The 223,194-nt window shown below is 39.7% G+C and overlaps 1 protein-coding gene and 2 pseudogenes across 15 annotated transcripts; 2 read left to right on the top strand and 1 right to left on the bottom strand.

The window, feature by feature from the left end:
* Window positions 1-35,939: 35,939 nt before the first annotated feature.
* Window positions 35,940-177,851, bottom strand: HUWE1 (HECT, UBA and WWE domain containing E3 ubiquitin protein ligase 1). Of its 15 annotated transcripts, none has more exons than XM_087829384.1 (84): window positions 177,766-177,851; window positions 171,822-171,958; window positions 145,452-145,520; window positions 141,042-141,140; window positions 140,178-140,384; window positions 138,633-138,785; window positions 120,077-120,139; window positions 117,992-118,069; window positions 117,084-117,131; window positions 116,934-117,002; window positions 116,289-116,388; window positions 114,698-114,819; window positions 114,244-114,394; window positions 113,981-114,108; window positions 113,224-113,364; window positions 112,911-113,016; window positions 110,676-110,795; window positions 110,084-110,185; window positions 109,566-109,646; window positions 104,480-104,586; window positions 104,045-104,222; window positions 103,069-103,160; window positions 102,115-102,326; window positions 97,292-97,349; window positions 96,148-96,324; window positions 95,619-95,864; window positions 94,400-94,533; window positions 93,599-93,693; window positions 90,877-91,068; window positions 88,623-88,839; window positions 88,161-88,283; window positions 87,299-87,536; window positions 86,686-86,916; window positions 84,469-84,591; window positions 83,855-83,950; window positions 83,013-83,282; window positions 81,676-81,828; window positions 80,499-80,626; window positions 80,241-80,322; window positions 78,946-79,122; window positions 78,308-78,467; window positions 77,671-78,029; window positions 75,180-75,375; window positions 73,328-73,495; window positions 71,946-72,091; window positions 71,472-71,538; window positions 69,559-69,773; window positions 66,211-66,422; window positions 65,631-65,813; window positions 62,816-62,988; window positions 62,315-62,463; window positions 61,489-61,564; window positions 60,559-60,657; window positions 59,856-59,989; window positions 59,499-59,667; window positions 57,977-58,205; window positions 57,156-57,334; window positions 56,779-56,868; window positions 56,460-56,614; window positions 55,239-55,284; window positions 53,467-53,754; window positions 52,269-52,560; window positions 51,976-52,106; window positions 51,222-51,436; window positions 50,856-51,144; window positions 50,615-50,717; window positions 49,255-49,798; window positions 47,963-48,566; window positions 47,119-47,234; window positions 46,848-47,004; window positions 45,642-45,774; window positions 45,172-45,374; window positions 44,457-44,584; window positions 43,151-43,247; window positions 41,969-42,118; window positions 41,280-41,525; window positions 40,904-41,021; window positions 40,172-40,312; window positions 38,970-39,257; window positions 38,758-38,863; window positions 38,085-38,202; window positions 37,595-37,776; window positions 37,118-37,308; window positions 35,940-36,564 (listed from the first exon to the last, which is right to left on the bottom strand). In XM_087829384.1, the coding sequence occupies exons 3-84, from the start codon at window positions 145,494-145,496 to the stop codon at window positions 36,462-36,464; spliced, it is 13,290 nt and encodes a 4,429-aa protein (XP_087685510.1). In that variant the 5' UTR covers window positions 145,497-145,520; window positions 171,822-171,958; window positions 177,766-177,851; the 3' UTR covers window positions 35,940-36,461. The 15 variants fall into 15 exon arrangements, with proteins under 15 accessions (XP_087685510.1, XP_087685509.1, XP_087685517.1 ...); XM_087829383.1 differs by lacking the exon at window positions 177,766-177,851 and adding an exon at window positions 175,360-175,494; XM_087829391.1 differs by lacking the exon at window positions 177,766-177,851 and adding an exon at window positions 175,360-175,494 and having other exon boundaries at window positions 44,502-44,584.
* Window positions 177,852-198,342: 20,491 nt separating this feature from the next.
* Window positions 198,343-198,569, top strand: LOC107538827 (transcriptional regulator ZNF706 pseudogene; annotated as a pseudogene).
* A 9,188-nt stretch (window positions 198,570-207,757) lies between these two features.
* LOC107538832 (nucleoside diphosphate kinase B pseudogene) lies at window positions 207,758-208,196 on the top strand (annotated as a pseudogene).
* Window positions 208,197-223,194: the final 14,998 nt, after the last annotated feature.

Genomic DNA, 223,194 nt, shown 5'->3' with positions numbered 1-223,194 from the left:
GAATGCTACTGGTGGTTTTATACCTATTCATGTACAGATATGGAAGAGTTGGAAGTCCTGTTCGCCATGTATTCTCTGAATTTAAGATGAGCGTGAGAATGTGCCCCTAACTGCTCCATGGGGCTCAAAAGGGAAAACTCAGTTTTGATGGGACATGGTCTTTACAGGAGTTTGAAGGGTCATGTTCTTTTTTCTTTTTAAAAAAATTCTTATTGAACGTATTGGGGTGACATTGGCTATTAAAATTATATAGGTTTCACCCTGGCCAGTGTGCTAAGTGGTTAGAGTGTCGGCCTGTGCACCGGAGGGTCGCGGGTTTGACTCCCGGTCAAAGGCATGCACCTGGGTTGCAGGTTCGATCCCCGGCCCCATTCAGGGGTGGGGGCGCGTGAGGGAGGCAACCAATCCCTGTGTCTCTCTCATATCCATGTTTCTCTCTCTCTCTCCTTCCCTCCCTCCCTTCCACTCTAAAAATCAATGGAAAAAATATCTTCGGGTGAGGATTAACAAAAAATATATATAGGTTTCAAGTGTACAATTCTATAACACATCATCCGTATATTGTACTGTGAGTTCACCACCCCAAGTCAAGTCTCTTTCCATCACTATTTATCCCCCCTATACCCTCTTCTACTTGCCCCCACCCCCCTTTCCCCCTGGTAATCACCAGACTGTTGTCTCTGTCCATGAGGTTTTTTTCCTTAATCCTTTCATATTTTTCACCCATCCCCCCAACCCCCCTCCCCTCTGACAATCATCGGTCTGTTCTCTGTATCTAGGAATCTGTTTCTGTTTTTCTTTAAAATTTTGTTCATTAGATTCCACATATAAGTGAAATCATATGGTATTTCTCTTTCTCTGACTGACTTATTTCACTGAGCATAATGCTCTCCAGGTCCATCCATGCTGTCGAAAGAGTAAGAGTTTCTTCTTTTTTATTTTAATATATTTTTATTGGTTTCAGAGAGAAAGGGAGAGGGAGAGAGAGAAACATCAATGATGAGAGTCATTGACCTGCTGCCTCCTGCACGCCCCCTGCTGGAGATCGAGCCCGCAACCCGGGCATGCGCCCTGACCAGGAATCGAACCTCGAACTCCTGGATCCTAGATCGATGCTCAACCAATGAGCCACGCCAGCCAGGCAAGGTTTCCTTTTTTATGGCCACTCATCTACTGCTTGGACACTTGGGCTGCTTCCAAATCTTAGCTACTGTAAATAACGCTGCAATGAACATGGGGGTGCATATCTTCTTTTGAATTAGTGTTCCAAGTTTCTTTGGATATATTCCCAGAAGTGGGATTGCTGGGTTGTAAGGCGGTCCATTTTTAATGTTTTTAACCTTTTTAAAATTGATTTTAGAGAGAGAGAAGAAGGGAGAGAAGAACATTGATTTATTGTTCCACTTAGTTATGCCTTCATTGGTTGCTTCTTGTATGTGCCCTGACCGGGGATCAAACCTGCAACCTTGGTGTATCGCGACAATGCTCAAACCAATTGGGCTACCCAGTCAGGGCCCCATTTTTAATGTTTTGAGGAAACTCCATACTGTTTTCTACAGAGACTGCACCAATCTGCATTCCCACCAACAGTGCACGAGGGTTCCTAAAGGGTCATGTTCTAAAGAAGGGACAGAGTGATAAGATTGAGGCAGTTCTTCAGGACTTACTTCCTGAACCTAAGCTTTTTCCACCTGGCTCCCTCATCTTGGACTTTGGACTAAACCATTCTAGTCATAACCAAAATCTTGAGATCAGGCTCAGCAATCTGAATTTTAAACACAGCAGGGATTTTATATATGGAAGTGGTTTGGATTCTAGAAAGCAGTTGTCAGGATTTACAGGTCCCCGTGTATAGGACTTTTAATGTTCAAAGAAATACATCATGAAATGCTAACAATTTTTCTTCTAGGCTGAAATGTATCTAGTAGAGAAATTTGGGAACTCCTAAAGGCCAGAAACTGGAATCAGGTTTTCTAGGGTTTGTATCTCCTGCAAAACACTATTATGACCAATGCTTGTGTGCAGACAGGCCCCTCAGTGATCTCAGGATAAATTATAATTTGCTACAGTTTTCATAGTCCTTTTAAAGATTAAAAATTTTTTGACCCAAAATAAAAATTGCAGTGGAACCTTGGCCAAAGAAATAGTTAAGATGGTACTAAAACCTACTAAAACTCAGCTGCTATGTTTGGTTTGGTGGAGAGTTCTTTCCTTAGTGCTCTATGGGAATCATACTGGGAAGCATGGTTTCTGTAGGTCAAATCTATCATGACAACCTTTAGTGGATATTCTGGACCATCAAATATAAGGAAGCATGAGGGGAGGCTTAATTGATTTAAATAATGGGAGTTAAGAGGTATCAGGAAGGCTTTATTCCGTTGTACAAACTAATAACTGGATCGTTTGAACTTGCATCTTCCATGGTGGTGCCAAGGGAGAAAGGTGAAGTGATGGGTTTCCCTTGGTGTTTTCCTGAGGACTTATAACATGGAAGCTAAGGCCATGGATCTAAAACAGGTGGTCTGGGGTTGATAAAGAATTATGAGGCTTAATTTAACATTTCAGCCCTACTAGACACTGAAGGTACAAAAATGTACACAGTGTCTGAGGTTCGGACAGAGTTTGAAATTTAGATCCAAACCTAACAGCTGTGTGACTTAGGCTTAGTCCAATTTTCTTATCTTTAAAACTTAGGTGAAGGCACCTACTTGAAGATCATGTGGATTAAGTAAAATGGAAAGGATTTATTAAACAACAACAAAAGAAAGTTGCTATGAGAGTACAGCTTTAACATTCTTACCATAACAACAACAAAATGGTAATTATGTCAGGTGAAGGATGTGTTAACTAACCTTATTGTGGTAAACATTTCTCACTATCCACGTGTATCAGATCAGCACATTCTACCCCTTAAATTTACACAGTGTTATGTATCAATTGTATCTCAATAAAGCTGAAAAGAATGTCTCAAGGAAAACCTACTTGCCTGTTTCCCCCTGGAGAGCTGGTTTTTTCTTCCACTTCCCTCTCCTTCTCTTCCCCTTCTTTTTTTTCATTGAAGTGAAATTCACATAAAATTAACTATTATAAAGTAAGCAATTCAGTGTCAGTGAGTATATATATGTGTGTGTGTGTGTGTGTGTATATAAATATTTTAAAGATTAAACATATGACCACACTTGAACAGAAATCTTCATTCTTAAAAAGTATGTTTTTATTGATTTCAGAGAGTGGAAGAGAGAGGGGGAGAGAGAGATAGAAACATCAATGATGAGAGTCATTGATCGGCTGCCTCCTGCACACCCCGACTGGGGATCGAGCCCGCAACCAGGGCATGTGCCCTGACCGGGAATCAAACCTCCACTTCCTGGATCCTAGGTCGATGTTCAACCGCTGAGCCACGCCGTCCAGGCGGCAATGAGTATATTTACAGTGTTGTGCAACCACCACCTCTGTCTAGTTTTAAAAATGTTTCATCACCCCAAAGGAAACCCTGTACTCATTAAAAAGTTGCCTGCATTCCCCACCCCCCAGCCCTTGGCAACTACCAGTCTGTGTTCTGTCTCTATGGATTTACCTATTCCAGAATAATACAATGCAGGACCTCTTTAGTTTGACTTCTTTCACATAGCATAATGTTTTCAAGGTCCATGCATTAGGTACTTCATACTTTTTTATGACTGAATAATATTTCATTGCATGTATATGCCACGTTTTGTTTATCCATTCATCTGTTGATGGACATACAGTTTGTTTCCACCTTTTGGCTGTTTAAAATAGTGATGCATGTACAGGTATTTGTTGAGTACCAGTTTTCAGTTCTTTGGGGGAATCTACCTAGGAATGGAATTGCTGGATCAGTTGATAGAAACAGCAAGATACCAAATAATTCCTCAGATTTCTTTGCGATATTTTATTTTTTATTGAATTTATTGGGGTGACTCTGGTTAACAAAATTATACAGGTTTCAGGTGCACAATTCTACAACACATCATCTGTACACTGTTCTGTGTGTTCCCCACTCTAAGTCAAGTCTCCTTCGATCACCATTTATTCCCCCTATACCCTCCTCCACCTCCCCCCCCCCCCCCAGCAATCACCACACTGTTGTTCATGTCCATGAGTTTTTTCTCTTTCTTTTTCTTTTTTTGATATTTTGAAGATTTTCTGCCGGAGCCTGCCGGCAGTCGAGCAGTAACCTGATTGAGGGGGTGAGGATTGGAAAAGAAAGACAAGAGACAGGATGGGATCGGGAGGGCTTCAGTACGTGACTGAGCCCCGAGTTTATTTTTCAGCTTGTAATTATAGCACACTTAATGCGGAAGCACATAAACTTAGTGACCCTTGTCCCAATTCCTTCTTTTCACCCTGTTCCTTGTTCTCGTACATACATCATTGGTAGCTGGGACATGCTGCACTTCTGACCCAGCCACGGTTCCTGGACCAAGGTACTTTCTCATACAAGCATTGTTAATATTGGCCTCATGCTGAGCTACTCCTCATACAAGCATTGTTAATATTACGCTAAGCTAAGCCCTTCAGGAGGGGGACCGGGGGGAGCAGGGCGAGTGCTCGCACCGCTGCCCACCACTTGGGTCAATGCCTCAGAGATTTCTCTCTCGATGACACTAGGGCAAGCGGGCCTCCCGGGTCTTTTTCCCAGGGCAGCACCTCGCCCGGCGGGTCCTCTCCGGGGGGAGTCCCGCCGGCTCCCCACAATTTTCCATAAAAGCCATGTATTGATTTGGGGGAGGGGGAAGAATTCCATTGTCAAATCCAAGGTCATGAAGATTTACTGGAGCCTCTTCTTGGTGTGGCTCTTGGTATCTTGGAAAAGCTCCACTTTGAGATGAACATTGCTACCTCTCATCTTCACTTTCTGGCCCCATCTCCTTCCCAGCCCCAAGCCCCAATAGAAAGAAGTTCACCCCGTTCCCAAGAATCCTTCCCTGTGTGCCCAGTTGCCAAGTGACCAAGTCAACCCATGTCTATGAATTTTCCCCCCAAGATTTTGCATTGCCATCATCCATGTTGCTGCTTCTGTCTGCAGAAGAGCAGCAGTGAATTGACCTAGACTTGGTTGAAGGTGTTTGGTACCTACCACCCAGTACTAGAGTGAAATTCAAATGATCTCCAAATCCTCAAGAATTCAGCACATTGATTTTTCAGCAAATTAGCTTTCATCAGTTGGGTTCTAGGTGAGTTGATGGTTTGGTGAATTAGCCATTTAATCTATTGGTTGTTTTTGTTTTTTTTTTTTTAAATAAAGTGCTATCTTTTGATAATAAAGAAGAAATAAGAATATAGATGCGTATCTGCTTATTTTTGCAAAAAGAAACATACGAAGGATAAACCATAGATAAATGCAATTGTTCACCCCAGGGCGAAGGTGGACATCTGGGAACTCTGAAAGCAGCTAGAATTCACAGGACAGGGTAGAGTACTATGGAGGAAGGAGCTGCACAGAAAGAGAAAGCTCTGGAGATCTACAAAGTGTTCCCTTCAAGTCTTCAACCAGTACTGATTAGCACACATGTATGAGAAAATTGCCTGAGGCCAGGGAAGGCCACTGAAAAGGGTCAGAAAGAACAATCCCCAGAGGCAGGAAGAGTTCATTCCCCAACAACAGCCTAAGTGGGAAAACCTGTTAACACAGGAGGCATTGAATAAGGATCTCAAGTTAGCTCTAGACTATCAGTCAAATTAGCCCTGGACTAAATGTTATTCAGGCCTTCCCTAAAAAAACAAAACTTAAAAGCAAGCCTCAAAAGTATCAAATTGATTAACTGTGTCCCAGAACAAAGCCCCCTACCCCAATTTTTAAAAAAATATTTTTATTGATTTCAGAACAAGGAAGGTAGAGATAGAAACATCAATGAGAGAGAAACATCCTTCAGCTGCCTCTTGCATGCTCCCTACTGGGGATCAAGCCCTTGTGGGTATGTGCCCTGAACTGGAATCAAACCATTGACCTCCTGGTGCATGAGACGACGCTCAACCAACTGAGCCACACTGGCCATGCACCCCAACTTTTTTTTTTAATCCTCATTCGAGGATATTTTTTCCATTGCTTTTCAGAGAGAGTGGAAAGGAGAAAGAGAGAGAGAGAAACATCAATGTGAGAGAGACACATCAATTGGTTGCCTCTCACATGGGGATCAAGTCTGCAACCAAGGTACATGCCCTTGGCCAGAATCGAACCTGGGACCCTTCAGTCCACAGGCTGATGCTCTAACTACTGAGAAAACTGGCTAGGGCCCCAATTTTTTAAGTACAAAAAAATTTCAGCACTCAACAAGGTGAAATTTATAGTGCCTGGCATGCAATAAAATATTATCAGGTATGAAAAGAAGCAGGAGACTATGACCCACATGGAGAAAAATAATCCATAGAAAATGATCCAGCCCGGCCGGGTGTGGCTCAGCGGTTGAGTGTCGACATAGGACCCAGGAGATCGAGGTTCGATTCCCGGTCAGGGCACATGCCTGGGTTGCGGGCTCGATCCCCAGTCGGAGGCATGCAGGAGGCAGCCAGTCAGTGACTCTCTCATCATTGATGTTTCTCTCTCTCTCTCTCTCTCCCTCTCCCTTCCTCTCTCCGAAATCAATAAAAATATATTTTAGAAAAAGAAGGTGGAGGAAAGCATGAACATGGCTGACATATGGCACCCATGGAAGACCCTACTCTGCATACCCTCCACCCTCGGCTCCTTGCTCCTGAACTCAGAGCTGAGATCTAGTCCTTGTTCAAGAAACTATGGTCGTGACTCACTGAATGGTAGAACTGGCTGGATGGAAATCACTTTCTGGAACTTGCCAGAAATCCACTATCTAGGGTGCCAAAGAAAGCTGTTCATGGGAAGGTGAGTCATCAGAGGCACTCTGCTACAAAACTGTATGTGAGGGAAGGTGTCAGGGGAAGTTGCTGGCCACTGGGTGCTGCTGGCTGCCTTGCACAGCAAGAACTGGGAAAATGGAGAAGCTGTGAGTGCTTTAGAAGCCAGAAGCATACTAAACTGTCTGGTGGGAGATTCCAGGGAGAAGCTGCTGGCCACTGGGTGCTGGTGGTCACCATGCCCTGCAGGAGCCAGGCATTGCAGAACCTGTGATGCTTCAGGACTCTGGTGCTGGAGAAAGCTGCGTATGCTGCAGCAACAAGCTGAGTGGGCCACCAGAAGCCAGAAGCAAAACCATTTTCCTCCTTGCAATGTCTTTCCAGTGCCCTCTACTGGCAAAGCTTCAGTACCAGTTGTCAAAGGAAAAATATTTCAACAGACCAGAGTCATTTTCACAGAACAGGCATAAAGAATGAATTTGAAGTCAAGAGACAAAAATCAATAAGTGGCACAGTCCACCCCTTTGATTACTCAGTTTCCATATGCACCCTTCCACACACATTTGAATTCTTGTACAACAAAACAACTTTACAAGATATAGCTAACAAGGTACAGCTATCCTCACAAGAAAGGAAGTTTCACTCTTTCCCCCAAATGAGGAGACACACAATCTCAAGTCATTATATCCATTGCTGTTTATATTAATTATTCCTCAAATTTAGTCACAGTCCCACTAGTATTCTAGTATCTAAAAATGAAATTATTAATTTCCAACAACTGTTAGTATATAAAATTAAAATGGAAAGGAGACAGAAAAAGAAAATGGCTAGCATATACAAATAAACACATAAATATAACAAGCAAGAAGAAAATAAGCAAAGCTACAGTAGTACTCATTTCTATAATTGATCACAAAGCTGTAATTGCCATCTTTGGCTTCCTTCTTCCACTATCCATTCTGTATTTTCCCAGCCTTCTTCCAGAACTTCAGATGCTCTCTTTTACCTGATGGAGTCACCCAAACTTGAATTGCTCGAGAGTCTGAGTCCTCAATCATCCTGCCTGGGTTTGGTTGCTACAGTTCTCCATTAACTTTTCCTATTGGACATGGAAGTGTGGCAGGCAGTTACACAAACCTGAGCAGAACAAGGACGCTAGGCCAGGTACAGAAGGTCATCAGCATGGAAAGCCCCATGTGCCTAGCAACAGAAAATTGTAGGGTGGGACCTCGTCCCCAGGGTGGCCTTTCCTCCCCCAGCATATCCCTGGTCTTGCAGTTTGAACCCCCTGACCTTTCCTCCCTAGAGATAACATCTAGGCCTCAGTTGCATTTCAGCTCCAGGCCCAGAAAAGCAACAAAACCAGTTACAGCTGACCTCAGGACCAGCTGCATTGGGTAATGACCCTCACTTTGGCCCCGACCCAATCAATCAGTGGAGACCACAACCTTGAAAGGACACACCAGGAAAGCTGCTGAATATTATAATGAGATCTTCCCCTGGGACCTCTAAAATCTCCATCCTTAAAACCCTTAGGCTGGAGAACCCAGTGCGCTCTTCCTCTCCTGAGCACGCCCTCACCTTTCCCACTCCCTTCCTCCATCCCCTACCCCCAGGAACATTACCCTTAGCTTCCTCACTTCCAAGCTCCAAGGGCCCTTCCTTTGCCCCTATAACTTGTTTCCTAAGCCCATTTCTTCTACAAATTACTTCTTCTACCTCTGTGATTAACCAAGTAAATGTTCTCATAGTTTGGGTCTTGGCTCTGAATTCTTTCCTAGCCAGGACCTAAGTACTGAGGTTCCTGAACCCAGGTCCTGTGTGACCCCACCGGCCTAACACCTGGTGTTCCTGGCTGTCTACAAGAGAAGTACTAAGAGGTGCCTCGGATACTCCTCTGGGTTGCATAACTCTCCTTGCCTCCACTATGTAGCAGCAACTGATTTCCCCTTAGTAATGAAGATCAATCACTCTAGCCAGCAAATTAACTCTACTTCCTCTCCTTTTTTTTTTTTTTTTTTTTGCCTGTAGTTTTTCTGGCATAGGAGACTAAAATGTCCAAAATTTTTCACTTTCCAATTCAATGGAACCATTGTTGTGCTCCCTGGTGGAGGCCTCACCCACTGGCAAAGAGGACTTATTAGAATTTAGGGCACAGTGTCCCTAGCTTCATTAGGGCCTTCCCACACAAATACCTCCCAGTTGTCAGAATCCTATTCTTTCCCCATAAATGCTCTGACTTTAACAGTAAACACTGCCAGGCTAGGAGCTTAATTTACCTTGTAATTCAGCCAGGTGCGTGATGAGATTCTGGGTTTGATTTTCAATAATCTCAGCCCTCCAACTACAGGAGATAGGTTCTCTTTCAGGGCACACCTAGAAGCTTTCAGGTCATTTATGTGGTGCTTGAGCTGGGAATTCCAATCCCTGAGCTCATCTTTTCTTGCACCACTTTGTCCAGAGACATTAGACAGCCAATCTCATTATATTCTTTAGTTTTCCAAAAATATATGAGTGTCATACACACAGTTGCCCAGCTCCTTGCTTCTTATAAGTGGTTGATTATGTATCCAACAGAGATATTTTGAGCATCTCCACAGTCCATGTCATGGACTATTAGTGCTCTCTTTACTATTAGGAATAGAGTCATTAGTGTCTAAATATAATCAGATTAGAGAGCCAATTCCAGAAACTTCAGAACCAGTTCAGAAAACTCATTCTTAACATTATGTTCCTCTAACCCCACTCCCAGTACCAAAATCTGTATTAGGGTTCTCCAGAGAAACATAACCAAAAGGATATATTTATATATAAAGAGATTTGTTACAAGGAATTGGTTCATGCAGTTATGTAGGGTTAGAGGTCCCAAGATCTGCAGTCAGCAAGCTGGAGACCCAGGAGAGCTGATGGTGTAGTTCCAGCCCAAGTCTGAGTCCAAGTCTGAAGGCAGGAGAAGACTCAAGTCTCATCTCAAAAACAATCCAGCAGAGAATTAATTCTCTGTTGCTTGATCTTTTTGTTCTATTCAGGCCTTCAAGGGATTGGATAAGCCCCTCACCTTGGGAGGCATCTACTTTCCTCAGTCTACCAATGCAAATGTTACTCTCATCCAGAATAGTGTTGAACCAAATATTTGTGTTCCACATGGCTGAGTCAAATTGACACATAAAATTAACCATCACAGGGACTTAGGTTTCTAAACAAGCAGAGCTCAAAGTTGCCAAGATGGGAAGCGAACATTCCCTGAGTGGATTATTAGGTGTAATAGTGAGAAGAGCCACTCCTACTTCTATCCCTTGATTTCAGGATCCATTTATATTTGCTATGGGGGAGAGAGAACCATATATTGGTCTCTGATTCAAAGTATATACTACATTCTATAAAACAAAACCCCATTCTTTCAGGGTGTTGTTTCATAACTAGCATCATAACTGAGTCTCCAAAGCCATTCTACCTTTTAATTAGGCCAGCTGCACCCAGATGATGTGGGGTGTGGTAAGACCAGTTAATTCCTTAGGCATGGACCCATCACTACACCTTCTTTGCTGTGAATTCGGTTTCTGGATCAGATGCAATGCTGTGTAGAAGAGCCCACAGATCGTGGTGCTGGCACAAGCATTATGGGCAGGGATGGGAAAACCATATCCAGAAAATGTGTCTGTTCCTATGAAGATGAATCTCTGTTCCCCTCCATGATGAAAGAGGTCCGATATAATCAACCTGTTACCAGTGGCTGGCTGGCCAGTCCCAAAGAGAATAGTGCCATATCGAGGACTCAATATTGGTCTCTTCTAATGGCAGATTAGGTACTCTGAATTAGCATGAGCCATGGCATCCTCAGTAAGGGGAAGTTCAAGTTGTTGAGCCCAGGCATAGTTTCTATCCTTGCCACTTTATTCATGGGCTGCTATGGACTGAACTGAGTTCCTCAAAACAAATATGTTGCCCGGCCAGCGTGGCTCAGCAGTTGAGCATCGACCTATGATCCAGGAGATCGAGGTTTGATTCTGGGTCAGGGCACTTGCCCAGGTTGTGGGCTCAATCCCCAGTGGGGGATGTGCAGGAGGCAACCAATCAATGACTCTCTCATCATTGATGTTTCTCTCTCTCTCTTCCTCTCCCTTCCTCTCTCCGAAATAAAGATTTAAAAAAAAAAAAAAAAAGATGTATTAAAACAAAAAAACCCACAACCCAACAAAACAAAATAACAACAAAAACACCAGGAAAAGGAATCTCACTATGAACAGAATCTGCCTGCACCCCGATCATGGAACTTTCCAGCCTCTAGAACTCTGAGAAATACATTCAGGGTGTATATCGCTATCACTACCACTATCACTCAGGGTGACCTCTGAGTAGAGCTGAAATTCACATCTGTCCATTTTTGGATGACAGACTGAGCCGACAGATACATGCACCCATTGTTTCTTTCTTTTTTTTTAAATTTTATTTATTTATTTTAAAAATATATCTTTATTGATTTCAGAGAAAGGAAAGGAGAGGGAGAAAGTTAGAAACATCAATGATGAGAGAGTCATTGATCGGCTGCCTAGCCCGCAACCCGGGCATGTGCCCTGACTGGGAACCGAACCCTGATTGCCTGGATCCTAGGTCGACGCTCAACCGCTGAGCCACGCCCGGCCAGGCCCATTGTTTCTTTTACCAAACAGTGAGGTGTCTGGTAAAGAAGGCTGACTAATATGCACAGGGCACATCATTTTGTCTACATGATTATTAAGAGTTTCCTCTGCACTGTATACCTTTTGGTGGGCATTCACATGGGACACAAATATCTTCACTGTCTGTCCACTCAGAGGTCCATCCACCTCTGTCTTCCCCAGACTTCTTTGTCACTAATATCCCAGTTCAGTAACTGTTGTAGGAGGTGGGAAGGGCATCAGGTGTTTGTCTGGTGGGGTCAAATGGGACCTGGGTTCAGCAACCTCAGTACTTGAGTTCTGGCTAGGAAAGAAATCAGAGCCAAGACCCAAACTATAAGAGAACCTTTATTTAAAAAATTTATAAAATTACATAGGTGGAAGGAGTAATTCGTAGAAGAAATGGCTTAGGAAACAAGCTATAGAGGCAAAGCAAGGGCCCCTTAAGCTTGGGAGTGAAGAAGGTAATAGTAAAGCGCCTGGTCAGGGGGAGAAGAGAAAAGGAAAGGCCTAGGCAGCCATAGGTCCTCTGCCTAAAGGTTTTAAGGGTGGAGATTTTAGGGAGGTCCCAGCAGCTTTCCTCTTGTGTCCTTTCAAGGTGCGGTTTCCACTGATTGATTGGTCGGGGCCAGGGCAGGGGTCATTACCCAATGCAGCTGGTCCTGAAGTCAGCTGTGGCTGGTTTTGTTGTTTTTCTGGGCCTGGAGCTGAAATACAACTGAGGCCTAGATGTTATCTCTAGGGAGGAAAAGTCAGGGGGTCCAAACTGCAGGACCAGGGATATGCTAGGGGAGGAAAGGTCAGGGGGTCCAAACCGCATGACCGGTTATGCTAGGGGAGGAAATGTCACCCTAGGGCAAGAGTCACCCTACAATTGTCTGGTGTTAGGCACCTGGGCTTTGTGCCCTGGTGACCTGGATCTGGCTCATCATCCTTACTCTGCTCATGTCTGTCTAACTGCCAACCACATTACTTCCAAGTCCCTGACCATATATCAATGTAGATACATACTTCTGTCCATCTCTCACTCTAGACACAGTGAACAGCGAAATATGCTTTCCATGTTTTGCTCACTGGAGGGGATTTTCCTTCACCACTATCACTCAGGGTGACCCCTGAGTAAAGCTGTAATGCACATCTGTGCACTTTTGGATGGTACCAGCATATCATGCAGATCCAGATATAAGACAAACTTGACTTTTTTCTTCCTCGGTCAACTGGTCATAAGGAACATCCCATGACACCATAGACATGAATTGAACAAGAGGAGGCAGTACAACAGTTGGTGTCAAAAGAGTTTGAGCTACCTGCTCATGCAACTTACTGTACCTTCTGGACCTAACCAACTTTGTTTCTTCTATACCATTTTTATTTGATAACAGATTGCCGTGATGAATGCCTAATTTCATGGCTATGTGAGTCAGACAAGATACCCATTCATGATGGGGATTTCAGGCTGTATAGTTATTACACTGTAGGCAGTTAGATATGAGCAGAGCAAGGACAATGAGCCAGGTACAGAAGGTCATCATGGTGGAAAGCTCCATATGCCTAGCAATGGACTATTGTAGGATGGGACCTCACCCCCAGGGTCACCTTTCGTCCCCTAGCCTATCACTCATCCTGCGGTTTGTACCCCTTGACCTTTCCTCCCTAGAGATAACATCTAGGCCTCAGTTGCATTTCAGCTCCAGGCCCAGAAAAGCAACAAAACCAGTTACAGCTGACCTCAGGACCAGCTGCATTGGGTAATGACCCTCACTTTGGCCCCAACCCAATCAATCAATGGAGACCACAACCTTGAAAGGACACACCAGGAAAGCTGCTGAATATTATAATGAGATCTTCCCCTGGGACCTCCTCTAAAATCTCCATCCTTAAAACCCTTAGGATGGAGGACCCAGTGCTCTCCCTCCTGGGAGCACTACCATGCCTTTCCCTTCCCCTTCCTCCGTAACCCCCAGGCATGTTACCTTAGCTCCCTCACTCCCAAGTTCTGAGGGCCCTTCCTTTGCCCCTATAACTTGTTTCCTAAGCCCATTTCTTCTACAAGTTATTTATTCCACCTGTATAATTTACCAAATAAATGGTATCTTACAGTTTGGGTCTTTGCTCTGAATTCTTTCATAGCCAGAACCCAAGTACTGAGGTTGCTGAACCCAGGTCGGGTCTGACCCCCGAGTCAAACACCTGGTGCTGTTCCCGTTGCCTACAATTATTATATATCTCATGGCTAGGTGTTCTGTCTCTGCTGAGACCTAGTATTAAGCCAGAAGCTATTCCTCAAAAGAAGAATAGTATTGGCGGTTGGCAGAGGCAGGAGGTATGGGTGGACGGAATGGGTGAAGGTGATCAAAGGTACAAACTTCCAGCTATAAAATAAATAAGTCATGGGGATGTAATGTGCAGCATGGTGACTATAGTTAACAATACTGTATTGTATATATGAAAGTTGCTAAGAGAGTAGATCTTAAAAGTTTTCATCACAAGAAAAAAATTGGGTAACTATGTATACTTATTGTGGTGACCATTTTGAAACAAATACAAAGACTGAATCATTATGTTGTACACCTGTGTTTTGTTCTGACCTCAGCCTATCAGTGAAACCAGACACAGTGGGTCCAGGCTGCCTGTCAACACTTGAGCCAATTAAGCAGAGACAGGGTTCAATCATATATGAGCGTTTATTCCAATAATGCCTGCAGTATGAGAGAACAGTTAGGTCATCCTGAAAAATCTGCTCTACTGCCCCCCGCCCCCAGCCAGCTGCTTATATTGAGTAGAAGGACAAAGATTACACGGGAAAGTAGGAATTACAGGCATGGGGAACTAGGCAAGGTGGTCTGGGGTTTGCAAAGGGCTGGTGACTCGGACTCCATTGTTTTGGGAACGAGGCTATTAATTTTCCCAGTATGATAGACTGCATTCCAAATTTAACTCCCATGTCCCAGGGCATACAACTCTCAGCCAGGTTAGAATGTGCTTTCTCAAATCAGAACAGAACAATCACAGTTAACAGATCATGATTAATATTTCTTTCCCTAATGTTAGTAACCAACGTTGTGACTAGGCTGGCCCTTGTGGTTCTTATTATGACTGCTAGATGCTCTTCAACAATAACCATCAGGAAACTTTGAAAAGGTCCAGGTTTATTACTTACGAGACCTGGAAATGACACAGCACGTAGCACACAGCACACCTGGGTCAACGCAGTGATGTCACGGGGAGAGAGAGGAAGAGAGGGAGGAAAGTGAAGAAAAAGAGAGAGAGGAAGAAAGAGGGAGAGAGAGAGGGACGGAGGGAAGGAAGCGGAAAAGAGAGAGAGAATGGTTCTAGGGTTCTCCTTTTATTGGGGTTGAGCATTGGGGCCTAGGGTTTCATGGGCTCACTCTTTATTGGTGAATTTAAAACATAAAAGCAGGGAATTTAAAACGCAGTAAGAGCCCTAGCCAGTTGCTCAGTGGTTAGAGCATTGACCCGAGGACTGAAGGGTCCCGGGGTTTGATTCCAGCTAAGGGCATGTACCTCGGTTGCATGCTTGATCCCTGCATGCGGGAGGCAACCAATCAATCTCTCTTCCTCTCTCTCTCTCTCTTCCCCTTCCACTCTCTCTGAAAAAGCAATGGGAAAAAATATCCTCAGGTGACGATTAAAAAAATAAAAATAAATAAATAAATAAAATGCAGTAAGAGAAAACAAGCAAGGAGCCCAAATGTTCAGTTATTGAAATCAACCAGGATCTGAAAAACAGAGGAGCCTAGGGGGAGGGGGGAGGGGGGAGGCGCCTGGCTCCTTAGTCCTTTGGCTGGCACTGTGTTTATTGGAGACAGCTGCCTTTGAAATGGATGCATCTTTGAAAGGGATTTCTCAGTGATCAAAGTTTAAGTCAGGCGCTTGCATTACAAAAGAGAAATAAACTAACTGACAGGGTGTACACTACAACCTACAACTAATATTGTATGTCAGTTAAACCTCAAAAAATTTTTTTTATAAGGGGAATAGTGCCCGGCCGGGTGTGGCTCAGCGGTTGAGTATCCACCTAGGATCCAGGAGATGGCGGTTTGATTCCCAGTCAGGGCACATGCCTGGGTTTTGGGCTCCTTCCCCAGCAGGGGACCTACAGGAGGCAGCCAATCAATGACTCTCTCATCATTGATGTTTCTATCTCCCTCTCCCTTCCTCTCTCTGAAATCAATAAAGATATATTTAAAAAAAACAAAAGGAGAATAGTTATCTGAAAAAGAGGATGCAGACTTGGTCTAAAATCCTGAGGCTGACACTGTGATTCCCTCATTGGTGCTTGCTAGAATCTTCGTACGGCATTCTTATTTGTCACAGACACTTCATATATCATTGGATCTGCTGGATCATTAGGTCCAAGTTCAAGAGCAGTTTGCACTGTAGTCTGAACTGCAAAGCTTCAAATCTTGTGGGCAACTCTTTAGATGGGTTCAAAGTAGCACACTCAAATGTTCCTTCCAAAATCCAAAGAAGTCTGCCAAGGTGTCTTAGTCCGTTGGGGCTGCTATAACAAGATACCATGTACTGGGCAGCTTTTAAACAACAAACATTTATTTCTTACATTTCTGAAGGCTGGAAGTCCAAGATCACACCGCTGGCAGGTTTAGTGTCTGGTGAGGGCCCACTTCCTACTCTGTGTCCCCATGTGGAAGGGGTTAGGGAGCTCTGTAGGGTCTCTTTCATAAAAGAACTAATCTCATTCATGAGGGATCATGACCGAAGCACATTCCAAAGCACATTGGGTGGGGCACATTCAGTCTATAGCATTCTGCCCCTGGCCCCACCCAATTCATGTCCTTCTCAAATGCAAAATATATTCATTCCATCCCAACAGCTCCAAGTCAACTATCAAGTTTAAAGTCCAAAATCTCATCTAAATCAGGTATAGGTGGAACTCAAGGTACAATTAATCCTGAGGCAAATTATTCTTCAGCTATGAACCTGTGAAACCCAGCAAGTTATGTGCGTTCAAAGTGCAATGCTGGGAAGACATAGGGTAGACATTCCTATCCCAAAAGGAAGAAATAGAAGAGAAGGAAGGAATGTCAGGTCCTGAGCAAGTCTCAAACCCAAGGGGCAAATTCCATTAAGACTTAAGGCTTGAGAATAATCTTCTTTGCTGGGTGCTCTGCCCTGCCTTGTGGACACACTGGAACAAGGCACACTGGGGTGATGTGCCTGCCCTGCAGCTTTACTGGACAAAGGTTGAGCCCCAAGGCTTTGGGCAGCCGGCCCTCAGGTGTCTCTCTGATTGATGTCCTGAGCCTGCCGGGAGGCCTTTTCTTTGAAATCTAGGTGGAAGCACTACCTCCTTTGCTCTGCAGGGCCCTCTGGAGCTGCACCTGGGGCAGCTGAGGAGCAAGATACTGGAATGTGGGAGTGAAACCCACCATGTGAGGCATTCCAGAAGTCCCTCCTTTGAAACCACTCTGTCCCAGGGCCCTTGCACTGTGGTCCTGTGATCAGAGAGGCAGCCCTGATGATCTCTGAATTACCTTCAGGGCTCTTCTTCCCTTAAGTCATACCTGGCCTACAAAGGAGAGTGACCACAAGCTTTCCAAGGGTGCACATGCTCCTCACTAAAGGATTCATCGATGTTTTGGTGAAAGGAGTGTCTTTTGAGCCTTTTTGTGGAACATAGTTGGGAATTGTGTGCAGATCATACATGATAAATTCTGTCCACGTTACTATCACCCTAAGCCTTTGGATTCCCTCCTCCATATCATGCCAGGGCACATCTGGCACCTCAACCTCATTAACTGTAGGCCGCAACTGAGTCACAGTTTCAGCCAGCCAACCAGGTAAGCCCTTAGAGCCACCTCCAGCTGCATGTGCTGCCATAGTACATGTAGAATCTCTAGTAAGATAACCCATATCAATGAATTCTGCCCAATCTAGTGTTATAGTCTGGTCTCCTTATATAACACCCTTAAAATCTACTTCTGCACATGTTCCCTGGGTTTCTGTCAATATATACCAGCAAAGTCTTACAATTCTTTTTTAAAAAGTATTTCCATTGACTGAAGAGAGAGAGAGAGAGAGAGAGAGAAAGAGAGAGAGAGGAACATTGATGTGAGAGCAGAACACCGATTGGCTGCTTTCTGCACGCCCTCCACCAAGGATTGAGCCTGCAACCCTGCATGTGCCCTGACTGAGAATCAAACAAGCAACCCCTCCGTGCACAGGATGACGCCCAGCCAACTGAGCCACACTGGCCAGGGCTTACAATTCTTTTGGTGTATAAGCTATTTCCTCCTTGGTCATAGTGTGCACTTGCTCCCCAGGAACATGCTGAACTTTGACTTCAGTTATGGGTCTGTCAGCAATAAGCGGTGGTTGTGGTAGGTCTTGAGGAGAAGGGGCATCCTCTTTCAAGTCACCTGAACCATGTGAATTTATCACAGGGTTTTCAAGGAGAAAAAGGCTGTCTCAGACACTAACCGGCTAGCTACTTACTAAGGGAGGCTCAGAGTGACTTGGTAGTTCAAGATTGTCAGTTTCATCTGGGACCAAACAGTTGTCCCCATTCCAAGTTTTGGGATCCCATTCAGTACAAGTCAGTACTCTAACTTTCACATGAGAAACTTGTGAAGACTGTGACTTCATCATTGCAATTCAACAACCTACACAATTAAATGTTGTGTTTGATTTTCAGCAATATTAGCCCTGCAGCTATAAGAAAGAAGAGCCTCTTTCAGGCATCATGAAAGCTCTGTAGTTCTTCGACTGTGGCTTGAGTTGCTCAAATGCATTAAAAAAAATCTATCCTGCATTCCAGTCCTTATAGCCATGATTAGTGCCATAACAGTCAAGTGCAGCAGCCATTTAAGGCTTCCAAGCCACGTGCACTTCATCACAATCAACTATAGGTTGATTAGTTGTGATGCCATTTATTGGCATGGATTACTAGCTATTCGTTTCCCATTGGCAAGCACTGTGCTCAAGTTCAGAGGTATGAATGAACCAACCCCAAAGTCCCATCTCTGCAGGTCTTTTTCCTGGGACCACTCCTGGTAACCATTCTGTCAGTCTGTGTCCTGTCTGAAGAGAGGAATGACAGTAATTTGAACAGGGAAAGTTAATATAAGGAATTACCTATAACAGGGGATTAAAATGATAAGGAGTTGGCTAATAAGATGTAAAGTGAACTCTAAAGAGTATAGGAGCCCTGGTCAGTTTTTGCTTAGTGGTTAGAGGGTTGGCCTGAGGACTGAAGAGTTCCAGATTTGATTCTAGCCAAGGACATGTATCTCTGTTGCAAGCTAGATCCCAGCCTGGGCATGAGGGAGGCAACTAATCAATGTTCTCTCTCACATCGATGTTTCTCTCTCTCTCTCTCTCTCTCTGAAAAGCAATGGAAAAATATATTTGAGTGAGGTTTTTTAAAAAAAAGAGTATAGGAATCACAGAATTAAGATGTAGTCACTATCCTTAGGCTAAGATAGAATGGCCCTGGAGCTGAGATCCAGATTTTGTTGAAGAGGTATGACTGTAGCTCACTGGATAACAGAGAAGTGTTTTTTTTTTCTTTCTTTTTTAAAAAAAATATATATCTGTATTGATTTCAGAGAGAGGAAAGGAGAGGGAGAGAGAGAAACATCAGTGATGAGAGAGTCATTGATCTTGATCAGCTGCCTCCTGCACGCCCTCTGCTAGGAATCGAGCCCGCAACCCGGGCATGTGCCCTGACCGGGAATCGAACCCCGATTGCCTGGATCCTAGGTCGACACTCAACCGTTGAGCCACGCCCGGCTGGGCCAGAGAAGTATTGTGGTGCTGTACTGATGTATCTTGTTGGAAATCAATCCTCTGGAACTTGCCAGAACTCTGTCTGCTGGGGGAAGAGAGAAAGCTGTTCACAGAATGTGGCTGGCTTCTGTGTCCTGCATGAGCCAGGCCCTGGGGAAGCTGCAAGTGCTGCAGTATCCAGAGGCCCTCTCCTTGCTACAAAGCTGCCTGATGGTGAGTGCTGGGGCAAGGGGAAATCTGCTGGTCACTGGGTGCTACTGGCTGCCATGCACTGCACAAACTCAGCCCTGCAAGAGTCTTGATGCCAGAAAAAGTCATGCAGAAGGAGACTGCCAAGCAAACACATAAGAATCAGGAAGGAAACCTCTTTTCCTCTTGCAATAACTCTTTAGCACACTCTACTGAGAAAAATTCAATGCCAACTGGCAAAGGAAAAATACTTAAAATATGTTCCATTATCACAGAACAGGCAGAAAGGATGAATTTGAAGTTGAGAAGTAATAAATTGAAAACCAGCACATTAAAGTTCAAAAAAATAAATCGTAAGGAAAATTAGAAAGTATTTTAAATGGAATTAAAATGAAAATATAATGCATAAAAATTTATGGAATGCAGCAAAAGCAGTGTTTAAAAAAAGAAATTTATAGCCCTAGCCAGTTTGATTCAGGGGTGAGTGTTGGCCTGTGGACTGAAGGGTCCCAGGTTCGATTCTGGCCAAGGGCACATACCTCGGTTGCAGGCTCAATCCCCGGCCCTGGTCTTGTGCGGGAGGCAGCTAATCGATGCATCACTATCACATCGATATGTCCCCCCCCCTTACACTCTCTCTGAAAAGCAATGAAAAAATATTCTCAGGTGAGGACTAAAAAGAAATTTATAGCATTAAATGCCTATATTAGCCTCTCACTCACTCTCTTTCTGTTTCCATCTTGCTTCCCCATTCCCTGCACAAAATGCTGGGTGAAGCCACAGAAACCATCCATGTTACAGTATGGCTACGATAAATAAATCAACAAGTCCTGGCCAGAATGTGGAGAGAAGGGAACCCTAGTACACTGCTAATGGAAATGCAGACTGGTGCAGCCACTACGGAAAACAGAATGGAGTTTCCTCAAAAAGTTAAAAATGGAGCTGCCTATGACCCAGCAATTTCACTTCTAGGAATATATCCTAAGAATCCCGAAACACCAATCAGAAAGAACTTATGCACCCATATGTTCATAGCAGAGCAATTTACAATAGCTAAGATCTGGAAGCAGCCCAAGTGCCCATCAGTAGATGAGTGGATAAAAAAGCTGTGGGACATTTACACCATGGGACACTATGCAGCTGTAAAAAAGAAGGTTCTTGTACCCTTTGGATTATAGGTCTGCATGGATGAAAATGGAGAGTATTATGTTAAGTGAAATAAGCCAGGCAGAGAAAGACAAATATCACATGATCTCATTCATATGTGGAATCTAATGAACAAAATAAACTGACGAACAAAATAGAAACAGAGGCATGGATACACGGAACAGACTGACAGATCTCAGAGTGGAGGAGGTTTGGGGGGGCTTGAAGAAAGAAGGTGAAGGGATTAAGCAACCCCCCGCCACACACACAAACACATAGACACAGGCAACAGTGTGGTGATAGCCAGAGTGGAAGTGGGGCAATGGGCGCAGGATGCAGTGTGCAGATGCTGTTTTGTTGAATTGTACAGTTGAAATCTGTTCGGTTTTGTGAACCAATGTCACCCCAATAAGTTAAATTAAAAAATTAACTCAGAATGGATTATACGTCCAAATGTGAAATGCAAAACTATAAAACTCCTAAAAGATACCAAAGGAGAAAATCTAGGTGATCTTGTGTTTGGCAATGCCTTTTTAGGTGTAACACCATGGGCACGATCCATAAAAGAAAGAAATGATAAGCTGGACTTCATTAAAATTAAAAATTTCTACCCTGTGAAAGGCACCAGCCACAAACTGGGAGAAAATATTTGAAAAAGACATATCTGACAAAGGACTGATATCCAAAATGTACAAAGAATATTTAAAGCTTAATAGTCGAAGATTAAAAAAATAAATAAAATGGGCCAAAAATCTTAGACATGTCACCAAAGAAGATAAACAGATGGCAAATAAGCATATGAAAAGATATTCCACATCTTACATCACTAGGGAAATGCAAATGAAAACAATGAGATACCCTTCACAGCTATTAGAATGGCCAAAATCTAGAACACTGACACTGCTGGCTAAGATGTGTGGCAAAGGAACTCTCAATCATTTCTGATGGGAATGCAAAATGGTACAACCACTTTGGAAGACTGTTTGGGAGTTTCTTACAAAATTACACATACTCTAAACACACCATCCAGCAACTGTACTCTTTGGTATTTACCCAAAGAAATTTGAAAACTATGTCCACACAAAAATCTGCTCATGGATGTTTGTAGCAGCTTTATTCATAACTGTGCAAACTTGAAAGCAACCAAGATGTCCTTTAGTGGTGAATGGATAAACTGTAGTATATCCAGACAATCGAATATTAATCAGTGCTAAATAGAAATGAGCCATCAAGCCATGAAAATACATGGAGGAACTTTAAGTGCATATTACTAAGTAAAAGAAGCTGATCTGAAAAGGCTACATACTGTATTCCAACTCTATGACATTCTCAAAAAGGCAAAACTATGGAGACAGCCCAGCTGGTGTTGCTCAGTGGTTGAGCTAAGACCATGCACCAGGCGGTCATGGGTTCAATTCCCAGTCAGGGCATATGCCTGAGTTTCAGGCTCAATCCCCAGCGGGGAGCATGCAGAAGGCAGCGGATCCATGTTTCTATCTCTCTCTCCCTCTCTCTCCAAAATCAATAAAAACATTTAAAAAACTGTGGAGACAGTAAAAATATTAGTGGTTCCAGGGATTTGGGGGAGGGAGGGAGGGATGTATAGGCAGAACACAGAGGATTTTTAAGGCAGTGAAACTACTCTGTAATACTGTAGTGGATACATGCCAGTACACATTTGTCCAGACCCATAGAATCTACAACTCAAAGAGTGAACTCTCATGTAAAATATGGACTTTGGTTGATTATGTCTCAGTGTAGGTTCATCAGTTGTAACAAATGTACCACTCTGGTGCAGGGCATTGAAAATGGAGGAGGCTGTACATGTGGAGGCAAGATGCATAAGGAAAATCTCTGTACATTCAGCTCAATTTGATTATGAACCTAAAACTTCTTTAAAAAATAGAATCGACTATGATCCAGGAGATCGAGGTTTGATTCCCGGTCAGGGCACATGTCCTAGTTGCAGGCTCAATCCCCAGCAGGAGGCATGAAGGAGGCAGCTGATCAATGACTCTCTCTCATCATTGATGTTTCTCTCTCTCTCTCTCTCTCTCTCTCTCAGAAATCAATAAAAAATATATTTTCAAAAAGTCTTTTTAAAACAAAGATATTCCAAGAAAACTACAGATCAACTATCCCTCATAAACATAGATATATGAATTTTTAATAAAATTTGAGCAAATCAAATCCAACACAATATATAAAAAGGACAATACATTATGACCAAGTGAGGCCAATACATTATGACCATGTCTCCCAGGAATACATGGTTGGTTTAAAGTTTGAAAAGCAATCATTGTAATTCACCATATTATCAAACTAATAAAGAAAACCCATATGATCATCTAAATTGATGCCAGTAAAGCAATTGACACAATCCAATATCCATTTCTGATTAAAGAAAAAGAAACAAAAAATAACCTCTTAAAACTCCACCAAAAAAACCTACTAGATTTAATAAATGAATTCGGCACAGTGGCAGGATACAAAATTAACACCCAGAAATCAATGGCATTTTTATATATCAATAATGTACTAAACTTTTAGTTTTTAGAGAAACTAAAAAATATCCCATTTAGGATTGCAACAAAAAAATTAAGATATTTAGGAATAAATTTAACCAAGGAGGTAAAAGACCTGTACTCAGAAAACTAAAGGACTTTGCGAAAAGGGAAAGAGGAAGATATAAACAAGTGGAAGAATATACCATGTTCATGGATTGGAAGAATCAACATCATTAAAATGTCCATACTATCCGAAGCGATCTATAAATTCAATGCAGTCCCTATTAAAATACCAACAGCATATTTCACAGATCTAGAACACTTCAAAAATTTATAAGGAACCAAAAAAGACACCGAATAGCCATGGCAATCTTGAGAAAGAAGAACAAAGCTGGAGGGATCACAATACCAAATATCAAGTTATACTACAAAGCCACTGTAATCAAAACAGCCTGGTACTGGCACAAGAACGGGCATATAGATCAGTAGAAAGAACAGAGAACCCAGAAATTGAACCAAGCAATCACACTCAATTAATATTTGACAAAGGAGGCAAGAGCATTCAATGGAGTAAAGACAGTCTCTTCAATAAATGGTGTTGGGAAAATTGGACAAGTACATGCAAAAAAATGAAACTAGGTCACCAACTTACACCATACACAAAAATAAACTCACCATGGATATAAAACTTAAATGTAAGCCAGGAAACCATAAAAATCCTAAAGCACAACGTAGGCAGCAAAATCTCAGACATCTCTCTTAGCAATATCCTTGCCAATACATCTCCTAGGGCAAGAGACTCAAAGGAGAAAATAAACAAATGGGACTACATCAAAATAAAAAGCGTCTGCACAGCAAAAGAAACCATCAACAAAACAAAAAGGGATCCCACTGTATGGGAGAACACATTTGCCAATGACACATCTAATAAAGGGTTAATATCCAAAATATATAAGGAACTCATACAACTTAACAAAAGGAAGACAAACAATACAATTAAAAATGGACAAAGGACCTAAATAGGCATTTCTCTAAAGAGGACATTCAGATGGCCAAGAGACATGAAAAAATGCTTATTGTCGCTCGCTAATCATCAGAGAGATGCAAATTAAAACCACAATGAGGTACCACCTCACACCTGCCAGAATGTCTACCATCAACAAATCATCAAATGGCAAGTGCTGGCAAGGATGTGGAGAAAAGGGCACCCTACCTAGTACACTGCTGGTGGGAATGCAGACTGGTGCAGCCACGATGGAAAACAGTGTGGAATTTCCTCAAAAAATTAAAAATGGAACTGCCATTTGACCCAGTGATCCCACTTCAAGAAACATACCCTAAGAAACCTGAAACACCAATCAGAAAGAACTTATGCAGCCCTATGTTCATAGCAGCACTATTTATTTGCAGTAGCTAAGATCTGGAAACAGCCCAAGTGCCCATCAGTAGATGAATGGATAAAAAAGCTGTGGGACATTTACACCGTGGAATACTATACAGCTGTAAAAAAGAAGAATCTCTTACCCTTTGGGACAGCATGGATGGACCTGTAGAGTATTATGCTAAGTGAAATAAGCCAGTCAGAGAAAGACAAGTACCACATGATCTCACTCATATGTGGAATATAATAAACAAAATAAACTGATGAATGAAATAGATCCAGAAACACAGAAGCATAGAACAGACTGAGGGACCTCAGAGGAAAGGCGCGGGTTGGGGAGTGAGTGGGGAGAGATTAATCAAAGAATCTATATGCTTATATGCATAACCTATGGACACAGACATTGGTATGGGGATAGCCTGGGGGTGGGGTGGATTGGGGTGGAGGGGATCAATGGGGGAGAAAAGGGGACATCTATAATACTTTCAACAATAAAGATAAATTTAAAAAATCATCTCTTAGAAAATTAAACATTTCGGTGCTTCCTCAGTCTGATAAAGGGTATCTACATAAAAGTACAGCTTATTTCATTCTTAAAGACAACGTCTTGCCCTAGCCGGTTCTGCTCAGTGGTTAGAGTGTCTGCCTGTGGCCTGAAGGGTCCTGGGCTCAGTTCCAGCCAAGGGCATGTACCTCAGTTGCAGGCTTGATCTCCGGTCCCGGTTGGAGCATGTGAGGTTGGCGACCAATCGATGTGTCTCTCTCACATCGATGTTTCTCTCTCTCTTCCTCCATTCCACTCTGAAAAGCAATGGGGGGAAAAAAGACTGTCTTTTCACCCTAAGATCAAGAAAAGGGCAAGGATGTCAACTCCCACCATTTCTGTTTAACACTGCACTGGATGGGGGGTCTAGCCAGGGCAACAGGGCAAGAAAAGAAATAAAAGGCAAAGTGACTGGAACAGAAGAAGTAAAAAGGTTTTGACTTGCACAAAATATGATTGTCTATGTAGAAAATCCTATGGAATCTACAAAAATCTACTATATTGAATGAGGTTAGCTAGGATACATGTAGGATACATGTTTAATAGAAAAAATCAATTGTATTTCTTTTTTAAAAATGTTTCTTTCAATTGCAGTTTACATTCAGCATTATTCTGTATTAGTTTCAGATGCTTAGTGGTTAAACAATCATATACTTTACAGAGTGGCTCCCCCGATACTTCAAGTACCCACCTAACACCATATATAGTTATTAGAATATTACTGACTATATTCTCTATGCTGTACTTTACATCTCCATGACTATTCTGTAACTACCAATTTGTATTTCTTAATCCCTTCATCTTTTTCACTCAGCTCCCTAATCCCCTCCCCTCTGTCAACTGTCAGTCTGTTCTCTGTATCTATGAGTCTGTTTCTATTTTGTTTATTTTGTCCTTTAGAAACCACATATAAGTGAAATCATATGGTATTTGTATTTCTCTGACTTATTTCACTGAGCATAATAAATACCCTCTAGGTCCATCCATGCTGTCGCAAATGATAAGATTTCTTTATTTTTTTATGGCTGAGTAGTATTCCATTGTGTACATGGACCACAGGTTTTCTATCCACTCATCTATTGATGGGCACTTGGGTTGCTTCCATATCTTGGCTATTGTAAATAGCGCTGCAATGAACATGGGGGTACGTATATTCTTTTGAATTAGTGTTTCAGGTTTCTTTGGATATATTCCCAGAAGTGAAATGCTGGGTCATGAGGCAATTCCATTTTGATTTTTTTTAATCCTCACCCAAGGGTATTTTTTCCATTGCCTTTCAGAAAGAGTGGAAGAGAAAGAGAGAGAGACATTGACGTGAGAGAGACACATCGATTGGTTGCCTCCTGCATGCACCCCGACCAGGGCCAGGGGGATCAAGCCTGCAACTGAGGTACGTGCCCTTAACTGAAATCGAACCCGAGACCCTTTAGCCTGAGGACTGATGCTCTAACCACTGAGCACAATGGGCTAGGGCCCATTTTTAACTTTTTGAGGAACCTCCACACTACTTTCCACAGTGGCTGCACCAATCTGCATTCCCACCAACAGTGTACGAGGGTTCCTTTTTCTCCACATCCTTGCCAACACTTGTGGTTTGCTGATTTATTAATGACAGCCATTCTGACAGGTGTGAGGTGATCTCATTGTTTTAATTTGCATTTCTCTGATGATTAGTGATGTTGAGCAAGTTTTCCTATGTCTATTGGTCATCTGTATGTCTTCTTTGGAGAAATGTCTATTCAGGTCTTCTGCCCACTTTTTAACTGGGTTGTTTGTTTTGCTTGTGTTGAGTTGTATAAGTTCTTCATAAATTTTGGATATTAACGCCTTATTAGATGTCTCATTGGCGAATATCTTCTTCCATTCAGTAGTTGTCTTTTCATTTTATTGATGGTTTCTCTTGCTGTGCAAAAACTTTTTAGTTTTGGCCCTAGCCAGTTTGGCTCAGGGGTTAGAACATCGGCCCGAGGACTGAAGGGTCCCATGTTTGATTCCGGCCAAGGGCACATACCTCCGATGCAGGCTCGCTCCCTGGCCCAGGATGGGGCAAGTGCAGGAGACAACCAATTGATGTGTCTCTCTCACATCGATGTTTCTCTCTCTCTCTCTTTCCCTTCCACTCTCTCTGAAACGCAATGGAAAAAATATCTTTGGATGAAGATTTTTAAAAAACCTACTTTTTAGTTTTATATAGTCCCATTTGTTTATTTTTTAGTTTCCCTTCCTGAGAAGATATGTCAAAAAAATATATATTACTATGAGAAATGTTTGAGATCTTATTGCCAATATTTTCTTGTAGGAGTTTTATGATTTCAGGTCTTACATTTATTAATTTATTTTTAAAAATATGTTTTTATTGATTTTAGAGAAAGAAGAAGGGAGAGGGAAAGAGAGAAACATCGATGAGAGAGAAGCATCGATCGGCTGCCTCCTGCAGGCCCACTTCCCCACCCCCTGGGATCGAGCCTGCAACCCAGGCATGTGCTCTGACTGAAAATTAAACTGGTGACCTCTTGGTTCATGAGTTGGCACTCAACCACTGAGCAACACTGGCCGGGCCAGGTATTACGTTTAAGTCTTTAATCCATTTATGTTTGTTCTTGTATATGGTGTAAGAAGGTGGTCTAGTTTCATTTTTTGCATGTATCTGTCCAATTTTCCCAACATCATTTATCAAATAGACTGTCTTTACCTCACTGTATGTTCTTGCTTTTTTTGTCTAATGTTAATTGACCATATAGGCATGGGTTTATTTCTGGGCTCTCTATTCTTTTCCATTGATCTGTGTGTTTGTTTTTACGCCAGTACCATGCTGTTTTGATTACTATAGCCTTGGCTCTGGTCAGGGCATGTGTGGGAGACAATCGATGTGTCTCTCTCACATCAATGTTTCTCTCTCTCTCCTTTCTACTCTCTCTGAAAAGCAATGGAAAAAATATCCTCTTATCCTTGGGTAAGGATTAAAAAAAAAGCAGAACGTCAGAACTGTTCTCTATCTCTTTCTCCTTTCCTCCCGCCCCACCCCACTTCCCTCAGCCTCCTCTCTCTGTGATGTCTCTGTGTGGCCCCAGGTGTGCTATGTCATTTCCAGGTCTTGTAAGTAATAAACCTGGATCTTTTAAAAGTTTTCTGATTGTTATTGCTGAAGGGCATCTTGCAATCATAATAAGAACCATACGGTCTGGTCTGGCCACAACATTGGTTATTGATAGGCTGACACCAGAACAAAACAGACCTCCAAGTCCTTTACACTAAAAAGCACTAAGTATTGTTGAGAGAAATTGAAGATCTGCATAAATGGAGAGATATACCATGTTCATGGATTAGAATACTTAATATTGTTGCTGTCAGTTCTCCTCAAATTAATCTATAGATGCAATAAAATCCCAATTAAAATGCCAGGAGGCTTTTGGGGTAGGGGTAAAATTGGCATTCAAAGGACCTAGAATAGCCAAAACAATGTTGTAATTAAAGAACAAAATTGAAGGGCCTAACACTACCTGATTTCAAGGCTTATTATAAAACTACAGTAATCTGAACAGCATGGTATTGGCATCAAGACAGATGAATGGAATGGAATAGACAGTCAAAAAATGGAGGAAGAGTGAGGGATTACTGACAGCAAGAGGCAGAAAGCCCATAATGAGGATGGACTATAATAGGTGTGTAAGTAGTCACCCATTGATTTAAAATCATCTCCAACCCTTTCCTGCAATGCTTTTGTGCCCATGCCATTTTGCCCATCATCAGGTATATATATCTGTAGTGTTAAAGGTGGTCAGTGTGGTCAGATCCTAAAGGTGGCAGTTGATTGAAGGCAGAGGCTGTGTTTTTTTGGGTTTTTTTCTTCCATAACAGCTTATGCAGTGTCTACTGCAGTGCCTGGTGTCTAGTAGGTGCCAAATTGTTTCTTGAACTGATGAAATCCAGGAGAGCCACACTCAGGTGCATGATCTCTGAAGTGCAGATAGAATCACAGGTGCATACTCAGATATGGCCATGTGTTAATATGAGCTGATGTTTACCCAGTGTGTCCTGCAAGCCAGGCACTATGCTGAGCACCAGATAAGCATGGCTTCATTTTATGCTCCAGCAGGTAGAAATGATTAGGATTTGTGTGTTGCAGATGAGGAAACTGAGAAAGAGTCCAAGGTTACCTGTCCAGTAAGTGGCAGAGGCAGGAATTGCACCCAGACCAGTCTGGCTGACTCCAGAACCTATGGGCCTCACTACTACCCAAAACTCACACAGGAGCCTAGAAACATGCAGGGACATACAGAGACACTTTTTGGCGGCAATAAAGCCAGTTCCAAACACAATTCCATGAGGGCATGTGCTCACACAGTCACACACACACACACACACACACACACACACACACACACACACACACACACACACCTTGTCCTAGAAACACAGACTCTCAGTGATGGCCAATCTTTCCCATCAGGTATTGACTGCTGACATTCACACAATCACCATAACTCAAGGCACCAGATCTGGGCCACGCATGGTCACACAGTAACACAAACACCCACTCACTCTTGAAACCACAGACACAGTAACTGCCCCCACAAGCCCATTCGGTTACACATAATCAGTACACAGTCACACCCAGTCATACAATCACGTGCAGTTAGATGTATTCACCACCTCCCCGACACAGTAATAATGCCCCCTCCCCCAAATTACATAAACACAGAGTCACACATGCTGATTTCCAGGAGGAGGCGGGGCCGGGAGATGCGGTCCCAGGACCCGGCCTCAGGCGGTACTGCTCTGGGCGGCGGCACTGCGTCCCTGCTGGGGTTGCCAGGCAGAGCTCGCCTGGGCGCCACGTCGCGATCTGCCATTGGCTGGAGGCCCTGCGCCCTGGGGAAGCCCCGCGTCCCTGCACTCGCAGCTGCAGAGGAGCCAGTCCGTTCACAGAGGGGGACAGTTCTCCTAGGACGCGGGACTTTCACCGTTAAAACCAGGGAGGCCTCGGGCAAACTCGGACGAGTTGAGCGAGGCTGCACTGCGGCCGGGCGTGGGGGGCTGCGCGGGATGCCTCTGATTCCAACGGATTGTGTCTAGGAGGGGAGGGGGGCAAGGGGTGCTCTCTGAAACTAGGCTATTTATTTTTAATTGCAGAAGTACATGCCAACGGTGAAAAACAGGAAACGAAATCCTCCTCCTCCTCCTCCTCCTCCAGACAAAAACCTCAAGCGTGAAGGGTGAGACTCTGGTTCACCTCAGGCCTCCAGACCCCTATCCCTTTCACAGTGCCTTGTATGGCTCGGGCATATATAAGCCTATGAAGGACTCTTTCTGAAGTCCTGGCAGGCAACTGGTGTCCCACCTGGAAGAAGGGAGCAGCAACCTCCTCAGGCTTTCGGGCCTTCATGCGGGCCCCTCCCACGCACTCTCTGTGAGAAGCTGAGATTTCAGGTCGCATCTCTGCGCAGTAACCCTTTGGTAGTTCCCACCTTGCTCAGAGTAAAAAAAAAAGGCCAGGAATCTGACCTCTGTCTACTTTTCTGACCTCAACTCCTATGATACTTCTCATCACTCACCTCCCTGGAGCTCCACTGGTCTTCCTTTTTTTAAAAAATATTTTTATTGATTTCAGAGAGAGGAAGGGAGAGGGAGAGAGAGAGATAGAAACATCAATGATGAGCGAGTCATTGATCATCTGCCTCCTGCAGGCCCCCTGCTGGGGATCGAGCCGGAAACCCCCGCATGTGCCCTGGCCTACGATCTTCTGGATCCTAGGTGGACTCTCAACTGCTGAGCCGCCTCGGCCGGGCCTGGTCTTCCTTCTTGATGTCATGTGGATGGGAGCCTTTACACTGGCTGTTCCCTCTGCCTGGAACACTCTTCCGTGAGATTCCCCCAGTGGCTTATACCCTCACTTCTTCCAAGCATGTCTTCCAAGCTCAACTGTCAACCCCTGAGAGAGGCATTCCTCCACCACCCCAGCTAAAAAAGGCTTCCCCCTCAACTCTCTATCCTTTTACTGTGCTTTATTTTTCTTCAGAGAAAATATCATTTACTCTCTGATATATTTGTTTATTGTTTGCCTTCCCCATTAGAACGTCAGCTTCATGATGGTAGGAATTTATGCCTGGCACACAGTAGGTGCTCAATAAATGCTTGTTGAATGAATGAGTGAACAGAGCAAGAGGGTATAAGCAATAAAAAGGAGTAGTGGTGCCTTAGCCAGTGTGCTCAGTTGGTTGGAGTGTCGTCCTATACACCAAAAGGTGGTGGGTTTGATTCCCAGTCAGGGCACACACCCAGGTTTTGGGTTTGATCCTCCGTCAGGGCGAGTGCGGGAGGCAACCAATCCATGTTTCTCTCTCACATTGATGTTTCTCACTCTGTTTCTTCCTCTCTCTAAAAAAGAAAAAAAAAAAAATCAATAGAAGAGGAAGGTCCTCTAAAAAAAGAGGAGTGGTGGGGACCACGGGACTTAGAGATGTCCACCTCAAACCATTCACATTGGCACACACAATGTTGTGTCTGAAAGCCAAAAAGTTTGGGCTGCCAGCCCGGCTGGCGTGGCTCAGCAGTTGAGCATCGACCTATGAACCAGGAGATCACGGTTCGATTCCCGGTCAGGGCTCATGTCGGGGTTGAGGGCTCATTTCCCAATAGGGGGCATGCAGGAGGCAGACGATCAATGACTCTCTCATTGATGTTTCTGTTTCTCTCCCTCCTCCCTTCCTCTCTCTGAAATGAGTGAAATTATTATTTTTTTTAAAGTTTGGACCAACAGATTTTCTGAATTTGTGAATATTAGAAAGCATGAACAGAAGTAGAGGATACATACCATTTGGCATCTTACTATGTATGTTTGAAGGTTCTGTGGTGTCTGCCCCTGCAGACAAAGGCCGGGAACATGAACCTGCTCTGAGCACGGCATGGGGAACTGCCAGTAGATCTGGGCATGTGTTAGGTGATTTGGGGACAGGTTAAGGAAGTGAGGTTTTGCTCTAGATTGAATACTATCTAGAAGTGGGGGTAATTTTATGATTGAATATGCTAATACTCATCTTCTGTATAGAGAGGACAGGTTAGAGAGATGCTAAAGCTGCAATTGGTAAAAAAAAGTAGCAGTCCCTCAAGTATGATTAATAAATCAGGATAGGGGATGTTTGGTTAATTTTTGTGGTTTGGACAATGTTTGTTTTGTCTGTGTTCAGACATTATTATGGAGTCATTTTAATTGTCTTAATCTGTCCATCACGGAGTGACCTTGTCTGATTTTTAAGTTCTGTGAAATATTTATGTTCGACAGGCCACCAAGGTCTAACTGTGAATGTCAGGCCAGCTCCTGGAAGTCAGGAGTACTTTTCTCTTTGTCAGTAGCTACTACAAAATTACACAAGAAAGGTGGTGTCAATTTCTCATCAGTGTATAAGAGTACCTGTTTCTTCACATTCTCTCCCACCTGTGTTAACACACACACCTATATATTTCAATTTGGTAAATGGTTTTCATTGAGATTTCATGGAATGGATCTTTATTTATTATATAGGTAATAATTATCCCGAAGGTAAGAATTTTATATGCTTATTGCTCATTTATATTTCTTGTTTTGTGAATTGCCTTTTTTTCCCCTTGTATGTTTTTCTATTGGGGAGTTTGTCTCTTAGTGATTTATATATATATATGTTGTTCAAAGTGTTACGTATGTCCCCCTTTTCCCCCCTCCACCTCACCGCCCCTAGGCCTACTGCACTATTGTCTGTGTCCATGGGTTATACATGTATGCATGTAAGTTCTTTGGTTGATCTCTTCCCGTCCCCCCTCCCCCATTCCCTTTCAGATTCGTCAGTCTGTTCCATGCTTCCATGCCTCTAGACCTATTTTATTCATCAGTTTTATTTTATTTATTTATTTATTTTAAATATATCTTTATTGATTTCAGAGAGAGGAAAGGAAAGGGAGAGATAGAAACATCAATGATGAGAGAGTCATTTATTGGCTGCCTCCTGCACGCCTCCGACTGGGGATCGAGCCCGCAACCCCGGGCATGTGCCCTGACCAGGAATCGAACCCCGATCGCCTGGATCCTAGGTTGATGCTCAACCGCTGAGCCACACCCGGCCGGGCTTCATCAGTTTATTTTGTTCTTTAGATCTCACATATAAGTGAGATCATGTGATGTTTGTCTTTCTCTGCCTGGTTTATTTCACTTATCATAATACTCTCCAGGTCCATCCATAGTGTCCCAAAGGGTAAGAGATCCTTCTTTTTTACAGCTGTGTAGTATTCCATGGTGTAAATGTCCCACAGCTTTCTTATCCTTTCAGTCCGTGGGCCGGAGCTCTAATCACTGAGCCAAGCCCGCTAGGGCTTAAGGTTATTCTTAAGTATTTTCTTAGTGTGGTAATGGGAATCCGTATTTTTTTAACTGGTTAGTGCTTGTATTTGAGGTGTTTAATCTTGCTACTCCTGCCTATTAAGTCTCTTTGTGTACGCATTGCCTCCTTGCACTTTCCTAACATCTGCCTTCTTCCCTTCAGTGACTTTTTGGAAAGCAGACTTCTCAGTGTTTTCAGCACATGGTAAGTGCTCAAATTCTTTCTGATGGGTAATAATTGTTTCCCCAGCCAAGACAGATAAGCATCATAAGCATAGAGCCATACATCAGTTTACCTGGTTTGTTTGCATTTATGGCCCAGCATAATAATTATTTTTTTAACTTGTTTTTTAATTTTTTTAATTGATTTCAGAGAGAGGGAGGGAGAGGGAGAGAGAGAAACATCAATGGTGAGAGTCATTGATCGGCTGCCTCCTGCATGCCGCCTACTGGGGATTGAGCCCAAAACCCCGGCATGTGCCCTGACCGGGAATATACTTCGGATCATGGGTTCATGCTCAACCACTGAGCCATGCCAGCCCCAGCATAATTATTAATAGCACCATTACTTTGGGTGATAAATTATATGGGCACCCTAATTATAAGAGAAGGGGACTAATTTAATGAGATAACCTGTGGTAATCAATGCAGACAGATCAGTGGAGGAAATTATTAGGGGACAGAGACATGTTTGATCTTATCACACAAGCTGTTGCTGGCCTTCATGTAAAATTAGGCCTGCCTGTTATTGACTCCCTGCTACCTACCTCATATGCATTGTGAAACTTAACGAATTGTTTATCAAACTTATTATGAACTATTTCAGAGGTATAAAAGTTATAAAGTATTATAGCATGTAGTATTACAGGGAACAGCCATATACCCAGCACCACCCAGCTTAATAAAACTTAACCAATGTAGACGAAGCACTCTTCCCAGCTGAATCCCCATATGGCCCCCCTAGCTCATCCTGAACGTAGTGCACTAGTTATACCCATGCATGCGTTTTCATACTTTGTGCATATGGATGTGGTTTTCATGCTCATATGTAAATATGTAGTAGTTTGTAACTTTTAAAGGTACATAAGTATGTAGTATTGTTTGTAACTTTTAAACATGCCTCATACTTCTTGCTTACCACTATTGTGCATATTGATACATGGAATGGATATTTTAATGTATAGATTCCAATGTATGAATTTATTACAATTTATTCATACTCATTGGACAATAAATGTTTACATGAGTATTTTGTTCATTATAACCAAGCCTCTTGCTGGACTGTTTTAAGTTCTAGTAACTTATCTTTGTTTAGCAGTCAACAGTTATACTTATTTCCTGCTTTAGTTAATGCTTAAGAGCAGAACAGTGCTAATGGGCTAGCCACCTGTGCTTCCAGTGTGATGTTGGCTGTGGTCTGAGACTACCTCATCAAGGAAGTGTCTAAGTTACCAGGAATAGTTATTGAGCATTAGCAAATGTCTGACAGGATTTTCCTCATTTCACATTCAAGTGATTACTACCACATCATATGCACATCCCAAAGGCAAATCTACTTGACTGTTAGGGTTTTGTAGTATGCCATTGAATTAGATTCACTTTTATTTCCTTCAGGGTTATTCCACCTGTGCGCCCGGCTTCTACATCCAACTCCCAACCCTTGCACCCGTTTGAAATTTAAATGTGAAAACTTTATTCTTTGATTTTTCAAAGAATCAGTTTTCTCCTCCTCTTGACTGGAAGCTCAGTATCAGGGACAGGGTTGCGTCACCTGTCTTCTCAGTCATCAGCAGGGCTAGACAGACAAGGTTGAATTTTGAAAAAAAGGAGAAAATGTCCAGCAGCCATTTGCATCAGGACCAAAGGATTAGGTTAAAGACACACCACTGCTTTCCTAAATCCATACTTTGGGACATGGTCAAGGGGAAAATCTTTTAAGTAGAGCCTTAGAGAATGAGAAAGACCACACAAAGAAACCACCACTTGGGGTTATTTTTCTAACTAAACTTTTATTTTTTTTTCTTTGGAGGCTGGAACCAAAGTCCTTTAGATTAGCTTTAAGGGTTGGATGGAGTAACAACCACAGGAGACTACTGGGTAATCTGTGAACAGACTGGCAGACAGACAGGCAGACAACAAAACAAAAAGGATGGTAAGACTTTTTCTGGAGAGCTTGTCATATTTGAAATTTGTTAGAAATAAACTATTATTGTAAAGACTCACCAAATAAAATGGTGGGTTGGGTTGAGTGAGTTCTAAGAACATTTCTTACAACCTACTGGTTCCTCTCGAGCAAGATGCTTTGTCCTTGGCTGCAATCTCTTAACACCATCACCACTCCCAAGTGCAGATCCCATTCTAAACAGACTCCCCCCAATTCCTGGTGGCTGCTTCTCTCTCCTGACTACAGGAAAACCAACTTTGAGAGGATGCACTAGTGGTGGTGGCAGAGATGGTTTTCTGGAGAGTCCATTTGGATCTCTTCTCCAGATGTCTAGCACGTGCTCGAGGGTTGTTTTTTCTTTTAAAGTTTGAAAAAAACTCCATTGTGAAAAATGAGTTATGAAGAGTGCTCTTTATTTGAAACCTCCACAACACAGACGCCAATCTTGTCTCGCATTGAATCATTAGCTGTGCACATCAACACATTCCAAGCACAAATTAAGAAATGCAAACAGAACAAAAAAATATATATATATATAATTTTTTCCCCTATCCAAAGGTTTCAAGTCTCAATGCAGCAAATCCTTCTGAACACAGACTCTGAGGAGCACACTGTTCAAACAGTTGGGACAAACAGGTCCCTGCAAAGGCTACTGCCTTTTTAACACATGGGCTGGGGATCATGGACGGCATGGAATGGGAGGAGGTGAGAAAAAGGGAGAGGGGGAGAAAGAATGAGCAGGAGAACAGGAACAGGTATGCGCTGGAGAAGGTTGGGGCAGCTGGGACACACACGGTGAGTTGGTTGGATTTCATTTATTGGTATCAACATTTTCTTTCTGGTTCATTTTGTTTCCATTCCCTCCCTTCCCAGGTCCAACAATGGTAGAAAAACCCCACAATGGTGGTGGGGAGCTAATTAGGCCAGCCCAAAGCCTTCAGAGCACTCCTGGATGGCCAATAGTAGCATGTGGCGGAGCTTCTCAAAGCTCTCATAGGCAGGCAGGTCCAGCTGATTAAAACTAGGAAAAGAAGAAAGATCAGTTCATAATGACAGATGATAACTAAGTCCCTATGTTCCCTTGACAGCCACCTGACCTCTCCCTGAGGGAACCTACTCCTCACTTCTTGTGAACTCCCAATCTTGACCTAGCCTGGTCTGCCCTCCTCTAATCTGGCCCCATTACTGGCCATCGGGCACCTAAAACATAAACCTGACCCTGTCACTTCTTAAACACCATGGCCTCATCTATGGGCTAAAGTGCAAGCTTCAAAGGAGGCCATCGATCATCTGACCCCCCTGCTGAAGTCTTCAGCTTTGTGCTCCTTGCAACTCTAATTCCTTGCTCCAGCCACACTGAGCACTGGAACACACTGTGGTCTCATGTGGTGGTGGTCATCTACAATGTTTCCCCCACAGCTCCATTGAGTCTGGGCCAGCTTCTCATCTCAGACATCAGCCTCTCCAAAAAACCACCAAGTAGCCAGAGCCAGATTTAAGTTCCTGAACTTGGATAGGGACCTAAAACTGGCATATATACAAGCTCAATCTGAATGCTGAACTCTTCCTCTTACCATGTGTGAGCTGAAGGCAGGCGATCTGTGGACCTGTCATCTCGATGGATCTGAAACTTCTGAATGCCATTCATGCCTTCAAGGGCAGCAAAGCCTTGCAGGGGTACCTTAGAAGTACCCGTGACAAACTGGAGGAACTTGGCACGGTCGGCTTGGTCAAAAGAACGCAATGCTCTCCAGAACCACTGGATCTGCAGGAAGGGACACAAGAAGCCAGCTTTAGATAGCTCCCAGAAAAAGGGGTGGGGGTGGGACCTGGAATCTAGGCAAGTCTCTTCTGTGAGATGGGCTTCAGTTCATTCATAGGATGAGCAAGAGCATAACTTGAAAACACAATCCAGAAGAATGAAGAGTTACATATAGGTAAGTGGTCATCCATAATGCCTTTCCCTTAAGAGTGCTGGTTTACTTGGTGTCATACAAACTAGTACTGCTTAGGGATGAAGGGGAGCGGGGGGAATGCCAGCAGCAGCTCACCTGAATAGAGTTGGACTGGTACTTGTGGTATTCAGTGTTGGATTTCAAATCATCAATGTCAATTGTAGGCAGTCCTGATATGAGCAGCTCTAACTCCTGCTCAGTGAAGATGGAAATGAGGCGCTTTGGAATGATCTCATAGAAGCCTTCTAAGAAAGCCGCCAGCTGTTTGCGGATGGCTCCTGGAGAGAGAATCAACAAGCCATGTGGCACTGGAACCCACACAACCTATCAGAAGGTCAGAGATCCCCCCAATCTGCCTCCTGTTGCTACTAGGATGCTTATTGGTCTGCCTGCCTCACCTGCCACTGTTTCTGGGTCCCCATGAGGGTAGATGAAAGGAAATAGTTTTGGTTAAGCTTTTGGATTCCTTTTTTGTGCAAGGCATTTGTGGCTGGCATAGGGGAAAAGAGGAAATGAAGTTTGAAATGAAATGAAACCTGGCCACTTCCCATACTGAGCAACAAGGGGTATAAGGGGCGTCCCCTACCTGTCATTCTCATCTGGCACACTAGGTGAACATACTCCTTCTTATTCTCCTCTGTCACCAAGATGTTGGCCCCATTGGGTTTGAGGTCACGAACTTCACAGACTCCAAACTCTTGGACCTAGAACACCCAAAACACCAACCATATGTATCAGGCTCGGTCTAGGATGGGACTTACATATACCTGGGAACACACCCTAAATTCTTTGCCATATCCTGGGCAGAGAGATAATGCAAAGTCATAAAAAACAGTGACTTTTCTCATAATTCCCTAAAAGGGAAAGGCCAAGGGTAAAAGGAGAAAAAAAAGGCACGGCTAATACATGTAACACAACAAAACACTATAGAAAACAATTTGGTGGAAGAGTAACCTTAAAAAATCTGTTTTCATTTGTATAATTTTTCTACAATGAATACTACACTGCAGCAGTGTTTTCTATAAAGGGGGAAACCAGGAAACAGCCTTGATTAGTTTACAAATTCTGGTTTTTCTGTTTGTGATGTCTTATACCAACACCCACTGCTCTCTGCCAGATGCGAGATGGGGCATGGGACTTTAAGAAGTCAAGATACTTCCTTAAAATCATGAGGTCACCCAATACCAATTCAAGGGTGATCCCGGAATGGGTTTCCTAGACTAGCTGGGGTGTGCTGCAGTCAGGATTTCCTGACCTACCTCAGTGCTGAAGGTGAGGTCATAGCCTAGAGTGGAGACATCATTTTCCAGCAGATAAACCAGGCCCTGATAGAAGTGGTAATCTTCACTTTCCATATCCGTATATCTAGAAAAACACAGTTAGACAGGGTCATGGGTTGGGTGCAGGAGAGGCAGCATGGAGTGGGACACAAGAAAAGGACCTGATTCCCAGGACTGTGCCACATCCTCACCTGACAGACTTGCCCAAGATGTGTTTGTAGAAGGACCGAGTAAAGTAGCACTCCAGGAGGCGGTTGTCATATACAGCTTTGGCCACAATGCGTCCAACAAACTTGAAATAACTGAGGTGGTTGGGGTTGCAGTGGGAAGATGGATTGATGGTGTAGGTGACCCGGTCACCAGGTGAGGTACGGAACAAGGCATACATAGGGTTAAACATCTCCCGAGAGATGATCATGTACCATTCCCGCAGAAGCCCTCCAGCATCCTGCCCTTCTTCTCCTTCAAACACTATGTACCTGCATAAGAACAGAAACAGACATGTGCAGAAAGCCCAGGACAAAGCCACTCGCTCACACAGTATGGCCGAGGGAGGGAGTGACTGACATGGTGGCTGGGGAGTGCAAGGTTACAGGACAGACGTGAATGCAGAGTACCAGGAGAGCCCAGAGGAGGGCTCTGGGATGAAAAAGGACATCACTGATAGATATGCTGAAGTACCAGTAAAGGCTGACCAATACTCTAAAAAACACCAATAGGAATGGTATAGAGGCCTAAATGAGGCCTCATTTAAGCAGGGAAAGGTCAAGTGGAATCGGAGTCCTGAACCTAGAGTCTGAGGTGAATAAGGATTTGGTAGTGGAGGAGCAGGGCCTAGTCTGCCTTAGAAGCCTTTCTGACTTCTTGTTTGATTACAGGGATAGTAAGCCCATGCCACGAGGGAGGGGAGGAATCAAGTTCCTCAGTTTAGGAGCATCTACTAATAGGTCTATTGTCTCATCGCTCCCATGACATCTGGTATTACAAACTGCCAATCTTGTCTAGGTGGCTTCAGAATCATCAATGAGCAGTATCTCCCCCAACCCAAGGCACCGTTTGCTCAGTAGGCTGCCCATTCCTAGTGTAACAATGGAAAAAAGCTCTCTACAAAGCCATCAGGTCTCTCTTTGTAAACGCCAAAGACTCTTGACTGAGAATTGTTGGGTAGCTCAGCCCAAGGGCCTGCAGAAGACCAGTCTTATGAGACCAGGCCAAGAAGATGGGAGGCAGCTCAGTGCGATGACATCAGGTAGATTCCAATCAGGAATTCCTAGTGGGGAGGGCAGCACATCCCTAAGTTCCTCTGCACATCTGGGGCCTGAGTAAACCTTCACTGTGGCAGAGAAAGGGCCCCACCCTCCCATCTTGTTTGTTCTCTGCTCTGGACTCTTACAATCGATTCTTCATTTCTTCAGGGGATTTCCGATGCAGCTCACGATAAGAGTCTTCAAACACATGGTCACGGCGGACATGCACAGCCATGTCTTCTTTTCGGAGCCCTTCGTCCAAACGCTCCAGCTCTTGGCGGAAATACCTTGGGAGGGAGGAAAGGAAGGAAAACAGGATTGGGGGTAGCAGAGCAAACTTCTGATTTCCTGATTAGAATGAAGACTCACAATGATGCTTTCCCCATCTTCCAACCACTCTGATCCCTGTCCCTACCTATACCCCTGGGGAAATGCCCAGTAGCTGGGAGAGATAGGCCATTTACTACCAACTCTCATTTTTTTCCATCTCCACCAAGTAAGGGCCCACAGAGATTGTGGCATGGAATTTTTGCAACAAGCAGGTAAGCATGTGTAGGTGCACAGAAAGGAAGAGCAGGGAAGATGAGTATGTTCTGGAAGCCCCGAGCCCCGCTGTGTGTACTACAGTTACAGTTCCCATTTCTCTGATAAAGAATGGAGACTGGGGTGGAGAAGGCCAGCAAGTATTTAGGCACAATGACAGTCAGTGGCAGAGATTTGTCTCGGAATTCCCTCCCTCCTGGCACCATTCCAAGGGGTGCCACCAAGGGAAACTTCTTTTTCCTGAAACACTGCCCCTGGAGGAACTTTGGCTCCTTTCTGGGAGGGGAGAAACTACTTGGAGAGTTCTCATTCCCACTAACATCCAGGGCACATACTTGCGCTTGACATCGAAGTCAAGGACACGAATGTAGTCTACCAGGACAGCAAAGGGCCCATCAGCGAGGTGGGTGGTGGACTGCCGTAGGATCTGATTTAACACAGTGCGATGAGTCTCTGAGGGGAGAAAGGACAGCAGGAATTAGCACATCATGGGTCCCATAGACTGGATGACAGCTATGTAGCCAGTAAGTCTTTCTTCCTTGTTTTAGGGAAAAAGGTACTGTGACAAACAAGTGCTACCACAGTCCACACCTCACTAGCCTCACTTTTCAACCAACATCCACCCACCCACCCACCCAAGGATAAAATGTATGAAATGACCTTGTAAAAAAGGAAGCCCTCTACATTTGGGGGCCTAAGAGTTCCCTGTACCTGCGAAGCGAAGGAACTTCTGCGTGTCGGGGGGCAGGCTTGAGGAGATATGCATAGACGAGGGCTCCCGGGAGAAGAATGGGTCAAGGGAAGAAGGAGTGGCTGGGGTTAAGGGGGCCGGGGAGAGTGGTGGAGGCTCGTCCTTGATGTGTGCCAGCTGGCTCTCACGGGTGTCTCGGACAGGAGGCTTGCTCTCCCGCTCTGTGGCATGGACCAGAAAGAAGGCCTCGACGGCAGGCTGGAGCACTGGGGGTAGCAATGAAAGAGGCGACATTTTACAAACTTCAACACAGAAATCTCTTCTCCTTGATAATCAAGTTACAAAATACAATACAGAAGAATAAATAAGGAAAACTTGCAGGAGAAATATAATGGTAGCATAGACAAATGAGGCCAAAGAGCACGTCAGAGCTTCCTTGAAGCCAAAGAAAAATGGGATAGGTAACCAGTTGTATAGAGTCTCCTGGTCTAAAAAGTAAAAGATACCAGCCATAAAAAGAGAGGAGGAAAATATTTTTGCCCCTGACACTGAAGTCAGAGAAAAAAACCCCTAAAACCCTCTCCTTTGAAACCTCGTTACAGAGACACTGAGAAAGAGGGGAGACCTAGAAGGAAGAAAATTAAGCGGGCTGAATGGGCCCCAGAGCAGGTTAGTGGGTTGGGACCTGGGCCCTTAGGCCATAACTCACCTAGCACCGCATGCTGATCATGAGATTCCTCCAGTTCCTTTAGACACTCTCCCAGCATGTCCCACAGCTCATCCAAGCTCAGCTGCTCACTGAGCAGGGGTAACTCAGGTGGCCTCTCTTCCTTCTCCCCCTGTGAGTTTACTTCCGAGCCTACAGGGCACAGAGAGGAGAGAGTCAGAAAGCCTTTGAGATTTTACATTCATTTAGATTTCCCCCAGACCAAATACACAGGCCATTAGACCAAGTAGACTGGCCCACTGGCTACAGAGTAATACTGAGTGACATCTGAAAACAACCTCTAGTCCTACACTGAATGGCACTTGAATTTAAATTAAATAAGATGAATACAATAAAAAATTGGTTCCTCAGTTGCACTAGCCACATTTCAAGTGCAGGCTATTGAAATAGTGGCTACTGCAGGAAAGTTCTACCAGATAGTACTGGTCTACTTACTGCCCCATTAACCCTTGGAGTAGGTGTGGATTAAATTATTTAATATAGTTCCAGAAATGGATGTCCTATGACATTATCCCAAAGGAATGTGTTCAAGTATTCTATATGCAATTAATTTTTGAGAAATGCTGTTAATAACAGCATCCATTGTGTGCCAGGTCTGCTCTAAACACTATATACATGCATTAACTCATTCAATCCTAACTATGAACACATCCCTATTTTAAAGGAGAAAACAGAAACAAAGAGAAGTTTGCCTCAGGTGCCAGAGCTAGTAAACAGGGGAGGCAAGGGTCAAATACATGCTGTCTCCATGCATATCATATCATAGTTTCTTTTTTTTAAAAAATATGTCTTTATTGATTTGAGAGAGAGAGAGAGAGAGAGAGAGAGATGGATGGAAACATCAGTGATGAGAGTCACTGATTGGCTGCCTCCTGCATGCCCTCTACTGGGAATTGGGCCCACAACTGGGGCATGTGCCCTGACTGGGAATCATAGATCAACGCTCAGCCGCTGAGCCACACTGGCTGGACCCATAGTTTCTTTACTACAGGAATTGTAATGTGTGCTATGAATCTGAGACGACGGTGAGGTGGTGACAGTTAGTGATCCTGGTTGGTAAACGCCAACTGATCTTATGTTATGTCAAGAGCAGGGCCTCCAGCAGGTATTCCATGAAGACAGACTCTTCCTTTTGCTGGGCTGGAAATGAGCAGCAGTACTGACCAGTGGACTGAGTATCCTGGGTACTGGGAGATGGCTGGTCCACATCCATGGGTGATTCCTCCCTCCGGACAGATCCTTCTGACTGGCTTGACTCCGACTGGATAGAAGGGAAACAAAGTCACTTAAAGGGTGCAACTCTGCATTCCTCAGGGACAGGCTAGGGGCTGGTCCTGCCACTTCTCACACATCATAGGCTTAGAAATAAGTTTCCCATATCTGGTCAGGAAACTGTAGCTCTCCAGGACAAAAGAATGGCCTTCCCACTTCCTTTGCTGTCCTCTACCCTGAGCTAGCAAGCTCCTTCCCTGGACGCCTGCCTGCATGGCCTCCACTCTATTCCAGACCTATGTCCGGTCATACACTAGCCTCTTGGATATAGACTTCAAGATTTCTTCTGGGGACAGTTTACATGTGTACACTAATATAAAGCTCCGATGGGCAGAAGGGAGGTTTGCTCTTTGTTCACAAAAGGTAAATAATAGGGGAATCAGTGCAACCTTTGATGGGTGGGATTATTTAAAAAGACATGTCTTAATACTCCAGAATAGCTATTTCCCTTTCTATCCTGCTGAGTCAAGGCCCTCAAGTTCTAGGCTGTTCCCAGCATGCTCAATGAAATTGTACGGTATAGAAAGAAAAACCAGGCCTCAGGATACCTTTTATCCTGGATCTTGGGAAGGTGACCTGCATGTTGCAAGGACAGGAAAACAATGAGTGCCACAGCATACATACATGATGCCAGGCCTTTCCTGTATCCACTCTGTGCTGGGATCCCAACAATGAGCTGGCTACCTAGGAACCTGAAGGTTTCCTTCTAAAAGTACCTGAGTGCCTAAGCGCCAAGGGAGTATGGAAAACAGAGGCAAAGGCCAGGGTGGAGGGAACAGCCATAGCCAGAACAGGCTGCGTAGGATGTGTACCAAGCTTGGGGAACTTTCAAGGGTAGGATTCCTGAGATGTCTCTGATGTACCTGAATTGTTCCATGAGACTGAAAAATCTTCATCCCACATCCCCTCAGAACCCAGACACTTAGCATTATGCAGTTTGCAAAAGCGCCACTGTTGACAGGATAGCTGGGAATGGGGTATGATGGCCAAGCTTTAAAATCAAACCAAACCAAACCAATAAACCAACGAACAAACAGTAAAGAAAACACCAACAAAAAGTAACCCTGTTGTCCAGAGCATTCATATAGCAAACTTAATGCAAAAGCATACAAGGTAAGGGCAGTGAAACCCCACTGATGGTGTGGTGGGGGGGGGGGAGGGGGAGAAATGAATGAGGGGCCACAGGCATCATGCTAACCGTTGCTGCTTGTTGCTGTCTCCGCGCCCTTTGACCCTCACGTACCATTTGTATAATGGCATCAGCCTCAGCCTCCAGCTGCCGAACAGCTGCCTGGATGCTGCTAGCTGAGCCTAAACCGGAGGAACCTGGGAGAAAGAAAGAAGGCAAGATATAAAATGTAAAAAGAGGGAATGCCCAATACTCTCCCATCTCCTGGGCTGCCACAGGGCATCTTACTGAGGTCTTTGAACTTTAGCTCAGGCAGCTTCAGAGTGCTTATCATTAGGCACTAAGAGCTCCTGTTACAGACAAGGGCAGGGGACAAGGTACTAGGCGGATGGTGGCAGGTGAGAGGGTTCTATGGGACAGGAGGAAGAAGGTAGGATTTGGCAAGCCATGGCTGAGGCAACATGGCTGTAATGTTTTAGTTAGGAGTGATCAAGGAAGCAGAAAGGAGGCACACTCAGTGAGTTAAATCTTGTTCAGCAAAAGATCCACCCTCAATTTCCTTGCCAGATTTCCACTCCCCCTTAATTCCTACTTGCACTAATGAATTTCCTATGCAGGCAGCTTGAGTGATACAGAATGCAGCCATCAACATTTAAGAAAGAATCATCACTTCCTTTTGGAAAGGTGAAACAGGAAGGAGATATGACATTAAGTCTTGCCCTCCAGGGACTCTGGGTTCTCCACCACCAACCCTGCCCCTCAACTGGACACTCCAATTCCATACCTAGCCTGCCTGTCTGCTTGGCTTTCTTGTTAGCTCGGCGTGTGTCGTCCCGGAGCTGGATGATGACCTGCAGTACTCTCAAGAAGAACTTCTGGGTAGATGTCTTGGATGTCAACATGGACATAGAAGGCAGCTGGAGCTCCCGGCCACCCAGAGGTCGCTTCTGAGATGCCACAATTACCACATTCTCAGCCATGTCAAACCTGGATAGTGTAGAGGTGGCTTGCGTATACTGACAGCATCAAAGCATAAACACTTAGAGCAAGCAGGGCTTTCTGATGTCAACCAGAGGAGTAAGAAATCTCACAAGGAAATCTCACAAGTAGGAAAAAATAGGGTCAAATGTGTATAGGACAGATAAGAAAATCTGCCCAGAGAGGAGGAAAAACCCCACCAGGAAACCAGCAAGAGCCACCTTTCAGAATGTCCCAGATTCCAGTCCCACAGCCAAATGGGCAGCTACCACCCACCTGCTCTGCATTTTGCCTTTCAGCTTTGTGGTCTGTGGCTGCTCCTCAGGAAGGCCATCAGGAGAGAGTGTCTCACACTGGGCTCGTCGCTGCTGTTCTAGGTTGTATTCCCGGAGCTCAGCCAGAAGGGTACCTGGGTAGGCAGGATGAGCCAGCAAGTGTTCAGAGACTGTCCCAGTAAAGCAGCTAAAAGCCAAACCTTTCCAAGAAACCTGATCAGGGCATCCTTTTTGATCAGCTACAAAAAACCTAGAGTGAGCAGGAATTTTTCTTTGATTCATCCAGAGCACGCATAGCAAGATGCACAATCACCCAGGGACCACCAATTTACCTGGCCTCAAACATCTGATGAATCTGCATGCAACACAGCTCAGTGCAGAGAGCAAAATTTTCTGTTTTGGAGCCTGTATACCACTTGAACTTCTGAGGTTTTTGTGGTGACCTCAGGCAAATTGCTTACCCATCTTAATGGGACTAATACTGCCTAACCTCACAAGGCTGCTTTGAGAATCAGGAAGCAACTGTGTAGTAGAGTGCCTAGCATGTTGCCGGGCCCATGGGTGTTGAATAAATGGTAGCAGTCAAGGAAGGCCAGAGGGCTCTTCCAGAAGCAGCTTACAATTCTCATGCCCTGGGTCATTCAGTCTAATCAACTCTCATCACCTAATCTCCTGAGGAGGAGATAACTAAGCGGAGCAAAGGGACACTATGCTGAAAGAAAAATCTGGCTCTACTCCTTGATTCAATCATTTTATCACTCTGGATTTTAGTTTTCTTCCTGGTAAAACTCGAAGACGACTAAAACTAGGTAATTTACAAGTGTTCTTCGAATTTCTGTATCCTTGAAACCGCACAAAGGCAGAGGGTATTATTTTAACTCTCTATTCCTGAGCCTGAACTCAGTGCAGGTGCATCTGAGGTGACAAAGCTGTCTCAGCAGGCTTGCCACAGGGTTCTTAACAGGTGTCCGGAATGGAGAAACAAGCATGCCAGTCCTACGCATGCTCATTTGTCTTCACTAAGCATGGACTACCTGCCATGTGCCAGGCACTGGGGATGTAGAGAGAAGCCCAGCCTTGCTCTTTTAGATGACAACTCAGTACTATCAGTGCTATGATAGAAGAGAGAGCATGTGGGCTGTGCTATAGAAGCATAGGCATTCAATTTAGCTTGGAGGTTCAGGGAAGGCTTTACTCCAATCATTACCTATCTGTTTACAAAGGGTATAACCCAGATGGCGGGCTCCATTCAGCAGCAACTTGAGAACAGTGTCCCGAGTCCCAGGGTCCCCCCGAGAGAGCTGCAGTAACACATTAGCTGCATCCTCTAGGCCTTCTTCAGAACAAGAGTGAGATGTTAACACCTGGGAAAAGGAAGAGAGGAGGAGTGAGCCCCAACTTGAGAACTAAAACCTTATCCACCTCTGTCTACCCTTTCTCCCCACAATCTTGGGAGAACAAGAAGAGTTTGGACTCACCTCCACAGAGAGTTGTAGCTGGTTTTCAGTGAGGCCCGAAGATACCATCTTAAATTCTGCACTGCTGCTGCCCCCATCACCCCCCTTCGCTGGAGATTTGCTGGGCTTAGTAGTAGCTTTGAGGAAACAAACAGAACACTGTAAGCCTCTGAGACTCACCATGCCAAAGACTTAAGTGGCAGAATCAAGGAATCACTGACTATCCAGGGATTCAAAATGGGAAAGTAGTGAAAATGAAGTCCCACCCACCAAAGCCAAATGACTTAGGATGCCAAGGACTCCTATGACTGTACCTTTTAAAGTGACAAAGAATCCCAGATGCTTCAACTGTTGCCCTACTATCCAAGTCCCTTCTGAAAGTTCCCTCTTCAAAACCTACTTCTTCACATAATTCTTACTAGTCTGCTATATGGTTCATTCCCTTTATTTCCTGAAACAGCCTGGCTACTCTATTCTACCCTGATTCACATTGTATCCTGCCTTCTCTTGAACTCTTTCCTCTGAGAACTGGCTTCCTCAACCAGGCTGGAAAGGCTGGGAGTTCTTTGAAGACAGGAACCTTCTATTTCTCCTCCTTTTGTTGCTTAGCCTAGGAGAAGCCACATTCATTGAATGCCTGCTGGTCTTCACAGGACTGTGTGTGTGTATGGGGGGGGGGGGGGGGTGGAAAAGAGGAGGGGAGAGAGAGAACTGGGACCGATGAGGGTGAGAATGAATAGAATGAACACATCTTGGTCTCACAAACACAAACCAAGCCGATCACTATCACTTAGGGAGGAATGACTGGATGGGGAGTGAGGTGGGTGTACACACCCCACAGCTCCCAGCCTACATCCACAATTACCTGAAACAGTAGTGGTAGCAGTCGTGGGGGTAGTCACTGTGGTTGAAGCAGCTACAGTAATGGTAGAAATAGCCGTGGCAGTAACCAGGCCTGGAGCAGAAGTGACAGGGGTGGTTGCAGCAGGGGGAGTGGGCGTGTTGGAGGCAGCAGTGGCAGTGGTGGTAGATGTGGTTGAGGTGGTTACAGTGGTAGAGGAAGTACCGCTGCCAGAATTAGCCTGTGTTTCCGACACTTTGTTTTCTGGGAGAGCAATTGAGATGAGAGAAAGGAGTCTGAGGAGTTTTTCTGTTAAGAGGGAGCTTCGACGGATGACTGGGTGTGACAACATGTTCATGAGTTGCCCCAGCGGAGAGGCCTCCAGGCTGTACGGGGAGGTTTCCCCCTCACTACCAGTGCTCACTGGCACTGACTTCACGGAGTTCTTGCCTTTGCGGCTGACATTCATGTTGTCCAGTTTCACCAGTAAGTCCCAGAAGTCTGTGCAAATGCCACTGCTGGAGGACTGTGAAGAGCATGGGCTGCAGGCCTGCTTACTGCCCCTTTCCCGATCGCTCTCACAGTTTGTTTCTTTGGTCCGCTGCTGTGTGAAGTGGCTGGGAAACACCTGTAGGGAATAGAAGAACAAGCTTGTCTGGGGGGATCTACATAGAAAATACGCCTTCCTGACAAGGGATGACAACTGGTTCCTAGGCTCTCCACTCCTTTGGACAGCTTTGATAACACAGGAGAGATGTAGTAACACAGTTTTATCCAACTGATGGCAAAGCAGCCTAGAAACAAGGGCTTTGTAGGGAGACGATTAGCAAACGTTCTGAGCATCAACCTCTGTACTTATAAAATGGGGAGGATACTTAACGCCGCTTTGTGAAATTAAAGAGTAAAGGACATCATATATTTTACACAGTTCCTGGCACAAGGCAGGCTCTAACAAATGGCAGCAATGCTTATTAAAAAGAGGACTAAGTCGTAAGTCCAATCAGCTCCATCACTTACTGGTCACACGACAGAGCCACTAAAAATTTCTGTATCCCACCTTCTTTATCTGTAAAATGGAAATAATCCAGACCACTGAAGGTTGTTTTGATGATTGAATGAGATAATGCATAAAAATTGTAGAGAGGAAATAAAAAACCCACGAAGTTATTTACTGGACAATTTCCCAGAAACAATACAGGCTTCAGCAATAATAGCTAAGAAAGACCTGCTAGCTCCCTCAGAGTTCAGATTTCACCTAGGCTGTAGGTGCCATCCTTCTTCCAACCCCAGGAATAGAGTTCCTTCAAGCTCCTCACCTTGGCCAATTGAATGAGTGTGTCCAGAACGTGTCTACAGACAACAGGAGCAGCCTGGGGGTGGATGTGGACAGTAGAGCCACTGCTTGCATGCTTCTCAGTATGTTTGCGCCCACCTGAACGCTGGATCTGGAATATATTAGTCCTGCAGCCTAGGGCTGCATCCATGGATACTGAGAGCCAGGAAAGCTGGTTGGAGCTCTTAGACTCCATCTTGTGTAGTAGGTCCAGGGGCCGGTTCTCATGACTGCTTAACCCACAGCTCTTGCTTGACTTTTTGCCCTTTTCCTCACTTGAGAGCTTGGGTGTTTCAATGCATAGCTCACTCTCACTGCTGCGCTGCAAGATGGAAAGCAGGCTGCGTATGACCCAGTGGCGGGTCTGGGCATGGTAGCAGAGATTTCTCAGTACTCGGTGTAGACGGCTAGTATTTAGCTTTGGTTCATCCACAAAAAGTAGGACCAGGAGACAAGACAGGGCTTCGTGGTCCAGAAGGAGCCGTCCTCGGAGGCGGAGGAGAGTGTCCACATTACTGCCAGAAGGCCTGGAACAGAGCATCATTTCTGGGTTAACACTTCAGCTAGAGCTCTAGGATCACGAGAGGAATGAGCTGGATACCTCCAAGGAGGCTCAAGACTGAAGGGTGTCCAGTCCAAGGGCTCTTAATTAGTAAATAACAAGAGCTGCCCTTGAGTGCCTACTATGTACCAGGTACTCTACAATTTCTAATAGTGTCCTCAAGGGGTTGCTTGTAAAGACTAGAGAATCACCCGTTTTTGAGATAAACAAGAGGCTCAAACAGGTTAGTGACTTGCCCTACATCACACAGCGACTGAGAAGAGAGCAGAGATTTCCAGCCCTGGTCTGTATTATCAATTGGTAAAATCAGATTGTACCTAAAGTCTTAGGAGACAATGCTTATTTCTGCCTTCTCTAGACTACCAGAGGGTTGCCTGCTGTATATAGGTTGCCTGCCTTATGCAGGAACTAATCATTCCCTTCCCATTTGACTCCACTCTACTTCAGCCTGGTTAATAATCAACTCCTCTCTACTTCCACAGCCTAGACACTAATCTCAAAGGCAAGTGGCTCACTGTTTTACTATTTGCATGGGAAGCTGATTTTCCTTGTTACAATCATAGCTAGTGCCAGTCTGCCTTACTTTGTGGTTATTGTCTATACTAGTTACACTAAACCAAGTGTGGCTTTTTGAAGGAGGAGTGCAAAGATCTGGCTCCCCCAACTCATTTAAGGAAACACCCTAAAGAGGTCATCCAATCTCTCCACCTATATATTAAGGGAGATGGACCAGTTGTAGATGTGAGAGGTGGTATGGCAAGGTGAAAAAAGACAAAGGTACCTGTTATGGCTGCTGCTGCCCCCCATCTGGAAGGTACCGCCTCTCTGCACTGCAAGGCGAGTATATTGGACTCCACGGTTGCCACTCAGGCGACTGGTGAAAGCTGAAAGGAAAGAAAAAGGAAACTGAAATTGGGAAAGGGGGTGGTGAGCTAGGTCCAGGTAACACAAAGGAAAACAATAGAACCTCATGTGGCCGAAGTTCGACATTCGAGAGCCTTCCCACAGCCTCCCCTTCATACCTGGGCTTCGGAGAATGGCAGAGAGTGCAGAAGTGCTACTGTGCCCAAAGAGCCGCTCGTGCATGAGCTGCCGCTGCCGGGCTTCCTGCTCTCGCCTTAGGGCTTGAGCCTCAGCTGCAATGTCAGGTGGCATCACAGCCAATACACTGTCCTCCATGTCCTCCAAAACACTACGGCGCAGGTCTGAGGGCAGAGTCTGGATGAAGGTCACAGGGTCCATGGGGGTGTCTGAGCTGGCATTCTGTGCTAGTTCCCGTCGCTGTTGCTCAGCTCTCTGCTGTGCCAGCACCTATTTGAGCAGAAGAAGTCAATGGGGAGAATACTCATGGCCAGGCAGCCTGGCCCCACCAGCTTCCCCTCACATACTTCCTCCTGGATGGCTGGAGGCAGGGCGGCCAGGAACTCAGGGCTCACTTCAGTCACACCAGGATTTGCTACCACTGCAGGAGTTGAGCTATTTGTGGAGGGGGCAGTCCGGGTTGGTGGACGGATGCCTAGCTGGTTCTGCAGCACTTCCCGGCGGATGTCATCAGGCAGAGCAGCCAGAAAAGAGGGGTCCACACCTTCGGGGAGACTGATACCTGAAGGGAGATACAAGATGTAAAGGAACTCACAACACCTCTAACTGATGCCTAAGATGTAACTGAAGGAAAGAAACCCATGGCATTGTTTGAGGAAACCAGCTTTTTGTCCTCACTGCATGCAAATGACACATACACATAGCCCACCCACCTTCCCCAGGCGCAGAATAGCTCCTGTTATATGCCAGGTTCTGTGTGTATACTGTCACTTAACCTTCATCAAGACCCCATCATGTAGTTATCACCCCCTCAGTATCAAGAAGATCAGAGAAGTTACATAATGGCCCCAAGTTCCTAAAGGCAGGAAGTAGCAGATGGGAATTTGAGCAAAGATCAGTTTGACTCCAAAGCCTGGGCTCATTCCATTATGTAGCTTCAGCATACCCCTTCTGCTGGTTCTCCTCATACTTTATATATATATATATATATATGCTTGTCATCCATCTGAAGAGAACCATTTGATTGGTGGGCATTTCCAAGCCAATGGACACAAGAAGCCTAAACAACTCCAGGACGGCCTGAACACACACACAGCTTACCTGCAAGGGGATCTTCCTCTTCACTGCTTGTTGAAGGCAGTGGCTCTTCTAGGATTCCCCGCGAATCTGCTCCAGAAATGGCCACGGTGGACTCTCTGGTGGAAGAACTCTCAGAGGTTGCAGGGGTAGAGCTAAAGGAAATCATTTCCACGTTGTTCTCTGTATTGTTTTCCCATTTATAAAATACGCCTACAATACCCCTTTCTCAGCATGTGCATTAGTTAACAAGTATGAACGTGGCTTTAAACACCCACCAACACATCTTGCCCTCCTCTTGCTCACACAATGCTTACCCGTTCTCAGTGGCCTGGGCAGGTTCCCCTGACCTATCACCCCTGCCTTGTGCTTCTGTCACAACTGGTGGGGCATCCCCAGGAGTAGAGCTGCCTGCTGTGGGCTGCTCAGAAGTGCCAGCTGCTGAGGTGTCACCCACACCCTCTTCCAGGGTACAGGAAGCCAGGCTGCTGGTGTCCATAGGAGAGCCTTCCAGTTGACTGCTGACAGCTGTCAGTGCATCAGAATCTTCAGCTCTCTCTGGGGAAAGAGAGGCTAGGAGGAAGTCACATGGAGAGGTTAGATCTCTGCCTGGAATTAAGAAGCAGCCAGATTAGACTTCTTACTCCTTTACCTTCACGCCATGCTAGCCCAATGTTCCCCCTCAATTTCATCTACTTTAAAAGGCTCAGCTCCAGTGCTTTCTATCACCTGTTGAACATTTATGGTATTCCAGGCATGCCTGTGAAACATCTTCCCTAGGCACCCCAGGTTAGGGATCCTGTCACTTGCAGATTTCCCACAGGTACCATTTGTATATGCATGTTGGTTCTACTTGTTTCAACAAAGTTTCTTGAAGGAAAAAAAAACCCCATATCTTAAGGCTTCTCCAAAGCACATCACAGACAGCATAAGCATAGTATAGAGCAGTGATGGCAAGCAGGTTTCAATTTACCCTGTTGGAACACTGCTGAGAATTATGAGGTCCCATTTCAGACGAATAGGAAATAGTGCCATGAGATAAGATATGCCTGCCAGGATGGAAGAGCTGTATGTGTGAGGTCATATGCTTGCCATCCCTAGAACTACTGAAGGAGAGCAAGCTTTAGTCACATGGATCTGAATTTTAATCTCAGCTCAACTACTCACTGACCTTGAGCTAATTATTTCACTTCTAAGTTTCAGTTTATTCATGGAGATAACATCACTTATTTTGGAGGATTGTTTTTAAAGAAGTTAAATAATAAGCCCATCATGATAGCCCAGGAACAGAGTGACTACCTCAATAAACTGTTGGCATCACCGCTAGTATCATTAGACACTCAGATGTATAATCACTTGGGGACACAAACAAGAAATCTCAACTTTAGCTAAAAAGCTAATGTACAAGCTGAGATCCTACTATTTCTCTAAAGTAAGAGAGGAAAGAGAAACTACAAAGATGTCTATTTTCCCCTCCTATACTACCTCCCCTCAAAACCTTGAGACTCTACTCACTTATAGTGGGAGCTGGAGATAACTCCATCTGAGTTGTTTCTGCTTCTCCACTTGGCCTTGTAGGCCCCAATTCCTCTGGCTCTATAGGCATCAATAGCTGTGCAGAGTTCCCCCCTTCTCCAGCTGGGGACTGCAGCTCTTGAGGAATCTCTCCCAAGGCTGCTGGAGGTGGGAGTGTTGGTTGCTGTTGTGAGGGCTGTAGAGTGACATTGGTCTCCTTGGACTCAGATGTAGCTACATCAGTTGAAGATGGGGTTGTTGGGTAGCTGTCAGGCATAGGAGTCCCATCTTTCTCGGAAAGAACGACAATAGGTGTGTTACGGGGCAATCAGCCAAGGACCGGGGGAGCTACTCAATCAGCACACAACTTGAGAAAGTATCCCACCCAGCCTGTGATGCAGGATTCCCCCCAACCACCAACTGCTCTTAGGAACAGCTTGTGGCTGGTCTGGTATACCCAGGATAAGGGCTAAGGCACAGTGCTATCTCAGACCCAAGAACTGTTGATCCCTTTGTAGATTCTAAAAATTAAATCCTTTCTGTGCCCCAGAAAGGGGAAAAGTTTGTCGCTTTATATTTGCTCCACTCTCACCAGCCCCCTTCCACTACTCCTTTCTTCCAGTCCTGATTACCCAAGGAACATCTATAATTCTGTCCGATGGAAACAACTGTGCCAAGACTAAGTGTGAATATGCCACACACCAGGGAAAGTAGTAAGTTGTATAGTTATCTTCTAATTGGGGCCTAAAATCCCTACCCCACAACAATACAACTTACTACCTCACCCCGGCATGAGCAGAATCCTCTAGCAAGGGCAGCAGGCAAGAGGTCATGTTGCTTGATGACAGACCCTTTCAAAGACCTTTTGCTAGATTAAGGGCACCAAGACACCTACCCTCTTTCACTGCTTTAAAAAAGACTGTGTAGGCTTTGGTACAATCATTTCCCAACTCAAGTGCCAAAGGAGACAGAAGGTATAGGGAAGCAGAAGTTCTGCTGAGGAAATAGGGGTGGGGGAGACATATAATACCACATGGACCTATCACTGACAAAATGGCTACTGACATTAAGATTAGAAGGAGGAATAGAAAGCATATAATAATAATGCCATTTAGCCTACAAAGCTACCTTCCCCAACAGCAGGTTGCTCAAGATAATGTTCCTAGACTTTTATACTCCACAGACCCATAAAATTTACACAGAAAGTAAAAAGTAAAGAGAGACTAACATAGCATTACCAACTTTTAGTTTAGCTAAGAAAAACTCTCATCGATATCATTTCATAAAAAACATTTCAATACCAAAGAAATAGGAAGGACATAATCTCTATAAAAAAAAAAAAATAGTCCTTTAAAAGTTGAATAAATTCAGCTTTCTGAAAAACTCATTAAGCCTCCTATATTTTTTTCATTTCCACCGAGGACTCACATTTGGGAATCACCGTCATCAGGTGTTCTCATGAAGCACCGACCATGACGGCCACCAAATGGGACAGGACATATGACCTTAGTACACATGCCAGAAGGCAACATAGCATAATCAGAATGAGCAGCTGAACAGAGCACGTCGAAGGGGAAGTGAACCACCGTGGGAAAGACAGTAGACTGTATAGTTATCTCCAAGATGGGGTATGACCCTAAAACTATACAATCTACTACCTCATCCCACAGAGCACCAGCGTTCATCTTCAGCCCACTTGGGCCAGCTACTTGGAAGGGTCAGGAGAAAGAATCAACCAATTAGAAAAAAGGGAAAGAGGAAGGAAAAGTTACCTGAGAGGTTCTGTTCAGTGGAGTCATTTGTCTTAGATGCAGTACACTGCAAAGAGAAGGGACAGACCAATGTGGGACTCTGCAAGCACACTAGAGATCAACTGTAATAGGCACCAGCCCCCACATATGCCATCTAGGAGTTCAATGGCCTGAATGGAAGATGAGCCCTTAAGTGTGCAAATATATCTACAATTTCTCTAATATATACTCATATTCAAGGATGGCTTGGGGATAAGGGGGAACTGCAGGGTGGCTGACTGAAGAATGAGAAGGATAATAAAAACCACTTTAGAGCTGGGCTGGACATAGGACATGACCTGAACACAATCATGAGACCAGCAAGAATTTCTGTCTCATCTCTATGTATTTCCCTTCCCTGAGCTCATTTTGTCCATTTCAGCTTTTTCAATAATATGCCAGGCTTACTTATTTTCTATACCTTTTCATGTTTAAAACAATGTTACTGTTTATTAGGTAAAAGTCCTATACAAATGTTTTTCTTAGATAAAGCTTGTTATCATAACTGAACATCTCAATGTCCTTATTTTTAATCTATTGGATACCGCAACTGCTGAGTAGGGTGTAATAAAGTGTTTCACTAAAGTCTTTTAATTTCTTTGTATTTCTATTAGCTTTTAATTCATATATTTTAAAGCTATACTGTTGGAGGTTCCAGAAATTTCAGAAAAAGGTAGGTAGCTAGTTTCTTTCTAAACCAAAATCATGGTAGAGATTTTGAGCCCTAGACAACAACATGTGGTGATGGAGTTCAGGGCAGAAATATCTTCTCTGCTCTGAAGCCTAAGCAGATGAAGAAATGGAGTTATCTTGGTAAGGTCCCCTCTCCACACTTGGTGAGGCAATCTACTGAAATGGAATTGAACCAACGAAAGTATGGTGGTAGTAAAGGTTATTCTTCTTGCCCAGTCGCAGTCACTGAAGGTAGATACTACACAGTGTGACTTGTGAGTCAGGAGCCGCTCTGGTTCTGGCTTATTTTCCCCAGCAAGACACTCGAGAAATTATATTCCCTCTTGGCTTGAATTCTTCCCTCTAAAACCACGTGAGTGTGCAGCAAATTTGGAAGGGGGTCATTTCTCAGGCTCAATGTGAACATCCAAGAATTCTTCAATGACTCTTGGTGGCATGTAGTATGTCAAAATCATAGAAAGTTAAGGCAGACCTAGACAAAAATGAATCCTCCCAGCCCTCAAGAATCACCTGTGCACTCTGATCTCTGTTCTCCTTATCTTCTTTGCCTTTGTCAGTTATTTTTGTTTCTTCCTCAGCCAGTTGTTTCCTGCGTTTTTCCCGCCTTTCTTCCAGCTCCTCATCCCTCAGGAATTCCAGGTGATTAACAATGGGCACTTTAACAACTGGATCAAAGAAGCAAAGATCAGAGGCTACTCAGGGGAGGTGGGGGAGGAACCAAAGAGGCAGAGATCGTGGCCACAGAGAACCAGGGAAACCACTTTCCATGTACTTGTTCCAGCACTGGAGGGCTCACTACTGCCCTGATAGCCAAGCTGTCACCACACACCTGAAACACAGTCGTGCATACTCTCAGCATCGAGAACTTTACATTCCTCTGTCCAGCGGGTCAGGGCTGTGGGAATGCTGGACAGGGTCCCTGTAGGGGAACAAAGGAAAGTGAGACTCCTGGCCTTGTCATATGTCAACTGATTAAAAAATATCAGTATTTCTTTAACAGGACCCAGTGTCTGTCACAAGCATTGGCACATCATGGTACCAGATATTAAAGTTTTTGTTGCCTTTGGCTAAGTCATTGAGTGTTTCTGGCTTCTATTATAAAATGGGGTTTCCTCCAGGCAGGGCAAATACTGTCCTGCTTTCCCTTAGCACGGAAAAAGTAGAATCTGATAAAAACGTACCCTCCCTTTCACCATACAAACTTGCCTGCTTGGCTGGTAGCTGTGCTCTGGTCATGGAAAAAGTCATCCAGCAGTTCATCGTCAGACCGGGCAATAATGTGGACGTCATCGTTGCCCACCAGGAGGCGGGCCCGGCCCCGGCTTTGTAAGGGAAGGCTGCTGCTCAGCTGAAGGATGTCAGCAGCAGCGGAGGGACCAAGCAACCTGTAGGGCAATGGTGGAAAGCCATGGTTACTATACATAGGGGCCCTACAACTTGTTACTGTGAGACCCTTTCTGTATCCTCTCAAAATGCATAACACTATTATGGACTGATCATACTACACATAAGTCTTAGTTACTTTTGTGTAACTACTCCATCAGCTTATGAACTTTATTCGGGCCGAGGTTGCACATTACTCCACAGTTCCTGGCACAGAGTGTCACTGATAATGCCAGGAACTGTGTTAGGGTATAATGTCTCTCTTGCACACCCACTGTATTTTGTACAATGACCATTATGCCACCCATATCCCTTTCTTTCACTTCTAGTTACTTAAAAGTAACTTTAGAAGTGAAAGAAACACTAAACACTAGGGAATGAATCCTGACCTGTCTGTATCTAAAGTTTTAAGTTGCTTGGTATATGAGATGCTTAATGACTGCTGAATACACAGGACACTTAAGCAAAAGCAAAAGAACATGTTATACAATTTGACATTCCCCAAAAAGCTGCACATACAGTTCACAAAGAAATGGGACAAATACGTTATTTATGTATGTGATGAGAGCATTAAGTGATGAACTGCTTCCTCTGGGTCAAGACAATGTTGAAGCTCAGTGAGCCCAACAACCTTTGTAACTCACCTCTGGAGTATGAGAGGAGGGTTGGGCTGTCGATTCCCAGGGTAGTGAACGTGAATGGTGTGGCCTGTATTGGCTGTCAGCTGCCTTAGGGTCCTCTGACTGCGTCCAATGCCCTGGGTGAGGCGTGTTGTAGAGGAGCCACTTCCCAATGTCAGGGAACTGTGGTCTGCATGGCGTACCATCAGTGGGTGGGTGGTAGGGATATTTCCTGGGGATGGGGGGATGTCTGCTGCAAGGACAATATGCAAAGGGATCAGTGCCAAAAAGAAATTTCTTCTATGATTGTTCAAGAAGAACCGTGTCTCCTGGGCCTTACTTCCTCACACGGAAACCTGAGCTTTGTCCTTTCTCCCTCATTCCCACACCTCATCTATAATCACTGACACTACCATAGCTTATACTACCATTTTTCACCTAGATACTGCAACAGCCTCCTAAATAGTACCTTCTCCCAATTCATTCTCCACACTAAGCCACAGCTGATATGTTCAGGCCCCTCAAAAACATGCTGCTCCCTCCACCTTGAAGACTCCTTTCCCTCTTCTTCACCTGCTCTTTTGTTCTTGGCTTAGATGTCACTTCCTCTGACTCTATAGATTGGCTTAATAATCCTTTACTCTGTGCTTTCTTACCATACTACAATGTAGTTCCTGCTTATTTATAATTCCTAATATATCATAAGCTCCTATGAGGGAAAAGGGCCGTTTTCTTTGCACTCCTCAAGTATTTGTTCAATTTGTTGAATGAACAAAGGCTCAACATAAGATTGACCGAAATCACAAAAATGCAAAGAAAATCAGACTAAAAGGTACCCCCCCAAATTATGTAATCCATTTCCCCCCCCTTTTCAAACTTTTCATTTACAGGTGACAAACTGAGGCTCAAAGAGGTAAGAGACTACTTGGCCAAGACAACCCACCAGAATGGTCCAGACTTTTCTGCTTTATCATGCTTGTGATTTGGGGTCAAGAGCTGCCTTCTCAAGACAGGGTGATTTTAAGACCTCGATGCTAAAAGGGAACTGTGACGTTGATGGGGGTGGAGGGAAGAGATTCACTCTCTCCTCCGAAAAGATGCATCCTTGATGAACAGAGTGAATGTGCTCAAATCTACTCCCCAATGCCAAGCTCAGAGGTGTCCATCCAAACTCTCAAGATCCAGTGTTAGACATAGAGATTACTGAATGCCCTGTTACTGTAGTGTGCACATGGGTGCCTGATGCAGTCAGCCTTGGTATCCCATTTTTTAGAAATTCAAGCAAATCATCAAGTTGTCCAGGCTCTAAAATGGCTGCCTGTTTACTGAGGTGGAAAGAACAAGAGCAGCCTCTCACTATACTTTCTTCTAAGTATACACTTATTGAGAGAGATGGATTCAGATATCCCTTGCCCCAGGAAGTTGGCATAGGAAAAGAAGTGCTATCTATCAGATTGATAGCTGCTGTTTCATTCACTGTTTGGCTTACCCTGGAGAAGGGTATAAGAATCAAGAGATAAAACCCAGCTGAGCCCCTGTATCTTACTAGCACTGGAGAACATGTTGTCAAACTCAATGATGAGATCATCCTCCCGGTCAAAGCGCTCAAATCGGACCAAGGGAGAAGCGTTCATATCAGGGTAATCCTCATCCAATTCCATTTCAGAGCCATCGTCGTCATCGTCTTCATCTCCCTCTTCACCTTCATCATCCTCCTTAAGGGGAAAATAGGAGATGGAGAATTGCTGGAGGTAAGGATTTTCTGAAGTCTGGTGTCATGGCCACATTTGCGCATGAGGGAGGGAGGCGCTGAGGCTAGCAACCCAGACTGTTGGTTTTCTCCAGCTCTGTGTTCCCATGGAAGAGGTTGTCTGAACCAACCCCAAACACAGTCCCCCCTCACCTGATCATCTTCCTCATCTTCCTCCTCCTCCTCCTCTTCATCCTGACTATCATCCTCATCCTCGTTACTGCCACTGCTGTCCTCTTCCTGAGTGTGCTCCTCCTCATCCTCAGGGTCCAGGATATTCATGGAATCTAAAACAAAGGGAGCACATTGGAGGACTATACTCAGTAGCTAGAAAACAGGCTACTGTGCAGGCCGGCAGATTGAGTGGGAAGGCGATGTGGTATCTGACTCTAAGAGAGGAAGAATCAGATCTGGGGTGATATACAGACTTAGTGAGCCAGCCCCGATTTCCTGAAAGTGCTAATCAGTGCATCAAACGCTGAGCAGGGTGGCTGAATGTGGAGGCTTGAAGAGCCATGGTCTAGGACTTGGCCAAGTCTGCTGGTGCCCCCTTGCCTTTCCAGCCCTACTTTGCTACTGACTGCATCCTGTTGGTAAGAGGGGATCTGGAGCGATGATAGCAGGTGGGTGAGAAGAAAGCGAACCAAGTAAGAAGTGACAAACTTTTGGGCAAGCAGTAGTAACATGTTATTTGAAAAACTGGCTGAGGATAAAGTGGATGGTGTATGTCAGCGCATGCAGACAGATGCTTCCTTATTCTGCACATTTGGGCAGCTGCCTCCAGGAAAACCCTAGTGTAGTATCTGTCAGACGTGCAGGGCAAGAAGGGAGGCCTTTCCGGCCTCGGCACTCTCACCTTCTCGGTTGGCCTGCAAGGTGGAAGCTTGGCTGAGGTTGGAAGGAGCTTCATCCATCAGCACGTCCTCTTGTGATTCATCCTCTCCACTTCTGCTCACTGAAGGTTACAGAGCAGAGCCTTCACTGAACAACAGAGGACTCCCCTTTCCAGATTGGGTGCGCCTAAAGTATCTACATACACCCAGCAGATATCCTTTTTTAAATTTTTTTGATGAGGGAGAAGACCTGGGTTCTCTTGCTTTCGACTACCTACTTGAGCTTGGCCAGTCACTTTACCTGTCTGAGTCTCAGTTTCCTCATCTGTAAAATGGGATGATCACATCTGACCTGCCAATTCCACTAATTATAAAACCACAGAGGATAATGGGTGTGGAAAAGCCTTGTCAAATTTAATACTTGTTTACTTCTGTTAATCGTTTGATTTCCTTCATCAATAAAATAAAAACAAGTAACACATACACCCTTGGAGCCAGGTGACAGTAGGGTATCTTTGCCGTTTTCCCTCTCAGTGGTAAAAAGGGCCACCCTTAGGGAATGATCACTCTTTTTACACTACTGAGACTCAGAGGCAGAAAGCCCCTGAATTTTGCTGAAGAACTGAAAGGAAAGCACTTTCTCACCCTACAGCCTTTACAGCCTCCTCTAGGCCTCCATGAATAATAAACACTCTTAATGTGCCTGATGTATCATCTATACTGATGGCCACCCCCGCCACCTCCCCCATACAGGCAACACTTCAGACCCACCACAGGTCTGTAGATGGATTGTGAATTTCTCATCTGTAAGAGAGTCAACATCAAGACAAGCAGCAATCTAGGCTGGCTATGAGCCCTTAGGCAGAGCTGAGCAAGCAGATGATGAGAAAAAGGGTCCTCCCAAGAGAGACTGAGGTAAAGGAAGAGGCTATACTCAGTTCTGGGGCTCTCACCTATAATTGTACTGTTCCCAGATCCGCCATCCCTCTCAAGCAACTCATCTATCAGGTCCTCCAGCTCATTCTCAACCTGGAGAGAAATAGAACATACATAGATGCACACAAATCTATCATTGTGCTAGCACTGAAACCCTAAAAAAAGCCGGTAAGGGAGCATGTATTTTTAGGATAATGTGTGACAGAGGGTGTTATATAAATACCACACACTTGGTGGTGCTAAAAGCACAGAAGCTACCACGTGCTGCCAATCCACACTCAGACTGTCCTTCAAATGGATCCATCCCAGTTATCTGAGACCAGGTTAGTCTTTACACTGTCCAGGAATACATGCAGATCTCCCTAGAGCTAGCAGCTTAGGACTATAGGCCTGATTTCTTACCATTGTTACCAGCTTCAGAAATTATAGAGCTTTCTTTAGGGTTGTTAAAAGACTACTGTTTGAATACCCCAGTGAGAGTTGGTGCTATAGGCATGGCAGTAATGTTAAGGAGCTTCCATTAATACCAGAGCCAAATAAATCAAAGACCCTGGATCCAAAGGGCTCAAAAGCCAGCTTTCTACACCAACATTTCACCTGTGCCTAAGTTTTCTTGTTGGGATCTATTCCATATCATAGTACATAGCATACTGGCCCTACCCCCACCCATCATTTAATATAGTCCAAATACATTTACTGAGCATCTACTAAACATATCATCTGTGCTCCTCTACAAAGCAGTCAGCATTGCGGCAAGGACCTAAAGTACTCACCCACCCACATCAATTGGGGGTTTTGGTTCAGCGCCGCAAAAGGGGTATGCTGGGTGATCTGCCTCCCTACCTGCATCTCTTGTGAACTGAGCACCTCAGGCTGCCCAGCAATCACCACTGAGTCGGTTTCAGCCTCCCCATCCATGATATCCCCATCTGCCACCTCTGTCTGAGTGACATCATGATCCTCCTCCTGCACTTCTGCTTCCCCAGGCTCGCCTGTAACAGTCAACCAACCAGCAAAATAATCAAAGGGTGCCTATGTGCAGGGCACCACGAGGCAAGAATGAAGACAATAAGGTTCCTTCCCTGGGCAAGTTTACAAGTTCTCAGAAAATAAATGAATGGGTGACAAAGGAAAAGACAAGGCTACGTGTGAGGACAGCCAAATAAGGCTGCAATTTTAAGCAATTCTTTGTGGGGCAGATTCCCACGCCACTGTGACAGATCTCTGGAAGGCCAGCAAGTTCCCAGGGAAACAATACCAAGCCAGAACAGTTGTGAGGCCATGCCCATAAAATAACTATGCCCACCCGGCCAGCACTCCAGTCCATTGGCTCTGAATCCCTACCTGGGTCCTGCTGGTTGCTATTGGAGTCCTGAGTGGCGCCTTGGGCATCCTGCTCAGCCTTGCTCTTGTTGGAAGCACTCTTGCTGCCAAAAAGACTACTGGGCTGGTTCACAATCCGGGAAAGTGTTTCCAAAGGCTTCAGAGCAGCATTGACTGTGTTGGCCATGTTGGGGCTGGGATAAAGAAAGACACAGAGATGGAGTGAACACAGAAATCCACACTAAAAGGCAACAAGGCCCATTATAGTACAATTATCCCAAAAATGGGGCACAGAAGGTACAAGGTGAACCTGGGACATACTGTTGAGCTAGAAGGCTATCAAAAGCAAGAAGGCTTTAAAAAATTAATGTGGTCATTACTATAGGCCAAATGTGAGATAATCTGAGCATCAAAAAGAATAATGACTATAATTATAACACATTAAATATAAAAAGAACCTACAAGAATGCCAGCAAATTCAAAGGAATGAGAGAATCAGAAATCATCACTTTGCAACCAGCAATGTACATGATCCAGGCAAGGATCACCAATGAATGTTAAAACTACTGAGTTAAAAATCGTCAGGACACAGGATATTCACATGATCTTCATGAACTCAAAAGCATCATCTCACAGATAACTTATTGATACAAAGGGGAAATCTAACCTTTATGCAATCAAACATAGCATCACCAATAATAGGACAAATTGGCATTACATGTCTCCTGATATGATATAATGAGGACAAAAATCACCTATATACTACTTGTGACAAAATGGTTGTTAGCTTGAATCTAACCATAAGGAAGGCAATTAGACAAATCCAAACTATGGGATATTAGTATAACATATTTGGCCCTCTGGATTCTTCAAAACAGTCAAGTATCATAAAAACCCCCAAAACAAGAGATCCATGACAACCAAATGCAACTGAGCGATGCTTACTGGATCAAAACACTCTCCGCCAGGCTATAAAGACATACTTGGAATAATTGGGCATATCTGAATATGAAATATATATATAGTACTATCATATAATGGTAAATTTCTTGAATGTGATGATGGTATTCTAGCCATGTAAGGGAATGTTTGTTCTTAGGAGAACATGCTAAAGTATTCAGAGGTTAAGCATCAAGTTGTTTACATGAATTTCAAATAATTCACCCCCCATTCACCGCTTGAAAAGAGGATGGGAGGGGGTAATTAAAGCAAATAGGACAGAATGTTAACAACTGGTTAGTCTAGGTGAGACATATGGTGCTCATTACACTACTGTGAATGCAAAAATATTACAAGTTTTTAAAAAATTGATGAGGTTGTGTCAAAAGGACAAAGAAGTCAGCCTGAAGAGGCCCCAAGGGCCAAAGGTGTAATGAAAAAGAGCACAAAAAGGGAAAATAACTATAGTGATCAAAAGAATTCAATCACTGATTTTAAGAATGAAAAGTCACGAGTCCATACTACTAAAAATAGGAAGCCAGAAAAAACTAACATTTGAGGTGGTGATTTAACCTATTTTAAAAATTTTACTCTGAAAACTGGTGACTTAAGGGGAAAAAAACTGAGTTTTTATCTTGCTTTTTCAGTAGGAACTATATTTCAGAATAACCGGACTTTCCCTCTTTAACTGGGGCTAAATCACAGAAAAATGCCCGTTAATAATATAGAAGGAATGATAGAAATTAGAAAGCTGTCACTGATAACTCCCAAAGAAATTAACTGGTGCACGCAAGGATTATCAACTGGCGTAAAGACCATTAATTAGGTATATGGTTGATAGACATTTGTACAGTGTCAAAGTAATAACACAGATTACTTTCTAGTAAGAGGGGGTGAAATGTGACAGCACAGTGATGATTAGCACTCTAGTGGTCAACCTTATCATGATTAATAGTGGTAGTTCAAAGAGAATGTGTCTTCCCATTATACAATATGAGATGTACATCATCTACGATATATCCTAGCCAATAATGTTTAAATTGCTCCATTAAGCCTCTAGCTTTAACAAGAAGTTTACAGAAAATAGGGAGTAAAGGAACAAGTTAAACTATGCTGCAAGGCACCAAATGGGCTAAATCTAGAAGATGAAGCACTCTGGAGGACATCAGGCCTGGTCACTTCAACAAGTTAGTGTCGTGAACAACAGCAATAAAATGAAGATTTAAAAATAAATTAAGGACCTTTGTTAGAATAGAGTTGCATGGGACACAATCAGATGTAATGCAAGGTCCATAACTGAACTCGTTTAGACAAAAATTTTTGAATATAGATTTGGGCACTAGATACGATGAAACTTTATTTACACGGAAAGGTAGAGGCTAGTAACTAAAAGAAACAAAAACTTAAAAAACAAAAAAATACAAACCAAAAACTAAAAAAAACCCCCACCCCACCTAAGGTTATACAATAGCATACATACTGTTTTAGTTATGCGTGTGAAGAAAACCACTGAAAGATATACAATAACTGTGGTATTTGGGTGGCAGGAATATGTGGTCTATTTTTGCTTATCTGTATTCTTATGATACATATATAATCTTATAGCAAAAGGCTATTTTTAATTAAAGGAGGGAAGCTTGGGAAAAATTTAGTGATATAGTCCACTACAGTTTTTAGTTTCCAGCAAATGAGAAAACTAAGGCCTAAAAAGAGGAAGTGCTTAAAAGCCACAATACTAAGAACTCAGGTTCCCACCTACACCCAAACTTTCCCTATCACACTGGCTGCTCACGACTAATCTGGCAAGAAAGCATGAAATATTAGGCAAATGGAGAAGTAAGCAGCATGATTAAATAGAGGGCAAAAGCTTGGGGCTGGGGCTTGAGAATGATTTTACCTGGACAGGTCCAGGCTGTGAGGCACTCTGGCCAGATCATTAACCAGTCCCTTCTTCAGGAAGAGTCGAATGATATTGTTCATGCCATTGTGCTGGGTCTTGGCTGTGGCACTGCTGTAGAAGCTGGAGGTGGAGGGGCAGGACTCCATGATAGTACTGATGATACACATCACTGCCTGAAGCCTGGGAGAGAAGTTTGACATCTCTATCATGTGAATACAGCCCGTTCTTAGGCCGCATCTTCACTAACTTGCCTCAGATAACCCTCCTGTGCTCTGTTTCCTCCTAAAAGTAACAACTAAACAGGTGAGGACTCCTTGGGTGGTAGCATTCACTTCCTTTAAACTTCCTTTAAAAAACAAGATTGAATAATATGCTCAACCACTTGCTTGAAGGATGAAAACAATCCTTTGTTTTAAGTTGTTTACCCACCTCCTCCAAATGTAATCAGTTTCAGAAAACCAGAGAGTGTACAGTGCCAGTATAACCAGAACTTTTGTTCAAATGCAAGAAATCCCATTGGCCACGAATAAAGGGGATGCTACTGGTTATCAGCACTAGGTCAGGCATGAAATTTTACCTGGCATGTTTCTCTGTACTCTCAGCCATAGCCAGTGCCCGTCCCAGGGCTGCTTTTACTTCATTCACAAGGGCCACCTGGGCATCTGTGCCACTCCCTGCAGCAGCCAGGCTTGCGAGGAATAGGCGGGCCAGGGCAGGCGTGTCCTTGTCTTCTGCATTCTGGGTATGTGGGAGGAGGTGGTCCAGGACAAATGCTAGCACACTGCAGTCCTGAAAAGTCATTAATCATGACATTTATTCACAAGCACAATTATGCCATATCATTTGCACATCAACAAGGTGCACACATACTGAGTTGATCCTTGAAGTCATTGAGTCAGATGAGAAAACTACGGTTTAAAGGTACAAGAGCTAAGTGAGTACCAAATCCAGATTTTATGCTTCCAAATCCCATTCATTTCTTACTACAGAGTTTACACATCTTCATTTAGATATTACTTGGCATTTCTTAAAACATTTTTTATGTGTGATATTTAAATACAACTGTTCACAGCAAACCTATAAAAGAGTTAAGACAGTTCATTATTTTCCTCATCTAACAGATGGGCAATATAAGGCCCAAAGAAATGTGACTTGCAAAAAGAACTTAGTCAATGGCAAGGATTCAAATCTTGATTCCTAACAGAGTGCTAGAATGCCTTCAGTATTCAATAAAATTGTAATATTACCGACATCTACAACGTGCCCAGGACCCAGGGCTAGAAACTGGCAGGAGCCGAATGAGAAACAGCACAGTCATAGACATGGACATGCAAAAACACTTAATGCAGGGTTACTTGAAAAAGCAAAAAAGGCCCAACAGCAAGGAAGAAAATTAAGTCAGACTTTCCCCTCTAACAATGATTTGTGCCCCGATAATTCCTTATCTTAAAAAGAAAACTCAGTTCTGTTGTCACTTAAGCAGATTTTGGATCAAAATGCACTGATGATTTTGGAACTAGATAAGAGATGATGGCTGCACAACTGAATGTACAAAATGCTATTAAACTGTACACTTTAAAAGGCTTAACTTCATGTGAATTTTACCTCAATAAAATGTAGTGAAGAATTCTAGAGTCTGGAAAACTAGATAAGGTGACCTTGTTAAGACAACTATTAGAATTAAAAATTTCCCAGTAGTGACTAAAATACAAAGTTAAAACAGTTTTATGAATAAAAGTGTAAGTGTAAATAATCTTATGTGACATTAGTAAAAACTGGAAAGAAAACTTTGTAATTTGGGGAATCAGTGTGATAAAATAAAAAGGGTTTGGAACCAGAGACCCAGGTTTCAGTTCTAGTCCTACTACTCTGAAGTGTGGCCTTGGACAAGTTAATGACGTCTCCGAGCCTTCTTTCTTCTCTATTAAGGGGAACAACACAACCACCTTTTAGTGTTGAGGTGAGGATTATCAGGAGTATTTGCAAAGCACCTATGAGTACCCAGTACCAGTGGGTCACTCGACACATATTAAGCAGATACTTAATAAATTTGCAACTGTCTTAGTCCACATGTAATGCTATTATAAATTATAACTATATCTCGCACAAATGAGTAAAAACTTTGAAAGACAAGGAGATTTTAATGATAATGCAATACTATTATAAACCCACTAGAATGGCTAAAATTAACAAAAAGGAAAAGTACCGAGTAATGGCAAGGAGGTGAAACAATCTGAACTCCCATATGCTGTGCTGGTGATAATATAAATTGATACAACCACTCTGGAAAACTTTTGGCACCATTTGCTAAAGCTGAACAAACCAGCAATTCTACTCCTAGACATATACCATCCAAAAGAAATGCTTAATATACGTTCACCAAAACATGTGTAGGAATAACTGTAGCAGCACTACTTTTAATACCTCCAATTGTCTATTAGTATTAATGGATAAAAAGACTGTTATATTCATTCACACAATGGAATTCTATACAGCAATGAAAATAAACTAAAATTACACACAAAAAGAATCTTGCAACCATGTTAAGCAAAAGAAGCCAGACACAAAGGAGTACATACTGTGAAATTCCATTTATATAAAGTGCAAATCTAATCTACAACAATAGAACTCAAGATAACAGTGAACTTATGGAAGCTCAAAGTGGAGGGGGAGATGCAAGAAGGTATGAGGGAGTAGATTTTGTGGAATTTGTAATGTTTTATTTAATTTGGGTGGTGGTCATCCAAGAAAGATTAATTGATGAATCACTTAGAAGTCACGTGTTTTTATACGCTTTAAAAACTTCAATTAAAGTAAAAATAGCTTAAAAAAATGACAGCTACTTTCATAGATTCTTTGCAACATTATTGTTCCTGCTTCATTCTCAGACCCTTCACTACTTAATAACCATAAAATTACTATGTTACCCTTAAAACAAGGTCCCCTTTTTGAAAAAACCTTCCTGGGCACCCCTTTTATATATGTGGGAACATGATATAGTTTCTTAAAGTGCTCTCACTTGAAAAGTCTAACTTGAAGATAATTCTATATATCAGGACATAATATATGACATATTATTAATACTATTACCACATCTGGTATCTTTGTATAGGTGTGAGTACATCTGGAAGATAAACACCGATATTCTTATGTATTTGGTTTATTCTACTGTCCCACAGACACCTTTAAGTGACCCACAGATAACCTCTCAAATTCCACATTTTCTTTTCAAACCATTTCCTCTTGTAACATAAAAGGAATAAAGAAACAAAACATCTGAGTCCTTGCTTGGCTGGCATGGCTCAGCGGTTGAGCATCGACCTAGGATCCAGGAGATCTTGGTTAGATCCCTGGTCAGGGCACATGCCCAAGTTTCGGGCTCGATCTCCAGTATGGGGCATGCAGGAGGCAGCCGATCAATGACTCTCATCCTTGATGTTTGTTTTTCTCTCTCTCTCTCTAATCAATATATATTAAACACACACACACACACACAAACCAAAGCAAAAAATATCTGAGTCCTTTATTTCGCCTTCATCCACCAAATCCAATTCTTGTCCATTTCTACCTTTAAAACATCTCCCAACTACCCCCTCCCCCAAATTAACCAAGATCCTGTATTACTTAGATTACTAGGTCAGATTCCTAACTGCTCTGATTCTAATCTTGCCTTTTGCAGTCTCCATACTGCAGACCAAGCGATTTTCTACAAAACAAATTAATGAATTGCATCAACTCGCTCCCTGCAGTAAGCCTGATGACTCCACATTTTGGGAAAAAGGCCTCACTCTTTAGTGTGTTTTAAGAGGCCTCTGCCTCTCTCGTCATTGGGCTAAGATGCATAGGTTCCTGGCAAAGCATCTAACACATAGCAGGTATCAAATGATGACAGTATAAAATCTTATGCAGAAGTTGAAAATATTACCTCTTTGATCAGCTCAGACTGGCCCACAGTGTAGCTGTAGTTGGCAATCAGGGTAGCAATACCAACATAGGATCTCACCAACTCTGCCAGAAGACGAAGAATAGTGGAGGTGGGCATTAAAGGTTTGCTGCCCTTGCCTTTCTGTTTGCCTTCTTCAGAGGCCCGGTCCCCTTCTTTATCTTTTTTCCCATCTCGAGACTCCTCTGGAGTTGAAGCTGTTGAGAAAGTGTCAAACATTGGTTCAATTCCAAACTGGAATATTGGAAAAATCGAGCCTTAGGTGGAAAGAAAACCACTTCTCCTCTTTAGGTGAATGGTACAAACTGAAGTGGAAGGATAGACAGGTAGGACAACCCAGGTCTCAGACATGGTCTATGGATACAGTACATCAGGGAGGCTTGCCCAACTGCGCACACATCTTCTGCCACTTCCCTCCTCTTATATATAATGTTATGCGCCAGAAATACTGTACTAATAGCTCTCCGAACATGCCTTGTGTACTCTTTTACCTCTTCCTCCCCACACGTCTGCCTAGCACACATTTACTTGCCTAGCTCAGCTAAAATGCTGATCCCCTCTATGCTTTCCCGTCTCATCCAGGCATACCGAGATGCTATTATATCCCATGCCCACTATACCTTATCCCAGTATACCTCCATTCCAGCAGTTAGTTATCTTGTACTGTAACAGCTACAGGTTTCCCTCACTAGACAAAATTCTTTAAGTACAGGGAATGAATCGGATTCTTCTTGGTGTTTACTATAGTATGCTACATAAAGGACCTAATGCTTCCCTTGAATGATATTACTATCACCCATACTATATACTACAGATGGACAGCAAGTCCATCAAAACGAATTAACCAATATTTTACCAATTAACAGCCTTTTTGATTTATCTCCAGGGACTAGTCTGATATTAAGTACAATGTTTCCTAACTTAGATTGCAAAGATCTTTCCTATCTAAGGAGAAGCAGCTCTAGAAAAGTCTCATTAGAATTGCTTCCACATGACATTTCTCTTAATTCTTGGTGAGTAGCCAATGAGCTCTGCTGACACTGTTAGGAGGCAAGAATCCACCATGCAAACCTTATAGCTAGAACACTGTCACTGGAACCATAGCTCTGTAAGTCAACATGGAAGCCATCAAGAAAATATATGGAGTGGGCTGTTTTTCTCTTTGGAGCACACTCAAGCCTTTCTTTCCTCTCAGGCCAGCATCTTTACTTTTCTCTCTTAAACTTTAAGGGTCCCCATGAGACTTGCAACCACAGGAGCACTGGGCAGTGGCAGCTCGTCCTGGGCTCACCCCCTGAATGTCTCCAAGGCCCACTTTTCTCTGACTTTTCAGTGAGCTAACAGCAGCCCCACCGTGGCTCACTTCTTTCCTATAATGTTTCTAGAGAGTCAAAGCAGAGTACTACCTAGACTCTCTCCTGTTGCTTCTTCTATCCTAAGTCCTTCCTTTGTTTTATTATCCCCCATTTTAATAAGCATGCTCTCAAAGTTACTTGGATTCATCTTGTGAAATCTTTCCTGCACAAAGTCAAGAACCTACTCACTACTGCCCAAAGGCTGACCCACTCCGGGCCAGGTACCCTTCCAGTGGCAATCTCTGATGAAACTGACCAGGCCAAGAAAAAAAAATATATATATGGGGTGGTTTAAAGAGTACAACTAAAGAATATCACCATAGTCACCATTACTGGGTTAGTTAAGTCATAGTTCCATTAACTTTAGCATATAGAAATCCTTTATTTGCAGAACACTAAGCACTACCTTGAGAAAGTTCACTTAAATAAGTAACTTGACAATTATGCTTGTATTCCTCTACTCTCTTGTCCAGGACATCCAGTTTCTTCAATTAGTCCTCAAGAAATTAGAACAAAAGAGGGTGAAAAGCAAACCATTACCTTCTCCTTGGGAGGCCCCAGATGTGGTTGTCTCAGCAGAGGCACCATCTGCAGCAAAAACTTGACTCTATGGAAGAAGAAAACTCCTGAGCCATTATTAATTTCAAAGACAGTTGTCCCTAAATGGCAGGACTCCTTCCTTCCCAGGGTACTGGTTGTAAATGCTACATATTCTCTTGGTTGATCTTTTAACAATCTAACCTCTACCCTCCCTTCCTCATATGCTATAAGTTATCATTATAAACAGTGACTAGGAGATAGGGGGAAAGAAAAATGAATTAAGGGAACATTTCCAACCCAAGGAGTGAGAAGAAAATACTAAGGAACCCTAATTTTATCTTCACTTTTAGGCAACATATAATTTACAGTTACATCAAAATTGATCTTAGAAATTTCCCTGGCATAACCCTAAATACTGAGAACACACAAGTATAGGAAAGGGAGAAGGAAGATGGGAAGTTGGAACTGACTTACATTAATGGAAAAACCTGACTGTGTATCAAAGTCGCTACTCTGACGAGTAAGTGACCGGTACTGCTGGTATACATCATCGCCCATGTCTTGCAGGAGCTGGCCAACCTCTTGGGTCATGCCCCCAGGTTTAGGATCAGATTTGTCTGCTAGGAAAACAAAACAAAACTATTCTGTAACTATGCAATGTTAATGCCTATTTGGTAGCTTGGACAATTCCATTCCAAGTTGCCACAACTGTTTACACAGTCGTATTGCTAGATGTAGTACAGTTAAGTTCTCACTTAATGTTGTTGATAGGTTCTGTGACTTTAAGCAAAAATGATGTTAATAAAAGCAATTTTACCACAGGCTAACTGATATAAACAAAAGTAAAGTTCCTAAGGCATCTTATGAACCTTATAACAAAATGACTTTATTCGAGGTCCTGCTGTGTACCTCATTCTATTCACTAACTAGTTTTGTGACCAGAGGCAATTTACTTAATCTCCTCACTTTCCTCGGTTGCCACTACACTAAGCTTAAATGAACACACCTGGTATTATGCCTAGTGCAGTGGGAAGGTCAATAAATGGTTACTATAGCTAGATAGCCACATTATTTTTGTGCAGGGATATAGAAAGTTGGTTAAAGATTCTGTGGTTGTAGATGCCAGGAGTTCTGCATCGGAATGCTGTATGGGTGAAAAGCACCAAAGAAAGACTCATATTTTCTTGATATATTGAAGGCAGTATTCATCCACTTTTGACAATACTGTGGTACCTATCAAATAAGTATGTCCTGAATAAAACCCAGAAGGATCTTACTGGAATGGAACCTTGGGTTCCAAGCAATTTACTCATGAATTTCCCAGTAAGTATATGCAGCATTTTAACTAGGAATAAAGATGGATTGAGATGGTGGTCTCAAAGGTCAGGCAGCCCAGCTACATCTAATATTGTTCCCAGATCTTTGGGTAATAAAGACGTTTTGTTTCTGAGAGTGAACACATAAGAGACTTGCTGGTATTTTATTTTCAACCTGCTAATAAGATGCTATTATCTCATTTTTAATTGTTCATTTTCTCCATTGGATGGGATGTATTCTCATATGACAGAACTCTGGCAATCTTCTTAACCTTATCATTCAAGCATTCTTTCAGAAAAAACTTATTTTAAGAAACTTCCCTACAGCCCCACCTCCACTAGGTCAGGTGCCTTGCTCTAGCACTCACTACTACATTGGCATGTCATACTATATTACTATTAGCTTCTTTAGAAAAAGGAACTGTGTGGCTTACTCATCTTGATTCTCAGAGCATGGGCACATAGTGAGTGCGAAGGCATGAGTTTGTTGAAATGACCCAAGCAGAGTGCCCAGTCTCCTGTGGTGGGCTAGCTACATACCTTCCTCTGGAGCATGGTATGCAGCCAGGGCATTCAGCATGTCGTAGATCACTTCCTTGATAGTATCAGGAATGACAGGCAGAGGTGAGGGTTTCAAAGGGGTTGTTTTCACCAGCTGTACAGCATTAGGGCCTTTAATTCTAAGATTCTCAAATTCATCATCTGAAGCTAAAGCCAAAGTGAGACAGAATAATCAGTCAATAGTGAACCGGTACCTACACTTGGTTACTGGTAAAGACTTAGAAGGAGGCTTATATAATATACATAAGCTTGGGACAGGAGGCCATTTCCAATGTTCAAGTATCCTATCAGAATATCTGACTTTTACCTTCCTCAAATCACACAGGATTTTTATTAAAATATGTCTTTATTGATTTCAGAGAGAGGAAGGGATAGGGGGAGAGAGAAACATCAATGATGAGACAGTCATTGATCGGCTGCCTCCTGCACGCCCGACTGGGGATCGAGCCCGCAACCTGGGCATGTGCCCTGACCGGGAATCGAACCTCAATTTCCTGGATCCTATGTCGATGCTCAATCGCTGAGCCACGCCCGGCTGGGCTCCCACAGGATTTAATTCAGCTGTACTAAATGGTAAAAAGAGCACAGGCTTTGGAGTTGGGGAGACTCAGTTTTAAAATCCAGTTCTATTACAGGATCATGGCCAATTACTTCTGACAAACCTCAAATTTCTCATTCTTGAAATCTGAGGATTAAACAAGACCATACATGCCCAGCACAGGGTCAGGTACACTGAGGTTCCAAAAATAGCCCCCACCCAACCTATTTTTAAAAAAATAGATCTTTATTGATTTCAGAGAGGAATGGAGAGATGGAGAGAGGGAGAGAGGGAGAGAGAAAGAGAGAGAGAGACAGACAGAAACACCAATGATGAGAGATTCATTGATTGGCTGCCTCCCGCATACCCCCAACCGGGAACAGAGCCCACAACCCAGGCATGTGCCCTAACTGGGAATCAAACCCAGATTTCCTGGATCCTAGGTCAACACTCAACCACTGAGCCATGCTCGTCTGGGCCCACCCCATTTTTAATTAAAAACCCCCACAACCCTTCAGAATCGTTGAAAGGTTAGTAAATAAACATCAATATACTTTTCACATAGAATCACCATTTGTCTACCTCTAAATATATCTACCCATACCTCCTAATGTCAAGGATATTTTCTACATAACCATAATACCAACATAATACCCAAGAAATTTAACACCAACACAACTTATATTATCTAACAATAATAGTCAGTATTCAAATTTCTCCAAATCTCCTTTATTTGGATCCACAATCCCATCAAGGTTGTTGGATATCCCTCTCTAGTTTTACATCTAGGAGATCCTTGCATTTTTTCCCTTTCAGTACATTAATATTTTTGAAGAATCTAGGCCATTTTCATTTTCTTACGGAATGTCTCACAATTCATTTGTCTGTTTCCTCATAATTAAACATAGGCCAAACACTTTTGGCAAGAATATACCGATGATATTGTATATTTTCTTCTGCATCACATGTTATTTGTCTACTTGTTCCTCAATTATCATTCTATCTGTAAACCATTCATTGCATGTAAGCCCTGCTGCCACACTAAGATGAGTTCTTAGAAAGCAAGGACAAGACTGGATGAATCCTTGGTATCTCTGACAGGGATTATCACGCGGCAAGGTCCACAGAAGCTATTGTAGTACCTCTGAACTGACCCACATGATCAATCAGCCAATGTCCCAATGCTTGCCTAAGGAGGCTTTCCAAGTTACAGACCTCTTCACAGAAAATCTCTGGAGTTATACTATGCCACAGACTTCAATGTCTCAAAGGCCAGGAGAAGGGTAAACTTACCAGTTCCCGAGCCTCGAGGGGCTGGAAGGGCAATGCGGATACAGCAGTTGGCCACTTCTGTGAAAATGTCAGGATTGCGGCATGCAGCTGGCCCAAGAACACGAAGGATATAGTTGATCTCCCGAGAGCCAAGGCTGCCAGATACAACACCAGAGGTAGTGCTACCAGCTCCACTTGTAGCTGCTGAACGAACAACCTAGTAAAGAGAGGGAGAAACACTGCTGATTCAAGACCACATTCTAAAAATAGAATTGCATTCAAGGAAGTTTCCAAGGATTAAAATACTAACCAAGCTCTGCCTCAAGACAGTGGATGACAGCTTTAGATTTTGGGGAGAAAGATAAACTTGGTCTTTCAAGTCCTATTCCTTCCCAATTCAAAAATGTGGCTTAATAGCATTCAGCATATCCCAAGATTATCCATTATTAGACCAGATGGGCTTATGACCTTTTAGATAAATTGGAAAATGTATCTAGACCGCTGATCATTTATCCAAATTATGGCTCTCACATTTAAGTGCCAGCTCCTAGCCTTCCCAAATGCTGTCCTAATTTTAAACCAGAATGGTTCAAACTCTAAAAATATGTAATATTGATATCCAGTCAGTGCATAAGAACAATATTAAACATTTTCTTTATGCCTCAAAGCCAATCATCCACTTCAGATGATAGCCACAGGAGATATAAAACTGTTTATGGATTGTTTGCTTTGATACCACAGGGCTTAGATATCCATTATGGTTTTGCTCTTCTCATAAAATGACTTGTCAATCATGGAAAATACAGGAAAATGTAAAGAAAACAATTCCCATTGTATTTTCCATTATCCATTCTTTCATGAACGATGTTCACAAAGATAAACATCTTTTGGAATCTTAATGCTTTTCTTACCAAACCAGCCATGCTCTTTAGTTTGGCATATTAATGCCTATATCTTGCCTGTCAGGCTGCAATTATAAAACAACTCTCAATTTTTAAATATAGAGAAGTATAATTTCACTATAAAAATGTGCCATAATTTATTTATCCAGTCCTCTGCTGGGTATTAGATCTCTAATTTCTTGATATTACAAGCAATTCTAGAGTGAAAATTCTTGTATATGTACCTTGGCATACTTGACTTTAGTTATAAGTTCTTAGCCACAGAATTTCTAGGTCAAAGGATATCTTAAACTGACAGTACCAAATTGCCCTCCAATGTGGCTTCACCAATTTCCACTCCTACCAAAAGTAAGAGTATGCCTGGTTCTCCACACCCGTACCTGCAATGGATATTATCAAGCATTTACATTTTGCCAACTTGGTATGTTAAAATTGCCACTGACCTTTTGCTCCCAACACCCCCAAATACAATTTCCTTTAAGCTCAGTGTTTCCTCTCATCCAACAAGAGCCTGTATTTTTTCCTAGCATTTTTAAAGTTGCATAAACTTTAAACATTATAACTATTTTGTTTTAAGTCAGAACCCTGTCTATATATAGTTGTTTCTTCCTTATTGGGTTGTCTCCTGACCTTGGATCAATGCATATGCTGCCTTTAACGTTAAGCTCTTCTGCTTTTGCTGATGTCAGGTGAAATCAAATAGGCTGGGCAAAAAAGAACTATCTGAAGAACATCAGATGTATGTGTACATATATATGAAATGGTGCCAGCTTTCTGGCAAATGAGTTAAAAATATTTATACCTTTTGATTCAATTTCTAGAAATCTCTAAGAAAAATAATCTTTAATGTAACAAAGCTATGCACAAAAATGCACATCATAACATTATACATGTGGAAAACAATGTCCCAAGAGAGGAAAATAGAAGTGAAACCCAGTAACATTCACATGATTACTATTGACAAAGAATTTGCAGGAGGAAAGAGAATTTTGTAAAAGTACTGAGGAGGAAAAGCCTTACTAGTACGATGTTTTCTCTCCACCCCTCCATTTATGCATTAATGTTGATGTTATTTTTTTCTAATTACTTTGTCATTTCTCCCACTGTATTATATGTTGCTAAAATAAAAATTCAAGCCTCAGTTTTCTGATTTGCACAACAGGTATTTGTAAAGAGCCTACCATAGTGTCTGGCAATCATAGACATTCTAAAAACTTTACTACTTTTATAATCCCAAAAACTATGTTTGGAATGATCTTTAAGACATGAACTTGGTGGGAGGTATTCCAATTCCTTAATAACAGCTTTTTTTGGTTCAAGAAAGCTACATTGCCAGAAAGAACTTACTAGATAAGAGCTATTACTACAGTAAATTTAAGGGCAGAAAATATTTTTTTTCTAGTTCTTTTTTCATGTCATTCACTGGGATCATCTACCCTATTTAAGCAAGCACCTAAGCATACAGCTGGGAAATTTTGCTGGGCAGGGTATACAGTCTACATATATATCTATAGGCCCTAAGAAGAACCAGAAGTCTACCTGTTCTGAGACCAAGAAGAACAAAAATATGATGTAAAAGCTAAACCAACATCTGACACCAAAAGACGCACCTTTTCCATGGTATGACGGAGAGTACAGGGGTCCTCAATAATGTGTCTTAAGAGAAGGGTGACCAGGGGAGTAAACCCATTGAAGCCTGAGCTCTGGGTCAAATTCAAGATCATGCGGGTACTCTTCAGCTCTGCAAACATCATGGCATATTTGTGGTCTCGGGTGAGCCTCAGGCAGAGGCGAAGGGTGGCATGCAAAGTGTCTGGGTCCACAGGGACTCCTAGCATGCTCACGCAGGCCCGGATTAAAACAGTCACCATATCCTCTGTCAGGCCCTGGATCAGGATCTCCCCAATTTTTGTTTCTTCCAGACTTGTCTCCTTTTCAGTATTTGTACTCTCTAGGGCCAATGGGGTATCTGCAAATGGGAAAGTAAGAGTTCAGACAATTTAACCTAACATTTCCTCCCATACTTTTCCTTCCTAAGTAACCAGTCAAGTAGGAAGAGAAATATACCAAACACCAATTCTAAGGCCAGATGAAAAGGCCTTTAAAAAGGAGGACTGCATATCTTTAAGTCACCAAGCAATCTGACTGATAAGAAATGACAATGAAACTGGCCAGAATTTAAGCCATAAAGGCACACTAGTTTCATGTAAAACACTCCTTGAAAGATTAAAAACTAAGAGTCCATACCATTGGTTTTATTTTCTTTACGCTTGATATCCATTTCTTTGCTTTCTTCCAGTGTCTTCTCTAGTTCCTGTCCATTGCTGTTTTTAGAGTTTTTATTCAGCCGCGGTACCCTCAGGAGAGTCAGCATCACAGGGCGTCGGTTCCCTGTTTCTTCATTAACCTAGTAATTCAAGCAGACAAAAATATCTCTACCAAAAAAGGAACTATAGAAGGGGGGGGCTATTAGAACTCCCAGGCAAAATGCTACAAAAGAGAGAAGCCCTGGCAATTTACACCATCCCTGTCATTTACAGAGAGAAAACATGAAGGCTCCCAGAAGGGGCATACACAAGGCCCTATAACAAATTGGAAACTTTCCAATAGAGCACACACCATCCCTAACCAACCCCTAATCCTTGAGTGAACAATTAAAATCATTTCCAGGTGGGACAGTATCAAATTGCCACGGATTCATGGCCTACCTGATGACTTTAGGAAAACTCATTTTTTGGGAAAACTATACCCAATTTAGCAGTGGTATGGTAACACTGCTCCTTATAACACGTCAGGACTGTTGATTCAGGAAGAAGGGAACCAAAAGGCATCAGAGCACCTTCCCCTCTTTTCAATAAAACTTACAGCATTGAATAAGCATGTACCTGAACCATTGTAGTGAATTGGACAGTGTATCTTCTTCGGCCTGCAGTGAAACGAACACTTGTCTCTCCAGACTTCCAGGCAGAATCAATAGTGCTGTTGTTGCTTGCACTGTAACTACACCAACGTCCAGAGCGGTCATCAAACCAGCGCCAGTTGTTGTTGTTGGACTGTAAGTACTAAATATAAGAGCACAAAGTTTCTTTGTATTTTCTACAAGGTTGGTTGTTAGAAAGAATATCAACTTCACCAGTGTTTATTGATAAAGCAATTCCAGGAAAAAGAAATACAGTGAACATTTAGTATATTTTGAAAACTAAGAGAGAAAATTTTTTTTAAAAAAAGTATGTTTTTATGCTCTAGCTGGTTTGGTTCAGTGGTTAGAAAGTCGGCCCATGGACTGAAGGGTCCCGGGTTCGATTCTGTCCAAGGGCACAGCACAAAACTTGGTTGCAGGTACAATCTCTGGCCCCAATTGATGTCTCTCTCTCACATTGATGTCTTGCTCTCCCTCCCTCCCTCCCTCTCTGTAAAGCAATGGAAAGAATATCTTCAGGTGAGGATAAAAAAGTAAATAAAATAAAATAAGTTTTTACTGATTTTTAGAGAGAGAGGAAGGAAGAAGGAGAGAAATATCAATGAGAGAGGAACACTATCAATCGGTTGCCTCCTGCACACCCCTTACTGGAGATCGAGTCTACAACCTGGGCATGTGCCCTGACTGAGAATCATACAGGTTAATGAGTTGACACTCAACCACTTAGCCACACTGGCTGGGCAAGAGAGAATTTTTAATACACTAACCCTCGTATTTCTAAACCTTTTCACAGGCACAAAACCCTCTATAGCCTTGTCCTACAATCCTCTGCTTTCCTTTTGTTTCCAATTTTTTTCCTCAAAAGGGGAACAGTTATTTTAGATGTACCGAAACAAAATTTCTGTTTCTGAGAAAGTACTGAGATAATGTGACATATGTAATCTTCGTATAAGGAGCACTTGCTTTTGGAGGAATTAATGCACACTCAGTCCTTTACACAATAGAAGAGTCACTCCTCCTCTCCACACTTCTTAAACATTTACTGCACTTGGGTAAGTTCTTGGGACCTTTAGCAAGAAGCTCCATAAAAAAAATAATTCTAAGACCCCATTCAGAAGAGAAATCTAGCTACCAATATCCCTCGATATTCCTTGATCAGAGAGCTTTACATTCTTTATCACTCTCTGTATTCTCTGCTGGCCTATTCTTTGCTTCAAGAATTTAAGCAGTTATGCCAACCATATACACTATGTTATGTACCTTAGTCATTTGGGCTCTCCTTTTTGAGGAGATGGCTGTCTTTTCATAGAAATCAATCAGGAGCAACACTGGGGTGATCCACCTACAAAAGGAGAAATGGTTTACTCTGAGCAAGCCAGAAACCTATATACAACATGGGAAAACTTACCTTGACATCATCAGGCAACTCACAATTTTCAAACCACAAAAGGTACACAAGATTTGCCCCATACATGCCCCAGAAAAACAGAAGTGAAACCAGGATACAGGGTAACTCACTTTGGGGTCTGGACCTCCTTTTGCTCCTTAGCAGCCTGTAGGCAGGGCTGAACCACTTCCAAGAGTTTGATTAGGACATTAAGGATGCCACTAGATTCGACCACCCAAGCACAAGGTAGCTTCAACTCCTGATTAATTAATCAAAGGGGAAAAAAATAAAACAAATACCAGCTTCTAGACAATAATCACAGGGGTAAATCCTAACAGAATTAGCTGAATTCAAATTCCACCTCTACATGTACCAGCTGTGTGATCTGAGATGAGTTACTTAAATTCTCTAGGCCTCCGTTTCCTCATAGATCACAGGAAATAATAATTTCTACCTTCAAGGTAATTGTGATGATTAAATGAGGTTATATATTCAAAGTGCCCAACACAGTGCCTGGCACATTAGTATGTGCTTAATATGGAAACTGTTGTTAGTATCATTAAGGACTGTCATCTAGGCTATATAAAAAAAGGGCCAGGACAAAATATAAGACTGTTACTTGTGATTTTCTCTTTATATTGCAATGTTTTGAGGGATCCCTAGCATTCTGTACTTTGCAACCTATTCACAAATGCTATAATAAGAACCACCACTTACACCATAAGGGAAAGCCCCAAGACTGTAGGCATAGTTTGACGCATACTGAACTTTTCTCCCAAGTTGCTAGAAAGTATTTACTCCATTAAGTTCAGGTTTTACTATTAAACATAATATGACACATGAAGAGTCATATGTTCAAAATCAATTACATACTAATTCTTATGTTGGTTGGAACAAGAACATGTCCTGGTGAAATTGCTTTTTCCTTAAATAATCTGCTGACTGGCCAGGTACAAAAGAAGAGTCAGATTCTATCTGATTCCTATTACCTGATTTTCACCACCAACCTTGCTTTTAATGACTAACCCCCAAATCCTCTAATACTCAACTCAACTAATTAACACTTGTTTTGAGAAGCCTATCTCTCATTATCCAGAAGTGATGTATATGTCCTCCCTGGACTATTTATACCATCCATGCACAGAATGCTGTATTTTGTACTTAATTACGTGCCTATTAGAAACTGCAGGCTCATGAAAGGCAGAGACCATGCCTTACATTTCTAACTTTCTTCAATGTCTCAAATAATAGGTGTTCAATTAATTTTCTGATCAATGTAGAAGAGGAAACAAAAGATCTAAACCTTACCTCAAAAAGCAGTGTTAAAAGCAAGATTCTAGTAGCCAAATTAGATGCCTGGGGCAGGGTGGCCATCTGACTGATCCATTCTGACACAGTTTTTGTGTCGCTCGTTGTCAGGGGGAGAGCGGCTTTGATCAATACATCAGCAGCTTCCCACACCTAAAAAAGCAGACTGGCCAAGTAAGATAACTGTAGATAAAGTGTGATATGGTTTGTCAAAACATTTTCAACCTCCATCCTCAACACATTTGCCAAAGGAGTAAGGGTAAATAATAATATATTTATTATTGAGATTTAATGACTGTATTAAAAGATGATGTATGCTACTACAGGAAAATCTCTAACGATTATTTTCTTAGGCTAGATTACAAGAAGCCTAAATTCTAAGTTAAAGGAAAATAATATTGAAAAAATTTCTGATGCATATAGTCAACTCCACAAAGATTCCACCAACTTATACTTCAGTCAACAATCTTTCACTATATTCTGTCCCAGAATTAAAAACAAAAACCCAGAATGTTAGAAATCTTGGTCTTAGTTTAGTTTGTATGTTAAATTTCTTATAATGAATTTTATATAATTGTACTTTTCTATTAAAGTTTTAGTTTTCTTAAAGTCATTTCTATATGCTCTTGCTATGGATTAAAGATAACTAAACCTTGGTAATATTTTGTGGAAAAAATGGTTTATCCAGTTTGTCTTTTACTTTTGTGATGTTTCCATCCACTCAGGTTACAATGTGCATCACTTTTTGACTTCTTCCTCTAGTTCTCAACTTTAAAAATATATAAAACATTGATTTAAATACATAAATAGTAAAGAAAACACAACCAAAATGTTAACTGGCTGTTTGTGTGGGGATTTAGAGAATTTATTTCTTATCTTACTTCTATAATTAGTATATATTAATTTCATAATGAGGAAAAGTACTGCTCAAAAAAGACAAACACCAGGTCACAACTATCCATCAGGATGGAGACTCATTTGTCCAAGTGGTTGTTGGATATGAGGGGGAGACAAAAACATGTATTCACTGTTAGTCCAGGGGGCCTATCTTGGCCCAGAAGTAAGACACATTTTGGATATTTAAGATGAATCTAGGAAGAAATGCCTAGAAATAGAGCACTTTGTTTTGTCCTTTAAGTATTTGTGAAATACTTAATTTACGTTTTTCAGGAACACTCTCAAGAAAGACGTAGATTACCAGATCTAAAGATTTAAAAGAATACATCCACACTGGGTGAAATGTAAAAATATTAATTTTTTAAAAAGATATCAGGTTTTGATAGGTGGTAGGAAAACCACTTTATAAACTCCTCTCTTCTGGTCCCTGGAGAGCTTACCTGATTGACTACTTGCTTCAGAATCATGTCTCGATAGTCTGCTCCATTACGTTTTATTGCTGTCATAATCAGATCACACACCCGGTACACTGTGTCTGGCAACTCATCAAGAAGGTGGAAGCAACCTGGCAACATGGTATCTGTGAAAGTGTGTAGCTCATCTTGCTCCAATGGATCAGCATCCTGGAATTTCTCTAGACATTTAGCCTCTTCCTCTTCCTGCTTTTCCCGAGCTTTCCGTTCCTCCTCTTCTTTCCGGCAAGCAACTTCCTGGAGGCAGGGAAGGAAGAGTGATAGCATATGGAAGAGGTGAAGGAAGACTCTAAGAATGCAATTGCCCTATCATATGAATACCTTCTACCTTCTCAAGCAAGCAATATGCTCGTGTAGCAACGAGTATGAGGGCAGCCACAAAGGCTAAGGCAAGACAAGGAAAGCAGAGAGGAAGGACACCTCCAACCCCTAAAACATTGCCAATTTATTTACAGCATCCTACATTCTGTCCTACAAAATCATCTGTAGACTTTGTCCTGCACTCTCTACCAGTATAGCAAACAGAAACAACTGTTACTTAAGAATAGACATCCAAGTTTGGCCTCATGGGTATACCAAGTACATCTTGGGTTTCTTATTTGACAGTAAAGAGAAATGCTTAATCTTTCCCACTTAAAACTTTAGGTCAAATACAATGCAGATCAGCAATGACAAAGTGATAAATGAGTACTCCCATGTCTTTCTTTAGACTTTAATTCTACCAATTACTTTGCAGTGGTAGCAGAATGTTCATAGAAATACTAAGATTAATGTGTCAGACCCTTTTGGATGCCCTGTATTCTAGTTACCTCAGGTGACTCCGCCCTTTGATCCATTGGGATATCTTGTCCCAGAGACATGGCAATAGCTCTCATCATCTGGTCCTCTTCGGACATACTCAGATCCTACAGAGCAACAACAGAAAATCCAGCAACTATACATACCCCAACTCATAAGGAATCAGACATCCTGTGCTCAAGCTTTAGAGAATGGGCTCCGAATGCTGTTCTCTTGAGTTAAAACAAACTAGACTTACCTGGTTGCTGTAAAAACAGAGAGGGGAAAATCAGAACAGAGAGGGAAAATCACAATGAAATTAAGTATAGGAAGGAGGCTTTAATGTGACCACCTATTCTGCATCTCAGAAAAGAGAGCCTCTTCCATGGCTTTCTGACTGTGGATAATTCAAGAGTTCTTCTGCAAACGAAGTCCAGTAATTTGCATGGCTGGGAGATAGGGAACTTCTGCTCATTACACTCTAGAGCTAGAAGAGTTATCACGAAAAGAAAATATTGGCACAAAGAAGTCTGCAAATGAGAAGTAGTTTACATAAGGAAGACCAGTGACGAAAGCATGAGAGGAAAAAAGCACATCAGCAGCCAAACCAATGTCCTACAAGATTAGAGCCCCTGAGCCAACTCACCCGAACAACTCCTCCCATGATCGGGGGAGGGTGGGTTAGAAGGTACTCTGTGGCCTGCTCCATGGTGCTGGTGTTCAACAAGGCCTCCATGGCATGTTCCCTTGTGAAGCCCATGTCCATGAGCTACAAAAAGAATGTAGGACCTCAGAACCACAGTAAAAGAGAAATCCAAATGCATTTTAAAAAGAAAGGAACCCTTTCAAGATGTAAACAAGTTTTTCTAACTTCGTGTGAACTGAGAACGTTTAAAAGCTAAGACAGGTATCACGAATGGACCTGTCTATGTAGTGCTTCCATAGCATTTGAACATTAGAGCTGCACAATGGGGCAGATGATTCAGAATTCCATCCTCTAAGAAAATGGTGTTAGATGGTTATTATCATTAGAGAATTAATCTAATTAGAAAATCACAACATAAGAAGCAAAAATTGGTCCTACTTTTCTGGAAAACAAACTAGCAACAGAAAAAGAGCCTGAAAAAATGACCCAGGTTTCCCACCACTGGGAAATAATCATGAGATGTACAGAAAGATTTGTACAAAAAGAAACTATATACCACAGCTTTACAACAACAAACAAGAAAATTAACACCCAGCAATAAAAGAATGACTAAGACATTAAAAAACCAATTTTCTTAAAGGCAGCAGTACAATTCTACATATATGTTAACTACGTAAAAATTAGGCATAGAAAAGAAACCATCCTCAAAATGCAAAGGGTACCCAATGTATAGAACATATTTGCCAATGATACATCCGACAAAGGGTTAATTTCCAAAATAAATAAAGTACTCATACAACTCAACAAAAGGAAGACAAACAATCCAATTATAATATAGGCAAAGGACCTAAATAGACACTTCTCCAAAGAGGACATACAGATGGCCAAGAGACATATGAAAAAGTGCTCAAAGTCACTAATCATCAGAGAGATGCAAATTAAAATCACAATGAGGTATCACTTCATCACATCTGCCAGAATTGCTACCATCAATAAATCAATAAACAACAAGTGCTGGAGAGGATGTGGAGAAAAGGGAACTTTAGTACACTGCTGGTGGGAATGCAGACTGGTGCAGACACTAAGGAAAACAGTATGTAGTCACCTTAAAAAAAATAAAAATAGAATTGTTGTTTGACCCAGTGACCCCACTTCTGGGAATATATCCTAAGAATCCCAAAACAACAATCAGAAAGAATATATGCACCCCTATGTTCATAGCAGTGCAATTTACAATAGCTAAGATCTGGAAATAGCCCAAGTGCCCATCAGCAGATGAATGGATAAAAACACTGTGGTACATTTACACCATGGAATACTATGCAGCTGTAAAAAAGAAGGATCTCTTACCCTTTGAGACAGCATGGAGGGACCTGGAGAATATTATGCTAATCGAAATAAGCCAGTCAGAGAAAGACAAGTATCACATGATCTCACATATATGTGGAATCTAATGGACAAATTAAACCAGCTGACAAAATAGGTCCAGAGGCACGGAAGAATGGCACAGACTGACGGATCTTAGAGGGGAGGGGTAGGGGGAATGGGCAGAGATTAACCAAAGAATTTATATGCATATATGCATAATCCATGGACACAGACAATAGTGTGGTGAAGGCCTGGGGGGTTAGGGTGGGGTGGGGGCAGGAACTGGTTGGAGTGAGGCAATGTGGGAAAAATGGGGGACATCTGTAATACTCTATACAATAAAGTTAAATAAAAATTAGGCATAGAACCAAGTAATAAAAAAAGAACACAATAATTATCTTGTGTGGTGACATTATGAATGCCATTTAAAAATATTTTGCTATATTCCCAAATTTTCTTAAAGTATTTGTTACTGTTATGATAAAAAATGTGGCATGTATATGTAGAAGTCATATTTGAAGAGGACTCTGAACATAAAGAGAATACACATGCATACACACAAATTCCCAGTGGAATATGGTAAATACTCTTTTGAGATTGAAATGTTAGGTTCATAAGTGCCTCCCCCCAACCTCTGCTTCCCACTGATTCTAAGCTTACAATTTTCAAAATGTGGTTTATGTTTATTTAAAGATGAAAAAATAAACAGTAAGATAAAGAGCAAATTTAAATCTATCTCCTGGCTAACAGGACCAGGCACTTAGTGGCATGTAAACTTAGAAAACCCACAAGCATCGCATTCTATCAGGTGCAAAGTCTGGGCCCTGGAGTATTAAGCCAGCATTCTACCTGTTGTAGTTGCTGCTGGTTGACTTGAGGATCTCGGCGGGAGCCACCTTCCTCTTGCCCTGTATCCTCTTCGCCTCGAGACCCCTCCTTCTCTTTGCTCAGTCTCTCTCGAATTACAGGCTCTCCTCGGAGGATGTGGCACAAGATGGCCAGCATGGACTCAGCCATTCGCCCACCGTACACCTTCAGGGGTTTCCGGTTCCACAGGTTCTTGATGCAAGTAAAAGCTGCCTAGAAATCATTTGAAAAGCTGTGTGAAAATCATTTTGTCTCAATTCAAAGCCCCGGGAAGAATAAGCCAAAGTCCTTCCCACAATTAGTCTGTACCAACAACAAAATCCTAGGTCAGTACTTAGGAGGCTAAGCAAGCACAGAGAAGGGGCATTTAATACAACCTGGAAGTACCAATCTGAAGTTTACAGTTTAAGTGTGTACACCACAAAAAATTCTCAAATGACCTCTATACCCATCTGTAATGCAGCCGTATCTGGGAGTAGGATCTAATGGTTCTCCAATAATCAAGTTATTTCATTAAGGAGAACAAAGGAGAGTGGGAGCTACCTAGCAGGCAGCACGAGAAATTCCTCTTGGCTTTAGAATGCTGAATACTCACTTTCTGTGTTACCACAAGGAAACGGAGGGCACTGAATTGTGGAAAGTTCTGGACACTTCCAGGCAATTTGGCAGGCAGTGAATGTGGAGATTCAAGCACCGTGGTGGGATTCACCATCTTCTCCACCAACATAAGCCAAGCATCTAAGAATTCACCTGTGCCATCAGGTAAGTCTGAATGTTCTAATCCTTCAGCAACCGGAACTTTGCCACCCATGGACAGAGCCCAATTAAAAGTTCTAAATTCAAATAAGAGAAAATACAGAGAGAACATTAGTATTTTAGATGGGGTAGTGTTAGAAGTCTTTATACTGGCACTATATGTCCCTTCTCTTAGAGCTACTGCTTCCAATCTAACATTTTTATTAGGTTTTGGTCTTCATTTTAGCTTTACTGATATATTATTAACATATAACATATGTAAGTTTAAGGTATACAATGTCATGACTTGATACACATATACACTACAAAATGATTACCACTTCTAGCATTACTTTTTAAAGCCAAAACAAACAAAAAATAAAACTTAGCTTAAAACTCTGACAAAGAGAAGCAGAAAAATTACCATATTAAGAGAAACAATAGAAAAGACAAGGTTATTAGGAAAATGTGTACCAGACATTGGAAACCATATGAGGAAAAACAGAGACCCTAGAAATACCTATAAGAAACGCTGAATCCCACATACTCTAAGAAAGATATAGATAAATATGGCTAGAGTTCAAAATGTGAAAGGGTACAACCAATGGGTGTCTCTATGTATCCCACTGTCATAGGTGACTTAGAAAGTTGTGGGCTGCTAAGGCACATAGAAAAGAGCAAACTCCAAGAAATGCTTCTCAGTGAAGCAACTTGATCCTTACTCAAAAAGAGCATTGTGGCCTCCAGAGCAGAGAAATTTCTGCAGCATGAGATGGTAGGGATACTTCCTCTCATCAAACAGCATTGGGGATGTAAAACCAACTGAACAGATGAAGAATGTTAGCCTGAAAGAGGGAAAAAATATTTAACATTCTCTGAGGCAGACACCAAAGCAATGGGAAATTCGTGTAGAAGCCAAGAGTAAAATTTAACATTGCACTGAACTGACTGACTAGAATGCAGGTGGGTGATTAGTCTGCTTATTAAAATTTCTAAAGTTTCTAAGTAGGCTCCTACCTACTACAAGGTTATTGAAATGCAGTCTGATTATAAATGCATAAAAAATCCCTATATTCTAGACTAAGAACCACAGTAAGTATGTTAAACTGTATTTGGGTAACACACCTAGAGTAAACAAGGGATCAACAAGTCAATTTGATTTTGTTTCTTAAGCAGAACCTCACCTGAAGCGGGGAGTAGGTGTATATGGTGGAGGCTGCCAAGATAAGCCCTTTGTGAGGAGCTTAGTGAGGGCTGAGGCTGTTGATCGAGCAGCGGGTGTCGGTGCTGTGGTGGTGCTGGCAGCATGATGGCTCCTTCTCTGGCGGACAGGAGACCCCACACAAAGTTTAACAAGGAGTCCAAACAGCTCAGCAAGTGCTCGGCCTAATCTGGAAGAGGCTGGAATCCAAAAGTTAGAATAAGGCTGACACTATTCTCAGACTTAGTTTCATTTATAACAGACACATCACCATTAATACATTTTTATAACTGACCACTTCCTCCCACACAACACCTAGGAAACACCTGGACTTGTCTCTACACATGATAATTCAAAAAGGAAGTTCCACAGGGAACAAATACGTCTTTTAAAGGAAGGAGACAGGGAAGTGTCTTTGCACTCAACATATAACAAATGTGAAAGTCAAACAAGATAAGCATTCAGACTGTTAGAGGAAGTATAAACTGAAACCACCTTTGCAGAGAGCAACATAGCAATAAGAACTAGTTAAGTAAATGATACATCTACTGGTTTATGAAGTCGCTTATAATGCCTACAGAGAACTTTAAAAATGGCAAAAGTGTTAACAACTTAGACCAGAAGAGAACATCATACACACTATATATTGTCCTATCACAACATTACATATATGGCCCCAAAGGAAAAAAATATGGTTAGGAAAAGCATAAAAAACTTTAAGTGGCATTCTTAAGGTGTTAACAGTAGATTGTAAAAGGAAATGCATAAAAAAGAAAGTATGTTTAAACATATATTTTGGTGTTAACTCACTTTTCTTAAAATATTTCTCTGTTCTTGATATCTGCATTGCCTGGCTAGAGGTTGAATATGCCCAGGCTCTGAAAATCTAATGTATCCAAATCTAAGTTTGAGCTTTTTCAACACTGCCTTCAGTTGAATGGACACCAAAGTGGCTCAAAGGTAGTCAGCAAGGTCAGCAACCACAAAGAAATAGAAATCAAAAGCACGAAGTGGGCCCAGACAGAAACCCCAGAATGTTCTAAGGTCACAGTAGTACAAGAGGTCTAATAGAGACAGGAGAGGTAAACATGGGCCGTCTTCTTGGTCAATTTTCCTTCAATTTGGGGTAGTAGTGGTAGACTTTCAAATTAAAACAAAAGTAGTAGAATTAAGCAAATTAGAACAGAATGTAAAATTCAAGGAGTTTTAAGATAACAAATGGAAATGCCAAAGGCCATTTTCTGCTTGCTTTTGGGCAGAGCTCCAGATTCCCAGGAGTTACATCTTCACTTTCCTCTACGTTAAGGTGTCAGAAACTGGCAAACATTGAAGAACATAAAAAATATATGCCCAAACATTAGAATTACATTAAAGGGCAAAAGATGGCAGAGACAGATTAGTGTACACCTTTAATGTGGTCCTGTATCATATTAATTTCCAGAGCTGCCAAAGGGACTTTACTAAAATACAAATTAACCATGCCACTTGCTATGTTTAAGGGACAGAGAAAGGAAGAAGAGACTGGGTGAAATAGCAAGACAGGTAAGTGGAAAGCAGGAGAGCTTTATACCATAAAAGTCGAGAAAAGAGCATTTCAAGAAGGAGGTGGTAGGTCAACTATCATTTTGTAGAGAAGTGACAAGGGAACTGAAATGTATACCACAAACTTAGCAACAAGGAAGTTGTAGGTATCTAGGAAAGACATTTCAGTGGAACTGGTGGAAGCAGAAGCCATTTGCAATTGAAGAATGAACCGGAGGAAAGTAATTATAGATAAGGAGGGAGTAGATGGTTTTTAGGAAGTGATTCTCTTATCTCTATCCCTAGCAATAAGTAGAGAGTCTGTCACATAGCAGACACTCAATAAAGTACACCTAAAAACAAGCCACGGAAGTTGTTTGTTTTTTTTGGTTAATCCTCACCTGAGGACATTTTTTCCCAATGATTTTTAGAAAGAGTGGAAGGGAAGGGAGGGGAGGGAGAGAGACATCAATGTGAGAAAGACACATTAATTGGTTGCCTCCAGCATGGGCCACAACCAGGGCCAGGGATGGAACCTGCAACCCTTCGGTGCCCCGGCCAAAGCTCTAACCACTGAGCAGCATCAGCCAGGGGGAGCTGCCCAAGTTTTAAAATTCCTTAAAGGAAACAACACAGCCATGCCAATTCAATTTGTTTGAGAACTGGTTAAGGTTCTGAAAGCCAGAAAAGGGAGTAGAAAAAAAAGAGTTATTTACCTGACAATAAAGGCTTGATTTGCTTAATTCTGGCAGCCATGGCAGGTGTGATTTTAGATTTGCCCTTAGAGTCCGAAGCAGTAGGTTCATCTGTCTCCATAGGAGCCAATGTATCACCATCAAGCCCAATACCTTCCAACAAGCCTTGAGTAGAAGCATCCATACTTCCAGCTGCTGCATCCTGTTCCCCATCTGTAGACATAAAAGGGGAGCAGTAAGACCATGTTGAGCTAGCACTTACCTGGTTCCTTGTTCTGGAGAGTCCCAAAAAAGAGCTACCTATGGTGCTTCTTACTCTTAAATGCCCAGGATTTCCTAAATCTGAAAAGAAAAAAATCCCAAACTGTACTGACATGCTCCTCTCCTTAGCCCTTTTTAGCTAATACTGACATCTTTCAATGACAGAAGAGTCTTAACCCAGGGCTACGTTGGAAGACTGTAGCCACTGCATGATACAGGGGGTACCATTCACACAGACTACAATGTGCATGGTGCCCCTATGCGGTCAAGGAGCATGCCCTGCTAGAATTCTATAGCTTGTTAGTAAACTCAAATCGAACACCATAGATTATACCACTGTAGAAATATATTTCCTAGATCCTAGCATTTAGGATTTTTGTATATCATATGAGAGATATGCCTCTCTTTTTTTTGGTGTGTGTGTATGCCCTTAGATGTAAGAATTGGCTTTAGGAAAATATTATAAAACAGCACCAAATTTTCTGGGAAAAGTATGTGAAAATGGAGTCCTTTGTTAAATGTGTGAAAGATACTGCTGGGAAAAAATATTTATCTGGATTGTTAGGCAAGGCAATTCTTTGACAGTGAATTTAATTTTGTTCTCAGTTTTTTCCCTTGAGTTAAATTTGATCTATTTTGACTAAATCTGATATTCTTATTTTTGGTTTGGTCCATTTTCTCCAAAATTAATCTTGTCAGAGGCATGTATGTATTTTATTAATTCTGTAACCACTCCTATATTGTCATATCGGTTGTTTTGCAAGTTATGTCTGCTTTCTTAATTCCTACCTTTAGTAATTTCAGTAAATTTTAAAACATATCAGATAAGTTTTTATACATAAAATTGTTTTAAAAGTTTAATATCAAAGGTATTTCCTCCCTGATGCAGAATATAGGAGAAAAAAAAACTTTCTAAAAAAGCTGCTTTTTTTCATTTTAGGTTTGTTACATTAGGGTCAGAAAACTGTGTATAATTTCTGCTTATTGAAATTTGGAACTTTTATTGTGCTATAACATAAAAGCTATTTTCTAAAATAGCACTGTTTAATAGAAATATGTGAGCCACATGTATTTTCAAGTTTCTAATATTCATATTAAAATGTAAAAACAAACAAGTATAAATTTTAATATAATAAAAATTGTTATTTCAACATGTAATCAAATATAAATTAAGACTTTACATTCTACACTAAACATTTTAAAATGGTCTCTATTTTATGCTTTATAGCACATCTCAATCAAGACATTAAATTTTCATTAAAATAACTGATCTGTGTTTATATTTCATACAACTTAGTTGAAAAAAAAATTCACATACCTAAGTTGTTCTAAACATACTTAAAAGTGTTCTAACTATTGAACAGGGTAACAGCTGTTGTATTTAAATTAATAAAAATTAAAAATTAAGTTTTCTGCACACAACCTAAGACCTCATCTTAACTATATCTGCAACAAGCTTATTTCCAAATAAGGTCATATTCTGAGGGGCTGGGGGAGGGCACATTTCAACCCATAACACCTTCCCCTAAATAAGAGAAAAGAAAAAAAAGAAAAGGAGGAGACACAGAGAGTGAGAAAGGGAAGGAGGAAGGAGGGTAAGGGAGAATAAAGGAGGGAGCGAAAAATTCAGTCTTTTAGATGTATAAGCCACATTAAAGTATTAAACAGTAACACATGGTTAGAGGCTACCATATTGGACAGTGTGGTTTTAAAGTGTTCCACAGTCACTTAAAATATATATTTTTTTTTTACCATTTTAAGCTACAATATTAAGCTTCTGAAAAATAAGTATACAAAAAATTAAAGTCCCATCATACCTTGTGATACAGTACGATCTAGGAATCAATCTTAGACTTACACAAAAGTACGTACAAAGATGTTCACTTCTCAACAGTACATTAGAAACTTAAAGGAATGGTTAATTCATTGCACCTTTACAGGGCACTTAATGTTAAGTGAGAAGAGATCTATAAAATATTATATCTAAGATAACTGTAACTATGTTAATATAATATATCCTCAGGGAAAAAGATTAGGAAGACACTTTCAAAAATTTTTTTTGTGGTGCTACATCTTCTAATTTTTACCATTGTGTGTGTACATTTTTATACCAAAAACGAGTAAAAAGTTTAATTTTAAAAGAATTAAAATTCGATGAAAGGTCCCTGGCTGGTGTGGCTCAGTTGGTTGAGCATCATCCCATGTACCAAAAGGTTGCCAGTTCAATTCCCGGTCAGGGCATATGCCCAGGTTTCAGGCTTGATCCCTAGTAGAGAGTGTGCAGGAGGCAGCTTATTGATGTTTCTCTCTCCCTCTCCCTTAAAAAAAAAAAAAAAAATCAATAAAAATATTTTTAAAAATCAATGAAAGGAAAAAAATTGAGGACCACAGATGACAGAGAGTTAACTAAATTTTCACAACAGACCTATAAAGACAGACAGAACTTAAGAGAATGACTGAGATTTTAGTTTCTTGGAGTTACCTGCTCTTTTTCCGCCCTGGGTCGTACCTGCCTTCTCATCCTTTGGAACCAATTTCTGCATGTCTGCTTGGCCAAATTCACACCCAGATGGTAGGCTGCAACAAGAGAGACAGTGAGCCAAAAAACCTGGATAGTTCACCTCTTATGTTGTGCTTGGTCTCTAACCTGCTTGGCTGACACTATCCCTTCCTATAGAAGGTACGTTAGCCTAATAGAACTGCAATGATCGAATTCCTGAGGTATTATTCAACAAGGTTTCCAACTCAACTTTTTCGATCTGGCTAAAAAAGGGCCAAATTTTAAATACCTACCATATTGACTCACCATAAATCAGATCAAAGATACACAAGATGACTTTTATAAGCAAGTCCTTAGGCTGGTAAGTAGGAAGGACAATGCTATGAATTGAATATTTGTGTGCCCCTCAAAATTTGTATACTGAAATCCTAATACCCAATGTGATGGTATTAGTAGAAAAGGCGTTTGGGAGGTGCTTAAGTCATGAGGGTAGAACCCTCACAAATGGAACTAGTGTATTTAGTCCCTCCTGCCATATGAGGATATAAGAAATCTGTGACCTGCAAGAGGGCTCTCACCCAACTGTGCTGGCACCATCTCAGACTTCAAGCCTCCAGAACACTGAGCAGTAAGATAGATAAGGGAGTCTCTGAACTCTTTACTATATATACCCTTCTATCCTTGACTAAAATACTAAATAAAGCCCAATACTCCAGGCTCACTGAGCTTAGTTTTTCTGTTAGTAAAGAAAACAGGTAACAAAAGAGATGACCATTCCCTTACCTGTTTGGGGTACACAGGGAGAGGAGGACAGTGCTTTCCCACACCAGGGAACAGTATAGCTGGCTCAGCTTGCTCAGAACACTCAGACCCAACTGAGAGCCCCACTGGTTTACGGAGATGGAACGAATTTCACTCTGCAACCAAAGTAAAAAGAAACTGATCTTTGGAATGCTCTCTGAAAAATTATATTCAAAATCAACTTTCAGCTGTTTAAAAACGATGAGGGATTCTATTTTCCCTTCTGTGTTATTTTCACAGTTATGTATTTCATCATTTCATCATAATTTCCACATTTAAGACCACAATTCTGTAAGATATTATCTTACAATATTTATAATCTGCCTATAACATCCCTCATCGCTTTTTGTAAAGTGAGAGAGTCACAGGCAACTCTTTTTCTAAATCAAAGAAACAGTTCTGTAGATTCATTGACAGTGTTCTAATATTTTTAGGTGGTGGGGCATGCTATTTCCCTCTTATTTAGTTCAATAAATATTTACATTTATTTAATTCCTTGAATTAAACATTTCATTTAATGCTTTATGTAGTCTAATTCTTTTCTAAAGAGTGTGTAACTACTTTTCATTTCATTTGATTCAATGAACATACTCTTGCTCATCAGCATAAAACAGGGCTGCTAAAATATTGTATTATTAATCTTCTGAATCGATTACTTGAGAACTAAAGGTAGTAAAACTGTGAGCACACAAATAAACCCGGCCTTCTGGAATCACAAGAGGAACCTCTAGTAATCTGTTAATTTATATTGACTTAAATGTTCTGTTGTCAAACTTCCCTCTTGCCATCCCCTTATTAGGCCTTCATGCATCTGTAGAAAGATTAGGAAGCACTGGCCCGGTGAGCACCCTATTGAGGCTTGTCTGCTAAAAAGATTAACTATATATCCCAGCTGGCCTATATGAGTGCTACATATCTACTTGTTATTTACACCAACCTCTTTTATACTTAAGAAGATCCAATTCATAAAACAAATTATATGGCTACTCAATATCTAATTAAAAAAAAAAAACAACTTAGGGAAAGTGAAACTAGAAAGCAACTTTAAGCATAACCACCTATGGAAAAAAATCTCACCCTAAAACTGTTCTTTCTGCAGATAGCCCAGGTAGAATTGCTAAGTACAGTAAGATGCCAGGTATATGCCCTAGGTATTTCATTGGCTTTAAGCCAACATGTTCACCCCTAAGATAATTCTTACCTGTCCAACTCTGCAAGTATGAACAAACATCATGATGTAGGCATGGGCAGCAGTGAGTGCATGCAGTAGAGGTGTGGCCTGAGCTGAGAGGGTAGCATCAGCGACATTGCCAGCACAAGCCAGTTCTCGCAACAGCACTGAGCCCCCAGGAGATTCAATTGGGCGGTGTAAGGGCTCCAAAGAGGAGAGGATGGAGTCCAACTGAAGAAGACCCTCCTGAAGGACTTTGGGTTCATGTGACAATGTCTGAAACAAGAAAAATAATTAAAGCATTAATGTACAACGAACTCCATATGCATCATAGCTTTAATAGTCACAACAGAAGAAGTGGAAGAGAAGTCTCAAAATTTCAAACTTAGCCATGGTCTCTTACTTGGTAAATGGTGGAGCCAAAACATGCAGTACCTAACCACAGATTTCATCATTTTTTAGTTGAGGTAAAACGGAAACCACAGTAGAAACACATAGATAAAAGTACTGGAATAGGCTTCTAAAAAGAAATGAAAATATTTGGCCAGATGCTTCTTACCAGTATGGACTTGCAGACACCTGCAACAGCCTGACAGGCTGCAGATGTGGGAAAGTCAATGGGCAGATTGGGAAGACCCAAAATGGTAACCAACGGCAAGAGTCCTTTCTGATTCACAAATTCCTGGCAGTGGTCATCTGTTGTGTTGTTGCTCAGAATAGATTCCACAAATTTCATCTAAGTAATAAAAAGTTTAAAAAAGAGTTAGAGTCTGACACTTGGAACTAAAAGGCCAGCCTGGAGTAAGGGACAGGGGTAGCCTTATAGTCACGAAATCAGTATTTTCTAGAATACCAAAACCTCAGGTAAACAGGGATACATATGGACACTAAACATCCAGAAAAAAAGGAATAATTGCAACTTCTTCCCAAGCTACCTTTTCAGCCACACACACAGTCATATAATTTGAGAGCACAGAAAGGTTAAATGACTTGCTCAGGGCCACACAACTACTGGCAGAATCAAGTCTCATCTCTTAATTTCCTCATTTTGTGCTCCTTACATTGATAATATGTTGGCTCTCCCCTGGAAGCAAACATCATGGATACTTTTCCTCAAATATGTTCATGATGCAAATTAAACCTAGAACTCGGGAAGAGCGATTCAGACCAAATAAAGTATTTTATAAGGGTAAGAAAGTAAAATGTGGGCAACAAACACATATGCACAAGACAAATCATCTTTGGAAGTCTTGGAAGGGTTTAATGGGCTAGAACAAATGTTAAGTGTGCCTCCCCTTATAGTGAAACAATTCTGGGAAAATTCAAACTCTTCACTTTTTCCTGTGAGACACACAGGAAGTTAAAAGAAAAAATGACAAGTAACAAGAAAAAATATATGGGACACATTCAAAGAACATAATACTGAATTGGCCTAACAAATCCCACTCTTCCTGTTTGGATTCAAACGGGGAATGGTAACAACCAACAAAAATCGGGAATATACCAAAAAAAAAAGATGATGTTGGTTAATTTTTGGAAAACCAGTCTCACAGAACAAGGTTTGCATATCTTTCTCCACTTCTCTGCATTTTAAGGGCCCCAGTTAAAATAAAAATACAGAACTCTCCAGACTATTTGGTAACCCCACACATTTTCCAGAAAATCACAAACCTTTACTCATTTGGCCCTACCATGAATCTTACCACATTAAGGATGTAATCCATGAGGGGAATAGGAATACGTTCCTCTGTACCAACAACCCTGTTAAGGGAGAAAAGAGTGAGTTACACAGAAATTCACAATACCAGTGCAAGAGAACAAAGTGAGGAAAAGAAAATAGTATGAAATTCTAGGCCGTTTTCTAAGCTAGACTTACAGCCTTTTATATCTATCTGTCTATCTCATGGGGGGGGGGGGGCGTGGGAGAGGGAGAGCTAAAATCAATTCTGCAGCTAGCTTTCCTAGTCTGACTAGATTGAGAAAAACCAAGAAAAAACCACCAAGCCTTCACAAACTCAGCATTTGTGTGTATGTCAAAAGAAATCACCCTATCTTAGGCAAACTACCATAGGAGGAATTCATCAATATGAAAATATTAAATAATCAAGTTCAATTAAGAGACTAAACATATGCTTGAAGACTAAACATATGCTTGGATGAAGAAACAAACTCATAAACATCTGACCATGTTCTTGTATCAGGTCTGAAGTTATAGAGAACAGGAAATGGAATCTAATTTTGCTCAAAATCCTATGCTTATTGACAAACGATTCAGAACAGTCAAAGTTGGTAGGATGTTGTAAAGACACTCAGTGAAGGATTTGGGAAGGAAGTTTGTACAAAGGGAGAATCCAAAAGCTAGGAGTGAAACAATTCCATGGGAAAATTGCAAACCTTTCCTTAACTATAAAGTTCCCCTTGGGGAACCATTGCAGCATTCCCTGCCACTTACACTAAGATAGGTTACACCTCCTTGGAAAGAACCCAGAGATCCATCTCTATAGCTAAGGGATACAGGTGTGGCTCTAGCCTATTGAGACACCCGTCCCTTTGCGGAAGCCAAATATAATGGCAAAGAGCCAAAGCAATACCAAGAAATGGGACCCAGGTACTTCCTTCATTTACTAAATGGAAGTTGGAGAGAAGAACAAGAGAGAAAAACCAACAGATGTTCTTAATCCAACTCCAGGAACAAACTTGTTCAGAAACCACTTTTCTTCCTACCCTCATCTTTTGGCTTCCAGGCTCACAATGTCATATAGGAATAGTAAAAATGATCAGCGATCTCCAGTAGAAATTCTCCTACAAAATGGTTTTAAGTCATTCTAATCTTAAACTTGTATGAAACTTTGACTCATAGCATTTTTCAAACAATAAAAGACTGCATTCCCAAGATGAATGAAACAATTTATCTTAACTATCAAATTAAAAACTTCCTGTCTTCTTTCCCCTCTCTCAAACATGAACACATTCCCAAGCTCAATTTTACTCTGGTCAGTTTTACATGTGTATTTATGGTGCCGAAGCCCTTAATCGGAAGTAAAGGAGGATTCCAAGTGAGTGTCATAGTACAGTGCATAATACAATAGACCTCATGGGGTTTTTTGAGGAGGTGGGTGGGGGAAACCAGGTCTCTTCCAGCTCTTGAGGAAACAGCTGCCTCTGGAAAAGAAGCCCTCCCAGTGGGCCATGATTCAGGGAACAACTGCTTCTTTGCATTTGCTGCCTTTAAAGCCCAGACAGCTGCTATTCAAGTTCTCAAGACTACATGGATTTATATAACCTGTATCTTTCAAGTTGTTCAGGATAGGCTTAGGTTAAGTTTGGCAAAGTAAATGGAACTGACCACCAAAAACTCCCACCATGTTGCCAAAATTAAAACCTCTGGTTTCTTAATGGCAACTATATTCACTCACAGCAATATTAGTTTTGCTGAGATCAAACAATTTAGAAGGCAGAAGAGGTCAAGACAAGTATTTAGAACCACTTATGATGAATGCCTCCAAATGTAGAACAGAACTCCATGTATGTGGGGGAGACTGTAGTGCCTATGTTTCCTTATTCCAGATCTCTACCACAAAGCTGTGTGTCTCAAGAGCAAATACAAACATCATTTTCAAATACTAGCTGTGAATTTTGGAAAAAAATAAGGGACAAGAACACTGTCTTAGCCTGGAAAAAGGAGGAAACTCAGAAGCTAACAGGAGAATAAACACTGAAGTATATTCATACAATAGAATACTACTCAACAATGAAAAGGATGCTGATAAATGCAACAACATGAATCTCAAAAACACATTGAGCAATAGAAACTGGGTACAAGAAAGTACACACATCACATGATACACATTAACACTCTATTTACCCTATTTATATGATGTTCTAGTATAGGCAAACTTCTATGATAGAAATAAGATTAGTTGTCTTATTTTAGGGTGGGGAAACAGAAAACTTAAAATCTGTGCAGTTTACTGCATAGAAATTATACCTTGATAAAAAATAACAGAAAAAATTTACTCGTATATTTAAGGCATTAGAAAACAGACTAGGGCATGGGAGACAGGAATCTGTTTGGGAGTCACACTGAAGAATTTTGTGACTGGAGGCAGGTACAAACAAGACTTTTAGGGAGAGGGGTGGCATACACTGCAAATTTTTCTAAGCCTCTTCTCGTATTGGCAGAAAGTATATAGCAGCTCCTACCATAACAACTACCTGAGATAATCCTTTAAAATACTGTAGCTTTCAAAACAGAGGTTGAGTTTACTAGACAGTGTCCTAGTCTTTCCTTCCAGCCCTAATAATTCACATAGTGATCCTTCCAACTGAGGCTTCTCAAGGTGGGAGAAGTGGAAAAATATTTATGTATCAACATTTGTGAGACTCTTAGATATGTTATGTGAATGAGGTGGTGAACACCCAGACCATTCTGAGTACAGAAAAATATTGATACCATGGAACGTAACTACTAGAGTCCTTTGTATCTCATAAGCTACACACAACTAACACTATGGTAGGGTATTAATGCTGTGGGTCTAGATTTTTTCTATCTCTTCATTCTCATTCATGTTTCATTAGGGCCAGCTCTCTTGGCATTTAAGACTCAGGAAAATCACTAATCTAATGCTCTTGATTCATTTAATCAACCCACTGAATAAACATTTATTGACTGATTATCTATTATATACAAAGTGATTGGGATACACTGTTGATTGACACATTGTCCCTGCCCTGAAGGAGCATACGGGTTAGTGGGACAAAACCATTAGAATGTATGAGTAATTTTAAGAAAACTGTTGAAAGAACACAAAAGACTGTCTATTTGGAGGTAAAAGGAAAAGTTCCTTTAAGAATGAGACACTTGAGCTGGCCCTGCAGAATTTGGTAGATGAAAAAGGAGATTAAGGTAATTCAGGGATGGGGGATAAATATGGATAGAACACAGTTGACACACGATATCCCAAGATCATGGAGAGTGAAGACATGGAGGGGTTGAGAAAATGTCAATATACCACAACAATTTGAAATCTGGGCATGTTAGATCTAACATATCTGTAAAATATCCAGGTAGAAAAGAAGTTGTGTTCAGATGAATGTACATAGCTTGACTCAAAACCAGCCCCCCCCCCCCCCCCCCCCCAATGTTTAAGAAATCTTTCCCTTGTTTGTAGCAAGCAAAGGAAACTATCCCAGCAGACTGGCTGATAGTCGAGTATGGCAAGAGAGCACTAAGATTCTAACACTTGCACAAATAGTCTTGTTTTTTTTTAGAATGACCCTCTTCCAGAAACATTTTAATTAAACAGAAGATGCTGCTAGAATGAAGGTAAGGTTGCCTACTCAGACAAGGTAAGATACCTACTCAAATAAGGCAATGTACTTAAGCAAGTTAATGCCTCTTCCAAAAAAACTCTTACCAACAGGCTCAATATTTTCTTGAGTTCCAATAGGGCACACCAGTTTAAGTCTAGGCCTTTGCTCCTGCTGTCTACACCATAGTAATTTCTTAGGTCTTGAGCTCAAACCCATTCATATCCATGCATAAAATGCTCATGTTTCTCTCAGAACTACTTATCTATATACCAAAAGAGCACTATTAAATGAATGCATGACTGTCCAGAGGGATCACACCCACTTCTAGCAAGAAGGTGATTAAGTTACAACTTCAACAGTCAGGTGAACTATCTATAACCAGAGAGCAGTCTTTAAGCCCACCATCCAGATAGCCAATTATTATGTTAAATCTCAAATAAATAGGAATAAGAAAGAAAATCTACTGTGCCTGGGAAAATCATATAGTACATTCCAAAGCCATCTGATTTACCTGGAATAAACAGATAGTAATAAAACAAAAGCAAAGTCCAGCCAACAACATATCTCCTTACTACTCTTAAGGACTTCTTAGGAGGCAGGCTTAAAAAATATAATGTGTTCCCATTTGTGCTCACTTATGGAAACAATCAGTCAATGATATGAAATACCCAATCAACAAAAAGAAAATAAGACCTCTGAGGAAAGCCCATTAACTTGATATAATGAATTGTGATTCAATTTTATGAACTGCTTTTAAGAAAGATAGCTTGTTGGCCCTGGCCGGGTGGGAGAGTTGGTTGGAGTGTCATCATGCACACCAAAAGGTCACGGGTTCGATTCCTTGTGAGGGCACAGACCTAGGATGCAGGTTCAACCCCTGGTAATGACACATGTGAGAGGTAAACCGATTGATGTTTCTCTCTCACACTGATATTTTTCTCTCTTTCCCTTTCCCTTCCCCTCTCTCTTTCTCAAATCAATAAACATACCCCCGGGTGAGGATAAAAAAAAAAGAGAGTTTGCTAAGGTAACCAATACAATTAAATATCAAAGCACAAATGACACATAAGGGTCAAAGGAAAAAAAACCCATCTATAGACTCTTAGGGCCAGAAGAAACCTTATAATCATCTAATCAAAACCCCTCACTTTTATAGATGAAAACAGCATGCCCAAGATCACAAGGCTAGTGAACCTGTCTTGCAAACACTCACTGCTGGTTAGGCTCAGTTTCATTCTGCTGGGCAGAATTAAAGCTCTGCATGGCCTGTACTTCCTCTTCTTCCTCATCCTCACTAGAGGCCTCTTCTGCAGCATGATTAGACCTTGGGGGAGGAGCAGTGGCAGTGCCATCTGCCTTCTGGATTGATGGCTTCTGACAGATGTATTTAGGGTCTCTCCCAAGGTTACAGATTTCTTCAAGTAACTGAAAGGTACACGAAATAAGATTATTTATTAGTAATTAAAGAATGGGGGGGGGTGACTAACAATATTTGGACCATTTTCTATGTGCTACACACAGAAGTGCCAAAACATCGTATTCACGTTATATGCACCATTCTTGAAATGTCATCATTAAGCCCATTTTATAAACTAGGGAAGTTCTGTGAAGTTAAACAACTTGTTCAGGGTCACATGGCTGTTAAGTGACTGACCGGTATGACTGCATGTCCTAACTTACTAAGCACCAGGAACGCATATTCTAGTTTCAACAATCCTGACAGGGAACTGGCAGGGCTAATAAATGTGAAAAAAATCAAGAAACAAAGATTAGGAAGGGTAATATGCTTTTACAAACAAAAGCTAGGCCTTAGCAACTTCTTCATCTCCTATACAGGATGGAGCAAAAGGAGGTTTACAGTTGTTCGTATGGGAAACAATACAATAATTAATAAATAATAATACAAGAATAAATGTGTTTCACATACTCAGAACTGTAAACCTACTTTTGCCCCACCCTGTATTAGAAAGCAATACTAAGTGCTTTTTTGAAGGGGAGAAGGGGCAAAGGACCAACCTAAAGACATGAAGAAAACGAGGCAGACACAATCCTCTTATAGGCACAGTCTAAGAATCCAAATGACCTCCAGTAGGCCAGGCCTTTTTCTAAAAACTACCCCCCTTCACTGCTGTCTCATCTCCATGGTCACAACCTTATTACTTCCTACCTTAATGATCGCAGTTGTTGCATCCGTTTTGAGGGTGGGCTGATGTCTCATGAGCTCATCAACAGCACTCCCCAGGTTGGATGCAGTATCCCCTTAAAGCAAAAAATGAACTGTTAGAAAGGCTGAAGAAAATAAAGCTTGACCTATTTTGTGCCAATATAAGGAGGAAAGAAGAAAATGAGCTGGCTGTTGTGATTTTCTAATGCCATGCTGTCTTAAATAAATTCAAACCAACCTTAACAACTAAATCACTGGGAAGGAGGAAGGAATCGTTATCAGTCTAGTAAACATTGTAAAGTAACCATGTATGCCACATTCTACCCTGGCAATCTTTATCAAGGTCTGAACTACTATTGCAGAGTAAAGAGAGAGAAAAGAAAGAAGCATAACCATTAACCCTCTGGCTGCCCCAGTAAAGAATGATAGCAGCTAGAATGCTACAATGGTAACTGGAAGCATAAAGCACATTTTTGAAAACTGGATTCTTTCTGGAGTCTTATCTTCTTTCTATTCTTCAATGATCTGGTCTCAAACATACTGAGAAGGAAATCTATTCATTTTTTACTATCTTAGGGACTTGGATATTAGAACAGAAGATTACCAAGATCATCTTGGGACTCCATATCTCCTCTTGCTACAGACTAGATGATGGATCTGGAAATCTACTGCTGCTCTCTAATACCCATTTCTCACCACCATCATGATGGTACATTTAACAGTGAACTGTTGAGAAGCAAGGAAATATTATAAGCTGAGACTAAGGATGAAGTATTCCTTTCCATCTGCAATTTCATGTATGGTGATAATTCCCATTATACTTAGCACACCTAGCCAGAGAAATGATGTGAGGTCAAGGAAGGGTTTCCTTGCCAATTGGTGACTTTTAATCATCTAAAATCTTGGCACAACTGCAAACCAATTACTTATTACAACTGCAAAACACTTATTTATTGTAAGATAAATCCTGGTGGCTTACCAAGGGGATCAGAACTCCTCCTCCTCCGCATAGCGGGGAGGTAATCTGGAGACAGAAGAACTTTGAAGAGACGTTCAAAAGGCTGACACTGTACAAATGACTGAAGACCTCGTGCATTCAAGCAGAGTGCACTAAATACATTTGGGAGGGAACCAAGGACTTCACGGGTAGCAGGAACCTAGAGAGAAGGTAAAGAGAGTTTGAAGACACCTAAAAGAATCAGGTGTAGATGCTAAGAAAACTTCGGCCAGGGATATTGTATAGATAGATAGCAGGGATCTTGATAATCAGGTCCCAATTAGTTTCAATACTACATACAGAAGACGTGAGGTAAGATTTTCATGCCATAAGACTGCTTTTCAAGTATATATGTGTGTGTGTTTTGCAGGGAGTTATACATGGAATATTCTTTACAGAGCAGCAGATAGGACTCACATCTTTGATAAGCAGTGCATGCAGCATGACATCTGTCAATCCATTGTCCTGGAGTGAGGAGAGCAGTGATGGTTCTTGAAATACAAACACAGTCACCACTTCAGTAGCTTAAAAAAACAGAAAGAAATATGATTCTTCACAGGTATTAAAAACAAAACTCCAAAGGTTGAAAAAACACACATGCTAAATGCACAACAGTTCAAATGCTTGTTCCTAACATGAAAGTTGCTAATACTACTCATCAGAGATTAATCGTTATTAAGAATTTAGTGATGCCCTAGCTGGTGTGGCTCAGTCGTTAAGAGAGTCAGCCCGTAGACTGCAGGGTCCCAGGTTTGAGCTGGCCAAGGGCGTGAACCTCAGTTGGAGGCTCGATCCCTGGCCCTGGTCGGGGTGTGTGCAGGAGGCAAGCAATCAATCGATGCATCTCTCTCACATTGATGTCTCTCTCTCTTGAACCCCCCCTCTCCCTTTCACTCTCTCTAAAAAGCAATGGAAAAAATATCCTTGGGCGAAGATTAAAAAAAAAAAAATTAGTGACTACCCTTCAAGACTTTTATGAGCAATGTACAGGCATGACAACTATAGTTAATAATATACTGTACTGAATACTGGAAATACGCTAATAGTTCAGATTTCAGGTGTTCTCATCACATTAAAAAGGCAACTACATGAGGATATGTTAATTAGCTCGACTGTAGAAATCATTGCACTATATCAGATCAGACTTGGCATATTATAATGAAAGTCTCTAATGTCTCAGCTCAGGCCAAAGCTGCCATAGAGGAAGCTCATTTTGATGTAATAGCTGATTAACTTGCTCATGCTTTTCGAATAAGCTCAGATATTACTCCCTGCCCAGGGCTCAACGGGTTCATGAAACTTCCAGACATCACAGTCCCTGGACCTTTAAAACTTGGAGTAAATGCCATGGCATCCCCATGCCACTAGCCCTAGCCCAAACTCAATGTGATCTTTGCACCATCATGCCACAGGCATCACAACCAACAGGAATGAATACAAAGGGGTGAACATCCCTTCTCTAACTGGCAAATTCATTTTATTGAGCCTCAATCTGCTGATGCAAACTGCTATGCCCTCACTAAGATTGTTATATAAGCCTGCTCTCGGTTTATCTTTCCTACAATGCTACTGCCAACACTACTATTATAGGCCTTACTAAATGTTAGTTACTTTGGGCTTCCAGATAACAGTGATTCTGACCAGGGTATACATTATACTGTTCATTCAGTCTGGGCATAAGCCGTAAAACCTAGGTATCACTTGGAGCTTCCAATTTGTCTTATTGTCTGCAGACAGCAGGTCTAATAGAGACATAATGTCCTACTCAAGGACATCCTCTTAAACTTACAAAATGGACAATGGTCTCCCTAAATCGATCTCTTTTGCCCATTTTCTTAGTTATCTTGAACTCTCAACCTTTTAAGTCATGTGATATCCAAACAAAATGCAACTAGGACCTCTCTATTCCCTGTTCTAGCCACAAAAAGAAGTACTTTCCATCATTCTTAAATAGGATTCTTTATTCTGGATCCGCCCTATTACAGAGATAATGAATGGGAAGCAACTACAGGATCTGGGATAACAATGCCTGTAACTTCCATAATAAGCAGGTACTTCCAGCATGACAAGGCTAGACCACAGGTATGAAAATACAATGGAACGTTCTGGCTCTGGTAGACCTGGAAATGCCTCATTTGGCTCATGGCCTGGGTCTGGGATTCTGCAGTTCCAGCTCAATGCCAAACTCCTTGGGATTCTTTTGCCCATGCTGTGGCCTCACTTGTTTGGGGTATTCAATCAGTTTATAGTTTCCCCACAAGAAATTACTCTAACTCCTGAAGACAAAGGAATACTGATCTTCAGTCACTTTTGTAATTATTTCTCAAATGTATAAAACTTTACATCAAAGTTCTGGAGTTGGCCAGGACTCCCATCAACCCAGAATCTTCGATGATGATTTCAGCACAATTGATCATTGCCGCCACATCACTCATCACAACTCCACAGCCCCATCAACTGATTTCCCCTCACCTGACAGTCCCACATTTCACTTTCTATTATTCCATCACTACCCACCTTTCTTATCCTCCTCAATCTGATGGGCACTGTTTATATAACAGTAACAGAAAATGTCACCTGAACGCTAAACCTCCAGCAATGTTACCAGGTACCCTAGTTCAGGCAACCACTTATACAAACAACTTGCCGCCTTGGAAGTGTTCAATATTCATACTGACTCCTTGTCATCCTCTCTGGCTAAGCGGTCCACACTAACCACGACAGTGTTAGCATCAGCTAGACTAGGAACAGAGCAAAAGCAGACTTGAAGAGATTAAAACATGGCAGGGCTAAGACAGGAAATGAGAGAAGAAAAGGCAGCTGAGAAGTTAAAGAGAATATAGTTGGGTATATAAGTGTGGTAGAAGAGCCAGAGGTAGGATTGAGGAGGGAACAGAATCTTTATTTGGTGAGTTTCAGCATGGAATTGTTGCAGGAGGACATCACAACCTCACCAGGTGCTTCCTTACTGACTGCCCTCATACTCTTCCTAACCTCCCCCACCAACTGAGTCTATACTACAATAACCCCTTTCGAGACTATTTTGCCCTTCCATATCTGGCCTGATATAATTTGGCTAGTAGAAAATTCCTTTACAACCCCCTTGGACTACTAGTTCTCCAGTGACACAACTCCTGCTCAGCAAGGTCATACACTCTATTCCACCAACCACTCCCTTTTAACTCTGACACCCTGACCTATTTCCTATGGGTTTATTTAACATCCACAGCACCCCAGATCCAACTAGAAAGTCTTACCACAAAAGGGAGCACTGGGCTACCTTTTTACCTATTATATTGGGCCTCATCACCATCTCTGGTATAACATGCACAAACTTAGGTGTTTTTCAATTCTTTAAGAGACTTACTTCATAAAACGCTGTCCAGACAATGGCACAACTCCTGGCCCATCTCACAAAACAAACAGCTCAGGCCTTAGAAGCCCTTAATGAGGGAAAAAGCAGTCTAGCTGCTAGATAGCTGACAACAGATTGGCATTAAACTAGCCACTAATATGTCAAGGTGGAGGTGTGCCTTAAAGAAGGTCTCCTGCTGCATGTGGGTCAATAATACAGGAAAGACACACAGAATAGTTCAACCACCTACCAAAATAGCCAATTTTATTACTAAAATACCCCAAGAGATTCTCAGACTCCCCCTCCCCCTTTAATTTCTTTTCCAGGTCATCTCCTTCTGCCTGGGGTGAAAGGTTCTAAACTATTACTTATGGACCTAAAATAACAATTGCTGGCCTAATTATTTGGGGTTGGCTTTACAAATTCGGTCTCTCACAAGTACAGATTTTTTGTAGGAAACCTGGGAGGTTGCTATGCTAATTCAAATGTCAGGGATGAAATGAGACTCTAGAGAAGGAATTTTGACCTCCACTCATGTTTGTTTTAGTGTTCTCAGTCTCATTTCCTACCTCCTACAGGATCCTGAGAGCTTACCTGCTCTCCATCCCTAACCCACAAGCACTTTGTCCTCTTGTGGACTCTTTTAAACTTCCCCTTTATAAAAAAGGCCTGTGCACTTGTTTTTCTCTCTCTGTTAGGGGCTTTCTCCCAGACAAAGCCATCCTTCCCTCCCCCTTGACCGGGGACTTCACAGGTACAACCAATCCTTTTTTTTGTGTGTGATCATATCAAAGTACTACTGCTGTGAGTCTTGCCGTGTGAACCTAACTACTTGGGAGGGAGCCTCTCCATTTCAAGGTGAAGCTGCTGTAACACAAAGGAATACTTCCTCAGCTTGATAAAGTGGAACAAATCCTTCAACTCAAAACCTTCTGCTAACCTCAAACTTAATGGTGAAATATTGAATGCTTCCAAGTTCAGGAACAAAGCAAAGATGCCCATTCTCACCACTTCCATTTAGCCCTGTAGCAGAAATCTTTGCCAATTCATTAACACAACAAAACAAACAAAAAGAACAATGATTATAAAGAAGCAAAACTGTCTGTTTGCAGATGACAAGACTATGTAGAATATCTTAAAAACCAACAAAACAATTATGAACTATTAAGTAAATAAAGCAATGTCACAGGATATAAAGTTATTATACAAAACTCTTAAATTGTTTCAGCAAAGGAATATCTAAGTTGTGGTAATCAAAACTCCCTCCAGATACCCCAAAGTATTAAAAAAAAACAATGCCTGCTACTGGTACAAGGCGGCTTCTCCATTTCTATACTGCCCACTAAATTCCTTTACAGTTTTGAGGAGAATTCTAAAAGCCAATGTATTTTGTGTATTGTCCTGAATATGTATGGCACTGAATAAATGCCAGTTAATAAAAATGAGGTTTAAACAGCAGGAATACACAAAGTAGTACCAATATCAAATTGCAAGTAACTACAAAGTACCCACAGGATCTAAAACTGCATTTCCTATAGTGAGAAACAATTTTCTATATTAAAGCTTGCGGGTCTGACATTCAATTCTGAGAAAGGAAACCATTCTGATTGGATTTTCCAGACTAAGGTTAGGGACTAACCATTGAATAATGACACATTTCTAATTATACTTGTAGTGAAAATATAGCACAAAAAGCCAAATGTACACTACTGTTTGTTACAAATGATTCACAATACACTGGGTATAGAAGGTATATTTAGCGTTTAAGAAATGGCTATTTGCCTGGCCGGGCGTGGCTCAGCGGTTGAGCATTGACCTAGGATCCAGGAGATCAGGGTTATTCCCGGTCAGGGCACATGCCTGGGTTGCGGGCTAGGCAGCCGATCAATGACTCATCATTGATGTTTCTATCTCTCTCTCTCCCCCTCCTTTCCTCTCTTTGAAATCAATAAAGATATGTTTTTTTAAAAAAAGATGGATATTTGAGAATGAATTCTGATCTTTCTATATTTCATCACCAACTTGAAAGACATATAATCACAGCGGACAAATGTAGATAGTAAAATCTTATATATAAGGATAGAAAACACACAGAGAACCCTGCTAGGTTATTCCAGCTTGCTATAACCAAATATTAACTCTACTTACCTAGGAGAAAAAGTGATGGGCCATAGTATTCTGCATTGCTGATGATGTGTTTCAGGGAGGTAGGCAGAGAACCATCCATCACTAAGAAAAAGGTGAATATTAAGGAGAATATGATCAGTCCAGTAGTAGTTTAATGGGTGGGGATGATGGAGCAATGTGACATATAACACACTGTGGTAAACAAAGTTTCTGTTGATTCTAATCTAGTGGCCTCTACTTGTCTTTCCTTGTCCATGTCATAACCTTTCCCCAGTGAGTCAAAGAATTAAAGAATACAGACACATAGAGTTGGAAGTGAGTACAGAGTCAAAAGCTGGAAAAGGAAAAAAATAGTGAATTATTAGGAAAATTGCTAAACGATCCTTAGGTTTGGCGAAAGTGACACTAAACGACTATAAGCTATTCAAAATGGAATGGCCTTTTCCTAAGCCTGCCTTACAAATGTAGCTTCAGAAAGTATGAAAAGTACCAATCTTTAGAGTAAAAAACCCTTCAAGAAGGTATCTACAATCAAATACCATGTCGTATGCCATCTGAGAAAGCTGGGTCTTGAATGGCCTTCTTGAGGAAATTCAACATGGATTTGAGAAGTGCTGCTCGTTGTGGAATACACTGGACTCCTGGCAAGGAAGAGGATTACATTGGGTTTACCATTAGACCACAGTGAGCAAGCACATAAAACAAATTTTTAAGAGACCCATATACACTATAGCAACACTAACAAACATTTGAAGTGAGATCTCTGGATGTTGGAAAGAATACTTACCTAAGCTTTAACACCGGAAAAATAAATCACCAAGGACTGCATAAAACTAATGCTGAGGTTAAAAGCCCACAGAAAAATTACAAAGTAAAAGGGTTAAACTCTGATCCTGTTTCCGTTTTAGATATCACCTGCCCTCCAACACCACTGTTGTGATAAAATAATCTATGTATGATCTTTAGAAAGCTATCAAATGCTATGGAATAACTGTTAATATGAGAAAACAAACACCAGAATGGCAGAGTAACATGCACAGTCATATCTCATGAAAGCTCCCCACCCGAAGCACCCTTCTTCACCAGTAATTCAATCAGTGTAGGACATTGTGCATCTATGTGCCTACGTACCAGGACGGGGGCCAGGGCAGATAGTACTGACGCTGGAACTTGATGCCCTTAATTCAACATCTAGACGGTTCTCCATAGAGGTGGATGATCCAGGACTATTTTCCATTGTCACATCTGCAACTAAGTAAAAGTTATAATAAAGAAACTAGTTAGAATAAAAGCTCAGATTAATGATATCAAAATGGAGAAGAATTAAGGTACTGAAACCCAACATGAAAATGTAAGCTTTCCACAAACAGAAAGGTATTTAACAATATTAGTTATTCAAGACATGAAAATTAAAAACAATCATATAAAAGAAGTCCTTCAATATTTCTCAACCACAAAATTTGAGAGAAAAGAAAGTGGCAAGTAAAACATGCAATTTCATATACTACTGGTGGGTAATAGTAGGTAGATAATAGGTAGAGCTTGCTGGGAGGGTAACTTAATGAATATAAAAAGCATTAAGACATAAATGCTCAATATACTTATATGAAAGAATGTCTATGACACATCGAATGAATGTTGTGTATGTTAATGATCTCATCTTTCCATTTAAAAAACTATATACTTATATCAACATGTACTTAAATATGCATGAAAAACTAGAAAAAAACTACACCCAAATAATAGTAGCTATGTTGAGTACAGAGTAAGCATTCATTCCTACTTTAAAGACTTGAATAACTTTAATTAATAGAGCACAAAATATAATTACTTCTTACAACTTATAAAATACAATAAGGCTCCATTAGTGATAGACCACTGTTTACATTCTGAAATACTTTTTCTCCAAGATTTTTATACACATACATACATACTTGTGCCTAGTTATATAAGGGAAGCATAAACTCATGGTTTTGTAACCTGCTTTTCATTGAATATAAATTTTCTGAGTACATCAGAATCACCTGGATTGGTTGTTAAAAATGCAGGTTTCCTGCTCTCCACTTACAAACTTAATGAATAAAAATAAGCACTCTAGATAGAGGTCTAAATCTTTATCAAGTTCTTTCATTTATTCCTATGCTTACTAAAGCTTGATGACCACTGATTTATACCGAACAGTGATTCTTTAAATATTTAGTCTTCTACACCACACCATTTAAATGCCACATTTTAATCAATACTCTGGGATCTCACCCACTAACTCAAATACCAGCTTGCCCAATAATAAGACTAGAGATAGAATCTGGATAAAGGGGCTTCTAGGGATGGAAATGCAGTTGGGAATTATGCTCAGAAAAAAGAAGGAATGACAACCTATTGATAGTGTCAAGAGTGAAAGCACTATAAATTCTAATAACTTTATTATAAGCATGGTAAGATACATGTAATAACAACCTGGGACACCAAGCTAAGATTAATTAAAATAATAAGAAAGCTGCTTTGGGGAAATTTTTAAATTTTGGTACTATGATTATGAACTATACATGTGGGTGAAGAGAATTTTATATGTATAAAAAAAAAAGGATACACATGATGCAGATTAAGAATATTTGGTCTTCTAGCTTTCTCATTAAATGATTTAAAAGTTGTTCCCTATCCAACAACTTTTTCATCACCTCTCCTTTCCCTTCTCAAAATAGCCAGATAGTTTCAGAAAGTCCCATTTTAGAGCCTACATTTTCTTTACCTTTCCCAAACACACATTTAAACGCCTACATGCCCTGACCGTTGCGGCTGCTGGTTGGAGCTTCATCCCGTGCACCAAAAGGTGGTGGGTTTAATTCCCAGTCAGTGCACATACCCAGGTTGCAGGTTCAATCCCTAGTCGGGGCTCATGTGGGAGACAACTCATCAATGTTTCTCTCTCTCTCATCAATAAAAATAAAACAAAACACATCTACACTCTACCAGGCACTGTTAGATATATAGCCATGAACAAAACAGTACCCTGATCTTATGGAGTTTACATTTTAGTGGGAATAAGAAGATAATGAACCAATACTTAGGAAAACAGCTATTAAGTCTCGAAATAAACAGATTAGCAACCTAGAATGACTATAAGGCTTTATAGCAGCCCTACCATCTGCTTCACCTTTCATCTCTGTTCCCAACATGTGCCTCCCTTTTCTAATTATCCTCATGAAAACGTGCAAGTTATTTCTGTAGAAAAAAGTTGTTTTGTTGTTGAAAATGTATAATCAGGTCAGTTGTGCACTTTTGAATTTATGAGGAAGAATGAAAAGTGGGATTGGATGACAGCTAAATGTCAAGCACAAAAATATTGACTTAGTAACTGTTAATTACCATCCATATCAGTTTCCATTTCTTCTCCTTCTTGTGCAGTACTTGGTCTCTGGATCTTTGGCTTGATCACAAAGGGACATTCTTTTCGGCACAAATCTACTTCATGCTATGATCAAGGGAGAAGTAGTAAGAAAATCCTACATATATACCAGGGATTAAAAATAATTATAATGAAAGAATGTCGCATGCAGATTACAAAATTAGTTTCTAAAAACAGAAGAGGAATAAGATGGGTCTTTAGGGTTAGGAGGGTAGTTCCTATACTCAGGTCTCACTGGGTATAAGCCTATGCAAAGTGCTCCTTGCATAATACCTCAAGTCTATAAATGAAGATAGAAAGTCCACTATGGGATTGAAAAGCTGCCATATCCAGGTTGGTGATGAGGTCAACCACTCTGACAGCTCTGGTAACAAATGTTATCTGGTCCTGTTCATCGCCAAGAAATTTTATGACCTATCAGGGAGAGAGAAAGATGCAAAAACAATCAAATGAAAAGACACAAAACTGTAATTAATGCAATCTTTTTGGAAACATGTGCTCTAGGATCTCAGCAAGGCAGTATGCATGGTATAAGAGGAAAAAAACAAGTGTTTGATTTTTCGTGCTCGTTAAATGATAGCTCTATCACTTCTGGAACTCAAGGACCTGAGAAAATGGTGATGTATTTTTCAGGATTAAATAAAATATTCAGGAGGAAAAAGCTGACACCCAGTGCCCAATATAGAGTAAAGCCTATTAATATAACCGACAACTTAACAAAATACCTTTATATTTTCTTCAGTGTCACACCTAAGGTCATGATAAGATATAGCAATGCCTTCACTAATCCTGGGGCCTACTATCATATCATCTGGACCATGATCAATTCTTAATGATGGAGATAGTTGTCCTTAAAAGTTGCTAATGAGATAACTTGAAGGCTAAACTATAAAAATTAAGTATAACATTTTCTGGTTAAGCTTTCTTATGCTATTTGCTCTCACTGTGAACCATTTCAAACTTGCAACTCTACACCCTCTCTTAGCCGATTTCCCCACAAATCTATATATATATTTAAAAAGCAGAGCACCTTCAATAAGGCTTCCATCATTCCACAGGAGACCAAGGCTTCACCACCAGCATCGTAGCTGGCCAGATGGTATAAAAAAGAGAAGAGAGCAGTGGCAAACTGGTGAGGGTATGGATCCATGGAAGGATCTAAAAGTGAGGTTGGGAGAGGGAGAGAAAGAATAAGCTCAGATTGTTGTTAAGCTGGCAGGATGTTAAACAAAGGCAGACAAGCAAAGAGTGGGATTCCTCTTGTTGTCTAGGGTAATAACCATCAAAATTTACCAATCATGGCCTGGATACAGTTCCGTACAAGTACAGGCAAAAATCCATGATAGGATGCAGTTCCAGTACAGTCAATAATACTGCTGAGTTTGGGAGTTCTCTCCAAGTGGACAATTGATGTTAATGTTCGTAAAGAAGCAGCTTTAATCTCCTATGAAAACAGAAGGTAAACAATGGTATATGTTTTAAGTAAGTGACGAAAACAAGTTGCTAATACCCAAAAACTCTAAAACTTAGGTCATTCTACTGGTAACTGCTTGAGGGAGATAGAACTTTGTTGAGAATAATGTTGAATATCCAGCATTTATTAACTTTGCAGCTAAATACCCAGAGGAAGAAGTAAAAGGGCCAAGATTCCTTCTTGGGGTTCATTCTAGACCCCTGAGAAATACCAAAAGGCAAATAAATACAAACAAGCCTAAATATACACAGGAGAATATTAATGAATTCTTACCATAAGCTGCTTATCTGTTATCTGAAGGACATCTACCAACTCCTCTATCAACCCATTATACAAGATACTGTTTGCTGACTCCTGCAAGGCATTGGAATACACTGCAAAAGGAGAAATAAACACTTTAGGCAAGAAGGCAGTGGTCAAGCCACTGCCCAATGAGAAACCATTTGGCACCTACTGGTTCTGGGTAAGGATCCCCTTCCAACCAGCACTGGAGGGCAGAATTACTGAATTCTAGAGGATCAAATCAAATATGACGAACTCTAAATACCCACTTCACTGACAGAGTCTCCGATTAATGGTATCGGTTGTCTTGACCAAGGATTTTGGGAATAGAAGTATGAAAAGAGAATGAAGAGTTGATTTTTTATAATATCACTACTTGATATAACTCTATTAAGCCTTGGACATAGACTTCCATTTTAGTCTCTTCATATGCTTCTGTTTTCACTGGGAACACAAGCTGTAAAGAACAGAATTTATGGACTATTGTAGACTAAGCCAGAAACTTACATGACACTGGAGTAAAACTTGAGAAAGCATGTAATACACCTTCAATGAATACCCACACGGAGATAATTTATACTGGACTAGTCTCATGAAGTGAAAATTAGTGGGATTAAGCACATTTAGTTTTCTTTTTAAAAAAATTGAATTTATTGGGGTGACATTAATAAAATTATATAGGTTTCAGGTATACAATTCTACAATACATCAATACTGTACTATAAGTTTACCACCCCAAGTCTTCTTCCATTATCATTTATCCCTCCTTTACTCTCTTCTACCTCCCTGCATGCCCCTTCTCTCTGGCAATCACCATAAGCACGTTTAGTTTTCAACAAACATTGCCTGAGTAACCACTAACAAACCAGAATTTATGCTAGGTATGAGTACAAAGAGTAGGAATTTCACTTCAAGGAACTCATAGTTTAAAATAGCAGACAAGTAATAACATAATGAAAACTGGCAATATTAACAGTAGATACCATTTTATACCTTCTATGTGCCCAGCCTATACTAGGTGCTTTACAGGCTTTTGTTTAAATCTCGTATGAGCCTATAAAATAAGTACTGTCCCAGTATTAAATGAGGAAACTGAAGCCAAAAACATAAACATGTGGCTAATAATCTGCAGAGTCAGGGTGAGAGCCCAGGACCGATTCTGAAACTAGTGTGCTTTCTACTCTACCACCCTACGGTAAAAGTAAAATGCACAGTATTAACTACTTAACATATACTTTCTGAATAATTTCAAAATTATACTCCTGAAGGACAGAGAAGAGGAAGACTAAATGGCAAGAGAAGGGCCAGGGGAAATGACTATCTGAACACCCAAAAAAGATCAAAATCAAGATTGAACTCATGTAGTGTATCAATAACCACCCTATGCTCTTTCTGATCCAACTTTAAGGAGTTTAGGAATAATGAATACAGTGAACACTGGGAATGCTGGCAATTTTACAATTTAACTTGCCAACTAGGTAACTAGAATAAGCCTCACAGCAACAAAGACAGCTGAAGTTCAAAAGAAATCAAGTCTAAATTGCCTAACCAGGGCCTGTTAATTATAGTGTTGTTCTCTTACCTAATATAGATATTGCATGCAGCCTTGCCTGAACAGCTTGCAATCGCTTCCTGTGATTAGAAAAGCCATGGGCCAGCCGTATGTGTGTAAATAACAGCATCTGTAGAGACATTAAGACCTAAATTAGGAAATCAACAGAAAAGATGACTATACTGTCTGAGGGCTAACACACCTGTTGAACTATTTGGTGAAATGGTTTACTGTTGCTATTTTTTAAGGTGCCAAACAGAACAGTCCCACTCTGAGGTTAGCTGATGAAATGGAAGCGAGAAAACAGAGGCACATAGAATTCTATTATCCCAACATAAGCCAACTGATAGGCAACAAGCTAGAGACATTTGTCAAGAGTTCTGATATTAATCAAACTAAGTATTTTATCACCATCACAATGAGCAGGAAAAAATAGAAAAACTAAGTATTTTCTCCTTTGGTATCCGAAGTGGTGTGCTACCACCACTTAACTCTCATAGGAACCCTAGGAAGTGTTGGCCTCATAAAAAAATGAGGAAACTAAGGCTCACAGAGGCTAATTTGCCCATGGTCTGATTACATCCTTTCTGCTATGGTGTCTCCCAGTCCAGTACATATGATTAATCTATATGAATAACATCCACACCCTTTAGCTATTTTTAGGACACATCATACCTGCTTATCCTTAGGAATGCTGTACATTTTGGTAAGAGATTCCATGATTTCAGAAGGGCTTTCTGAAATCTACATTAGAAAACAAATAGTTAGGAACAAAAAGTGAACCAAATGTTAAGAAAATAGTCAATAGTCAAAGATTCCTCTTACCTTGTCAAGTTGCTCTATGTGAATATAATGTAGTGTGTTACTAGTTGTCTGAAATTAAAAAGATAGGAGCGTTGTTAGGAGTCACTGGATGCCTTAGCTTCCCCTGCCATAAGACTGCAAGAGCTGTCTGAAAACCAAGATGTCACCCTAGGGTGAAGCCTGACTGAATGCTTTTAAAATCAAGATAATAACTTTAGAATCTCCCAAAATACCCATTTTATATACAGACTATTCTCAGGAAACTTCTTTGAAACCAGTAGCGTGAAAATATAACGTACATAACCAGACACATTTCATATTCTTCCTTGTCCCCTTTTAACTTCATTGTTTTAATCCCCACAACCTCTATATTCATAGCAAAACTAAATCCATGAAAATGGTTTCTCTTTAAATATGCATTAGAGCTCTTTTCAAGGCGCCAATAATCTAGAAAGTTTATTGTTGTTATTGTAGGCAAAAGGAAAAAGATTTTATTCACTAGGCCACTTCTAAACCAAATTGAATTTTAGTATTTCCTCAAAGAATATGGAATGACCAGATAATTGAAGCAGAACCCTGGTGAGCAATATAGACTTCTTGCAGGCTGGCTTAAGTAGAGAAAGTCGAGCCATCACTATTCAGATTATTACACTGCATGTTGGAACTGAGACTGAGAAAAATATACAAGTTATAGCAGTGCCCCATGTAAGGAGTCCTGCTTTTGGCAGCTCCAACCTTAAGACCCAAACCTATCAGAGCTGGGCATACAATGAACACTTATTCTTGAGAAGCTATTAGGTATGTTTAGCTTGGGAAGGCAGCAATGTAGCTCAAAACCATTCCCTCATTTAACTGAGGAGTTCTAGAAAAGTCAACCCCAGTTACAGTAGATCATAGACTCTATCAGAACAAGTCTGATTGAGACTCACCCTTTTCTCGATTTTGACCTCGGCCCCAGGGTCTGCATAGAATTCAAAGTGTAGTGTAGTTGCACTGGGTGGGTATTTCTGTGTATAAAGCACATGAAAGAATCAGATACCATCTTTTCCCAAGTCTTCCCTCAAAGTCCTAGCCACTTTGTGCAACTTATTGTGGCAGCAGAATGAGCAATGTAGACAGCAGCTACAGTGCCTTCATTCCGTCCTAGTGAGCTCAGACATCATATAACAATACAGAATCAGGATGATGGGACCCAGAGCTCCAAAAGCTTTCATATTTCTTACTAATAAGTCAATTTGGACTGTAACTATTCTCAATAGGGAAAAGAGGGGCAAATCTGCAAAGCAGTAATGAGTAAGAATCCAAGAAAGGATAAAAGACAAATACAAGGGTCTAAGCACCAGCTCGAGAATGGAAAAAAAAAACATTCTTATGGATACCTTAGTGTATATCACTGCCTACTGAAATATTTTATTCAAACTATGCCTCATGGGTATACCCTCATAATTCTTCATATACTCCCTTTCCATACCATTCTATACCACTTCGCATGATATCCAACTGCTTTTCTGCACAGGCAGATACCAAATCAATATAATTCAGACCCTGACAACAAATCCTCTTTAACTATAGAAAAGCAACGTGAAAAACAAAATAAGACCACAACAGCATGCCCATTAAAATGCATCCTTGAAAGAAACCAGTAGCAGTGGTTGCATCTGGGAATAGAGAATTATTGTATACCCCTTTATATTCTTAAAATTTTTAACATGCTTATGTATTACTTTCTTTTAAAGTACACATATTTTTCAAAGTCTCATAACATGCCAAATATCAATAAATAAAAAGATGTGTGCCCTGGCCAGTGTGGCTCAGTTAGCTGGGTGTCGTACTATGTACCCAAAGGTTGCTGGTTTGATTCCTGGTCAGGGCACATGCCCAGGGTTATGGGCTCGATCCCTGTTAGGGGGCATGGAGGAGGCAGCCGAACCATGTTTCCCTCTCGCATTGATGTTTCTCTCTCTCTCTCCCTTCCTCTCTCTCTAAAAATCCATTAAAAAAATTGTAAAAAAAGATATGTGATTTCTTAACATAGGCTGGGACCAAAGTGGGTAACAGACATCATGCAGAGTGTATCATACTGTTTTGCCCAAGGTGCAAAGAACAAACTTCTTATACATAAGAAGGCTCAGAGTTAACCAACTAAATTTCAAGATGAAAAATTAGAATTCCAAACTAAATACACTGTTAAGATTTATATAGCTTTGATTATTAAACAGACAACACTCACCTCCCATATTATACAATATCCATTAATATAATGCACACTAAATAAAATATACCAGCTAAGATGGGAAAGTAATTAGTTTTAATTTGTCATTTTCTGTGACCAGAAAAAAAAGCCATTTTGCTAGGGGAAAAAGGCTTGCTAAAATTCACTAAATTTCACCAACGCCACTTGTCCTACACACGACAACTGATAAAAGAAGTATATCTGCTGGAAAATCCAGTTGCTTCTTGGCACAGAATTGTTATAACAAATCCAGTTGTGCTTTGTGGTCCCATAGTAACATATCAAAGCAGAGGATAGATGGTCTGAGCTCATAACCTATGCATGGATGAAAGGTATGAGCAGGACAGGGCATGAGGGGTAACACATGGAAAGGACACAGAACATGTTAAGTTCTTAACTCTAATGGTAGAATTGTTCTTCAAACATTCTTAAATCATGCCAGACTGTCCAGAGTTCCAAACAGCTCCAGTGAGAGAATGTAAGTACAAATGCACTTTTTGGGAATTTTCATCAGTTTCAAACTGATTCACCCAATGCAGCTTTCTACTCAAGAGCAGGGTATAAATATATACTGTGCTTCTGAGGTTCTTCATTTACTGCCAGCACACTGAGGGGCCAACCATTTCTAGATGAGGTGTACTATGTCCCAATTGATCTTAGGTTCCTCAAAAGTCCTGATGTGGAGTGGCAACTTTATATATCACATATTCATTGTAAAGGCTCAAACAGAGATCACACAGAGCTCTGCCAAAAGACACCCACATCCAAAAGAGTGACTTACCATCATATGCAAGTCTCTGCAACACTCTGCAAGTCCGAAGCCATTCTCCTTTCCACCCCAGCTCTTGGAAAATGAAAAAGACAGTGTTTAAACAGTGCTTAAGGTAGCCCTGTGTATAAAACATTTAAGAGTATGTGGTAGCCTGGAACACAGTGTTGAGAAGACATAAAATGTGAAAGTCAAATGAAAAGAGGAAGCAAATAAAAGCAAGAACTTAAGACTCAAGGCAAGATGGTCTGCCTAAAGGTAATTTCTCCCATGAGATCAAGTTCACTGTTCTGTGAGGATGTTACTGGGGAGAACATAGGCAGCTACAGCAAGCAATTGCATTCTACATGCCTGCAGCTGTGCTTGCTGACAGGTGAGTTTTGTCCCATCAGGCCTTCAGTACTGTACTCATCCTGCTCACTTCCCCCACTAGGGTGGCAGCACATGCATTTCTTACATGAGGCAAGGTGCAAAGGAGAAGTCTCTGCATTTATCACCGCTATTGTACTTTTACCTCCACAAAGTCAAAAAACTCAACAAGTACTAGTCTCTAAGGTAATGGGGGAGAATGGCTCCTGTAAACTATTATTGGCTTCCATATCCAAAACTCCAACCATATAATCTTTCTTAATAACTGGCCTGCATTTTTAACAGCATTTGAGCTAACCATAATTTCTTTTTACCTAATTTGGAACTCTTCCAAGGATGAATTGGGCATTTGTTGAAAACATTCAAGAATAAATGCATTAGTCCCCACTTTCTGGAATAAGACATAAAACTGGGATAAACTGAAAAGCCTGGGAAGTAAAGCTGGGGAGTGAAATGCTTTGGGAAAGAAGGGCTTTTTAATTCCTACGAATCTGGAAGGCAAAGGCTAAGCACATTCTCAGAAAAGATCTGAGAAGATTCAAGTTCACACACCTCTGGCTGACCATCAGGTTCTACACAAACCAGAAATGAAGACTTAAGGCAGAGTTGTAAGCTTTTGTTTGAGTATTGAAGATACTGACTACTGACACTGAAGACACCAAAATACACACAGAACCCACTTGCAAAGACTGGGAGGTTGGGTTTGTTTGGTTCTAAGTGTTTAAAGCAAATCACTAAGCTAATAGAACAGAGAAATTAATGACCACACAAAACAAAGAATTATGAAGTCGGTTCAGAAAAGTCTAAACAACAACAAACAGTAACAATAATAAACTCTCAGGAGAGGTGAGAAAATGATTTCTAGAGTAACCACATTATAATATTTAAAAAAAAATTGTAGCAACATGAGGAACGACATAAGCAAAATGGCTGATTAAGATGTCTCTTGCTCCCTACCCCCACAACAATTTGGCATCCATCCATCCAAAAATGCCTTTGTGTAAACTGTAGAATCCAGCACCATATGCCAAAAGATTCAGGGTAATAGGCATGTAGACTTTGGTGCCAGAGGTGGACCCTACAGTGGCCTGTGAAATGGCTGCAGCCACTCTCAGAAGCTGTCTGAGAGCCCCAGGAGAACACTGTCTTAAACAATCACCAATAGGTAATAAAAGTGAAAGGAAAAAAGTATTACAAATAATAAGAGCTGCCCTAGCTGGTTTGGCTCAGTGGTTAGTGTCGGCCCGGGACTAAAGGGTACCGGGTTTGATTCCAGCCAGGGGCACATACCTCAGTTGCAGGTTTGGCCCCCGTCAGTTGGGGCTCATGCGGGAAGCAGCCAGCCTATGTGTCTCTCTCACATCGATGTTTCTCTCCCTCTCCCTCTCCCTCTCCCCTTTCTGAAAAGCGATGGAAAAAAATATCCTCAGGTAAGGATAAAAAAAAATTTTTTTTTTAAATAATAAGAGCTAAAATAGTATGTTCAGGAATTCACAATGTAAAATTGTGACACCAAAAATATAAAAGGGAGGGGAAGTGTGGAAAGAAGGTAGAGTTTTGTATGTAAATAAAATTAAATTGTATAAACTTTACATTGTATGCAAATAAAATTAAACTGTTATATCTATAAGATGTTTTATGTAAGGCTCATGGCAACCACAAAGCAAAATACTAGATTAGATACACAAAGATAAAGAGAAGGGAATCAAAGCATACTACTACAGAAAATCATCAATTCACAAAGGAAGGCAGAAAGAAAGGACAAGGGAAATACAAAACAGCCATAAAACTATTAATAAGATGGCATTACTAAGTTCTTGCCTATCAATAATTACACTAAATGTAGATGGGTTGATTTTCCAATCAAAAGGCATAGAGTGGCTGGATGGATAAAAAACAAGACCCAACTATAAACTACCTACAAGAGAATTAATTCTGCTTTAAGGACACACACAGGTGAAAGTGAAGGGATGGAAAATGATATTCTATTCAAGTGGAAACAAAGAGAGCAGGGGTATCAATACTTGTATCAGACGAAATAGACTTTTACTCAACAGCTTTAACAACAAAGAACATCATTATTCAATGATAAAGGAGTCAATTCATCATGAACATATAACAAATTGTAAGTATGCATGCACCCAACACTGGAGCGCTTAAATATATTAAGCAAACACTAACAGATCTCAAGGGAGAAATAGACAATATAATAGTAGGCGATGTCAAAACCTCATTTTCAACATTGGATAAATCGACCAGACAGGAAATCAATAAGGAAATGCTAGACTTTAGACTTGAACTACACAAGGCATATACAGAACATTTCTACCAACAGCAGCAGCATACACACTCTTTTCAAATGCACATGGAACCCCAAATACATTATATAATAGGTCACAAAACAAGTCTTAGCTAATTTAAGAAGACTGAAATCACACCAAGTATCTTTCCTCACCACAAGGGTATGAAATCAGGAGAAAAACTGGAAAATTCACAAACGGGTAAATTAAACAATAACACTCTTAAACAACCAATGGATCAAAAGAAGAAATCAAAAGGAAACTTAGAAAAACATCTCGAGACAAATGAAAATGGAAATACAGCATATCAAAATGTATGGGATATACCAAGAGTAACTCTAAGAGGGAATTTTATATTAATAAAGGCCTACATTAAGAAACAAGAAAGACCTCAAATAAGCAACCTAACTTTATAATACTTCAAGGAACTAGAAAAAGAGCTAAGCCCAAAGTTAGTAGAAGGAAGTTATGAAATAACAAAGATCAGAGCAGAAATAAATGAACTAGAGACCATAAAAACAATAGAAAAGATCAATGAAAATAACAGCTGTTTTTTGGGGGACAAGATAAACAAAACAGAGAAAACTTCAGCTAGACTAAGAAAAAAGTGAAAGTCAAATAAAATGAGAAACAAGAGAAGACATTACAACTGATGTTAGAGATACAAAGGCTCACAAGAGACAACTATGAATAAATTGCCCATGCCTGCCCGGGCGTGGCTCAGCAGTTGAACATTGACCTAGGATCCAGGAGACTGCGGTTCAATTCCAGGTCAGGGCACATGCCCAGGTTGTGGGATCAATCCCCAGTCGGGGGCACGCAGGAGGCAGCCAATCAATGACTCTCTCATCATTGATGTTTGTATCTCTCTCCCTCCCTCTCCTTTCTTTTCTCTGAAATCAATAAAGATGAATGGGTAAATAAATAGCCCACAAATTGGATAACAAAAAGCGAACAAACTGGATAACGTAGAAGAACTAGATAAACTCCTAGAAACATAAAACCTACTGAATCATGAAGAAATAAAAAATATAAACAGACCAATAACAAGGATATTGAATTGATAATCAAAATACACCCAACGAAGAAAAGCGCAGGACCAGATGCATTTCCTGGCCAATTCCACCATACATTTAAAGAAGAATTAATACCAATTCTTCTCAATTCTTACCAAAAAATTGAAGAGGAGGGAATACTTCCAAACTCATTTTATGAGGCCAGAATTACTATGATACCAAAGCCAGAAAGGACACTGCAAGGAAAGAAAACTACAAGACAATTTTCCTGATGAACACAAGATGCAAGACCATCATCAAAAAAGTAGCAAACTGAATTGAACAGGACATTTAAAGGATCAAGTGGGATTTATACTTGGGATGCAAGGATGGTTCAACATAAGCAAATAAAAAAATGTGATACATACCAGATTAATGGAATATAAGACAAAAATCATGTGATCATCTCGACATATAAAAAGCATTTAACAAAATTCAACATCCTTTCATGATAAAAACTAAAAAGATGGAGTATAAAAGGAACACACATCAACATAATGAAGCCACATATGTCAAGCTGACATCATACTCAACAGTGAGAAGTTAAGACTTCCCTCAAAAATTAGGAAGAAGACAAGGGTGCCCACTCTTACTACTCCTATTCAACATAGTACTGGAAGTCATTAGGCAAGAAAATAAAAGGCATCCAATGAGGAAAGGGATAAGTAAAACTGTCTGCTTGCAAATGATATGATCATGTATAGAAAACACTAAAGACTCTACCAAAACTGGTACATCTAATAAATTCAGTGAAGTTGCAGGATACAAAATCAACACACAGAAATCAGTCAAATTTCTAAACACTAACAATGAGCTATGTGTAAAAGAAATAAAGAAAATAAGCCCATTTATAATAGTATCAAAACCAGTAAAATACATAGAAATAAATTTAACCAAAGAGGTAAATGATCTATACACTGCAAACTAATGAAACAAATTAAAGAATACACAAACAAATGAATAGATATCTAGTGTTTATGAATCGGAAGAATATCATTAAAATGTTCATACTATCCATAGCCATCTGCAGACTCAATGTAATCACTATGAAAATTCCAATGACATTTTTCACAGAAATAGAAAGCAATCCTGGGAAAGAAAAACAAAGCTAAAGGGCTAAAGGTAGGCATCGCACTTCCCAATCTCAAACATTGCTACAAAGCCACAGTAATCAAAACAGTATGGTATTGGCATAAAAACAGACACACAGACCAGTGGAACAGAATCAAGAGCCCAGAAATAAACCCTCAACTAATATCTGAAGGGGAGCCAATAATAATCAATGAAGAAAGCATAATCTCTTCGATACATGGTAAAACTGGAAAAACTACATGCATAAAAAAGTGAAATTGAACTGCTATCTCACACAACGCAAAAATAAAATAAAATAATAAAATAAAAAATACAATACAATACAATACAATACAATACAATAACTTGGAATGGATTAAAGACTTCAACATAAAACCCGAAACTCTAAAACTCCTAAAAGAAAACATGGTTGGTTTTTGGTAACAAATTTTTGGATATGACACCAAGAAGCACAAAGGCAAAAAGAAGAAAGTGAAACTACAAACCAAAAAGCTTCTGCACATGGGGGAAAAAAATCAACAAAATGAAAAGGTAACCTAGGTAACAGCAGAAAATATTTGCAAACCAAATATCTGATATGGAATTACTATCCAAAATATGTAAAGAACACACACAACTCAATAACAAAAAATGACTAAAAAAATGGGCAGAGGAACTGAGCAGACATTTTCCAAAAGACATACAAATGGCCAACAGGTACATTAAATGGTGCTCAACATCACTAATCATTAGGGAAATCCAAATCATAACCATGAGATATCATCTCACACCTATCAGAATGGCTATTATCAAAAGGAGGTAAATATCGGCAAAAGTTTAAAGGAAACCACTCTGCACTGTTGATGGGAATGTAAATTGGCACAGCTACTATAGAAGACAGAATGACGGTTCCTCAAAAAAATTAAAAAGCAAAGGAAATGAGGACATCGAATATGCACTCTAATATCACTGCAACATTATTCACACTAGCCAAGTTATGGAAGCAACCTATCTATAGATGAATGGATAAAACGAACTATGTGGGAGATATATATATATATATATATATGTATATGTACATATACACACACACATATATATTATATATCTATAATATGTATTATATATGTACATATATGTATATATGTATATGTATACATATATATGTATAATATATGTATATTATATATGTATATATAATATATATTATATATGCTCAACCCATAGAAAAAGAGAGTAGAATAGTGGCCGGCAGTGGCTAGGGGTTGTGAGAAATAGGGATATGTTGGTCAAAGAGTACAAACTTTCAGCTATAAGATTTAAAGATCTAATATACAGTATGGTGACTATAGTTAGCAATACTGTACTATATAGTTCACAAAGTTGCTGAGATTAAATCTTAAATGTTCTCAATATAAAAAGGAAATGGTAATTATGAGTTGACAGAGGTATTCATTAATCCTTCTGTGGTAATCACTTCACAATGTGTAAGTGTACAAGTTTTGCTGTACACTTTAAAATTATACAATGTTATATGCCCATTATATCTCAATAAAGCTGGAAAAATTAAAACAGAAACTGTTCCTGAGAAAGTCCAGACAATGCACTTAATAGGCAATGACTCAAATTAACTATTTTAAACACACTTAAAAGCTAAAGGAAATTATATACAAAGAACTAAAGGAAACCATGAGAATGATGCCTTTATCAAATAAAGAATATCAATAAAGAATTAAGAGATTATAAGAAGGAAAGCAAATAGAAAAGCACAACAATTAAAAATGAAAAGTTTGCTAGAGTGGTTCAACAGTAGATGTAATCAAGGAGAAGAATTAATCCATGAACCTAATTAAATATATACAGGGTGTCCCAAAAAAATGTATACACACTTTAACAGCTGATAGCTCAATTGATATTTCTTTCTTTTCAGGCAGAATAAGCTCTGAACAAAGGAAATTCATCCCAAAATGCTACTGGAAGCTTGAAAACACAGCTGAAGTACAAACACTGCCTTTATAATTATTCAAAGTGTGTGCGCATTTTTGGGACACCCTATAGAATGTTAGATGGTAATACATGCTACAAAGGAAAATAAAGCATAAAGGGCCATAGGGAGTGTGGAGGGTGTTCCAATTTTAAAACAGAATGGTAGAAAAGACCTCATTGAGATGGGGGAACTTAAGACTGAAAGGAGATGAGGGAGCAAGCCATAGAGACAACTGAGGACAGGGCTATGTACAGGCCCTGCAGCGAGAGTGTGCTTGGCACTGTCCAGGAATGCAAGTGGGCCAGGTCTCAGGAACGGACTGAGCCTGAGGGAAAATATGGGTGGTGAAAAGTATGCTTAAAAATTGAGGTGTTCATTAGATATGTAGTAGAGATTTAGAGAAGGCAATAAATATGAGGGTTTGAAGTTCAAGGAAAACAGATACAATTTGGGAAGCTAGAGGTCCTTAAAACCATACAACTGAATGAGATCACTGAGGCAGAATGTAGCTGGATCAGAAAGCCTGAGGTGGTGCCTTGAGCCACTGAGCAAAGGATGAGGCACCAGACAAGCAGACATAGCAGGATAGCCATGGAAACTCAGGAGGACCAGGAGGGTGGACTAGGAACCAAGACTATTATCTAGTTTCTTAAAATGGTACTTTCAAGAATATTTAATACTATGGGAGAAAATATTCACCATAGGTTGGTGAGGAGGAAGAAGCATATGAAACACAATGTTAACAGTTATTTTTTTCTACATAGTGGTGGCTGAAGATTACTGTCATTTTCTTCACAATTTTCTGTATTTTCCTAATTTTCAAAACTGAACATGTATAACTTCTGTGAAAATATGGACAATAGTATATTTAAAAATAAATACTGGATGGTGGGGGAGGAGGTGAAGAAGACTCAATGAACTTGAAGATAAATCGAGATTACCCAGTTTGAAAAGTAGAAAGGGGGGAAAAAAGTAAACATAGTATAACAGATCTCTGGGATTCCATCAGTGTACCAACATATGTATAATGACAGTCCCAGCAGAAGAGGACAGAAAAAAGGGGAAGAGATTATTTAAGGAAATAATGGGCAAAAATGTCTCAGATTTGACAAAAGATATGAATCTTGAAATTCAAGCTCAATGAACTCCAATAGGATAAATCTACAGAGAACCCCAGAAACACACAATATAATAAAATTGTCATAGGCCAAGACAGAGAAAATCTTGTAAGCGGCAAAAGAAAAGTGACTTGTTATATACAAGGGTTCCTCCACAAAATCAACAGCTGATTTCTTTTCTTTTTTTCTCTTTTTTTAATATATCTTTATTAATTTCAGAGGGAGGAAGGGAGAGGGAGAGAGAGAGATAGGAACATCAATGATGAGAGAGTCATTGATCAGCTGCAGCCCGCAACCCGGGCATGTGCCCTGACCGGGAATCGAACCTTGATCGCCTGGATCCTAGGTCGAAGCTCAACCGCTGAGCCACGCCCAGCTGGGCAACAGCTGATTTCTCATCAGAGGCCAGAATGCAGTGGGAAGATATACTCAAAGTGCTAAAAGGAAAGAACTGCCAATCAAGAATTCTGTATTTGGCACAATTATCATTCAAAAATGTAGGAGAGCCCGGTCGGCATGGCTCAGTGGTTGAACATCGACCTAGGATCCAGGAGATGGCGGTTGGATTCTTGATCAGGGCACATGCCTGGGTTGCGGGCTCAATCCCCAGTAGGGGGTGTGCAGGAGGCAGCCGATCAATGACTCTCTCATCATTGATGTTCCTATCTCCCTCCCTCCCTCTCTCTTCCTCTCTCTGATATCAATAAGGACATATTTTAAAAAAATTAAAAAAATAAAAATAAGTTGGTATTAAGTTCAACTAACTTCATTAGTTAAGATGTTAGTCATAATCTATATGTCAAACAGTAATAACTAGAGAAAAGAGAAACAAGAAACAGAAGGCCTGAATATTAAATCAATTAGACCTTGCAGATATGTATATCAATGATCTATGCAACAGCAGCAGAATATACACTCTTTTCAAGTGCATGTAAAAGATTCTCCTGCATAGACCACATGTTAGGCCACAAAACAAAGAAATTTATAAAGAATAAAATCATATGAAGTAGCTTCTTCAACGACAATGGAAAAAAATTAGAAATCCATAATAGAAGGAAATCTGGAAAACCACCAATGGGTAAAAGAAATCACAATGGAAATGAGAAAATTCCTTGTGATTAACAAAAATGAGAACACAACATATCAAAACTTATGGGATACACTGAAAGCAGTGCTTAGAGGAAAATTTACAGCTGTAATTGCCTACATTTAAAAAAGAAAGATCTCAAATCAGTAGTAACCTAAACTTCCACCTTAAGGAACTAGAAAAACAAAAGCAAACTAAATCCAAACAGAAAGAAGGAAATAGTAAAGATTAGAGCAGAGATAAATGAAACAAATTGAGCCTACGTACAAAATTGAGATGATGCCTGTAGCATCTTTCAGAATATTAAATGAGATAAGAATGTGTAAAGTACAAGGTCTTACTTCATAAAAGAACTTAATATGGCCAAATATCAATGTATTGTTCACTGTGGCAATATAAGAAATATAAAAAAACTGAGATAATCATATGAAAGCATAATGTGACAGTATTTAAAACATCTACATATAGAAGAATATTAATTTCTTATTTGATGGTATTAGCCTTGTTCCTGAAAAGACCTTGGCCACAACAAACATAAAAACATGTAGTTATACTTTCTTTCTATGCTTTTAGCTTCATGCTTTTAACACTGGACTTTTAATACATCTTAATTTTACTTTGATGAGGTAGGATCTACCTTAATTACCTTGCGAATAGTTAGCCAGTTGTTAGAATACCATTTATTCAATAATTTTTTGGCTAATTTGACATGCCATCTTTACTATAAATTCAATTCTTATATGTTGGAACTGTTTCTGGAAACTTTCAACTGGTCAATTCCACTGTTATTACCACACTATTTTAATTCATATAGCTTTATAAAAAAAGTTTTAATACTTAAAAAGTACTTCCTCATTACGTTTTCAATATTTTCTTGGCTGTTCCCAGGGCTTCCATTAAAGAAACATGGAATTTGCTGAAAACCATGAGGATAAAGGGTATTAACACTTGATGCCACATAGCAAAAAAGGTAATTCAATCCAAGGACCTGAATTTGCAAGATGGAATAAGCTTGAAAGGCTGTATATCTTCACAACAGCTTTCCTTTTGTTTCTTCTGTAGTCACAATTATTTTAGAATATTTCTATTATTACTGTCAACACAAAAATCTCTTTTCTATCTTTTGTGATCTAATAAAAATCAAGCACCTATAATTAGAAAATTGTGGTAAGCTGGGACCCTTAATAGAACATGTTCAAGCCAAACTTGATTCATGAAAGTCTGTGATGTTGTGACATTTATGATATATTACCATTATATTAAATACAAAGAAGTATTTCTTACAAAATTATGTAAAGTTAATATGGGAAAACACTAATGTTAGTATGGTAAGTAAATAAAGTAAGATAAAATTATATATACCACATGCATTCAGCTATGTAAAGAAATATGCATAAAGACTAAGAAAAGTGTACCAAAACACTAAGAATACACATTATAAATTTTCTTCTGTACATTTCTACATTTTAAAAATACTGAGCATGCATTTTTAATATGAAAAAAAGTTTGTTTTGCAGCCAACAAGATAAATCTATGAAATGTTTAAGATTCTAGGTTACTTATTAGCCAGTACTACTCAGAATAACTAGTTGTCTTCTTTATTATGCACATAATCTGCTTTCTCAACTACCATGTAAACTTTTTGAAGAAAAGAATGTGTTTTATACTATGTTCAGTACAAGGTTGGTCCTATACTTTCTTGAATAATATCAACTGGAAGGTTTGGATATGGATTCGGGAATTAGGTCTCAGACTGACACCCAGATTTAGAATAAAAGTCATACTCAATCAACTCCAAATGTCTAAGACAGGAACAGCGGATACTGCATTTTATCAGGTGCAAAAAAGCCCACTGGCTTTCCCCAAAAATAATATAACTTGAATCTTACTGTCCTCACCTAAACCCAACAGTATTACCATATGTTCCTGGCAGTTAAGTAGACATCAACCATGCCAGAAAGGCATATTTGACACCATCTCACTGGATAGGATTTGCTAAAGACCTGATACTCTTTAAGATGGAACTATAAAAATTTGTTAAAATTCTGTAACTTTATCAAATAGGATAGACTAGACCAGTGGTTCTCAAAGTGTGGTCCCTGGACCAGCAGCCTCAGGATCACCTGGAAACTTGTTAGCACTGTGTATTATCAGGCCCCGCCCTAGGCCTACTGAATCAGAAACTGGAAGGGGGGGGGGTGTAAAAGGGTGGGAGCAGGGGAGGGAGACCGATCTACACTTCAATAAAGTAATTCTGCTGCATTGTCAAGTGTGAGAGCCCGTGTACTAGATCTTGGCAAAAACCAATCAACTGGCTTTCAACTTATTCAACAAGTCTTCCTGGAGAACTTCCCCTACATCTGCAGTTCACTAATCACTGTTCATATTCACTGTCAGCCCACATCGCTGGGTTAATTCAGTCACTAAAAAACTGCGATGAGCCCTGGCCCATGTTGCTCAGTGGTTAGAGAGTTGGCCCGCACACAGAGGGGTAGAAGGTTCGATTCTCAGTCAGGGGCATGTCACTATAATATAAAGATAAAAATACATACAAAAGGATACACTTTAAGTTGTGGGAAAATGGCCCAAGAAGAAAAAGTCTGCACTGAAAAAATCATGTGACAATATGTGTATCAAATAATGTACATACACAGCTTTAAAAGAAAGCAAATATAAAAGAAAATATCATGTAGTTTATGTGCTCATAATCATCTCCAATGATAGCTCCCATTTATTAAGTACTTTTGACATTAAACCTAGGAGTTTTACTTATGACCGCATTTAGTTTAATCCTAAAAATGATGAGGTAGATATCAAAACCCCCAATTAAAAGATATATATGCTGAGATGAATATGGGTCTGTTCACAGAACTAGGACCAATTCCTAAATCCAGGCTCTTAACTACATGGAAGGGAATGTATGTGATGCACAGGGCAGAGACAACAAAAGAAATTCAGATTTAGGAAGCTGTCCAAATAATCAAGACATGGAAAATAATGTCTATAATGATTACTGTTATAAGAACCAAAGTTACATATCAAAAGGAAGATGTAGGGCAAAACGTTACATTTTTATAGAAATTTTACATTTTAGAGAAAAATAAAGTTTTAAAATTTTAATGGGGGCCATTAGTAATGGCAGCTACTATTACTAAACACCTAACATATTATTTCTACCCCTCAAAAACCTGTAAGATTCTTTTATTTGTAATAGCAAAGCATCAAGCACAAAATCACTTAGCCAAACCAGCAATGTACTGCACCCATCAGGATTCCAAATTGTACAGGACTAGAAACCAACCTTCAATCTACAGTTTCTATGTTAGCTCAATTCAGAAAAAAGTAAATCTGTCAAAGTTAAAAGGAGTCCGAAATAAGAAGGAAGATAACTGCAACCATCTAAGCAATCGTCCCTGGTGAAAGAATGATCCAAGAGAAGAAAAGAACATGATAATCCTGAACTACTTAAAACGACAGCAAAAGAAAAACCCCACCCTTTACAGATGTGTGCCATGTAAAAGCACAGTCTACATCTTAACTTCTAATTTAATTAAGTATGAAATATTAATGTGCGATTATAAGCCTAAAGATGGGATGTTATGATTTGATAAGATATTAATTCTAATAGGTGCTGTTGTGGCTCTATACATAGTACCAAATTAACTCTGGAGTGTTCTTCCATCCCTAAATGTAAAGCTTGTTCTGAAGTCTCAAAACCCTGTGAAATGGTACAGCACTTGGAAAGGGTATACCCAGTCTCATCACTTCCTAATCGTGGGAATTATCAGCAAATCACTTCGCCTTGCTTAACCTCATACTCTTCATCTGTAAAATGGGTATAAGAATCCCCACCCTCCAAGTACTATGTTAAGTGAAATAAGTCAAACACAGACAGACAAATACCATAAGATTTCATTTATATGTGAAGTAAAGTAAATGAACAAACATAATAGAAATAGACTCACAGATACAGAGAACAGATTGATGACTGCCAGAGGGGAGGGGGATTAGGGGGCTGGGTGAAATTGACAGCTACAAAATAGTCATGGGATATAAAGTGCAGCTTAGGGAATATAGTCAATAATATTTTTAATTACTAAATATAGTGTCAGGTGGGCACAAAACATCATGGGATCACTTATAAATGTCTAATAATTATGCTGTACACCTTGTATTAAAATAATACTGAATATCAACTGTACTTAAAAAATTAAAAAGTAAAAAGAACTCCTAATATACTAAAAAATTTATATAAAAGAATTCCTACCCTCAGATATTAAGAGGATTACATATGGGTATTAAATCAGGTAACAACTAAACTACAGTACAAACAGTCACTAAAAATGCATCTGCAAAGTGTCATTAAAAATACATTTAATTATACAAGCAATACATAACATACTATAGCTATAAAACATTCAAAGTAGAGAACCAAAAAGTGAAACTCACCCATCTTCTTCTCCCCAAATTCAATTCCCTTTGTCTAAGTTTACAATTAGGTATGTAACCTACAGGACTTTAGTAATACAGTTTTATTTTTGGACTTCTGAAAGACCATAAATAGGGATCTTCAACTAGCTTTTTTTGCTAAGAGATCTTTTCATTGATATGTTTCAGGGTCATACATAGGCTTTATGGCATGTTATAAACAATATTTCAAAATTTTTTCGAAGAATGGTACAATTGAGAATACTCATGCATACATTTTCCTGTGCATTTAAATTTGCTTGTAACACAATTTCAAATGAGAAGTGATGCCAAATGACCTTACAAAAGGGTATTCATACACCAACAATTTGTAAGTACCTGTTTCCCCATAACCTAACCAAATTATCTCACTTCAATATACATTTACCCTAAGTATTCCTAGTGCATTCTTCTCATGTTTCAGTGGCCATTTTTTTTTTTTTTTTTGCATAGCCCATGGACACAGACATTAGTGGCCAATTTTAAAGAAATATTTTGTATTCCTCTCTGAATTGTCTATTTATATGCTTTTGCATATTTTTCTACTGGGTTACTTACATTTTAGTTCATTTCTAGAAGTTGTTTACATGCTATATTATTCTTTTGTTGTATATATTGCATATATTTTTCCAGTTTAAGAAGTCATCTGACTTTTATTCAGAACTATGCCATACAGAAGTTTTAATATTTTCACATGATAAAATATGTCAATTTTTAAAATGGCCTCTAGGTTTCTTCACTTTATTAGGAAATTATTCCTCATGAAAGATGTTAAAAGTTGCCCGTGTTTACCTTTAAATATGTTTCTAAGATTTATGTGAATAGTGTGAAGAAATTATCTAAACATATTTTTCTTCCCTCAGTCAACTGTCCTACTATTTTGATCTTATGCAAGACAAGGCTTACTATTTCATTCTGCAGACATACTTGTCTTTCTGTGCCAATTAAAAAACTTAAAATTACTATGGTTTTATATTTTATCTGGTACAGTAAGTGACTCTGATTCTTAATCAGTGTTTTCTTAGATATTTTTGTACATTTCTGCTTTCCAGTTGATGCTATTAACAGACCTCCACTTAACCAATTTGACAGATTAACTGCATTCTCCATGCCTTCTGTAAATCATGATGCAGCCTGCTGCAGGGACTTTTTTGCTCCCACCAGTTTTCTGTAAGTGTACCAAGCCAAATGTGTTCATCCCCAAACTCATTTATGTCAATTGTATGTATTATAATTATGTACTTTTAAATACTATGTAAAGCAATGATTTAAACTGAAAAGGGAATTATTTTATAAAAACTAAACTGAAAATTTTGCAAAGACTAAAAGGCAAGATGCTAAAGTAAAAATACTGTTGAATTAGGGAAAAGAGATTCAGGGGTAAACTACAAAAATTTGTAATTCTGTATTGAGATTCCTTTACATACTAAAAAGTCTTTACACTGTTCCTCCACTTTAAAGAAACCACAGATTATAGCTGTAGTTTATATAAGTAAGATAACAGACTGTTTCTTACTCAAAGTCAAGTCCTTGGTTCTACATGAGAAAGACAGGGAATTGACACGTGTTTTAGGTGGTGTTTTTTTTAGCATGTCTTTGAAACACCAATGATGACAGAGTCATTGATCAGCTGCCTCCTGCATGCCCCCTGCTGGGGATTGAGCCTGAAACCCAAGCATGTGCCCTGACCAGGAATAGAACCAGGATCTCCTGGATCATAGGTTGATGCTCAACTGCTGAGCAGCACCACCCAGTTGTATTTTAGTTTTTTAAAAGTAGTATGTATTAGTCACATTTTAAAGAAAGTTTCTGCTTTAACAAGATCTTAAAAATAATTACCCTACCAACTACTGGCTCTAATTTCATCAAAGACAGCCTCCACTGTACTACTGAGTTTTCCCATGCAAAAAATGATACCTGTCTCTGTTAACAAATTTAGATCATCTTTTAAATCTGTAAGTAAAGGTTTAGTTTTGTTCTATCAGATCTTAAATATTGCTGGTTCACTTTATTTTCTTTTACTTACTTATACAGCCCATCTGACACATTATTGCCATTCGTATTCCTTTCTCTTTGCCAAAGGCAACACTTTTCACTGGTATCTATCCTTTAATTTTTGATTTCTCAAAATTCCATTTTGCCTTGTGGGTACATTTTAAGTTTCAGAAATGGTACTGAGCAATACAGTAAAACCCTGATATAACAGACTAATTCGGGCGAGGGGGGTGTCCATTAAAGCTGAAAGTCCATTATATAATAAAGGTTTTCCGAATGCGTATGTTAAAAAATTGACAAATTAGTTTGTTTTTACGTATGTAGACACATTTGTGTAATTAAAATTATGTATGAAAAGTTTAATTTCACAGAAAAGTTTTCTATATGTATTACTGTAATTTTAAATTTATTCCAAACAGGTCTAGTAAATGAGTACATTCACCAGTCAACACAAGTAAACAAATGCACAGGGCTGGGGCATGGCTTAGCTCACATGGGAACATTGGCTAGCACATACTAAAACTGCTGCAGAAAGTCACGCCACCCAATTACTGCGCGCAATGTGGTGTGATCATGTGCTAAGCATTTGCAGAACACTGTTTAGGAGTGGTGACTCTTGGAATTTAAATATAGTTGTAGATATGTAATATTTATTTATGTCGGTGAAATTACTACAGTGTTTTTTCCAACATATGGCCTACTCACTAAGATTTGTTAAAAATAACAGCAAATTAATAACAAAAAAATAACCTGTAAATTTACACATGACATACAGACCAGAAATTTTGTCCGCTAAATCCAAGTCTGTTAAATTGAGGGTTTAGTGCAAACATTTTTTAACTTTCCCCCCTCGCACTCAGCACTTTTAGAAAGCTATTAATGTTGCTATGTGTATTATTTGGTGCGCTGCATGCACCTCATTTTACATTCCAATCTACTAATAATGGACACCTAGATTGCCCCAAACTTCTCCCTACCACAATGATGCAATATTCTCACAGATGTCACTTTATGGAACAATGTGATATTATCTTTGAGATATATACCCAGGAGTACCAGACTACACTCTTACCGGCAATATATAAGAGTGCCTATAGCTTCAGATGACTGATAGCACTTACCATTATACAGTTTTCTAATTTCTACTAATCTGATACAGCTTTATGAAGTTTTACCATTTTATTTTTATTTCTCTAATTACTAATGAGTTTGAGCATCTATTCACGTGCTAAATTCACTGGTCTGTGAACTGTCTATCCATATCCTTTGTCTGTTTATCCTTGTTGATTTGGAGACACTCCTTGGATATTCTACATTAACAGTCCCTTGATAGTTTTAAAACATTGCTAAAAACCTCTCAATCTATCACCAGTCTGTTAACTTTTGTCTTTGGCAGTGTTGCTTAAGGTTGTCCACAGACCAGTTGCTATTCCACTAATTGTTAGAATGTTACTGGTCCATGACAAAATGAGTTTGCATCAGAGTGCTATTCAACCACATTAGTAAGTACATCGTTCAATTGATATTTTTCTTCATGAAGAAAGCAGTGTGCCGATTTACATTGCGGTGTAGGCACCTTAAGAGTAGCAGTGATGTCTTTCATTGAAAAGGAAAATTTCTAAAGTACAAATTTTTACCATATGGTTTATGCTTTGGGATTTTTAAGAATTCCTTCTTCACCAGTATATCCCTATATATATCTTTCTACATCATTGTCTCTTAAATTTAGTTTTACCCAGTATGGTATTTTAAAGATACTATGCTTGTTGACACAGTGAATGGGATTTTTCTAATAATTTCTAATTGGCTATTACGAATATATGGAGGAGCTATTTGTTTCTGTATATTAATTGTTTACTTGGTTACCTCACTGTACTCATTAGTTCTAATAATTTTATATTTTCTCCCCAGAAAACCAAGAGTCTCAATCTCATCATCTACCAATAATGACTTTTCTTTTTTTATATGTAACCTTCATCTCTTTCCTCTTATTGTATTGTTTAGGACCTCTACTACAAATTTAAGTGGCAAATGATAATAGCTGGCATTTTTGTGTGACTTCTGGTAGATAATTTATAAACTTAACATTTCTTTTCCTAGCTTCCTAAAAGTTTGTATTAGCTTTTATTAATGTGCTGAATTTTATCAAATGTTTTTGAAGCATCTATTGAGATATGGCTTCTTGTTCCTTTTAACTGTTAACTTGGGGATCCAATATTGAACTGTCTTGCATTTTTTAGCAGCAAAAGATAATATTTACAATATGTTAAGAAAACAGGTTGCATACCTGTATGTACATATTTGTAAATGCAAGAGGAAAAAATGCTCAAATCTTAAGGGAAGCTCCATCTGGATGAATTACAGGTGGTTAATATTTTCTTAATACTTCCCTACATGTCCTAGAATTTTCACAATACATGTTACATTTGTAATCATACAAAAATATTTTTAAGTAATCATGCACTTAAAAACAGCCTGGAACTTGAGTTATTATTTGAATCAGCTTCTAAAAACCAGCCTTATCAATTTTCTTCCAAGAAAGCTCTCTAGCAATGGCTACCTCTCTCAAACCTAAGTATGTATTATCAATGTAGCTCTAGGAACACTGGACAATAGTTTGGTCGAGTGGACCTTCTATAATTACAATTACTACCATCACAAACCAATTAATTATTGAGAATAGCACTAAGTACCTTAAATGTTTTTACTCTGAAACTACTTTTACGGTAGATATATTAAATTCCCAAATGAAAATTACATCAGAGTTAATAAATAAGCAGGGCCAGGACACAAATCCACATCTTTTATTGCCCCATACTTCCTTCCCAAGTAGAATCTGATTCTGAACTTTCGAGAAGACAAGTTGCCATTTTTTAACAAAGAGAGATTCTGCTTTGTGAGCAGAGATTCATTAAATCCCTTAAAACTACTCCATTAGTTGAGAATACTTCTTAGGGTTTTTTGGAGCCTAGCTAAGTGGGCTCTAACAGTTCTACCCAATTAGACCAGTAAAGGTAACTTAGGGGCTCCTATCCATTTTGACATTGCAAGAATTACCTGTGAAAAGGTACTACATGGTCCAATTTTTGTGCCCTTCCAATTCTTCACCCATGACTCACCTCTGCCAAATGTTGCAGCCGGGTTAGCAGTGGGGTTCTCTTGTCAGATCCAAGGCGTGTGATGTAATTTGATCTTTTGCTAAATACATACAGTAAGTTAAGGACTGCCAGCACCACTTGCATATCAGAGGAAGCCAGTAAAGTTGTCAAATGCTATAGGGGACAAAAAAGGGCAGGTTCATGGTATCAAGCACACTAGGCCTTGAAAACTTAAAATGCCAATATAGATTTGCCAACATTTACAAAGCTATCAAGAAGTTTAAGAATACAAAAAATATATATAAGTATTTGAGCACTTACAACATGCAATCTTGTCCCCAAGAAACTTACAATCTGGCAGCAAGTCAGAAAGTCCAATAAAAGCTAAAAAATTGAACATCAGTTCAAAACTGCAAAGGTGTCCCCACAGGAAGAGATTACAAAAGAAACAAAAGCGGTCTTTTAACACATAGTAGAACTCAAGGACACCATCTCCAATTAGACTAAAAGTATTGTAAAAGAAAGATTATTTTATTCTTCTGTATTCTTTATGACAAATAAAAGTGGAATTAAAACACAGGGTCCTTCATATAGAAGCTAAAGATAGCAACACTTGAAGGCATATGACTGTTATGGTACAGTGTATGTAACAGTAACACAAGAGTGTCTATTTTGGTTTTTTAATACAATAAAAAATCACCAATATATTGAAGCATTTGGTCGGCATTAAAATCAGTATGTAATTCAACTGGAAATGAACCCAGGTATTTTCAGTTGCTGATTATCCCAAAGGCCATGGACTTCCAGGAAAGGCTGTATTCAATGAGCAGCTAATCTATTTCATCTCCAACAGACTGCTTATCCATTCCCCACTTAAAACTCTGGGTGCTATGTCTTTAGTCCAGTTGTTCTACTTCTTTTCCTAAGTTATTTTCTTTGTACTTGTTTGTTCTGATTCTGTTTCTTTATGAAGTCTATAGAAAATTAACACAGAACAACAAGGCACTTAACCAATAGTGACAGAAAAGCCTAAAGTCAGGCTAAAGGAAAAGTTTCTTTTCATAGTGATTTTTGACCAATTCAAAAGCTCACTGATTCCTGTGCCCACTTTACTTTTTCAGAATGCACAGCCTGATATTAATACACATTTTGGGGAAAAGAGACTGAAAAGCAGCACAGAAATTTAGAAAAGCAGTAAGTACAGTAATGTGTCAAGGAAATCAAACTATTTCTAATAGTTTAAAAGTAATCTGAGGCTGCTCTAATAACCTGGGACAAAGATCAATTCCTGCAAATTCCCAAGAATACTTCAGTACATGTATTACATTCTCACTATTTCTTGAATCTTAAAAGGCAGAGTGAAGGTGATAGTCAATTTTCCCATCAATCCTGTGAAGGATGTCTATATCCAAGAAACATCCTACCATTGTTTTTGACATGGAAAACCCCGGAGTTCCATAATGAAAAGGAAACAAGTAATCCTCAGAGAGAAACAGCAATTTCCTTATTTGTGGACATGAACAATTCTAGTTAAGAACAGATCACATAGGCTTGAACCTCTCCTACCTCTATGGAACTGTACAGATGCCGGGAAAAGCTGTACTCAATGAGCAAGGCTGTGAAGTTCAACACAGCCAAGAGAAGCATTTTCAGTTGTTCTCTTTCTGGCCGATCACACACGAGCATCCATGACATATTCTCCACTGTCTGTCCAGCATCTGCCAGAATTCCATCAAAGCGGTCCAACAGATCCACCCAGTGATATAACTCACACTGGAGAGAGAAAAGAATGAGGTGTTTGTGTGGGTGCTTTGTTACAATGTATTGCTAAGCACAATGCCTAGACAAGTTCACTTCCCATCTTTGTTTCTCTTCAATCTATCACTACAGAAACCCATACGAGAAAGATTGTACTTTGAGCCACGTGGACATGAATTCATTGTTATATACAAAGTGTGTATATGTGCACACCATTAGATGCCACAAAACCCCTTGCTAAGTCTTCTGAGGGAGAATTCTGGCTACATTCTGAAGTCAACAGAGACTCTCCCTGCCAGAAGCCATTTTCTCTGAAGTGTTCATTTTTAGTTATCTAAAAAAGACACTTTTAAACTAAAAGTAAAAATCCTAAGACTATCTCAAACTTGTACTGCCAGTAAAACTAAAGGAATTTTGTGGTTGAGATTATCATCGCCCATGTAAATGTTCCTCTTCCTCAGCTAGCAAAATTTTCCTCTTTCAAAATTTCTTTGGCAACCATCCACAGGCTAAAAGTTACTGGTATAGAGCTGTGCTAGGTACACACTAGATGCTTATTAAGTGACTGCTGAATGAGACTACCTCATTATAGTATCTTTTTCCCTATCAGAGCATACAAAATGATGTACTAGTCCAAGGAGCCTTGTCTTTTGGAAGCATGGGTTCACATACCTTTCCAATGTTCCATGTTTTGATCTGCTGCAGTTCCAAGAGGAGTTGCTCATCATTACAAACCTTGAGTTTGTCTATTAAGGCTCTGCAGTCTGCAGGCTGAGAAAACCAGGTATTCACAAAGGGTGTTTCAGAATATGAGGAAGACACAAAGAAGAAAAAATGGAAAAATAAATCTTTAAGCAATACACTCAGAAATTTAACTTTTAATAGAATAACTACTTAACCCTCCAATTGTAGGAGGGCAAAGAGCTTCTGAATGCTGTAAAGCCAGGACTCTACTCTTACTTAGGGTTTCCATTTCCATACATTCCTGATCTCTTTTACTGAGGAAAGAGCCTGTTTGTCAAGTAACAAGGTGGGGACTGAAAGTTTATAGTAAAGCTTCTGAAAGTGAAGCAGGAGATAGGGACAGGGACAGAGAGGCCTTCTATTAATGGATGGCACCTGGATGGCACCTGGAAGTGACCACATTTGCTCTTTAACTCTGTCAAGCAGTATAGTATCCTGCGATGGGCCTAGATTTGGAAGCAAACAAATCTGGGTTCAGTTTTTACCTTGATGTTTACTAAGCTGTTTGATCATGAACAAGTACAACCTATAAGCCCCAGTTTTCTTACAAGAAAAACAGACCTAATAACGACTTTAGTAATGTGCAGCTCAAATGTTTGCCACATACATAAAGCACTTATCTCACATAAAAGGAGCTTAAATATTGTGAGACAGAATAGTATTACAAAGAGCATGGGTTTTGGAATCAGGGAGTTGGTAAGCTACCTCTGAATCTCAGTATCCTCTTTTGCAAAACAAACACTACTTATTTATTTAGCAATGTTGTTGTGAGATTTGAACTAGGAGTATTTTCAGCACTCAAAACAGAACATGGAACAATAAGGGCTTAAAGGTAAATGGTTTTCTTAAGCTAAGTCCCCAAACTTTCCTCCCTCTAAAGTGAGCATTATTAAAGAGGCTACCTCAAATTTTTGTGGTAATTAAATGTATGTAAAGTCCTTGGCATAAAATTCTTCCATAAACCAGGCATGCACTTTTTCTTCCTCTTCTTGAAGTCATATAGGTTGAGGAAGAGGTGGTGAAGCAGTAGAAACAGAAAACTTGGGAGTCTGAACCATCTGCTCATGCAGTTCATTTGTGCCTAGTATCAAATATATCACTTCATTTTCTAATGGAGTGCAGCTATGCAGATCCAATTTTATGATTCTGTGGGTTAGATAACACCCAGTTCATGATGAACATGTGGGTCCTATAATCACTTGTTATCTACATCATAATCAGGTATTCATTCTTTATTAAGGTCCTGTAGCAAGCCAGAAGCTGCTTTTCTGAATGCTAAAATAGTTGTTGGTAGAGGATAGCATGGCTCAAACTCTAGGAGTCTTAGCTGTGATTCTTCTACACAGGTTTGCCAGAGGTATCACACAGCATTTTGGCTGACACCCAAGTCAGACACCTAGATCTACTAGGTCACAATGTCCACATAGTAGGGCAGCTTGCACCACAGCCTGAACCTCTGGCAGGTTTTCTTTTGTTAAAACATTATGTTAAAATCTTTATTGTAGAGCCTTTTCTAGATCCCGACTTCACTATCACTTTAGATTTGATCCAGTAAATGGATCAAAACAGCATGCCCAAATGTGATATATGTTAGCTCCAAAATCCAAAGAGGCACCCCATACACTGTTCCTCTTTCTTCAGAGTGTGCAGCAACTTGTCTCTCACTTTAGAAGGGAAATCTCAACATTTCCCAGACCTCTGGATCCCTGGAAACTTTCCTGATGTGGCAGGCCCTCAAACTTCAAAGGGCACCCTCTGGAACACATACCTAAGGCATCTAAGTTGCTTGTGTTTTCTGCTTACAAGGTTCAGGTAACATTATGGCATCAATTTAACATACCAGCACATTCTGTTTTATCAGGAGTATCAAGGTCCCTCTGGGCCCTGCAGTTTAAGGAATGCCCCAGGGACAAAAGTATACCTTTAGCATCATGTCCCTGCTAAGTAAATGCAAACTGAGTGTGACTATCTTTACTCATGGTAATGTAAAAGAAAGCACTTGCCAGTTCAATGGCTGCATACCAATTACCATGGTTTATATTGATTTGCTCCTATAAAGATATCATATCAAGGGGGAAAAATCCTTTGAACAGCTGCTGATACACAAAGTGATCAATACATGTCTTTCTTGGGCAGCCACTATGGAAAACAGTAAGGAGGTTCCTCGAAAAATTAAAAATAGAACCACCATATGATCCAGCAATTCCACTTATGGGTATTTTTATCCAATGAAAATGAAAACACTAATTTGAAAGGATATATCCACCCCTACGTTCACTGCAGTATTATTTACAATAGCCAAGATATGGAAACAACCTAAGTGTCCATTGATGAACAAATAGATTAAAAAAATGTGGTGTGTATACATATACAATAGAATACTAACTCAGCCATAATTGAAACCTTGCCATATGTGACAACACAGGTGGACCCTGAGAACATTAGGCTAAGTGAAATAAGTCAGAGATAAAGGCAAATACTATATGATCTCACTTATATATGGAATTTAAAAAATTAAAAGCAAACAAGAAAACCAAATTCATAGAGAACAGACTGGTGGTTGCCAGAGGTGGGGAATTGGTGGAATGGTTAAAGGAGTCAAAAGGTTAAAAAAAAATTGAAATTTAAAAACATAAATGTCTTTCTTAAAAATAATACCTAGTACTGACCACAGCAAGGGAAAATTGGGCTACTTGAAAAAATAGGCATCTTCAAGCCATAAAAACATACATAATCAATAACCTAAAAATTCCAGTTTGAGGAGTTTATCTTAAGTAATTTGCTAGTAGGTATAAAATGTTCTGAATCAGGAATTTGTATACAGGTGTGACTCAAAGAACAAATCCTAAAAATCCACTAGGTTAAAAAAAATTAATTTGCATTTATCTGATTATCTACAAAGTTTAATTATTCTGCAAGTTTACCAACTTTGTTCTTTTCTGAAATGGCCTACATACATTTTGTTACTGGAATATTTATCTCTCCTACTGATTTAGCTATGAAAGACATTAAATACATTGCATTAAAATATTTTCCCGTGACTGTCATGTGCCTTTTTACTTTGGATATAGTACTTTACATTTCCATTAGTTGTACAGTTTCTTAAGGCAAGCTTTCTTTCTGTTCTTCAGTTTCCAAAATATATTTGAGTATATAATTGTTAAAAACTCTAGATGCCAAAACACATCAAAAACAAAATCAAAAGGAAATAAAAATATTTGCAACAAACATGAAAAATAAATAAATAATATGTATGGCATTAAATAACAAACTGATATAAGGCCAATAAATTTGAAAATATATATATTAAAGCATGCAAATTAGCACAGTGAAATATTTCTTTGCCACCTAGTAACAAACATTTAAAAGATAATCTATAATGCTGGAGAGGGTATGGGAAGACAGTACCTCCCACACTCATTAGTATAATGCTAAATGAAAAGGTCAGGAGAACTACCCATGCAATAATCTTTTAAAGATTAGAAGAAATATAGCAAAATGTTAATAGTGGTATCTGTAAATAATACTTGCTAGGTAGTTACAGTCTTTAAAAAAACCAAATGGCCAATATTTAGAAAATGAACTACTTGAATATGTACCAAATACTTTACTAAGGGGGCGGGGATTATCAACCCTGTCTTATAGTTGTGGAAACCTGCACAAGTTCATGAACTCTCAGTCACAAAAATCTGGTAAGACTCAAATCCATGTTTAATTCCAAAACTTCTACTTCTTGCAAGACATAGGGCCTACAAGAGTGTCATTACAATTCAATGCTTTCTTAACCTCAAACACAGTTTAAGCTAGGAGATAAATACAGTTCTGAAGCTAGGATTTCCACTGCTGACATAGGATCAACTAACTGACATGGCCAACCAATACAGAGGTTAAGCTGAATTCTATGATTAAGAAACATTAATATGGAAAGCTAAAATGCTGGCCTCACAAGAAATCCAGTAAGAAAGGTGTTACCACTTTAATTTTCTAGAAAATGAAACTGAGAAAGATTCAACAAGTATAGAAACAATTTTAACCCACATCTGTTCTTTCATTATACCACAGAGCCTTTCAATGCATAGAAACAGCAGCCAGAAAGCCTACTTCAGGTATATGTAGACATAAACTGTTTAGGGCTCACTTTCCACTGGTCACTAGCTTATTCACTTTTTTTAATCAAAAAAAGTTCAAAAGAAAATCTGACTGCTTCAAGACAAGTTACTCTTTTACTGCAGTTACTATATATATAAGTGATGATGTATTTGGAAGATCAGTATGGATGAGAAGATTGCAAGGATTTTTTCTGAAATGAAAAAATAGAGCAAACTTTTGGATACTTACAGCCTCAGTAGGTGTCTTTTTCAGTTTAGTTCTGTCTACTTTCATGTTTTCGATTTTCTATTTTATGATCTGAAAAGTAAATCCCAAAAGAAGTGAGAATTAAAATTGCAATCTTGAACTCTACATGCTTGGAAATAGACAATATAGAATGAAGAGCATGCAAAATGCTTAAAGTAAAACTATAGTTAAGATGCCATGCCAACTCGGAGGCACAGCTATGAGGTAGGGAGGGGTAAAGAATCTCTCCAGATAAAACTGGCTGACATCCATATGTTGCAAAAGTCTGTAATCAATTTAAGCCAAAATTAAAATGTCTTTTTTATAACAAGCCTCTTAAACTTATAATTGAAAATAAAAGAGTTCAATATTTTCAACACCTTGCAGTTTCAATATCCTTGCAGTTTTCTGGAAAACTTAGCAATTCCACTTCTGGGAATTTATCCAAAGAAAATCAGAAGGATGTACACAAATATTTAACCACAAGAATCCATACTGAATGAATTACCATGTATAACAGTGAAAAATTGGAAATGATAAAATGTCCGAAACATAATTGGTTTAAAATAAAATATCACACAACTGTTAAAAATATACAGCACACAAAGATGTTCATGGTGAAATTAAAAAGTTACAAGAAAGAATGAACACTATAAACCTATGTCTTAAAAAATAGCTAGAAATGCATCAAAATGTCAATTCATTGCTAACCGGAAGTATTATGTATGATCGTTTTATCTATGCATCTCTGTATCTTTTACTGTTTTTAACTAATAAAAACATAATACTTTTATTTTTTAATTAGAAAAGAAGGTATAAGACTCACTAGAAATGTCCTGAGGGTAGAACTAAGGCTATGGAATTTGAAAGGCTCAAAAGTGAACAACAGTCTAATTAGACCCATAGCATAAATCTAGGTGATCCAGATCTGATAGCAGACAGGTCCTTCAAGATGTTCTGGCCAAGGCTCAGGAAGAAATAAAGGTTTCTCCTATTAGTAACTAGTACACATGAACAGAGGTAGAGGTGAATTGCAAGCTCTTCACACACCAAAGATTCTGATGCCAATACATATATGCGACACAGCTGTCACTGGAGGTCAATGTCCCTCCCCCAAGAAGGCCATCATAATACAAAGATGACAAAGCCAAGTATAAATTTTAGGCAACTTTTGGCCTAGATTTAGTCCAGTATACTCAGTACTGTGAAAATAACATGTATTTGCATGTGTGGCCAGCATCCATTCAACCAATGGGCATTTAGTAAGAGTTGTTCTAATGTTTAATCCAGAGTATGTTCTAATGTCCCTGTAGAGACCATCTCTGAAAAAAAAAAAAAAGTTTTCCCTTTATGGTTCACATTTAAGGTGAATCCAGATTACTTCTTAAAAAATTACCTCAGCATCTAATAGAGAATGGGTAAAATGCCTGCTGCCAATAACTTCCAACTATCTAAAATGAGGCCAACAGGATTCTGGCAACAATTTGATCCATGCAGTTAGAAACTATAAGTGAGCTTTTTATACACTTACTCTCAGGCTTGTTTTTTCTCACACCCATTACTTACAGCAATCATTTGCTGGGAGGCTACTGGTTGCCTCTGCTGCATATAACACCATACAATCCAACTCACCGAATGCTTTCTCTCTAAAGTTAGGAACAAGGTAAGAATGCCCCTTCTCACCACTTTTATTCACACCTGTTGGAAGTTATAGCCACTGCAATAGGGTAAGAAAATAAAAGATATATAGATCAGAAAGGAAGAAATAAAACTGTCCCTATTTGCAGATGATAAAAGATTATCTAAGTAGAAAATCCCAAGGAATCTACAAGAAACCTCCCAGAATAAGTAATCTCAGCAAAATTGCAGATACAAGATAAACATATATAAAAATCAATCATATTTCTATATACTGGCAATGGACATGTGGACTCTAAAAGGACTACCATAGCTAAAGCAACTTTTAAAATCCTCACCCAAGAATATGTTTTTATTGATTTCAGAGAGAGAAGGGAGAGGGAGGGAGAGAAACATCAATGTGAAAGAGAAACATTGATTGGTTGCCTCCTGTATGCACCCTACTGGGGATCGAATCCACAACACAGGTTTATGCCCTGACCAGGAATCAAACCGGCAACCCTCCAGTGAATGGTACAATGCTCTAACCAACTAAGCCACCCGGCCAGGGCTAAAGCAATTTTGAAAAAAGAAAAGAGAGAGGAATCACTCTATTCAATTTTAAGACTTGTTACATATCTATCTACATTTATATCCAGATATATCTACAGTAACCATGACTGTATATGTACTATTGAAGGTATAGACACATATATCAGTGTACCAGAGACCTATATAAATGTGCCCAACTGATTTTTGACAAAGGAAAAAGCAATTCAATCAAAGATAGTTTCACTGACAAATGGTGCCAGAGCAAGTAGACATCTATAGGCAAAACAAACAAACAAATAAATACCTTTAACCAAAGTCTAATACTTTATATAAAAATCAACTCATGTGGTGGATCATGTGGTGAGAAAAGAAGACCTTTGCACACTGTTGATGGGAATGTACACTGATGCAGTCCCTACAGAAAACAGAATGGAGGTTCCTCAAAAAATAAAAAAATATGATCCAGCAATTCCACTTCTGGGTATTCATCCAAAAGAAATTGAAACACTAACTTGAAAGGACATATGCACCCCCATGTTTATCATAACAGTATTTACAATAGTCAACACATAGAAAATGTGGTGTGTACACATACACATGCACAAGCGTGCACACACAAAAAATGAACTATTACTCAGCCATAAAAAATAAGGAAATCTTGCCATCTGCAACAACACAGATGGGGATTATGCTAACCAAAGTAAGTTAGGCAGAGGGAAAGACAAATACTGTATGCTCTCACTTCTATAGGGAATCTCAAAAAAATAAAACAAAAAATCCTGTAACTCACAGATACAGAAAATAGATTAGTCATTGCCAAAAGTGGGGGTGGGTGAAATGGGTGAAGGTGGTCAAAAGGTACAAACTTCTAGTTATATTGAATCATTATGCTGTACACCTAAAATTAATATACTGTTACATGTTGATTATATCTGAATTAAAAAATGCAAAGTAAAAAAAGGATCATGAACCCAAATGTAAAACTATATAACTTACCGGAAAATATCTGCAAACCATATATAGTATCTAGAATATATATTATAGAACTCTCAAAACCCAACAGTAAAACAAAAACCAAAAACTCCCCCAGAAAAACAAAACAAAGCAATCCTCCAAAGCAAGAGCACTGAGTTATTTGCACAAATAAACTGCTTTACTGATTTTAAAAAATGCAGACGAGATGACCTGTAAATCTTCACACAAGTGTCTGTCTAAGGCTGTTTTGACTTACGATTCTGTACTCGTAAAGAGTATAGATTGAGAACAATAGACTCTGGCTTAAAAAGTGATTTCCTAGAAGGATTACTGATAGTTCACAGAACCAACAGGAAGACTTAGAGATCCACATTCAGAAAAGAGGAGGAACCAAGGAAGCTACACAGCCTGGAACTACAGCAAAAAACCTCCCACAGATACAGCTTAGCTGGGGGTACCTACACTGCCAAGACCAGACTCTAGATGTCTAGAAGATACTGCTAGTGGCAGAATTATTTCTAAATGATCTCAGGTTATTTGTTTTAGGTATCAGTGACTCTAGATGCAAAGTTCCAAGTGTGAGCATCTGACTGGTCAAGCATAGGTTCTATGCCCATGCCCTAACAGTTGAGGTTCTGGGAGAGCAAGTGCATTTGGCTTTTTCAGTTTCCACGGTGTTCAGGTTCCAAACTTTTCATAAACAGATTCAGATAAGCACCCAATTCAAAAACCAAGCCAAAACAAATGAACAAATACACATATCCCCATAACAAGTGCAATGTTAAGCTGATTTCTATAACTTCATTGCAAGAAACATCTATAGATTAAAAAGGAAATCTACTACTCTCCATGAAATTCAAGTTTTTTTTATTCCTAGTTACTCTATATTTAGTTGGTTTCACAGTGGGAAAGGAGAATATTTTGGAGTGCCCATTACTAGCCAGACAATACTTAGGCTGGTGTTTCCCAAAGCACGTTAGAGCATCTTGCTCCATGAAGGACGACAAGGTTCCTATAATTTGGGAAATGTTACAAAAGGAATTTCTCTTCCTTTAGGACAGTCATATGGACTGACATTAATAATGGCTCCAAGAAATTTTGGGTAAAGGAAATTTATCAGGGCAAAACCATTTTTTCAAGTGACATCTATTTATATTCCACCGATTTAAGTACCCCAAAGAATACACTTTGAGACATGCTGCACAGGGGTTTCATAATAGTCTTTCACACAATCCTCACCACTCAAGCCAAGTTTTGTCCCCATTTGCAGATAAAAAACTGAGGCTCAGGCAATAACCGTGCCTGGTTAGTGAATGTTGGCACCAAGATCTAAATCCAGGCCTTTCTGACTCCCATACCCATGCTTTAGTAACATGCTGTTCACTTTATATTTACTATTTTCATTACTATAATAAATGCAACTTGTGACAAGTTCTACACTGTTGGAACCCACTCTTCAAAAAATTACTGCAAGAGAGGAGACTGGGGCACAAGGTAAGAAACTGAGATATTGTCAACCTAATAATGAGGGGAACAGTAACTAGGGAATGAGTTCTATATAATGCTTAGAAGTTAAACAGATGAAAATCCCATTACATAAAAAAGCCTCTAACAAAAAGAAGTTAGCTCTAAAAAAATCCCTGAAATGGTCTACTGCCTTTGTTGGATCAGATCAGAACTCTAGCACCAAGCAATCTCTAGAACTCTAGCACCAAGCAATCTCTATATTTAATAAACATTTCTTCCTAAACTAAGGTTAGAAAGATCAACTTTAAGGAAACTAATGAATTATTAACCACCATCTGTAGCTATTACCATGACTTTCATTTAATTGACTATTTCTTTTTTCACTTTCTCATTCCCCCAAACTTCATTTACCTTTGAGGTTTCAATACTGGTTTTGTAGGGTTTACGTCAAAACAAATGTGTACAATTAAAACAGACTGAGGAAAGTTATAATCACCTCCAACTGATCGTATTTACAATGGCTTTCAATATACTACCAGCCTTTTTAAAGTTGAGTATAGTGGTAGACTAGCCTTCTTATTCAAAGTATGGTCTAAGGATCAGTAGAACTGACATCACCTGGGAGTTATTAAAAATGCAGAATCTCATTTTAAAAAAACTGCTAGAAATGATAAATTAATTCAGTAAAGTAGCAGGGTACAAAATAAATGTCCAGAAATCAGTTGGATTTCTATACACCAATAATAAACTATCAGAAAAGGAAACTAAGAAAACAATCCCACTTACAACTGCATAAAAAAAAAAAAATAGAATACCTAGGATAAATTTAACCAAGGATGTAAAAGAGCTATACTCAGAAAATTATAGACACTGAAGAAAGAAAATGAACAAGATACAAATAAGTGGAAGCATATATCGTGTTCATGGATAGGAAGTTTAACATCATTAAAATGTTCATCCTACCCAAAGCAATCTATTGGTTCAATGCAATTCCTATCAAGAGACCAATGGCCTTTCACTGAACTAAAACAAATATTCAAAAAATGTACATGGAATCACAAAAAAACCCCAAATAGCCTCAGCAGTCTTGAGAAAGAAGAATCAAGTTGGAGGAATCACACTACCTGATATCAAACTCTACTACAAGGCCATAGTAATCAAAACAGCATGATACTGGCATAAAAAGACATATAGATCAATGGAACAGAATAGAGAGCCCAGAAATAAACACACATCTTTATGATCAATTAATATTTGACAAAGGAAGGAAGAACACAATGGGGTAAAGATAGTCTATTCAATAAATGCTGTTGGGAGAATTGGATAGATATATGCAAAAAAAATGAAATTAGACCACCTTCTTACACCATATAGAAGAATAAACACAAAATGGATTAAAGATTTAAACCGTTAGACTCGAAACCATAAAAATTCTAGAATAAAACATGGGCAGCAAAATCTTGGACATTTCCCGGGGCAATATTTTTCTGATATCTCCTCAGACAAGGGGAAAAAATTAAAAAAATTAAAAAATGGGATTACATCAAGCTAAAAAATGTTTGCACAGCAAATGAAACCATCAACAAAATGAAAAGACAATCCTCTGAATGGGAGAACATATTCACCAATGACAGATGTGATAAGGGGTTAATATCCAAAATTTATAAATAGCACATACAACTTAACACCAAAAAACCAAACAAGCCAATTAAGAAATGGGCAAAGGACCTGAATAAATGCTTCTCCAAAGAGGGCATACAGATGACCAATAGACATATGAAAAGATGCTCAATGTCACTAATCAGAAAAATGCAAATTAAAACCACAATGCAGTATCACCTCACACCTGTCAGAATGGCTATCATCATCAATAAGTCAACAAACAAGTGCTGGAGAGGATAGTGGAGAAAAGGGAACCCTCGTGCACTGTTGGTGGAAATACAGATTGGTGCAGCCACTGTGGAATGCAGTATGGAGTTACCTCAAAAAATTAAAAAATGGAACTGCCTTATGACCCAGCAATTCCACTTCTGGGAATATATCCAAAGAAACCTGAAACACTAATTCAAAAGAATATATGCACCCCTATGTTCATTGCAGCACTATTTATAATAGCCAAGACCTGGAAACAGCCCAAGTGCCAATCAGTGGATGAATGGATTAAAAAGCTGTGATACATTTATACAATGGAATACTATGCAGCTGTAAAAAAGGGAAATCTTACCATTTGAAAAAGCATAAATGGACCTGGGAAATATTATGCTAAGTGAAATAAACCAGTTAGAGAAAGAGAAATACCATATGATTTCACTTATGTGTCGAATCTAATGAACCAAATAAGCTAACAACAACAAAAAAATAGAAACAAACTCATAGAGAACAGACTGACAGCTATCAGAGGGGCAGGGGTAGGGGGGCTAAGTGAAAAAGATAAAGGAATTAAGTAAAAACAAATAAACAAACACCTCATACAGACAACAGTATGGTGATTATCAAAGGGAAAGGGGGTTTGGGGTGATGTAGGAGAGAGTAAAATGGGGAATAAATGGTGATGGAAGGAGACCTGACTTGCGATAGTGAACATACAACACACAGTGGAACTTAATTCATTCTGGAACACAGTTCAAGACATGATTTGTTTGAAAACTGAATCATTTTTTCCCGATAGAAATAATGTAAATTGAATTAATCTGTTCCAGATTCCCAATTGTTTTAATTTTTCTTATATACAGTGCATGTCTAAGCCTTATTGTTGTTCCACAACTTTCCTTTTCACTTTGCTGCTATCACTAACCTTCTGAGGACCCATAGTGACTTACTGTACATATTTAATAATAAGCAACAAAAGCAAAAAAAAAAAAAGGGGGGGGGGGCGAAAATATTCACAGCACAGTTTCCTGAGATGTTAACAATGTGAGGTTTAGCAGTAAACTGATTCATACTCTCGCATTCATTCTCTCCTTTGTTTGTCACCTGAGAGATGCGGGACTGATCATACAGGTATCAGAATGAAAGGGTTGTTGGATTGAGAATGGAAGTTTGGTTAAAGAAAAAAAAGACATTTTTTCCATGAACAACTTGGTTGAGAAACAAATTATTCGAAATGGGAGACGTTCAAGAACCAAGGTTTGAATGTACAGATGATTTATTATAGAACTGTTCCTCTGAAACATAAAACTCACATAGCCACATTACTATTATCAGATCAAAAATAATTCCTTAATGTAATCAAATATCCAGTGTTCACATTTTTGTCTCATAGTTTTGCATAGTTTTTGTTCAAATTAGAATCTAAATAAGTTCCATCCCTTGAAATTGATGTGTCTCTTAAATTATTATAATCCACAGGCATCGCCTTGATTTTTTCCCCTTAAGACAATCCATATTTTAATAAGACCTTCATGTGATTCATGTATTAAAGTTTGAGAAGCATCAGATCAGAATACAGGCTCAAAATCAGGAAACCCTGGTTGGAGTCACTGCTTTATCACTTACTGTATGAACATGGACAAATCAGCCTCTGTGTACTTCTGTTTCCTCAACTGTGAAATAGGGATAACTGATCTCCCCGCTTCCATCCAATCCATTCTCCAGAGAGCAGCACAAGTAATCTTCTTAAAACATAAATCAGCTCATATTACTTCCTTGCTTAAAAACCTTTCAACAGTTTCCCTAGAATCATATCCAAACTCTAACCATGACCCACTGGGCTCTGGCATGATTTGGCTCCCAAAACTCTCTCCAAACTCCTTTCTCCACAACCACATTAGTCTTTCCGTTTACTTTCTGGAACACTTTAAGTTCTTTCTGGCCTCTAAAGCTTTACAAGTGCTATTCCCACTTGAATGCTTCTGCCCCACACTCCCATTCTTCCCATGACCAGTTCCATTTGAGGAACTGACTTAAGGGGTCAACGGGGGACAAAAGGGGGACAACTGTAATTCTTTCAACAATAAAGATAAATTTTAAAAAAAGATCAAAAATGGCTTCTCATGGCAACCTACCTATAGCTGGTCTAATTGTTATTTTTCTATTACAGTACCCTGCTTCTTTCTCTTCTAGCAAGTATCGATTAATGTAACTGGTTTGGTATTCTACAGTGTTAAGCTCTTAGCATCTAATACATGATAGATACACATATATTTATAGAATCAAGTTCAGGAAAGAAGTATGCCCTGAGGAAAAAAATCTGATTGTTGGTATATAAACAGTACTTGAAGACATGGGTCTGGAGACAATTGCTTACAGAGAAGAGGAGGCCCAGAACTGACTTCTTATTTGATCTAACATTTAAAGGTAAGGCAAAGGAGGAGAACTCAGCAAAGGAGAGGCCAGTGAGGTAGAAGCAAAACTAATTCACAGTATCACGAAAGACAAAAGATGGCAGGACTGATCAATTTTGTCAAATGTCAAAATGAGGTATGTCCAGGAAAATGTCCACTGAAACTGGGAATAGATAACTTGAGAGCAATAGTTCCACTGGGGTGGTGGAAAAGGAAAACAGACTGGAGTGAGTCAGGAAATCAATGGGAAGTGAAGCAATATACATGGCATGTGCAGAAAACTCTTGTGAAAGGTTGGCTGTGAATGCAAGCAGAGAATTATAGGGCCATTGAAAGGTAGTGGGGAAGAGCTAGGAAGAGAAGAGAATGGAAAGAAAATCCCTAAGAAAGTTGAATGTAGGGGACCATTTAGTCCTTCATTATTTCATCTTAACATAATGAACACTTACGTGGGTTTTGAATAGCATGAATACTACCCAGAATTAGGACAATCCTCTCCCTGATCTATTAAAACTTGACTGAGTGTCCCTCCCTATGTGTTTATATTGTATCCTGTACCTATCACTTCCCTATTAATGAGAGAATGCCTGCCACAGGGTGGGGAACAAAGAAAAAAGCCACCTGGGAAGGAAAGAAACTTAATTAGTGGTTGCCTCTAGGTGGCAGGATAACATAGTTTTATTTTTGCTTCATGCTTTTCAAATCCTTCCAAATTTTCTATAATCATGCATCCACTTATGAGAATTTTTCTTTTGTACAATTTTTCTTAAGATAGAAAACAGTAACCCCTGAGCCAAAGGGCATGCACCAAATTAAGAACAATATAATCTAAACAAATGCCTTCGATTGGCTGCTGCCTGCTCTTGGAGCTTCTTTCCTATGCCTTCTGCTATTTAATCCTGGAGTTTAACACTCAATATTTATTGATTTGGTTTATTATTGGTAGGGTAAGTAATGCTACACACAAGTATGAGAGTGTGGATGAATCAGTCTAAAATTCCCAATGAAATCATGGGAAAACATGATGGCAGTTTTTATTAAAAAAAAAAAATGCTTAGAAAACACAACTCCAACATGCCACAAAGCAAAGCACTCGATTTTTGCCTTGCAATGAGTGATTCCCTTTGCCTCTCTGTGGTCTCTAAAAGTAAATTCAGGTGAGAACTGTCTAAACCATTCATCATGTCAGTAAGCAGCAACCTGAATCTTGAAATCCAGCCTGCTATTCACTATTTGATTCCAGCAGCAGACATCACGTTAACTGATTTGTTAAAGGGGACATCACCTGACAGTCAAGCCTTTCCATCCAGTCTAGTGTTTGTTTATATTAATATCCACCCAAAAAATATTATGAGAATCCATTTATTATTATCAACCGCTAACATTTACTGACCATTATGCATTATCTCTAGGTTCTTATAACTTGGAGGTGAAGACTGTTTCCAATTTACTGAAGCCAAGAGTAGTCACATACCCAGTAAGTGACAGAACCTGGATTCTAACCAAAGTTGCTCCACAACTCTATAGTATATAAAATGTCTATATGCACAGTCCACCCTGCCACCCCCCCCCCACAGACACCAATATCCCTATCCTTGACAACATAAAACATAACTCAGAGGATTTTCTGTCCTAGATTTCATTGGACATGGATAATAAGATGTAATAATAAAGCAACTAAGAGTATACAGATGTTGAATTATGTTGTACACTTGAAAATTATGTTAACCAATGTTACCCCTAATAGATTTATTTTTTTTAAAAAATGGCATGCAGAAAAAACAGCAGTCCATAGTAACTGTTCAATGTTTGCTATTAAGGAAAACACACACAATAATAATAAAGCAACTGAAAAATAGCCTTTACTCACTCAAGACAAATTTGGAAATTATGTGCAGAAATACCTTGACAGAGCCTATCTTTCAAAACCTGAAAACACTATACCTCAGCTAAGTGTATATGCTTGCTCTTGGTGCTTTTCTGCACTCCAGTATACTCAAAGAAAATACAGGTAGGGACACCAAAGAAGAATCCAATACTTCAACACTGACTCTGGAGGTAGGAATGGTGTCTGAGAATGCATACCCTACACACCCTTTACCCTGCTGTCGTGGGAAACTGCAGAGCCAAAAGTTATTTTCCTGGTCATTACTCCCAATTATTTAGAGAAACTGGTATCAAAAGAATTTGGTAACAGCCCTAGCCAGTTTCTCAGTGGTTAGAGCATAGGCCTGTGGACTGAAGGCTCCTGGGTTCGATTCCATGCCTTGGTTGCAGGCTTGATCTCCAGCCCTGATTAGGGTGTGTGTGCGGGAGGCAACCAACTGTCGTATTTCTCTCACATCGATGTTTCTCTCTCCCCCTTCCACTCTCTCTGAAAAGCAATGGAAAAAATATCGTCGGGTGAGGATTAAAAAAAAAAAAAAAAGATTCTGGCAACAAATTAGGGCTCACCAAAGTTGTAGATTAGTTTTGCCAGCAGAGAGGAAATGGCAGAATGCCAAGGAGCCCTTCTTAGCAATCCCAACAAAAAATAAAAACAGCAATGTGAGCATCAAAGTTATGCAAATTGAGGAGAGAAAGGCTCCCTGTCTACACATTTTAAATTGATGCTCTGGAATAATCCTAGTCTACCCTTTAAGAACGATCTGTGTCTACCACCCCCTTCCTTAATTGTGACTGGATTTGGTGCAAAAGATCAATTTCAACAATGACTGGTTATTCCCTATCTCATCACATCCAATTTCAAAGCTGCTGCAAGTGCTTTTTCAGAAAGTCTTGTCCATCTGTAACAGAAAATTAAGACATCAGCCTTTAAATACTCTGTATTCAAATGTCAAGAACTTAACCACATAGAAAAGCCTGCCACTATCTAGTAGGTGATCTTCACCCAGAAGGGCCACAGGCAGCATTCGCTGAGTTCAGGATAATACATCCACCAGAAGTCAAGCTACTTAAAAATAATTTACTTTAAAAAATTAAATCTGGAGTTTTCAACCCTGGTTGTGCAAAATCACCCAAGACTTATTTGAAAACTAAAAAGGTCTAGACGTACAAATATCTGACTCAGTAGATATGAGGTAGGAACTTTTTTTTTTTTTTTTTTTTTTTTTTTAAAGCTCTATACGTGATTTAACTGCACAGCCAGACTTGAGAGGTACTTTGTTAGAACTGAATTTGCTTTAAAGTAATGAGGAAGGAAGCAGGGTCTAAATAAAACAAGAATAGACGTGTTGATAACGAAGCTGGGCAACAGTTTCATGGGGTTTTGTTATACTATTTTCTAACTTTTGTGTATGTTTGAAAATCTCCTAAGCTAAAAATATTTTAAATTAAGACTTTATGCTGCTAGAACCCTCCATTCCATCTTCCACATTGCTGCCAGAACAATCTCCCCTCAAACTCAACATCTACCTACATCATCAAGGGAAAACTCCTTACCTAACCCAGCATGCAAGACCTCTCAGACCAAGTACGTCTACCTCTCTTACCAGGGCCATGACATCACATAATATTTCCTTCCATTCCCCACATGCTTTAACTATGTCAAGATTTTTACAGTTCCCCTAACATTTGAGACTTTTGATACCTTGACTCAAATTGCTATTCCTCTCTCTGCTGAAATGGCTGCTGCTCTTGCATGTCCCCTAGAACTCAGCTTACATGTCACCTCCTCTATGAAGCTACTTCAGGTTATCTCCTCTCCATGTAAAATTGACTACTCCCTCCTTTGTGCCCCCACTGTACCCTGCATATACAGCCTCAATCAACATACCTCTGTTTATTTACACGTCTATCTCTCCATTAGAGTTCAGCATGAACGGGACTGCATCTATTTCTTTGCATTCCTGTCACCAGCACGGAGGCTGTCATTTAGTATATTAATAAATGAATAAACAACTATCCAGTAAATGTCTAATGAAGCTAAAAAAAAATCCAAGTCACATTAAACTTGGTGAAATTTTCAACTGAGAAACACCTATTTATACAATTCATTCGATTTGAATCTTTCCACTCAATAAATACTACATAAATAAACACACTATATGCAGGGCACTGCAATGGGTACTCTGAATTAGCTGGATGTACATAAATGTAAAAAAAAATTAGAAAAAAGGAAGATTAGGAGCAATGGTAATATAAAAGCAATGAAACTCTAGTGCACAAAAATGCACAATTACAACTTCCTAGTGGCCAAAGCAAAGCTGAGAAACAATCAATTACAAGATCAACACAGTCCATTAAATAAATCCTTATGTAACACCAAGCATAATCCTTTTTTTTAAAAAAAAAATTGGATGTAGAGATTAAATTTCATAAAGTAGAAAATACCTTTAGCAAAAGTGAAACAATTAGCCCAGCTTTTATCTTTGGCCATAGTGCTTTAGTCTTAAAAATTAGAAAATATAAGAACAAACGACACAATTTGGACATCCTCTTAATGACATGGAGAAATCTTTAGATTTCTTCTTGTCCTATATTGAGGGATTAATACAAAAATCCTAAAATTCTCTGAAAAATCTTTGCATGTGTTGGTTTTTTTTCTGGGAAGTTAACTGATAGCTTTCACTGGCTTCTTTAAAGAGATCCATGACTTGAAAAACATTAGGAACCATCACCCCACAAAAATATCTCCAAGACACTGTCTGCTTAGTGGTACAATGTTTTCACTTTCATTTATGAAACACGGGTACATGGTATTTCCCCTAAAGCAACATGATAGGAAACCAAAGAAAAAGAATTCTAACCCTTTTGCATTCTTCAGCTCCAGTTCTGTCATATCCCTGAGTTTTCAAAGAAATACGCAGCATCTCTAATGATTAAATACCCTCTGTGTAAGGGGGAATTCTGTATTCCTGGATTTAAAAAAATCCTCTAGTCCTGTATCCTGAAAGGTAGAAAAAGGCACAAACCTTCCATAGAAAAGCTAGATTAAGTATATTGCTAAGTAAAAGCTAGGCTTTAATGTCTTAAATATTCCGACAGAAGATTTATCTATATGGGGGAAGAAAGAGAGGCCTCAATAATGTATTTATTTGTTATCATACACACTGATCATTATTTTTGTATTTTAAGACAGAGAGTGATGAAAAACTACTGGAACAAAGTCAAAATGAAGTAGAGGACAACAGCATAATGGAGAGGCCTGGGAGTCAGACAGAACTGGGCTTAAACTCTATTTACTAGCTGTATGATCTTAAACAAGTTACCATACCACTCTGAGTCAGGAAACCTCTGTAAAATAAACAACACAGTTTGTCCACAGGATTGTGCCTGGCAAAGGGTAAACCATATCATTATTTGTTACATTTCTTTTAGCTCCAGATTAATCTAAGGGCAGCAATCTTATGCCTGATCTCCCCTCCTCACCCCCCCCCCCCCAAAAACAAAAAAGAGCCGGTCTTTTCAATCCTTCTACATGTTATCTGCATATGAAGGAGAACATAAAGTACATATTAATCTCCAGACTTGTTAGCCTGAAATACTAACAATTTTTTTGTTTCATGAAACAAAAAATTAAACTAGGATGATGCTCTGGGTCTCATTCTCAAGTTAGTTATAAATAGTCTACTAAATAATGTTTGGTTGGGCCATGCCACTTAACAATCAGAGATTTTAAGTGTATCTGAATTACTTTAAGCCAAATCAAATGAATATGAGAGGAACGGAGACAAATTCTTTTATACGGTTTAAGAGAACAAATTATTTATAGCAATTATCGACATGATAGTAAGCTCCTTTCAGTATGATGAAAATAATTCCAACCTCACAGGTTTGTTACAAGGATCAAATTGTTCACTGATTAAAAAAAAAACAAAACTTTAAAATACAGTGTTTAGAAAAAAGATCATGTCCCAATATACAGACATAACTGGCTCTGTTTGAGTAAATTTAACAGTACCACACACAGCCCAGCACATAATCATTTCGAGTGTTCTTTAAATAAACCAAACAATGCAAACAATTGGCTGCTTTAAAATATTTGTATCTTTTAACATGAAAGGTGTTAGCTGAAAATGAAAGAACAGTATGCAAAGGTAGTCTAGTTCCCTGCCACCAACTGACTTTGTGACCTTAGGACAATCTGGGCCTCAAATATACGTAAAATGGGAATTAATTACTAAGATCCCTTGAAACACTTTCTATAACACTTTGCCTTTGGTTCAAGATAAATGTTAAGTATTAAACACAACCAATCTGAATTATTCTCAAAATTGAAGAGCAAAAAGCAACCAAGCCAGTTTTCTACTTGACATAAATTCCAACTTTTTTTTTTTTATTGTTGACAGTATTACAGGTGTCCCCTATTTCCCCCCCTTTGTCCTCCCTCTACAAACTACACTTTTCCAAATAATTCACTTTTAAGCTTAGTACATTCTGAAAGATCAAATAAGTTTTCCCAAGATGAAAAATAGGAACTTTTGGGTAACCATTTGGATGAAAATAAGCCTGCAACACAGGTATGTGCCCTTGGTTAGAGTGTCGACCCGCACGCTGAAGGGTCAAGGGTTCAATTCCGGGTAAAGGGCACATACTTGGGTTGCAGGTTCCATCTTCAGCCCCAGTTGGGGTACCTGAGGAAGGCAACCACATCCATGTTTTTCTCTCTCCCCCCTCCCTCCCTTCTTTCCACTCTCTCTAAAAATCAATGGAAAAAAGATCCTTGGGTGAGGATTAATGACAACAAAAAGCACATACCTACTTCACACCATGACTCAAACATAAAAACTAAACTATAAAAGTATTAGAATATAGGAAAACATTCTTGTAATCTTGGCAAAGGTCTTCCAAGCAAGATACACAATCTAGAAACCACAAAGGAAAGAAAAAAGGGGGACAGATTTGACTACATAAAAATTCCAAACCATAAGCAGAAAACACTTGCAATAGAATAAAGAAAGGGTTAGTACTTCTAATATACGAAGACCTCTCAAAACTCAGTAAGACTAATAATCTGACTGAAAACCAAGTAAAGGGGCATGAACTTACAATTTGCAGAAGATATCAATATTTGCTCATCCTCACTAGTCTAGTCATTACAAAAATGCTAATCAAACCAAGGATGTGCTATTTGTCACTCATCAGACTGGTCAAAATTAAAAAGATTAATGATGTCTTGTTCTGGCAGATACAGGTGGAGAAAAGGGCACTCACGGACGCTGCTAGTGGGAATGAAAATTCAATACTATATATTGCCTTTCTGGAGGACATTTTGGCAGTACCTATCTAAAATTTAAATGACCCAGAATGAATTCTACTTCTAAGGCCTAACAAAAAGAAATGATTAAATTATAGTAAGTCCATGCTTTGGGATGCAATGCAAACAATAAAAAGAATGGAGTCAAGCTATTTGTTCTAACATCTTAATTTGAAAGTTTTACAAGACGGAAATTTAGTACCATAAAAAAGTGCCAAATTGACCGCATATTGAAAAGTAATAATCATAGTCAAAATGGCAAAGAAACTGAGCTTTCTTTGGGCTCGAACTGATCATTTACTTTTCTACTCCCTTAAATTTTCCCCATTTTGAGGGGGGAACTTTATTAGAAGGGAGTCACTTATACTGTACTTCCATAGACGACACCTGTTGGCACATTTAGAAATAGAGGTAAGTTTAAAGAAAAGATATAGCACAGTAGAAAGTTAACTAAGTAATTTGGGTTCAATGCCCGATGTCACCACTAACCAGCCCTGTTACCTTGGACAAGTCATTTTCCCCAAATCTAGGCCTATAAAATAAGGAGTCTGAAATGGATAATATCAAATATAAGGTCTTATCCCACTCTTCTGTTGGACATGGAGAAAATTATCATTTTGTTTTGCTAGAGGTAGAGATCTGAATTCACCCATGCAGTCTGCCTTTACTTTTTAAAAAGCAAATATATAATGCTCTATGTAAAATGCGTCTTCAAGACAGATAAGGAAATTAAAGCAGAAAATTGGAGCCCCAGATTAGGTCGACAGACTGCAGGTATTCACTCTAGGCTGGAGGAGTCAAAGTAGCCCCTGCAAAAAATATGGCAGCAGATATAGGTATAAGGAGGGGGCCATCTACAGCAATGAAAATGGGTCTGTCTATCCAGGCTTATGCTCTTTACTAATACTAAAGTATCAATCAGGGCTTACCCTGAGGTGCTGTATACTATAAATCAACATGGACTATATTCTAAACACAGCAGAGTGAATAATGCAGGATAGTCTTTCTAAAGAATGGTAAGTATCAAAAGCCTTGTTTTTGCACTTGGGGTCTACAAATTTATTAAGGAAATAAACATGGATGTTACAAAGATTTCTCTATTAGAATGTTCCTCTGTTTCTTTCCTTCATTCAACACTTATTTACAAAACGTCTACTATGTGCTAGAAAGACTTAAAGGTTTGAACACAAGGAATTAGTTAATAAATTATAAATCATGCACACAATAGAATACAATGCAGTCATTAAAAACATTATAGAAGTATACATTATGACAGAGAACAGGAGTCAATATATTAACCCAGAACAGCAAATTTAAAAATACCACTTCTATATTTGTTTGGAGAAACAGCTAAAAAAAAAAAACACAAAAAAACGACAACTTGGAGAAAACTAAGGAAGTCTGAATATGGACTGGATACTATATAATATTAAGAATAAATTCCCCAGGTGTGATAACAGTATTGTGGTTTTATAGGTCCTTATTCTCAAAACATATATGCTGGAGGATTTAAAGATGAGGTATCATTTTACTTCATATGCTTCAGAAAAGTTAAATATATATAAATCAAATATGGCAAATTCTTAACAATTGTTGGATACAGCTGATGATATATACAAATGCTCCTGTGCTCTTCCTTTCAGCATTTTTATGTTCTAAAATTTTCAAAACAAAATGTTGGAAGGTAATGAATTACATTTTAAAAAATTATTTTTAAAGAAAATGTTTATGCGCCCGGCCAGGCGTGGCTCAGCGGTTGAGCATTAACCTAGGATCCAGGAAATGAGGTTCGATTCCCGGTCAGGGCACATGCCTGGGTTGCAGGCTCGATCCCCAGCAGGGGGCGTGCAGGAGGCACCCGATCAATGACTCTATCACTGATGTTTCAACTCTCTCTCTCCTTCTCCCTCTCTCTGAAATCAATAAAGATATATTTTTAAAAATTATTTAAAAACGTTTATGCTGCACAAGCATAAAGAAAAACCTTGGAAGAACATACTGTACACCAACATATCTCTGAATGGTAGAATTTCAGATTTCTGTGCTCATCTGTATTTTTCAACAATAAGCAATGTATACTTCTATAATCATGAAGAATAGTAAAGATAAAATCAAGAAAGTGTTTTCAAACAAGTTAGAATAAAATGAACAAATGACTAAAGTCTCATTCCCAAACTACTTATTAAATAATTTTACAACTCTAAAATAGTATGCAAATTTACTATTACACAAGAGATAACAGATCGTTGTGTAGACAGCACATAGTTTTTGAATTTCTACTTACATGAGTATTTTATACCATTTTCACAGTATAAAAATCCAAGCAATTCATGGTAATTATCACTGAAGGGAACACTGTGTTAAAGTATTCTGAAAAAAGTATTTCCCTTTTGCCTATAGTACCTCCCCAGTAAAAGGCTTTAGGCAAAAATATATGTTAAAAATTATCAATTTGGGGAGGGAGTATGAAAGTTTTTATTATATTATTCTCTACTCTATAATGTATTTTATATTTCTCAGAAATAGAAATGCAAACATTATAGAACAAGCTTAAGTTCCTCTTGACCACTCCTCCCAAATAAATGTATCAGTTTACTCCAGTTTTAAAAATACATATAAATAGCATCATATAATCTATACTATCTTGCAACTTGCCAAAATTATCTCCAAAATAGCAGTATTAATTTATACCACTTGTGAGCATTATTTAAAACCAGACTCTTCCCTATATTTCTGCTAGGACTTGCTATTTCCATTTTTTTTCTTTTTTTTTTTTTGCCAATCTAATGGTTAAAAGAGATCTCATCTTAATTTGCATTTACAATGTTTACTTTGAGTATCTTTTCTTGTTATTAGACATTTTTTAGTTCCTATTCTGGGAAAAGCATGTCCCAAATATTCTAAATGTTACTCTCATCATTAAGATGAGAACACACCACCCTGGCCAGTGTGGCTCAGTTGGCTAAGCGTCATCCCGTGCACTGAAAAGATGCTGGTTCAATTCCTGGCTAGGGCACATGCCCAGGTTGCAGGTTCCATCTTGGGTCAGGGTGCGTACAGGAGGCAACCAATTGATGTTTCTCTTTCACATCGATATTTCTCTCTCTCCCCCCCCTTCCTCTCTCTACAATAAAAACATATTTTTAAAAAAGATGAGAGCACACCAACCAAAATGTTAATGGTGACTGAATATGCTGTAGAGTAGGAATCTTTTCTCAAAATAAAAACACACTTTCTAGTTTTTCCTAAATTAATTCAGCAATAAAAACTGAAAATGACAAAATGGCTGAAAATAATCCTTTTAGATTAAAAAGTATTAGTTTCAGGGTACTCTACTACAGGTGTAGGTAACACCTTTCAGGAGTTTATAAAATCAAGCTAAAAGAAATAAACACATCTAAAGTACAAGTATTGTGAGGAAATGAAACAATGATTGAGGCTATTGATTCATTTGGGATACATTTAACTTTCATTTGTATAGCACTTTTGAGTCCATGATGTACTTTTCATGTATCTTGTTTAAGCCTAACAAAATTACTATGTGTCATTCTCTGACGCCCTCCAGTAAACTGCTATAGTCCATTTTGTTCACTCCTCAAGTTACTGCACAGATCCCTTTGATTGTGATTTACAAGTCTCCCTCCCATAGACCATGCTGCCCTCCATTCTCCAGTTGCTTATCTTTTTATTCCCATTATCTAGCAGTACTATGTCCTCAAATACTTGTTGAGAGAATGAGTTATCATCACCCCCATTTAAAGGATGAGGAAACGGGCTTAATGATGAAGTAATTTTCCCCAAGTAACATAGCTATTAAGTATTTATTTTACATAAATTATAATGGCTTTATCGTTGTAGGGCACTCCATAATTAAACATTTTAAAATACATCATTTCACTTTAATGTTCACAACAGCTGATGAAGTAGGCTTTTTGATTACCATTTTATAGATGAGAATGAAAATTCAGCGATAAATCATAGGCCCACTCAAATCCTAGTTTATCTGAAGTACAGCTGTCTCTTTACATACTTGATAGATTACTAACTGGGTTTAGGAGCCTTTATTTTTATGGGGAAAAACATCTAGGGGGATGGTAGAGGTGAAGGGAGAAAGCAGTTAAAAGCAACAGGACAGAAGCTGGACACAAGGTGTAGGTCCATCTAAACACCATAAAATAATATTGTAGTGTCACATGTAACACTTTGAAATCTAATCTTGGCCCAGAGAGTTTTCTTAATATATTAGTCTGTATTCACAGAAGACAATTGCAGGCTTTCTCACATATCAGCAGCCTCAAAGGGCGGGGAGGGACACAGAGCTAAGAAGAACTTTGAGAAACAATAGGTTACATTATGCATGGACAATGCAGGGGAAGAAATGGTAACACAAAGGAAAAGGCTAAGGAACTTTAAACATGATCTCACTTAGTCCTTAATTGTACTGTGAGTTTCTCAAAGGCAGAGACCAACTCTCATTCATTTTGTTCCCAGCTCATAGTACTTAGAAATACTCAGTAAATATTTGTTTAGTTGAATGAAGAGAGGTAAGATGTGAGAGAAAAAGATAGAATATTAATTTAAAAATATTTTCCAATTTATTAAGCATTTACTATGTACCCAGTGCTGTACTTTTTAGATAACATATATCAGAAGTAATAATTACCTCTTTTCTAACCTGCTATATATGGTGCCAATCAAGTATGTTAATAGTGGTGATACTGATGACTATTAGGAAGATTCATTATGGGTTACTAAGGTTACAGCAGAACCTTGAACAGAACAAACTTGAACAATAGGGGGCTGTGTAGACGGAAGGAGATCAGGGCAACCAATGTATTGCATATCACCACAGAACTGGATAAGACACTTCACAGGGTATGAATGTGACTCCCAAGGCTTGTCAAAGTGAAAAACTACTCTGGTGGAACATTTAGTTATCATTGGCCAGAGTCTTAGCCCCCAAATGACCAAAGAACAAACCCCATTCCTTCCCACTACTGATGACCCCAACACAGACTTGAAGGGTCCAGGCACGCTTTGCTAATTGGCCATCACTTCACCACCATGGCTGACCATCTCTGAGCTGTTGGAGGCGTTAAGCAAAATTGTATGTTTAAGAAATTACCATCTACTGACTACCTACAGTGTACTAGCACCTTACATTTTCTCATTTAATCCCCATAACCCCACAACTATGGTATTTTCCACACAGAGGCAACTGATACGTTAGGTTACTTGCCCAAAGTGACAGAACAAGTAAATGGCCAGAAGAAATTTTAAATCGAGCATTTTTCCTGCCCTTCTTATATAAGTTATATCACTGACTATAACCTTATAAAATTATTACAGCTAATATATGAAAAAAAAAAAATGATGGAGTTAGAATATCACCATTTTGACACTTTCAATGAATTAACAGATCTAAGCTTTGGACAACAATGGCTGTTAATATAAAAAAAAATCCAAGACATCATTACAACCTGATGAATATTGTGAATGAAAACAGCACTGCCAAAATTCTTGCCAAATGGAATGAACTTGAAGTTATTAAGTCTCTGGATCCAGCTGTTAATCTGGAGAAAATACAGAGGACAGAGGAACATGTTGAACTGTACCAAGTATGCAACCAGAAAAATTCAGTCTGTGGGAAACTACAGGTCAATGGCCTGAGTTCAACAGATATAGTATAGGGAAAAGAAAAGCAAAAAACAGAAGCTATAGATATTTAAAAGACAAATCAAGTTTTTCAAAAACGGACAAATTATACTATCCAGGGACACACACCTGGATAATAAAACCGTAACAAAATGCAAAGAAGTGATTACTATAAAATCAGAACAGCAGATAGTTTCCGAGGGAGGATGTTGTGATTGGGATGGGCACATGGAAGGACTTCTAGGGTGACAGGCAGAGTTTTAATTCTTGATCTGGGTAGCCGTTACAAAAGTGTTTGCCTTAAAATAATTCATTAAACTATAAATTTGTTTTTGGGTGGTTTTCTTTAATGTATCTTTATTGATTTCAGAGAGAGGGAGGGAGAGGGAGAGAAACAGAAACATCAATGATGAGAGAGTCGTCATTAATCAGCTGCCTCCTGTACACCCCCAACTGGGGATAGAGCCCGCAACCCGGGCATGTGCCCTGACTGGGAATCAAACTGCAATCTCCTGGATCTTAGGTTGATGCTCAACCGCTGAGCCACACCTGGCCAGGCTTGGGTGGTTTTCTGTATCTGTATTCTATTTTTTTTGCAATAAAAAACATTTTAATCACATGAAAGCTGCTTACATATGGCATGATTCCACTTGTATGAAATGCCCAGAACAGACAAATCTATAGAGACATAGAGTAGATTAGTGATTGCCAAGTACTGGAGTAGTTGGAAAAGAGAAGGGAAGTGACTACTAACGGGTACTCAGTTTCCCTGAGGGGTGATGAAAATGTTCTAAAATTGAAATGTAATGGTTATACAACTGTGAACATACTAAAAACCAACGGGTTACTTTAAATGGGTAAATTACATGGTACATGAATTATACCTCAATAGAGCTGTTGAAAGAGTCTAAGACACCCCAGTTAAGCCAAGACACACTTTTAAAATACAGACGGGTAGAACCCGAGAATGTGAATTTCTGACAAATTCCCAGGTGATACTGCTGATACTGATATGGGGCCATATTTTGAAAGCCACTTCAACAAAATATTTCAAAACTGCTTCTAGAGAAGGCAGTACTAAACAGTACTGAAGAGTGAAGTAGTTTTACTCAGGGACTAAGAAGGTAGTCCAGGAAAAAAACCACACTGTGCCTCACATTGTTCTATTCCAGTGGTTCCCCTGATCAACAACTGCATCTCCTAGGGAATTGTTGGAAATGCAAATTCTCAGCACCCAACCTCCCAACTTACAGAATCAGAAATCTGGGGGTAGAGCCCAGCAATGTGTTTTAGCAAGCCCTCTTAAGTGATTCTGATGTTCCATAAAGTTTCAGAACCACTGTTCTAAGCATTTTATATGCATTAACTCAGCTAAACTTCTCCAAAACCCTATGAGGTAGGTAATTTTACAGATTAAGAACTGTGCACAGAGGTTAAATAATTTGCACAAGATGACACAGCTGGTAAGAAATGAAATTAGAACTTGAACTCAGGGAGTCTGGCTCCAGTGTTCTTAGTTGCTATGCTGAAAGGTACTACCATCTATAAAAACTCAATTAACAAAATGTAATAATAAAGAATTAGTAGTGGAAGTAAGAAACAAAAAAGCAAAGACCAGGAGAAATATGCCTCATTATAAAGACAATAATCGCAGCAAATAATGAAATCATTAAAGCAATCTTCCAAAAGTGTTCCAAAACATAAAGAGCCACCAAATACAATACGCCGAAGTACTTCCAGAGCAATTATCTCTGGTATCTCGTTATAAGGACTTAAAGCCTGGGTTATGCTAAAGATGGTACATAAGTTCATGGCAGCATGTTCACACTTTATCAATCTTTAAAATCTAAATGATTATACTAAAAAATCATTCCAGAAAAAATTTGCATCACCCTACTCCTAGTCCTTTTTAGTTACTACTTAAAGATTATTGAAAAGAAAAATCGCTTTCTTTCTCAATATCTAAGACTACACTATCAGAATCTCAAGGTTGAAAAAGAATTTCCATATTCATCTAGTCCAACCAAGAATCAAGACTGTATCTATCTACAATATCAATCTCCACTTAATGATACATTCATAAGAAGCTAAAATAAATTCCAACTTTCTGTAAAATCACATTCTGGGAACAATTCATGTCACCACTGTAATTTTTAAAGCCAAATGGTTAAAAACTTTTTAAGGGGACTAACAGTTGAAAATGCTCAGGTTAAAAGCCCAAACAAAACCCATAGTTGTTTTACTCATAGAGAGCCACTCCTTCACCATCTGAAAGTATTGCTATAATCAGAAGACCAAGCTGATCAACAAGTACATCAAGTTTTAGCAACTCAACCCCTATGACACATCAAATGAGAGGGCTTCCAAAGAATCTCTGGAGTTGAATTATCCCTGACATTAACATATAAACATCTGGTAACCAGTCATTGAGAAAATGAGCCAGAGAACAATACAGCAAAACACCCAGAACCCAAGTGTTTATGACTATCAACCTTATAGATGGTGAGACCACTGTAAAGCAGCCTAATATGGTTACAACTACACATTAGATTTTAACAACTTAATCTAACTGCAGGAGAGGTAATATGGACTGTAAAAAGCATATATTTCCAGAGCAACCAAGTTTGGTATTTCAATAATACTTTGAAACCATGGTTTAAAACACACAACAAAAGAAGAAAAAAAGCCAACAGCATTTCCATTGTAAACTTTTAACTGTTAAGAACTCTGGAAACAATTCAAATAATAAAATGTCTATGTGCAAAGCTCTGTCCCCAAAATCTACAGTTATCCTAGTTTTACAAACTCAAAATTAGAAGGTTTAAGTGAGCTTATTCAAACTTTCTAACTACAGAAAATAGGACAGGGGTAAATATCTAATCAGCATATCTAATGTGCCTGAAATTTTTTTGTTAAATGAATGGACTTCACTGCATTTCCCAAGAAATCACTTCTTTAATACTTAGTCTATTTTTCAATTAGCAATCTGATTTCTCCATTAACAAATAAAGAACTGAAAAGTCTGAAGTCATGATCCATAGCATTGGATTCACAATCATATTTCATCTAATACCTCAAAAACTTTCATGATCTCTACACCCTCTCTACCCCTTCAATTTGGAATCACTCTCATTTTACAGGTAGGCACAAATGGCCTTGCTCTGCCCCCATCTGTGCTTAAGTCAAAGGCTGGCTGGAGTCTGTGTCCAACTTTCATTCTCAGGTTTTGATGGTAGAAAAGACAGACAGTAGATCCCAGGATGGCCAATGCTACACAAGGAAAGAAATGAATAGTTTAAAGGATTTTATGCTGGGGGGGGGGGGGGGCGGGGACACATCATTTCCGGAAGAAATAAAATGAAAAATAACAGGAAAACTACAGTTGCGTAAAATTACTGAAAATCAGAATGTATGTGGAAGCTCTCAAAAGTTGTTTAGTACTGCCAGTTCAAAAAGTATATTCCAGCCAGAGGAACTCATCACTAAGTCTTAGTAGCTTAGAAGTTATGGGTCAGAGTAGCTGAGATACCAACATCAAAAGAATAAAAAGCAGCATTATGACATAGTATAAAAATAACTAAACCACCTAAGGAAATTGAAACCATGATGAAAAACCCCAAAGGCACAATCAGGTCATTATCTAGGAAACATTAGCTTCTTCCACAAGGAGGCCTACTTTTCATGTGGAGCAGTAAGCAGCGCCAAGACATGGAACTGAAGTCAGGTATCAATTAAATCAGACTCTGCCACAGAAAAAAGAATCCATGACTAGTTATTTTGGGATAGTGCCTAGGCCAGCAGTATCAACCCCAACTGGGATACAGGAGATTACTGTCATTGTTCCATTATAATGGGGTCCTCCAGGGTCTTTAACTTAGCAAGAATGGGTTAGATACCACTACTGGTATATAATCACCAAATGTGGGAAAAACTATAGGACAAGTTTTTCAACAAATAAATCAGAAGAAAAAAACAAAAGGGAGGGAACCTGTGGATTAAAATAGATTTAAGAGCTATATCAATCCTTTGTGATAAACGGACTTTCTTTGGATCCTAATTCAAACTATCAAATTGGAACACTAGCTTCATATTTGGTATTTTTAAAAAAGCATTAATTTTTCTGAGTTGTGATATGGTTTTAGGTTATGCCTATAGAGCCCTTATCTTTTAGAGATACAAATATCTGCAAATAAAAATATGACAGCAGGGGTTTATTTCAAAATAGTTGGGGGGGGCACTGGGTAGAAATATAGACGAAATAGAATGGCTACAAGTAGGTAACTGTTAAAAGCTGGTAATAGGTACACAGGAGGATCATTATACCATCCAATTTTTTATGTTTGAAAATTTCCATAGCTCTTTAAAACAGAGCTGGTTAGACAAATCTTGCAATTTTATTTTTTGAGTGATACTTAAGGTGAATTAAAAAATCATGTACAGACAGAATTCAAACAGTTTAATTCAGTAATAAGCTCCACTTAAACGCAAGAACCAACTAGTGCCACTTAAGATCAATGTTAGAAACCAGAGTAACTCAATTCAGAATGGAAAATGTACACACCTCCAACATTTCCATTCCAGGAAGTAAAATACAAATACTACCCACAAAGATTTTAAAAAACTAACCTAAAATCACAGCCAATCATACTCATCCTGGTGGGAAATACCAACACTGCTCCAACAGCTTTCTGAACCTTCCTGACCAAGTCGGTCTGCTGGTTCCTCTGGAGTGCTAACACACTCAGGTCAGACTACTGAAGTACCTACAAAAAAATGTGGGGGTATACAAACATTTATTAGGGTGCAGGGGAGTTAACCATTATTATATCAATGTTCAAACATAATCACAGTTATTATTTCTTAAGCAATTGCCCTCACATATCAATTTGCATTTTTCAGGACCTGCTTTGAACAGTAACAAGAATTCAGAACCAACAGCTAAAACAATTCTTCTAATCTGACAACACTCCCTGAAAACTCAACTCAGTTCTCAAACCAAATGAAATTATAGGGGTAGTGATTATTCTATAAACAATTTTTATCCTCATGATAAACTGGTAACAAGGCAGTGTTAAATTTATTATTTTTGGTAAAAGAAAAATTGCACACACAAAAAATTTTCACCTTTATACATGCTTTTTGGCCACACTGGGAGACAAACAATAAACACCCTAGAAACTCAGGTTGAACTTTGCCACTGAACCTTAGACAAAGTTTTTAACTGGTATTTCCACTCCTTTCTCTCCTCTCAGAGATCTACCTAGAATATATTAAACCTTTTAGTCTACACCTAGATTGTCATTCCCAGATTTATTCTAGTTCTAAATGACAAGAGTCAAATTAAGGTTCAGTTAATTTCTAATCATTGCTGACCCATTGTAAAGAGCACCTAGGCAAAATCTCAAAACAGAAAGTGATCCTCTGACCTCCAATGAAAAAGGAGGAAAATTCTATTACCTCCAAAGGACTTTAAATAGACCCTAAGGCTCAAAACTAGTGTCCACATATAGTTAATTACTGGATGGTTACTCACGGTAAATTTTTAATCCTAGGTAAGCTTTTCACAATCATATTCCTATTTCAAACCTCATCATCCACCAAGGTAACTAGAAAAAAGCACTCATTTTAATATGGGTCTAATCAAAATATAACAGTAAGTAAACTACCTCCATATTGTTAAGTCAGAATGTTGGAAAATGTAAAATGTCAAAAGAATAACAGAAGGTAATGTAATGTATTAAAGAATTGACAGTAATTCCCTTTGGAAAAGAAAACTGGTATCCCAAACAACCCTTCTAAACTCTCACAGCCAGGAATTATCCTGCCCAGGTAAGACCAAATACCAGATCCCTACAATGATCTGAGGTACCAAACAAAGGAAGTAGGGGAAAAGTACTATGAACATTTGAAAACGAGCTAGCAAAAGTTCCCTTTATTACTATGAAATGCATGGCACCAAATCTCATCTAGGATAAATAACAGGACAGACTGCCTTTGAAGGAGTAGGTGGGAAGAGGCAAGGGATGAGGCACCCCTTCTAAAAGACAGAACATGGGGGGGGGCACGGAGGGGTGTTTTCGAGAGGAACATTATGGCTGGTGGTTATTCCAGGATAGTGATTTTGCACTAAAATTCCTTGACTACAAGGTTAACACAGGTGGGAATCACATCCAAACATCAGGAACCATTCGAGATAAGAGTTTGGTGTTGGTATGGGGAAGGCCTGGGGGTGGGGTGGATGCAGGGTGGAGGGGATCCCAATAGGGGGAAAAGGGGACATCTGTAACACTTTTAACAATAAAGATAAATTTTTAAAAGAGTTTGGCCTATGAAAAAGAAAAAATACAGAACTGATAGGATTGGCCTAGAAATATATGAAAAAATTAAAGGAACAAAATCTCTTATTCCTAGATCATAAAACTACCACATCACAGATGTATCTGACAAGGTATTCTTACACCAAGAAAAAGTAGCCACAATTTACTGTGTCTACCACAAGCCAGGCACTTTACAAAATGTCTAATTCTAACAACTACAAGTGCTACTATCCCCATTATACAGATGAAGAAACTGAGAATACGAAAAGTAGTTTGACCATGGTCACAAAGTTCAACATGAACCCAAAGCATAGAGTATTTTCACCATACTAGGCTGCCTTCCTTTGACTGGGGAATGTTGGTGTCTCCTCAACCTAAGCAATATTGGGGGTAAAACGATACTGAACATGTACTCTAGAAAGGAAACAATAGGCCTATAGTAATGATGGAATGGTGGGGGTAGAAAAAAAAGTAGAACAGGGCAAAGACTGAGAGGCAGGAGATAATCTATCAAAGCTATTTCATTTTCTAGCAAATGGGGGTGGGGAAATGTAGTCGATCCGGACAGGAAAGTATCTTCTCTCTAGGGAATTCAGCTCCTGCAGAAAAAGAGTATGGGGGGGGCAGGGAATAGAAGGATTAAGAAAGGACTAGCATGTAAGAGGTGGTCAGAAGCAAACACAGATTTTCACAGACCAACAGGTCACAAGACCTCAGAGAAAGGCAGGGAAAAGGGGCGGTTCCCGAGCTTTCATGGAGGATGGAGGTGTTTCGCGGGGTGTAGAACAAAAATGTGGTTTACAGGAGGATTACCCTCTACAGTATTTTAGCTGTTTTGGGGGCGTGGGGTTGTTATGAAGGGAAGACTAGCAGGCCCTAGAATGAAGAGGTCACGAAGATTGCAGCCATCCAATCATCAACCCATTCACTGTTCCACCTGAGAAGTTGAACAGCATGCAGAGTTGGAGGAATTGGTGCCCTGTACTTAGATTGGAGTCATAAAGTGCAAAGACCTGAGGAAATGAAAGACTGCTATGGCTCCATCCATAAAGGTGGAGTAAATGAAGGGAAAGGGAAAGGTTCTATTCAACAGTCAAGAGGACCAATGGAAGAGAGGAAACCGGACAGGATAGGGGACTTGGGCAAAGCTCTTACTTAGGACTGGGCAAGAGATGACATGGAAAAGCGGTACCTTCTCCTCTTAAATACAGCCTTAAATATCCACGTAGATAAGGAAGAGTGAATGGGACCACAGAATTAGGGGAGAAGTGGGAGGAGTACGTCAGAAGTACCAAAGCTTGACCCCTTAATCAAAGACCATGGGAGTTCGGGAAGTAGAGTCTACTTCAAGAAAAACTTAGGTGATTGATTTGGGCGGCCGCAGGGGCGGAGAACGGAGGCGGGCCCGCAAAAAGGTAGGGGGGTAGGGAACCAGTCGTCGTAGGTTAGTCCTCGTCTCCTGACCGCCCAATCTAACCCCCAACCCCACACCCCACGAACTCCAGGACTCTCGCCCCCACCCTTCCCAATCCGCCCACTGCGGCGGCGACAACGGAGGCGTTGACTGACTAGTGGGGCAAAGGCGGGCCCACACGCGGCTGAGGCCCGGGAAATGGTGTCGCCTCAACCGACTCGAGACGGGATGGTCTTTGCCTCAGGTTCGGTTTCTCGGCAACTCGGCGTTCCGCCAATCGTCACCTCCATACCGTCGGGTACCTGAGAGGCGTCACAAATGCGGACAGCCAACACCTCAGTTTCTGGTCCTGGCCGGACAGACATCAGCTTCCGCCGCCATCTTAACAGCAAGCGGACCGACCCTAGTCACTGCCCCCCCACCTCCAAGCTACCTCCGCCACCGCCAAAGGATCCCACGAGGACGTAACGCCACTCCCGCGAGAACTCATGGGCTAAGAACAGCACGAGCCGAAGACGCTGCCGTCGCCTCCAAGGCTGCTGCAGTCCGTGGCTGAACCGCGGCTGCCTCAGCGCGATCCCGCGAGAACCTCTACCGGACGGGAAAAGCCAGAGCCCAGCCCTTCCCAGACCCCCTCCTCCCACCAAAGCCGAAGTCGCTACGGCTCCGCTCTCAACCTACGCGAAGCGAAAAGCAAATGACGCACAACCTCACGAAGCGTCGAGGGGCGGAGTCAATCTGCCGCCACTGGCTCCCGCATGCGCCGTGACAACTACCGCGATATTACGTTTTAGTCTCTACGAGACCTTTGAAATCACCGCAGGATGCCGCCCGCGCCTCGTCTTTAGGAGACGGGTTCTCGCGAGACCGAGTGCACGCTCCTAAAAAGGAGAGAGGCGGGGCTTCATGAAAATGACTGGGAGTTTTTCGGGGGAAGGGAGGAACCTCCCGTCTTGCAGGGATCTCGCCTACCACGAGGTTTCCGACCCACTGCGGTGCTGGCTGCCAAACCTCGCGATGACACAGCTCAGCGCCAAATCTCGGCCATGTCCAGAAAACTGCCTCCGCCCCCGATCTAAGGTGTCTAGAGCCTAGTGCTAGAGGAAAATTTAAAAAGTCAACCTGTTTATTCTCACGCTTCCGGGCAGAGCTGTACCAATTAGACAAACTCCATTCTAGAAGAGGAGCAATGGGTCTCCCATTGTTACCTGCCACCAGGAATCACATATTATCCTGGACTAACACATAAAAGACGTTCAATCTCACAATAAGCAGCAAATGCAAATGAAAACAATGACATAACGTTTTTGCCCATTAGATCGCGGGAAAAAATTTTAAGACCTTTAATATCCACACTCCTTCCCTCGCCGCACTGCAGGCTAACCTGAATCCATCTTAATCTAACTAAAGGGTCACATCGCTAGTTCTAGCTACAAAGTCACTAATTTTAACTCCTGAGGCTTTACCTTGGTATAACCAACAGACCCAATAAAGTGGTTTTCTCCAAACAAAGGAGTCTGCCCTCAAAGGAAAATTGAAGCTTCCTGGGGGGGGGGGGGGGCCGGGCGGGATGTGCGTGCTTGTAGCTTTTAATATGGCAGTTTTTCCACGTCTAGGCAACAATGTTTCTCCAATAAATCTGGGAATACAATCTGGCTCTAATTGTGGGCTTTTCTATTCTAATACATTGTTCTGTCCATTGTAATTTAAATATAATTCCTTTAGAGTACATTTTAATATCTGGTAGTATAAATACCCCCATTTTTACCTATCTTTTAAGATATTTTCTCGGTTATTCTTAGCCATCGTTTTTTCCAGATGAACTTTAGAATCATATTAAGTTCCAAAAACTTGGTATATTTATTGAAATTGCATCAATTGTATAAAGCAACATGGGGAAAATGGACATCGCTACAAAATTGAGTCTTCTTTTCTAGAAGCATGTATCCCTTCTCCGTGTATGCAAACGTTCTTTTATCATATTCCTCAATAAAGTTTTGTAGTTTACTTCTAAGTAATTTTACTTGTTTTCTTTCTATTGCGAATGGGGCTTTTACTAGTATTAAATTTTCAAAATGCTTATTGTTTATAGATAGGAAGACTACTGATATTTGCCTATTTACTTTTCTGGCAAATAAAGAATATGTTCAACTTCAGTAGTAATCAGGGAAATGCAAATGAAAACAATGACAAACCATTTTCTGCCCTTTAAATTGATCAAAATTACAAAGATTGATAATAATTTGTGTTGGCACAATTGTGGAAAAATGGGCACTCTCGCACAACATTGGAGAGTGTAAATTAACATAGCCTTTTGGGATGGCAATTTGGACAAATCTATCAAAATTCAAAATGCATATACACTTTGACCCGGCGATTACTCTTCTAAGAATTTCTCCTACAGAAATACTCACACATGTGGATGAAACATATACAAATCCATTCATTATAGCATTGCTTGTAATAGCCCCCTCCCCCAAAAAGGGAAACAAGCTAATGTACATCAATCCGGAAATGGTTAAATAAACTGTAGTACAATCATACAATGCAGCTGTTTATACATGAGACAAATTGAAATTCCCTGATATAGGAAGATCTACAAGACATATTAAGTTTTTAACAAGCAATTTGCCGAAACGAATATGTATTTGCGTGTTGTAGTACCATTTAGATCTCAAAACATACATATACAATGCCTAGTAGTTACCCGCGAAGCCTGCCCGCCCGCCCCTCACCTTCCCCCTCCCCTGAGGCCGCCTTCCTCCAACCCGTGAGAGAAACGCCGAAGGCCCGGCCTGTACTCCCTCTAGGGCCACTTGGCCACGGCTAATGCCGGTACCTCGCATCCCCACTGTCGGCTGCTGTCTCGCCGCGCTGCCGGCCACTGTCCCGCTGCCCCCGAAGATGCGGCTGGCTCTCCGCTGGCGCTGGCCGAGGCCTGGGGGAGGGGAAAGAAGGCGGGGTGGTGGGAGTACAGGGACAGGCCGTCCGGCCCCTTCACCAGCCTCTCACGCAGGCTCCCCAAGGCCGCCACCTCTGAGCTTCCGCACAGAGTCCCGTGGGAACAACCCCGGCGAGGAGCCGACGGGGCTACGGGAGCCAAGCCCTCCCCCTCACCCGGGGGAAAGACGCTCACCTCGTCGGCAAGAGCTCCGCGGGGCCCGCAGGAGCGTGCCGGGTCCGGGGCCCTGCTTCAGCCCCGCTCCCCTCGCTCGCCCTCCGCTGAAAGCCTCCCCCTCCGGCTCTGCTAACAGTGGATCCGAGGCTCCACCCCCGTCTCGAGAAGCCCCGCCCCCGCCCCTGGGGAGGGCGCTCCCTCTGTTGTAAACCCTGGTCTCTTACCCGGGGCTGCGCCCGAGCTGCTCCCGGCCCAGCAAACTCAACCGTAAAGGATGGTAGGGTCTCTAAGGAGTAGGGATTTGATTCCAGGCAAGATGGAAGCCGCTGAAGGGTAACAGGATTTGATTTACGTTTAAAAATTAACAATCTTTCCAGCTGCCTTGTGAAGAATGGGGGGCAAGAGGGCAAGCGGGGACACAGCGTGGTTGAGGGCGGGAGACAACTTGGGCGCAGACCACACTGAGTTCACAAGGGCAAAGCCTTGGAGCACTTACTTCTAAGCACAAAGTAAGCCCTCAATAAACATTCTTTTTCTCCTTGGCATTATTTGGGGTGGCAGTGCGGTTGACAAAGACCTTATAGAGCATCTGTATTTGCGAATGCATAGGAAGAAAATGCACCTCCTAGGAGATACCCCTAACTATTCACTGTGTTTCACCTGGGATGCACAATAAGCTTGCAGGGTGAGAGGAGAGAGGAGCTTTGTCTCGCAACTCCAGATATTTCCGTAAGGTTTCAGTTGTTAACAAAAAGCGTGTATTAACTCAGTATTTTAAAGTATAAAGACAAAAGCACTATCCAAAATACTCTGGAGTCATAGAGGAAATAAAACTGTAATTTTACTCTCCAGTTCTAATTCAGAGCAATGGCTCATGCCCCGAATTGAGAATCTGACAAATGGACCCACTGCCGGTCAAACATATATTTACACATAAAATTTTGTGTAAAATTTCAGCTTTGTGGAAGCCCCTTTGAGATAGATCAGGTCATTAAATATTCTTACAATGTGTTTTTTTTTTGTGTGTTTTTTTTTAAATACATCTATTGATTTCAGAGAAAGGAAGGGAGATGGAAACATCAATGATGAGAGAGTCATTGATCAGCTGCCTCCTGCCTGCCCCCTTCTGGAAACCGAGCAGGCAACCTGGGCATGTGCCCTGACCAGGAATCCAATGGAGATCTCCTGGATCATAGGTTAGTGCTCAACCCCTGAGCCACGCTGGCCTGGGTTACAATGTTATTTTTAATGGGTGAATAATATTCCATTGTAATGCTAAGTATTTAACCAAGAACTCCGCGTTTAGGTCTTTTTTATTATAGACATGAACTTTGATGTAACTAAATATCTGCATATTTCTAAGATTTTTCTCAAGGAGAAATGGAGTAGCTAGGGTTAAAGGTCACAGGCTCTCCAGAACAATATACTGTCCCACCAGAAATATATGAGAATTCCAATTTATTTGGATATTTCCATACCCTCACCAATATTGCTATTATAGTTTTCAAAAAACCTTTTAATCTATTAAGGCCTTTGATTCTAATTAAAATCTCTCACAGCATCTGCACTAATTCTAATAATCCATGGTCTCTGCTACTAATTTTAATCCCTACGTTTCTACTGTTAATTCCTTGGCCCCTTAAAGTCTAGTTCCCCAACTCCTAATTCTTAAATCCCACATACCCCCCAACCCTAGTTTTAATTTCATCCTGCAGCAGCCTTTAGTCCTCTTGCCAGTTACACTTCTTTTACAATCCTAATTCCAACCAGCATCCTCCCACAAACACACACACTCCAACACACACACCTGTTGTTTCTATTTTTCTCATTGTATAATATTCAGAAAATATATGAAAGCATGAAGAAAAAGTGAAAAGAAAAAAGTTGTAATACCACCACGTAGAGAGGACCACTATTTTTTTTTTTTAATATATCTTTATTGATTTCAGAGAGAGGAAAGGAGAGTGAGAGAGATAGAAACATCAATGATGAGAGAGGTATTGGTCGGCTGCCTCCTGCATGCCCCTGACTGGGGATGGAGCCCGCAACCCAGGGATGTGCCCTGAGCGGGAATCAAACCCTGATCGCCTGGATCCTAGGCCGATGCTCAACCGCTGAGCCACGCCCAGCCGGACAAGAGGACCACTATTAAGATTTTGGTTTTATGTCCCTTCTGTCTTATTCTCTGCATTACATATGTATTTATAGTTCTAAACAAAAGTATTATCATAGCATGTTATTATTTAATAACCTAGTGAATATTGTCATATCATTAAATATTTGTCTATAACATGCTCTAAATGGGAACATGAAGAATTCTTTAACATGTAATTAGCTTTTTGTTCTTTTTTTATTTAAAAAATCTTTTCCTAATTACACCTGAATTAATGCATTATTACAAAACACAAGACAGGCCCTGGCCAGTGTGGCTCAGTTGATTGAGTGTCATCCCCATGCAACCACTGGATGTTTCTCTTTCACATGGATGTTTCTTTCTCTCTCTCTCTCTTCCTCATACATTCCTATACACATATAGAAACACATAGCTTCATTTTGTGTTTTTACTTTTAAAAATATATAAATGATATCCTATTTTATATATTGTTTTGTTAATTGCTTTATTCACTTACTATGGCTTGAAGATCTTTGCATGTTAGTATATATACATCTACCTCATTCATTTTACGAACTGAATAGTAGTAGTCCATTGGATGAGTGTACTACAGTTAACTATTGATATAGTTACCTATTGATAAATACATATTGTTTTCAATCTCTTACTATAACAGTGCATTTTTTACTATCAACAGTGCTACAGTGAAAATCCTCGTATATGCTTTTTCTGCATTTGCTAAAATATTTCTTTTTAAAAATTTTTATTTATTGAATTTAGAGAGGGGGGAAGAGGGAAAGATAGAAACACCCATTTGCTGTTCCAGTTATTTCTGAGTTCATTGGTTGCTTCTTGTATGTGCTCTGACTGGGGATAGAACCCACAACCTTGGTGTATCAGGACAATGTTCTAATCAACTGAGCTACCCAGCCAGGGCTAACTAAAATATTTCTGTAAGATAAATATAGAGAAGTGAAATAGATGGCTCAAAGACAGCACATTTTGAAATGTTAGCCTGTAATGCCAAATTGCCATGTAGGAAGACTCAATTTACACCACCAGCAGTGAATAAGAATAACCATTTTCCTAAATTTTTATCCGTACTGGTTATTAAACAATCACTTGAATGTTTTGCCAATGTGATGGATAAAAAATGTCTCATTACTTGCTTTCCCTGATTTTTATTGAGGTTAAGGAATATTTTCATGTGTTTGTTGGCCATTTGCTCATGTTGTGTCCTGACTTGCCTGTTCATATCTTTCATCCATTTTTCAGTTGGGTTGTTTGTCTTCTTAATATTGAATTCTGTAGTCTGGAAATAAATCTTTGTTACATGTGTGGGGACATTTTTTGCAGACTTTTTTTGCTTATGGGGTCTTTTTGGGTATAGAGGTTTAAATGTTGATGTATTCAAATTTATCAGTTCTTTCTTTTATGACTTTTGCATTTTGAATCTTACATAAGAAGGCCTTTCTACACCAAGATTTAAACATTGTTCTGTATTTACTCGCAACGTTTTAGAATTGTTTATGTAGCTCTTTAATTTTCTGAAATTGCTTTTTGTAAACATTTTTCTCAGTCATTAAATAAATATTCTAACAGTGATATGTTTAATAGGTGAATATTATTCTATTGTAATACTACTTGGTGTTTCTTGGTATTTCTCTAGGGCCCTAAACATTCATTGAACAGATCATTCTTTCCCTTTATCAAAAACCCAATTCCTAAACATATGCATTTGAATGTAAATCATCAGTTCAATAGTACTAAAATCCGTACCAGTGCCAATACCACAGTTTAAGCACTTAAGCTTTAAATCATTGCTTCATATCTGCTAGGACAAGCCCTTCTGTCTTTTCCCCCACAAATTTCTTGACTATTCATGTGCATTTTCTTTCAGATGAACTTTTAAATTAGCATGTAAAGTTCTCTAAGAATTCCTACTGGGCTTTTGATTGCATACATTTATTTCATCAAATGGTGTAGGATATTTTATTCGACAAACCAGTCTTCTATGGCTGTACCTTCCTGTTGTTTCTAATTGACAACTGTTATAAGCAGTTCTATAAAAGACAGTAAGAAAAATCTTTGCTTACCATTCTGATTATTTAACTACAATAAATTTCAATAAGGCAAAGCATATTCAAGTTTTGGGGGAGGTTGATAGGTATTACCCAATGTACTTTCAAGAAAGATTTTACCAATTTACATTCCCATGGGGTGTATGGGTGTGTCATTTCCCTACCCTACTGCAGGACTGGGTCATTGTTGGGGGTTGAACCTTTGAAAATTTGCTAGGCAACACATCTCATTGTTTTGCTGATGTATTTTGTACAGATGGTCCCCAACTTACTTACAATGGTTCGACTTATGATTTTTTTACTTTAAGGTGGTCTAAAGCAATACTCATTTAGTAGAAATAATACTTTGAATTTTGAATTTTTATCTTTTTCCCGGGCTAATGATATTTAGTACAATACTCTCTGGTGATGGCGCTGAGCCTCAGCTCCCAGTCAGCTACTCGAGCACGAGGATAACAGACACTCTACAATGTACTGTGTTGCCAGCATTTTTCGGATATTGTGTCTTGAGCGCATTTACGGTAAGCTAGGTTAGACTATGATGTTTGGTAGGTTAGGTGTATTAATTGCATTTTCAGCTTAAAGTATTTTCAACTTATGATGTGTTTATCAGGATGGAACCCCATTGCAAGTAGAGTAGCATCTGTATGTGTTTTCTATTGCTACATAACAAATTACCACATATTTAGCAGTTCAAAACAACCTTATTGTTTCGCAGTTCTATAGGTCAGAAGTCCTGGTGGGCTTGGCTGAATTTGCTGCTAAGGATCTTACAATGCCAGAGTCAAAGTGTCCCCGGACTTGGCTTTTATCTGGTGACTCTGGGGAAGAATCAACTTCCAAGTTCATTCAGGTGGTTGTCATGAATCGGTTCCTTGCGCTTGTAGGACTGAGATCCCCATGCTCCCAGCTTCTAGAGGCCACCCACATTTCCCCTCATGTGCTCCCTTCTATCTTCAAGCCAGCAGTAGCATGCTGAATCCCTCCTTTGCTTGGAATTTCTCTGACTTTTCTTCCTCCCACTAGCCTGAGAAAACTTTGCTTTTAAAAGGGTTTTGTGATTAGAGTAAGGCCATTGGAATAATCCAGAATAATCTTCCTATTTTAAGGGGAACTTTAATTACATCTGCAAAATCCCTTTTGCCACATAATGTAACATAATTACAGGCAAGATATCTCATCACAGCCACAGTCCGGAAATTAGGGTGGGAAATGGGGCGGGGGCAGCCTTTTAGGATTCCGCCTACCATTGATTCATTTTCCCTTTTTCAAACAACTACATGAATCATTTTGGTTGTAAAAGATTCAAACATCACAGAAGTACTGTAATCAGAGCAAAACATGAAAGACGCCTTTCACCATCCTTCCCCTCCTACCATGCCTGTTTAAAAGTAGCCCTTTATATTTTTTGTGCATAATAGAACATCTTTTTGTAACTGGCCACTCTACCTACCTTCCTTATCAGTTCGAATAATTTTTCTGTTCATTCTCTTTGGCTTTCCAGGTGGATAATGATATCATCTGCAAATCATGATTTCTCCTCCTTTGTTTTATTTGTAATTTCTATATGCATTTACTTGACATATTGTGTTTTATTGAATTTCTAGAAAAATGTTAAATAGTAGAGGCAACAGTTGGCATCTTTGTCTTTTTCCAGGTTTTAAAGAAACTTCTAGTGTAATGTTTCCCAAACTGATGTTCTGGATGATAATAGATTTTTATCTATTTTATTATAAATATTTTCATACATACAGCAAAGTTTAGAAATGTTTACAGTGAACACCTGCATACCCACAACATATATTTTAATGTTCTGCTATACTTGCTTTATCACATAGCTATCATCTATCTATATGTCCATCAGTCAAATCATGTTATATTTTCGACGCATTTCTCTATTTTAACTAGACTATAGAGGTTTCTGTCTTGTTGATATTTTCAAAGAACTATTTCTCAGATTTACTTCCCTATTCCACCATTTTTCTATTCTCTACTTTAACAAATTATTTTCAGCTTTTACATTTATTAAATCTTCTTCTAGCTCTGTTTGTTTTGCTGTTTTCTTTGTAATGGTTTATGTTAAATGTGTGGTTTATTCATTTTCATTCTTTCTTATTTCTAAAAGCATTTAAGGTTGTAAATTTCTTTCTGTGTTTGACCTTAATATGTAGTGCTTTCATTCTCATTAATTTCTAGTTTATGATTTTGTTTTTTTAAATCATTTTTTATTTTTCAATTACAGTCGACATACAATATTATATTAGGTTTCGATCTCCTCTTTGACTGCGAGTTATTTAAACGTGTTATTTGATTTTTGAAGTGGCTGTTTTGGCTGTTTTTGTGGATAGAAGTTAGTTATATTGCATTGTGGTCCAGTAATGTGACTTTTATGATTTCTAATATTGAAAATGTATTCTGCTTTCTTTTGTGACTCAGTACACCACCAATTTTTGCAAGGGTTGCATAGGCATCTTTTTTATTAAAAACTTACTTTATAAGATACAACTTATCTGCTTCTCTAATTTTTAAATATATTTTAATGGAATATTGTTTGGTTTGTATGTTTATGACAAGATGTTCTTGGTAGATAGTATATTTTATCAGTGTCTCTCTTTACCTTATTTAAAACTTTTTGCCTTGGATACTAATATTTCTAATGTTCATACTATCATTTCTATATATATATATCTTTTTTGTGTGTTTTTCCTGATTACAGAATGCCAGGCAAATTTATAAATTATTCAAATAGAGTTAACAACTGTTAGTATGGTATATATTCCTCAGATCTCTTTTCTATCTATACATTGATATATATGTATTATAATACAGATTTTTTTAAACCAGAAAAAGGGGGTACTCGTGCTATATGTCTTACAACTTGCTTTACTGACTTAATGTTCTCTTGACATTCTTTCTATCTCAGTGATTATACATCTACCGTATCCTTTTTAACTAATCTCTGAGCTGACATTTATACAAAGTGCATAGCCTATCATTATCTTTTTTAAAAACATCAAATATCACTTCAGGGACTCCTTCCCTGCTTCCCCCAAACTGGATCAGGGCACTCCATAATACACGCTCATCATACTCTGCTATTTTACTCCCTAGGCACCCAAGACAATTGTACAGTTGTGTGTGTGATTAATGTCTGCCCTGCCCAGACACACACTCCACACACTCTGCACTGGATAATGAGCTCCTCAAGAGCTGGACCATGTCTGTTTTGTTTATATTTGTACCCCAGCACCTCGCACAGTGCCTGGCAATTGTACCTGTTCAACAAATACTTTTTGAAGGAATGAATGAATCAACATCCTATGAGACAAGTACTACAATTATGCCCACTTTACAGGTTACAAAGTTATGCTGATTTAAGTAATAGTAACAGTCACCCTATAAGAAATCCCCTGAGGATTCTCAGAAATCAGTGGATGAGGTAACAATAGATCATGTGTTTCTTAATATGTCAATACTTAAAGTTTTACCTTATTTTTTAATTAGTTGCATAGAGTAGATGATCCTTTGGATTGTTAATAAGTTTTCATTATTATAGAGTGTGAAAATGAACATCCTTATAAATAGCTTAGTACATGTATATACTTCTGTAAGACAGACGCCTGGGAATGGAATTGCTGCAATGAGGATATACATTTTATAATTGGATAGATATTGCGAACTTGTACTCCAAAAGAGATTATATACATTTATATTCATAGTAGCAGAGTATTAAAGTGTTTTCCCCATACCCTCCCAAAGCTGTGTATTTCACTCATTTTTTTCTTTGCTACTCTGATATAAAGTGATATTTCATTGCTTTAATTTTCATGTTTTTGATTTTTTGTGAAGCTGAGCACCTTTTGTATTCTTCTATTTTCAAATGTGTTGCCTGTTTGCAGTTCCTTGCTCATGTTTTTATTGAATTTAGTGTTTTCTTTTGATTTGGAATAACTTTTTATATTGTGGATAATAACTCTTTGTCTGCCTGTCCCAAATATTTCCCAAATATAAAAGTTTGTTATTTGTCTTTTAACCTTGTAAATTTGTTTCTTAGAATATAAAAATTTAAAATATTTTATGTAATCAAATTACGAATCATTGACTTTATAATAGCTGGCTTATGTGCTGTATTTTGGAAAGCTTCTTCTACCTCAAGATTATAAAACTCTTTTTTTTTTAAATTTTAATTTTTATTATTATTATTATTTTATTTTTAAAATATATCTTTATTGATTTCAGAGAGAGGAAAGGAGAGGGAGAGAGAGAGCTAGAAACATCAATGATGAGAGAGTCATTGATCGGCTGCAGCCTGCAACCATGGCATGTGCCCTGACCGAGAATCGAACCCTGATTGCCTGGAACCTAGGTCAACGCTTAACAGCTGAGCCACGCCCGGCAGGGCAAGATTATAAAACTCTTTCTCTATGGTTTCTTCTTGCACCTTTATGGTTTTAATTTCTACCTTTAAATACTTATGTCCTATGAGTTTTATTTTGAAGTACAGTACAAACGTAGGTTTCCAACTTTAATTTTCCCCAGTAGCTATCCAATTGTTCCTACATAATTATTGAATAGTTGATACTTTACTCATTCATTTGAAATGCCCCATTTATGAAATACTAATCTACCAGGCATTTTGGAGTCCATTTCTAGAAATTTCTGTTCTATTGTGTAATAACTAAAGAGTGCAAGCTCTGGAGCCAGACTACTTGGGTTTGTATCTAGTTCTGCCATTTAGTTTCTGCATCTGTAAAATGAGGATAATAGTACTCACATCATGGGATTGTGATTAATAGATAAGTTCATTTATGTACAGTTATTAGAACAGTCCCTGACACATAAGAAGTACTGGTATTTTTGTAATATTTATTCTTTTAAAAGTTTTATTATTATTTTATCATTTTAATAGTATATGATCACATCATCTGCATGTAATCTTTTTATCACTTTTTTTAGAATTACTTCTAAACAACTTGAATAATTTGGAGATGACCTATAACAAATATAAGTATCTTCCATTCTTATATTTTATCCATATTAGGCATCTCAACTCTAGGCAGTTAGGGAGAGAGAGTAGAAAAAAGGAGAGGTTAGGAATAATACTGTCCACATTAACAGATGACATGATTGTCCACACAGACAATTCCAAATAACACACACACACACACACACACACACATCCCTAGAACTAGTAAGTGAATTTAGCAAGGTTGCAGAATACCAGATCAACACTCAGAAATCAATCACATTTCTATATACTAGCTATGAACAATACTATTTATAATAGCTCCAAAAAACAAAATACTTAGGTAAAAAAATCTAACAAAGCATGTACAGAATCTATATGCTGAAAATGACAAAACGCTTATGAAAGAAATCTTCAAAGACTTAAAATAACCAGAGAAATAACCATGTTTATGGATTGGAACACTCAACATATCAAAGATGTCAATTCTCCCTAAATTGATCTATAGATTTAATGGAGTTTCTATCAAAATTCCAGCATAATTTTTTTGTAGATACAGATAAGTTTACACTAAAATTAATATGGAAAGGCAAAGGAAGTAGACTACCCAAAGTGATTTTGAAAAGATTAATGAAATTGGAGGAATCATACCACCTGATTTTAAGACTTACTATATAGCTACAGTAATCAAAATAGTATAGTATCGGCAAAGGGATATACATATAGATCAATGCAACAGAATAGAAAATGCAGAAGTAGACCCACACAGATATGTTCAATTGATTTTTGACAAAGGTGCAAAGAATTTAATGGAGAAATGACAACAAATAGTACTGGAACAATTGGACATTCATATATAAGAAATAAACTTTGACCAGAACCTCACACCTTATACAATAATTAACTCAAAATGGATCATAGATCTGAATGCAAATCATAAAACTGTAAGATTTTTAGAAGAAAATATAGGGAAACATTTGGAACTCTCTTATATTGCTGGTGGAGATGCAAAATGGTACAGCCATCCTGGAAATGTTAGGCAAATTCTTATAAAATTAAATATACAATTACCATATGACCCAGCAATCTGAATCCTAGGTATATATTTTAGAGAAATAAAAACTTATGTTCACACAAACCTGTACACAAAAATTTAAGGTGTTCTCTTCATAATCACCCAAATCACTCAAATTATCTTTTTTTTAAAAAAATATATCTTTATTGACCTCAGAGAGAGGAAGTGAGAGGGAGAGAGAGAGATAGAAACATCAGTGATGATAGAGTCATTGATCAGCTGCCTCCTGCACGCTCCCAACCAGGGATCAAGCCTGAAACCCAGGCATGTGTCCTGACCGGGAATTGAACTGCGATCTCCTGGATCTTAGGCTGATTCTCAATTGCTGAGCCAAGCCCAGCTGGACCCCAAATATCTTTTAGGGATGAATGGATAAACAATCTGTGGTACATCCATCCAGTAGAATACTACTCAGCAATAAAAAGCAATGAACATGCAACAACTTGAATGAATCTCAAAGGCATTACACTGAGTGAAAGATGATCTTAAAATATTTCATACTGTATGCTTCCATTTATATGACATTTTTGAAAGAATAAAATATAGTGATGGAGAACAGATCAGTGGTTAGGAGTGAGGAGAGGATATGACTTAAAAGAAATAGCATGATGAAGTTTTATAGGGTGATGGAATTGTTCTGTATTCCAACTGTGGAGGCGGTTACACAATTCTAAGCATGTGTTAAAATTCATGATACTATACACACAAAAATAAAATTTACTGTATGTTAAACATACAAAAAACAGTGCAAGAATTAGAATGACAACTGCAGCTTTGTTTAACCATTTGTGTAACTATCCTTACAATTTTTTTCCTGGCAATTCTAAGCTCTCCATAAAATATCCTAAGTATAGATAGACCTCTGTACCCAAACTAGGTAACTCTATCATGTCTTGCAAGGGGCATCAATCAGAATTCTTTCAGTGGCAGATAACAGTAAAGCCGATAAAATGTGGATCAAATTGGACCAATAAGATCATTTTATTATCTCAGACATAGAGGGATTCAAAAGTAAGTGATTCAGCCCGGCTGGGTGTGGCTCAGTGGTTGAGCGTTGACCTAGGATCCAGGCAATCAGGGTTTGATTCCCAGTCAGGGCACATGCCGGGGTTGCGGGCTCGATCTCCAGTTGGGGGCGTGCAGGAGGCAGCTGGTCAGTGACTCTCTCATCACTGATGTTTGCATCTCTCTCTCTCCCTCTCCTTTCCCCTCTCTGAAATCAATAAAGATATATTAAAAAAAAAAAAAGAAAGTAAATGATTCAGCAGCTGGGCAATATGATTAAGAACCCAGTTTCCCTCCATCTTATCCTGCTGTCCTCAGCCTGTTTGTCCTTCACCTTATGATCCCAAAATGGCTGCAGCTACTCAGGCACCACATGGTGATACGCTAACGTCAAAAGGCTGGAAGAAAGAGTATGCGTGTCATGTGTCCTTTATTAAGACCAAGAGAAACTTTTTCACAGGTGCCCAAGTAGACATCCCCTTTTATCTCGATGGCTGGAAAGCATGTGTCTTGGCCATGCTTAAATCAATCATTTGGCAAGGGAAATGGAATTACCATGATTAATTGGCTCAGACCAGTGTCACTCATTGTGTGGTCCCTGGACTGGTGCTAGTCTACCAACTGTTGGTTACCAGTCCGCGACAAACTAAATGCAGAAATTGAGATTAAACATTTAGAAACTTTATAACAAGATGACTAATTGTTATGTCTTTTGAATATAATAAAAACTGGGGGCTGATATTTTGTAGGTCTTCATTTGAGAATCCCAGCTCCTGTGATGCGCAGGCTTATCGTAAATATCAACAAAAATGGGGGCTTATTATGGAGGAAGAAAGTGAAGGATGGCTATTGGGGAGGGTACCAACAGTGTGAGTCATGCAAAAAATGGTGGGAATGATGTTGCTTCTAGAAACCCTGGAAAATTCCAGACAAGAACAGAATTTGGGCCTGGCACTGTGGAGCAGGCTCTTTTTGGTTTCACTTGCACACTCACCTGCAGTGCCACCACTCCCAGGGGGTGGAGTCTCAAGAAGTCTGGTAGAGTTGTGCCTCTCCTGAGAAGCCACACCTCAAAACCTGTTTCCCAACTGGCCCAACATTACCTGTGTTTTTCTGATATCAAACAGTTCTCCTTAGAAGGTTATAATTGGCCTACATCTGCCATTCTTGCTCACAGCAGCAAAAACAAAAGAAGAAGAAAAAATCCATTAGACATGCCAAATTTGGCAAATTGAGTCAGCTGGTCACAATGACTGAGTGACTCTCGGGTTTTCAAACATTTTTTAGTGCAATCACATAGTAAGAAATATATTTGACAGCACAACTCAGTACAGGTGCACCTGTGCACATGTACACACACATCTGAAACCAATGTTTCACAAAACAGCATTTACTGTATGTAATGCACTCTGGTTTTAAAAAATTATATTCTTTTTCTTTTCTTTTTTTTCCATTTAAAAATGCTAATCTTGCCCCGCTAAATTAACAGTCCACCAATGAGTTATGGCCTGCAATTTGGAAAGTAGTGCTCTTAAGGAGGGAGATGTAATTGTTCTCAGTTCCAGAGGCCTTTAGAGTGGCCAACAGTAGCTTTGTGTGAGATGTTGTGACTGTCTCTATTACCAAGACTTGAGCCCTAAATCATGATAATGCTTCTGCAACCTTATTTTTCTTCCTCATAAGCTTCCCTGACCTCAGAGTTCGGGCCATCTAAATCAGCTACCTTAGCAGTGTGAAGGCCAGAGGCCCTCAAGGCTGTTCATGGAACCTGAGTTGCCCTAGCAACACTTGGATGTAATTGACTCCTGCTGTCACCTGCTCCAGACTAGCCTGCCTCTCCACACTTCAGGCTGTGGCCCCCCTTTTCTCTTGCCTTTCATAACAATTTCTCCATCCTCATTATATAAACAGATGTCTTCTCATCCCTCCCCCTCTTGATGGATGGTCAGATTTTTGGTGCACACCTCCCTGGCACTCTCCACATTGCCAAACACTAGCTCTGACATGATTAAATACTCACAGAAATAGATTTTTTGAATTTCTCTCAGATCACAAACAATCTCTAATGCTGATCAATTTAAATCAGACATCACAAACTCAAATGTAGGCACAAGCTAGGCATATCACACAAAAGCCTAAGTGGGGACTTTGCCCCTTTCTAAAGGAAGCAGTGGCTACTCCATCCAGCAGATTTTGCCATACAGAAATGCACATCCACTAATCCAGAATCTTCCAACTTTTCCAGAGAAACTATGAAATCTGGGTTTTTATATGAACTCTACCACCTTTATATGCTGACAAGTAATTTCAAAAGTATTTTTAAAAATTCTTATGGGGCAAATCAAACACACCTGTGGACTGGATCTGTTCAGCAGGCTACCAGTTTACAAGCTGTTTTAAGCCCTCTTTTATCCTCTGTCTTGCACTTGGACTTGATGTCTTCTGCCATCTGCCCCTCCCCCCAAAAAATCCACAAAGCACAAAACAAAACAAACAAACCACCCCCACCAATAACGGGCTTAACTTAGCTCCGAAGTTTTCTTCCTCCCTGATGGTCACAGTAATTAGGCTAGACTCTTAAGAGATATTCATTGGGTAAATCCAATGGGTCCCACTGTTTCTCTTGGGCACTGGAGCATCCATTTCTACATATTACTGCATTCTAGTTTGTTCCAGTAATGCATCGAGGATATACAGCCAGCCACTGGAGAAAGCCCTGGGGAGCGGAGGGAACCCTTTGCTTGGTTCTTCCCCTTTCCCATATTTATTAGTTATGTGATATTTCACTTTCTAGTATTCCATCTATACAAGAACTAGAAACTTCTGCTCTTTCAGAAGTATTGGAAAGAGAACTTCCCAGTACCACCTGTGCCCCTTTTCAATCATCATTACCTCCTCCCCACAGTGACTGATGGGTGAGATTCCGAAATGTAATTGAGGGCTTATTGCTCAGCCTCTGCTGTGCTCCCTGCTTTCTACTTTTCAGAGCTCCCTTGCTTATAGCATGCTTGTGTCCTCCTCTTTGTCCCTGTATGTGGTCAGTTCCACTAGGACGAGCTCAGCAGGATGAGGGGCTGCCGTACAGACACACCTCTTCCTTCAGGAAGGTGCAAAAGTCTAGGCTTGGGAAGAAAAATTTGAAAACTTGATTCAGGCTGCAGGCTACAGATCCATTCTCTAAACCAATCTGGTCAACAATAAATATTCTGATCACTCTTTGATTCCGTGTTTATTTCTTAATTAGTTCAGAATTCAGGGGAGAGAGTGATGTGGTTATATGGCCCTTAGAGAGATCCCCATTATGTACTGGTTGAGAAACCTTGAGAATTGGATACAATAGCTGGCATTTGCCATCTAGAGTAACATTTGAGGGAGGCATTTCTCTTTGTGGGTACGTGGTGGCTGGTATGCACAGGTGTTGCAGCTGCCTTCCTCCCATTAGGGCAGGCCTTCGAAAGCACTGGCCATGCACATCATTGACTTTGGGAGTTTGCAGCACTTTATATTACGGTTGGTGTCTGCTGCACACAATTGCTTTTAATAAACAGCAGCTTTAGAAAGCACAGGCCTCATATGTTTTTGACCTTACAACTGTGGCTGGTGTATGAAAGCAGGTGGAGCCAAGTGGACCCTGGTAAGGACAGACTGTGCACACTTCTGTGGCTGAGACAGGGATTAGAGTATCAGGAAAATAACATTTTGGTCCTGGTTAAGGTTTACCTTAAAACAGCTTCAATAATCAGGCTTTTTCAGTATCAGAGGGCAGAAAATGTTTGCTCCCTTTTTCTCATTTCTCAGCTAGGACTATAGGCTAGGGCTTTTAACTGCAAAAGTAGCTAAATTCCATGTGAATCACACATTCCTAGAGAGTGAGGTTCTATCTTTTATATTTAGTAGGTGGCATTCTATCATTGCTGTTCCTCTACCTAGATTTGAATTGCTTCTTGTTCCTGAGACAAGGAAAAAACTCTGGAGGAGACTTCTTGAATTTTTATGGCACATCCACAGACTCCTAGACTCACTCCCCCCACCCTCCAAACACCACCTTCACATGGTCTCAGGTTGGCTCTGGATTTATTAATTATGTGAGACATGACTATGACTTTGGATTTTAAAGACCCAGACTATGGGTTTAACCTAGGAAGGCAGGTGATCTTTATCAAGGTATAGATAAAGAAGTGAGAGCACCTTGTATTGTGAATTTTAAATTATTAAAATTCTAAAGTTAAACAAAAAAACTTTAAAGACCACCTTCTCTAGGAATGGTTTGCTCACAAAATCAAGGAATTACTGATTTCTTTCAAAATAATGCTTCATGCTAGCTTATTTGTGAGTTATGTGACATGATGTCTGAGATCTGCTAAAGCATAATCCAGAAAAATGTATGAACAGAGGAATTAAAAATGGCAGAGTGTTGATAATTGTTGAAGGCGAGTGATTCATTGTATTATTCATAGGGGTTTGCTATAGTATCACTCTCACTTTGTGTGTGTTGGAAGTTTCCCATAACAAAACATTTGAAAAACAAAAACAAGCTTTGGTTTTACTGTCAGAACAAGACCAGTGAGAGAGTGAAAGGAAAATACCCAGGAACATACGCTACTTAAGCTGGAGAAAGAGGACTTTTCATAGGAGCAAGTGACCTTGGAGAACTAGTTAAACAGGTAAAAGGGAAAAAGAAGATACATTCAAATCTAAAGATTCTTAAAAACGAAACTAAAAAATAAGGAGATATTTTAATTGTTACTAGGTCAGAGGGGTCGTCTGGATCCCAAAGAAATCAAGGGGAGATATGGAGAAGAGAAAAAAAACACACCACACTGGAATTACTCTATAGGTGAGAGTCTAGGATTACGATGCTCTGAGCAGATATTCTCATATAAGAGTATCCTCAGAAAGCTAACTTTAGAGTCTATATTTAAAACAACTGGAAAACACACACATAGTAGGCAAAATACCATTCCCCCACCAAAGATGTTCATACTCTAATCCCTAGAACCCGTAAATACCTTATATTACATGACAAAAGGGACTTTGCAGATATAATTAAGGGAACAAACTTCAAAATAGGAGGATTATCCTGGATTTTCCAGGTAGGCCCAATCTAATAGCATGAGCCCTTAAAAGCAGAGAACCTACCCTGGCTGGCAGCAAGAGAGATATGGCAGAAGGAGAAGTCAGAAGGACTCCAAGCATAAAATGTAGGGGCCGCCTCCAGCGGACAGCCAACAGGAAACATGGTCATCAGATCTTTTAGTGGAAAGAACTAGATTTTAACAGCAACCTGAGTGAGCTTGGAAGCAGATTCTTTCCAGAGCCTCTCAAGAGCCCAGCTGGCCGATACCTTGATTATAGCCTTGTGAAACTCGAAGCAGAGAAACCAGTTGAGCCAATCCGGACTGCTGGCCTACAGAATAGGGAGATAACAAATTCTTATTATTCAGCTTTGAAATGTGTGGTAATTTGTTACAATAGCAATAGAAAACTGCTGTATGCCATAATATTAACAGGGTACAAAAAATTTGGACAGATTTATGAAAGGGAGACTAAGAAGATGATTGTAAAGTACTTCAGACATTTTAGATGAGTTTCTAGGCAGCACAATTATGGGTGGGCAAGCTGGTATGGCATGTCCTTGTGGGCACAAACTCAGAACGTGTACGGGGTTAAGACTCCAAGAAAAAAACCAGGGAAGATAAGGCATACAACAGGGGACTCAGGCAAGAAAATAATAGATTGAGTTAAGCCTAGAATAGATATTGGTTTTAATTGCAGAATACCTTCTGGTGAAATTACTCGGTTCTGGGAGGTTAAGGTAGAAAAGACTTGTTGAATCTGGATGCTTTTGCCAGATCCAGAATTTCTCCTCTTCCCTAGTTTTAGTAAGATGTAATTGACATATAATGTCATCTCAGTCTAAGGTGTACATCATAACAATTTGATATATGTATATATTGCAAAATGATCACTATAATAGGTTTAATTAACTAGAATTTCTGAAGGCATCTTTTTCACTATGATGGACCTCACAAGGCAAAATACAAAGGAGTTTGTTACAAAAATAAGTGGCTGTGCCTGAAAGCAAAATTAAAGAAAAAGGAAGGAACACACTGCAATTCAAAAAGTAGTAAGCATTGCGTTAGACACTACCAATTGTCCTTCAATACATGTTCTCACCTTCTTTCAAAGTAATTTGTTTTTTTAGGTATACACATACCTGCCCAGCTAAAGATTGCATTTCCTATTCCCCATTGCAGCGAGGTGTAACTAAATGTCAGCAAAGGAGATGTGACAGGAAATGGCGTGTACAAGGTTTGGATCCAGCCCTTAATGTGAGAGCCCATCCCTCCTTCATCCTATTGGCTAAAATGGGGGCCATTTTGCAGCATGTGGGTGGGAGCATCATTCTGGTGATGACAAGGAGACAGAATCTCTGGATAATCTCATAGAACAGCTGCCATAGTAGTCCTGGGCTGCCTTCTTCTGGTCTATTACATCTGAGGGAAATAATTTTTGTTTTATTTAAGCCTCTGTTAATTTAGGTCTCCGCTACAAGAAGCTAGGCCTCTATCCTAACTAATACAGCCACGCACACATTAGAGGAGGAAAGGTAACCAACCTATGAAGCAGATGAAAATGTGAAAAAGTTAGCTGAGCTTCTGGATCAAGATGGTGACTTGAGCATTTGCTAAAACATGCCCTCAGCCCTGTTTCAAATACCTAGAAGCCTAGTGTAAAATGTTTCCATTTTTTTATTGTGAAAAATCTCGAATATGTAGAAAAGTTCACATTAGTACAATGAATATCATTGCGCCCGCCACTCAGTGTCAGCTGTTAACATTTCCCATATTTGCTTTATCTGTCATCTATCTATCTGCCTACCTATCTATCTAGTTTTTTGAACCATCTGAAAGTGAGTTGATTCCCATCATCCCTAAAACCTTCAATGCACATCTTGAAAAGACATTCTCCTACTTAGCTACAAAACCTTTATCACACCTAAGGGAATGAACAATAATATTCTCACAATAATATTTTAATATCATCTATTATCAGGCCATATTAAGATTTCTCTAGTTGTCCACAAAATGTCTTTTCATAGCTTTTTAATTTTTTATCTTATTTTTTAACTTCATTTTTATTGTTGACACTATCACAGATGTCCCCATTCCCCACTTTTGTCCCCCCTCCATCCAGCCCCCGCCCCCCTTCCCTCTGGCCATCACCACACTGTTGTCTGTGTCTATGGGTTATGCACATATGTTCTGTGGCTAATCCCTTCACCTTCCTTCATCCAGTTCCCCGATCCCTCTCCCCCCTCCCCACTGACAGCTTTTATCCGTGCCTCTGTTTCTTTTCTATAGCTTTTTTAAAAAACCAGGATTCAGTCAAGTTTCATGCATTGCATTTTGTTATGTCTTTTTAGTTTGTTTGGATTTGAAACAGTTGTCCTATGTTTTTATAAAATATTTTTAGAGTTAAAAATAGACATCTGAGCTTGAAAACTACAAAAAAAAAAAAGAAAAAAGAAAAAAGAAGAAAAAAAAGGAATGCTCCAGGAGTCAGAAACAGAGAAGACTCCCTAAAGGTGACATAGACATGCATGCATGTGTAATAAGGGATCCAAGACTGACACAGGCTCTAGGGGCTGGAGTACCAGTTCCTGCTGAAGCTGGGGAGCCAAGCAAGGCCCTACCTGAGTCAGGAAATCAGCCTAGAACAAGAGACATTTCACACATGACCATGAAAACAAAACTGAGGTACTGTTTCTTACCCATTAGGTAGACAAATACTTTAAAATCTGACTATTGCAAGTGTTGGGAAATGGGGGGACATAGGCATACTCCTACCCTGCTGGTGGGAACATCAACTGCTTCAACCACTTTGGAGAGCAATTTGTCAAAATGCTGTCCAAAAAATAGAATGTGGTGATGTCATTCAATCGAATACTACACCGAAATGGTGCTAGAGCTCCATATAGCAATATGGGTCTCAGAACCAATGCTGACTAAAAATCATACAGTTATGTAAATGGAATGGGCACAAAAATGCCACATACAGTTTATGGATGTACATATGCTTATAAAGCATGAAACTGGATAAGAATACTCTCCAAACTATAGCAGTTGCCTCAGAGGAGAATGGCAATGTAGATGGTGGTTATATGGAAAATTATCTATGTCTCTAATATGTACAATTGGACAAAATATGTACAATTCTGGGTGAGGGGAATGCGGGGTTTTGTTATAGTATTCTTTATACTTCTTCTGTAGCCTTTACATTTCTCACAATTAAAAAAAGAGGAAATGCTATTGAGCCTGCTTCAGAGGAAGGAAGCCAGAAGAGTGGACAGAAAGAACAGTTTCTGCTATTGGTGAAGTGGTATTTAAGGCCTGGAAAAGTCAAAGGCTTTTCATAAGGCAGCAAGCCCAAGGCAGATGCATTTTTCCCTCACCAGGACCCAAGAGCACAAGCTTTTGACTGTCTGTTTAGGAATTCACTAAGGGTAATTCATGGAGTAAAATAAGGGAAGGGGCGGGGGGGGGGAGAGAGAAAGAGAGAGAGGAAGCCACCCAGAGAGGCAGGCTTTATACAACCAAGAAATTCCAGAGCAAGAGGCAGTAGAGTTTAAACTGAGAGGTAATGGCCCCTAGACAGCACCATCTAATTCACTTACAATTGAGGCTGAAAGAAAGACGATTTCCTCTTTCTCTCACGTTTTCTATGGTTACCCTTCTTTCCTCCAGATATCACTGTCTCTGCTATAAGCTTTGCTTTCTCATGGCAGTGTGAGGCTGGACTGTATTATGTACTAGTTTCTAGGAAGATAATTTTGCTTGGGATAATTGCTTCAGGGGCTGAGGTTTGCTCGTGACTAAGAATTTTTTTTCTTTTTCCTCTTTCCCCTCATTGGTAGGTGGATGAGGCCCAAGCAGTGCTTGGCGTGCTCCCCCTTCCTCTCCCTCCAGACATCGCCTCCCCTTTCATTCTGTGTGGTCATCTCCGACACAAGACACAGGACATAAGACACAAGACACAAGGCTGTCCAAGCCTGGATATGGCTTGTGGACTGCAGAAGATTCAGCCTCAGCAGAAAAATGCCAAAAAGCAAGCTGGATGAAAGAAGAAACAAGGGCATGACCAAAAGGCTGCTGCCAAAGCTGCCCTAATGTATATCTGCACTGTCTGTAGGACACGAACGCCAGTCCCTAAGACCTTCTAGCAGCACTTGAGAGAAGTGTCCTGACTCCACTTCCTCCAGAACTGGCTGAGGTTCCTGCATAAACTTGTCTAGGGCTGAGTTCATGACACCTTTGACTGTTCTACTGTCTCAGATCTTAGGTGACAAACGTGCAGTGGCTTTTCTAACAAACTGTTGATCAGCAAACATGAGGGGGCTACAGAAACACCTATTTTTATGCTGTTTCCTTTTGGACTTCATGCAAAAACAATCCTGTGTAAATGTACAGTTGGCTCTGATTCGGAAATCTGAAAATCAGTCCATCCTTGTTATAAAGTTTTCTTTTCAGTTGTAATTATATTGATGTTCATATTGTGTAAAATAACTCATGTAATAAAGTAGTACTTTGATTTTAAAACTTCACAGAACAAAAAAGAAAATTATCTTGTAAATAACTTTATGTTGCCCTGGCCAGTGTGACTCAATTGGAGCATTGTCCCGAACACCAGAAGGTTTCGGGTTCAATCCCCAGTCATGGTGTGTGCGGGAGGCAGCTGATCAATATTTCTCTCTCACATCAATGTTTCCCCCTCTCTCTTTCTCTTCCTCTCTCTGAAATCAATGAAAAGCATGTCCTTGGGTAAAGATTTAAATAATAATAATAATAATAACTTTACATTAATACAGAAGCATTGTAGAAAGTTAAACAGTATAGACAAGCAGAAATATAAATAAATAAACAAGTAAAACTTCTACTACCCAGAAATCAGCACTGTAAGACCCTGGTGCGTAACCTGCAAGATTTCTCTCTTATCTCTCTCTGTCTATACATGATTTTGTTTCATTACCAAAGTGAGATCTTACTACACATACTGTTCTGTAGCCTGCTTTTTTCAGTCACCAACCTCTGTTTTGCTATTTCAGTAAATTCCCAACTCATCTAGCAGTCAGATCACATTCATATTTCCCCAAATGACCTAAAATATGTCCCTTACATTTGCTTCATCCAAAGCAGTACTCAATCCAGACCATGCATTACAACTGGTTCTTATGTCCCTTAAGTCTCTTTTAATCTAGCATAGATACCATTTTTAATGATACTGATTTGCTGAAGATACCAGGCCAATGGTTCTGCAGAATGTCCTAACTGTGTTTGTCTGGTTGCTTCTTTGCATTATTTTCTTCTAAAGTTTTTGTACACGTGGCATTGGTGCCAGGAAAATCTTGTGTCCAATTAACTTTTTGAACTCTTAGAATGTGGGACATATGAGAATCTTGGAATTGGATTAATTCTTTTCTGGAGGTCCTATGTGAACTTCACCTACTTCCGTGGAAGACCATCTAGGTTGCAGTTGCCAAAGGAACCCCCACTCTCTTCACACCTCAGAGTAAGACCCTTCTAGCTGAGAGCAGAAACAGAAATCAGGCAATTCTTGTGAGTTTAAATTTCTTTGGAGTTATGAAATTTATTTGTTTCCCAGGAATTTCACATTGTTCAAATTTGGGGCATTTATACATTACTTGGGACATTTTTGTGCTATCATTTGGGCTGAACACATAACTTCTGGTCAGCCATATTGGACAATGTGGCCAGGCATAATTTAGGATGAGAAACATAACAGTGATAGACTTTATAGCTTATGATGAAGTAAAGAACTTGGAGTTAAATTGATTAATGGTCTGTTCCACTTCAGAGCCTTCTGTAGACAAAGTAGAAGTGCCCAAAGTTGGTCCTAAGAAGAACAGTTGTTGGCATTGGAAGAGTGGTCTCGTGAAGGTGAAAGCTGAACTTCCCTTTTGAACTCTATTCTCCTACCCCTGATGCTGGCAGCCACGCTCCCAAAAGACCATGAGGTTGGCTATTAAACCCAATAGTTTAAAATAAGGAAAATGTTGAGGAGTATTCGAGGGACCATGATCTCCTTTGTTATGAGCTGAATTGTGACCCCTCCCTCCTTCATATGTTGAATCCCTAACCTTCAGTACCTCAGAATGTGACTGTATTTGGAATAGGGCCTTTAAGAGGAGGTTCAATTAAAATGAGGCTGATAGGAAGGGCTCTATTCCAATGTGACTAGTGTCCTTATAAGTAGAGAAAAGTAAGACTAGGCACACAAAGAGACACCAGGGGCTTGTTTGTCCAGAAGGCTGACTCTGTGAAGAGGCAGCAAGAGGCTGTCCATGTGCAAGCCAAGGAGGGAGGCCTCAGGGGAAATCAACCCTGCAAACACTTTGATCTTGGACTTTCAGCCTCCAGAACTGTGAGAAAATAAACTTCTGTTGTTTAAGCCACCTAACCTGGCATTTTGTTATGGCAGCCTGAGAAGACTAATACATCCTTCTTCCTATGTTCCTGCCTGTATATAAAGTAGAAACTTTCCCCCTTTTAGAGTTATAAACATCACCTGAAGAGTTTTAAATGAATACTGATGTTTGGGCCCCATACCCCAAAGATTCTTATCTAATTAGTTTGGGTTGTGGCCTGGGTATCAGGTGATTCTAAACTATAACCAGGATTGAGAACTGCTGAGACAGGAGGTCAACCAAGAGTTTTGTGGCATAGCGGCTGAAGATGATTGAGACTAGGGCTTCACCCACAAAGCAGGAAATTGTAGGAATCCAGCCACCCCACAAAACTTTTAAGGAAAGTTGGTCCTATTACTGGGAATTCGGACCTTATCAACTGTACAGTGTAAACTGATTTCTCAGCATTCAGTGATTCTACTAAGCTTTCATCAAGCACACAGATGTCAGTTTTCAGGGTCTAGGAATAAATAGTACTATATCAAGACAAAAGGGGAACAGATTCTTTCAACCTTCAGCAGGAACCTGAAAGAAAAACCACACCCAGTAACCTCCTTACAAATTTGAATTCCTGACCCTAAAATGGGCAGTCACTCACAAACTTTAGAATTTCATATATGAGGTGGCTAATGAAATGTGAACTGACAGGCACACAGTGCTCTAAGATTAGTTGGAGACACTGTCCTCCACTGTGGTCATGTGCCTGCATCCTGCACCACTACACAGCCAAAATTCACACATGGAAAATAAGTATTACAGCACTCATATTCTTTAAAAATTTTTAAAATTGATTTTTAATTTACATATAATAAAATTTACTAATATCAGTGTATAATTTTATGAGTTTGGACAGAGCCTAGAGTCGTATAACCACCACTACAATTGAGATATAGAATAGTTCCATCACACCCTGAAATCCCCTTACCAGCACATGCATGCTTGGCATGAAGACACTCTTCATCTGTCCCCACAAGCCCCAGCAGCTTAGGGCTCTGTGGACAGTTTTGGCACAACATCCAATACAGCCCACTTTTGACCTTCCTGAATTGGGTACAGCAGATGGAGATAAGAGGAAAAGTTGAGTCCTGACATCAGAGGGGAGATGGCCTCATGATCTTCGCAGACAGACCCACATGACTGAAATTCAAAGTTTCAGCAAGGCATGGCTAGTGCTTTATATTTCAGGCTAGATTCTACACCAGAGCTTAGAGAGAGAACCAATTGCTTACCAGATTTCAAATGTACCGAGATAAACTCTGAAAGCCTTCCTGCCAGCACACAGTGGAACAGCAGACTCAATACCAGGCAGGTATTGCATCATCTCAAAAGAGACACTCTCATAATCAATTAAACTTTTTACATTTGAATATTTGATTCTTGCGAAAACACATTTTAAATCCCAATTTCAAAATCATGTGTTCACAGAGATCAGGTCTAGTATATAAAGGACACCATAAAATTTATTATTTCTAGAAGCATTATAAAGTCTTTTTTCAGGGTAAAATCTCTTTAAAAGGGGCTTTCCAGCATTGCTCAGAACATAAGTGCTCACTGATACTAAACTAGATACTGTGGGACAATGGTGGGTAGCTCTACTGTTCTAATTTTAGTATTCATAACAGAATGGACATTTATAAAGAATCCCCTTCAACTCTCCCTGGAGACAAAGAAAGCCCTTTGGGAATTCTCAGAAGTAGGACAAATTCCTGAAGGAAGTATAGTATAGCTGTGTATCAGTCCAGATCCTTGATTGTGAGCAACAGAATTGAACTCTGGATGATTCAGGCAGAAAAATAACTCATTAAAAGGATATTGGGCAGCTCCCAGAATCAGCAGGCGGGCTGGAGAGGCAGGTTTGCAGGCAGGAACAAAACTCAAACCACGCTGCAGAACTGGTCTGGTGAGGAACCCACTGCAGCACCTCCGAGCACTTCATCTACAGTTTTCACCACTGTTGCCCTGCAGAGACCTGTATCTTGCTGTGAGTGGTAGTGTTGCCTGAGAGTCTGTCTGGGTCCCTGATTCTTTGTCTCTAACTCCTAAGACTAAGTCTAGAACGACTGGTCTAGGTTATGTGCCAACACTCTAGGAGGGAGGCTAAATGTGGCATTCTTAAGTCTGTAGAGGGAGGTGGGCTCTGCCTCCTTCCAAGAATCATGAGATGGGGAAGTCCCTAACCAGAGGAAGTGGGTTCAAATGCACACCCAAAAAGAGTAGCAAAAGACCCAACACAGGCTGACGGTTGGGGGCTACTTGGTATCATGTGGCACCAAGTTAGTCATTGCTACCTCATTTGCGGACAGAGTAGAGGACTCTGAGCGGAAGAAAGTGATCAAAGAAAGAAATAAGGACTCTTTCCCTCAAGGCCTTAATATTTTGCTGCAAGATTTAGGGGAAGGAGAACTGCCTAATGGTTTTGGGTGGGCCTGTATTGGGAGCTTCAGTGCCCTGTACAAGGCAGAGAAAGCAATAGGTGTTGTTCTCAGAAGGTAACTTCCTTGTCTAGACACCCTGGCATGATGACTTGGGTGATCTGGCAGAAAGTGGGTGGTGGCAGTGGGTAGAAGGAAAGAATTAGAGTACTTTTCTCAGCAAGTGATTGCCTTTGATCCCTTGATGGGATGTACCTGACCATACGTGGGGACAATATCAGGCACCACAGTATACTTTCTGATTGCAGCCATCTGAGTCCAAAAAACATGAGTATAACAACTTTAGGGGATTTCTGCTCTAAAATTCTCAGCATATGAACTTTCCCCTAGTTTTACATTTGCTGACAACAGTACTTCAATGAGAAGCTCAGAACTGAGCATTTGTCCCTTTGGAGACCCACGACCAGAGGGGTTTAACTGACTTTTATTAAATATATTTGGGGTGCTCAGGCCTAATCAGAAAAGGCAGTGGAACCAATATGAAGCATTTTGGGCACACTTCAGAAATGCCACCAGGATGAATGAATACCATCAGGGTGAATTAATGCAATAGCTTTTGCCATTGCTTTTTGGTGTTTGGCATATACTTGGCTGCTCACTGAGCTCTGATTTGGAATGAATGAGGGAGGAAAGACTACAGGGAACTTCACTCAGTGTTCATCTACCCTTACTATCTTTAGAGTGGCTGGTAAGCTAACCACTACTGCTTCACACCATGAGAAAAAGAAAAAAGACAGAATAAGAGGCCCGAATGCTGCTGTGAAATTTGAGGTTGTCCTGTGAGCCATCACCAGACCTCTACCTCCTAGCTTGTGGTAAGGAAACTTGAGTCCCTCTACTGTGTACAAAATATAGTCAGAATGTAGGGCAAGTCCAGATAAAGTGATCTACCAAAATAACTTATTGCTCATAAAGGAATTGGTTAGGAAAACTACCCCCACATAACCCAGTGTAGACAGGGAACAATTTCTCCACACCCAGAAGGGAAGGCAAGAACAAATCCTTTGAGGGATTCAGCTTTGTATGAAATGGAGAGAAACAGCACCTAAACCATCAGAGAGTGAGGGATTTGGTGGTGAATTTGAGTGGGAAGATGGAAACAGCCACCTATCAAGCTGCCCACTCACTGACAGCCTTGGGGAATCCTGTGCAGCACCTTTTGAAACAAACTGTTCGAATGTGGGGAATCTGGAGGTAGGTGAGTAAAGAAGACAATGCTACTTGTTTGCCCAAATCCATTTCTCCCCCTTTTTCCTTTCTGGCATGGTCCTGAGGTCATATGCTTAGGGAAGGGGCCCTACCCCAGCCCTTTGTTGGGGTGTCAGTGGAACATTGGATAGTCAATGCCAGTCATTGATGGGCTTATTCTCCTGCCAATAATTGGTTTAGATATGTGTATGTGACCCAGTCCTAGGACCTGAGGGGAAGTCTACTGGGGGACTTTTGGGATAGTTTTCCTCAGTAATAAAAGGAGATGTATAGGAGGAAACTCCCCTCTTCTTAACAGGATGTTGCTGTGTCTTCATGCAATGCTGGAACTGCTACAGTCACCTTGCAACGGGGAAGAAAGATCTGTTGTCAGTAGAGGAAGGCAAAAAAAAAAGAGAAGCCCCTGTGCCTTTGATGATGTCATTCGATTCCTGATTAAATCAACCCTGAAACTACCATGCAGCTATTTTTGAACCAGTTCTAGAAAATGACCCATTCTTTTTCTCTTGGAGAGGGCTGTGGGATAGGGAGTGAATTTTCCTTGTGGAGGAATAATTTTTTTTTTTTACTGTGTAGTACGTTTTGGAAGCTCAAATTGTGACACAAGTTCTTCTTAGGGGTAGGCCAAGATCTTGAAAAAATGAAAACATTTACCTGTCCTTTAAGGTAATAGAGACCAGCCACTGGGTGTAGTTACACAGATGGTCAGTGGCCTGAGATGGGCCAGGTCAATGGATCAGTATTGCTATGAGAAGCACTGATTTGGACCAGAACCCAGAACCATGGCCAGGGGCTAAGTCTCAAGGGTATATGTCCCATGAATGGAAGCATTGCCTTATTTGTTCTTGGAGATCTTGCCACCTAAGCATCTACATGAGAGAATAGTTGTTCTGCTTGTATCCCAGGACCTCACCTTCTCACAGCCCTCCTGTCACAGGAATGTAAAGATAATGTCTGTGTCCTGAGATCTTGTACCACAATCATCTAGCCAATGTCTAAGGACCCTTAGCTATGGCACTTGAAAGGGTGCTTTCAGGTCACTCTGGACATCTCCTGATGTCAGAGAGGAGCTCCTATATCTACACTTTGAGACAAGGACTGGGACATGTTTAATACATCACTTACAAGGGACAGAGGGGGCATAGACACTCTTATGCACCTGACAACTGAAATAATATGCCTTGGTATCAACTTTACTACAAAAAGCAGTGGTATCCAAATCTAGAATTGTAATTGTTGTTGTTGTTTTAAAAATATATCTTTATTGATTTCAGAGAGAAAGGGAGAGAGAGGATAGAAACATCAATAATAAGAGATTCATTGATCGGCTGCAGCCTGCAACCCGGGCATGTGCCCTGACTGGGAATCAAACCCTGATCTCCTGGATCCTAGATCGACACTCAACCGCTGAGCCACGCCAGGCTGGGTAAGAATTATAATTGTTGTATTTAGATTATTATCAAAAGAAAAATACAAAATTAAAATATTTTATGAAGAATTTATGGGCAACTGAGAATACATGTTTGGACCCCTCACAGGTCATGGACCCTAGTCTGAGAAACATCAGTTTATGACAGTCTCAGAAGGGACTGTCAAAATGAAAAGAAATAATATTGAAACCTAAATTAGACTTTTCTTTGTATGACATGAGGGTTGCAATTCAAGACTTAATCCAATGTTTCTTAACTATAGTATACTTAAGAATCCCCTAGATTGTTTGGTAAAATGTAGATTCCTAGCACTGCTCCCAGTAATTCTGATTCAGTAGTTCAGATGTGAGGCCCAGGAGTCTGCATTTTAAACAGGTGATTCTAATTCAAGCAGATTACGGAACATTCTTTCAGAAATACTGAACCTGCCAACAAGAAGTAGGCCACTAAAATGGTATTTTTCCCAATAACCATCTTCTATGGGGCCAAGGGGACAACAAGCCAGAGATATTCTCCCAAGACAGACCCAGAAGTGAGAGCAGATAGATTGGTTGATCAAGAAATACACTCTACTAGCAGGGAAGGGAATCTTTGCTATCCTAGTAGAGTCTGGACTGATAATGACTGCTGTATGCTGTTTTCCTTTTCTCATTTCTAAATACTAGTTTTAATTTCAATTATCTGGTTTTCCTTCCACCATTGGAGATTAGTTAAATGCATCAATTAGGCATAGTTTGCTTAAGTATGACAGCCATATCAGTTAAAAATTTTAGCTAAAAATAATAGAAAATCCATTTAAACTTGTGTAAGCAAAGATTTTTTAAGAGTTTTACTGAGATGCAATTAATATGTAATAAGCTGCACATATTTAGAATGTACATTTGATGTTTCAATGAACCATATACATATATAATCAATGAAACCATCACCACAATCAATGTAATGAATATATCCATCACCACTCAAAATTTCCCTATGACTCTTTGTAATCCCTCTCACCTACCCTTGCCCCCCTGCCCACACCCCCACGAAACCACTGCTCTGCTTTTTATCACTATAGATTAGTTTGTACTTTCTAGACCTTCACATAAATGGAGTCATGCAGTACATAGTCTTCTCTTAAAAATCTGACTTCTTTTACTCAGCACACTTTAAGATTTATCCATGCTGTTGTATCAGTAGTTCACTCATTTTTATTGCTGAGTAGAATTTCATTGTATGGCTATATCACAATTTGTTTATCCATTTACCTGTTGATGTGCCTTTGGATTGTTTCCAGTTTGAGACTATTAAAAATAAAGTGGCTATAACCTTACAGTTATTTTTGGCAACTACATCTCAGTGTTGACCCACATTGAGTTTTCTGTCAATTAACACTCATTTCTCTTTAACATATGAATTCTGTCCCATCCTGTAAAGGAAAAAACCCTTTGAGAAGATACTGAGACAGTGCTTCAGTGTTCTTGTGGCTATCAGTAGATAACTCCTCAAATCTGTTGTTTGTCCTGTGCTCTTAATTTCTGTTAATGGCATCACCATCTATTCAGGCTTAGATTCTAAAAAACAATACTCAGAGTACATAGCATATAGGTGGTTATGTATGTAGGATTCTATATACACACGAATATTCGTGTCTGTTAAATGTCAGAGGATGCTACATACTAGATGCTTCCTTATAAGAGAATACTTTTTATCTGACTAAAAGGAAAAAAAAAAAAAAAATCAGTGTTGAAAGAGATCACAATTCCCAAACCAAAGCAGGGAGCGGGGAAAAAGAAGACTCCAGATAGCTATCAGAATAACACAGAAATTGGGAACAAAGTAAAAAAAACGTGGCTATAGGGGTGACTCCCAGCTCTGGTGGTCTCTCCAGGTAACTCCCTCAGTCCCTCCAACTCCCAGCTAGCTCCTCAGACCATGGCCAACATGGAGCGTACCTCCGTCACCATCAAGGATGGCATGCAGCTCGGTCTGGTGGGCAACATCATCAATCGCTTCGAGCAGAAGGTGTCCCACCTCGTGGCCATGAAGATTCTTCTGGCCTCTGAAGAACTCCTGAAGCAGCACTACAATGACCTGAAAGACAATCCATTCTACTACAGGCTGATGAAGTACGTGAACTCAGGGCCTGTTGTAGTCATGGTCCGGGAGGGGCTGAAGGTGAAGAAGATAAGGAGAATGATGCTTGAGGAGACCAATCCAGCAGGTTGTAAGCCCGGCACTATTCAGAGGAGACTTTTGCATTCAAGTTGATGGGAACATCATATGTAGTGCTGAGAGAGAAATCAGCCTATGGTTTAAGCCCAAAGAATTGATTGACTACAAGTCTTGTCCTTTTGACTGGATCTATGACTAAGAGGTGCACAAAGCATCAGTTACTTTCAGCTCCGCTTGGATGTGTCCCTGGACACAGTGCTCCATTCCATTGACTTGGAAGCAATTAGATCAATCTTTCTTTTCTAAAGCATATTTACCAATAAAGCCTTTGGAAACTGGGGGGGTGGTGGCTATAAACATTCTTGTACAAATCTTTGTGTGAAAATATACTTTCATTTCTCTTGAGTAAATTCCTAGGAGAAGAATGGTTTATAATTGTATGGCAGATAAATATTTAATGTTTTTAAAATTAAATTTATTGGAGTGACATTAGTTAATACAATTATATAGGTTTCAAGTGTACAATTCTATGGTACATCATCTGTATATTGCATTGTGTGCCCACCACCCAAAATCAAATCTTCTGACACCATATATTTGACTCCCTTTGCCTTTTACTACCTCCCTCCACCCCGCTTTCCCTCTGGTAACCACCATACTGTTGTCTGTGTCTATGAGTTTTTGTTTGTTTGTTCATTTTGCTTTCTGTTTCATATCCCACATATGAGTGAAATCACATGGTTCTTGACTTTTTCTGTCTGACTTATTTCACTTAGCATGATATTCTTAAGATCCATCCATGTTGTCACAACGGCAGTATTTCATCTATTCTTATGGCTGAGTAGTATTCCACTGTATAACTGTACCACATTTCTATCTAATCATCTACTGAGGGACACTTTGGTTGTTTCCATGTCTTGGCCACCATGAATAATGCTGCATTGAACATAGGGTTTCATGTATCTTTGAGGACAAGCATTTTCAAATATTTTGGGTAGATATCCAAAGGAGAGGTTGCTGGGTAACTCTAATATGGTAACTCTATTCCTAATTCTTTGAGGAACTTCCATACTGTTTTCCATAGTGGCTGTACCATTTTATATTCCACCAGCAGTGAATGAGAGTTCCAGTTCTTCCACATTCTCCAACAATTGGTTTGATTAGTCTTTCTAATTTTAGCCACTTTAACAAAGGAGTAGTGATAGCTCATTGTGGTTTGAATTTGCATTTCCCTAATGATTAATGATGTTGAGTATCTTCTTATGTGCTCATTGCCACCCATATATCTTCTGTAGTAAGCTGTCTGCTCAAATCTTTTGCCTGTTTTTAATTGTAATTGTGTTTGTTTTTTATTATTGAGTTTTGAGAGCTCTTTATAGATTCTGGACTCAAGTCTTTTATCACATATATGATTTGCAAATATTTGATCCTGTTCTGTGGCTGTGTTTTCATTTTCTTAGCAGTGTCTGCCAATGAGCAGAATGCTTCATTTTGATGATGTAAAAAAACAGAATTTTTGACTCATTGTTTTAGTTAGAATGCTTACCAAAAACTATAACTTGACTGGGGCAGGGGGTGGGTATTGGGTGGAGGGGTTCAATGGTGAAAAAGGGGGACACCTGTAATACTTTCAACAATAAAGATAAATTTTAAAACTATAACTGATAAAACAATGATTAAAGATAATAAAATTTTATTATCTCATATAAAAATTTCTGAGGTAGGATGGTTCCAGTGTTTGTTAATTTAAGTGCTAAACAATGTCATCAAGAAACCAGATTCTTTTCTTTTTTATGCTCTGCCATCCTCAGCCTTCTGGCTTTATCTTCAGGCTAGTCCCCACAGAGTTGCAAGGTGGCCGCTGAAGTTCTGTGTATCATGTTCAGACGTGCAACATCAAAATGAAAAATCTAAACTGTGTTTTCTATGTGTTTCTCAGAGTGAGGAAGCGTTTCTTGGAAGACCCTCAGCAGATCTTTCCCCATAAGACATGACCATCAATGAAATCCCTTAGGCCAAGGGTTGGCATACTGCCACCAGTGGGCTAAATCCAGTTTGTTGCCTGCTTTTGTAGAGCCTGTGAGCTAGCAATGGTTTTTACATTTTTATAGGAATGAAAAATTCAAAAGAAGAATAATATTTTGTGACATGTGAAAATTATACAAAATTCAAATTTCAGTGTCCAAAGAACTTCCCATTTTGACTCACTGAGGTTGGGAGCTAGAAAGCTGTCACTCCTGCCCTAATGAGAAAAAAGCTGGACAGAGTGCAAATTAAGGACTCTTCATGAACCCTTCAGAGAACTGAGGTCACAAGTCAAATGACCTGGAGAGAGTCAGGCACTGCAGGGAGACACAGGACCTGAGCATTTGCTTCCCTGAGGCAGACAACTGCTAGATGCCATATAAGACAGCAAGAACTTTAAACTCGAAACTTTGTTGGATTGCTGGAGGCAATTGCTGAAGTGTGAGTTATCATGAGAGTATGGATTTCCTAGGACTGTAGCGACAGGGAAATTCTTAACTTCTTGCTGCATTTTCCTCCGGGAATCTCTCCACCCCAGGCAGGGGTTCTGGTTGGGGGAGGGGAACAGCAGCCATTGCAAAATTCGAAATCCTTCCAGACTCTTTCCCTTATCTCCTTCATGGAATAAACAGTTTAATCTGCAAAGGGAAGGGATCATATAGAAGGCCCTGATAGGGGCCTCACAACTGAGATTTTTAAGGGTTTGAAATAAATCTCTGTTCCTTTATCAAGCACTAATCTCCTTTTGAGTAGCACATCTTGCTTTGCTCTGATGGAGACTGAATGTCTGACCCTAGGCATACAACACCCTTAGGCATACAACCTTAACTGCTTACCATTAGTTTTTACTTCTGATCTACTAAGCAATGAAATATGGTGTTCCTACAAATATTCCATAATGAAAAAGAAGTAAATAGAAATTGCATTCAAGCAGATCCTGGAGGCACAAGTAAATTGCGTGAACAGGTAGCTCACACTCCGTGGATCCCATACCTATGGGATCGTGAAGAATTACTTATGGCCAAATTATAGAGGAATAAAAAAAAAACTATTTGGTCTAGTTTACCGATTGTTCCATGATGTGTTTGCTATCAGAAGTAGACCACTATAGTGTTATAGTTCTACTCAGGGAAGGCAGTGCTGAAGGGACATCTTATCAGTGGGCAGAAATATAAGCAATAAAAATGGTAGTCCACTTTGTCAGGAAGGAGAGATAGCCAGAAGTTTGGATCTACATTAATCATAGGCAATTTCTAATGGTTTGGTTGGAGGGTTGGGAACTGGGAAAGAACAAGATTGGAGGTATAATGACATAGAAATCTAGGGAAAACACATGCACACAAAACTCTCAAAATGGTCCCAGAGCTTGGGACTGTTTATATAACTTGAGAATACTCACCAAAGGCCCCAACTGTAGAAGAGGCTTTAAATAATTTGGTGGACAAGATGACCCATCTTATAAATATCAGTCAACTTCCCTTCCCAGCCACCCAGGGCTTTCTCGACAGACTCATGAACAAAAGACCAACTTCCCCTCATAAAGCCGAATTGGTCTTTGCTGAGTGGCCATTTTGTTAAACCTGATTGCTTTTCATGAGCTTCCAATGAGGGATTATGGCTCAAGAGGACAATCCAGCTACATAGTGGCACATTGATTATACTATAGCACTTCCCTTGTCACTTATTATCTCTGTAATGTCTAATTATTCTGGAAATAGATTTACTTTTCTTGCCCACCATGCTTCTGCAAATCTCACTATCCATGGGCTTATTAAATTCTTCATTCACCATTATGATATTGCACAGAACACTATTCCCACCAAGGAACTAATCTTACAGCAGAAAAAGTCAGACAATGAGCTGGTGTTCATTGGTTTTATCACATATCCTATCACCTAAAAACAACTAGCCTTATAGAATGGGAAGGGAAGCAGTAGCACCAGTTGGGAAGCAATACCTTGTTAGGTTGGGATACTATTCTACACCAACTGATAAATATGTGGTGCTTTTATCTCATAGCTAGAACACATGGATCCAGGAATCAAGGAATGGAAAGAAGAGTGATTCATCTCACAATTACACATAATGAATCACTTGTAAATGCTTTGCTTCCTGTTTCTGTGAGTCTTAACTCTCTCAGTTTAGAGTTTTAATACTGAAGAGAGGAATGCTTTCCCCGAGGTATTATTTGACAACAGCCACCTGGTCGTTTCAAGCTTCTCATGCCATTGGGGAGATAGGCCAGAAAAAAGGGAGGGAGTTACTGATTAGGCTGGAATGTTTGACTCTATCAAGGAGAAATACAGCTCCTATTGTCCTGTGGGACAGGGATGAGCATGGATGGCACCAGGGGATCTTCTCGGCACTTCCTGCTACTACCATGTCCAGAAATAAAAGGTAGTAGAATACTAAAGCAACTCCATATAAGCAGGACCACCAAGGGCTCAGAATTTAGAATGGGGGAAGGAAATCATAAATACCAGTCACAGCCTCCTGACTGGTTGTAGAAATGAAGATTTCCACTTGAATATCCTTGCTTTATGTGCTACACATATGTGTGTATATTTATATATGTTTTTAATTGAATTTTGGGGGTGACATTGGTTAATAAAATTATATAGGATTCAAGTGTACAATTTTATAACACATCATCTGCATATTGTATTGTATGTTCTTCACCCTAAGTCAAATCTCCTTTTATCACCATTTGTGCCCCTTTACCCTCCTCTACCTCCCCCTTTCCCTCTGGCAGTCATCATGCTGTTGTCCGTGTCTATGAGGTTTTTCTTTTAGAGTAATAACACAAATATAGGAAAGATATTACTGGTAAAGATCTCAGCAATGGCATCCTGTCCAACCACTACCTAGATCTTAGAAGTTGGCCTAGTTCTTGTCTTTTCTGAGGTTCTGTTGTTCAGTTTTTTTCTTTGATTCTATGAGTTATATTATTCTTCTTCCAGTAAATTCCTTTTGTTCTTTTGTTAGACTAAAGTAGATTTTCATTGCTTGAGATTAAAGGACCCTAACCAATACATCATATACTGCTGAATGAAAAAGGCAAGTCATAAAGCAATGTGGAGGAGAGTAGAGGACTGAGGACATGCTCCAGCATCCTGCTCCTACTCTAAATACTTGAAAATGACAGAAATGATATTTTTTTAAAAGAAATAAATATAGTGCTTGAAAACTAGAAGAGGTAATTCCAGTAGACTTAGAATTATGAGGAATCTGTGACAGAAAGAAGACAAAAGTGATTGGAAAGACAAAGGAAACCAAACCTTGAATCACACAAGCAGGCAAAAAAAAAAAAAAAAAAGCTACAAAAGGTTAAGGCCTCCTGGGGGAGGGGGTGTTTCAAGCTTAGAGATAATAGAAACTTGTAGCAAAAGAGAGCCAAGGGTGAGATGAAACAAGGGCAGCTGTGTGAGAAGTCCTTGGGCTGCAGAAGCAAGGACTCTTGAAAGGGAAGGAATTCTCCTACCTTCCTTATAGAGGGAATATACCTTATAGAAGAGTACCTATAAATGCACTCTGTCCGGCAGCAAGTTGAGACACCCTGACGGTCCCACCTCCAACACTGAATACAGGCTCTGGTTAACACAATATAGCACTCATGCAAGGTTCAGAGAAAATTTTGAATCAGCATATTGTATGATTCCATCTATTTGATTTTTGTGAAAAAGAGAACTCACCAAATCTATTTCTAGAGAGTGAATATACATTTAATATGCATTAAAAAGGGTCTGGAAGAATATACAGCAATCAGTGAACAGAGAGTGAATATACATTTAATATGCATTAAAAAGGGTCTGGAAGAATATACAGCAATCAGTGAACAGAGAGTGAATATACATTTAATATGCATTAAAAAGGGTCTGGAAGAATATACAGCAATCAGTGAACAGAGAGTGAATATACATTTAATATGCATTAAAAAGGGTCTGGAAGAATATACAGCAACCAGGGAACAGAGAGTGAATATACATTTAATATGCATTAAAAAGGGTCTGGAAGAATATACAGCAATCAGTGAACAATGGTTACTCCTTAGAAGTGACCAGAAAACTACTACTTTTCACTTTATGGAGTTTTTTATTGTTTAGATTTTTTTTTTTTTTTTTTTTTTTTAGACTAGTAATACTTTCAACAATAAAGATAAATTTTTAAAAAATGAACAGCATGTATTCTTTTTTAAGGTCCCTTTTACTAATTTTTTCTCATATAATTACTTTACTGAGATATTATTCACATACCAAAAAATTCACTCCTTTACAGTTCATTGATTTTTGGTGTATTCACAAAGTTGTACATCACCAATACCTAATTCTAGGTGCTGAATGTTCTAGATTATTTTCTTCATCCCATGAATTACCTCTATGCCTATTAGCAGTTACTTCCCTTTCCTCCTCCCCCAGTCCTAGCAACTGCTTCTTGTCTCTATAGATTTGCCTCTTCTGAACATCTCATATAAATGAAATGACACAATATGTGGCTTTTAATGTTGGTTTCTTTTACTTAGCAGTTTTTGAGATTTATCCATGTTGTAGCATGTATCAGTACTTCATTCTTTTTTGTTTGTTTTGTTAATCCTCACTCAAGGATAATTTTTCCATTGATATTTTAGAGAGAGTGGAAGGAAAGGGGAGAGAGAGAGAGAGAAACATTGATGTGAGAGAGACACATGGATTGGTTGCCTCCCGCAAGAGCCCCAGCAGGGGCCAGGGATCGAGCCTGCAACCGAGGTACATGCCCTTGGTGGGAATCAAACCCGGAACCCTTCAGTCCGCAGGCCGATGCTCCAACCACTGAGCCAAACTGGCCAGGGCTTCATTCTTTTTTATGGGTGAATAATATTCAATTGTATGGATACACTACATTTTGTTTATGTATTCATCAACCGATGAACATTTGAGTTGTTTCCACTCTGGGGCTACTGTGAATAATGTTGCTATGAACATTTGTGTACAAGCATTTATGTGGACACATGTTTTCAGTTCTCTTGAGTATACATCTAGGAGTGGAATTGCTGGTTCATATGGAAACTTTATGTTTCACTATTTGAGAAACCGCCAAACTGTTTTCCAACCAGTTGCACCATTTACATTCCCAGTAGTAATGTATGAGGGCTCTGATTTCTCCACATCCTCACCAACATTGTTATTGTCCAATGTATTTATTTTTGCAATTAAAATAATCGATTGTAGAGACCTCTTAGGAGGACTTTGAGAACCACCCTGGATAAGCAGGTATGGTCTTCCAGACACCAAGTTTGTAAATATGATGCTGCTCTCTGGCAACAGATAATTGAACTGGGAGTGGCCATCTGATCCAAAGAGAATTAATAAGCCTTTTCCCTGTAGTCCTTAGAATTGAGACTCTTTCCAGTCCCAGTTTGACAGCTCTCTTAAACAGTGGAGGAGACGAAACTTCTACAGCTGCTGGTAATCATTTCTCACCCTGTGGACCAGGAAGCAGCAAGAATCAATGGGCAGTAAGAGAGAGGAATGAAGCAAATATGTATTGAGAAACAGAGATTAGATATGGAAAGAGGGGACTTCCTGGGTGTTTGAGACTTGGATTCCTTCATGAGGCCCAGTTTCTTCTTTGGATTTTTCAGGCCACGCTTGTATCTTTATAAAGCACTCTTTCTTGCATAAGCTAATCTGAGTTGTTTCTGTTATTTGCAATAAAAAATATTAACTAATACAGAGGTAAAACACACAAAAATGACAAAAAAGAGTTTTATAAAACAAAAGCAACAGGCAGCTTCTTTAGATAACCAAGGATAGGAAAATAAATCATTGTTTCTCTTTTCTTCTCTCTCCGGATACACTCCAGTCTCCTGTTTCTTTCTGCAAATCAGGTTTTTCCTCTCTCTCAGAGCTACACTGCTCCACCATAATTTCCTTTTCTGTTGTTCCCGCCTCAACACTCTCCCCACAATAATTTCAGTTTGAAGGTTTACAATGCTGGTGACTCCCTACCTGATTTTACAGGACCTCATGACATCTCTATTCAAATGCCTAGAGCTATCTTCTTGACCAGTCCTTCAGAAACCCGTTTCCAGTTCTCGGAATAACCTGATTGACTTAGTCTGGGGTATGCGTCCATCACTGGTACAAAGAGCTGTGGTCAGGTGTTTGGGGCCACCTTCCATGGTCTGTGTATAGGGAAGTTTCTCTGTGAAGCAAGACTGGGCATAAAGGAAATAAAAATAAAAGTGTATACCTTCTGAGTCCCTGCATATCTGGGAATGTCTTTCTTTTCTGTCTTCATACATGAGTGATAGCTTGGTGGGATATAGAATTCTTGGATCACTACCTTGGTTTCACCTAAAACTCTATAGATATTACTCAGTTGTCTACTCATATTTTGTGGTGTGGAAGACAAATCTGAGGGTGACCTGATTTTTCCCCCCTTTGTGATTAATCTGCTTTTTTCTTTCTGGATTCTTACACAATTTCTTTCCTTACTCAGGGAATTCTTTCATGTTGTTCTTCTTTTAAGCCATTATCATCATATTTTTATTTTTCTGGCTATAGAAGATTTGTTAATGTTTATCTCAATGACTGACTTGGATTACAGCAGTATCTAATGTCCTGTTCACTATCTGCATTACAGTTTCAAATTTGATAATAATGTTTTTCATCTTAAAGTGAGCTTGTATTATCCCTCTTCAAAGATGGACTGTTCTCTCAGATCCCACTGAGAGCATTTCAAAGATACGCATTCCCTAAGAACGGTCTCTCTTAAATTTCAGTCTTTTCACAAGCTCATAACTTGTCTCTGACCATTCTGAAGGGGGGGCATGTTTGTCTATTACTGACATTAGAGATAGGTTCTCTCTGAGACAGTATCCTAGACAATGGGTAGAAGAGAAAGTTTATGTTTTCTGTAGTTTTATTTTGCTATATTGGGGAAATTCAACTGGGACATGAAAAGGATGGAATGAGGTACTAAAAGGTAGTCATGTGCCAGGGAGATTAACTCTTTTGTTAAATAATCACTTTCTCCCCCCAACTATTCCATGTGCCAGCACAATGATGTATTAGTTCCTAGGGTCTCTCATGACTCTAATTTTCTTTGTAAGTGACCTTTCATTCCACTCTTGCCTCGGGCTCCTGTTGTCTGAGATTTGGAGTTCTTGTGTAAGTCATAGGTCTAATTGCCCATGGAAAATAGAGAGCCCACAGTACAACAAGGAAAGTTCCAATGCTTATTGTGACAGCCCATAGATAATTGGGGCACAACACCCCTTTGCTAACTGGTTCAACTACTGTTTTTAAAATCTTGCTATGGTGGTGCCTCTGCAGCAAATGAAGGCTGCTGGGTCAGACTTTAGCAAGTTTTCCACATGTGGGATGCTGGGACAGTTAACCCAGTTCTTTGGTTTTCTCCTTGGTATCTGTCTTGTGATATTCCTGTGTTCCCAGTCCCTGCTGCTGACTTTGGATATTTCCAAAGCTCTTCTGGGGAATAGCCCTCTTACTTCTTAGATGAACCCCTACTTTGTCTGAGGTGAATTGTAGGCTACTCACTGCTGTTTGCTTTTTTTAAATCCTCACCTGAGGATATTTTTTCCGTTGCTTTTCAGAGAGTGGAAGAGAGAGAGAGAGAGAGAGAGATCAATTGATTGTCTTCCACACACACCCTGACTGGGGCCAGGGATCGAGCCTGCAACCAAGGTACATGCCCTTGGTCAGAATCGAACTTGGGATCCTTCGGTCTTCAGGCCAACGCTCTAACCACTTAGCCAAACTGGTTAGGGCTTATTTTTATAGTCCTTCAGTTGTTTCAATGGGATTATGAAAGGAAAGAACTTAAACATGTGCTAAAACCATTATCTTTTATGCATACTAAAGTGCTCAGTGTATTGATGTCTCTTACTTTGAAATGCAGCAAAAAGTAATATGGGTTGATGGATATATATGTGATAAAACAAATATAGCTAAATATTGACTGTAGAATGTATGAGTGTTCATGGTATAATTCTTATAATTTTTCTGTATGTTTGAAAAAAAATCACAACAAAATGTTAAAAAATCGTTATTTTAAAACTGGAAATCCATTCTTAACTTTGCTTCACCATTTGTTTGGAGATCATCTTTGGCTAATTTTCACAAGGAGGTACTGGGAATATTTATTTTCTGAGCTTATGATTATCTTTTGCCTTTTCAAGGACTTCTTGGGTTATCCCCTCTCTTGCATAATAGTATTTCCCTTTCACCTATTGACATACTTAGTCTCTCCTGCTTAAAAATCCTCCTTTGAGTCCTTATCCAGACATTTTTCTTCATTAAGACATGTCCTAACCTGTCTTGTACACAGCTATATCCCCAGAGCCTAGAACAATGCCTAACCTATATCAGTCATTCAGTAACTATTTGCAGAATGAATGAATGAATCTCTCTGTTCTCCTTCACAGATACACTTTTCAAAATGGTTGTCTATATTTTTCTTTATTGCTACTACCTCTTGACTTCCCTTTACTCATTAGCCCATGCAAATTGGGCTTTTACCCTCATAACTCAACAGAAACTTCTCTTGTCAATATGACAAGTGAACTCCATGTTGTCAAATACAATGGCCAGCTTGCTGATTTCTAATGCCTGCTTCCATCAGGATTTGGCACAGTTTACCACTATTTCCTTCTTGTAATGTTTTCCTTCTCAGCTCTGTGATACCACAGTCACAGAAGACTTATAGGGTTGTCCCTATCCGGTATCACTGGCTTCCTTTTCTCATACTTCTTTTATGACTTTTCTTCTACATATTGGATCTCCTTAGGACTTGGTCCTGGCCCTCTTCTCTCTCTACATGTCCTCTCTAAGTGATTTTGTCTAGTCTCCTGACTTAAATCTGAAGATTCATAATTTAAACTCCATTCCTCCAGGACCATTCCTCCAGGCTCTATATTTATAATCCAACTGCCTACATGATATATCTGCTAGGATGTCACACAGATATTTTAAATTTAACATGTCCAAAAGGAAAACGCTGCTTTCCTTTTTGCTTCCCTTGAAACCCATATCTGATCCATTTTGCCTGCTATTAGTACAGCCATTATAGTTCTCTTTTGGGTAGTTTTTCCATGTTATATCATTTTCTATTCTTATGTTGTCAACCTATGTGTGCCTTTGAATTAGTTTGTTTCTTGTAAACAGTAGGTAATTGACTCAATATATCCCTGTTTCTCCTCCTCTTTGTACCAATAATGTTGTACAAATTACATCTTTATTAGATGTAAAATTAAGAATTGTAGACTCCACCTGAGCTTACTTTTTAGTATGCCATGTATGTTTTAATATATTTTAATGAATCTCCCTTTTTTTTTTCTCTCTTTTTTTTTTCTTCTCCATTACATCATGTGGGGGATATTGGTAGTGAGGGTGAACTTTACAATTTACTCCATAGTTGCAGAATATTGACATAGTATTGTGTCAGAATTAGAGAAAAGATGAACATTACTCAGAGATTTTAGAACTGGAACCAGATGCAGTAACTGATGAGACTGAGATACTCCTCATTTTGAAGGGAGGATAAGCCTATTTTCAGTTGTGGGAACTTTGGCTGTATTATGTTAGGTAGGAGCAATTTGGGGCACAAAGTGTAAAGTCATAAATAAGGGTGTTTGCAGACTTTGAGCAAGGTGGTAGACTTCAGTGGGCATTTATCATTGGGAGTAATATTCAGCATTACAATACCCTTTCTATGCAAGGATTACCTCCCACTGTGAGTCTTGCTAAGAGACAGGGCTCTAGGGTTCTCCCATAAGATACTTCCATCACAAGGTTGAATCTTAAAGAGGGTGATACAGAGGCACAGAAGATGTTGAGAAATTATTTACACAAGTGACAGTAGCATCAAGAGTCCATTGATGGTTGGTATGCCAAGAGTGGAACCCTTACCAGACTTCCTATGGAGTGATTTTAGATATACAATCAATTCCCATTATTCATGGATTCTGTATTCGTGAATTCACTTACTCTCTAAAACTTATTCGTACCCTAAAATCAATACTCACAGTATTCACAGTCATTTGCAGACATGCACATAAGCAGAGTGGCAAAAAAATTTGAGCTATCTAATATGTATGTTCCCAGTTGAGGTCAAACAAGGTTACATTCTGCCTTCTTGTTTAAATTCTTATACTGTAAACAAGTGTTCTTTCTGGGGTATATTTAGTGCCACATTTTTCACATTTTTGTGTCTTTCGTTGGTGATTTCACTGTTTAAAATGGTCCCCAAGCATAGTGCTGAAGTGCTGTCTAGTGTTTCTAAGCACAAGAAGACTGTGATGTGCCTTATAGAGAAATTACACACATTAGGTGAACTTACGCTGTTGGCTGTGAGTTGAATGTTAATGCATGAATGATATATATTAAACAAGGTATCATTAAACAGAAACACACATGAGATTTCACTGAAGGGGATATGTGGATGGCACATAGCATGTGAAAAGACATTCAATATCATTAGCCACTCCTAAAATTCTTAAAGGATTTTGTTCTCAGATTGCTTCAGAGTCCTCTCTAAGTTCTTGCTCCACTTTGAAGAAACCAAAACTATAACTCATAGATAATGCGCTGCAAATATGGTTTACGTAGGAAAAAGAAAGCAGATTATGTAGGAAAAATAAATCAATTAGTGGAAGCATACACCAAGAAAAGGCCTTGATTCTAAACAGAGATTGGTGACTAAATGTACATTTATATGTTTTCACTTAAAATAAATATTTTAATATATTAATGTATCATGTCTATGACTCCCTGCTTTACTGACTTTTTCCATTAGCTGGCTAACTACAGTTGTAATTGTATCAGATATGAGAGCTTCTATTCTACTAAATCCCTCTTTAGAAATCTTGTTTTACCCCGACCAGGCGTGGCTCAGCGGTTGAGCGTCGACCTAGGATCCAGGCGATCAGGGTTCAATTCCCGGTCAGGGCACATGCCTGGGTTGCGGGCTCGATCAATGACTCTCTCATCATTGATGTTTCTATCTCTCTCTCCCTCTCCTGTCCTCTCTCTGAAATCAATAAAGATATGTTTTTTTAAAAAAAAGAAATCTTGTTTTAATATGCAAGGTTTTCAATAATTTTGTACCTATATACTTTGTCTTCCTATAAAATTTAACACTTTATACAACTGCTGCACAGGGCCTTAGAGTTTTGCTCTCATAGAACACATAGACATATTAATGGGTGTATTAGTTATCACATCATATTGTTTTGAGCTTTGGGAGGACTAATATGATTTACAAATAGACAAGAATACTTGAGTAGCGTGTCCATGGGAACCGTGTGATGATTATGCATATCATCTCCTTCCCTTTTGTTCCCTCTATACTTTAGGTTGCCACTCAGCACAAACATCCTGGAATTGGCTCTAAAATGTGTCAGCATCATTTGGGAAAAGCCTCCAATATTGGCTTCTGTGGAATATTTTCTTTTGTAATTTTAAAAATACAGAAAAGTACAAAAAATAGTGTAACAAATGCCCATACACCCAGAATTATTGATTATTAACATTTTATCACATCTACTACAAATCTATGATTTTAGAAGCTATTTTATTTTTATTTTTTTAAGAGAAATCAAAAGTTTATTGAAGGAGAGACAAAAGCTCCCACCACAGTGAGAGGAGTCCTGAACAGGTAACCCCAGAAGCAATTTTAAAAACAATTAAGTCAAAGTATCTTTTGTCCCCCCATCTTCAATAATATTCCCCTCTTTCCACCCAGACACAAATACTATTGTGAATTTAGTATTCATGTTTTAATAATACTTACATACATTTATGTTACTATAAGCAACAAAGTATTGCACTGTGCACTTTTTGATTTTATAGAAGTATTTTCAGATTATACATACTTATGTATTATTGCATAGAAGAGATATACAATAATGTTTAGAAGAGATATTATTTTGTAACTTGATTCTTTCACTCAAATGTTGATAACACTTTTGATCTAGTTCATTTCTTTTAGCTACTGTGTAGTATTTAATTGTAGCAGTATATCACATTTTATTTATCCATTCATTTACTGAAGGGCATTTACACATTATTCAATTTTACACTATTACAATTCTGAGACGAAGAGCTTAGTATTTTCTCCTTGTGCACGTGGAGAATTTCTCTAGGGAAAACAACTGGAAGTGAAATTACTGTGAAATATGATAAATACACCTTTTATATTATTAAATAGTGCCAAAATGCTTGGCAAAATGGCTTTCTCAATTTACATTTCCACCAGCAGTACATGAGGGTTTCTGTTGTTCACATATCTTGTAACAGAAAACTTAAAACTTTTGTCAATGTGATGGATATGAAATGGTTTTTTATTGTTTTAATTTATATTTTCTTGACATTTAGTGAAGTTCGGTATCTTTTCATTTGGTTTTCTTTCCTTTTATGTAATAGTATTTTCATATACTTTGCTTCTTTCTCCTTTGAGTTTTGTCTTTTCTTATTGCAGTGTAGAAATTCTTTATACCATTTTTTTTGGTCTGCTATGTGTGTTGCAAATATCTTTTCTCAGACTGACACCTGTTTTATAAATTTGTTTACAATGCTTTTATTTTAAAGGAGTTTTAATTTTAATAAAGTAAAACCAATTCTTTTCCTTTATGGTTTGGGTTTTTTGTATCTTGGTTAAAAAAGCCTTTCTTACTCCAAGGTCATGGTATATCTTTATATAGTGTTTTTTAATACATTTAAAAAATTGTTTCTCACATTTAGAGTTTTAGTTCAACTAGAATTGCTCTCTTTGTAAGATACAAGGAGGTGATCTAATTTTATTTTTTCCATGTAAAAATATGTTGTCCGACACCATTTATTCAATATCTTTTCCCAGGTATTTGAAGTGTCCCTTCCGTACTATTGTAAGTTCCATGGACCTGTTTCTGGGTTTTCTATTTTCTTCCACTAGTCAATTCGTTTATTCCTACACCATACCCACACTGTTCTAATTATTATAGTTTTAAAATAAATCTTGAGGCCTAGCCAATTTGGCTCGGTGGTTAGAATATTAGCCCATAGGCTGAAGGGTCTTGGGTTCAATTCCAGCCAAGGGCATGTGGGTAGGTTGCAGATTTGATCCTGGCACTGATCGGGACCTGTGCGAGAGGTAACCAATAGATATGTGTGTCTCACACCGATGTTTCTCTCTCT

Source organism: Miniopterus natalensis, chromosome X (assembly GCF_054644295.1).
Source record: "Miniopterus natalensis isolate mMinNat1 chromosome X, mMinNat1.hap1, whole genome shotgun sequence".
Classification (NCBI taxonomy): Eukaryota; Metazoa; Chordata; class Mammalia; order Chiroptera; family Miniopteridae; genus Miniopterus; species Miniopterus natalensis.
This window is presented reverse-complemented; position numbering and strand designations above follow the sequence as displayed.

Excerpts from the sequence above, each read along its gene's own strand:
- HUWE1 (XM_087829384.1), bottom strand. The coding sequence starts at position 145,496 with ATGAAAGTAGACAGAACTAAACTGAAAAAGACACCTACTGAGGCT. Across the intron at positions 114,395-114,697 it reads TAACAGATAAGCAGCTTATG|GAGATTAAAGCTGCTTCTTT; the intron begins GTAAGAATTCAT and ends CTGTTTTCATAG. Across the intron at positions 104,587-109,565 it reads CCCATCACTTTTTCTCCTAG|CTACTGAAGTGGTGACTGTG; the intron begins GTAAGTAGAGTT and ends TGTTTTTTTAAG.